Raw genomic sequence first — 243,445 nt, forward strand, 5'->3', positions numbered from 1 at the left:
TAAGTTAGGATACATTCTTGGGAATTAAAGATACCATTTTGAAGTGATAATGATGGGCAGTAGAGAGAATGTTCTAGAAGGACGAAGTAGAGGCTGTAGGATATTAGAAGGTCAAGAAACTTCTCATCTGACTTTAGACGAAGGATTTATTGGCAAAGCTAACCGGCCAACGTCTGGAAATGTACTGGCACTGGACGAATTTGGATCTGGATTGAAGAATACAGTATGCAGCGTATTTACAATATTATGATACGAGATGCGAATTGTATGTTAAGTACATCTATTGCTTAGTACACCTGATCTTTAACATGTATTATGATGATGATGAACGTCCTATGTCCCATAGATGGGGCAGAGGGCGTCCACAGATGTCCTCCATCGCAATCGGTATTAACATGTATTAAGGAAGTAGTATATTAACAATTAATTTTAATAAGATCGTGCTTACCAGGTGTTATAAATTTGATTTTCGAGTCAGACCCATACCTGATAGATTTTTTGATCGAAAACAACTTCTACGTAGTAGTATAAAGCTAGGATATTGAGATGCTAGTTAGCAAATAAAATTAAAGTATTCAAAGAGTAAATGTACATCAAGAGCTACAACACTCGGTAATGAATGAAGAAGTCCTTGGGTATTGAATTCAATGTGCTTTGTTAAATTGTATTTGTCTGTCAATTAAATTGTATCTAAGAGCCAGATGTGATAATGTAATGTTAATATTGAACTGCTAGGAAAAAGGCTTGCTTTCCTCTTAAGAATAAGGTTTAGAACTTTTTCCACCACACTGCTCCCCGATACACGTGTACCGGAGGTTTTTCGACACATGCAGTTTCGTCATGACATTTTCTTTAACCGACTAGCATGACATTGAAAGTTCATTGGTTTTATCCCGGGTACCCTCTTCGCTTAACATTCACGTGTTCTAGTCACTGGGTAATCTCGATCCAAGATGAAAGTTCTTGATTAAAATTTACTATGAAAATTTTGTGACACTTTCTTATTCTTCATCGGTAATAGAAGGGTTATTTTTTTTGTTCGGGCGATCAAAATTGTGATTCAAGGGGAAAGGCTGCCAGCGTGCTTGCGCTGTTCCACGCGGTCATGCCTTCCACAGAAGCTATGTATTTAAAATTTAATCTGTTTATATTAGTTTCGTCGATGGAAAAAAATGTATCATAAAAAGTCTTTCTATTTAATGAGAAAATTGTATTGATGATAACTAACATTTTTTTTCAAACGATTTCGTATAGGACGATTAATACACGAGGGAGTTCACATATGCACCTAAATTTGTGTAATATTAATATAAATAAATGGACAAATAACAAGAATAATATATCACACATACTATCGTGTTGAAATATCAAATTTATTCACTCAGATAATATTAACTGCCATTTTACATGTATGGAGTTTGTGTAAATTCCTTTAATATGCTTCGTACGGTCATTACAACGTTAAAAACGTTAATAATTAACTGTTAATGCTTCGTAATCATACTATGTCGTGTAGATCGGCACGGAGGTTACCGCGCTTGTACACTTAAACACAAAATGTCGTAAATTAAATACGATTATATTAATTGCAAGCTAAAAAAACTCCACGCCTGACCTCGGCCAAAGCAGCGATAAGATCGCTAGTAACGTACGATTTACTTTTACTTAACTAATAAATAACATTATAATAGCTATATTTTAATTGTGAACATACATTTAATATTTTTTGTAAGTTTCAATTCGAATTGTAACGTTACTTAGTATCGATAATAATTTAACGTCATTTAAAATCGATCAGTATTGTTCTGTGCGATAAACAAGTTCCGTCTTAAAAAAAAAAAAATTTTTTTTGGCATACATCACAAAGTCGTCATTAAATAGTAAAATTTATTATCAATTTCAATATTTCACGCGACTGTATTCGACTCTACCTTTTGTTCTTGCCGTTTAATTTTTCATTGTTTGTCATTCATTTGTTTTTAAATCGTGTTTACAGATCTGTAACTAATATTTGCTGTCACCAGCGTTAAAAATGCGACGTGGTCCAGGACCGCTTGCCTGTTATCGAGCTGCTTCGAGCTGCGGCCGAGGCGTGGTCGCGCGATCTTATCACTCCCATTAGCGAGCGCCGCGCCCAGCCACTATCTACCGCATCACTTGCACTTGCACACTGTCAAACATCACAATATCAATAAAAAACGAACAGAATACAATCTTAATGTTTTCTACGTAAGGCTTCATTTTGTATGATATCGACAAAAGACTTAAGAGTCAATGATAACGACGCGGAAGATGAGCCTCATCTTTCTCTGTTCGGAGTTATAGCTCGGTAATATCGTTCGCCGCGTTTTTTCCGCGTTAGTAGATTTTCGTGTGGGTCCTATCTCGATGTGTATCGCATCAGTAATTTGCATGATGCAGCCGTTTTCGACGATGATAGGCCCCGTCGTATCGTAATAGCTTCGAGACGGCCTCCATCAAACGTTGTCATTCTCTTGTTAGAAAGTTATTCGGGGAATGTTTCACCCACGCTTCGGTTCTCGCATGTGCCTAATGCATTTACTATTGAATTATCTCCGATATCGATCTTTTCTTAGAATATGGGCGATGTTGATGTAGAAAAGTATATGATCTATATAACCTCCTTTAATACATTAGTTGAAGATCAAAGTCAAATCATTTTTTTGTATATTTTATAGTAATTATTTCCAACAGCATTGTATGTATTTATTTAGCAAGTTTTTGCATTGCATTGTAATTAACATGTATTATTTTCTTTCGAGTGCAACTAGTATAGCTAGTTTAGCTGTTCCAAAAAATCGTTAAATTATTTTTTATTTATATAATTTTTATGAGGCTTTATTTTTTGTTTTGTTTCGAAATACAATGTTATGCTTAACAAAGTCGGATAGCGCGATTTTTATAATTAATCTTATGTATTACTTGTAAATACATGTAAATGTAATATACAATGCCTACAGTATATATGAATATTATCACAATTTATGATGCCGTCGTACTTCCTTCCTTCGATATCATTGTGGTTACATCGATATCATCTTTAGGTGCGAGCTAACGTCAAATATCTGGAATTTATGAGTCGCGGCGCTTGCGCAGGCGTCGTGACCGGATCGGTGAAGGGAGGGGAGGGGAGATAGTATTTGTCGGCGAGAACAAAGAGCGTTTCAAACGTACCGCCGTGTTCCCACTAATAAGCAATAAACAAGGGGGAGGAGTTTTGGCGCACCTGAGGGATCATATCTCGGTGTGATTCTAGAATAGTTTGGCAAGCGTGGAACTACGGTATGGTCTATAGCTATGTTAGTTGAGTTATGCTGTTTAAAAAAAAAATTAGGTTTTATAGTTATTAAAATAATAGATTTAATCATTTATCGTTATTAATAAAGATATATCAATTACCGCTCCGTTATTGTTTAAACATAAAATTAAAAATTTAATGCCACATTAAAATTTGTTGACATTTTTTTCCAATAGACACAGATACACAAATAGCATGACGGCTTGTGATTATTTACGAGGTCCAGTCTCACGCAGTCACAGTCGACTGGCGGACTCACTCGACCACGTTATACGGTTTTCATTGCAATTAAAAAGCTATAAATGTTGAAAGAAACGCGGACATAACAATTTTTTTAAAAATCTTCCTGTTTCGAGTTTTGTAACTTATAAATAAATCATATATTATAGTAATTGTAACGAAATATTCCTCGACATCGTTATATTGATCTAAAATATCCAACGAAAGTGTATCATTAGCAATTAAAAGCAGACTTGTACATAAATACATACATAGAATGTATACTCATTTAAATTATACAGCAATATGCCTTTAGAAAATTGTAGAAACCAACACTTAACATAGATTCCGTACACTAGACTCGTACTCAAGGATAGGTGTCTACAAGTCTGAGGTCTATAATTGTGTGTGGTTAGCGCTGATTGACAGAGCAGTCGGTGCGAAGTAGCGCGAAATGGCGCGATTATTTGCGTTCGTCGTGACTCGCAGCGCAGATAGGTGCCGTCGTTAAGTTCTGATCGATTCTAGACAGTCTAACAGCTACGATATGTCTAACCGATACATTAGATAACTTTAATGTTATCTTGAGAATGACGCTTAATGAATGTAATGTATCTACCTACTTGTCATTTATCAACTTGAATATTTCATCGATCAGCATTTTAAACGGTCACGGTCGTGAGGGTTACAAAGTATGACTGATTAAAAGGATTTAATAATAGAAGTATGAGTTTCGGATATACATGTTAGTCGTCATCTTACAATAACTCATCGAGATAGTCACAATTTGTGGGGAATTAATTACAAATTATTAAACTCCACAAATGCCATATAATTTATGCAGGAGAATTGATATAAAATTACGATATATTAGAATCGGGAAACACTTGAACTTAATTGCCTATAATGAGGCAAGGTTCCCGTTGATCTAGTCCTATGAATACATAGACTTTATTAGTTACTAGTACCAATACATATTATAGTCGGATTAGAATAATTAGAATCGTGAAAAAAACATTGCAATTGATTTTGTGCAAAGTTCACACAGGTGTTGGGTACGTCGCATCAGTCCTCTAAGCGTCACAAAGCAATTGTTGGGCGCTCAGTGACGTAGTAATTCGTCGTTTCCCTTCGACGCGACGATTAGCCTCCTCTATTTACTTGTCTATCGCGCTAGAGCTGGCAGCTGACGCCGGACGTGCCCGACAGACGGACACCGTTACAATTGCAACATTGGCTTAGAAAAACGTTTGCCACGGACAACCGGCTTGTCCGTCGCGTCGATACGCGACATAGACATCTAGACTGTTCCGTTGTACGGTACCGAATGAAAATCGGTGCTTAACGGGAATCGTATCACCTTTACGTCGATCCTAGTACAATTTCCATCACTCTCATACCTTACAGTGATTGGACCTCACGAAATTGCTCACGATTACGTTCCTATTGAAAAGAAATCGGTTTCTATGTTTCATTATACTAACATTGTGTATTTCATTTTAAATAAACTTCATAGTTTATTTTCAAAATAAATTAGAGGTTACTGTAGTGAAGTATTAATATTTGTTATGAAGTTAATATTTTGTTTATTTAAATAATCGTCGTGAGATCGAACTTTGATCGCGGTTCGTAAAGGGTATCGCTGATCAAAAATCGCACATTGAACCGAGGTTTCTATTGCCCTTAATCACTGATTATCTGATGCGTCAATATAATGCATGGCGCCAGGAACAATACCGCCATAAGATCTCTACAAATTACTGCAATTAAAGCCAAGAAATAGTTATGCTCTCCGATATCCAACTCGCAAACGAAACAAAAGCTATCCTCTAAACCGCCGCTAGACTTCGACTACACATTATCAATAATGAGATCTGTTCCCCTACTTCATAGATGCAATTTAAAAATATTTTATTACGAGTCGAAGTGCAAAACTCTCTGTACAATATCTTTCCATGGGCCTTTCAGACGGGACATTTAATTTCTGCAACCTTTCTTCAAACTAGTATGCCTCTTGAAAACTAATCAGTGCAAACCATTATGAAATCACGTTTGGTCCATAAACACTGAGATATTTTGAAATTCCCTCGCGCGAGGAGAGCTCTCGTTCGCGAGAAATTAACTTCGACAACGCCACAATAGTCCATAATTATGATATGTGTTGTGATTCCAAAAGGGTATGTAATTTTTCTCTCGAACCGAACAATACACGACGGTAATGAAAGGAGTCAATCAGTCGGTGTCTGCGAAATACGCTCGCGCTAATTTATGCGTCGCTTGGCGCTGGCACAAAACGCATTCATTCCTTTCTTTAATACACTATTTCCCGGACAAAGGGATATGAAACTATAATGTTTGCATGAATTATACACGTGTTAAATTTTAGACATGACAGAATCATGATAACTCGCGATGGTCGCCCTACAAGTGCTCTGTGACGAACACGTGTTGTGCACGCGTGAAAGCAACACTTATGCACTTAAATCCTAGCTGCATACGAATTTATAGCGGATGATATATTATTTACTAGCATTATACGCACAATTTGCGAAGCTGTCGCAAGGGCCGGCTATAATTTCTCGATGGCAGGAGATCCATCAATACGCGCCTCGGGCCGCGGCCGCTTTCAATTTGTAGGCCGCTACATCGCCGGCAATTACCGTATGGACGGAAGGCCGATCATCATCGATATATACGCTTAATAATGCCTAATGACACTTAATAAAGACAGAAATAAAAATGATGAGGTTATTATTTGTAGTCTACGCCACAAAGAAACAGAATATTTCCTAACTAAATTAAAGTACCTACTTCATATGTTTTTCTAAAAATTCTCCAATTATTGTTAACATTGTACCCGAAGTTGAAATTTTGTTCTTAATTATTCCTTATTAATATGTTTTTACATTAAAATCTAGTAATACACTAATCTACCATTATTTTTTAAATTATTTGAGATTAACTATATGTTGCATCAAATATTACATCACTATTAAAGATATGAATAAAAACATCAAGGATCATTTTAATATTTATCAAATTTTACCCTATCTAATAAAAATAAGTTATATAATATATTACCTATAGTTTATTCAACAAATAACTCAATTTGAAATAATGCGAGTAAGCAGAATTAGCTTCATCAATTTCAAGGTTTATTAATATCGAGGGAAATTTGTAATCTTAGGATATTTTTGGTGTTATATTTCTTATTATTGTTTTAGACCAATATTCTTGTGTGCATATATTATTTACTTGATTTTTATAATTATTTTATAAATTCATCGTTAGTACGAATTTTGTTTTAAACCCACGGACTGCATCCAATGTGAACATAAATATATATCTATGTATGTATTATTTTGTACATACAATTTTATATTTAACAAATAGGTTTTTTCATTTTAATTTTCTACCGAATATCAAACTGCTTTAAAAGCAATGCCTTACTATATACTGTTTCATATATAGATAGACAAGCTTGGAATAGTTACAATAAATGCAATTGAAAATAAAATAAATATTTATTATCTGTGTTAATCGTTATTATTGACGTTCATATATTTATCTTATAATATAGAACAGCACAGACTTAGTAGTTATATCTTAAAAGGCACCACGATGTATATCTGTGGTCATCATATTAGGCAACTTCATTCGACTAATCAAGCATGGAAAACATTGTTTGCAACTATAAACAAATACTGGTTTGTTATTCAAACAGAAAAAAAATTTTGTAAAACCAACAATTGTTTGAATAAATACTTTTTACGACAGCTTAGATCACTTTATATGGTTATGATATTATTATTTGTAAGTATTTGCTCTGTAATTGTACATAATACTGAATGAATTAGGTAAAATCGAAATTCGAATCACGATTCTAGATCAACCATACTAGAGAATCTATTTTCGCATACTAGTTATATTTATGAAAATATGACGTTTATTCATCAATAATTTATTATAAAAATCAATTATTAATTGAATAAACAGAAATCAATATATTACAGCGGGCAACCCTAGAACCATGAATGATACCATAAGGATGCGCCTTCAAAGTTGCACGGTACGAGTGTTGCGTATAATATAATAAAATAAATACTTACTAGTTGCTTAGTTATAAGGGCACTTGGATTAAAATAAAACAATCGTTTCATTTGTTTAATTTATTAACACTTAGGGCTGTACCCTGATATGTGTCACTACGTTAGCGAACTGCTCACATCATAAAAAATACATATTTTAAATATTTTTGTTTACAGTTTAGAACTCAATATCAATAGGATACAAAATAATTGCGGATATTTTTTTTGCTCACATTTTATTGACTATTAAATACCTAAATAACATTACTGTTTGGCTATTTTTGTCCTGAATTATAGTGTTAGTAGTTTAATGACACAATATGATGAAAAATATTAGATTTAATAGATAAAATGAAATGAACACCACTGCTAAAATTATTACTTTTCACATTGCTTTGAAACACTTTGTGGGGGAAATTGTGTTATGTTAGTTATTGAAGTCTCAATTTACTCCCCTCCTCCTCTCAATCTCAATATTAAAATATCAATTGTGGGATTTTTTTATATCATTTCCTAATATTATTCAATATATGTTGCAATAAGATTAATAATTTAGTAAATATTTTCGTAACAAAAGAGGAATTTGAAGTTGGTGCGAGCAGTATACGCATAATTATTTCCTCTACAAATTACTTTTTCCAAAATCTCTTATCCATTACAAACAACTACGTGACCCTTTATTTACAGTGCTTAAACTACAAAAATAATTTAATCAACCACTATACAATACATACAAGTTTTATTAAATACATTAAATTGTAGACTTTACAATTATACTAAATATTCCATAAGTTTATATTAGGTGTTAAAGGTCTTTATTTAATTTTTTTTTTAATATTATAACTTAATTTCCAACTAATATTTATTTAATGAATACAACATACAATGGAAAATTAGTTCTTTTTTTTTAATATGTCACTTTTATATTACTTTGACAAATTTATATTACTTTGAGCTAAGGACATGGCTGAATGGTGTGATGTCGTTGTCATGTATTTGTAGAAAAGAAACGAACACAAATTAGACAACCGACATTTTTACACGTGTCATTTATTTTTTTAAACTAAGTCACATACTTAACTTATGAAATATTTCAAATATAATATCTGTTCGGCTTATATTTTACATGGAATAATATAAATAAATAACCTAAAATGTACACACATCTATTATATATTTTATATCACTGTTTTCCCAAAAAAATACATCGAAACAAAATCATTATCACTGTAATGTAAACTGATATCTTAAAAAATGTTTTAAGTTAAATGGACTCTGTATAATATGTCTTTAAACGATCTGCTCTTAATGTTTATTTTAAATATTAGTAAAATTAAAAAGTCAATGCAAATAGGAATGTCTAAGCTTAAAATCAGTTATTGTTATGTAATAGACACTATTTTATATATAATAGATTAATCTTTAGTTACTTTTTACCAAACTTAAATAAATATGAATTATTGTGGTTACTAGTACAATTCAATTACGAATTCTTTGGTTACTATTTTTACAACGTTTCTTTTTAAATCGTTTTCTGTACATTTTTTAAAATTAAGGTATTAATAAAAACTTTTTGAGACTGAGACTTAAATGATTTAGAAAATTATACACGCAGGTAACTGTTTTCTAAATTTTTCTATCTATACAGTTAAAATTATTATTCGGGTAGGAACCTTCAAATTACTAATGTATATCTATAGATAATATTCAATTACACAATTACCTTATATTAAATAGGTACCTTTTAGACTCATAATAACGTCCACAAGTCTTAACGGTTATCGAACGTTTTCACAGCACTTTGGATCAAGTTTTTGTCACAATACTTTACATAGGATGTCTCGGTGACGGTGCGTGTTCCGAACGCGAGGGAGGCGCAGAGGGATGCGTGGGAGGAGGGTAAGGACAGTAACGCAAAGGCGCCGGAGGTTTCTGCAGCCAAAGGTCCGGCGGTAGTGCGATTGGCTGAGGCCAGGCTGATGGCCAAGCTCGACCTCCGAGCGCGAGCAACTGCAAGGCAGGTGGAGTCCTCGCCCAAGCTGCTCGTTTCTCTGCTTCTTCGCTTGCGTCTGTTGCTCCGGAATAAAGTCGTAGAGGAGATCGTAGCAACTGTTGTTCCATAAGCATTAACTCCATCGGATCTCTGAAGATTAAAGAAAATATATATTTTAATGACCGCACATTTTAAATCAGTATTTTTTTACTTATTAGTTTTAGAGGCCAACCGACATTATTATTAAGTATAAATTATTGAACATTTAATTTAAATGAAAATGAGAACATTAATTTCATATACAGGTTACACAATTCATATTTCATTCAGATTTCAACATGTATCATATTATGTTAGTATATTCAACTAGAACGCTGCGAATTCTAAGAACATTGCGTTTAGCGCATTCGTCTGTTCGTTAGCTTTCAGCGGGCCATGGTCTATAAAATTGAGTTCGCAGAATGCAGCGGCCACCGCCGGGCCACGTGTTTTCGAATCTCATAAAACGTTATTATACTCGCGAACTTAACTTATAAATATAACACCGCAGTCCTGATATCCGTCGTGTCACATCGTTACATTCTTTCGTTACTTTAATTTCGCTTCGATGTAATTAACATATTCCGTCTTAAAACTGTTAACATGAGAAATAAATACGTGTCGAACATATCGACGATAGGTTATAATTTAACGATGGGTTTGTTATGCAATCGTGAGAAAACTCATTCAACGTTTACTAAACAGTTAGTACTTCGTTGAAATATATTTCCGAATGCTGAGTTAACGAGGCGGGCACGTCCCGAGCCTTTTAGTGCGTGATGTTCTTTATAGATTCCAGGAGGCTGTCGCCACCACCGTGTTTCCCGCTAGCACGCTATTTCTGCTCAGCAAAACTATTCTAACGAGCTCGTAACAGATCACGCCCGCTCAATAAGAATGGAACAGGTTATTCCACGCGAACGCGCCTCAGATACTATCTCGAATGGTGTTATTAACGGCCTGTGCGTTTTGAGATATGAACTGAGTGGTAAATGAGCGTGACGATGTAGCTGACTCAAGATGGGGCTCAAAATTGGCATGACATCACGAGATGCCGTGTCGAATTTAATCTATCACCGGCGAAGCCGCAGGCGCCGGCTCTCGGTATTAAAACAGGTAGTGCTCACAAATGATAACCGAAATATACATTTTTTATTAGAAACGTTAATTCGTACAGAAAGGATAATGGCGGGTGTTAATGTTATAGCTGCCTCGTATCATCTCACGCATCTTCTCACACGTCACAGTAATATCCCCTAATAGACCTTGATATTAAAACGTATTATAGAGTGTTAAGTTTCTGTTAAGTTATTATAATATTTTGATTTATTCGATCATCATTTTCTCTTCATTGACTTTTTATTATTTTTCAAGTTAATAAATCACGCTGTGAGTTTTTATTTCGTTGGAAAATAATAGTTAGTTTATCTCAACTATCACGTGTATTTTATATATAACAAACCGATGTTTTGCCTACCGAGGTAAAATATTAATACCACATTTGGTTGGTCTAACGCAAAATCTCAAAAAAATATGTCAAATATATTTATGCTTTGACTTGACATGGAGGTATATTCTATAATTTAATAGGTTTTTTTTTGTACTCTTTTATATAATTATTTCAATAATGTCAATTTGAATTCAGTGATAAGTATAATGCCTACACTATACTTATTATAATTCTAAGCTGAGTGTGAGGATATTATGTTATGTCGTTTCGGGTGCTATGGGGGCGTTAATGGGGTATTTATTATGATCTCGGTATCAGCGGTAATAGCCAACTCTCGCCGGCAAATTACAGGGCGGCGCTATAAGAGGCTACGTAGGTATGGACTGCAGGTATCGACGCCAAGTCGGATTTTACGATAAACACAAAACATCTAACAAAAATATAAATTATTTTAACACGTATGCATAATTCATTCTTACGTTGGGCCTACCTCTCTATTAAGCCTAATGATATGTCACTTAGCGATAACATCGATAGTTTTCTAGATGAACGGCTCTATTAGTTCTAATTATCGCAATCTTATCAACGATTTATTAATCAATAGTAAATTAGTAATAGACTTAAGTGGTGAAAATGACAATTTCTTTATCGATATCAAATACTTTTTAATTTACACAGATAAGATTTTAAATTAACATGGTTATTTTTATTACTAACAGTATTTAAAACGGGATATTTACCATGGTTTTTATTTTTATTTGGTGGAGCTCGATATTTCGACATTATCTACGAATGTAGATTATATACGATTTAAATACTGTTACACAGATAATATTTTAAATAAGTACATACCTAAGTAGGTACTTATATTTATATATATACTAAATAGTTAATTAATGCTAAACATTAAGGCGTTGACATCATTACCATAAGGTAATAAAATTAATTTAATAATCATTTCGTTTCGAATGCAGACAACTATAACTATTTCGTATATTTGCTGCGTAATGATAATTAGAAAAAAATAAGGCTTTAAAATCTTTTTGAGTGTTAATCTAAATGACCAGCCAAATGACCACCAAAAACTAACTCTGATTAGGAGGGCGTTTTGTTAATGAATACCTGAAAATAATATTCCCACACTATGCCAATTTATCATACTTATTCTCAGCTCAATTTCGGACGTTAGCAGAGGAAGTCATTAAGGCTGAGTTCGTTTAGTCTTAAATGACGTCATTTTTCTCCGTGTTATATTGTTTAATGGTTGATAATATAAGGGTAAATTGATTTCTGGCCGAAATTTATTTTTATAACGTCTTATTAAATTTTATAAATTAAAATATTAATTTTATAAATGTCATTTTATTACCTCAAATTTAATTGAAGTAATTTTATATTTAATTTTATAGAATGTAACAAGAGATGTATATTTTCTCTGAACTCACACGTGACAGAAGTAAAATTGCGTAAGTTTTTTAATTTTTTTTTTTATTGAGTAATATTTTAATGAATGGTCCAATACAATAAAATTTTAAATTCGAAATTTAAAATTATTGCTGTAATCGAGATTTTCCGAGTCACTGAATATTATTTTCTTCGAGGAATCGTTTAGAAATAGCGTCAAAATAATTCATATAATGACAGTTCTGCTGGGGCATTCACTATGCGATGGGATCGAGCGGACTTGGACTGAATTACGAGGCTATAATATTCGCTCTCGAGCCTACAGAAGCCAGCTGAGTAATAAATATACCTACTCGGACCTAGTACACTTAGACACAAAAATAATTAAATAAACTCTTTATTCAACTGTACTGAATTATTTAAAATATTCTAATAGTAAAAACTTTTCCTTATTATACGTCAGTGAAAAAAAGTCAATCGAATCTATTTAATAGTATATGGATATTGATAACTAACTTGATATGCAATCTTCGCACCATTAAATTCCAATCATAACTAATTCATATAAAAAATTAATAAATACTTATTTCTTTTAATTATCTTCCACTTAGATGTAAGAACGGTAGCGGGCGGAGGAAGCTCGGTAATGCATAGATAGCATCTCGAATTAGCCGTCAATCACGAGAGAACTATCATCGCGCTGTATCAATTAATACGAATCAGTAGCACACAGTGACGCGCCCGAGATTACATTACTAATAGGTTCAATAAACTACTCCTCATTTCAACTCAGATCAACCAACGAATTGCTTTAAAATTTATCTGACATTTCAATTTGTTGATGATATTTTTTTTTCGTAATGAATATCAATAAATTAAAAAGAAATCTTTTATATCGAAAGAGTATCAGCCTACCACATATATACGAGTATGTAGACATTTAGTAACACTTACTATTGAAATGTAGGTAGGTTTAAATTTATAAAACGTTTTTGCACATTTCGCGACTGTTGAACACGAATCGTTTTGAGCACGTTATGCCGTGGAACCGGTCCGTGCATCACACCGACGATGGGCAGATAATAGAAATGCGCTTTAATTTGTCGTTTAGGGCATAATGAGGAGCGAGCCCTGTGATTACGCGCGCCGACGCCGCCGGCTCGCGCGCTGTTGACGTGCGCTGTTTCCACACGCCGCACCCGCCCACATCTCGTAACCGCACATCCTCGAACGTGTAAACTCGAAATCATCTACATTTGTTACACACGACTACGAAATCGACGCGAGTCGAGTGCGAAATGAGAAACAAAGGTAGTACCCCTCATGGGAACGCCTGCGATTACGGCCTCCGGCAAATTCTCGCCTCGCACCGGACGGCTCAACTTAAAAGTAATGAGTGGAAATCAGAATTATACGGAGCGTTTTAAAATCGCATTCATAACCCGTATTTATGGGTGTAAATATTGTCGCCATCGGTTAATGGACGTCTGTAGAACCTTAATTAGGAAGAATACTTTTACACCTTTTAAAACGGCATTGAATTTTAATAAAGTAAAACTTTCTTACTTATTTCTTACTTATTCTTTAAATTTTTTTTCATGTCTTAGCTCTTTGTATTTTAAGACATATTATATTAAATGTTTTTCTGGATTTTTATTATAACCTTTTTCGTACTCTCAACACTGATTGCAGCACGCACAGCAAGTTTAAAGGTTGTACATTATGTAAACATTATAATTATAAATTATCGTAACATTATCAATTACTTGTCACAGACTTAACCAATGTTTGCAATCGATAAATTTGTTTAAAATATTTCTTGTCATGAGATAAATGATCTAACGACGCGTAAATAGCGAATGATCAGTCATATTTGTACTTTGCTAATGATCAGACGTAATATTATTCAGTAAAATATGTCGCTATCGAAAGTAGTCACAAGTCGTGCCCTAGATTTATTACTAATATTTAATGTCATGGAAAATTTCAATATAAATAATGACTAGCTATAGCTTTAACGAAGTTTACTAAATAATACTATGTACATAGGTACAAGAAATAAAATCGCCTTGAAATACAAAACTTTTAAATCAGAGCAACATCAGATTCACCATAAATTCTGAAATATTTTATAGCCATAATCTTATTTTGCGAGTCGATTAAGCTGATAGGGGATAACAACGGGCACTCCAATCGGAATTGAACATAGTATCAGCTGCAATCAGATGAGGCGAGTTTTTAATCTTTTATTCATAAAAGCCGCCGCTCAAATTGCAGGGCGGTCGACCTAATGCCTTTCAACTGTTGCTAATAACCTGCCAATTTATCAAACTCGCCTGCAGCGCCGCAATCGGCTAACAGTCGGCTGTACACTAACACGTGGCCACGTCCGTCATTCTTGCGTTGCTCTGAGTAATAGGTGCTAATTTTAGCAAAAAATCGCTTTCGTAATTACCTTAATAGCAGATTGTACATGTCTAAAAATAACTTACTCAAAGACTTTATATACAGATGTTCTTAAAAAAATATTTAAGATAGTGCCCGTGTTCTTATTATATCTTAAAAATCAGAAGACAAAATATTTAAGAACAATTATTTGTAACTTAAAACTACTATAAAAATTCTTACCTGTCAAAATCAGTAAGTCTAGACGAATCTCGAAAACCTTTCGCGAAAGGATTCGAATCTATCTTCAGTTTGGTGATCAGTTGGTTTTGGTAGGCTGTGACCGCAGTGAATACAGTCTCCGGGAATACGAAAGTTCTATGCTGTTCTCTTGATAAATCGGTGATGAGGCCACCTCCTTCACGCACCTTCACGAGGTGTATCCTCGGCTGGTATCGATGCATGGAGTTCAGGACTATCTGTAAAGGAAGAAAAATGTATTTGTAAAAATGGGATTCAAAAAATATATCAATATACTCAAATGAGTCTTATCGAAAACATTTATGCAATGTAGGTATGCCGTTTACTTACATATAATGTTACAAGATAGGATAGGATAACGAATACCATTTGCCGTAAGCATCAATATTTTGATATTTACATAACATCAATAGTTTTATTTGTAATTACCTAGTAAAACAATCAAGAAAAAAATTATAGACGTGTTTTCTGTTTCTCACGAGTGTGGACATTTTCATGAAAAATGTGTTATATTTTTAAAATTTATTGTAAAATCAATATATTTTTTTTCTATGTAACATAGTGTCGATGTTTGAGGTACACTTGCCCGCTGCCTTCCCAAAACAGATGAAGATGCTATTTTCTTGTTAAATTAATTAACTTTATCTACTTAATGATAGTGTTGGTGATTTCTCATCGCTTCATTGTAATTAATTGGGCGATGTGACGCGCGATAGCCGACACTCGCCGCTGATGGTATAATTAACGTTCGTTAATTAATTTGACTGCCTACTTACTTTTATTACATAATTGCGTTTTTCAAGAGAGCCGATTCATTGTGGATCCGTTTGCGTTATTAATAATGTTATCTATGTTACAATGTTACGGGGGATTTCCTAATTATTTCTGTACTTCCGTTTCTTTCTGTACTCAAATTATTTTACGTTGTAAGTCTTTAGATAAACGTAGCATGGATTTGTCGATTAAATCATTTGACTGTGTTCTTATGAGTTTTTTTTTTTTCGTTAATTAAAAATATGCCTCCTTATAAATTATATATATTATTTACATTCACAAGACGAACAGATAACTGAGTAGTAGGTAAAGTCGGCTTGGGATTCGAGATATTTTAAAAATAAACTAATGGTAAAAAATTACCACCTGTGGTATAGGTATGTAGGAATGAAAAAGCTAATATTAATTTATAGACGCCGTCATCAAAGCGAAACGGGCGTGGCTCGTGTCATTATAGAACCTTTAATTTCCACACCTGTGTTTAAATGAATAATCGCTAAATTCAGTATTTAAATTCATTTATCAACACAGATCAGAACAAATATTTGCCGTCTTCGACCGTAGTAAGCAATTTAAAAAGGATGTTTTTGTAGGTATTTATTTATATTGCACAATTCACAAAATACATATTGGGTAACTAAATAAAAACTACATGAGCCATGAAAAAATTGTTACAAATTAGTTTAATTACAATATCACACAGGTAAACTCAGGGCCGGATCTACCGTATGGCTTTTTGGGCTTCAGCCCAGGGCCCCATGGATTCTAGGCCCAGCTAAATCAAGTCAAAGTCAAAAATAGACGATAATGCGAAAGAATCCATCATTTTATTAAATTAAACAGTTCGTATGGTTTGCAGCCCTGCGAATTCTGCAATTAATCAAACCCCTTCAAATAATTTAATTCAAGTATACGTTCAGATGTGTCTTAAGTGAGGCCCCTAAGTAGTATAAGCCGAGGGCCCTCGAAACTCACGGTCCGGCCCTGGGTAAACTTAAATAATTTATATTCCTTAATGATACTTGAAAATCTTTTCTCATGTCAAATAGGTACATGTAGGTAGTAGTTGTCATAATATTCTAAAATAAATTTGTTGAAACAAAGATATTGGATCGATACCATATGTCAATATAATATATTTTTATTTATTTGATAGGCAGACAAGCAAATGGGCCACCAGGTAAGTGGTCACCATTGCCTAAAGACATTGATGACATAAGAAGTTTTACGCCTTACATGCATATACCAATACGCCACCAACCTAGGGATCTAAGATGTTATGTCCCATGTACAAAAATACTAAGTATTGCTGCTTTAGGTTCGAATATATGATGAGTGGGTGGGACTAACCCAAACGGGCTTACACAAAGCCCTACCACCAATGTAACTCTCAATTTGATGAAATTATTCCGAGATTAGCTATCTAGTTTCAATTTAAATGCATTAATATGGCGCATAGCCTTCATTACATTGACAGTTTATTAAAAATTAATTGCCTTTGCATGACTGTTTCTACACTTTCGTTTTTGCAATTGACATATCTAATTAATCATTAGCAAACTGTTCGCAAATCGCATCGCCACTTACATTTATAAATGGGGAATCGAAGAAGAAGAATGAAGTGTTGTTTATATAACTATTTAATTTAAGTAACAAGTATATCGGTGTGTTATACCTATTGTTATTACAATTTCAGGTCTTAAATTAGTTATACAGTTACTAAATTTAGTTTGTTTAAACAGCTGTTCAGTTAAAAAATACCTAAAAATGGTGCCAGCCAGACTCAGCGTGGGTCACTTGGGATAAAAGAACGTTTGAAAAATTCAATGTATTATAATTTAGAATAATATATCTTATTTAAAATTAATATTTAGGCGCCACTGACGATGAAAAGCTTTTCTTATTATATTAATTTGACAATTGGGTGTTTGATGCCGTATTAATAATATTAATATTCGTTTAATTAAATTGAACAATAGAACCAAAATGTACAACTCTTTAAGGCTCTGGTAGGCTATTCATTGTTAAACCTTGGTTATTTGGTCAATAAAAATAAAAAAATATATCGTACAAATGAAAGCAATGCTTTTGTGACAAATACGATCACTACTTTTGGTGTGACAAAAATCAAAAGTCAAGTCTCTATATTGCCAAATGCCTCAGTCTGTATAATAACCATGCACCCATATAATATAACCATTGCTTGAACATTGTCCCTGTGGGGAGCAATATATGAACATTTTGAAACCAAAACAATTCTCATTCTCAATATCTCCATATCCTTGAGATACCTTCCTCATCATTTAATATTTATATATTAAATGCATATACCAATTTATATATTAAATGATCATCATTTAATATATAATAGTAGACTTATGTATTTTTTATTGAAGTTTTTCGCCAATAATGTTATTTTATTCAAAGTAACTCTTGATATTCTATGCTGTTATAAATATATTATCTTCTTGTTTAATTTTTATAATAATTTAACGTATATTTTATTCACAAGATTTTTCCATAAGATACCTAGAGTTTGGATTATTGCTTTGTTTTTAATTTAGCAAAGGTGAAGGTTTAATTCAGAGCATTAATCCGATCCGATTAATTCTAAGCAATGAAATCCAATGCGATGGTTTGTTTTCTTATGTATTTAATTATGTTATTGTATGTAGAATGAACATGGTACCTAATGGTAAAATGTTAAAAATACTAGGTTTATGTCGAAGACGTAGAGGTTCGTTCATAACTTTGATTATAATTCAGCTTTATTAATCATAATGATTGGGCGCTTTTTTGCTTATCTAAAGTTCTTTTTTTAAATTTATTTATGTGTTAATTTGACACCGTGATTATTTATATTTTCACATCAAGTATTAGATATTACATGGTTATGTACCTATGACCCAAGTGACCTGTGGATCATGAAAAAAATCTTGGTAGGCTTACAGCCGTGTTATTAACGTGGCTTTAACGGATATCTGGACTTACGTTTAGTTTAGTGACAACATATAGTTTAGCTATTTTCATAAAGATTACGTCTTAGTTTAAAATATTAAATAAAGGTTTAAAAAGATTGATTATATCTAGCAATTTATAATGTAGCCACTAGATCAACGAGGCTGTAAAACATAAGTAGTACCTATAGGTATAAATACAGAAACAAGTGCCTATAACTACTTACTGTTTATTCTGCCAACTTATCTGTAAAGTCTGTAGGTACCACCCAACTAAATCCATACCAAAAATATCTCCTCTAAATTATCTTATCGCATCTTTGCCTAATTGTAGTTAACTTAAGTACCTACATAGTTACATCTAAAGTTACTTTTTAAAAATGACAATAACTCATAACAATTGAAAAATACACACTAGAAAATACAAACACATACCATAACATAAAAGGTTAATGAACCTTTCCTACGTTAATGTAGGTATATATAACATAAGTATCAGTTACGTGGATACGTATATATAAATCTTCTATAATCGTTGAGTATTATTTCAAGTAGAGTGAACACTCATTACTGCATTATAGACATACGTTTTGATAGAGCATTATAATAGTATTACGTACCTACGTAGGCGACGACACTGTTAAAGGGATGTGCGGACGCCCTTTCTTATACTAAGCATATCAAAAGACAGTAAACTCTAATACTTTGAGAATAAAGTAATGTATGGCGTAGCGGTAACCGCAGTGCTATAATTGCGGTGGGGGGCGTTGGGAGGGCCGTGGGGAGGAGCGGTATGGCGTACGGAGGGGGACACATCGCTCCAGACCGTCGAGCAGGCAGCACGTCTTAATGTAATATGGCAAATTATTTGGTCCCTTAATTTAAAAGATGAAAAATGTTATTATATTTGTAATTTCGTATTCGTAAATCAAACAAACGATTACTTATTGATTTTCCCTATTCTACCATATTTACTTGTATCATTTAAACCGTGATATTGTATGCAAAACACGGCCTTTTTTCGAACATAAATAATGCCGAATTAATTATTTTTCTATACATACTCTTAAACGGGACAATAGTTCTTGTAATAACTATTAAACAATAAAAAAAAAATGATATTATCATAGAATAAATATAGACTCATATAAGAAAGATAAATATATTTTTTCAAACCAATTTCATGCTCTCCTTATTCCTTTAAAAATAACCGTCAATTTCAAATAATTTGTGAAATCCATTTACGTTATCTGTATCTTTTGAATATGGAATGCATAAACGATTCGACCGGGCACGACCGGGCCCGAGCCGTCAATAAGCCGCGCGTCGATATTTCGATTAGCGCGCGAGGCCGCGGATTACGACGGATTTTCGCCTCCGCACCACCACGACGACAAATTACCCCATTTGTACCTACCTACCGCGCACCGGCGGCGATGCGAACCTGCCGTGTTATCATTTAATCTGATATTCAATTTTCTAACAAAAAAATCCATTTTTTTTATTTCCATAGACATACAAACACTGACAAAATACTTATGTAGATAAGATAAGATTTGTGTTTGAGAAAGTATCAAAATAAATATTAAATAATTTGCAAACGAAGGGGTAAATTATAAATCTTCAAAATGATAACAAATTTAAAAAAAACTTTATTAACTTGAATATGAAAAATATATCTAAATTACAGTTTTGGGAATCGTCAGTCAGGATTATATTATACAGAATACCTATTATGGTATCGTGTATCTATACATTATGGTTTTATAGTACGTAGGCCATAGGTAAAAATTAAATTAACTACTGAAATCTATTACTTTTTACATTTTCATAGCGTATTAACCTTGGTACTTTCAATTTTGACGTATGTGTGTAATGTAAAGATTAATGATAGAGAACGAGGTTAACTTTACAAAATCCTAATTATAATATAATTATCAAAAATAATGATTAAGTGGTTACAAAAACAAATATTGATATTTAATTATGAAAATATTAATAAGCACAGCATATATATTTATAAAAAAGTAATGTTATTCAAACTGTCATTTACCCAATAAAAATAATGGATATATTTATGCAAACATGGTGTGTCCATTCAATACAAGATGTCAACAGATTCGACGTGGTGTTGGCGTGGGCGTGCACAATCGCGCTCTTAAATCCGTTCCAATATATTATTGACATTTTATTACTTTAAAATGATCTGTACGGTTTTATGTTGGCTATACACGGATTTAAGTATATAAAATCATGCAAATATATATTGTAAGTGAAATCAATGGCAGACCTATAAATTACGACATTTGTCCGTTAAAAAAAAAAAAAAACTGTACTTGTTACATTAGGCAAATAATTGAAAAAGGCATTACTAGTAACGTGGGAGGTAAATTTTAAAAATCGAAGTGAGAATCTGAACTATTTAAGTAGTCATAATAACTACAACTAGATTACCATAGAAAAAAATCGACTAAATGAAAGATCATATTTTTGACCACCAACCAAAACAACATTGACACTGAAATTAAAAATGTATATGTATATTATAACAGTAAATTATTTTTAGAAGTATTCACTCACTCTTCAAAATTATCATTAATTTGTCGAAATGATTAATAGTCATTATTATCAAATATTAACGATAAATATCTTTTATCGATATAATACACTTTTACTTTCTTTCACGTAGGTGGTACATGCCACATTACGTATAAAATTCTCATTGGCATCAATTTATTACTTAATATTGTGCGCGATTGTCCGATAACATCATTGAGGTTAAGTCAACATCAGCGGTAAGCGATGAAAAATGATGCTTTAAAGTAGCGGATTTCTCGATCTTTTTATTAGGCTTGAATCGCAACATGGCAAAATACAGAAAATATGTTACATATATTTAAAACTAGCTTTCTACTTAAAATTTACCAAAATGTTCAATAATGTTAATTACTTTTATATTGTGTTCTAGCTTTGAAAAATAAGTAGGTTTTACCTAATTTAAGGTTTTTTTGAGTCAACTTTAGTTGTGTCTACAACACTTATAGTTCCGACACAATTAGTTACAATATATTAAATATACAACACTAATACCAGTAACAATCATATATTTTCAATAGTTTACAATTTCGTTGTATAAATAATAATTAATCTTTGAAGTTATCCACATATGTAGGTACCCATTCATATTTAATTTATGTGACTGCACAGTACAGCTGCTTATGATTAATTATTTATTTGAGTCAAGTGTTTTCACAATATTAAATATTTAGACTAAACGCTTAAGTCTGGGACTAAATTTATTTAAGATTTTCAACACATTGTGCTTTTAAACTCATTAGTGATTTCATCCGGGTTATAAATAAAACTGGTCCGATATAAAATTGTGTTAATATTTCATTTTAACGTTATTAAGTTGTCTAGATTTTAATGTGTTTATATTATATTTATTTTTTATTAACGTGACGAGTTAATTGACGTATAATGTCAAGGTGGTTTTTACTTATTTTACAATAATGTTATTGTAATATAATTCGTAACAATACATTGACCTTCACCTCTAAGTCGCGGGATTGATGCCTCTGACGGTAACAGTTGTTGAGTTTTTCAATAAAATAACTCTTGTTCATTGATAGACATTTAGTTTGAAAAAAAAATCTCTCATATATATTAATATACGGAAACCGTAAGTGAAGTAAAATAGGAAGTTTTGAGCAGCATCGAGTTTTTAAAAGACGTTTGTATCTGTAAAGGAAAAGTAATCGTAGCATTCGTTTTACTTTTGTTTGGTTGTGGAATCTCTATTGTTGCTTCAATCATTGTATTTATGTTTAACCTTTGAAAAGAAAGTTCGGTTTACGTGCTAGTGTTTACGCGAAGCTGTGTTAGGTAAGCGTGAAAGTTATCCCTGTGACGTACGACGGGCTCTAAAACACCGCTGTTGACCCTACCTACTTACTATTTAAGAATATTTTTTATTGATATTGCATTCATAAATTTCAAGATACATAAAAACTATAAACGGAATAGTCCTTCGGCAATATAAGGCTTGATAACATTTTTCTTTTTTTGGTTTTGTCCGATCAACAGAATGTAATATTTTACTTAGAAGAGTATAATGGACCAGAGAATAATCAGCAGGCTCCATTTTAAAAGAAATAAATACACAACAGTAACAAATCCGCGTTTAACAGTAAGTATAAACTATTAAATTCAAATTCGGTTTCGTTTTTTTTATATATAATACGGCTTCTACAAACCGCAGAATTCACCACAATAATATTAGTAGTGATTCTTCCGAGTATTGCATATTTTAAGCAACTTTGCTTGATTATGTGAGTATTAATTCTATTTAGACTAAAGGTAAAACTTTCACACTACTGACACTCATTTCATTCTTATATATGAAAATTAATTCGTTTATATTTCTGAGATTAGGAGTCCCCGACACCATTCGACGGATATCCATGGAAGTTGGTATATCATCGTATTATTTCTTTGTAAAGATTTGGATGAAAAAGGAGCAATTAGATTATATTAGCGAAAGTCGTCGCGTTAAAACGCTTGTAAAACCTATTTGAAAACTATTGCAATAGTTGTAAGTATAATACGTGACACTCCAAAACTTTTTATTTTTTTATTTGGCTATTGCATACTATGGCTATGACATACACCGACATGCCATTATGGTATTTGTTATGAAAATAATTACATTACAAATTGAAACGCTGTACAAAAGCTCGATCTAAAATATAACCCTCATCGTGACAGAAGCATATTCATTATATATCCATCAAAAGCAGTCGTAAAATATTTAAGATAAATTACAACATAAAAATACACCCACATTTAACTACTTACTTGTTTTAATACAACATCGATTACGAAAGGTTATTACGGACAATTATTTACTCGCACGGATTAAGCAAAATTATAATCCACCTTTGCATTCTCTTTTAATCAACCCTATGTTAAACATAAAATAGATGGTTCAAATAATATGGTTCAAAATAGTGATAAAATCAAACTTAATTGAAAAAAACATATGTTAAAGTTCAAAGGAGGTTTTGTTTTTTTTTTTTGTTAATTTATAGTAAAACTTTATTATTAAAAATATACAAAACTTTCATGACTTTTAGAAATAAATACTAATTAGTATCTTTATTGTATTAAATCGTTTCGAATCACAATTCGAAATTGATACCGAGATATTGGTTGTACACATATGTACAACCAATATCTCGGAGACGACCCATTCACGATTTTATTATGTGATCCCCGTTCACCTTTCTCATAAATATTCATGAATAATATTATGACATATTATGATAAATCCGACTGCTTAATAAACATAATCTATTAATTTTAAGTAAACAACCTTTTGGTTGTAATAATCTTACACGCAACGTAAAAAGACGATATTTAAATTATTACTAAATAGCTTGGGTTTATAATTGAAATAAATATTGTTTTATTAAATTTGATTCATAATTATTATACGTATATCTGCATAAATTTTATTACACGAACAATAAACAGTAGATTTAAAAGTATAAATCTATATAATTTGTATACTTCAAGACTGCATCAATTTCAAGATATTATAATTTTATTTATGAAACTAGCAAAGCTGTCGGCTGTTTATGTATGTCCCCTAGACTATAAAATTGTATTGACTAATACAGCTTTCACTTTAAAATAATAGTAACACCTAGATCGTATTTGTTGTAGTCAAATTGCAAACCTATCTCTCCTAGGACTGGTATAACAAAAAGCCAATTTGTGTGTTTCGAAATTTAATTAACGGTTTTTCGTCTGATTTTAGACGACACTAACTTAGGTAATCAAACATTGAACATCAATTTGTTGAAATCGGGGTGTGACTTGTCAGAACAACAAAAGCTATACTAAGAGATAAAAAAAAAATAGTAGCATTGCTCCATTTTTAGGTATTACTAATATTCCTGATACCATATCCTAATACTAATACGCCTCCAACGTAGCTGTGCTAAGAGTGGAGTGGATCTAACCTGCGACATTTTACATCACTAGACGGTCCGTAAACCATTGTGCTATTGAAGCATCTTACGAGTTTTGAATATGTTAAGGCTATATACGATCTCTTTTGGATTTAAATATTTATTAAATATTTTATAATAATAAATGTAATAAATATTAAAAATTGTTAATAGTTATATAAAATAATTTAAATAAAAAATGACATTGAGCAAAAATAAATAACTTTACACACATAGAACATATATTTGGTAATAATTTTTATAGTGTCAATCTATAAATACGTATATTATAACTGAACCGATTGATACAAAACAATCAGATTATGATCGTTCATAGTTTTAGGACAAATGTAATTTATTATTGTAGTTATATATTTTAGTAATATTCTTACTGGATATAGCTTATTAGTCGAAAGCAAAACAGTCAATCCGGCCGCCATCTAAAACCATAACAGATACATGAAAATCTTATAATATTTTCATATCATAAATTATATAACGTAATAAAAATTTCCGCATTTAAATTAACAAAATAATGTTAACAAACGCAATGCAACAAAGGACGAAAAACCACGGCACCTTTCGGTACAAAATAACTAGTGTATTTTGTACCGAAAGGTGAAGGACGGTACAGGCGCATAGATCGCTCTATACTGATTCAATTATTATATTTGTTTATGGGCAAAGGGTTATACGTTAATTTTACTTGACCGCAATCCAGATGGGTTGCTAGTAAAAATATATAATACATACATAACACGTAATACTAGAACTATTCTATATTGTTCGTCATTTTAAGTCTTAATGACTTTCACGTAAAATGTTCTCGTTTATGTAAATTAAATTAAATTAAAGATTTATTGGCCTTTATCTAGTTTGCTTATAAATATATACAATATACATTTTATGTTACTAAAATATTTGTAAACATTTGAATTTTTATCAGTAACATTCATTTATAATGTTTTTTACGACTATTTATGCAATATTGCTGATAATCATTTTATACTTAAAGTCGATAACATGGATCTTAGCTGGAGGTCGTAAATTAAAATCTAGATAAACACCTCTAAGTTTTCAAATGCTTAATGTGTTAAAATATATTAGAACATCTGTATGTTTATTATATTTTTTGCGATACGCTCTCCTACAAACCCGAAGTAGAGCTGCGTGGTGTAATAATCTCCAATATATCTCCTTAAGATGTCATTTACCAAGGCGTACTATATTTACAAGCTGGTAATTCACTTTTACTTCACTCAGTCACTATCATGTAAATATGTTTTATGATATTTAATTTATTACAAAAATAAATCATCAATCGAAGCGACGACAAGACATTTTAAATTTCTTATTAGCTCATTACTAAACCATTTCCAAATGCCAAGTTACGCTCAAATCCGGTAGCTTTTGTTATTAAAATGATAAAAGTTAACGAGGGTTAATTTTATATGACATTATCTTAAGTCTTACTAAAGATAATTGAGAAACAGGACGTGCACATTTTACCGAATTACACAGCGAAAAAAAAAGTAAGAATTATCAAACGGCCCTTTAACGCTTTATCCGTCAAAAAAATCAATTTACAAATGCATCCAGCGTAAGTAATCGACGCTACTTAATTAAACTTTAAACGTTGAAATACATTTAAAGGCTAAGAAAAATAAAAAGGCATCCGAACGGTGCGCGTTCATCATAAAACATAGGTAGCAATAAAATATATTCAAATAAAATGTTTGCTCGTAAAGAGAGTGACACGGGCAGTCGAGTGAAAAAGCGGTAAATCGCCATACGCATACTAGAGGAGCACGTCGCGTCGGCCGTCACCCGGGGAGCTACGATAAACGTCACCTCGGAATGAAAAAGGAGAAGTGTATTAAATAATAATCGGTTACTGGCACGCTCGGACGCCAACTAGTACTGGGTTCCGTGTTATATTTTATCATGGAATTATTGTAGAATTAATATTAAAAAAAACATATTTATAAAATTTAAAATACGAAACATGAGTTGCTTTTATTTTAAGGTTTTTATTTTATAAAGTGTCGTATAAATACTCGTAACAGGACCCTAAAACTTCATTTGACATAAAATAGTACGAGAGAAAAAACAAATACGGCTACAAATTGAAGTGAGAAATGCGTTGTCGCTGCGGACGCCCCCCGCGAGGCCGGTCCACTCGCGTTATGACCAGCATCTCAAAGGGTATCATTACAAGGTTTGATTAATACGCGAGTTCCTATCATTGGCATCGCGTCATAACGACAGTCGAGCCTCATAACTCTGCTAAATGAGCTCACTTCTCCACGCTCAGAACGAACGTGTATTTGCATACAATACATGGAACTACCAGTTCCTTACTTTTACCATTAGACCGCATTCCATTTCATAGCATCGACGTCTAACGGCAGCTGCTTTGGAGATAATTATTATTAATGTATTTATTGTGTAAATGGTCTAAAAAAAGTTTCATTAAACGTCACCCATTCTTTTTAGCTGTTACGTATACAATTTTCACGGATGTACTCACATGGAAACGATGTTATGGTAGACAATTATCGTCAGTCCTGATTGATTTATTTCTTAACATATAATTACGTAGTGACTAGTTACGTAAGATGTTTATTCAAATTATAATAAAAATTGTTTTTTAGTGTTTGTACCGACAAAGGCGACAAGTGGGTTGATCATAAATTTAATAATCTTGCAAAACAAACAGTCAAGTTTAAACTTAAGAAAAAATTATACATTACTAATGTGTGTCCGCGACATCTCTTAGAGTATCCATACTTCCTCTTAAACTTCATATTTAAACAATAATAAAATTATACGCCGTCATACAAATGTTATTTATTGTATAAGTACATAAAATAAAAAAAATCACCGTCGCTACCCAACCAACTTCAACAATATATTTTCACTGAATATGGAAATTTTTTATTACAAACGATCATACTAAATTTACAAGATTACTTTTAAAATCACAAGACGATATATTTATGATATAATTTGTGCGCAACAAAGTAACTTTGAGCGGAATTGTAAAACGTTTACTACTTCTTGTCTAGTTAAAACCATTCTATTTTGATGGGGAGTCGTAATATAAGTGCACACTAGATGCACAGTAACCACACTTAGTATTGGCATAAAAAGAATGATTGCAAATTGGCATGTTGACTCGGATATGAACCCCGTCTCTGTTATTACACGCCATCTGGTTCTTACAACGGTTTCCTCGCTCTACACGCTAATGATAAAGCAGCGAAATGCTTAAGCAGCCTTTGGAATTTTATGCGGTTATTAATACACATATTATCGAGTGTTTCATAAATACCGAAGGATGTAATACGTGACTATGTTGGCATTTAATTTTGAAATTAATGCACCTACTTACTTTTAAATTACATTAAAATTACAATACCTACACATAACTTTTGAAAAATATTAATTTGAAAAATTAAAATATTTAATATGTTAAACATTTTTTTTAATATATCTTCCTCGTTTTTTTATGTTTCAAATTAATTCTGAACACTACGCTAAAATGTAACTGGTTGAATTCCTTTATAATATATTATAGTCATGAGAATTAAAACATAAAGTCACAGACCCCATCTTACTCGACAATATGATAAACATTATTTTGTAAGTGAAGGCAGCCCGTCTTAAATTGTTCGAAGGTTATTGATACACTAGAGGGCAGAGGCGCACCGGTCGCTTCCGCCGGCTACCCCTCGCTCTTATACGATTGCCCTTATTATGACATAAAAATAATTCATGGCTCCTCTTACCACAAAGTAAATTAACCGCCTTTAATCATATTTGAATTACTTAATATGTTATACCGACTTTACGATTCTAGATATTTGATTTTATTGTATCTAACTAAATGATGATTCAGTTTTTTGTTTGATTTTTTTAACGTATTATCTTAAAGATGTAATCGCAATACATTTAACAGATTAACTTCATTGTTAACTTGAAATATTTCGAATAATAACTTTATTAAATCGAAACATTATTTATTCAAATTATCATCAAGTTACAATATTAATATAATAAATGTAAATTCAGAATGTAGATGCTACCGAAATGAACTCAGTAGTTATTCTAACCATTAATTCATTTAACTGATATTTTATTGCATGAAAATCAATGAATACTAACGCGATTCTTTAAAACCTGTGTTTAGTCTCTTATCTAATAATAAAATTAAATAAAGCTTTTTATCATTTTTTGCCCAAATTTTATCGAATAAAAAAATGCCAAAAGTTTATAAAAATGTCAGTTCATATTTCAAAAGCTTACGCTAAATATTTTGACTTTAAAACTTGCTCATTTTAGTACTTATAATATCCAAGGTTAACAGTTCATACTAAATCACTTTCTTCAACGTAACGTGACGACTTATGGATGCCTTAAAAATTATGTAAATGAACACGGATACTCGGTATTGATTTATTTAATTATAGCGGATTCGAATCGAATTATGATTCAAATATTCTTTCCACCTTTAGATGTAATTATTATGATTTATTACACTTATGTATTTACATATACTTTCAACAGTGAAATCGCTAATGTTAATTTGATTTTTTACTTTATGTAAAATTTATACATTCTTGTCGACGTGACTACTTTAAATAATATTACAAAACCTATGTAGTTTTCTAACAAGAATACGTCCTAGATTTTGTGTAATTATTAATTATGTTAATAGAGACAAAATACTTGAATAACTTGTAGTTACAACCCAGAAATGTCCCGCTGGACAAATACCTTCTCCTGTTTAAATAGAAGATTTAAAGCTTATTCAGTCACGCTGCTCCACCGTAGGTATGTGGATGTTTGTTTGAAAGAATAACACGAATTACACCCGTACAAATATATCGTCACAATGTTTTCCTTTAATTTTCAAATTATTATTATTTCGTGAATAGTAAGTACGAGCAAAGTCAAGTGGTCCAGATTTTCAATTCGCACTCTTGAGTTAGATCTAACTATGATATCTACTGATACTGCGCTCTTAAAATTTATAAGCTTACAAATATATATATATTCATATAATTTAAATGTTCAAATAAATATATATATATATATATATATTTATTTGAACATTTAAATTATATTTGAATATAACCGAAGTTGAATAACAAAGTTAGTATGATGGAGCGAGGTTACATTATAAGCCTTTTATTTTTATACGTTTTTATAAAAAATATTATTGAAATCTAATCTCTTAAACAAAATCAACATTCCCTTGTTATTGAGTTTATCTGGTAATCATTAATTATGATAGCTATCGTGGTGTCGTTGATGGCAATTATGAGAGTGACGTAGGCCATAGCTGCTGTACTCTAATGAGTGCGGAGTACGGGAAACCGCACAGCGGGATACCTCCCAGCAAACATAAATTATAATTTATTAATTCAAATAACACTTTATACTATTCGAATTGTCTGTTTGTTTTATCCTTTCGTTAACGACGTGAATATCAGGTATAATTAAAAACGCAGAGTCGAGAATTAATGTTAGTCGTTGTTCATTAACGAACGGGCGCTGAGTGTTTTATTGATTTTCATTGGACGATTTTAATAACGAACTCGCACGGCGTACAATTTAGCATTGACTTGTTATTATAAATGTTTTAATACATTTGAATATGACAGGTTCAATAATCTACAAATGTTTCAAATAATTTTAAATCCTATGCAAATGAGTTTGTTTGTCATTTGACACCGTAGCTACTCAACGGATTGTCATGATTTTATACGTAGAGATTGCCTGGGGCGCAGAAAAGGACATAGAGTACCTAAAACATGTCACATGAATATAGTAATCCACCCCCGTCCCCTTGTTTTTCATTTATCTTTAAATTTGAACAGAAAAAGTTTCATTTTAATTTCAAAAATTTGTTGGGGATTACACAAAAAGAAAAAACAATCATAAATTACAAATCAAACTCTCTATAAATTAACCAAGGTAACTGACATAATGCTAATATATGACTATTATCATGAGCGCAATCAAGCATATAATATACAATGTCTATTTTAGTTACCTTCCACATATCCGTGGTTAGAAAGAAACACCTATGCAAGACAAATAAGGACACATCCACACAGTCCATAAGTCAAGCCCTGCCATTACCATTTTCCACAAGCTCGCTAACGACAGACGTTTGGCTAATCGCCAGCATCAGAGTCCATCGCCGTCCGAACGCGAAATATTTAATCAACACACGTAATTCGTATACTTTAAAAAAGACAAACAACATTAATATTATATATTAAGCGAATTATAATTGCTTCCATTATTAGAATCTTTGTATAAAATTAACATAATGATGAAATTCCTGAGACGTAGAATACATGTGGATATTAATTCAATAAATATATTATTTTTATTACATGTCTTAATTCAAACTTAATTGATTATGATTTTTTTTTTTGAATAATTAAAACGTTCTAGTAATATTTCATCAGCGTGATAAACGTTATTTATGTATTTTGTATGTCATTAAACGAAGCAAAATTAAATGATATTTAAATGTATTGATTTCATGAAGGATAATGATTGATGAAATTTGTGCTTGTAATTTTATAATACGGTTATAATTTGAGCAAACTATATGTAAACTGTTTAATAAAGACGAATATTTTCATTAAATCATCTATATTTGGTGATGGGCTTTCTGTAAGCCTGTCTGGGTAGGTACCACCTACTCATCAGTCATTCCACTTCGAGACATGAATATTTTGCTTTATTTCAGTTTCCACGTTGAGTGAACCAGAGTAATTACAGGCACCATGGTTCCCATGGTTAGAGGCGCATTAACGGTTTTAGAAAATGTTTCTTCGGTTTCAATTTTCAGCTGTGATGGCCCGTGATTCTTAACCGAAGATTGCGGGTTCGGACCTGGGCAAAGGCTGATGAATTTTTCATATGCTTAATTTCTGTGTACAAAGCATTTCATGCTCTGTGAAATCATTGTGAGGAAACCTACACGGTTGAAAATCTGCCACAGGCAAATCCAAAGGCACGTATTGCGGCAGCGGGGTTCTAAACCTTTTCTTTGAGAGGAGAGGAGGCTTTTGAGGCCTATCAGTAGAACATATAATGGCTGTTATTTACTTTTACTATTTATATTTCTATTTATAAAAATCACTTTTTGTACTGATATTGAATGGACACTACTCAATGGTAACAATGTCAGTACAAATAAAAAATTGTAAAAAAAGAATTATTCATAAAGCCAAATAATTCGAAACGTTGTTAATTATAACATCGACCTTAAATTTCGTTATATGGTTTTAACAATTCTCATTATTTTAATAAACGGTTAAATAGCTACTCATAAATCATCACGAACGTTCGTCATTAGTATCGGCCGTATACTGAACCAGCAATTTCCATATTTTCATTAATTAAACGCGCACTGCGATGAACCTAAAATGACCGTGTTATGAATATGAATTTTTATTATAGTTTGTTCCGAATTAAAATTAAAAATAGATTAACGGTAGGCGCTACACATAGCATACAAGCCTCCACGTCGGTCTTTGTTGCCTGTCGAGGCTTGGCCAGCGATTGAAGTGAAGTTCACAATCGCAACCCGTCATCGCCGCTTTTCGTGCGACCATTCTCGTGAACTGTAACACTGACCCGGATTCTGAAGCACGAAATAGGCTTTTAGTTAACCCTTCAACGGCATGCGACTATTTATTTATTGCATTATTTTCATCACTTTTAATTGGGCTTGACGTAGCCGCGAATATTCGATGAACAATAAGTAGATACGCAATGTTTCCAATAAACTCTTTCATAGTCTCTCCTTATAAATGAAATACGAATAGCTTATACAAATGTCGTAATATTACGTCTCAAAGCTTATGTACATCTTATTTAACGATAATGACGACCTCCATGATCGAGTAGTGTGTACACCGGTTTTCATGGGTACACCACTCCGAGAGCCCGGGTTCGATTCCCGGCCGAGTCGATGTAGAAAAAGTTCATTAGTTTTCTATGTTGCCTTGGATCTGGGTATTTATGGTACCGACGTTACTTCTGATTTTCCTTAACACAAGTGCTTTAGCTAACTTTGAGATCAGAGTAATGTATGTGGTATTTAACGATAATGATAATCTAAAAAAAATAATATATACTTTATTAAAAAAAGACAAAGAGTTCTGCCGTTGTATCAGTTTTAATGAAGTATCTTGTTTTCTAGGAATACGCTGTTTCCATCTAAGATGCTATACTTATTCATAAAAACGAATGTGTTTCACTGGTCAAAATACATGTCCGTGGAATTCAGTAGTAATTTCCGTATTATTTCGAAGCAAGTAATAAAATCGCGGCTCAATGATTAATTCGTCGGTTTCATGGAGTTTTTGTTCCACAATTAGGCGCGATCCGACACGCATGCCAGTATTGCGTGGCCAATACATTGTTACCGCGTATTAACGATTGACCCACGCTACTTCCGGATAAAATAATTAATTGCTCATGTCGGTATTTATCTATACCTTTAATAACAATATAACTTTCTATAGTATCTTATATTATATAGCCTTATATATTATATAGGTACTGATAATGTGAGTCCTTATTCATGTGGTACATGACCCTAATACAAAGTTGGTATAAATAGTGTAAACAGTGCGTATCAAAGAGCGCTATTGCATTGTACAAAGATAGCAAGGTTATGATATGGACAACTCCGCGTTATGGGAAAGCCAATTAAAGCTAGACGCGTTTTTCGACGGAGTCAGTCCATCCATCATACAGCCACGCCCAGCCTGTTCCATTCCGCTGCTCTCTCGTCCCTCATTCTATTCCACTGACCGAGGTGATTTCTATAATTAAATTACAGACGGACAGATAGTCATTTGATCATTTTTATTTCAAGAATAAACAGAATGCGACAAATATTTGTGACGGCATTTGTGTTAACATTTTACTTTAGAAGTAAGTGATCACTTGTAGAGATAAAAACAGTAAATATAAATATTTGACATATAACGAAAGAACCAACGTAGATATGAAATATGTTCTGACATTACTTTATGCAATGGTTTAAATAGCCGTTCTACGATAGAATCAATACGCATGTCAATTCGGAAGTAAATAACATCCAGTAAAAGAGGAGGAATGTTTTTCTTTAGCGCGGTAGCGAAGGGGTTCACGTTAAATTGGTCCTTGTGTGACATTTTGCATCGGCACCTGCGACGCGGAGGCAAGAAGCCGTGAGCCGGCTGTCGCTCGGCGACATGTGCGACTAATTTGTTGGCAACAACGCACTCATTACACTGTCCCCGACGCCCGAGGTGTCGCTGAGACCGGCAATTTCACTCGTATTTCTATAAAATTGCCACACGCATAAGGAAGTCGTACGCGAGTCATCTCAGAAAACGTGTCACCGTTTATAATAAAATAATCTTATGTCAGCGTTACTGATTACACTTGGGAAATTATTAATTTACTAAGATTGGGTCTATTTATTTTTATTATTTTACAACGTATGTCATTACTATTTTCATTAAAATTTATTTCAATATTATACTTTAAATTATTTCACAAATATTCTAAATAAGTTAGGTGGGTTAGACTGACCTGTCCATTTTTGTCCATCTCGTTGTTGGTGAGTTTGACTTTCTCGAAGGAGACGACCTGCTTCCTCAGTTGATCACCGGAGAAGGGCGAGTCGGGATGCGGGTAGAGGCGCGCGGGCGCGGGCGGGTCCGCCTTGCCCGCCACCAGCCACGAGGAGCGGTGGTATGCGTAGCGGTAGCGCTTGCCGTCCACCGGCACCACGTCCAGCAACACCGCGTATCTCGCCTCCGCACGGCACCCCGCAAACGACACGCGTACAGTCGGGAACATGCGTCTATATAAAAAACAACAAATAAATAAATCACTTTATATATGTACAATCTATTGATTATTATTATCTTCGAGAAATTAGTCATGGGAAATACGTGCTTTACAAATTTGTATACGAGCCACAGATGTAGTTAATGAGAATTTTAATTGTGGAAATAAAGTTTATGATTATCAAAAATATTTAATGTACAATCACCAGTCCGTTTATTTAAATTATTCAGTAATTAAGTTTGTGCTAAATATGTGAGTAACATTAGGTAGGTTGGTTCATTATGAATAATTTTATGTTTTAAATAATAAAATTAAAAGTAACATGAAACCGAAAACTTTTAATGTTTTACAACACAAATATATCGAAACATAAAACACATTTAAGACCTTCAACAGAACTTCTTTTTTTGTTTAAGTTTTTGGACCCTGTGCACTAATGACCTCGTAAGGCCGCGACGAGCAGAAATCTAAATTAGACATTAAGATACAAAAAACCTTATAATCCCCGAAAGTGTTTTACGAAACCGAAACACACATGCCCTCAATAAAAAAAAAGATGATTAATGTGCATTAACAAAAAACTGCCAGAGATCCGGCCACGGACGGTGACTTGTATAATTACAGGGTGAAACGCGAACTAGGAAATCAAACAAATATGATGTATTCGATTTTAATGCACCCCTAAATGGGCCGAAGCGCTTCCTGCCGGCCGGAGGCGATAACATCTCACCGCTACTTATTTATAACGTAACCTTTCTTAATACCTTTTTTTTCTATGTCTAAACGGCACTTTTATAAATTTGAAGGCTAAACAAGTAGTCACAGATAAGATAACATCCGACAATTTGTTCATCGGCCCTAACACGATCGGACGTTCGCCTCGCTCGTCGTTTCTATTAACTTCTCAAACATTACAAACGATACATAAGTCGATAGTATCGTTCGAGGTTTACGACGAAATTTCTAGTGTGTAATATAAAATGCAGGAGTGAAAGAAAGAATTATTGGCGGTCATAAAACACGGGTGCGGTGTCAACCTCCCAATAAGTGTAATAATAAATGCGAGAGACCTATAAAATCCTCAGAGTCCGAACCCTAGCACGACGATAAAGCGCCGTGCATTGAAGATCTCGGTCGAGGTAAGCACTGGTCATAAATAAATCGTATTAAGGTGTGTTTTGAACGGTTATTCGGTATCGGTGGTGCAGGATCTCTCATCGCATCGGACAATAAGTCGCTGTCAGGCGCATTTATGAGCGTGTCGTTAGGGCGATGTCGCGATGTCTCGCCCGAGAGAACGTCACTGCACGCCACCCAACGTGGCGAGTAATGATCTGTATACATCACGGTTACGACCAATCTGCGATTTTGCACTCGAAACATAGACTTGCCTTACGATTTGAAAGCTTTTATTCGTTTTTTAAAGTTGAATTCATCGTAAAATTTTAACAGTCAATAGGATAGTATGAATCTTCTATTTTGAATAAATATTTAAATTTATAGAATTTAATTAATTATTTTTTTTACATAAGGTAAACTAACAAATTAACGACCTTTGCTCCTAAACATTGATAATGAGGAATGTATTGACATTTCCCTAACATTCCTATATATGTATAATGTCATAAGATATGTATTTGTGATTACACTGGCTGTCTTTGACTTTATACTGGTAAACGTTTCTGTTAGCAAGAGCATACGGAGCAGACGATACCTACCCAGACAAACCTATCTATGAATCGCAATTTAGCACAAATATACGAAGTCTTTTACATTATAATATTTAACAAAATATTAATATTACAACTAAATAAGCACTCGTCTAAGCTACATAAGTTCATTTGTGGTTGTGCGCCATGTGAGTAAAATATAAATGCATCATTCATGTAGTATTCATGTAACGTCTGAATATGTATACTTGTATCACATGTAAGTGTTGGCTCAGACGCATTCAATTATTATTTTTTTTATTTATATAGTAAATATTATTATTATTATTTATATATAAATAGAGTATTTTTATAAATTTCAACGCACTCGCAAAAGCGAAAGAATATTTCGAATGTCTATTGGAAACGTGTCATAAAAATTCTTGCGAAAGTATTATTTTGTAGTCGTTAATTTTAAAACGCAATTAAAGAGAACGATAGATAGAGGTTGCAATTTGATGTAAGTGCGACATTTCACGAACGAAGTTAGAACCAGAACAATAAAAGTAGCTATTGCCGTATATTATTTGCAAAAACATTACCGGTTGCGAAATCGAGTTCATATGAAATTAACATGGACTTGTTAAAATAAATGTTATAAATGTTTATATTCACTGAAACATCTGGTGATTAAATTTACAACGATGTCTTTTGCGAGTGTCGAGTTGCTGACGATTTTGTAACAATTATTTACATAAAATAACTATGTTAATCTTTTTTGTAAAAACATTATATATTATACGAGTATAATCCATTATGAAAGCATAGTCAAACTTTTATTGACAAATTACTAAAGCGATTACAATGTTTAATATAAGGAATACTGTTATAAACATTTAAGTTGGTACTTTAAGGTTCACCATCATCTGCAGATGGGTTGATTATCCGTTCCTTCTTCTAAATAGAAAATAAGGTATTTGTCTAAAAGTAATACATTAATAGATTTATATTATACCGTACTGTACTATGCGATATTTACGGTCAATATAATCATTGTTAGGAAACCTACATCTGTTGAAATAAGTCATGTAATATTATTTAAGTACACTCGACAAATAAGTCCGCACTAAGACAGATTGGTAGACTAATCTTTAAATTATATTAACTGGAAAGAAAAGCATTTGCAATACAATATTTTTTATATTATACTAAAATACACTTACGAATAACAATCAAAATAATACGACAACTACATTTTTATATTATTTATCTAGCTTCACTAAATCTAAATTTCAACTTTGCGTCTTATCATTGAACTAAACCAGTATTATATTTAAATTAATGATAAAAATCTATTGAATGCGTACATTCCGTTCAAATGAATTAACAATAAACTCATAAAATGTTTGTAATTAGTAAAAGTTGGAATGATAAAATGGATAGAAGCAATGGGCCTTAATCGTCGACTGCAGGTTTTATTGTCACAAAATTGTTGCCATTTTGTCACAAATTGAGTGCCAAATTTTTATTAAATTTAATATTGTTCTATGACAATATTGTCAGAAAAATTGCACTTGTTGGATAAAATTCTGGTATCTGAGTAAAGCATAATAAGAGTATTGCTTGATTGATTTTGTAATAATATGAAGGATTTTCGTATTTCTATTGCTAAAATGAAGCGTCCCAAATTATTTTGAGTTGTTTTTTTGCAAATTACTAACAAAATTTTTGGTTTTCTGATAAAACAGGTATTAAAAGCCTATTATCGGACATAATACAAACACATGCTACGCAGCGGTGCCTTAATAGAGAAAGTTGCCCTCTAAACCATTTTAGTAAATAGCTATCTAATAAGTTTACGAATATATCTTGATCAATGCGACATTATATATTTTATAATCTTAATTTCATGTAAACAAAAGTCGCATAAAATATAATTTGCGGTAGGTGACCGCAATTTTGTAACAAGATACACATGAAGAATGCATTTACAAATACAAATTATGGTAACCACTTCCGGAGAAAGGTGCGAATTTACGTTTATTCCAACATTATGGCTTATACAGTTTTTTTTTTTTGTGTACATAAATTTAGACCACGCAAGATAAACAAAGCGGTCGCTAAAAATATTTATGAATTATAAAACATTAATAGGTAATCTAAGTTTTCATGGACATACATTAGACGTGATCGTAGAAGGAAATTTAACCTAACGTATTCCAATTGAAAGTCGGTTCATAGTTTTTTGTTTTTGTATTTTATGGACTAAGAAAGTTATAGAAACAAATCAACACGATAGTCGTACATACTCGAACGTATTATTTTTTATTGTAATCTTACATTCATATTCTATAAACGTAAAAAGTTATTATTGCATAGTTAACAAAACCATATTAAGATGCTAAATAATTACGTATATTTTCCGCTAGTTGCAGTCGAACGTAACAAGATTAATGCGACTCGTGTGTGAGTTCTCGACCTTTAACACAGGCACGCATTAAATAAATATAAAATTCATGGACTCTATCAAGTCGACTAGTTATATTTGTTATTGTAATTGTCAGTAATTTTTCTTTTTTTTTGTAATATTTTACGGCCAGTTTAGGGCACTCATAAAAGTATGTATGAGTTCTTTGTCAGTTTCTTCCCATGTGATGGGAATCTTTTTATTTTGAGACAAAAAGTAAGGTATAGCTGTATTAGATTTGATACATTGTTTTATAGAAATACAATACAATTTTTATATATTTTTTTATAAGCTTACCATCGAGAAAAAAATTAAAACATGCACGTATTTATTTATTTATATATATAATATTATATGTTCCTAAATGTTTATAATGTCAATACATTTTCAACGAGTTTTAATATTTTTTTTGTGTTCATAGTAAAATTATTGTATGTAAAATATATGTATATATAAAATATTTTCTATATTTTTGGTGTCAGTATTTGAGTAATTTACGTAGTTAGCTTCAAGGTTTAAGTTAGCATATCTCTATCATTCGAACGTATTTATATTTACGCAAGACAATTATTTAAACACCTCTATTATACTGTAGTTGTTGAATCAACTTTACGAGACAAACTATTAGTTTTAAGTATTGAAGTGTGATTAAATATTGCATATAGTTTAGTCATTAATTATAATAGACTCCACGATAACAATGTTCGAACGTCGCTTACGATATTAGAGGCTTGACTGGTTTCCATGAAATGTCATCCAGTCGACAACTCGCGTGCAACTCGATCCTCCGCCAACTTTATGAGTTCTCGATTTACAGTCAATAATTATATGATAACACACTATATTTTAACATAATTATATTAATGAGTCTATAGGAATACCGTTGCAACTTTTAAATTATGAGTAGTAATGAGGTTTTAAATGTAATTTGCAAATGTTTTGGTGTAATGGAGAATAGGGAATTAGAGTCGGATTGACGCGTGGCTGTCGGCTGAGTGTCGCTCACGCGTCTCGTTACGTCGGCAGCTCGCCACGCGACTGATCGGCTAATCACACAAAGCATCCTTAACGAATGTACTGTTACCGATCGTCATGTACTTGTACATGATATTTAATAATAAAATATCATTTGCCTGTTCGACATTAAATACATCTCTACACAGCACCTCTACCAAATATTAAAATAAACTTAATTAGTCACTTGTTATATGTATAAACTTAAGGTGATGAAGCATCACAAATCTAAACAAACTTAATAAAATTCAAATAAAGCTAAAACGTTAAAAGAACAAAAAGTAAAGGGAATTTAAAAACGGTTTAAATTGGCAGCTGATGAAGTTAGCTCGAAATCATCCCGACAGTATTGCTTCCAACTCGGGAGCATCACGCGAACTGTCATCTGTCAGACCTTAATATTAATTTCCGTGCAAAATTATACAAATTGACATTTGACGTGTTTTGTCGTCTCCTGGGTAATCGAGCGAAATGGACCTCTCATTTTATTACTTTTGTAAAGAGGGTCGTTATCTTTTCGTACCCGTTTATGATATTGGACAATTGGTTTTTTTTAAATCATATTAAATTTTGTAGGTTTGGAGTGAGGCAGGAAATAAGTAAAGTCTGGGTAAAGCATACTTCGCAGTCTACAAAATCAAAAGCATACTTCGCAGTCGTTTTTAAGTCGTCTGTAGACTGTAAATTTACTACTTCAGAGCCTTCTCACAAAGGCTTATACATATTTTAAAAATAAGCTAATTTCAACAAGCTGCTGCATATGTAAGAATTAATTTCCACATGATACTTTTATCACAATTTTTGCCCTTAGCACACAGTCACAATCCGTTTGTTCTTTTAAGGATTAGTTAAAATGCATCTGTTCTACCACTAAATCAGCTGTGTAAAAAAACACAAATGTCGGTGAAACATATATGTATAAATGGTTGGTGAAACGATATATGTATATCATATGCAATAGATGGGAATATGTCCCTTCAACAAAAGATCGTATAAGGTCACTCCAGCGCAAAAATTATAAGTTCACGATGGCTTCGTACATGAAAAATAATGGAGACATAAATATTGTGAAAATTGACGTTTAGTTAATGACCTCAACATCAACACAACGTGTGTGAAGTAGCGACGCCGCGGGGCGTCTCACCGGGGCCAGCGCTTGCCTAATTAAAAATTCCTCTTTGCATTTCTTGTTAGTTTGTAGTTATGCGAGATATGTTTGATTATTTAATACCACTAATGTATAGGCAGTAATTGTAAATTAAGTCTTAACCGGACGCCTTCAACACGTTATTTATGAAACAGCTGGTAAGCCTCTTTTCAACTAGTAACCTAGAATTATATAAAAAAATTAAATTAATCCTTCGATACGAATAAGTCTATTCGGCTTATTAATAATTAAATACCCGCGTTTTGTAGCGAATTATTATTTGTATTTTAAGATAATTATAGACGTTGGAATGACTTTAATTCATTGTAAAATAAACTTTCATTTTTGTAATACATATTAGTATATTAAATTGTTACTATAAAACTACAGTTTACCGGTTTCCTTTTTGTTCGAGATGCGATTAAATTAAATATTAAAAACTAAAATATAATTGTGATAATATTTATACTCTAACCGATGAAATCTATTTATTAAATCGTAATGTCCTTTGATCTTTATAGTCATCACGGTTTTGTATTGACAAAATAAAGCGCTACACGTTTTGCGTTATCTCTTATCATGAATATTTGCACCAAATACCACTTATACTAATACCGTATACTTAGATATAAAATTGTGTGTTTTTTCCCTTTATACCTTCGGATGAAAACTAAGTAATATAATGCTTTAAATTAACTTATAAATTGATACTTACTTATCTGCTGACTTCAATTATTTTACAATGTAAGCTACTTGTTCTATAACTACATAAAATAAAAATAAAGATTAACAACATTTAATTGCGAACAATATTTACTTATATTTACTTGAAACATTTTGCTTTGTTTAAGTAGAAGATCTTTTATGTGGAACGAATCTATGCGTGAGATAAAAACGGTTTTAATTTTTTTATAACGTACATGGGTCTGATTATTTATTATTATTTCAATTGATTAATACAACATTTAACATTGAGCTTGGTCTTATTTTTAATACAGCAATGACACAAACATTTCCCGCCAAAAGTAGCTGTCAAAGCAAGGATAGTCTTGAAGTTGTAGCCAATAGTTGCAAAGTTACAACATGTATATTAAGATTTGGGGTCTGTTGAAACGAAATCCGAAATGCTATTTAATTCTATACATTTAAATGAAATTTTGCACAACATTTAGTATATAATATAAAAATATATAGCATTACCTATATTATTTTTAAGAGAATATTAAAAAAAATAGGTGGTATAATTTTTTGCGCTCAAAGGCTGATACCTCATTTTACAATAATATTTCTTGTAAGTCTTATAATAAGTGCGACCTTGGTCATTGTGTCATATGGTTTGTGTATAAAATAATAATAATTGGGAAATGAATATTCGAACTGCATAGTTTGAATTGAAGCGTTGTTGATAACCTCGCCTAAGTTTAATGATTTTGCAAAGCATAAATCATGCTTGCGTATAATGATGTGCATGCATGCATATATAACTAAATTAGTGACTGGAAGATATCTTTAAATTATTTTTGATTAAAATCTTTCTGTTGCAAAAAGGCTTCATATCAGTCACTTGTATACTGAGGCGCTTGTGAAACTGACACTACCTAATAAACTATTACTTTTTTTACATTAACATACAACAAAATTTACCAAGATAGAAATATAAAGGTTGAGATATTTTTTTCAAGATGATCACGATAACGTAAATAGATAACAAATATTGTAACGTGCATATTAAAATAATTAAGTAATTAAAGACTTTGTTTGTACAATCAGTAGACAGACGTATGAGTAATTAATAAGTACATAATTATTATTGTTAAAGTAGAAGGTGCATTTAATTACTTTCTCGTTGCGCAATAATGATGCGCGTTAACAAGTATTAACAATTAGCGACAACTTTGTCGTAGCTTACGAAACATCTAAAATAAAATTTCAATTCTGCAATTACGAAATTAATTGACACACTGATCTCATAAATTAATATTTTAATACGAATATTTTGGATTAATGTAAAATATTAAAGAGCCATAATAAAACAGTTAAAATTAACAAGGTGCTGTTTTTATCGGCGGAATCTGGCTCAGTTTATGAGGTTTCCGGCCCCGCTCGATGCCCGCTCCTCGTAAACCCTAACGCGCAGCTATTGTTAATATGCAACATTCGACATAAAATATGGCGGTTACGTCAAATTTTGACGGCTCGCCTTTAAACAAAACCGTTGTTAGATATGAATCAAAATTTGTAAAGCATCCAATTACGAACATAAAATTTGTCAGATTAAGATAATTAAAAAACATCGGACATTTTTATATTCTTAAATTATCCGAAACACCCGAATTGTAAACGAGATAAACAATCATAATAAAAATATATACGACAAGATAAAGTAATGAAAAATAACAATAAAATCTAGTCACATAATCAAACATTCATTAGCCACAAAGAAATTCATATTTTGAAATGAATAAACAATAAAAAGCGTAATAAATACAATCTCAGCACTTAATATCAAGAGAAAAAACTATATAAGATTGCAATCAACTTTACCCTACATGCGCACCCAACGAGCGAGTAAAACGGTTTCACTGCAGTAAGAAATTTCAACACGCAAGATAAACAATCAACGTGAAGAAAAAGACAATTAACTATAAAACTTCTCGTGCTCACGATCGATTCGCATACGCAATTACACTACTTAAGCTCAGCGCATACACTTGCCAGGTTGACTACAGATAAAACGAGGAAATGTTCAGAAAACGCGTATCATTGTCGGACGTTTTATTCAAACTGACGTCTCATACTTCTGATATTTCCTTTCTAATATTCTCACATATTGCTAACTATAATCCGAAGCTAAATAACAACTTAGGCTTAATTAATACAAAAAATGCAATTTTTTTTTAAATTTCAAATTCATATTCGTACTAGAAAAAAAAACATTTGTCATGACGGGAATCGAAATTAAGTATTTATACTCGAAGGGCAGCTGCACTTAAAAATGCGCCGCTTAACAAAACGAAATGAATATAAAATTAGGCTGTGTATATATTTAGCAAAAGGCATGTTTGGTAAATACAGCAAATTTGCTAATATGCTCAAACATAATTGTTTCTCGCACGTTGTTTTTTTTAACAAGTAAAATTAAATGTTTGAGCACAGATTTATCTTGCACTTATAAAATAATTAAGAAGGGTATTTAGATAAATTACCACTTCCTATAAAGTCAAAACAGTGAAATAAATGAATGAACGTTTCAAAGATCAGACTAATCTAGAAGTTTCAAAGATCGAATCTATAATATAATCTAGATAATCTTTACATGTAATTTAATTTAGCAGGATTATATGTATCATTATATAAAACGTTACTAAATAACGCACGGTAGACCTACTTGTTAGGAACAAATTCGAAACTCACCGCTAAACACGATCGTGAAATGTCAGACAGAGATATACGACATTGAATATAATAATTATGATATTTAAACGATGCATGATAAAGCGTATCACTGAATGTCAATTTTCAATATTATTCAAGTGAGTTTTATAGAATAGTTCTGCAATCGGTATTCCTTTTTTAAATTTATGGATCTGAGACCTTTTTGACTCGGACTTTGAATTATAAAGATTCGATTTTAAGTATCCCATATAAACAATATTCATATATAGATAGAAGGAACTGGTATGTAACAATAATTCCTCTAGGTAGGTACATATCAATGATTATGGAGCTAAACAAACGTACAACACGCAGGACAAGATTCTGTTGGTCTTAATATAAATTAAATAGAACTAACTCGCGTTTTAGGGGTTCGTCTTCGGGTGTTAGACGTAAAAATGTAACCTATGTCCTTCCTTGGGGTTCAAGCTTGCTTTCAAATTTTAATACCAAATTAATCAAATACTGTTTAGTGTTTTGGCCGTAAAAGAGTAATAGATGAACAGACAGACAGACAGAATTACTTTTTGATTTAAAATACTCGTACTAGAATATATTAAATATATCGTTAGTACAGACAATTATCTACAATAATTACATCAGATGTTTTGATTGTAAATTCATTGCAAGGGAAGCAGCACAGTTAGTTATGATAAGATACTCGTATTAAAAGCCGCTGAGAGATTTGGAGCAGCCGATGATTGAATTACTCGTGTCGAATGCACAACTGCCGGAAGCGATTCGACATAACCAAATGTTCAATCGCTGATATAAACGGTTGTTTAACTTACTAACGTCAATGTAATGTGATTAATATTTTCCTTTTTTTCCTAGCGATCGTTGAATCTGTACTTGTTTTATTTTAATTTGGAATTTGTTTGTTTGTATTCGTGCCGCAACGTCTCATCTGAGAATCGAGAAATATAATATATGATATCATTGACCGATTTCAGCCACAGAGGCCTTTCTCAAGGGACTAGCCATTTGTTTAGGACTTATTATAGTGAACAAGTGTGCAACGATCAAAAATATCTACTGTCTCACTCTCATAAGCCGATAGTGTGGTTTGTCAGACGCGATCTGTAAGAGTTCAGACGCGATGTACATAAATATACAGATTTAAGATACATAGCTTATAACTATGGCCTTTATGTAAATTGTTTGTTTATAAGTTGAATTAGAACCACTTATCCGACGGAGTTAAAATTATGCATGTTGATTCAGTTTGTCTTCACTATTTTATGATAATTGGTGGGTTGGACAATTAATAGATTGGATACGAAAAGTATTTATAAGTTTTGTTTACAAAAAGCGTTTTTACTACACATATTTTTTTAATAAAAATGTCACATGTAACTAACGCCCGACATGCATTTCCTCTTCAATTTTGTTGTAAACAACTACATATCTCTTACGGCTTACGCGCGTCACCTGATGGTAACATTTTAACAGAAAATCATATAGACCTGAAACCTTCTCTGGTCTAAGTTAGATAATAATTTCGTAATTGAAAATATTATATGTTTAAAAAAATACCAAAAAACAGTTAATAATTCAATCACCAAAGAAAAATTTGTAAAATGCTAATTGTGTTAAATTCGCTTTGAGTTAATATCAAATTTTCTGTAATCTATAGATCATCTTCGTTCATTATAATTTTAAGTATCTCCAGCACCTCGGGTAGAGATTACAGAGTAATTAACTGTTTTACACGCTCCTAATGGCTTCATTCCACTAATGACCGCCTCATCCCGTCCTCTCTATCCCTACTTACAACATTTCTTGATTATCAGACTAGCAATTTTCAACGTTATACCAAATGAAATAAGATGAACCAGTTTTTCAACGCTTAAGTTATTTGGTAGAACGTGTTTTCACTTCATATAAATTGCTTGGCAAAATTTAGTTTCATTAAACTTAATGTAGTTATTGCTTTGAATGAAAACTAAATGAATTGGATGAATTAAACATTATTGGAAACCTACGTGTACAGAGAATTTGTATTTGAATTCTTATCAGATAATTGCATACAACGAATATATTTAAATGAAAATGCTTCGTAAAAAACGTTCAAGATTAAACGTCGATGGGTATTAATTTTTAACACGCAAATATTATTATAAATATATATTTGTTTGAGGATGAACATTCTCGATACTTTTTTTAAATTATTATTTTAGTTATTACGTTCAAGTACAACTCACAACCGTTTTTCAATTACAGATAAGATATTTTAATAACAAGATATGATTTCTCAATTAACACGTTTTATTAATCGTGATGCTATAATAATTAATCGGCAATAATATATGAGTAATATAATGGTGGCAGGTGGCTCGACTTCAAAGTACAGCCCATCGTCCGACGCAGTGGTAAGTGTATCAGCTTTCTTTATTAAAAAATCGAATGAATTCGTTAAGCGTCATATTGATATGAACATCACGTATCTGGTTACGAATTTTGTCTAACTTAGCCGTTAAAATGTATTTCGTCTTTGTTGCTTAGAAAATGCTTCATAAACAAAATGTTTATTTGTGTTCTAGGAGAAATAGTTGAGTCAGAATTGTGTCTTATCCGAACGTCGCGGGTTCAATTCCAGGTAAGTACCACTGATTTTTTATGTTTATAATTTGTATATTTATCAGGACAATAGAGCGTTAACCTGGTTATGCACATGTTGTTTGAAATTATGTTATAAGATTATCCATCGATCCGCAGTAAAGCAGCGTGGTAAAAGCTTTAAGTATTTTTTACGTTTGCCCATTTGCCCATCCGTGGGCAAAGGTAATCGGGCAGTACTTCATTTGTGTTTATTGAAAATAAATTCTAAATTTCAAAATTTGTTACAATCCAGATATTTATTACGTTCTGAACTTCTTCGTAAGCATTAATTGGAACAGGATTTTTTGCTGTCATCGCCGCCATGCGGGCAATTTAAACTGAATTTAATTTTAATTATAAATTGCAACATTTGCATACCATTTACGCTTCGCATTAAAAGTTTACATTTATTAGTAATACCTTTATATTTTTTAAAAGGAGTTTAATCTTTTTTTTATGTACATATACAATCATGAATTATAATTTTTAATATTCGTCATACAAACTCTTCACAGCTGTTTAAGTAAACGAAAACTGACCAACCAAAATATGAAAATGACATCGTTAATCATTAATCGATCTGAAATACGATGGAATTCGTCAAAGCCGCGTCCTAGTTTTGTCAGAATAAGTCACGGGTTGACATGAACGGTTGTCAACGGTTGATGAATCGTAGGTGAGGGTGAAGCTTGACGGACAGAGCGGGTCGTTAGTGTGGCCGCACCATTACCGATGATCGATCACCGCCGCCGGCGCCGAACCGACACCCGACAAATTTAATTTAGACCACTAATGTCGTGGTACTTCACCTCAGAGATAAAGCGATTATATTCACGTAATAACTCTTTTTCATTTTCCACGAAATCTTCGTCGTGTAATACTTTTTTATCTGTAAGCACTTCAAGAAATGTTAAAGAAATTATTCCGAAGTTCCCCTTATCTACCAAAGCGTAGCATTTTTCATTTATCCCCATCTTAATAGGCATGCAGGTTGTTAATTTTTACATTATGTATATCACATTCCAGAATAAACGCAATACAATGTTTCGGTAATTCCTTGAGCACATTAACGTGCCTACAACGTACGCACGTAAAATTTATAACGTAATTTGGTTTTAATGAGCACAAATAACATTTACAGGTCGCTCGCGAAGTGATGTAAACGGCTTTAATTGCACTGTTGGAATTAAGCACCGAACGACTACCGGCATCGAATCAACACCTCCGGTCCGAATAGCTACAATATAACCGAGATATTAAAAAGTTTTAGTAATGACAAGACACCGTTTCCTATAATACTGTGGGAGAAAGAAGAGTGTAACTTTTGTAAAATATGTTTAAGCAATTCACGTTCGGAGCAGACGATAGCAGACAGGTACGTTACGAGTATGTATGAAGAGGGTGGCGGGTGGTAAATGCAGTCGGTCGGGGCGCTAACGTGAGCGGGGAGCGGAAGTGGTGCGGGCGGGGAGGTCGGGCAGACGTCGTCGAGGAACGTCGGAGGCTGCGATCGATGAAGCGCGGACACGCCTCGCGCACACCGCCACCACCGTCGTTTTGGCCGCAACTCACGCCGCAGACGCTCTCATTGTTGATTCGTTCCCTGCATCTTCGATGATCGCATCTTACTATGATCATATTTAAATAATCTTTAAAGCGTGCATGAAATTATATGACCCTTATACGACTTTAACACGAGAAGAAATGCTGTTGTCAGTTTGTATGAGAAAAGTTCACACGATAACCGACAGGAATCAAAGACTTAAGGCATGTGAGCTGTCAAGAGATCAGCCGAATACGGTGAGCGTGTTAAACGGATGTATTGTGGTGGGCTGTCACTGCGACGGCGGTGCCTTTGCCTCTACATCGATATTATCACGCCTCACGGACTAGGAACCATTACACATCTAGGATCCGAGTAAAAAGTAAATCTGACATCAACGAACCGTCAGGTTTTTGTCATAATCTCCTTGTCTAATGTTCAAGAAATGTGTTTGTATGTTTAAAGTAGGTAATTAAAGCATATATAAATATCAAATATATTTTTTTGGAAATGCTGTCTTTCTTAATTTCGGTCAACAATTTCATTGGACTTAATATTTAAAGAGAAAAAAAATGTGAGTATATTCTTATCGATACATCTAAAATGTTGTCAAAACGGTTAGCTAAGAGCGGGATTAGACGACAGCAACAAAACGAACATCGCGTCGAGCTCGACCGCCGCCACCGACGAGGAAACTTGACGCGATACAAACATCTTATAATCTTAAATGTATACGACATTAAGGTTTAATATTTCGTATCAGTTTCGTATAACGAAACAATTTCGTTTGTGTCGTTCAATTGGAATTCGAAATTATTTCATAGGATACTGATCTGTCACCGATAACGCACTAGCACCGTTTTGGTGACAAGTAAATTGCTCACTTGTAATCCGAGGGATTAAAGATATCTTAATTTATAGCCTAACGTTCTTGGCAGTGATCTTATCGCGGTTGATTTTTACACAAAATTAATTACTTTTACGCAGTTAATTTCGCATTAAAGATACGTACGGATACAGAATATGAATATTTATTTATGTGTCTCTCTTTATCTTGATCAACTCTTTTATAATTTATAATCACACAATAATAAGAAATAAACAAGTTAAACGAGGCGATTGCCGAAACTACGCTGTGTAACGTTACCGACTTAAACACGAACTGAGGGTCTCCGTTCCTTATAGCTATATTAAGCCTATGTAAATGTTTCAGGCGGGTTCATAACAGGGGTTATTTTGAATAAGGGGAGTAGGGCTATGATAAATATCCACAGTATTTGGAGCGTTCCCAAAACCTTCATTTTGGCAGAAAATAGTCCAGTTTCTAATTCCATATGTTCGTAAACTTTACAGCTGTATGACAATAGCAGATTTACTTTAAATCGTCGTTTAACACGCGACGCTAAGGTCTTATCAGCGCCTTATAGACTTAATTAGTGCTATACTAATTGTTGTTTATAGCAGTATAATAACTACAACGTAACTGTTGTCGAGTTCATGCCGACACGACACAAAATATGCCCCTAATCATTGAGTCTGTTAACATTTTTTTCACCGTCGACAAACTCGTCAAGAGTATTTTAGCAGTTGACGTTACAAAATTTTTACAACTACCTTGAATAAAATTAAGGATTCTCTTGAGATATGGCCTTTTATATATTTATAAAATTAGATTGGTTCAGTACGAATTAATTGAATTTTTTCTGTGATAACAACTAACTCAAAATACTGTAAGATGATGAAAAAATATTATTCATTTAATTACGTAACCTAATAGACATTTAATTTTTCCGGGGCTACTTAGCAATAGGATTACACAGTGTGATAGTGTCAAGATATTTGTAAGTCCATTTGATGGGACAGGTGCAGCCGAGGGATGGACGGACGGACGATCTAATTCGGCGGAATGCTAATGAGCCGCGTAACCCGACGCTCCACCTGTCTTAAACGAAATAATTTTTATTTACGCAGCCCTCCAGGGATTATGAATATTTCGACGCTATCGCTCCCATCGATCGCATATTATGTTACGCGTAAACTATGAAGTTCCATAATTTAGACGCCGGACCAGGTTTGCCTCAATAAAGATTATTTTTCTTGACTCATACACTTTTCAAGAAGCAATTTCTTAGAATTGTTTAATTTTATATAAAAAAATACAAACAAAATCTTGTACCTGCGATGTATTTATATGAAAGTATCATTAACTAAAAAATAATGTATTACGTTAAATAAGTTCCTGAAATTAAAGAAAATTAAATTGTATATTTTGAAGCACATTGCGTCCTGCGTCGCATCGTACTGTAAGGTCAGTTAATAATTACTATAAATTGCCTCAACACGATCACCTGTTTGTTCGTCATAAAGATTTTTATTTACAACCAATAAATATAGCTTAGCTATCTTTATAGCTACGAATTAATTTATAAACCAATATGATATTAACGCATACAAAGTACAAAATCCACTGCGTTTAAAGAGACACATTCGCACATCACATGGTATGTTCCGCAGGCGAGGGTCATCAATCATGGTGCGCTGCTGGGCCGACGCCCCGTGACGAATGCCAACCCAAACACCATTGTGGCGAGTGCCGTGCCACCCACACTGCTCCGTGCTCGCAAATATACAGGTGACACAAGGTTCCCTATATATCACTGTGGTGTTTCAGTAACCGGAGAAACTGCGATGTGTTAAAACTACGTCCTTGGTTTTTATATATCAATATATATTACTAATAATAAGTAAAATTATCCTATTACGATTCGAAACAATACCAAAATATATTGTAATATATTCAATAAATTAAAATGACTAAATGTAACGAAAACTTTAAATGGAGTATTGAGTTGGAGTTCAAATCTACGGAACCCAAGATTGGCAAAAAATGACAAGTTTACATTGTTGGTTTTCTTTTCAACGACCACAACACTTTTGTCGTATAATTAATGGCCTTGCAACGCGTACAAGGTAGTTGTTCTGAGAAAACCTCCCGCGGGGATGCACTATCCAGTGAAAATTTAAGAGCTGTAAATAGTCAAATAGTCAACTATTAAAGATATCGTATTGCCACACACGAAATAACAGAAAAAAACTTTTCAAAGTAGTGACAACAATTCTAATGAAATCATAGATATTTTCACCGAAATGCGCGAAGGGTTTAATTTTACAGTTTAACTAATTTTTAAATTGTTTTTGTAACGAATGGATTTAAAATTTTCGAACACGACGCCATAATGAATTTCCTAGATATGTGCATGTCTGTATGAATCAATCAGGCACGGTCCTATGGGAATGGAGTTAAGCGCGAATGCAATTAATTGGCTTATCGTATGGCTTTATTGATTTGGTAAGGCGATCCGTTTTAATTACCGCCATCGCTCATTTGCCTGTGATTGGCCGAGCGCTTGGTACTCACTGATTTCGATCCGATATGCCGATTATGATCTTGAAACGAATGTAATTATTACTTTTATTTGTTATGAATGATATTATTTTATTTAAGTATGTACTTAAAGATATAAATTTGATGACCACTAAAACTTCAAACAACAAGTTATTTTAGTGTATTAATAATCTTTGTAGTTATTACTAATAAGTAATTTGATACTATTTTTTTGTTAAGATTTTTGAAAAAATAAATATAATAATATATAGTATGGGATAATCTATGGTTATAAAATTCGATATTCTAAACAGCTTTCATCTCAAGCGTGATATATAATTTTGTATTGTAAAGAGACCAACAAATATAAAAGTGGTTCGTTCGACATATGTCGTAGAGTGCCATTACAACTAATTGACAGTCGACGCACGAGTTGTGTTTACTGCAGCATTTGTCACTTCCCTCGCTAATGACATATACGCCTCGATACTGGCAACCCTTTCAAAATTAAAGTCAATTTCAAAGTCCTTCATCACTGAATATATTCGTTTTCATTAACGTATTGAATACAAGAGCCATACGTGATTGATGGACACCTAAACAAAATATATCCGAAACTAAAGCAACAGTAATTAATACATCAATCTAAAGATTTATAAATTATCAATAATCACAATTTCGTTAATAGCCTGGGGCGGACCAGTTTATTATAGTGCAGTCTCATAATAAAGATATAATATCGCCGGCGGAGCTCTCGAGGGTGACCGTCGACCGATTAACTCTTAAACGACAAATAGAGGAACTCCCTTCCCGCAGCCCTCCTGTTCGGGGGAAAACTAAGCCACGACTTCCGCTAATTATTCCAGGGAGCGGTTTCGCAAATATCGCCGTCCCCCTCGCACTCCGCGATCCGATGCACATCTCCGCAAAAAGTCTGAAAACCAAAATTTTCCCTTCTCCCGACGGGCGGTCATATTTCTTCCCTCTCACTCCCATTAAACACGCCGTAAACGCTTTCCTTTTTTCACGCCCTCGCTCTAATAGAAAGGCAAATTACGAGCTTACGGGCGCGGACGGGTGGCGATGTACGAAACCGCCGCGGCCGTGCCTCGTGCGTCCCGCTTTCGCCCGACGCCCGCCATACTGCCACTCCGTTCCGGCAAAGAGGGGTCGACTACGTAAAATTTCACGTCATATGTTTGTACCTACCACGTTGTAGATACGCTAGAACAACGTATTCTCGAGCTCTTTGTTTCAGACATTATTTTTAATATTTTACTATAAAAAAGAGCAAAGCGTATTTATTTAGCTTTTTACGAAAATGGAATAGATGTGCTAGAATTTTATAATGTATACAATATAAATTAACTATTAAATGATATTAAAAGTAAAATCATTATCATACAAATCACCATAGCCAGTACCCAAGTGAGTTATAAAGAAACATGAACGTCAACGGTGGCTGATGAGCGCTTCGCGTGACATCACACGACTATGATGCTTTCATAACACACTGAGGATATTATAAAGATGTCATGACATTTTCATAATTATTGCTTATAGCTTGGTGTACAAATAGATTTTATGGCAGACTTTTTTTCATTTTATTTTTTTAAATATTATTTATGAAGAGAATTTAAGTGCTAGCAAAAAAACAAATTGTCTATGTACCTATTAATATACGAAATAACTCGATCCATTGCAGGTGACAAAATATAATATACAAACAAATAATCACATTTTCAAATCATAAACTCGAGGAGAGATTGCTTGAATGAAAAATTCCAGTATTAAATTTAATATTCTTGGAAAACTGGAAACGTATTGTGTTGTTAATGGATACACTTAATCAAGTATCGCGTGGTCTAAATTGCTAGACGAAGCGATTGAAAGAACCTACATCCATGATTTGATAATAAGGTACGAGCGGATTACAGACTTGTTGACTTGTTTGTACGAATGGCCGTCATTTTCGAGTTATCGACTCAACGCCGGCGCGGAAATGGAAAATAATGACTTCATTGTTGGGCGGCGCCGGCAACGAATACAATTTCGTCGCATTAGACGTAAATTGTATAAACTTTACCGTGTTTCATGCGTGCAGGTCATACGGTGCGTGTCCTATTTTATAGCCAAATGTAAAAAAGAGGAAAAAATTGTCTTGGTCTGATTCTTCTGTTGAAACTATCGAATTTATATTCCAGGAACTTCACGAATTAATGGACAGTACCATAAATCGTGTTTTGGTGGTTCTCTCTTATTACCAAAGTACTGTATCGATTTTTTTTAACTTAATCAAATTATTATGCTTGTACAGTTTGATACTTAGGATACAAAATTCGGGCGATTAAAACACAACACCTTATTAATAAAAGGGCATTGAATACCTAAAACATCTTATTACTGAATACCTAAAAACATGAAAAATTTTGACTTTTTGAATTTCTAAAAGTCGAGATAGCCAATGGGGTAACATGCAGATCTTTACCCAAGATCGCGGGTTCTTTCAAGTACCGCTTGCTCTATTAATGTTTACCAGCATATCTCGTCGGTGGATGAAAATATTGGTAGGAAACCTGCATCTTTAAATTGGACCTTTCTTGAAAACGGGCATTGGAGTAATAGGTTTTTTTCCATTCCTATTCCATTGCCATTTTTTCCTTCGCCAGCATTGTGAGATTTATGGGCTCTCGCTGTGGTTTTAAGAATCGAACCTATCACAATAACGTTTTGGTTAGAGGTTAAAGATAACTCGTTTATAAGAAGCTAGTTTATAACAGGTCGCGAGGTTTTCAACTTATTATTCCATCGTTGATAATGAAGCAGTTAATACTGGAACAACCGCCTCGCGTCATCGTTTTCTACATCTGCTGATCATTCAATAACTTTTAACTACACCTTAAACAACCCTTACTTCCGTTGCAATTCCGTCGCTGGAAGTCGAACGATGATGTTTTTGTAACAAAACTACAACCACGGCCACCCGGAATCGACGATAACTTATTACAAACAGGGGTTCTTAAAAAAAAGACTTCGCCAAAAAAATGTCATGGATATCGATATATCTATCCTTGTCATTTATGAACTCGTAGAATGAGAGCTAAAATATTCGATTTCATTTGATGAATCGTTTTAACGCTTCGGGCTTGTTACAATTTGAACCGTTCACGCAACAACTGTTCATTCAGTAGTGTGAAACTACTAATGAAAATCGAAACGAGACCAACATAGTCGAATCGAAAACAACATATGACGCAGTAAAATAATTGCATCACATGTTTTTTAATATATTTTTATTGTAATGATTATTATTAACAAAATTAAAATCAACACAAGTGTAAGAATCATTTCAGTCCTTCCTTGGACCTTTTGGCCTCACGTTAAAAAAAAATCATAATTTTTTAAATTAGATATCTACAAAAACTTCATATAGTTGTAATCATAAAAATAATTTAGTAACGACACTTTATCAAGAAACAAAACGTATACGAGTATAGTATAGTAAATAGTCGCAATAGATTGTCTTACTCGTCTGCCTAGATTAAACGTTAGGCAGAGCCTGCTAACAAGAGCAAGTTCCGGGATACGAGGCCAGCAGTAACGAGCGGGTCGGGGGTCGACGTTGCGGTCTTACAATGGCTCGTTTGGATACAATGCCGCCCCCTCGCGCCCTCGCGCCCACTTCATTACGCGCGTATTGTACGGCCACGCGCGACCGAACCTGACTTCTGACCCGACGCTGGTGGCCACCAAAACATTCTACATTAACCTTCTTTGTTTTCTGACAAACGGTTAGCCAATCATGAGCTATCTTATTATCATTAACTGATAAAATCAGCGGTTTTATTGGATATCAAATTATTTTAATTTATTGTTGTCGATTCGCTTTCCTTAATCGGTATTTCTTTATATTTCATTATAATAACCGTTTTAGACGTTAACGTTAAACAGTTATTAGCTATCTCTAAAGAAATCACCGTATTACACATCAGATTGATTAATAGAAGTTCTCAATCATAGAATTTTAATACGAATGAAGGCTATTGAGAAAACAATTGAAACATTGAATGTTAAGCTAATAATGGTGTAGATAATATCTCGTTGAGTGGTGGTTGTAATGCGCGTACGATTGAGGAGATCACAATGGGCGTAGGAGTAAAACCAACACGGCGCGCGGCGCCCGCGCACTCACAATTGCAAGGTGTACAATGCCCCGCACACAATGGCCAGCTAATTGTGCGTCGACAGACGGACAGGGTTTTGTTGCCCCTTACCTCTAGCGAAGTAGATATCGACATCCTTTTTTAAATGGACCTACTCGATGAGATTTCTTAAGCAGAAATAAAACGTATTTCGTAATAACGAGCCCGCCTTGTTAAACGTGCAGTGACGTATAAAATCACTTTAAATTTTTGATTAATCTTGATTACAGATACAGTTAAATGGTCTCGCTCTTCAATGTGCCGTCAACGAGCCGTGAGTCGGATGATTTTTTCTCTATGAGCCTCCTAAAATGACCTGATCTTCATTATTACATAATCAATCTCCGTCGTTCCGAACCATCGGCCTTTCATCGCACGCGCATTTACTTTTTCTTTTAAAGTTTCAATTTACCATAATAATAAAAAAGTATCTTCCAAATAGTTTTTTTTCACATTACTTACAAAGCTCATTCCTTATTCTTAGTCTATCTAAAATATTGTCTACTATATATTTGTTTTAAAGAAAACTTGACTCGGTAAATATTCGAGTAAGAATAGAAGTACCAGCGAACAAGCGAGCAAACGAACGGTAGCTGACAGGTCGCGCCGGGACGAATCGCACTACGCGTGGGTGCCTCATTGTGTCTCAAGTGCACATCATATTATATTGAATTAAAGCCAACAGGCAGTAGCAGTTCATATCATTAATCACCGCGCCTCTAAATGATCATTGTCAGGCGATCATATCAAAAGAGAATTGAAGAAGCACCATTATTATTCAATTATTCCTACGCAATACACGCATGCCTTATATGTAATGGGTTAAACCAAAATGTATATAGTAATCAAATCTTACGAATTAACATTTCACGTACAACGTACCGTTTCATAATATTAATATGTTGTCGATTACCAATAATTAGTAATTCAGTTAGTTTGTTTTATCTATGGGATGTGAACGCCGTGACGTAATGAGTCACGTGATCGGAATCGTTTGAAGGGACAACTGTCACATTTTTAATTCTTTCGAGAGCGATGAGTCGATCAGTTCGGGCCTTTCAAACGGGACCGTTGGTTCACGCAACTCTGATAGTTATAATATACCTGCTTTATAATTGCTGATTTTACCTACATAAATTACAAGAATTGTCATATTGTATCGTTGTGGTTAATTACCTGAGACCTGCGCCATGAACCCTGTACCAGAAGCTCATACCGATGACGGGCGTGCCGCTGTTCTATCGCAGTCGTCGTTAAATATTATGAAATGAATAAACCATTTTGATTTCTTTACGTATTATGGATTCACGTAAAACTGAAATCCGATCTGTAAATCCGATTGCTTTCGGTAATAACAACTTATCAAACTATAATAACCGATATTATATTATACCTATAAATTAATTTACTTATAGCTTTACCACAGACCTACTCAAAATTACATGACAGATTATATTATATGGACATAAAGTTAGTCTATTAAATTAAAATTAAAGAACAGTATTTAATTTAATCCCTGTGGTTAAATTAATTTAAATAATGTACATGTGTTATTATCATCAGGCCAAAAATGTGTGCAAAATTTCAGTTTAAAAGGCAAATTGAAACTGAAGATTTGACCGACGCGAAATAATCACTAGTTTTATTTATTTGTAAAACAAAAAACTTATTTAAACAAGCTTGATCTCTGATTGTGGAGTTTTAACTTGATACATTCTGAAAAACATTATAAGATATTTCAAAAACCATATCAGATAAACCTATGGAAGTAGATTTCTACTTACGATGACTGTTATTTAATTATTTTGTAGATTATCACAACGGTGGTTGGTTCAACCAGAGCAAACACCACTGAATTTGTATTTATAATTAATTTTAGGCTTTAAGAAAAAACATAACGAGACAACTTTCACCTGTCGGATGAATTCTGCCACGTGTTTACCCACTAACTCGCAAAGTAGCAGCATGGTGGAACCTCGAAATCTCCGTTAGAGAAGAGGTCTTAGCTCAACAGTGGAACATTGATGGAGAGGACTCTAAAATAAATACTTTGAAGCTAAATATAATATTTTATGTTAGGACAACAATAATCAAAAGGATCCGGATCAACCCGATGATTTATGCATTGCGGGATGGCCTTATTATATTTACTCGGTGGAGCTTTGTGCAAGTCCGACTGGGTAGGTGCCACCCACATGCCATATATTCTACCGAGAAAAAGCAATACTTTGTATTGTTGTATTCCAGTTTGAAGAGTGATTAAGTCGGTATAACTACAGGTACACCGGATATAAAATCTCTGTTCCCAAAGGTGGTGGCGAATTGGCGATAAAAGGAATGGCCTTCTAATTCTTATATTTCTTACTGCGCCAATGTTTATGGACTTACCATAGGTGGCCCATTTGACACCCCGGCTACCTATGTTATAAAATAAATTCTATAAAGTAGGTGGGCGAAAAAAAATATCCTGTCAGTAGTAATCTTGAAACTCGGACAAAATAATAAAATAAAATACAACGAATTGTGTAAGCTAAATCTTTTGTTTAAAAACGCATTTAATTTTAATTTTATTTAACTCTCATACCCAATACGTAATATTGAAAATATTTATGTTTGTATTAATACGATTGTGGTTCATTACGCACACTCGCGCCGCCTGAACCGCCAATTAAGGTGAAATTACAATAACAGCCGGTATTCATATTGATTGACCAAATAAAGTGTAGGGTACACATCCCTACAATTACATAAATAATCACATTAAATACCTGATACTAAAATTCTTAACAGAATTGAGATTATTATGTATAATTACTTTGATTAGAAAATAAAACGTACGATTTGTCTTTTATTCCATGTTATAAAGACCATAAGGCAAGATTTTATTAATCATTACAATAATCTAGGTATCGTAAAAATAGGTTTTACGATACCTAGGTTGAAGTTTATACATTAATATGTATTGCTTACTGAAACAGTTTGAAATATAGAACTCTTGACAGAAGTAAAACATGTTTTTGGTAACATTCATTTTAATGTCATTTTGAATCATTTTGAAAATTAATGTTGAAATTCAACGCTCTCAGCGTCCTAGTATAGTTTCGGCTCAAAAGCGTAATTAGCTACATTAATGAGTCGATTAAATTATAAAAATATTCTTATGAGAATCATATTACTAATGTTTAAACAATACACAAATATATTTTTTCGTTTTTCATTATAATTATTACCGCTCAATGTGTGTACACGCATTTCTAGTCAAAGTCACAAGCACATCCCGCTTTTGTGCGATCAAATTATCTCGAGCGAATTGTTTGCCATCTTAGTAAGAGATAGTAAAAAGTTTTGGGTGTGTTTATCTTCATGTTCTCTTAAGACTTTCGAAGTAAATAATTCAAACGAATATTTATATAATCATAGACCACCTTAAATTCAAAGATAACATCAATTTTACCCGAAACCTCCAACTTTAGCGCTTTTATATGTTAACATCACACTATTGTAATGTATTTTTTAATATAAATTTATGTATTTTTAAAAATTATCATAACAACGTGCCTACATATATAAATAATTACGACGTTTCGAGTCGGTGTACAAAGAGATTGAAGAAAATATTAACATAACTTTTCAAAGCTTTCTTAAACGTTCTGGAACTAAAAAGATAAATAAATGTTTCTAATTAACATTCGTTAAAATTAACATTATGCAAAATTTCAATGAAATAACACATCTAGATTTTTTTAATACTTCAAATTGAGAGAACCTTATTGATAAAATTAAAAATTATTATTATTTATATTAATAATTATTAAACGATTTCTATTTTAAATATATATTCGGATTTACTGTTTTGGAATTGTACGAAATGCTAAAAACTATTTTTAATAAATTATCTGTGTCAAATTAAAAAACAATAACTTGAAAGTTAGATTCAAACTGGGTTTAAAATATTTCACTAACAAAGTAACGTCACTATAATTTATTAATATAAACCTTAGTGATTTGAAGTTCAAATTTTTTCAACGTTTTTCTATGTAACGATCGTATGAAACATTGCCATTGATTTTTTTTTATTTGTCTTATGTGGGTTCTACCATGACACGCGCTTTTATGATATTTATATGAATAAATAAATAAATATTTTTCTTTACCATTACTGATCGGTGTTGGTAATAAATAATGGTATATAAATCTTAATCAAACACGCCCGCGGCGAGCGTTGAACTCTTCATTATAACGAAGTGCGCGGGAGTACGATACTTGTCAAGTTGAAAGGTGCATTAGCGCGAAATAACACGTAGCCACGAAAATTTCAATTAAGTTTAATGCATACGTTCTACCCCTCCCCCCATTCCTCCCATCCACCCCGCACTCGCTGCACTCGATTTATTAAAACCGATTACACTTAGCCCGGCGAAGGCTGTTGTACCGATGCGTTATATTGGTCAAAACATAATCGTCATGATAATGCAATATCTATCCTCAACCTGCAATCAAGCTGGAGCGAATATTTTATTATAATTACACGTAATCATAGTAACGTTACCTTGCCTATATCAAAGTTTCTACATATTATCTAATTTACAATTTGTAACAATGTTTGCTTTAATGTTCTATTCTAATTAAACATTAATTACTACATGCATAAAATATTTATAGCCTGTTTCTATCCTTATGAGGAGGTGTTGATCTTAGTTTGGTAGATTTTCATACAACACATAACCTTACGCTGAGTTCATTCCCCATCGAGCGTGATATTAATTAATTTAACCACAAAAAAGACAAAAATTTAATATCACTTATCTGGCCCTGAACCCACAATCATCCGTTAATATTCACATGTTCAAGCCACTGGACTATCTAGGCTTAACGACCACCAGCATAATTAGATTATCTTAATAGATTTTACACGAGTATATACCAAATTGAGTATCGATCAAGTCGATGAAAAACGAAGATAATACTTATAACATTATTAACATTTAAAGTGCTACAATACGTTTAAACGGTTAACCATAGAGAGGCACCTGTTTAGAATGTTATTGTTAATAAAAAAAATCATAATTACCAACCACGATCGTCGGTGATCATTGACTACAATAACTGTCAGGAGAGCACTAAATATTGTTTGTTGAGCGCAGCCTTTCATATTTTTTAATTCCGATCAACACCTTGAAGCGGCCCACAAAGGAATGCCAGGTGCTAATTCATAACTCGTATAATTTTGACATATCTTGATTTAATATACGATCAAATTTTAAAAGGAATTTTAGCAATATATAATTAACTTTATATCAACACCTTAATAAGTAATTACATTACATACATACATTAGCAGCCTGTAAATTTCCCACTGCTGGGCTAAGGCCTCCTCTCCCTATGAGGAGAAGGTTTGGAGCATATTCCACCACGCTGCTCCAATGCGGGTTGGTGGAATACACATGTGACAGAATTTCGTTGAAATTAGACACATGCAGGTTTCCTCACGATGTTTTCCTTCACCGCCGAGGACGAGATGAATTATAAACACAAATTAAGCACATGAAAATTCAGTGGTGCCTGCCTGGGTTTGAACCCGAAATCATCGGTTAAGATGCACGCGTTCTAACCACTGGGCCATCTCGGCTCAAGTAATTGCTAGATGTAATTTTACGTACACATATTAAAAAAAATATGGAAAATATCTTATCATAAAAATATGAAATGATCCGCAAAACAAACAACATTTACGTAAGTATTCATATTTCACATAAATTTCTTTGATGTTAAAGTCGTATTAATACGTGAAACTATGTAAGGAGCTATCTGACCGGGCCGCCATACTAACACCTCTATAAAATATAATTATCATACACCATACCATTGCCGTAAACTACATACATTGTAACAAGCTTTAATTGTAACTATATTCCTACCTATAAAATTGACTTAACGAAATTATCGATAACTTCCTCGTACACTCAAGTACATAGCTTATATACAGCATTATTACTCTTTAGACTAATTATTTAACATTGAATAGTATAAATAAGCAGTAGTCTCGTCTTAATTCAAGCCCACCGTACCAGTATTAGCAGTAGTATTACCAGTACAGTGAAGCACAGAAAACTTATTTTAAGTATAACCTTTGAAGACAATATTTAAAATAATGCTTCTCTCTTAAGTTGTGTGCTCATGACTAGGTATGAGTAGAATTATACATAAAATTGACTTGAATAGTCTTTATTCTTATGAAATAAAAGCTACAGGTGTAATCGTTTAGCGGTCTCAGTTTACACATATTTATTAGCACGACCCGTCCAGGGACATCGCTCGGTAATTGTCAAGTATTAAAAACCGATAAAACACTTAATGTCCCGAGTCATCGTTCAAACTGCGGACGCGGACAATTTGCATTGACGTACCGATCACGATATCGATGGTCGATGCTAATGGCAGAAAACATCTTTGCGACTTAATATTAACTTAATTAAAGTCTCATAACAAAATACTAATTTACCTTAAAACAATTTATTCACATATCTATCATCATATAAACTTATAGATTTAATTAAATCAGATAGAAGTTCTACAGCCGCTTAGATTAATCTTTTAACGATGCACATTTTTATTATTTGTAATTATAACGAAACAAATTTCACGGGAACATTAGTAATAATGTTGGTGATTTATTATTCTGTTTAAATAACGTATTTACCATAAACTTATTGACGGATCCAAATATTTTGTTGTCACTTATTGTCCCGCTAACTCGAAAAATCATAAATCGTCCACAGGTTAGGCTCTAACAAAGTCAGCAGTAAAATGGTTGCTTGTAAATCAAAACAAATCGAAAAAATGAAGGAGAACTTGACATTTTATTTTCTTCAGCGGCGATAGTGATGTGACAACATCGACACTATACTAAATTTGTATTCCGAGAAGTTATTACATAGTTTATCTATGTCTCAAAATAAAAAATATGAAAACGTACGATAATACTTAAACAATTAAGTACTATAAAGTAGAAAGCATGATTTTATTTTGAATTAATTAATTTTAAATGTTTTTTGTGTTCTTAATAAAGAGCTCAGACTTTTATGTTTTGCGGAAATTAATAAAGATTAACTAATAAATCTTATACTCGATGTTTTAAACAGTCAAAAAAATATGTTAACATCGATAAAAATGTGTGTGGAGTCTCTTCGTTATGAAAAAAAGCTCGAAGCATATTACGGGATGGCCGGAGATAAGAGTCACTTTGTATTTTACACACTATTATTATTGTCGTAAAAGGAAATGAAACAATACTTTATATCTTTACTATTATCATAAATTAGTTTTTCGATTACCACATTATTCGTTTTTTTCATTACAAGCCCCATTTATTTGAAATTAGTAACTACCTCTTTATTTTATGTCTAACCTAGTCTGTCCCCGTGACTCGGCACGTGTATTTTTGTTTTCGCATTAATATGGCTATCTCTTTATTCACCCAGAAATCAATTTTAATTACGATCGATCCAATGACTTAATCATGACGATGTAACAAAAAAATATACAGACTGTTGTATTTATCATATGAAGTATTGTAGAGATTAGAATATAAAAACATTTAGAAGTAATTTCTCTTATCTTAAAGCGAATAAAGAAAGCACTGATTTATCTCTGTAGCAACAAAATATTAATAGACAATACATTGTAAAGCAATTTAAAAACACGCTCAGCCACCCTTCCCTATAAAATTTGTCCCTGATATCCCATTTTGATTGGACGGGTTGATTTATTCCCTGTTTAGCTATTAGTAGGAAGACTACACAATCTTGATACTTGCTACATGTTAATTTTATAAATATATGTAATCCATCAGCTGAATTCAATTAATTTTACTGGCAATGATTTAAATATAAGTGACTTGAACTAAAAACATACTACGACTATACGGATACTTACTAATTAAATCATTAGTTAATTTTTAATTAGAGCTTATGAAACGTTGATTTTAAGATTTGAATAAATTAAAGAAATATCAAAATTATTCGAATGCACACTGTCAGTATAACAATAGAGACATTACCCCCGAGATTGAATCCTCTCCGGGCTACCGGCTCCTGTGATTTAGATAACTGCACTTGTTGCGAGGGGCTGTAACGTATGACACGGGACTAATACGAAGCTTATAGGCATCGCTTGTACTGGACCATGCCATGCTTAATAAGCGTTTTAACTGAATCAATTAATAGGGGTAGAAGATGTTAACGTTCTACTTTTTTATCTTTTTTTGACGGTTATAACATTTTGGAGATTAAAATAAGTACTTGTTACAGCATTTTCGAAAGTTGCAGATTTTAATCCCACACATGCAGATTTCTTTTCGGTGTTTTCTTCAACACTTTTTTGTCGTGCTAGCCAGGAATCAACCCGTTACCTTCGGTTGATATTAATGTGCTCCAACCACAGGGCCATTTCTACGCATTTTTTTTCCTATGAAAAACATTTAACGGGTATGTGTCACAACGAAGCTCTTTACCGTATCTAAAGTCAATTACAGTGTACCCCTGTCCTGGAGAGACTTGTCCTCGTCAAATTGAACGTCGCAGGCGCCCCGAGCGTACACAATGCCAATTTTCCGCTCACCGCCACCGACTACGCAATTATTTAGATAAACCTCTCGGCGTGACTATAAAAACATCTTACCCTCCCCCAGTGCGCTGTTTGTTGTCTTTGGGGCTTCGTAAATTTATAGCCCGGCATTATGCCGACGGTTAGGATAAAAATGTACTTTTAATTTATCTCGTTAAAGGGTTGAAGGACGACCGGGTTCGCGGAGTAATTATTGCAAAATTGGCCACTTTATCTGATGAATCCATTTCGAACCCTTTGTTAGGGCGATTATGGAGTGAAATAATTCTGCTGACTGCGCTTTTGGAAAATTACATTAAATTGATTGCCTAAACTTTTTTGATTTTTTAAAGTCATTTCCCTAATTAAAATCTGCGTTATAATCTTTGTTCATTTAAAAATCTTGAAATACTGTTAAGGCGGAGATTGGGAAAAAATAGTGGACAACTGTTGGCCACTATTTTTACACGTACACATAAAAACAGTAGTAAAGTAGTTTCACGTTTGGCGAGTGTCAAACGTAGCTGTCACACACACCAAGATAATAAACTAGGCTAATAAGATAGTTCTTACGTAATGCGTCACTCTATTTAAATAAACAAATAATACAGGTTTATAATTAACAGACTTTTTAAAATTGAACTTACCTTCCAGTTTTTGTGATAATCATCTCGGTGCCTAAATCATGGAACTTGTCCCAAAGTTCCTTAGTTTCAAGCTGACAATCAACTGACAACAGTTCCTCGCAGTTGCAAGAGGTCACGGGAGGTGGTAGAGGCCGAGCTGGGGATGGAGTGTCCCTCTCGCCTAATTCTGTGAGCATCAAGTATCATTAGAGTCAAGTGTTACTGGAAGTATATTAACATAAATATTTACTATTTGTATTACTAGAAATAAATATTAACAACTTATTGTAGATAAATTATTATTAATTTTATAAACATTATATTTTCTACAAAACTTTTACTAAAATTTTAATTGTTTTTAAAAGAACAATCCAATTATCTTACAGAAATAGTTCATATTATACTACTTATAAAATAATTATGAGATATTCTCATACAACGCTTTATTTATTAGGCAATTGTGCGGCTTCTTTATAAAGTTTCTGTCTAAAGCAATTAGACATTCTATATCAATTTTAATTGTTACTCAAAAAAAGTCATTCGATCTTGTCACTAATTAAAGAAACTTTCTATCAGCTTAATTACTGTAATTTACCAACAAAAATTGTAAACAAAATGTTTGGAATAGGGTTTCCGCTTTAGGCGGTAAAAATGTGTTATGTTTTAATAAAATCTCTATACACACCTAATAGAAATAATTTCGAAATTTAAATCCATAGTAATTTTTAAAAATTTTATGCAGGATAAAAGAAGATTAAATCTTATTAGTTTTTAATTCCGCAAAGTTAATACATCCTTCCTTGGATAAAGTATTCGATATAATTAAAAACAAGCGGACACTTTACGTTTGCAGTCTTATATATTTTAATCTAACATTAAAAAAGTAACGATAGTCATGTTATATCATCGATTATATAAATGACATTCACGCGGTAGGTTATCCATCAAGAAACATTAAATTTTGTGTAAGATATAAAAAAAAAAAATTGTAGTTGTTAACTTATTTGCATTTGTAGTCGTATTGAATCTTTTACTAGTTCTTCTATTTAGCATCTACATTACAATCGGTATCGTAAACTTAACTTCGTTAAATTATATTTATTACAAATTAAATCAAAATATTCTTTATTAATGTAGTGTTTAATTAAATGTAAAACTAACACCGATTCGGAAAGTAGATTATATCGGGAAGATCCGGCTAAAACTCAGTAGTTACTTTTACGTTATTAACGTGTTAAGTTTCACCATTTTAATTACAAAGTGTGTAAGTAAAATACCATTAAATTTTTACATAATCCTGCCTAGAAATCAATAAATATTTGATATGAGCTTTAAATTTTTAATAAGTTATTTAAAACTAACTGGAGAATCTTACTATACTTGATTTTGATGTTATTACAAACGTATATTACAAACTAATCCAATCGAAATTAACCTTTATTTGCCAAAAATATATAGATAGTTATTACATACACAACATAGAGTTACAGAGATACACAAAAAAAGATAATAAAAGAGATATTACGCACAATTGAATTAATATCAATGTGACATTATTGTGATTTTCTATACGTCTTAAATCACACACGTATAGAAGAATGCGATGTGAACGGAACACTTTTATGAGAATTCTAGTTTATTATGTTAATAACGTCGTGTAATCACTACTTCAATTTACTTTTTGCGTCACAATGGTTGAATACGATGGTATTGTGTGTCAAAAGTGTAATTACCTTCATGCATTTAATACGATTTTAAATCATAAACAGAGCCTACACTTGCGATAACGGAACACAAGTTTATACGTGTAACAGATAAGATTTTAATTTTGAGATAAAATTAAAACATTTAGAGATTCCGTAGAATAATTATGTATTTTTTTTTTCACAAAAATTTATATGAACAAAATTTTAGTATAAATATTATTATAGATACTATTATTTTCGTATCAGTTGTAATTATATATATACGCTTTAAAGGACAGGATCTTTAATTTAGGTTACGAATTTATGACACCTTGTATAGCCGAAAATAAAGCCTAGCGAACAGTGGGCATAAGATTTAAAAAAATTGAGTAAAGTGGATTGATTGACTGATCAACCTAATAACGAGTGATCTGTAAAATTAAGTGTAACAATTCGAGCCAATGTTGTGTATTTATATGCAAATATAGCAATTTAGGTAAAATGATACAATGACATTTAATATTTAATAAAGGTTTTTCTAAGTAATTTAACTAAAGCGCTTTACCACTATGGTCCTTGTCACATAAGCAATAATTTAATAACATATGTAAAGTTTACAATCGATATAAGTATGACGGTTTTACTATATTCAACAATTTACCTGATGAGGGAGCCGGTGAAGGTGCTGCAGTGTCGGATGCGTCTCTCTCGCCATCAGAACACTGCTCGACGTCGACTTCGACGTCTTCATCGGGGACGGGAGACCGGCAGCTCGATGCCGGTGAACTGAGGGAGGCTGGAGAACTCTGTCTCGATGATGGTCCTGGTACAACAATTATTTAAAAATTTACAAAATAGGGTCGTTTTTAATGATTAAAGCTATATTGAATAAATAATTTTGAGTTTTGATAATTTTCTTAAACTAATATGACTCCTAAATTAAATTATAATAAACATTACAACAAGAATGCAGGATAATTGGACTTCTAAGAGTGTATATGATACAATGTATGTATTAACTTTAAATTAATAAATAGGGGAGTTAATAAAGGCGTTAATCGTGAATTTCTAAAAAATTGATTATCATAGCTTTGTTCTATAATAGTGTTTGTTTTGAATTAAATAAGTGAAACAAAACGTTCTTCCAAGAAACATATTAGTTTCTAGAAATAGAAATAGAAAAATATTTAATATAGGTATTAAGAGACATTAATTTTTACTCTATAAAAATCCTTTGGTTCATGATTCTCTTCAAGATCCAATCAAAAGTTTAAGAGACTACAATTTTCTAAAATATTAAATCGAAACGAAAAATATTTTACTAATTAATCAATACTCAGTTTAACACAAAACTCGTTTTGGTTGTATTTCATCAGAATTTCGACGGTAGTCTTATGTTAATATGACAATAGTTTAATTAGTTTGATATAGTTTCGTTAATACTGTTTCATTTTCACGTGTTATTGCTACAGCTTAATAATTGATATGAACTAGATGAGGCATATATTCATACATTATATATGGAATTTGATATAGATATCTTCTCGACCAACAAACATCAGTTTGTGTGCAACATGTATATTATTTTATTATACGTATATTAAAAATCGTAATTAAAAATAATTATTATTCGGTAAATAGAGACATTACATCTTTCCCTTATACACTATACTATGTAACTTCATTTATTACATGGCAACTATGTTTGTTATAATGCATTTTATATTTGAGCACGTTCGCCGTGGCCGAAATCGGTAAGAAAGCAATCGTATTTTATGTGCAGTTTTTAGTAAAATTTTCTCGAATAGAAAGGGCTAACTCCGTTATATATTTCTCCTGTTTAATTTTATATTTTTTGATAGTGAAATATAAATAAATATTAATAGAATTAGTGTCAATCCTACTGCGATTGCTTTTCGCAAATAGATATATATATAAATAGTAGATTCGTTATATCTATCCATTCTGTATCTTATTCAAGTATCTTATATATTTTCAACTACTGATTCAAATTGGAATACATACTTATTAAAAAAAAATGTGTATTTTTTAAAATAAATTGAATTAGAGTTGTTAATTATTTTTCATTGATTGTTTACAGTGACGTACTTATAGGAGTAATATATTATACACCGTCATTAAAAATTTTTTATAGAGTACCAAAATTTTTCAAATTTCTCATACAAAGTTTTTGTCTAATATCGATTTTAATTTTGACAAGACTTGGAAAGTGTACCGACAATTTTCGCTTCGACAACATTAACATAGTAAACTATAACTTAATATAGCCTCCGTTTGTTTTGAATATGAAACTTCTATATCTAAGTAGTAGTTATCGTGTTATGGTGTAAAATCAAATAAACAGAAACATAAAAACTTACTCTTCATAATATTCGAGTTATAGATTATTCCAAACCACAATGCCAATTTCTAAAACGATGAACATTTTACGATAAACTAATCTGACTAAATACTAAACGGTCATAGATCGCCTACTACCTCATCGGTTGCCTTCCGCCAATAACCATTCAGAATAAGTATTATTCGTTAGACTTACTTTAATCAGGGTTTTTGAAACGTTCTTTGAAGTAAGTCTAACTGGAGGTAAGTAGTTCGTTTAAATTTAATAACTTTAGTTATTTTAGTTTAGTATAATATATAAATTAAACTTATTTCAAATAGATTTTAAATAGAGGTACTCTGCATTAACACGATGATGTCAAAAGAGCAATATATAAATTGTGAAAAAAGATTTTGTACACATTTCTGTTCTCAATAATAACGGTTTTAGAATTATTATTGTTGAATTGCATATAATAATATTGATCTCCTCACAAAATCACGGCCACAGCAGTCTGATTCGGAGACTAGCCTAACTAGACTGTCTGAAAAAACACAGGTGCCTTCATTCCGTGACTCTTATATCGTGTTGGAGCAGCAATTTTATATAACCGATCAGCGACAATACCGACGGTTTTACGTACCTTTTAATGTTATAATAATTCTGTAGATATATACACATAATGACGATGTACGTTCGTACGTTCATTGTAAAAGCCAACTTTGCAGGACACAATATAGCGCACGAGTGTGCCTGCAAACACTCCCAGTTTCCTCACTCTCATATCCATCCGATGGACGGCAAATCCGTTCGTGAACTCATTTTCAAGCTCAAAACGAATAGGAAAAACGCCTTTATGTGCTTTCCGTACTTTAAGTAATTAGGCCACAATACTAACAAAACAGTCAAATTATACATATCTGAGGAATTACAAATGGTAATTAGTACTAGTAATCCGCACACACAATTTTAGTAATTTTCATGATGCCTTTATTTATCTAATTAGGTGTACAAGTATATAGCATTCTCGCAATAACTTATCCGGGTTGTACTGTAAATTCGTGTAATATACCTATTTACTATACAAATATGTTATTTATTGGTTACTTGCCGTTTATTCGTAATATTTTAGGTACAGGTAACAAGTAGATAATCGAAAATGCATATAATTGAATGACTTTTGATACTAAATTTGTAATTTATTTTATTTCGAATAAGAATAAGAAGAATTAATTATTTAACGATAATTTTAGTATCGCATAATAATTTATGATAATTATGATATATGTACATATCATATGTAGCTACATCTAATCTTTTTATATGTTTACGTACCTGATTGTAAAGTTTACAATAATAGGTAGTACTTTCTTTAAATTAAAGCAAAATTGTAATTCGTTTGTAAATAGCGTGTCCCACCAGGCGGGCGGTGTCGACCGCGTTCGGTTCCGCACAATTAATCCCAAATAACGAACGGCAACACGACGCCTGCGCCTGCGCAGACCTCTCCAATTAGTAAGCCCTTCGGTTTCCAGACAGACCACTGTTTTATTGTGCTTCGGAGAAAGGTAAACTAAGGTCCAAACGACTTCGACATTCAATATTGTCAGATTAAAATAGCTTAGGAATTTAAGACGCGAATAAATACGGTTTTGAACATTTTATACTTTCAATAAACTTTAATCACACTGCTTAGACAAAGTTAAAATATCAAATAGAAAGTAAGAGGAAAATAATTATACTAAAATAACTAATGAAATTGTAATTTTGTTTTTATTTATTTATAAACAATTGCAGTTGTTGTTTTATCGATCATAAAGTACATAACTATATTTTATTTAATCTATCAATTGAATACAATTTTTATATTTGATACCTGACTCAAATTTAATAAATAATAATTAATTAATTAAAACCGCACCATTAAAATTTACCAAATTACAGAATAAAATAAAATTGCTAAATTCTCCAACCAAACCAAAAAAATAATGTTTAAAATAAGCATAAAAGCATAATTTTGACGAGAAATAATTTTTTTAATGATTTGGTCGGATAATTATACTAGTATATTATACCTGTTAATCTTATAAGTATTATAAACAAAGAAATAATCTGGTACAATTATTCGCCGATATCAATTAAAGAAATATATTTTTATAGGTAAGTACTTCTTTAATTTAAATTATTTATACGTATTAGTAAAGAATCTCGTCTTTACCATTTTAACTGAAACCCGTTGCAGTATTTAATGTACCTAATTAACGACAGTTGCTTATTCTGATTTGAATGTAGCTATTCATTTTCCGAATAAGGCGGTAAGTTTTCATTACCGTCGGATGTTTCCAGTCGCATTTAAAACCAGTGTAACGCATTGAATTGCGGGTTCAGATGGTATATAAAGAACTTTTATCTATGTGTGTGTTTAAATATACAGCTAATATCCTCAACTTACTACAAATGAATAAATGACACAGATAAAAATAAACTTAATTTAAAGCAAATACCTACGTTGTTTTCCTGGAGTTATAAATTACAGTGTGTTTTAATACCTGCCCAACTACAATGTAACTGAGATTTTTTTGTTATTCCGGAATTGTTTAAGCATCTAATGAGATCTTACTAATCTCTAACTTCTGGATATAATTTTAAAGTCATGTAAGCGATTTCCATCGTCATTCATCGAACGTCTCATAGTTTGACTGTTGGAATTTCTCATTTTCGTGTCACAGAAAGTGTTAATATACCCTTTTTAATGGTAATACTTGGAGCTGAAGGATAGTTGTTCCTGCCTCTCCAGACTTAGGCCTATCTTACCGAGAAATGGCGGCGATCTCGCGACGGGACTGCGCGGCTGCTCCGCGCTGCGAGCCATGATGGCCGCGATAGAGAAGTCCGTGGCTCGGGTCTTGCCCTCCTCCGCCACCATCCTGGAACCCCACCCTTCCACATCCATCAACACTTAGTACCCCAGTTCCAAATCCACTATTTCATTCCGTCCGACACATTGTCTCTCATTAAACCTATAAAAGCCTATACCATGAATTAAATTTAATTAATGAAACACCGAAAAAAAAGAATAATTAGCACATTTTTTGTTTCGAAACGCGGCCGTGACAGTAGAGTCCGTCGTGATAGTAGAGCGGTCGCGAAGTCGCAAGCGAAAGCGACACGGCGGTTGAGCGCGGACTGAGCGCGCGGAGAAGCGGCGCGAGCGGGGCGGGGCGCGGGGCGGGGCCGCCTCCCCATCTACCACTGGCCGCGCTACCCGCTGTCGCCGCGCGGGGGCCGGCACCCCTACTCATAACAATATCGCATTATTATTTAATTTGTATTCCATATCACTTGCTCACTCCCATCATAATTCATTGTTAGCATTCAATAATATACAATATACATTCCGTTACAACCGAATTTTAGACGATTTGTTTTCTTCAAATATTTAATCACTTAGTTTCTTAAATAATAAAGATATGTTTACGTTTTTCAATTACCCACTTCTAGTTATAATTACGTGTAATAATATTAGCATTTATTAATGATATTAAGTAAAAATTATAATAAAATGTAAATTATTAACGCTACTGCGCCGCCCATTAAAACAGATCACTAGATCAGAGGGAGAAGGAACTAGTTTATGACATCCAATGAACGGTTGGGAGAGTGAGATCACATTATGGTGATTATTCTGGTGTAAATTATCTGCGAGAGTATACAAGTTCCTTGGAGAAACAAACAACCTAAAAAAAAGATTTAATAAGTCAAGAAAAAAATTTTAATCTCAATATTTTTTAGATAAATTATCTCAGAAATATCGAAATTCATCGTGCAGGATTACAATTAATTCAATGTATCTTGTATAGCATATTAACAATTACTTACATAGTCTATGCACCATCAACAATGACAACAATTTTTTTTTATTAATATTGCGTATAATTATACAGGCATCACTTTCAAACTTTGATTTTTAGTTTAACGTTTAAGAATAGGTACATTCTTAGTGGTGGATACGTTTCTAAAATCTTACAAAATTTACGTTTAAGAATGGTTGTTATGAGATTGTATGAGGTAATTACCTCGAATACCAGTAGATAAAGAAGCTCATTACAACCTTAAGCAGCCTAACAATTAAAATAATTAAACACGAAATTAATCTCATAAAAGTATAATATTTAAACAATGAATTTTCAGAGCTTTTCAGGTATCCGACATCTGTAAAAGGCTTTTAATAATTCAAAACCTTTTAACCAAAATGAGAACAGAGCGTCTTCAAGCTATGTTTATATATTAAGCATACAAACTGTGAGATATCGCCTTCGTCGACTGACATCATGACGACTGCCAAAGCTTCGAACCAACAGCCCTTATTCCCTTGCTATACAATAGTCCCACTCCATCTGAATGACATAGAGTCTATCTCTACACGTCAGTCATATGCATTATTCGTGAAAATATGAAAAACATTACGCTCGCGAAATATGACTATCTCGCGAAGGCATTAAAAAGCATTATAAGGAACCAACTCCGCTGTTTTTCAATCTTCTAGAATGGTTTCTTGGTCGTGCGTTTTATGACGATGCATTGGTGTTAATAACGTAACTGTTCACTGAATTGTACTACCTCCATATTTTATTCAGTTCTTTCATGCGTTTATTGTGTTATGCCATTTTTCTTCCATCGTGCTTGTTACTTTCTCTTGTAGAATATACTTACTCGTAAGTTAATACACTTTACTACGATCTACTACCTACGTTTATATAATTATACATAAAACAAATACCCTTAAAGGTTTTACAATTAACTTCGTTATCTTATAAGGCTGGACTCTACAAATCTCGAAGTCCTAGGTTTAATTCTGAGTTGAGCCAATAAAAATTATTGCGTTTTCAATAACCCGGAAATTAATTGGTTATTAGCCCTCTTGGACTGTAACTAATTCCGGCCGCGTTGGCTTTATAGGCCCTTCGGAATAGGTATATTATATAATAAAATACGCCTCTACTTGTGCACAAAATTGTACACTATATGCCCAGCGCACTTGGGTAGAGCGTCGTCATATGTAGGTATTTTTATAACTAATAATAAAAAACTACCTAACATAAATAGTAATTAAAATAAAATAAACGTATTTCCCTACCTCATTTACATTACATACCTATATCTAATACCTAAGTTGCATTCTGTAACATAAGCTTTATGTATTTTCAATTATCCTCTTAACATTAAAATACAAAGTTACTTAGAAGTTACTGCAGAATAAAAATACTTAATTACTGTAGAATGTATAAGTTTATTGTCGACTGACGCATCATACAAACACGAAAAAAACATGTACCTATATGAAACATAAACATAAATACATAAGCCAAATGACACTTTAATTTTATAATATAAAGCATTTACTGACTTAGGAAATAATAGGTACTATACCTAATTCCATTCCATTAAGTATCAACCCAATAGCTGCTCAAGCAAAGTTGACATTGATGTGCAAAAGTACGTATTTATCTCGTGTGAATAATTTAAAGAAAAATCCTTATAATTTAATAGTATATTATAATAACATAACTACGATTTTTTCTATCTTAAAGTTGGACGTATGTTTTAAATACGACCGTTGCATTTCAGTTCGTCGGTGAAGTGTCGTTAAAATACACTTTAACGTTACTCAATTTTATATTCAAAAATATAATATAATATAACATTGTAATTTTAATTACTTATAAAATCTAATGTCAAAGTTGGAGGGACTATTTTTATCATTTATTTAATGTTTAATTAATCAAAATATTATTACCTCCAAAACTTCAGGTTTTTATGAGAATAATATTTTAACACATTATAATAATAAAATGAAGTATTCAAAAAAAGTCTCTCTACTTAAAGCTATTGTTTTTTTATTTACTTATTCTAATAATAAAATAATATATAGTAATTTCGTACTCATACAAACTTAATTTGAAGCCACATAAAGAAAGAACTATCTTTTTTTAAACTCAAAGCTAACTTTAAAACTATTTCTCACGATTATAATCTCAAAAGTATTTAACCAGAGCATTTGAGCAAGTCACAATATTGTATAACGAACCGGAACTATAATTCAATTCAGAATCAACAACATTGTAAAAAAAGTAGGAAATAGCGGAAGAATGGTTGTCGTGGTGGAACACAAAGACTTGCTTTGTACTTATATTTCAGAGCAATATCACGCAAAAGCGCAAAGGACGGCGCTCGCTTTTGAAAAATGTCGGAATATCAATAACGTTTTCAAACGTACAAATATTTGCTCGGAGACGTACACACGTGGCGGGCCACACAGGACGCCATCTTGAGTGTATTGTGCAATTTTAAGCCCCGTGTAGACTGCTTACACAGCTTATGACTATTATAACTAACCAGAACGATTTATAACAAAAGTAATAACTTAGTCCAAGGACCAAAATGATTAAAAAAATTTAAATTAAAGTTTTTGCTATGTGAGGATGTGTTTTTGCAAGATGAATTATTATTGCATTATATTTTATGCATAATTCCTCTTTTAAGGAAAGATATAGAGAGCTCCTACGCCTGATAGTGGATGAAATTAAAGTAGTGTTTGTCTCGTTTTGAACCAGAAATCATCGTAAGAACGTCCTGTTCTAACCACTAGGCCACCTCGGTTGTGTACTTTATAATTGTAATAGTCAAGGAGCTGATAAAGCTTAACATGCAAAAGCAATCGATTTAAAAACGCTTGGTCACACTCCGACCGTGAAATAAACTGACGAGTGTGCCTCTAAAATCAATTTCGTATGAACATACTGTGGACTGGGGATGAATTGCATTGCTCGTTTATTATAAACTTGTTAACCACTTATTAAAGAGAAACTTCTTTGGGAGTAACATTTAAAGGTCGAATTTAATGCATCGTTTTATACGTAATGTTTAATTGAAACGTTTTAGATGCAAATAATAATCACTTGCATCACGTGAACATAGTTGTAAAAACTTTGAATTTTTAATGATATAGGTACAACACTTGTACCTACTGAATACTGATATTATATTATACTGATAACCTAAGTACCTATAAATGTTATCGTTTAAGTTAATGGCATTTGATACAAGTACTAATAAAAAATATAAGATATATAATATAATGCCACTAATTGTAGGATGCTCGTATATATTAAATAAAATGACTATTGTTTTAATAATTATATTTTTTTTAATAATGAAAACCATTATTACGAAGATTTAAATCACAAATTACCTTGCAGACCTAAAAAAACTAAAATAAACTTTTGATTATAATATTGGTATTAACAGAATAAATATTATGGAATGATGATAGAAGTTTTTATATAAAAGCTAGAAATATAATAAAAATATTAAAATTAACTCTTAATAAAAACTACATACTGAACAAAATTTAACAGGCTGAATTGTCAGTTTTAAATATTAAAAAAAAATATATATATCGTGTTATAAATGTTTAAATAAAGAATAAGTGAAACATAAAAAGGCAGCATCAGCGAGAGGGGCAACAAATCGCGCGCATTATACATGACAAATGTAATGCCCGGTGTCGGGTTGCGCCCACCCGTGCGCCGGATTAGTTCCCCGCAGCCCCGTTCGATGAGACGAGACGATTTGACTTAACGTTAATAATATTACAACTATACAACCTACATAATTACCTATATCAAAAAATATATAAGCAATATTAAAGCAATCACTCGCAAACAATGATAAGTAGGTAAGAACTATATTGTTAACCCAATTATCCATCCAGACGAATACTTTATCTGTCTCGGTACTTGCAAAAACCAATTGACCAGTTTTAGGTTTTTTTTTTATCTTAATATGCTTAAATTGTACGGAATATTTTGTCGAATGGAAACAAAGTATCAGCTTACTTTCCGTTGCTCCCCAAATAGAGTGCCCTCTGCCCTTGACGCTTGCCATGCCATCAATACTACTTCTTAAAATAATTCAATAGTTAAAACGTATTCTATTTTGAAATAATACTAAAATAGATCCTGAGAATGAAAATATTTACGCTCAATAAGATGAAATGATTGCTGTCACGGCCGGTTTACTTTATTACGAGTAGATAGATACAAATTAAATCACTTCTTGTAATAAGTAGTATGTACATGTTTCTATTAAGCATAATTTTTTTATATTCAATAGTAAAGTAAAAAGTGGAAAAAAACATACTTGCATAAATCATAGAGTGATTTAACGACTGTACCATCAATAGGTATAACATTTATAACCATATATCATGTACGTTGTAACGAACTTACTTCGTTCACTGTCTAATAAATTTGCGTTATTCTTATTTTTATGAATAATTAAAAAATATCTTACATCGTATGTCTATGTCTGTGCATAATCGATTATGCCAAATATCTAAAAAAACATTATAAGCCCGTCAAGCTCATTCGAGTGTAACAAACACGCAAACATTCAAACATATTATATCTATAACATATCATTATTATAATGCAATTTCTATCATAAACAAATTGTATCGATTAGATACATACAATTTTATTAGGCTGTAGGACACTTAGGAGCGTAATTAAGTACCTACATTGGGTTTATGTGGTTTTTTATTTATTTAATTCTTTACATAAAAGCGAAAATTATCATGTTTATAGCGAGTGCAGATTTCTATACAAAAATGAAAAATCATAGTGTAAATGGAAACTAAGACTGTAGTAATATAATTCTCAAGAGATAGATATACGTCGTTTACGTTGTTAAAATGGGCGTTATGCCACGTGGAAACCGCACAACCCGATGCCCTGTAATTGCGGAGAAAATTGTCGCGGGTTCATTCGAAAACGTCTCGTCCCGTACTGATTTATTAGGCGACACACGCATTGTGATTTGAGCGAATCGATCACGTATAAAAATAAAAGGTAAAATATATTCTTTAAGAATTTCCCGAAGGTTCCCTTAGTGTGGTGTTACTTAATATTCTAATTTAAATATAAAAAATCTTGTGATAAATTGGGGGAAAAACGCTAATAATAACAAATCAGAGGGTTTTTTGCATATTTAATCTATTACTTCTAACTGTTATTATTATTATTTTTTACAAGAAAAGGAAATGCTTTATACGTATAATATATATTATTACATATTTTTAGGTTCTTTCGGTAACAATTAACAAAAAAAAAGAATCGATGTAATTCAAATGAAACCATGTCATGTATCTACACCTCAATACACGAACAAAACAATATCATCTCACCATTATAATATATATTTCATAAACGAAGCCCTTATATATTCATCTTCAATCCTATCGTTATCAAACTATATTTACCATTTGAAAATAAAACTACAATTATTATCAACGACAATTAAATTAATAATTGTACGATAATAATGGTACCAGAAGTCATACTAACAAAATGATCAGAGAAACGAGTAAGTGCTCAGACTCTTAAACGTAAAGTAAAATTATTTCAATGGAAACTAGTGGATTTCTTCACGTATGACTCAAGATATATTTTCTAAGTACGAAGCGAATCATTATTCCTTACAAACTTGTTATAAGAACAAACAATATCAAAATTGCAGAATTCTCGAATAATAAACACAAATTACTAACAGTATTTAAAACGGGATATTTACCATGTTTTTTATTTTTATTTGGTGGAGCTCGATCTCGTCTTGTTCACGAGACGTCTCGTAAAAATAAAAAAACATGGTAAATATTCCGTTTTAAATACTGTTAGTAATAAAAATAACCATGTTAATTTAAAATCTTAAATAAACACAAATGCCTAATAACTCCGTATGTATAAATAAGATTCAATCGATAACAACCTTAGCCCGATCAATCTGAGAAATGGTCGATAATACCTCATTACTGGTTAGCTAGTAGCGGTGGCCTCCACGGCAGCCATTGTTGCGTGGATAAGCTCATTATTTATGTACTATTAGGCACACAATCTGTGCTTAAGTTAACCATTTACATGTAGGTAACTACCGCCCACCTCCACGCCACCATGAATTTCTAAATAGTCTGCGTTTCCTAGAACTGTTAATGATTAAATTAACTACAAATTTCAAATTGGCCTACATTGTCGTGAAATAGAATATGTTTTATAGAATTATAATTGAACGATAATTAACATATATTAATTTCATAAAAAATAATAAAGTAAAACTTTCAGGAGTAATTATTAAAGTAAGTTATTCATAATTAATTTAAAATTTATAAAAGATTTATTAACTTAAAACTAATATCGAAACAAAACCGCGAAAGGTGGTCGGCCTATTGAGAAACCTCGCTGTTTGTAAATAATGTACGCTACATTATACAATAGCCTTACTACAAATACACTGCCATAACCCATTGAATAATTTCCAGTTAAGAGTATTTAAGCTTTTATCGAGCTGCAGCCATAAATCTGTGCGCAGACGCACGTAATCCCCGCCCGCGCCCCGCCGCTAGCTATAAACAGAAGTCAACGTGTTGGACTTATAAATCCTGCTCTTAACTATTGTATCTCACGCCACAATAATGAAGTTAGCTCGTTCAGGAAGAATTATGCCACCACGTGGGAGGGCGACGCGGTCGGTATAAATCCCTAAAGATTATTGTGTATGAATATGCTGAGCCGATTTTTTGTGTAAGGCAGTAGTCGACACCCGAGGTTGCACAGCCGGTGAAAGGTCGCCTGAAAAAACAAAGATAGCATCACAGGCCACGTCGTGGTGACGAAGTGTCGGGTTGCGGGTTGCAAGATCGGTGCTTTATTAGATTCTTTACGACTACGGTTTAGCACATCTAATATCCATAAAGTAATAAATCATCGTCACAATTCGTTACTTAAACTTTACAATTTGTATTTAATTTTGTTATAAATCACGACCAACACGACACGACAACAACCAGGTAACAGTTCAAAAAGTCATATATAATAAGAAAAAATGTTTGATATAAAAATAAATGCCAGTAAATGTCCCACAGATGGGAAAGGCCCATTGTTGACTTCCTCTAAAGCATTAGATTTAGACTTATGGTGTTTGCTCGGATGCGAACCCGCGATCCTTAATTAAGGTCCACGTATCCTTCCATTGTTCTATTTGGGAAATCGTATTTTTGATACCGCATGTTAATATATTTATGTATTATCGTATACTTTATAGCAAAATGTTCAACACTAAACAAAGGTATATGTTTCAAAAAAAATAAATTGTAAATTTCTAGGCCTAGTCGTTACCATAATCCACAATAGGTTACAAATAACACGAGCCTGAGGACGCGAAAGGTGTAGCGAATGAGTGTGAAGCAAGCACCAAAAGGCGTGCGTAATCGCTCCTATATAAACAAACACTCGTACTCGACACTAAAAAACCGATATATTTCACCAAACTTTTATATCCGTTCGCTCCAACTTAAAATATATTACTTTTTCTTTAGCACCTTTTGTATCTTTTAGTGCGTTGTCCCCACTTTTATGGGTACAAGTCGTTCGTAAATCATTGTAGTGGAAGTGGTGTACAATCGTAAACAATACGCGTCCCGCAGGGCGGCAGGTCGCTGGCGGTCACAAGCTGCTCGCATTACAGCAGTAATGTCCCTGAATGAACCTAGTTGTCATGTTCTCAGACCGGACCTCTCACTTCGGCCGTGGGCAATCTTTATGTTGCTTAATTTGAAAACATGGAACATTACAATTACATTACGAGCTGTTCTGGTATATTACATTTAATTACTCTCTATTAAGTATTATTCTGTACGTATTGAGTTTTTTATTAAATATAACTGCAATATAAAAACAGAAGTGTTAAGATAATAACAGTTATTTTAATATAATAAATATGTATAATACTGAAGATCACGACAGTACTAATTTAAGACATAAATGACAATTAATGAAGTCTGTTATACATTGTAAAAACTGTTGTTTACACTTGGAGCCGCGCTATTCTGTGTCAACGTTTCGTATCGCTCGTTGAATGTTGAAAACCGACCTACGGTGATATATTGATGCGTGTTTGCGTTCAAATATTGTATAATATTATGTCTTGTTGACAATATCGCATATCATATTTTGACATTACAAGATCATGTTTTGCGGATAATTTTGATTGTGTTCTTGCCCAATAGCTTTAGCGAATAAGGCGGATAAACCAAAATTGATTAATATTAAGTAGACAGTGTAACTAGCTACTTGCGTATTGAGCAATAAAAATCTTAATTATATTCAACAAAGGAAACACTTTTCACACTGGGACTGAAAGTGGACATAACATTACCGATAACAGTTAATCCGAGACGTGGCAGCGCTGTAAATTAAACTTTATATCATTTTTAACGACCGCCTCGAATGGTGTTTTGATTGCAGCGGCCTGGAGGCGTCGACAACTCGACACGTTGATAAGGTGACAGTTATCGCGACTTACAAAAAAACGCGCGTTTTATAGCCAAAAAAGCAACTCTCACGCAGCGTCTCGACCTAGCTCTCTGGGGCCGTCACCAGACTTAAATTTTTATGTGGATTCCTCAACCGTATCACACTTCAATTTTACGAGCATCGATATAGGCTTGACTTGACATTATGGGACATCGTCAATAATTTTTAAGTATCTGCCTAATAGCTCTGTTTTGTAAGACCTTATATCGTTTCACGTGGTTACACTCACAAAAAACCCCATTGGAACACATTCATAAAAACGACTTATTTATGTATAACAGAATTATGGAATTTACAAATAACGCTTTATTATTTTGTTGTATTTAAACAACGAGTGATTTAACGCTCATTGATATATTAACGTGCTAAATAAACCGTGAAACGAGACCACAAAAAAGAACGTAAAGACCAGCGAGTGATAACAAAAAGAGAGCCATTAATCTCTCATTGTGTGACGTCGTCGAAACGTCCCGTTTTGTTTGCGAACTCGTCCCGATTTATTCACACTGCTCGTTTTCAGTTCCCTATTGTCCTTAAATGATCGGGTGTGATCAAATACAAAGAATATTACAAATGAACCAAAATAACTGTCTATACATCATACTTATGTACACAAACCATAAATTCAATCCAACGGCGAAACGAATTTCAACGAAAACTATATTAATTGTCAAACAGAGTTAATTTATCTTTATAACCGTAATAATAATTTTAATTTAGCGCATACAATTTCCGCTGGCGCCTTTCTACAGTGTATGAAATATTTAAAGCAATTGTTGCGTTTCATTTTAATACAAACGTTATAACGTTCACGTTTAATTATTGTATTTCTTATATTGTACATCTTTACTTTTACACTGCTACTTTATCAAATACTTCGCTGACCTATAGTTAAACAAAGCTATTAATCATTTTTATTTTTTATCGTGTCTTAGTATTGTATAAATATTATACTTGCTATAGTGCTAACTCATACTTGCTATTATAGTTATCCTTAATAAAACTAAACGATTCGTAAAAAACTCAATACATCTTCTTATGTTTATCTTTTTGTCAAGTCGAACATCTAAACGATGTGTATAAATTCTTAGAAAACAATCTATTTGTAAATTCAGTAGCGGCAAATCGTAAAGCAATTAATTTAGACGCGTTCAATAGACACCGACAGGTTTAACGCGCGCCTAGAGACCGATCGCTCATCAGCTAAACGTTAGGAATTTGTAAGTTTAAATGTTTCTTTTGTCAAAGCGTCACCATGATCCCGGTACGATCCCGGGTTCGTCCCGCGGGACAGCCCGCTTCTCATGCTCGCAATTGACAGCGAGTGACGTGTGACGGCCATTGTCATGTTGACATGTTGACACTGTCAAACTTGACTTCTGTTCGGATTCCGCATGTAAATACGGAAACATTACCCTCAGTACGCGATCACAATGCACGGACAAATTAAATAAAGGAATAATAAACTGAGTCCGAATACAGCTGCCGTTTGAGGAAAATACCGTTAAGCGTATTGATGAACTTCCTACCTTAATTTAAATAGTTAAAAAAAATGCCATCCAAACAATAAAATCCCAAGAGTCCTCGTAGTCTTCTATTATTTTGTTAATTTCGAAAATGTTTTAACCATATTTATTCCGTTTATTTTATCAAGTGGACTTGAGCTCCGTAACATTAGTTATATTCAATAATTGATTATGAAACAAACATTCATAATATTATTTAAACTAGTCCGTTATATAAGAAAATAGTGTTTTCTATCTATGTATATAGCTAGAGGAGAAAAATACTGGTATTTGCGTGTTACCTTTGGAGCACCATTTAAAAAAATGTAATGCTTATTATATCAAACAACTCTTGAAGTCGAAAAGTTATTGAAACTTTTACATAAAGGACTTATTGTTTAAAAGCTATTGTAGGCGTAGTCTTCATATAACAAATATGTGTTTGTAAATGTCAACACTCATTTATAAAGAAAAGGGCACAAAAAATGTTTAATAGTTTAAGAAACACGAAGTCCGAACGACCCCTGGCGAGCGCCCCACGCGTTCTTCGTCCACCCCATCTCCTGCGGAGCCTGTTTGAATCCAAAAGCTGTGACAAAGTGACAATTCGAACATTCAAGTCTAATGCAGTTGAGAAATATTCAGCTAGATAACAATTCGCTTTATTTATGGTTGTGTTGTCGCCCACAAGAGACTAGCCTCACATTATTTTTAAGCTGTTTCATTTCCGGACGACGAATAATTTATGATGTATCATGTAAATATTGTAGTTTGAAGTAAAAGAAATGCTAACAAAAACGAGCTTACTAAATAAAATAATAATTATAACTTTTATGATTAATAAATAATTTACTTTGTATTTTTGTACTTACCTATTTTAATTTTTTTATAAATTTAATTAAAAAAAATATCGAATATAAAGTAAACGTGTAAAGTAATAAGAGTCTAAATTAATTCTTTACTGGTTCTACAGGTTGGTATCATAAGATAAATAACAAAACAAAAAAAATATATATCGTCAAAGTCAGTTCATTACATAAAATATTTGGCAGCAACACGTGTGCTCGGTTTATTGTATTATATATGCGAGACAGATACGCGCAAGAACTAACTATATAGATACGTTTACGTTAACGTATACATTACGTTGTTATTCTCCCTTCAATTAAGCGTTAAGCTTGTCTGAAGAGTGAATACGCCAATAGCCATCATGGTCAAAATTGAACCAGAGGTGTTTACATCGTAAGATACATCCTGATACTGTTTCTTTTATTTAACAATACGAAACAAAATCAATGTTATATTTCCTCATCAAGATATAATTTCTTCTGACACGGTTATATTTTGGTCAGTAACAAGGGAGCAAAGTTTTGTAATGTGTGTTGCAATCATTAGTTAACACACTCTGACAACACATTAAGTAATTAAAAAGTAATTTGATCAACATCAACGTATAATAGTATAAGTCTAACGGGACTGCCTCGTTTGTTTAATGGCTAGGCACATAAGACTCCAGATGAAAGAGCCTGAGTTTAAATCGCTGGTCTTTTTGTCAGGAAATTCTCAAATTATGAAATCTATCAGGATACGATTAAATCAATAGAACTAAGACAGTATTTTTATTGTGATATGAAATAAATAATGCTTTAAAGAACCTGAATTTTAAAGTACGCACGAATAACCATTTCTTGTAATCCCTTCTAAGTCATTGGTAATTCCAACTTTAGGGTACTACCCCAGCACCCATGCCGTCTGTTTTATCGTCTACCCCATCTTTGTACGATTATGGCTTTCTTAACTTGTATTAAATAAACCGGCAAGAAGTTTTGATTGTATATATTTATAAAATATGCTTTAAGTTTAATCCGTGTTAATATTTGTAAAGTGGTATATATTGGAAATATTACTTATTTTAGTTACAATTAACGATTTTAATAAAACTTTACGTTATATATATATTTAGCATTATTTGATTGCTGTTTGCCAAGTTCTCTGTGGTCACCACAGAGGTTTTTCCTCTCATTCATCATTATTTTTAATCACGTCCTCAGTTACTTCCTGCACAAGAGGGAAGCACATACTATACATATTTATGGCTGAGTCCATCTTGCCTTATAATCATAATTACTTAATCGTGTCGTAATATATTAATGTCTACACATCACGTCTATACTATCAAAATATATGACAATTATTAATAAGGATGTCTGGAGTTATTAGAAACTTCTACGAAAAGAAAATGTCAAGAGCTGAACTTATTTTAAACTAAAAAACTAAAAATCAGTAGTTATAAAAGTGGGCTCTTATAATGTTGAATTAACATTTTATATATAAAGCTACCATTGGTTTACAATTTAGATTGTAAACAGTAGCGAGAAAAATCTGTAAAACTCTGTGGTTACTATTAAAAAAAAATACAAATTTGTGTATGCGATTTGATATATGTATTTACACTAAAATTTTTGTGACACGTCAAAAATTATGAACACTAATTTCAGTTTTGTTTATCATCTAAATTTTCTTAATGTATTGGAATAAGGTTTTTTCATAACATTTAATAATAAATAATAGGTAAAAGCAAAATATGTGCAGAATGCTAGTACAGAAACGAATATCTCGCCCCGGCTTAAATGCACTGATCTTTTAAAGTATACTCCAGATCATAATTCATAATTCAGCTAGTTAAATCTTTCTCACAAATTAACCTTCCTACAGTTTCATCTAAATAGTAACAAATAAATTTAACGCAATTCTTAAATTATTTGTCAATAAAACAATCCTAAGTAACTAGAAACAACTCATAGATATTATTTTTTCTTTTAGATACCCAACTTGGTATCTATTACTAATAAATAATGAGAAGCGATCTCTTAAGTCCCACAATTATAGATAGCTACAACTAACATTGGGGATGCGAGTTCCGCCCCTACTATTAGCTGCGTTTTATCTTCCCTCTTTGTCCACTAATCCGTCGGGGAAGTGACTAAATATCTTGTACAAATAAACATTCTGATTGTTATATTGTCAGGGGAGTGTTGTGAGTAGCTGTTGCGAATCGGATTATGCGGCGTGTGGTGCACACTGTGACTAATTAAAAGAAAGATTTATCTGCTTATCGGGAATAAAATTGTTTATACTTATAGTCCTTCTAAATTTTTACATTTTCTGATATAATCTGTGCACTTGCTTCTGACTAATCTTTTAATTATGCGATTGTGCTGCATATTTTGTAAATGTTACGATAATTCAGCATTACTACTACTACTACTACAGCAACTATCTTAAATAAGTATTTTTTTTTATTTCTCTCACAATATAAGCAATCTAGAGTTTGAATTTGTCTGAAGTAATGAGGCGTCAGAGTTCGAAAGATTTACACTACTTTTGAATTTTGATAATTTTAAAATGAATTTATTTATAGTATGTGTAATTTATTTACAGTTATATACCATTCTGTTTATTTTATGAGAAATAGGCAAGCAAACTGCTAAAATTATAGTAAGTACTAATGTAATACATAACATTCTAAACGGTTAACTTTCAAGACCGATTGCAAGGTGAAATTGAAACGGTTGCTATCCGAAAGGTTAGAAGTCCGCTGCACATTAATATTTCTATCCACCTAACCTAGGTAAAGATTTTTTTTATTTACATGCTCTTGTTTACATTAGCATTATGTTATACTTTCCAAGAACATCGCAACCAAAAATAAATTAAATAATTCAACTAAATATTTAAAATTAAAATAAAAAATCATTCTATTCCTTAAGATTGATTTAGATAACGTTAATTGATTTATCATAAAATACTTACCAAAATATTTATTAAATGATTTAAAAAACGAATTAACTTGTACATAAAACTTGTGTATAAAATGATATGATAAGTTCTCCTTGTACGAAATCGACCTCAATAATTAACAATATATTTTTACCGTTTGGTTAAAAATAATCTGTTAAAATTATGAACAAGGTATTCTAAGTTTTAAATCTGATAAGTAGCCCGTCTAAAGAGTAATGTCACTAGCACATACCATTACCGAAAACAAACAGCAGTTAGTGAGGTCGTTCAGATCAATTTACATGAACAAACAATGCAGTGCCTCTATTGTAAGACGTATGACTCCGCCCAGCCAAGCTCGCTTACAATGAGCTAATATGTAAATAATAACGACCCTCCGGCAGCGCGTTTAGTTATAATTTCCTTGCTAGACTTTTTAAATTCACTGCAAATGACTTCCTTCATTACATCATTTGTAACGTTTCATATCAACACGTTTATATTTATTTAATAAAATGTAAAGTAATTACGTATATTAAAAGTTGAGTGTTCGGTTTTCTTTTATTCTCGGCTATATTTTTTTCGCTGTCAATCAATAATGTCTAGTTATATTTAGCTAGAATAAAAAGTGTTTGGCAGGTATAAGACGACTATGACACGAGCTCCTTTTTTATATTTAAAAGTATCTGACTTCATCTGCTTACAAACAAAATAAACCAAAATGTAAAAATTACATTAATCAGGATAAGTATGGTGTAAAATTTAAAAATTCTCCGACTATTTGACTCTCTTGTTTCAAAACTAGAAATAAAGTTTAGAGAAATAAACTCAACAAAAGAGTTCCTACTGACATTGTATATTTATCATTTGCATGAAACAAAATGAAGCCAGCGACTCCAGCTGAAGAACGAAAGATGACGGTGCACATAGCGCGGAAGGCCGATCGTCGCATGCCTATTCATGAGGCGACGGCTGCGCACCCTCGTCTCCCCACCGCATTTGAATAAATACAATTAACTTGTTTGTTTTGCTCGCCTCGACACGCCCTGCCGACCTGTTTTCCGGTGACAAATTCCTGCAATCGGTTTATGTCCGCAGTAAATAAACTCTCAAGAATTCCATTGGAAATTTGGCTAATGTAAATGGGCATATTCGGCAGCGGGCGCGGTGGCGGCGCGACTCAAAGCTGAGCAACGACCGCGGCGCGCTGCACTGTTATTATCTCAACACCATCGCGCTCTCACCTAACCCATTCCTTTTTTATCAGACGCCTCCGTCTCCTTCGTTCTTTCCTCGCCGGAGCAGGACCCTTGGTCATTTATACTAAGCTCGACTCGAGGGCGTTCCCTCGACGATTTATCATTTAACGTTGCCTACAGACATTATTTGAAACGCATTAAAATCGCGGTTGTGGAAAATTTGTCGGCATCGAAATTACTACTCCTCTCCGAGTGCATAATTTATCGCTTATAAAGCATCCGGTTCGCGAGATTTGATTTTGTTTCAAATTAGGGACTCATTGATGTAAGCATGAAGTTGATAATCGACATTATATTAAAACATTACATAAAATCAATATAAATGTTGTTTAATAACTTGCTTATGAGTATCTATTTCTTAAATTGATCCGAATAACGTAGTTTGTAGATATATCTTCTTGCATATGTAGCGAACATTATTGCCGTGATAATGAAATGCAGCCAGACTTAGATCAAACAGCATTACTAGCACGAGGTCTTAGAAGATGCAACTGCCCTGAGGAAGCAGTCACGCGCGGCGTGAACACGTGATGAATATGTATCGGCAGGCCTCAACGGCGCCTTGTAATTTGAACCTCGCCGGTAATTATTTACGTGAGAATGGGCCGCCCTCACCTCCCCGCGTCTGGCGAGACGAATCGTTGATTGCGCATGAGTTGATGCAGATTGCCCCTCATATATACTGCTAGCCATCGAGGAATCGCAATTCACTCTTTCCGTATGAAATTTATAACGAGGAAATAAAAGTATAATAAATTAGCTCTTTATGATTGTATAAGAATTCTATTATGAAATTAATAAATTAAGTCTAAGCACCTGTAGAATGACAGACAACGGATACTTTAAATTCCAACCGGAGAATAGGTGTTGTGAAGATGTTTTCTGAATATTTATGGGTCTTAAAACGTAAACCTCTAGTTATACTATATGATTAATTTTAATAAAACTTCTACCTCACTTTTTTTAGGAAATTATTTGAAAAAATATCATTTAAACTTTATCAAAATAATGATAATTATTTATTTGATACCAAACTGATACATACTTTTTTTTTGGTCTCTCGTATTCATATTGAATTCCACGTTTATGTCTAGTAATGTTCTTTTTGTTATAATTGTCATAATAATTTTAAAAATTTTAAAGTATGTTGTTTCCGGATTTAAATTATAAATTACCATATTTTTTGTTTGTAGGTGACATACTACGTGTATATTATAGGCGAACTACGAGAGAACACATCTACCTTTATATAATTAATTAATTAATATATAGATTTATCCTACTAAAATTTTTATTTAAAAAAAGTAGACAATATTAATCTTTAAAGTCTTCTCTTCTTATTTAAAGTTTATTACACCACGCTACTTTAATATAAGTTGGTGGATTCACATGGGGCGTAATTTTGAATTAAAACAGGCTAATCATTAAAACAAATTAAGCTATAATTCATTGATACTTGCCCAATTTCAATCCCGCAACTGACGAGCCTAGATGACCATTAGGTTATCTCGGCTTCAGATAACACATTACAAGTATAATATATTTAATAAAAAGCGTGATTACCATGAAGAGGCAAAGTGTTATATGTGTATGACAGGATAAGTAATATACCAAATGTATTAGAATAATACGTCGCTTATTTAAAACTTATTTTGCCCCTACAAAGTCGGGGCAGTTTGCTAGTATGGTATAAAACACGTCAACAATGTATTTAATACTAGTTTATCTCTTAAAGAACTCGGGACCGATCTTTGGCATATAAATCATATCTTATTAACACGGTAATTTAGCACGAAATGAGAAATAAGTGGAACATCACAACGGGGTTTCGTGATTTTTTTTTTCCATAACAGAGACGTGGTGGAGTGATGACGGTTGTTTTGACTTATACTGACATTTGCGTGTAAAACAGTGCGCCGGGCCCTCGGAACCAACCGAGATTGGGTCAGCGGTATCGCAAAAAAATTTACATCAAGACATGTTTAAGCTAGTATAAACACCAGCGCTGGCAATATAATTGCTAAAATAAACAAAAAAACGTTAACGACTCCAAGTTTATTATTTATAAAATATAAACTTGAAATAACAAATTGATTATGTACATTTTAATAATGCGTTCTTTTTTATATTATTAATTCACAATTATTTAATAAGTCGGCATTTGTTTTCCGTGCGAACGCTACTCATATTATAAAACTATAATAGATTCAAAAAACAAAAGTGGGCAAAATTATGCATGCCCAATAAAGATGCTTTTGTTTTTTTTTTTATTGTGTGCAGTCGTATGTAGATTGGCAAGTTAGCCAGTAAGTAGTGACAATTGCCAATAGACCTTAGGACTGTAAGAAATATTAACATCCCTTACATCTTTTGTATATATTGTTTTATATCATACCAGGTATCACATTTGTCAGTCCTGGCATATGGACCTGATGGTAACCACTGCCCCTTAGACATTGGTATTGTAAGAAATATTCATCACTCCTCATAACACCTATGCGCCACCAAAATTGCATGTTTATACATGCATGTTTTTATTACCAGACAGCATCACAAGTTTTAGGATTATTTTATCTTTTATGATCGACATATGTGTGGTATTCATTTACAATATAAATATGAGTCTATATTAGGAGTCGTAGATACTAGTGACGACATCTATTGACAAACAAATAAAACCGAGGTCCGCTAAAGTGAATGTTGAGAATAGTCCAAACTTTTATTTTATTATAATTATTGTTTATCCGAATGGCTCAACATGTTTTGTATAGTGTTAGAAACTACGAATTGATTCAACGCTATAAATAATTCTTAATTTCAATATTTCTCAGACAGCAACCGGGTGTTTGTTTAAAAAACAAAATGTTAAACTGACTACTTTCAATAAGTAGGCATGTCGTGCGGTAAAATACTTTTTTATTTGTATAATTTACTCACGCAAAACAAACTAATGTACACCTTTGTCTGGTAAAAATAATGAATATATTTGTTTGTATACAATACAAGGATAGCATTAGATCTTGAGTGTTGCTGTATACGTTCGGTCTCCACGCGGCGTGGTGTCCCGCTGCGTCAGGCCCCTAAAAACACACAGACCGCGGGGCGCCGCACTCTACCCGCGCCTTTTACTAATAACACAGTCTTTCCCTCTGTCATGCCTTATTTCATTCGAACGTCTCGTTTTTTCAATGTCTCCATTTTTTTTCCTCCTAACCTCAAACAATAACAATAAAACGAGGCTCTGATGATAGTAATCCTTCATCCTCATTGTCTTTTGGCAGTTTCGTGGAATAAAATATGTTGAGCTCTTGCGACTTGATATCTGAACGTCACATTATAAATGGCGTCGTTTAAAATATTTTAATACCTTGTATATCACGGCGATATTAATTTAGTACGCTTGAGTTGAGCAGGCCGGGTGCCACTGCAGGAATGTTAAATGACGGATTACCGAACGCCGAGATCGATAGATAACTACTTATCTCGCTGATTCTATCGTTGCCCTTCGTTACTCTTTTATACTTCGAACTATTTCTCTTAGTATATCCATTTATTTATATTATTTAAAACACATATTCTACACAAGATGTACGACTAGCAATTGTATACTTTAAAGCAAACATATTTTGTAAGAACAGAAATAGAATATTACAAGAGTGGAATTTAAGAAATAAGTCCATTCTTTTTTATTAATAATTAATTAACCTCACAATTTACTACACATAGAATCTTTAGTCACAGTTGCGTTATAAAAGCATTTTTTTTATTTGGTCTCTACCTACGTATCTGTGATAAAGTTACATCGATGAACAAAAACGCGACCATTGTAGAGTTTGACGTGTTTACTTAGCAACGGTTTCCATGGTTGGAATAGCTAGATGTTAAGTTTATAGTTCATATTGTTATTAATATTTAATAAAATATGGTGAAAATAACTGTAGAAATGGTTCGAAATAAAGCAGAACATCATGATCGGTTGTTGGCTCCACTAGAAGAAATAGCTTTACATCAGGAAAACATTGAAAAGATTGAATTCATTCAAGATTGGTGCCCAAAGCTGAAAATTCTTTTAATGCAAAGTAATTTAATTGCAAAAATTGAAAATTTGAACAAATTAAAACATCTTACGTATCTTAATTTAGCATTAAACAACATAGAGGTGATTGAAAATTTGGAAAGATGCGAGTCCTTGGAAAAATTAGATTTGACACTTAATTTTATTGGAGATATCGTGAGCGTCGAATCTTTGATATGTAACTATAATTTGGTAAACTTATATTTAACAGGAAATCCGTGCACGGATTATGATAATTATCGTGATTTCGTCATTGGAACCCTTCCGCAATTGTCGACACTGGATGGCAAAGATATTGAAAGATCTGATCGAATTAAAGGATTACAAAACCTCCCTGTTATTAGATCAGATATTCTATTCGAACAAAACATTTATAAACAACAAAGAAAAGCGCAAAAATTGCGTTTAGAAAGCAATATACAAGAAAAATGGGAAAATGAATACAAACATATGGATCCCGAAGAAAGAAATAAAATATTTTGGGCTTCTAAAACTGAACATGCGCCAGAAGTGAGGTATGAAATCGAACGCATGCGAGAATTAAAACAAAAAAGTTACGAATCTGAAACCAAACCAGATGAAAAAAAGGAAACTAGATTGTTTACGTCAGATGGCAGACCGTTTAACATTAACCAACCAAAAATTGATTTTAAATTTAGCGATGAAGATTCGAACTCCTACATTTTAGATCTAGCGGTTTATAAACATTTGGATACTAACTTACTCGATATTGAAATTCAGACAAATTATATAAGAGTTACAATAAAAGGCAAAATATTCCAACTTCATTTGCCTCAGGAGGTGGATATAACAAACTCAACCGCGCAAAGGTCACAAATTACTGGACATTTAGTCGTTAAAATGCCAAAAGCAAATTTCATACTAAAAAAGGCTTCAACGACCAAAAAATATATCACTCAATCACCAATAAATGAAACTAGAGTAAGCGGCTGTGGTATGGAAATAACACAAACGAGAGAATTTTTAGAAATAGGATCATCTGATAATGTACTTGATTTAACAAAAATGATGTCAACAAAAACACCTTCATATACTGATCCAAGAATGTCATTGATCGAGAAAAAACCATCTTCTAACTTTATTGACAATCCAGAAGTTCCTGATCTTATTTAAGTCTTTTTATAACCTCCTTAATTATGCAATAAAATACATGACGCTATAATATAAGCCTTATTTTTTATTTAATCCCACTAAATTGAATGATTTTATAGATTGTATTCTTTTTCAAACTAGATAAATTACAAAGTCTAAATAAAGATCAGTAAAATTAACAAAAATATGAAATCAGTATAAATTATTCAAATAAGAAAATCAACCGTCTTAAACAAGTTTATTATATATTTTCTATTTAAATAACTTCTAGGAATATTATTATAAGTATCGTAAAATAATAAACAAATGGTATTATAAAATATGTAATTTGATATTTCATTTAACCTAAACATTGGTATTTAAATTACAAATAAAGCTATTTACATTCATTTTTTTGTATTCTTAGTAACTATAAATGTAAGTTTATTACAATTACATTAAATTACCTGGCACATTTGATTTTTTATATTACAATAAATAGAAGGAATTTTGCAAAATAGTAACAAATAAATAAGAACAACTAGTAACTCAATAAATCATAAGCTGATTGAATAATGAAACTAAATATAATTAAAATAATAAATATGGCCACGCTTTAAAAGTTATCGTTATGTCAAAAATTAAATGAATGAAATCAGGAATAAGTTAATCCGAAACAGCGAATTCAACCGAAGAAACGGAGCTACCGACGTATTTTGCAAGATTAGCATACTGAAATGGCAGTGTACTGGGGACGTATGTCAAAGAGCCGAATGTCGTTGGTGTCTAGAAGTCCTTCAGTCGAATACAAACCTTGGACTGACAAAATCAACGTATGGTAAGCCTTTCGCCAGGTGGAGCAAGAGGTGGCCGATATTAAAACGAAGGGTGGACGAGCCTTGACGCACCTAGGGTTTGGCCTTTGTTCAGTAGTGGACAGCGATATGCAGAATGATTATATTGTCATGCTTCATAAATATATATATATATATATATATATATATATATATTATTTTTAAAAAATAGTACTACCTTACACTGACAAATAATAATAATAGGATTTCGATCATTCTCACCATATCTTACGAGAAGGTACGTCCATGTCACATACATTTTTATACTTAACTTATCTACATTCAAAAGCAGTATATAATTTAACCTTTTTTGTGAGTATTTTTTACCGACACAATTTATTCAAATTTCACGTGTCTCGTTAGCATCAATTAATGGGATTCCATTAGTGTCTGGAGGCGAAACCATCAATGACAGAAAACCGTCCACGTCGTGCAGCTCCTTTGAGGAGAATTTCGCTGATATTTGGTGTCGACCGGCCCATGGCGGTGTCAATTTAAACTGAACACTCGCAAGAGCGCCTGGAGCTACGTTCTGAAATAAAATGTTAATAATTAAAAAATGTTCTCTTATATTACTTAATATTTCAAAAGTACCTACTACATAAAAATAATTGGATTTTTTTATGTAATAGGTAAGCGGACCAACAAATGGGCCACCAACCTTGGGAACTAAGATGTGTCCATGGGGCTAGTTATACTGGCTCACTCACCCTTCAAAATAGAACACAAAAACTAAGTATCGCTGTTTGGCGGCAGATTACCTGATGAGTGGGTAGTACCTATCCAAGCGGGTTTGCACACAGTCCTATCACCAAGTATTATATAATTATAGATGTTGTAAAGAGTGGTCAAAATCTATAAATATATTTGTATATATAATATTTGTATTATAAAATCTATTTGTTTAAGATTAATATACTTCAAATCCATTTGACACATTACTAAGTGAGTTCGAATATTAATGTTTTTCACACGAAAAGGATTTTTATAATCTAGTGTTTATTGTAACTCGTTAAATTGCCTTATAGCGCATTAATTTATATACCATTTAACCGATTGCGAATACAATTAGTAAATATTAACAGACAGGACAACAGTTCCCAATGTCTGCTAATGTTCTATAAATTAATAAGATGAACAAGAAACCCCGTAAATCTAGTCACAATTATATTGAACTGTAAGTTGTCTACAGCTGATCGCTTAGCACACAAGAAACCAGGCCCAATAACATAAACTTAATAATTACCTCGCTCAGTTCAATCTTAAGTTGTTTGTCCAATCCTGGTCCTTGTATATAGAATTTTCCACTCTTCAAAGGTATCGGAAGAGGATTTTCTAATTTGACTGTCACCAAAAATTCCTGTCGTGAAATTGGCTTTCCGTCATATGATATTTTAATATCGGGATTTCGTACTCTGAAGTCGTCTTGTGCGAAATAATCGAAATTTCTATCCACTATTGTCGCTAAGCAAGCTATGTTGAACGACGCCTGTAATAACGCAATAATAAATAACATTAAAATTTAATATATATGTACTTTTATAAATCTTTACTTAGTATTAAAATTATGTTTCTCGACACTAATTATTATGTAATAACAATTACTATGTGTATTTGATTCAGTGATTGGTTTTCGATCGTCGTAGGTTCGAAACCGATTATTATTTTATGTTTTGAATTCATCTTTTTAAAGAAAAATATTGTGAAGAAACCTGCGAGGGTTAGTAGAAACGGTGTGTAATGCATATTCAATAACCCAAGAAGTATCTGTACATGCTGGATTACACAACTATAAGACATAAACGAAATATTATTAATAGTTTTATTTAATTTCTAATTTCAGTCGTCGTACTCTGTTCGAAAAATGCCGAATAATCCTCTTTAAAAAACATCAGATAAACTGAAATATTAATAAATTAAGCAAGTGTACCTGGTCAACTATTTTCTTGAAATAATCACTAAATGTGACTAGCAGTGTAATTTTTTCTTTCGCCGCTGGAGCCATAACCATCTCAAAGTCTTGTCTTTTCACGCCGTCTCCGGTCACTCCGGTGTACGTGACTGTGTCCACTCGCAGCACTCCTTTCACCTGATGTTCGTTGATTGTCGAACGGTTCTTTATATGCAAGACCTAAGAAATATATAAAACTTGGGTAAGTAAAATGTTTATTATTATATAACGTCGCTCGTCAAAATTCTAACGGACTTTGTAAGTAATGTTTACTCATAAAAAATATTCTTCACTTTTATTTTTATAAATGCTTAAATTACATCCGTTTTAGTATTTTTTTTTATATAAGAAACTCTATTGTTATTTCTACAACACAATTAGGAACACCAAAAAATTACTTGAATTATTAAATATCTTGATATAATAAAGACATTTATTAAAGGTATCATAACGTTAAGAATGATTATATATAAAATACATACCACATTAAAGTCCTGTCCGATTTTAATGTCGTCTCTCAGTTCGAATTCAAAAACAACGTCATTAAACGCATCATTGAGATAATAACGTGCAAATATGCTTTCTGATTTCCGCAGAGCCTTTTCCATAGTATCACGTTCCTCTCGGGTTCTCTCCGGATATTTATAAAGGTCGGTAATATCCTAAAAAAATTAAAATTATCATTTAAATTCTATATAAATATTTTTTAAGTAATAACTTATATTATTATCAACGATTTTTACTTATTCCTTTAAAGCATAGTAAAGCAACGTTTTCACAAAACAGCTTTGCTACTAGTTTACGATCAGGCGCATTGTTCCGAATCGAACCGTTACAAAAATTGGTCATATTAAAATATACAAGGTAATAAAGTATACCTCTCGCTCCATCCGACCGATCGCTTTGGTGGAAATATTTTGTCCAATTGAAACTGTATCACGTGCTAAAAGTTTTAACGGTTGAATTTCACCAGAGTATTTCCATAGCACCTGAAATAAATATTTTCTCTTATTTATAATATGCAAGTATAAAAAAACTAAGTTAAGTCTGTGAATATATATAACTTTTGGCTAATTATTATAAAACACATGTTTACTACAAATCTTTGGACCGGTCTAAGCCTATTTGTTTGTATTATATTCGTCCTTATATTATATTACGATATGAAGACCGTTACAAAATATTATTTTCCACGTTGGCCGAGATGACCTGATGCTGAACTGTCATGTACTTCAGTTGTCATTTAAATTCATCTCATACTCGGCGGCGAAGAAAAACAGCTTGACGAGTCAGAAAAAAATCTTCCACATGTCACCAACGCTTATTGGAACAGCGCTGTGAAATTAGCTCCAATCCTTCTCGTCAAAAGGAGACGGTAGGAGTAGGCCTTAGCCCAGTAGTGGATCATTTACAATCTAAACATTTTTTAACATTTACTGTTTAATATATGTTTCTCAAACATACCTTATCTGCATTGACTTGCGCAAAGACGTAGGAAGCGTCGTAAGGTCGCTGCAATTCACCATCTCGTACAGCTCGTAAAGACGCTGGGCCACATCGGAAAACGTCCTCTGAGGTTTCTTGTGGTGTTGAGTCAATAGCTTGCCAGCCGCTGTACTCAGTTCCTAAGTCTGGCCGATCCATCCATACCTACACATCGCACAAAATATATAACTTTAAATTTTAATCTATTATATTTGTAAGTATTCTTTTAAATTGATATAATTGTTAGATTTTTACATTTTACAAAAATTGCAATAAAAGTACAACAAAGAACATATCTATCAGAAATTAAATAATAATAAATCGAATATAATAATAATGCAAATGTAAGTTTATCAAAATGATTATGTAATCCATGGTACATCTGTATTTCGTATAGTATATCATAAACAGATATCGTATCAACAATAAGAAACAGATGTTGAATATAAACTGATAAAATAAGAAGCTCTTAATTTCCAATAATATTTCTTGCCAAACTGTTTTATAGTTACATCAACCAATATTTGGTTCTTCTAACTTCTAAATGTGACTCACCTCGTTCCACACGTGATAGTTCCAAACTGAATCTCTGGTGAACTCCTCGAGTGTGTTGCCTTCTTCATCTTTAATTATGTCAATAGTAAGGCTCCCTTGACTGTCGTGTGCTGCGTCATATCCAGTCACTGGTCTACAAGGGATTCCTAATGCTCTACAAACTGGAGAAGAAAATCTTTTCAAAAAATGATTATAAAGTAATGTATACGGAAACAAAAACTTTTAATTCAAGTCTTCGATTTTTTTATGTACGAGAATGTTCGGCTATATGTTTTTTTTGTTTATAAACCAATATTGATGATTATTTTATATTCCAATTCAAATATCATTGGTATTATATATTATTCAGTTTTTATTTGAAAACCAGTTGATATTTTTTTATAAATAAATTATTTCTTACTCGTTGTTAAAACTCCAGCGTAAACCCAACATTGCGCATACTTGACTGGCTTTTTCTTCTCATAATACTTCTGTAATATCGACAATGATCCGATCCATTTCAGCGGATGTGTTCCACCACTGTATTCACTTAACTCTGTGGCCCAGTTACCGAACAAGACGCCATTGTCGTCTTGAACATTAACTGCAGCTGACAGCGCTCGGACCGTCCTGATGGGATCGCCTCTCGCGCGACCTTTAACCTAAAATACAATTTCATTCTAATAAGAAATTTGATTATTAAACTTTAGGTGCGATTGGTCAAGTTTAAGTTTAACGTTTCTAAAAGTAACGATAATGATGCAGAAACGAATTTAGTTCCCCTCACGTCTCTAATAGCTCTTGAAATATTTATAGTTCCATAGAGTAGATTTCCATGGATATTTATTTATGACAGTGTTTTAAATCACCTTTTTTATGTACCATCTGGCATTTTTTATTTCATTGTTGAAACTTTTTATGACAATAGAGCAAAAGGAATCGATCTTGTGGCCGACACGTCTTGAATGTTTAACACAAAAAAAAATGCTTAAGTCCGTGTCAGTCCACGCTGTTAAATCACCAAAGTCACCAAATAAGTATTATATTTACGTACTAGTTGGACGACTTCAAGATAATAACTAAGTACATTCATAATTTACCAAGTACACTTCAGAAAAGTAGCTTTTCTGTAAAAAAAACTTCACTTAAAAGATACGTAGCCTTACGTTACGTGTTGGAAATTTGACCTTGAAATTTCACTTTCATCGCGTTCAAATAAGTTTCAATTTAATGATAAAGACGATACAGTTACCTAACTTTTTTAAGCAGCTTTGTGAATTGGTTTAGGAAAAATTCATTTTATAGAAACGGTTTCATTTGATCGTGAAAAAATATTAAAAAGTAATTTAATTTTTATAAACAGCAACATTACAGTTTAGATACCTATAAATTGAGCTATTGAATATATGTATTGCAATACATTACAATAGAATCAACTACATAAATTTCAATTTAATAACGACCTGTTGAAAATCGTTTAATAGCAAACTTTAGCAAATAGTATGTATATAAGCAAGCTCTGAATTATTGCTTCGGAGAACAATTAATGCATTGATAACATATGACCGAAGATAATTTTATTTGAAACCTCAACAATAGAGTAATAATAATATATTTAATGATCGAGGCGTACCTTTCCAATCTCTCTGACGAGATACAAGGCGCATTCCAATATGTCCTTCTCATACTGCGCATAATACCATGGCATAGGTTTGATTACGTTATAGACGCCTCTATACATAAGGCCACCATCTTCTTGAACGTATTCCTCTCGATGACTATGTCCTATATTAAAAATAAAATATTTTAAATTATATTACTAAATATAAATCAGAGATGTCGTAGGACACCTGGTTGGAACGAAGTTGCTTTCCTTATATATTATGTATTTAAATAACAGACGCAATTAAATAAATTAAAAACGTTTGTGTATACTTAAATGCCAAGAAAATTATTAAAATTCCGTGTAAATTAAAACAACGACAATAAAAGTTCAAATAATTTTATATTAAACTGTATAAGTATAATAGAAAGAGAAACAGGGATGTAACGGTTTCTCCTTACGTGACGATTTCTGCCAGTTCACGCTACTGTAAGCCGCGTATAAGAACTTCGTTCCAATAATATATTATTACAAAAACAAATATGTTTATAATATGTATAAAATTCCTACCTGGCATGTAAACACTATCGTTTAAGCACCATGGATTAAAGAGCACGTATATGGGGAGTGGATGTGTGTAGCTAAGTGATTCGCCTCCATTCAATCTGGTATCTACGTCGATGCGCCACGCAGCAACAATGCAGTCAGCGGCTGCGGTCACTGCGACCATGAGATGAGAATCCATTTGACCGTCATACACAGCATTCCATGCGCCTAACGTTTCGGATCCTTTCTCCAACATAGGAACAGCCGCTGACGTATCCCCCGACGGCCCACGCTTTTCGACATCTGTTTCCATACAAGTATTTAGTTACTATTTGCTATTCTTAAATTATATTAAATAGTAATGTCATTTCCGACATACCTGACACATAAAAGATAAAAGAAACGGCATCTCTGCTGGCATCGTATGGCCGGTTTAATAGAATATCAAGTTTGAAGGCCTGACCTCGTCTTATAACCAGACACCTGTCAACATCTTTTGACATGAGATTGAATTTGTTCGTGTGATGATTTTCCCCATTAGTTTCGATGCAAAAATCGATACCTTGCACGGCGAGGACACCTTGTCTCGTTCCGCTGATGACATCTGAATAAACAAACAGTTCTCTTAGTTCAATATCAAGTCTAAAGATTATGTAATCCTGTCGATGTACTCAATAAATGAATATAAACATACACACACATAATGGTGAATTGTAAATAATGAAATGCAATACAACTTAGTGAAAATTAAAAATTTAATCGTACTTTTAAATACATTTTAGTATTACAGTATATATTATAATTTATCATTGTTTAAATTTATTGCCTTTTAAAATTATCCGAATATAGTATAGCATGTATATACAATTTTAGTTACCTACTAAATATAGTTTAAATTTATATTAATCATTCATTGAGAGCTGATAGTATTCGTCATCGTTTAAAATTTTCGCGCCTCACACTTGGATCAGAGCCAAATCATTTATTCGGTCAGAATAATACAAACTTGACCAATGCTGACCAATACTGTTACTTTTATAAACACTTCCAAGTGATGTAAACTATAAATTTAGCAGAATGCGTAAAATATCAAAGTTTCTACTTGAACGATCTCGATTTCATACAATTTACCTGGCTGAAATGGGATAATAATGTACTTCTGGCGCCTTCCAAAATAATATCTCCATAAGTTCTTGAAATACTCCATTTCACAAACTTAATTTTACACCGTTTAAATTTACGCTTACATCAGATACGATAAGTGCAGCCTCTAAATAATATATCAGCTTCCTGATACGACTACTCGGCTTAACCTATCAGTTCGATTTCACAGGGTACTAATTGATTAAACAAACGTCCAGCTTCCTATGAATACCGTCATGGACTGTTTGGTTCACACTCTAAACTTCATCTATAAGACTCCTACAGCCGGTGATGTCACGAAATATACATGGCTCACAGTTGATACAAGGAATTATACTTAAAGCCATTCATTGATGGTAGCTAGATTCTATTACTCATCGAAACTTCAACATCGCGATCTTGCTTGAATTCTCAAAGAGTCATGTCAAAGTAAATAATGATCAAACCTGTAAATAAATAATTCTAAACGGAATCAAGCTATTCTAATAATAACGTAATTGTCACAGAGTTGTTAGCAGTACAATTTTATTCAATCGATTGTGACATATGTATTAATGATAAAACGACAGTGAGATCATTGGAATTTATAAAGATTTATTTGTAACACCTTTGCCCAGCTATGAGACAATCAAACTTGTCCTAGAAGTACAATCAAAATTGACTGAACCTTACAATATTCCGGGTCAATTGGTTCCACGCCTTGATAATATTACAATACAAGTTTAAATGAATTAAGTGTCCTAAAAAGTATAATAATATTCTCGCCTAAAACAATAATTAACCAATCATGTTTCCTTGTGGTATTAATTACGAGTGTGGGTGAAAAGATCTATATCTGGATGGATGTACTATCCATTCAAGGTCTGTCTTAGTTTCTTAGTTCCCACGCACGCGTAGGTTTCTGCATAAGCTTTAGATAAGATCATCACACTGTTAACAGCTATATTTGCGAAGATAAAGGATTGTATTTGAATGCTTGAAATAGTATCTGTTAATACCAATTTAAAAGAGAATGAACTTGAAATGTTGAACAAAATTAAATGAAATTAAAGTTAATTAAAGTAATTTTGCGCATATAGAGCCTAGTGGAATCTCGTGAACGTTAATCGAAGATTAGGGTTCAAGCACGGCCAAGCACCAGTTTAATAATTCACATCGAACTCAATGCTGAAGAAAAATGACGTGAAAAAACATGCGTTGGATGAAATTCTACCATTGGTGTATCCCCGTGGCCGCATTCAAGAAGAATGGTGAGAAGAAATATTGGCTTTCATTTTACTTATATCGTTACGTAAGTATTTTTTTTATTAAATTTTCAAAACTCTTTCTATAGTACTTGAAAATTTATTTAATCATTTTTGTCATGTACGTATATAGAAAAATATCTCTTCAATCTGAAAATATTCGTCAGTATGTATATTTTAATACAATAATCATATTTAATTAGACTTTTATTTATATACTATCTACACAATACGAGTCATTTAGTCTGTCTGTTATTCTGTAATTATTATGACAATAACAAATCCAATAATAAAGAAGCAGTTAATAAAGAGATAAAGAAATTCCATTTTAATATATGTTTGTCGAAGTTATATTAAAACATAACATCACTTTTTATAATAGCCTTTAGTTATGTTTTAACATTATATTGCCTAGACTATCCGTTAAAAAATAAAAGGTATATTTACTAAATTGTTACCTTTTAGTGCTTATAGTAAAAACAAAATATACAATAAATATTAATTATTAAGAACGAATAGTCACAAGTAACAAATAAGAAAAAAAATTATAGACTATACTTATATTATAAATGCGAATAAAACTCTGTTTTTCTGTCTGTTTGTTACTCTTTTAAGGATAAACCACAGAACCTATACTTATACTTAAAACCTGCGAACGCCCTCGACGTGAGAGAAGACGAGATGGAAAACTAGTTTCTTATAAAGATAAAATATGCATTGGACAAAATTAACCTGTCATATCTTGGCTTCTGATTATATACGATGGCTATGAACTTAGTTAAAGCGTGTCACAGGAATTTCAATTCTATGATCATATTAATAAGATGCAAGCATGTTTGTAAGGTATTGTAGTACGTAGGTCGGTCGCCTGGACTAGCTCACCTTGAACGTCATGCGCTCGGCCACGCATTTTGTTTTATTAAGTAATTTAAGTTCAACATGAATCGATTCCTCAGGAGTAATCACGCAACTAACACTTTCTCCATATATTGTTTCTTATATGTGAAATAGTATGTTGGATAACGTTTTACTTTTATTTTTTGAAATTAGACTGTGATCCAGGATTTTAAAAAAAACATATAATGCATTTTTTACAGCCAGTACTGATTTTCTTACCTTTCTGTCACTTTTATAGTTGGCTCAAAAACGGATACACGATTCTTATTTATTTAAGTATATCTAGGAGTGGATTAACAATGTCGGGGCCCCTAGGTGATACACTTTTAGGCCCTTTTACCCTTATTCGTTTCTAACAATATATTTTTACCACAGCGCAATTTTATTCATAATTACGTATTTTTTGCTTTATTACTAAGGCATGCAATCACATCAACAAATTTTAAATTTTTGCCTATCTTAAGTCCCCTAGTCCTTACTAGACAGCCCTATCTAGACAGTTTCTTACACTGCCTAATGGATAATCCGGCCCCGAGTACACCGTTGAGCTATTGTGGGTTAAAATTATAGTATCCATATTAGTAATCGTACATATCTAATTAAACGAGTATACGTTATAAAAGGGTTGCCTAATACAGTAAATAAGTAATAAAACCCAAATCACAAATATTCAATGAACTTGCCGTGTGTAAGCGTAAATGTTAATTAGTTACGTAATATTCAGTAGGAATGTTAAGAACTAAAGCAAACTTTACGACTGTATCATTGAGATATCTAAGGAAACGTCTTAAATTTGAGGTATTTATTTTTAACCGACATCAAAAGACAATGATAGGCGTATTTTATTATCTTTTTTTTTAGATTAAAGACAAAAGGAAATGTGATTTATAGCGATTACAATCGTTGTTCTTTTTTATAAACTAAAGAATTAATATTCAACTTTTAAATCGTTTTATAGTGCATGTATATCACAATACGCTTGTCATAAATTCTTGTTAATATAAAGCAAAGATTTTCCTCGTATGTAATATTTACAACTTGTTAAATATTATTTTACCGGGAATATAAAAAATAATGTATTGTTTTCTTAAGCTTTTATTGTCTCTCTTCAAATTTTAAATAACACTAAAACGCGATCTTAGTAATATTTTCCAGCAAGTACACTTTTTACAAATTATGTTTAATTTTATGTTTAGTTCTATGCTAAAACAGTAAAGGTCGACCTTCAAGCAATGAGATATTGCAAATATTTGAAAGGAGGAATAAATAAAATACTGGATTGTATATGAATTGGTAAGCTTAAACATAAATTTTGATTATGAAACGTAAAAATAACATACATAGTTAAATTCAGTATTATGTCAACGGTATTATTAATAATTATTATTCTGATTGATTACAAATGTAAAAACTTAGACGATGTATTAATGACAATTAAACCGGTTGGCGTGGTGCAATCGTTTAATTATGTTTTACAAACAGACGGTTTTTAACTTAACTATCCTTAACTTCTAAAAATCCTCAAAGTCAGTTCGACTTTGTAGATTATTGAGAATTTATTTTCATTTCGATTTCAAAATGAAATGAAGTCATATCTATTTGGATACGATTAAATTAAATGTTAACAATTTTTTTATTGACTATACTATGTAAAAGTAAACTCACTGTTTGAAGTATCCAATCGCGGTGGTCGAGGTAGATCTTTCAGATCATACGAATCTGATCTCAAGAGTCCACAGCATCCACACCTAGCTGGGCATGCATTAGCTAGTTTACTCTTCACTGCACCCATGTTGTGGTAACAAAATTCATATATCTCCAATAAAAATGATATCTACAAATCACTATAGTGCTAATTAACCAAATTCCACTAGAACAACGCTTAGACCACCTCTCAAAACACTCTAAGCTCGTAACGTTTGAACAGTTTGCCACTGTGTAAACAAAGCCTAAATTAGTGGTTCAACGCTCGGCTACACAACGTAACCCACTTGAAAGCGTATTAATATCCAATTAATAGTATATTTTCGATATATACGATCGACGCGTGCGCACCAAGCGCTGGATTCGATTGATCTGAGTTGAGTGCTCTCTTTGATACTTTTAACAGTATTCATATTCGTACATGACCGCTTATCAGGGTCAAATAAGCCTGGGATGTCCACAGGGGGATGGGTCAACAAAATGCGAACGAAACATGTGTCATGGTATTAGTCATTACAGTGATCAGTTATATTTCAAAGGTAGCCCTAAGTAAGTCAAGGATAAATCGAATAAGAATTTTTAAACAATGACGTGAACTTTAAAAGCTCACGTCATAATTGGAAATTATAGTAATCTTCAAATGTTAATTAATTCTATGTATAATATAAGAATCATGTCCCACCCTTCATATTCTATCACAGGTTTCTTTCTCTTTTTAAATAGGTAAACAGCCCTGACTATAACATAATTAATATTTTACGAGCTTATGTTTAAATTTAAACCGAAATCATTAAAAAAATCTGAGATTTTTTTATATATATATATATAAAATAAATATCCATCAGAATAATTTTAAAGAATACATAAGGAATAAATATTGACAATAATAAGGAATAAAATAATAATAATCCGTCTGTAGTTATACTTAGGTAAATTATGTATTTTTGGATTTTCCTTACTAACTACGGTACAAGTTTTTGGTCTGACTTAATGGGAAATAACTTAAACCATAATATATTATTACATCTAAGTCATATATTTCCAATGATATAACATATAAATGTATAAACTATTTTAGTAGGTATATAAGAGGATGCTATTTTGTAGTTAAAATATCACAAACTAACAAATCATTTTACTTTATTCTCGTATTCATTATATTTAATTATATTATTGGTACCACCCATTCAGTGGATATTCTTAAGCCAGTTTGAAGGGTGAGCGATTCAGTAGTAACTACAGGCAGAAGGATCATCTTGGTCCCATGGTTGGTGGCGCAGTGAAATGGTTAACATATATTTCTAATGAATATCTATGATTTGATACTGAACATAATAAAAGCTTCTTCTCGGTTGAAATTTGGCACTAATAGAACATAGGCTATTTTCCCTATAGGTCCCTCACACATGTGCGAGGTCCCTCACACATGTGCGAAGCCGCGGATTTAAACTAGTAACGAATAAAACGCAATATAAAACCAAATATTTCAATACATTTCCTTATTAAATATAAAATTAAGAATACGTCGCGCATCTTTAAATTATTTCAAGATTAAACATAAAGAAGGTCATATCATCGTATCGTAGATAGTAAATTAGATAACGCGGAAACAATGTTTGTCTATGTGATGTAACAAACACACGATTATGTTAATTTATTGAAGCTGACATCACCCAAACATTGTCCGCGCGCCGCGCTCCCGCGTCATTTCAATGACAACTTCTCAAACACGCCGAAGGTCCTGACCATTTACAATTAACCCAAACATGAATGAAATTCCGCAAACATGTATACTAAGTAATTTTCCTCGAATCCGGATCAATGAATCCTTGCTCCATTAAAACCATTTAAGGTATTTTTTCCTTGACGACAATGCATATATATTTGCGTTGTACCTATGTCTATTCAATCCTAGATACCAACGTAGGACGTATAAACGCTTACGTTGAAGGCATGCTATTAATGTATCATATTCACTTCGAATAAATTTGTACTCATGGTCCATAGATCATAAATACAAATGATTTACGTATTCCTATTCATTAAATGAAACCTTTATTGTCGCAATATCTAGTTTCCAGACCATTTTTTTGTGTCTGATTCGACATTTTGCGACTAAACATTGATCTCAAAGCAAATTCATCAATACCATCTATAACGCTTCAACAGACATGACAGGCAAACTACTGTCACTTGATTCAGAAGACCGGCTAAAAAGTCTCTCGGTTACAAAATAGCGAGGGTCTCAAATAAAAAGAGGAATAGTCAGAGAATACTGATGATAACGATGATCCAATAAATATCATAATATGTTATCCTTTACACTAACGTATCCGCAAGTTTTTATAAGTATATATTTAACCTGTATAGTGAAATTTTTAACAGACGTAATTATTATTTAAATGATATTATAATTTAGTAATCACGCTTTTATTATTCTAAAGATACTAATTTTCGCTGTCTGTAAAATTAAAATTCACGTTTAATGCATTTTCGTGACGATTATTCCTCAATATAATTTTAAAACATAAATAGGCATTGTGTGCTTTTAAAATATACCTACATTGTTCTAAAACGACATGACTTCTTCTTGACAGACTAGAAGCTATCTATAGAGTATGTCAATCAGATTTTATGATCGATTTTGAGTGCAACTTGAATACGTAACGTTTAGTTGAAATGATTCTGATAAAAAAGTTATTGCTCTTGTCTCGAGTACGGTGTTATTTTTTGCAAAAAAACATGTAATTAAATTGTAGCCATAGCGACTTATTCTTGGACAACCTTAGTTTGAGCACGTACCCTGAGCTATTTCAGATCTTTACAATAACGAAATCTAGGAAATGACCTATTCGCTAAAGCGCTCGATAAACAAATAAGAAAAATGTAAATATTTTAGTGTACAATGCACTAAATCACAATTTATTTTTGTTACACATGTCGAAATTCCAAACTCCTCCAAATATCAGCCAAGAACATAGTGGATCCCTTAAATAAAAATAAATGTCTCAAATCTAAAGGAAATCGTCGGAAAAAAATATATCGCTTGCTTCGTATTAGTTTCGTAATATTACTAAAGCTTTTTATAGAGAAAATTAATCATATTTTTGTCACATCGGAGTTTGTGTGTTAAAATCCTTAAAAACTTTTTAGATTTCAATTAGTCTCAATTTTTGCAAAATATTTGAAATAATATAAATAATAATAAACAACGAATATTTGGTATAATTAAAAGTACAAGTATTTTTTATCAATTAAGTAAAAATAAGTATGATTTAACTTTCGTTTGAGAGGCTACTTTCCAGTTAAAACTTAGAAAGAAATAATTTAATAAATCGAATTTCAAGAAGTAATTTATTAGGGTAGGTAATTCTTTAACAACATAACGTACTCGATAATGATAAAAGACAGCCCGTTTGGTGAGTTACTAATATGAACCAATAAAATGTGCATAATGGTAAATTCCCGACTTCACTAAAATAACTTACTATCAGCACTTAATGAAAAAAAGAAGACTTTTATTTAAGTTCAGGATGTAAAATCACGAATCATTTAAAAATAACATTACCTAATTAGGACGAATGTATACAAGGGACAGAACAGACAGTAGATAAACATAGCGCCAACAAAACAGAAAAAAATCCCGATGACTAACACAACTTTTGCGTCATCCTTCATAATATTATGTACCATATTTCACAAGCAATTATTATTAATAATTTTTGCAAGGACTGTATGAACTGGAGATTTAATAAAAAGACAATGTTAGCAGTGACTGCTTTATTATTTTTGAGATCCCAAAAACACACAAACAGTGCATATTTTTTTGTTCTTTTTTTATATGATTTAAAAATAAAAATTATAAAATAGTTAATAAAGTTAATATAAAACTTATAATAATTATATATTATAATTAACCTTATCTAAATATAACAATTATATCAAAACAAAAATGGCACTCGAAGCATCGGTTTCCTTTTAGATACTTATAACTAAATCACTCAGTGCGTCGTGTTTCGTATGTATGCATTTTTTTGTATTTTATTGATATGAGTCGTGCTTCTGTGATAAAAAAATAAAAACCATTATCTGAGCCGGGTCTTCAATGTCCATGTTTAAAGTCAAATACGTAGTCGACCGCATACATCTCGTAAGATGTTCACGTAGCTTTTAAAATAAGAACTTCCTCCTCTTGAACAAATAAGTGCTGTTCTGGCGCTACAATGGATAAATATGAGCGGTCCACTTGTAGCGTACGCGGCGAGGGCGGCCCCGGGGCGCGGGAGGCTGGCGCCCGAGGCCCGGGGGCTAGCTGCTAGCCTCGCACATTCACGTTAGCACATCCAAAAATCTCATCGATCTGCCTCGAAGAGAATGTCACCACTACACGACGCTCCCCTTGGCGACGGGGCACGAATTTGTCCTGATAATTTACAAACTCGCCGGGCTTCACGTCACGGAACCGTATCTGAAAAAGTATCCGATTTTTGAGTAACGTAACAGCTTTGTACCTAGGATTGTGTTCATCTTTTATGATGAAAATTGAAGGTTTATTTTACAGACCTGTCGTGGTCGTTGTATACCGGGCCCTTCGAAAGTAAAGTAGCAATCGGTCAAGTGAACATTTAGCGGGTTTTGGAAGCTAAACGTTACTGCACATTCCTGTCCCACAGATGGCTGACTCCTCAGCTGATATCAGAAATATATCAATATTAAAATAATATTATTAAAATAATTAATTACAATTTTTCAATATACGTAAATGGATATTAACCTGGATCTGCAGTCGCGGCTTATGCAATGGGAAGTCATCCTCGTCAGACCATGCTTGTCGTGTTTGCTTAACATAAGCCATAGCATGCACCTTAACCATGGAATGGTCTACTAGTTTATCCATATATTCTTGAGGTGTTACGTGCAGCTTAAGCACTTCACGTTGACCTGCTCGGACTATAAACTCGCCTTGAGACCTACGCAATCGGGCTGCTATTGCTCCAGTGTAATAACACGATGATGCTGTTAGCACACACCAAATTGTACGATCTTCGTGGGATTTATTCTGTAAATATGTTTATAAATATATTCAATATAATATATATTTATTTAAATAAAGCCCCGCACCACACATACCTGAATATTCATGGTACAATCAAAAGGCTGACCGTAAGGTACAATATCAATATCCATTAGATCAAAGACGACATCTTCAAAATTACGATCAGGGAATTCATAATATTGTTGCAAGCGCTGGTAGCCACGACATGCGGCAATTACGGCAAGACGTTCAGGGGACGAGCTTTCTACTGTTTTATATTCATGGGTTATTTCTAGCATATCGCTATCACCTTCATCATCATCACGGTTCGGGTTCTTGGTTAAAATCTTACGTCCGACTCTATAATTAATATTGAGAAATAGTTAGGTATGCTAAAACTGTATACAGAATCAATTACTATTTTAATATGTTTATTTTATTATTTCACTTACTGGTATTGGTTTGATGCCATTCTAATAAAACCCCATTCAGAGTTTTCTTCCTCTTGGAAGTGGCATAATTCAGCATTTAGTTGACAATACACGAATGGTGTATCATATTGGAACCCAACCTCACCACGGCGTACGGCTTCGACACTGGCGGGACCACACTGATACACCGACTCAGCTTCTTCTTGAGGTGTCGCATCTATAATCTGCCATCCACCATATCCTATAATATATTAATTTTATATGTGTATATATTGGTTAGGAATGATAAATAATATATTTTATAGTATATGCAAATTATCTGAAAATACTTTTAAAGTATTGTGGATTAATTTAAAGACAATCATGTTATACCTTGTGGCAAATCGGGTCTTTGCATCCAAACATCGTTCCATACATGGAAGTTCCAGCATGAATCGTAACAATCTTCATCAGGACCATTTGGTACTTCATTTCCATCTCGGTCAAAGAACTTATCAACAGTAAACGTACGATTCGTATCATGCGCAGATACATAATTGGTTACTGATCGACAGGGAATACCTGATGAAAATCTTCGAATCAATAAGTTTCATGATTAACAAATAATAAATATACTAATAATCACTATAATTACCCAATGCTCTACAAATTGTAACGACCAGAGCTGAAAATACCCAGCATTGTCCGTACTCAACAGGCCGACCTCCATCCGTCAAATAGCGTTCAAGAATAGCAACAGAACCGGTCCAGGCATGAGGTGCTACTCCGTCTTTATATTCACCATCATATCGACCTACCATTAAACCGTCATCATCATCATTGGCATTAATCTGCAACAACATATACAAATAGAATAACCTTACCGCATATTCTCCGTCATGAGTGCATTTTTTTCGTTCTTTGTTCAAAGTTTAACAAAGTGATATCTGACAAGACAAAATATAAATATGATTCTTAAAAAAAAATTGCATACTTACGACTTCCAATAATACTTCAAATAAATATTATTTCCTTACATAACTTACCATCGCAGAAATTGCTCTTGTCACTCGTATAGGATTACCGCGTTCAGAATGTTCAAGACCACTACGTTCCAGTAAATAAATGCAAGCTGGCAATACAACATCATCAAATTGGCCGAATATCCATTTACGTCCTTTCGGTTGTCGCCATGTACCGTACCATATTTTACCCTGTTCATTAAGCACATATTCTTTCCTTGAAGATTCATTGTCCATATATACTGCATCCTCACGGCACCATGGATTAAACAGTATATAAATATCTTCATCACATTTGTAATCATGCCGATTATCACGTTGTCCGAAACGGTGCGTTTGTACCCAGCAGTTCCAAACTCCAACTGGAGCAGAAGCTGGAACATGGACTTGAAAAGTGATAGTATTTCCATCCTGACGTTGAACACTTATATCCCACCTGTCCATTTCATGGGCAATTGACGCTAAGTTTTGCATTGACCCATGTCGAGAGCCATAACTACGTTGAAACGAAGAATGTTGTGTAGTTGGAGCATAACGCTCTACCACAGGCCTTTCCATGGGGCCATGGGGACTAAGTGGGCTATGTTGTAATGGTAAAGGGTCATTGCTGAAAGACGTACGGCGTACGCCATATGTAGTCGTTTCGCGAATCCCACTCATAGCTCCTATGGCTCCCATAGTACCTATTGTTGCTATAGGAGGCATAGTTGTACTAGTGTCTTGCATTCTGGCCAACCCAATAACATCTCGAGAATGTTGAAAGGCACCTTGTTGAGTGCTCCAATTAACCGGTAAGACAATACGAGTTCCTTTAGTAACGCTAGGTTTTGGACCTGCAAATATATATTTTAACAATGTAGTTAAAATTACTCTATAAGGAAGTCGAGAACTTTTTATATTACATTAAAAAGCTACTTACCAAAACCGAACACTATACGGATCACATCTTGCTGTTTGTCATAAGTCCTATCAAAACGAACGGCAAAAAAGAAATTTTGGCCTCTTCTTAAGACTGGATTAGGAAGAATGTTATCATTAACTAAATCATATTGATCAGTGTGATGATCTTTGGAGTTATCTCGTGAATAAAATTCAGTAAGTTCTACTTTAAGCGGTTGCTGCGAATAATAACTCTGAGGAATTAATTCCATGGTATCTTGACGACGTCGGCGTTCATTTTGATCAGCTAGTTTGCAAATCAGGTTATGGGTGTATTGTGTATTTGGGCTATTTCTCGAAGAATGCTTAAGCCGATGTAATGCGCCCGTGCTATGAGAACGGCCAGGTCTATGTTGAGCTGATGGACCTGCCCTAGCCGTAGGCCAACGACGACTTTGTCCTGGACGTTGACAGAAGCTCGAAATGTTATAGTTCGCTGACAGTCCCGGTACGTAATTCGAAGGCATGCCTCCAATAGTAACTTGTTGTTCCCTCATGCAGCTAAGGGTACTCATTCCAGTAGTTAATCCAGTGATTCCACCAAGTCCCATGCCAGTCACGCTGGATGTCATGCTTGAAGACATTTTATCCATACTTGACTTGCGGACCATAGACATACTCCTCAAAATAGAACGGATAATAATTATTTCCCCCGCTGACAAAAGTGTACTATGCTCCTTACTAAACCAGAGCGAATGGTATCGGTTAACTTGACGAGGACCTTTATATACCTGAGGTACTATACAGGATCATTCACCGCTTAAGTGTCAGGTGTCCGTTGTCATCATATGCGCCTGGTTGTGAACTTGGCTTTGTTTGTATTCACCGAGTTGTGTCGTGGAAGAGAATACAAATTCACAGTTGAAATGGCAGAAACACATAGCGACAACATTTTGTACACGAGTTAAAGTATATATATATATATATATTGTTTATGTTTATAATATAGAGCCATAAAAATATACCATATCGATGGTCAATATTAATAAGGTCAATTCTTAAAAGTATTTGTTTTCCAAATTTATGTGTTAGTCACAAAAGTTTCACATTATGATCATTACATTATTATGCTTATATTTTCAGCGCCAACTAAACTTATATGCTAAGTACCTATAGATCTTATTAACGTAGTTAAAGAAGACATTTTCGATACAAGCGCATTCAAAGCAAAAGTTACAAAAATACATAATATATATAAACTTTATAAATTTCTACAATTCATATTTATCTTTTATATTTAAATCGTTGTGATTTAAGGTGAAAGTCTTAGAAAATCGTGATCCCGTGCACTGAACTTACTTATCATTTTACAAATGGGTCTAAATGATTTTGCTCAAAATTTTATTTTAGTTTTACTTGCTTACTAAAAATACGAAACGAAAAAAAAAAATAATAAGTACAAATTGAACTGTTCCAAAGGTCCCAAATGCCGGTCAGTTAACCGAGACGACGACGGACCTCTCCTTCACCAGTTTGAAACTTAAATATTATATAAGATAAATAGATAGACCCATAACTATCTTTTTATAATTGAATAACTGGGCGAAAATTAAAAAATATTTATTTATTCTATTTTTATTACTGGTTAAATGTTTATCAATTACCTATAAAATACTATAAAATCATATAACATAACAACCTTTAAATCCAATACTGTCATAATTTTATGTTTTAATATTTTCAATCATGTTGGATAATGTGAACGGTAATATTCTTTGGCGTAACGAGAAGATTCTATGAAACTATATTGGTCACCGAATATTAAAACTTATTAAAATTACGGATAGCTTATGATTCTATGACTATTTAGTACTAAGTACTAAAGGCTTATTGAAAGTTTATGACTACTAAATATTTATTAAGAGAAACTACGAAACTCATGTTTTGACGCTACTTCAGATTTTATACTTTTTTTTTAATTTAAAGTTTATTTTAATATATATAATATATTTTATGAAATGTACCTATATATATAATATATTATATATAATATATTATATATATTGGTACATTTCAACATTCAACTTTTCAGTAGTGACATTATTAAAATATTTGACATAGAAATTCCATAAAAATTAAAAAGAAAACGGTTTTATGTATAAAATGCATCTTAGGACTTATTATTACCACAAAAAAAAACAGTGTAATAAATGAGCTAATGTATTTAGATGTCTTCTTTACTGGGCCTATTAACAATTGTAGCCCTTTGTCCTATACAAAACAAGATACGCGACACCGTATACCGTATCAGTCATTGTATTTACAACTAGCTGCTCAGACCGCTATTTTTTTCTGCATTGATAGTATAAAAATAAGATAATATTCAGATTTTGTACAGTTCGGAAATCATTTCATAATAATAATAATAATAATCATTCATCAATAAATTTTTTTTTTTGCATCATTACAGATTTTGTATGATTGACTAAGATAAATTTTACGAAACCTCTACATAAACAACTTTATCATTGTGAAACTATCTAATTAGACTAGATATTCCTTAATGTTTTTTTTTTGTAATTTAACAATTAAATATTTTTAGTATTCAACACAGTTGTATGAATTCCTAATTTCCCTTAAAGGAGAGAGGAAATGAGTATGATTTAATACTATAGTCACAACTTTATCTTGTCAATAAATCCTTCCTAGGATAGGGTATTCAATTTTATACAAAAATTCCGCAAACCACTTTACACTTACTAATAAAAAAAAAATGTCATAGGTACTATCAATATTAAATATACATAGATATGATTAATAGAGCTCAGAGGTTGTAGGTTGGTTCGTTGATTTTCAAGGTAACATGCCCATTTTTTTGATTGATGATAAAGAATAACTACCGAATTCTGTCAGTTCTTATGGTAAAATCTTCAGTACGAACTGGTAGTATCATTACATTAGATTCAACCTTATAAAATTACGACGTCAAATTGCTTGTAAGATCCTACTTGAACATTATATATTTTTATTTTGGTTTGATAAATTTTTCATCTGGTACTACTACTGGATATTATTGCCGCTTAGCCATGTTATCGGGTCTTGTTTTCGAACCAGTACAGCCAATTTCCGAATGTCATCATTCTACTTAGTCTAAGGATATACTCATCTATCTCTATCGAAAACATTTCGTTTTTCGTCATTGTGTCTGCATCGTACTATCATCTTAATATTTTCAATAGTTTTGTTCTTAAGTTTTGTTTATTTATTTATTTTATCAGAATGCCTGGGCCGCCCACTTTGCGATAATGCAAATGTTCGCGTCGCGAAGATAATTGCTAATAAAGAATTAACCTCACGACTTCTCGATATACTATACGGCGTTGCAAAGTGGCCATGCACAATTACACATTTGCCTTAGGTCGAAGGCAAAGTTTTCTCGCACTAATATTACCTATCGACTTGCCTTAGATTGATTTTTATGGAACATTAATATTATATTTGTCGTAATTTGTGGATGTCGGCGCATTGGCCATGTAGGGAATAGTTAATATTTCTTAAAGCACCAGTCTATGATTGTTGGTGACCAATTACCATCACGCGGGCCGTTTGCCTATCCGGCTACCGTTATTTTGATTGATTTGATAATTTCGAAACAGTAAACCCCAATAGATTTTTGGTACCCCTACCCGAATATGAACCTGAGACTTCGGGGTTTGTAGCCGTATAAGCTAATCACCAGGCCAACGAGACAGTTAAAATAACTATAGTAGGTACTATAGTCCATGGCGTATACTATAGTATCATTGTGCCTCCTCAGAGGAGGCATAACTTAATAGTTTTTTTTATAGATAGAGTGATTCAAGAGGAAGGTTTATATGTATAATACATGCACAATATAGTAGAGACACTCTGATAATTTTAGGGTTTTCTAATGTGATGTCGTAAATAAACACAATTTTTTGCGATTTCAATGCAAATGCTGGCGGAACCCTACGAGATAGATCAAAATAATGTACTACAGTAGTGTACACCTTAAAAAGGTCTTCAAAAAAGTCCACGATGGTACATGTCTATATCTTAAGGATAACTCACATTAATACGTTGTGCTTTTAATACAGATCAACTTAACATAACCCTTTACAGCATGTAATTTAAATGAATATTTTCGGTTTCATGGCGGTTTGTATTGTCTAATGACAAAAAGCTATGAACTTTGTATATAATAACATTCTGTAGTACATTGTCTGTGTGTACCAGTATTGCACTCGTGCGAAGACAGGGCTGGTCGCTAGTTGTATATAAAACAATGCGTATTGCAGTTATTTGGTCAACTCTTGACAATCTTTTTGATTATTTTCCTTAAATGTTTAAACATTAATTGGTTGGCGGTTGGCGGTTGCTATTAGCAACATTAAAAGTAAACATTGATTATAGCTTGCCAGTTTATGAATTTTTCCCCTAAAACACGGAAAAAAAGAGAAAAGTGGTTTTGAGAACTATTTTTTCAACGTCTTTATAAATTATACAATTATGAATTAAAATCTTTCAAATAAATATATTTTAATTAATAAACTACATCTGCTAACTATTGTCATAATACGCCACTTATACAAAGCTACAACGCCACGCATACAAAAAGCTTGTTAATTATTCATATAATAAAATACAAATAAATTGTTTTTAATTTAAAAAAAAGTAATATATATGAATTGAAATTAAATTTAACAGAAGAAAAATACATAAACATTTTTTTAAGGGAGAATATGTGATGGATTGGCAAGCTTGCGTTTTGTTTGTTGCATATTTTCAAAAAATTTATTGACAATCGTGAAAGTACTAAGTATTGATTACTGATTAATTTTAATAGTTTTAACCAATTACAAATAACGCGACGTACTGAACTAATTAAAACAATTCTTTAATTTTACTTTAGTATAACCTTTGCTTTCTTTAATCGAAGATAAATGGCCTTATACAAATTGTTTAGCCATAGTGTGGAGATCCAATATAAAAGCTACTTTCTGTCGAAAGCAACACTTTTCACAATTTTGATTGCAATTTTCAATTTAACTTTGCCTTTTATTGTTGCATTCAATAGTAAAGGTGAATAAAAATATATATCCTAAATATATTTGTTAGATCAATATTGACAAATAATTAAATTTTCAGGCTTCTGGTTACAATCACATTATTTTTATGAACAACCATCAATAAGATCGACGTACGATTATTTGCTAATAGCGGAAACTGATGATCCTAGTATCAATATTATATGTGGGGAAGCAGCTGTTTTAAATAGTGAAACGATTGAACATGAAGAAAACTGTGTGGAAACTCAGGTATTTTATTTTTTAACTGAAAAACTTGTTGTTCTTTAATATTTATGACTAAACAAAATATTGCAGATCCAAGAGCAAGATTTTGATAAGGATGGAAAAAATGATATTATAGCATTTAAATTGCACCTTATTGTTCCTAAGGAGCGAACTATAACATATATCATTTTAATATTAGGCATTGATTTACTAATAATGGTTAGTATTATTAGATAATTGAAGTTAACTTTTTTTTATTTGATTTTCAAATGTTTTTCTGTTGTAGACTACATGCCCTCTACAAATGCAAAGTTTAGCCATAATAAACAAGGAATTTGCAGTACATCCAAATGGGCTTAAATATTATGGAGACATACAAATTTATCAAACTGTCCACCTCCCTTGTTTTCAAAACATGGTAGATACCACATATAATTCTTCCATTTTTTCCTACAAAAGTGGTTACAAAAATACTGTGGATTCTATTTTGGAGGAATACCTAAGCAGAGATGGTAAGCTTTTTCAATACATATTTAATACAAACATAACATCTATAATTATTTGTAGCATTCTACTTTTAAAGTGTAGTTTTATAGTTTGTACTACAGTAATTATCCACCTACTTCATTAAAAAAAACCAAATGAGTAATTTCTGATACTTATACCATTTTAAAATTTTTACAGTAATCACCACTGTCACACCAATTTTTTCGAGAAATCAGAACGGACTGACTGGTACAATGGATCTAAATATTGTTTTAAAGATTTCTGAAATCCAAATAAGATATTTACCAAGTCTTTTACAAGAATTGAAATGGGCATGGCCTCAATATCTGTCTCTTCTTTTTATATTTTATTGCTTCTTTAACAGAATAAAAAGATTTGTTTTCAGTAAGAGACTATTGATGGCCTGGAAAATAGTGCCTTGGTCTAAAAATAACTAGATATCCATCATTAAAAATATATGTTTTACACAACCTGTTACTATAAGGCAAATTACTTTTTATGAATGTAAATATAATTAAGTTTTAGTTATTAGTTTATTAAGCTCTGATACCTCTGGGCTAAGACTAACTCAACTTTTTGAATTTTACTTTTAATTAAAATAATATGAGCACAATCATTGGTTTATTTTATTTACATAATATGTATAACTTAAATAATACACATTTTTCTACACTCCTTTTCATTATCCACATTTTATCCTTAAGATTATTGTGTAAGATTTAATGTTGGTAGAACACTTCCAAATTCTGATTTTACTTGATCTAACTCTGCACGATTATCTTCTATAACAAAGGTTTTCCCACTGTAATCATCAAGTTGGACCAGTAAATATCTACATAGATAATTTCCATATTCATTCTGAAAAATTAAAAAATGCTCTTTAATCTTAACCATACAAATTATCAAAATGTTTATGAACAAGGATATTAAGTATGTTGTATATCAAAAACTAACATACATTCAGCATATGAATTGCTATTAAGTAAATCTATTAAGATTAATTTGGAATTGTATCTAAATCAATTATTGTATTTTGCATGACATGTAGAACAAAAATATATTTCTATGATTTTTTTTTAATATTGAATTGGAAAGTTAACCAATCCAATAACACACCTGCTTCATATCCAATTCAACAACTCCTTTGTTTCTTATTCCCTTTATGTAGAACCGCATCCTCATATGCTTGATGCCGTCTTTCTCATATATAGCATGACTGACATGTGTTCTTCGTCTCCTAGTAGTTTCTTCACCATAACCCTTTATAGGAGAACCAAGTGCTTCTTCTATTCTGGGATCCTGGAATTAATATGTATACATATATCATTTTGAAAACAAGAAACTATTTTTTTATTAAATTCACAAACAAGCAGTATAAAAGAAATTACATGATTCACCTTTTCAACTGCTCATTGTGTTTGTAAATTTCTTTGTGAATAATTTATTTATATAATATAATAAATACTAACATTTTTACACTTCTCCAGAGCTACTGAATAAATGCTATTCGGACTATTACTTGAGAATAATTCCCGGAATACATAGTAAAATATAATTCCAGTTACTCCGACGCCGACTAAAATTATACCAGTATAAGAAACAGTTTTAGTTGTCTCTTTAATTTTCTCTCCAAGTGGTCGTACATCTGTTGATATATCAGCTCTCTCTTGACTTTGAGTTAACCCCTTTTCTTTTTCTGTAGCGTAGCATCGAAATAATCTAAATTTAGATAATCCTATACCTGCTGGTATAAATTCTACAGTTCTATGTGCACGTATAACTGACCCTAACCTCGAAAGATAATTCATAATTTGAATAAAAGTAAAATAAAAATTCGTGGAATATTAATGAATATCAAAACAAGTGACATTAGTTATCAGCTGATGAGTTATGATGTTTATTCAGTAACCAAAACAAATTTCTTTTATAAGCAAAAAGTTACGGTAACTTGTTAGTATTTTTTATTTAATATAGAAAAATTATATTTTTATGAGAGATTATCCTTTGAGAAGTGATATTTATAAAATTACATTATTCAAAAAACTTTCTAAATATAAACGTGAAACATTCAATTTTATTTTCAATATTAAATAGAATCATTTGAAAAAGTATCAGCAATAATATCCAGTATATACGATATTATTTACTATTATAATGGAATTGATGAGTGAAGAAAAATAACTTATTTAGTGCAGATCATTATGGTGCCTTTGCCCTATCCAGAAAGAAAGAGGTAAAGAAGAAATCGGTAACTCTTCTCTACAATTGTCAATTGAAATGAAAATAGGTTGACACTTGACTATTTCTTCGTTGTCACTTGTCAGTTTTGTCATTCTTCAATCATAATTCGTAGACCAATCTTGTACGAAATTAATTTAATATGGATAAAGTGCGTGTTTGAAATTAATATTGGATATGAATGGAAAAATGTTTCTTTTGCGTCTATAGCATAAACAAAGCCCACACTATTCAAATCTACATTAAATAAGGAAAATACTTATATCATAATGGATTGGATAATATCTGATGAGTTGGGGCTGACGGTGGGACATTTAGTGGGTTGGGGCGCAGCTTCTGCAATGATTGTGGGTGGTGTGGCACCTTACATTCCTCAATATAGGCAAATTAAAAAGACGCAAGATGCCGAAGGATTTTCTCTTTATGTTTGTTTGACTCTTTTGATAGCAAATACCCTACGTATATTATTTTGGTGAGTTATTTTTTGTAATAAATCGGTAATGCGTAAAATTTTAATTAACTATTAAAACATCTTTAGATTATCTTTTACCTAAGATATATTTCTATGTCTACCTCTATGTATATGTCTATGTACAATAAACAAAAGATTTTGCTATGAAGATTATTTGCTTTCTGAACAGCTTGTGTAAATATTTAATTTTGTAGGAATAATGACAAAGTAATTATAAAGCATTATGATCAACCATTGTGATTATGCCTCTATATCTATCTATAAAAATATTTTAAAGTAAACAAAATATTCAAGGCAAAATGTTATATACTTTATAGTACACTAAATATGTATATCTTTGCTATTGAAAAATATATTTATTTTGAGTTATAGGTCCTTGGTGTCATCTATTTATGAATAATATTAATGTTTCTTTGTTCTTTTGTAATTTTATAATGTCATTCTTAATGCCAAATGTACTTAGTGACAATAATTTTAGGTTTGGCAAACGCTATGAGTTGCCACTATTAATACAAAGTATTGTAATGAATGCAACAATGTTTGCAATGATCCACCTCTGTGTGACAGTAAGGAAAAAGAACCAAATCATTAGAGCAAGGGAAAGAATTTTCACAGGTAAGTTAAACAACAATATATAATGCATGAGTGTTATATACTGTTTTGGGAAGTAAATACCGGTTGCTATATAATTTAGTGTTCCTCATACTATCAAAAGTATGGCATTTATTTTAGTTTTAATTGTATATAAGAATATTATGCCTGTAGAATGTTATCTAACCATCTCTTATTGGTTGCGGATATTGAATAACATATAAAAAAAGAAATTGTTTAAATTAATCTAATTAATTATTGTAAATTTAATCCATCAATATTTTAATATATTTCAAATGAAACTTTTCTATATTTATTATTTTTTTTATTTTTTATTTTCTGCAAAATAATTTATTTTTGCTTTACTGTTTCTAAACTTTATCTTGTAACCATTAATTTATGTGCACATTTCATTTCTTTGTTATTTGTTAATATTATTTTATGTTTTATTTGGTGGATGGTGTGAATGGTGACATTAGGTGCAATATTCATGTTATATATACTGTTATGTTGTGTAAATGGCTCAGCTCAGCCAGACGAAACGGCACACTGGTTGGGACAGCGAAGCGGCATAGTAGGTGGCGAGAAACCGCATCGCTTTTACGGTGAGTAATATATTGTATAACATTTGTGTTGTCCAGCAATTTATTTCACATTTTTATTTCATTTATCATAATTTTTTGTTGCAGTTACAACAGTCATGTTACCTACTTTGGGCTTATTTTCATAGCATTTTTGGTTGTTGTGGTGCATTATCATCATGAGAATTATAAGGGCAATGCAGTTTTTTTTGTTTCTTGTGTCCGTTGAATTGGTTTCCTCTTTTATTATACATTGTGTGTGAATGTCAAATGGAAATACGTTATTAAGATTTGTATGCCTTTTCTTAAAATTAATTCATATTATTGATAAGTTTATTAACAATTTTTTAATCATCTTGTATTTTTTACTAACAGCATGTTGTTCTATATGTAATCATTCGTATGAGATAATTGTTCTAGTAATTATCACAACTCAAGGAGCAATGACCGGGTCACTGGTATTTTTGATATCTTATCTATAAATGTCAAATTCAATGATACTTCCTACTAGTACTATTGCAAATTAAATTATTCTTATTTAATTTGCAGATTTATTTATTATACTTAATATTAAAAACTCTATTGCAATGTATGTCGGTGAGAATATTAAATAAAATATTGTATAAAAATATGATTATCAATTTTCTTACAGATATGGACAGAAAATATTTCTGGGCGTGGACGGATTTTCAAAGCTACGTCGATTGTATGCTAGTATTCTCAGTCCTAGGGGCAGCTTTGACATATCTGCTAATAGAGTTCTCACCATTTGTTGAGCTAATTGGCTTCCTTGCTGTCTTCACCGAGGCTATGCTCGGCGCGCCACAGATAGCGAAAAATCATCAGAACAAAAGTACAGAAGGAATGAGGTAATAAATAGTTAACACATATAATTATCATTCAAATCGCAATTAACTATACAAAAGCGTTGATATACATATATTATGTATGTATTTAATTTTGAACGCGTCCTACTTCCGCATAAAATATATATTGTTTCGTGTCAAATATATGTCCTTGACTTTTATATGTCATCTATTTCCCGGTTTTTTATTCTGCAAAGGTCTTACTTTATGGCATGGGTAGGCGGACGTGCAAATAGGTCACCAGATGGCATAAGTAGTCACCTCTGCTTAATTTATATAAGCAGAGGTCACTACTTATAGTCACCACTGCTTATAGAAAATAGGCGCCGTTTGAAAGTTCTTAACCATTTCTTAAATAGCCAATGCGTCGCCGACGTTAGGAACTGAGATGAGAGTAGAGTATACATTCCCTTGTGCCTGTAGGTACACTGAAAATTTAGACGTTCAATTCAAATTTGATATAATAAGTATTAGAAAATCGTTTGGAATATTCTATGTTATTAGAATGTAAAGTTATTCTATTTTATATTATTTTTGATGACCTCCACGGTCGAGTAGTGTGTACACCGGTTTTCATGGGTACGCCACTCCGAGGTCCTGGGTTCAATTCCCGGCCGAGTCGATGTAGAAAAAGTTCATTAATTTTCTATGTTGTCTTGGGTCTGGGTGTATGTGGTACCGTCGTTACATCTGTTTTTCCATAACACAAGTACTTTAGCTACTTACATCGGGATCAGAGTAATGTATGTGATGTTGTCCAATATTTATTTAATTTATATCTATGGTTTGCTTATCTGTAGTATCTAGTAACATTCCGTAACTGTCCCACTCTTAGGCAAAGCTGTCCTCTGCTCCTCTAACGGTTCATATTTAAAACTTCTAGAGAAGATGGTTCTCTAATTAGGATTTTTTTTTTCACATGTGTCAGAATTTTTTTACCAAACGTGCACAGTTTCTTTCATCACATACCACAACATGAGTTGTAAACACCAATTAACACATGAAAACTCAGTATTCTAATAGATAACAGGTTCCAGGATAACTTATGTCATTTAGCATGTAAACGATCGGTTTTTATTTATTTTCAGAAAAAGCACTATTTTATTTTTGAGTTTTATAAACTACGTATACAAAGATGATAGGCTTGAGATTTTCTAATAAATTTTAAAGTATGTTAAATACTTCTAAAGTAATATAACATTTAAATACACGAACCTTAACTTTAACTAACTTTAGTTCATGGTTGATGTTTAAAACTGGTTCGGTGGTGACACATTTTCATTTGAAACGTGCTGGTTTGGTATCACGATACTTATTATAAACACTCACTCTTCAATTAAGATTCACGTGATCAAGTAGTGGCCATTTCTTTAACACAGATAAAATATAATGTTTGTTTTTTTTTTTTTTTTCAGCGTGAGTATGGTGATAATGTGGACATGTGGAGACTTATTCAAGACTGCCTATTTCGTTATTAGAGAGGCTCCGACACAGTTCTGGGTGTGCGGGGCCCTCCAAGTTCTACTAGATATTGTTATACTTTTCCAAGTAAGTGAAGATATTTATTACATACGAATACATACATTTATTATCTTAATATATAACAAATGGTCGTACATAGGTTTGTTCGAAATTAATAAATTACGACATATTTTGATCATCATATAAATGTATATTGTGTCATATACCTAATAGGTTTGTTGTCAATTTGTACGAGTATGCTCGGGCATAATATTTGAGCTTTGCTAGTATAGTATAGTTTTCGTAATTTTCTTTGAATTCGTTAACTTATTTTGCAGTTTAAAAACGTAAAAAACGATAGCTACCAATATCTAACCGCAATAAAATATTCATTAATAATTATTACATTTAAAAAGGTCATCTTATTGTATATAAAAATATATTTAAATGTTATTGGTTTGATAAGGACGTAAATGTGTCGTTGGCCTTTGTAGGTTAGCAAATTACTCCGTATCGTATATTGGAAGGCATCGCTCAATTTATAATATTATTGATTGTTACATTTTAATGCTTTTAAATCCTACAATTTATTTATTTCACGAGAAATCTGAAATAAGGCAAGTCTTCGATTAAGGATAAATTCTATTGACATGCTAAATTTGTAAACATAGTATTACTTTGACATGACATTGTGTCAATAAATTTTAAATAAAAACAAAATCAGAATCGAAAGAATTACAATCTAATAATAATCAAATATCGAAATACAGATATTTGATTAAAAATATCTAACTCGAATTGTTTTTAACTTCTTTAATTTGGATATTACTTTTTTATTTTAAAAAACACAGAATATAGAAAAAAAAAATGTTTATCGTGTTTATAACTATATGAGTATGTACTGCCATTGTAGAGTCACTGGAAAATATTACAGACGTAAACTCTTTCCTACATTATCGGATTATCCAAAGTCCTATGAAATCTACTAACATTATTAACGCGATGGTTTGTAAGGATGGGTGAATTGATCTTTGTTACACTTTCTAGCAAAAACTACTGAATGTATTTAAATTAAATTTTGAATAGAGAAAGCTTATACCCTGACTTAACGCGTAGGCTACCTAACATTTGCACCCTCCCCTCACACACGGACGGAAGCTAGTCTGATTCAATCGTGTGTGTGAGTTTTGACCGTGCGGCCGCGCAGGTGTGGCTGTACCGCCACAACACGGCGGCGGCGCGGCGACTGCGGCGCGGCGACTAGCAGTGGACGGAGACCGACTTATAGCGCTCACTCGGCGCCCTCCGCGCTCTCTCGGTGCCTGCCAGCTGTCCGCGTACATTATGACGAACGCTCTGCACGGGACACTATCGTTGTGTACATTTTAAAATTATAAATCGACGTTACTTTAGAGTATTGTGCTTTTGACGTATATTTGAAATCTTTTTTGTATAATGAAATGACTATTCGAGTCATCAAAGGTGCTGACGGGCTTTCTTAGTTAAATTTTTTCCTATATTATATTGAAGATAAATTTCGTTATCATAGAACGTTATCTCTAAGACATTATGTAATAGATGTATATTCTGCTATTAAAAATTGGGTCTTTAAAATCTGTCGACATTTTATTGCACTAAAAGTATTAGATGGACCGCACTTTGAATCCGATTAATAGAAGAAGAAAACTTTAAATCTTGCTGTTGTACTAGTTTTTAAGAATTAAAGACGCTGTGAAATGCATTATTAAAATTGTGATAAAACTATTTCGAGTACAATGATTGATGCGTTAAATTCGCATTACACGTAAATCGTTTGCTTATGTTGAGATAGAAAACTTGGCAAACTTTTGAAATAAAAAGTTTGTTTCGTAGTCAAGATTCAACACTGTATAAAAAAACGATATATTTTTTTAATTTGCTTAAATTATGAAAATAGTGTTGTGGGGCTTTTGTATGTTTTGAAACATTATGTTAAGTAGTTGAAGTATTAAATTATTCATACTGGAATCTAACCTAACCTAACCTAAACCATAACAATGCAGTATTATTGTGCCTACAATATTAATTATATTGATTATATAATCACACATTCGACCACCCTTGTAAAATATACTTCGTGACGAACTCATAAAAGTGTCAATGATTAACACTGTTCTGCCAAATACTATACTAAAAGCTGTGTGGCATTTATCTTGTTAGGTATTTTAGTATGTATAATTTGTTTTTCATGAAGCTAGATAAAAAGCATAAGAGACTTTAATATATTGTTTTAGTGTTCTTAAGTATTATTTGTGATAATTATTTTTAGTTATAGTTGTCACCGGTATGTACAAATTTATTTTTAATATATCATTATGCTGGCACCACACATTTGACAATATTCACAAGTATAATACCATAAATATGAGTATTAGCAAAGGTATGGTGCCGGTATTACAAATATGCATTAAATATTATTAATAACGTATTATATCAAAATAAATTGTATTTCATAAAAATATTTACCTACTCATATATTATTATTATTTGTTGATTACATTACGCTCATTTGTATTAAAAACATATCCTCTAGAGAGAAGGTTATAATCATCAAAAATTGACCGTTTGACTTTGTATGGCGCGAAAAAGAACCAGTACTACCCTCACGATCGTAGTATCGCTAGTGTGTGAAAGCGCTAGTACTCATTCAAATCTCAATAATATTTGTGGCGCCATGTAAACAGCCTTAGTGACCTTATCATACGTCATCTAAATTCAGACAGAAAATTGAGAGACAGACAAAACTCGAGCAGACAGTAGTTTTCTGCTACCAGTACAGACTTTGAAAAAAGATATTGACCACACAGTCACGTTCTTTCTTTTTAGAGACCAGTTTCTTTTTAGATCGACCCGATCGCCAAGTTTTAAAAATCGATTGACATTGATGCGGTATTGTATTATATAAATACTTCACTTGACATTTGTAAAAGGAATTGTATCGATTCCGATAATACTTTCAAAGATATTTTATATTTAATTAATATATATTGTAAATAAGTAATTTTTTTAAAATATGTAATGGCAACTATTTTATAAATTATTCCATGTTGTTAATTTGTAACTATTTTTAATGTAAACATGACGTTACTTTGTATGTTTTTTTCTAATTTGTACTTTAAATTATAATCGTTGTATTTTATAAATTGTACCATTGATATCTAGAGCACAACAAAATTACATTTCATCATGCCGTTTAAATTCTTTGGATTTTTTTAATGCTTTTAATTGCTTCGTATTAGGTATATTATTTAAATCCGAATAATTGAAATCAAAATTTCGATTTTGGTTAAATGTCGTAAATAGAAAATAGTTTTAAAATATATAAATAAATATATTATATGTTTTTTTCTGATTTGATTTAATTAGAATCTTTTACTTTTTTTTTTTCAATTTTAATTGCATAATCATAATTTATTAGGTTTGTGTACAAATTAAAACTCATAAATTTTTACTTCATTGTTCAAGTAGAAAATATAAAATGAGTTTCAAAAATGACTGTTCTAATGTTAAAATATGTAATTATATATTTAAATTGAGAGAATTCGTTACGCGACAAAACATATCATATTAATTTCATAAATACATTTAGATAATATAAATGTTGGGACCGACGTATAATCGTCACGTCATCATTGAGAACTGTAGAGATCATTGAATTGAGCCTTGACATCTTAATTATGATTGATTGATTGATTTTGATAACATAAAAAAATTCTGAAAAATACTTTATTTGTAATCGAATAAAGTGCGTGCTAAAATTGTCACTGAAAACTATATTTATACAATTTTGATAGTAATTATTTATAATTACGACGAAATGAACTAGAAAATGAAAATTTACTATAACATTTTGATATGTGAAATATTCAAATAAATTATAATAATTTTTTTGTTGTAATTACATTTAATTTGGGCGTTCCGAAACTCGCCCACACATCCCGCGTAAATTGACATTACAGTCAATTATACTTAGATACATATAATAAAATAATGTATTACGAAACGAACGTTAGAAAAATGTTGTGATTAAATTATCAATTATTATACGAAATAAAGTTACATTGTTTGTTTAATTTTTTTTTATTTACCCTCGTACGATAACCTTATCTATAGCAAATTCTTCTCAAGAAATACATATAAATGATCTAAGAAGAGTGTTACAACATAACCCTGTATTGCAGTGCATAAAAACAAAAAGCTCAGCAATCAGCGTCACTAAGCTTCGTTCAACGCGTTTCACGTCAGCAAGGGTCGCTAGGGAATCCGCGAGGTTTTTTGTGTCGAGTAAAATGACTCTTATTTCTATAGTACTAAGATCGGCGTAGTGTCTAGGGTTGGGGTGATGAAGGGTGGATCGATGGTCTGAGGTGGCTGGAGAGAGACTCCCTCTAGCGGCTCGTATGTGAGATACTCAGTATGCGGGGACCTCCGCCGTGGCTGACCGCGTGTGTCAACTTTACCCCTAAGTATCTATCGACGATTTGACGACAGGTCAGTGAATATTTTCATACGTTAATCAGTATGCAATTGAACCGAACTTAATAACATATTATAGAAATGTATATAAATATTTAAATATTAGTTATTTTAAATTGTCACAAGCATTAAAAATTAAATATAAATATTGTTTCATGATTTACATAATTAACTTTTTCTATTACTCTCCAGTCTTCATACAAACATAATAAATATAATTTATTTTCATACAAAACGTATTTATTTATGAATATTAGTTATCATAACACAATATTAAAGATAAAATGTGAAAACAAAATATTTTGGTAATTAACTTTAATCACTGTTTACTATTACTCGTTTGTGTATTTTTTATTCATTCATGTCGACTGTGTTTTGTTTTACCCTTTCGTTATCTTACGTTTTGTAAGTTTGTCAGATATTTTAATTTACATACCATTCGGAATTATTTCCCACTACTTATTATAACAATTTTTGATTTTTTAATAGAAAATTAAATTATTATTTATTATAAATACGTAAACTATCGTATTGGATAATTTTCACTTTAATATTTAAGTTTAAAAAAATGTATATTCAATTCTTATGCTTAAAAAATAAATACAACATTTTATGGCTTAAAAGGTAGTCACTCTATCGATTATCCCTCTTTTGTCTTTATCTTTCTTGAACAGAAAGTGAACCATGAATGTAAGACTCATTCACATTTTATTCTTTATGAACACTTGCCATTTTGTTTTGGACTTGGGAGATGAATACTACTTACATTAAATAACTTATTCGAAGTCATTAAAAATATGTTGCTGCACACATTATGTTTCCATTGAAATTATAGTTACCTTTTTTTAGGTTTTCTTTCGCCTAAAAATGTTTTAATGCACTTTATATAGTTGTATACAGTAGGTATATATATATGCGTTTTATTTATAAAGCATGTAATTGTCTATCATTATGCAAGCTTCTCTTTAACCTGACCTGTTATTTCGCATGAGTTAAATCTCTTCAGCTGAATTTTCAGTCAGTCAACATGATATTGAGCCATTTTTAGTTGATGATATAATTCTATCGCCACCAAAACAGTAACAGTAAATTAAATACGATTCAATATGGTTTGAAAATGGCTGGCTTAATAAAAAAACACAAGTTTTAAAATTTCAAATATAGATTATTTATTTATCTAAATCAAAAAAACAAGGTCAAAATATTTTTCTCGGGGTTTAATGGCCTGAATAATTTAACACGTTACAAAGCTATTTCTTGGAGATAGGAAGAACGTCTTGTTGAATGTAACGCAGAATGAAGTCTCATTCACTCAAGGTGACCGCAGAGATGCACTTGTACATTAACTGGACTGGTTTTCTTCTCGACAGTTACACAAACATGAAACTGGTCTAAATAAAATGCACTGGAAACTTGCAGTGAATGCTATTCTCATACAATTAAGTATGACGCACTGCGCATATATTTTAAATACTTTTTCGGGTAGGTATTTTATGAATAAACTTTAAATTCGACGAGTAGTTAGCTGACTTCTTTTTACTGGCTTATAATAAGCAAATTGCAATTGCCGTAACAAAGCATGCATACCTGGAAAGTCCTAGTACAAGTCCTGGTAAGGCTTGGTACAAACTCGTCTGGGTAGGTATCACCCACTCATCATATATTTTACCGCGAAACAGCAATACTTGCTGTTGTGTTAGTTCTCAAGTTTGGTGGCGCATTGATGTCGCTATTAATAGTTAATATTTTTTATGGTGCCAATGGCTATGGGCGATGACAACCTCTCACTTTATTTGGTGCATTTTGTTTATAAAATGTCTCCGTGTACCCAAAACCTTATGCCTGGTAACGCCCTATCTAACATTTTCCGAGAGTTAAAGAAAACTGTTAAGTCACTCTTCAAATCTCAACACGACAATACTAATTATTGCTGTTTGGCGGTAGAATATCTGATGAGTGTGTGGTACCTGCCCATACGGACTTGAGCAAAGCCGTACCACCAAGAACATAGAGTTTAGTTTTTTTTTATGCCATATTACGGGGCAGGCTTAAACCCAATACTTCTATGCTAAAGCTGAAATCGGATAGACATCTGTTATTACATTTTTGCGTGACTCGTTTTACATATTATTGTCTGCTTTCCCTTATAAACCAGGGTCTATAGCAATCGAATAAATTCCTTCTCTATTTATATTTTTTCTTTACTTTATATTACAACATATAAATATTATAGTAACGGGCTTTTTCTGTGGTATGGTTAGCTATATGTTACTGTAAACTAATAAGCTAGTTAGTTAGGCCTCTGCATTCGCACTGGCGCTCTTGAATCGTCATGCTAACGATAAATAATGTATATTATTATTTAAGTTTCATTATAGGGTTATAACTGACGAAGACACATACCAAAATTGTTCTAGTCATTTATGCGTGGTATAAAAAATACTAGAAAAAAAAAAAACTAAATATGTACCTAAGTAAAGATCGAATAAACAACAAGTAAAATGTCAACTACATAGAATAAGAGAAAGTGATTCCATTTCAGCTTTCAAAATATGAATAGGGTAATTTTGACTACTAACAAGCTAATTTTCTAGCAATAACTAAATAAATAAATGATAATAAACTCTCTTTCTTATATTAACAGCACTTTGATTTTACGTAAAGTGACTGAAGTAATTCTTACGTTTATAATGTTACGATTTTTCAGAGACACAAAAATAAGGAATAAAATTTGTCACATATTACGAAATTCTGAAGAAACGCATTAAGCATGTTCGTTATTTCGTTCCATCGTCTTTCGGCTTTATACTTCGAAACATTATTATTACATACCTACGTTGCTCTTAGAGCGGGTTTACACGGGTCGATATTTGTGTATTCATTCACTGCTCTATTGGAATTTTAAACGACTGAAATTTCTATCATTAAATTAAACGGTAGTATTTATTTGGAGAATAAGTTTAAAATGTATTTTGTTATTAACGTCGATAAAAACTAATACTTCATGCTATTTTCACATCTCTAAAATCATTACTTGATTCAATAATAACAATAAATTTTATATACCTATACCAATTATGTCAATAAAAAAAACAATTATTATTTTTGTTTATACAATTGATTGTATATATCTGTAATCTGAAAGCACTTATTAATCTATAATCATAATTATATCTGTAATAATAGAGGAAACTGACAAACTTAGATTAATGGACATAAGTATTAGTTTCACATCAATACCCCATGCAACTTTTTGTATATTCTACAAATAGTTAATCTAGAATGCAATGGACTACTGCGAATTCTAAAATCGCGATCTTATCTGCAAACTATTTTTATTTAGTGGTAAGTAATAGTTGCTGTACAACAATATTATTATTATACCGGTACTGTTACTACTGTCAATATTAATTCCTAATATAAAACAAAAAAAACCGTTGCTATTTTAGTCGTTCAATAGTATTATAGTTATATGTACATTAGTTACCATGGAAACAACAAAATAAATAATATTAATACTATCTTTTATATTAATAGCGTAAGCAGATTTTTGTCCCAATGTTTATGGGAAGATAGCTGAATATAATAAATCGGTTATGGTCTCATTTTGACAAGCTCCAGCCGTAGATGTGCAAAGAACTAAAGAGGATTATTGATTACAATTTATTAAATTGTGACGATTTAACAAGATTAATTTTAGAGAGCAGAAAAAATCTGACCGGTCAGAGAGCGGTTCTACGGCTATATAAGAAAAAAATTAAGATTCTTCAGCGAAATTAAAGTAAATTGTTTTCAACAAACTCCTATTTTCACTGAACTAATATCTACTATTTGATATTAAAAAAATATATTTAAAAAGGGTTTCATCATTTTGGCGCCAAATGTACATAAGCGACATGCAGTTTACAATTAAATGAAATCACAACAAAACCTGTCAAAGGTTTCGAAATTCCTAAAAATGCTTTGGAATAAACGCCAAGTTTCGCGGGAGACCCATTAGTATTAATAAAATATAAGAAAATTCTTATTACTTTTCCGTAAAGTACAAGATTTTTACAGACGACCTTTTGTAATAACTGTAGCGATATATTAAATTTTATGATAATAATGAAATACCGTGTCATGTGCGTATTTACATTGTATTATACATAAGTGTTGACATTTTATATATTACAAAGTGATTGCGTTTTTGTTTACCCTTCCTCCACTAGTAATTAACCGACGGTCAATATATATGTTAATTAACGAGCGGCCTTAGTTCGAGGTAACATTCACGTGGAACAATATCAACCTTTCAATCAATCAACATACCTATTTATGTTAGAAGAAATATCGAATTATCTTCTTTACCTTTTGGCCCTTTATAGTCAAATCATATGTAGGTACATTTACCGCGGCACGCAATTTCTCCTCTTTCTAAGGTTATATTATATCATATATTATGACATCAAAAGATGATTTAGTGAAGATTTTGAATGGTAAACTATTATTAAATGAATATATTGGAGTTATTAGATATATATTTTTTTCTATGCTCATTAATCCAATACGGCTACACAGATTTAGATGATTTAAACTTTATCCTATTAAGATTTGCTTTGACGTTCAGAATAACTCTCGCTTCTGACGTTCGTCCACATCCTTATAACTCCAGGTCAATTATTTAACACATAGTATAATTCTTATCAAAATTAATATAATAACTTATAAATTTAAATCGTCTGCAAATAAAAATTGCCGTTTTCTTGGATTACACGTTTCTAAAAGATGTGAAGCGTTCTGGGAGATATGGCTTGTTTGTTTAAGGCTGATATGGTTTTAAAATATACTAATCGTATTGATTATACACGTAATTTTAACAGAAGTACCCAAATAAACAAAATTCTGTATAATTATAGGTCAGTGTGTGTAGTTTTAATAAACATATGAGAAGAAAACAAGTTGCGCTTTCAGCAAGAGGAATTAGCGCAGTAGTTGCAGACCGATCGATCTTTCTGCTTGTTTTCTAAGTAATTTTTTTAATTAAAAATTGCAATATCATTTTATGTTTTCGCTATTATAAGTGCAGAATGTTCTTGCCAAAAAAACTTAACTAATAAGCTAACTGAAGTTGCTATAACACGGACAAATAGCTTTCTTACCCTCGTCACTAAAATGGAAATATAAAGTTTAAAAACAAATTAACTGAAAAAACTGACTTCAATGCTCGCAGAAAATACACTTAAATGTACAAAAAGTTCAGAGCTGTTTTCTTGAAGGTTTTATGTGCATTGTTTGATGTCTTGCCAGACATTGCTACATTTACCACTTATCTAAATAATAGGCGGCTAACTGTGAGGTTGGTTAGTTATTCGGAAGCTGTCATCGTTATTACTCAATAATATAAATGTTAACCATGATTAAAAAAATGACAGCCTGTAAAGTCCCACTGTTTTAGCCGAGACCTCTTCTCCATTTTGGTAAGAAGATTTGGAGCTTATTCCACATCGCTGCTACATTGTGGGTTGGTTGTGGCCTGGCGGATAAGCAGGTGACTTTTTTTTCCGACAAATGCAGTTTTTTTCTCACCGCCAAGCACGAGATGCATTAATTATTATTAATCTCATGAAAGTTCAATGGTGGTTGTTCTAGTTTGGATCCGTAATATTATCTTCAAGTTGACGTATTCTTCTAATACAAAATAATTGATACGAGGAGTTACTTATTATTTTATCCATTATTAAAACATTAATAACATTATTTGGTGCATTACTTGCCAATGCACAACCCTTTGTGCCTAGAGTTACACTAGCTAACTTACGATTCAAACTGATCTCAGCCATGCAAAATATTAATGTTTAACGGTAAATTAATTGATATGTGTGTGGTACCACCCAGACGGACCTGCAAAAAATCCCTCTCTACTATCAGTTTTGCCCTACCTACGCTCGCTGCAGACGATTTTATTACTCACACAGATAATAGCTTTAGCCTGAGTAATATTCTAATGGATATACCGACATAAGCCATAAGCCGCCAGTCTCGGTCGTTATAGGAAGCATTTGATAATAATCGTTAAATCTAGAACGATACATAAAAAGTTACTGATTTGTCCATAAAGTACTGTATTATAATAGCAATATACTGGCAATATCATGGAAAATGCAAGATAAAAAAATAGCAAGAATAGATCACGAAGTTTATAACACTTAACTGCTACAACGAGGTTAGCTAAGCTCGGACTCCGAGATGACCGGCTATGGAATGTCTTAACGTTCACATTCTGACCTTCAATGCCATGTTAATATCAACAATAACTGTTTATTAAGCCACTAATATGACTGTATAAATATTCAATATATCAAAACGGCCTTACTAATAAATTTTTGGTGATGTTCCCTCTCTTTATAATTATTGGAAATAAGTAGATACAGTATTGCTTAACTTATCACTCCCTATACCTGCATTTGTAGGTAAAGCGTTTGATTTTTTTTTAAAGATAACTTAATGAAGTCAATTAAATAATTAACTGTTTATATCAGCAATAATAAATATAGAATTACTGGAGTTACTTGTATTATTAAACGAACATCAAACAAATTGCTCATCAAAATCACATGATTTTGATGAGCAAGTTGTTTGATTTAATTTATCTAAATTAAGTGTTATGTGATATTTGAACAGTTTAAAGATATTAGATATATTGTAATATGGGAAATTATATACCTACTTCGCGAATTTATGCGTAATTCCGTTAATGTTTTGTGTTTAAATATACGTACGTAACTAATCAACCTCAAATGGGTATCAAAAAGAAGCATGACCGATCAAATGGATAATACTTTATGTCTAACCAGAACCCATTCGGTTGTGAACTTTACTCGACAAGGACGAGACGCGCTCGGAATAGACATTGCCTGCTTATAGATGGCCAGATATTTTTTTAAATTATTTCAAAGATAAAAGAATGCATTCACGATATTGTATGTATATCAGTAACTTTATGTTTTATAAGTCATGTTGTAATAGTGAGTACACAAAGTTCGATTTCAGTTTGCCGACATTTGTTGATCAATCGAAACTTTGAAAATTGATTCAGTAATTTTTTTTTTATCTTTGCGTAATATGTGGAAAAATCTAATGACATTTATAAAGAATATAATATTTCAGTTGAATTATTAATTTACCCTATTTATTTTTATCTTATTTATTTAACCCTATTTACTTAAATATCCATTAATAATAACATTTATAACATTCCATTTAACGCTGACAGATTTTTTTTACGAATTTATAACACATACCTAATTATTTGTATACACTTAATTCGTAAGTGTAATCATTACTTCAGTCAACTTCAATCCTATGAGTCAAGATTAGTCATAATTATCCTATATAAACTTATTCCCGTTATATTCACGGAACGAAGCAAATCTAAAATATTAAATTTATATATAGGTAATAAATAGCTTAAAAATATTTTATTTCTCAGGCAGATTATATATTTGTATATATATAATGACTATGCAGAAGTATATTCTGGCGTCAGTTTTGAGAGAATATTTACATTCTAATATTTTCACAGCTTTTAAATGTCATCACATGAAATGTATTAACCGTGATAAACGTACCGTATCATAATCATGTTGTAATAAACTTGATATAGATATATTTGAGAAAATAAAATTCAAAACCTTAAAAATAAAGAGGTAGTTTCTTCTTACTACAATAGTAGCATAGATGATGATGTACTAATAAAAAAGGTTATAAAATATTTTTTTATTGCAGTCAGTTATATAAAGTTACTACCTAGAGCTAGACATAAACATTATTCAGCATGAAACTTATCATACAAATCACATCTATTTCAAAACACTCAAACGACTCAGTCAGGCTATAGAAGACGAACCCGCGGTGCGCTGATAGTCATGTTGTGGCGAAATACTGGTAATTTTTAGTATAGAATACAACCACGAACACGTTACAGTTTTTTGTTAATAAACTTGTAAGGCTCAGTAGAAATTTATATCAATTATTTTAGATTTAGAAAAGGTGAACCACCCATGAACTACACTATAAGTAACACTGTAAAAAAATGCCATTGCAATTTGAGAAGCAAGCAAATACAATAATTTGATCGATGTAATGATAGTAGTAGGCAAGAGAGAAGGGCAATGTCTCGACTTAATAGGGGTGTAGCGACTTCACAGCAATAATTGTCAACGGGCGCCGCTCGGTATAGCCATAGTTAATGTCATTAAGCTTAACGATGCTGCGTCGTATTCAAATCTGTCATTTTAATTACTGGTTTGTATACAATTTGAATATAAATAATTTCGATAAAAACAAGGGATAAAAAAATACATCTAAAAGGTTTTTGTATTTAAAAATTAAATGTTAGCTTTCTTGTTCGTCTGCTTTTCTACAACTAACAAAACATAAGTATTTAGGATACGCTAGGAAAGTATATTTAAAACGTCTAAAATAATGGCTACCAACTCAACTTTCCTTTTTCTGTATTAGTACCACAGACATTAGAGCTGTAAGAAATATTATACATTCCTTAAATCGCTAATGCGCCACTAACCCTGGAAACAAAGATGTTTTAGTCTGTTGTGCTGGCTCACTCACCCTCTAAACCGGACCACAACAATACTCGTTATTGCTTTTTGGTGGTAGAATATCTCTTGAGTTGGTGGTACTTACCTACACATATAGAAAAAGCCCTACCACCACGAAAACACTAGTAGATATATAATTATGTATATTCATTATACCTCGTAAATATTCAAACATTTTGTTTTACATTTTTCAAATTGCTTTGACATATGAATTTTATCAACTTTATTTTTTACGTTTCCATTCTAATTGTTTGCTGAAAGGCATTATATTTTTTTATAATTACAGATATAATCAATCTAAATTAATCTTAAATAAAAACGCATTAATAAATAATTAAAAGTAATAAAAAATCAAATGCTTTTTGAACTGAGTCACATTTTCAATTCTCCTTTTAAATTTTTATTACTTTAAAGTTATCTGCGTTTGTATAAAGCCATATATCTCAATTTAATTTCTTAGCGCTAGAATATAAACCCTATAACAGAGTGCTAAAATCCTTTGTTAGTATCTTAACTATAAAACTGGAAGGACTGAGTTTACGAGGATGAAAAGAGGTTTTAAGGAAAAAGATAAAAGTTTATTTCTTAAAAAAATCCTTGTTTAGTTTATCTTTGCATTTGCCATTTCTCTGAACATGGTGATTTAAAAGATATATATAAAATATTTTCCTAAAAAAAGTGTTAATTATTGACAAAATGACTGCAACATATCATAAAGTAATTTTGATAGCTACTTATTTATAATTTGAACTTATATTTAATAATATTATACGTTCCAAATATATATTATGTTACGTAGATATATTGTACATCATACAAAAAACGACTACGTATATCGTCAGACGTGCAGACAGCATCGTTTTAACTTAGTATTGCATGCCCCGACGATGTCCTCAATTTTATACCTACCAACTATATAACTATGTTAACAGATAAATCATTCTTGTAATATAGCCTTTATTAGTTTTGCAATAGAGACGAAAATATCAATTCATTTTGGAAGTTGCGTGTTCGTCCTGTCACTGTGTCTGTACAATACAATCGAGACCAGAATAGTATACTATCATAACACTTGATGTATTGCAATTGTTATCATACCTATATTTTATTACTTTTATTATGATAAAGTGCCCTATATAAAAGTTTTATTTAATGTCAACGGACAACTAATGATATTACATACAATGGGAAAAATAATTAAATATAGACCTACAAATAATTTTACCGTTGTTGCCAATATCTAAAATTAATTAACGGTATTATTCCCGCGCCTGGTTATTGTTACATGGTTTTAAATTGATTAGTGTAGTGACAATTTTTATAGCGATAATAATTTAAGTAGAACGATACTCTTTCTACTAAAATTATTTGACGTCGTTAATTCATTTTAATTTATTTTATCTTTCCAAATTTAGTAATTACGAGAAAAGAATTCGTTTTTTTTTTTAAATCTTCTTAATATTTTTTATTTTCAAATTGTAAAATTGTAGGTGTAACAATTCGAATTATTTACAAATAATACTTATCTTTTTCAAAGAAATTTTTATGATAAGTCTGAATTATCCTGGTAAGTTTAATAAAAATGTATGTAATTTATTTAATGACGGAGGTAAAAAGTCTAGGCGTGCCGTAATGAATAGAGTTAGCGATGAAAATTACATTTTCATTGCACGAACGAAACATTTCCGCCGGAGGGCGCCTACAAGTTGAAAGGGTGAGGTGGTGAAAAAAAATCATGCACCTAAGCACTTGAAATAAAAAAAGAGGGCTTCAAACTTTTGTAAAAATGGGGTACGTATACCCTTCTTTCAGAATCGTGTTTAATCTGCGTTTTCTATCAACCATAGTCGTATAGTTAGGCATATTAAACACTGCTACGTTTTCGACGAAGCAGGCTGAAATTTTTGTTTTAATCATCGTCTGAACACGTGATTTCCATAAGATAAACATATATTATTTGCCAAAATATAAATAAAATTAACATAGTAGGCTGAAAGTCACTACAATTCTAAAGAATTTTTTTTTTATAATACAGTTTCATTTAAGATACAGCTGCCAGGATAAATCCTACGTTAAAATATTTTGAATTCATTTAATTTCACTCAAATTAAAATGCTTAAGTCTAATTTATAAAACTTATGTTGTCAACCCTGATGCTAGTCTGAACATTTTCCGCTGTATTATAAATTTGAAAATTCGCCGCATAGCTGTTAAAATATATACGTAGCATGAAGCTTGCTCACATGCATGTAGGTATGGACTTTTAGGAGTTGTTACTAGAGTACACCGTGTTCTTGAAGAGGAAGGAACAAAACTGCATATACATGTTATATATGAATAACATTATACATACATTACATTCGTGGTTCATACTTGTATTCAAAATGTGCTGATTGATTCCAGAAATAAACATAAAGAATATCAAATTATGCTTGAGTCTATCCATATTGGATGGGAGACGTTTTTCAATTCCATCTTGTATTAATTATATTCATTTAAAAATATAACTGATTATTAAGAAAGTTGTGATGAATTCCATTATATGGTATAAATTTTGTTCATATCCAAAAAGGAAAGTATATCTCAAGGCGTAATTTTACATAAGACATTGTACAAATGAAAAGCTAAAATCCGATCACTAACAGAGTAAATATTTCTACATTTATTTATTTACATATACTAGCGATTACCCGCCCGCTTCAGGGATTAAATAAAAAAGGGGGAAGGATCAACGGAATTCAAAAAATTTATAGGTCGTAGTTTAATATCAGTACGTTGAGCAGTTATGACGTGATTGGCGCACAGATAAATAAAAAACATTATTGATATATATAGCCTAACATAAATTCTAACAATAAAAACATATTATGTATTTTTTATTGTCATGTATAGAATAAGGTGCTTTTCGTGCTTTTTTTATATAATACGAGTACAATGTGGTTTGAATTGGATGGTGATATCAGTTCACCAATCACTCTATTCATCACTATATTTTATTGATCTGTAAATATTTTTTTCTGATAAAGTTCAATACAGACTTACGTAACATATCACAATGCATTACCATTATACCGATTTGTTCATGTAATAAATATCCCATCCTTAGTACAAGTGTATATTAATCGGAAGACAGAACACTCGAGAAGACATCCGGTCCGTAATTCATTGTGTTGAGTGACGCGACCCTCGCAAATTGCTTGTTTTAAAACCCTCGCTTGTCTATGACCTAATTTCCTAGACCTAATTTCGACAAAAGTTTGTACCATGTCTAAAACGTCATATGAACTATTTAGTGACACTTAGGCAAAGTGTGTAGTTTTCAAAGTTTTCAGTTTGTTGTATAATTCATGTAATTTGTACAGTAAAGTTGTGTTTAGTCTTATTAAATTATACATTAATAAGTACATTTTGATTATATTAATAAGAATAAACTTGTATTTTTGTTTTTAAATTACCTTGGCTATTATGGATCATTAGTTTTTATGGTACGAAATGTTTATTTAAAAATAAAGAGATCGAATGTGACAAAAATAAGTGAGTTTAGGGGGCGTAGTGCGTATTGAGGATTATCAAATACTTCTTTTGACCAGCATGTTTCGACTTTTCACAAAATTAAGATACAGTAACACATACGATAAATGGTTTATTTATATCTGCTTAAAAAATATACGTATACTTAACTCTTGCTTCGTTTTTCTTTGACTTATTCTTGTTACTAATGCATAAGAGAAAATAAAAGCGGATTTATCTTTATCCAATTATATATCATTTTAGAATTAAATGGTTCTGAACGAAAAATGAATTTGACAAAAACAGATCCACAGGGAACAGCTAGTTATAATGTATGGGTATATTTCTCTATCGCATAGTGACATCTGACATAAAGTGTTTTAAGGTTGAAGTGAAATTTAAAACAAAATCTCATCAACTCGACCCCTGGGCGATATTGGAAACGCATTTAAACTTAATCCGCATCAATGCTCCGAGTGATTCGATGGAACGACCTCCGTCTCCATATTTTATTCAGTTATTATTAAATATTAAGTTCATACATAACGGAATATAGGATAAATTAATGTATAATAATAATACAAAAAACATTTCTAGATATTATAGTTTTAATAATATATATTAGTATGAAGTATGAATATATTCACTATTGTAACCACGTCGTAATCAAAATGTTAAATAAGTACAGAAACAAAAGTGTTTTTTAACAACATCAAATCAATTATGCTATAATATTTCCTAGCAACATCAAAATCTTGTATTAAGTACAAGGAATTCAGTAACAAAAGTTCAGTTCAAGTAACAAAAAGTAACTATATAACTAACATACATTTTGATGCATTGGACGATGCATATCATCTCTAACCGAGAAAAAAAAATCTTGCAAAGATTAGTTATTTATAGAAACCAACCTCCGAAGTGGTCGTGCGTCAACTTGAACCGTTCAATTTAAAATACTTATCGCCTTGATTCAAAACTTAAAAAAAAACACCTTGAATTATTTCCTCATATCATCAATGACTTCATTTAAACTTTACTATTGCTTTTAATATCATTTCTTAATCAATATTATTTTATAAATATATATATATATATATATATATTGTACGGAATATATTATTAATTAATCTAATAAAGAATAGTTTTTCTAGTCTTTAATTTGTTCCATATTCAAAACGACTCTTATATAAATGAACCAATACGCGTAAGTCAGTGAAAATAATCAACATATTTCGTATAACTCATTACAAAGTTGAAAGCCGTGGTTATGAGTTTAGACAATTTAAATTAGATTTCACAACACAATTTTGCTACAGGCCAATTGCACGTGACAACGTTAATATTTTGTTATATAGTGCAAAAATACGAAAGACACGTGACTTGTTAGAAGTCACATAAATCATTTAGAGTGATAAATTTCGTTTAATAACGTGACGTTTCAGGATATTTAATAGTACTACTACTTAACGCCAATGAAACTTAGATTCGGTCTGATTTCAATAGGAATTTCAGTTGTTAGGTTTTGGTCATATGGTCAGTTACCCCTTCTTGTGCATACTATTCCTCACATAATCCATTCCATCCCATTTTTAAAATCATTCATTCATTCATAAATAGCACTCTTCTTGTAATATAGAATTTATTCTTCCGTATTACAAGTCAAATCCATGTAAGCTTTTATCTCACGGAATTTATTTTAAACTTCCTCCTACGTACTACTTCATATTCAACATGATTTCATATTCTATCTATTCTCATCACTTGCCATCGCATCACACGTCCTTCTTTACGTTCTTATCTCGGCAGAATTCGCTTTTCATCTATCTCAATATCACGTCACTCCCATTTATGAAGCCAAGTCTGACAGTTTTGTAATTTCTTCAGTTCAAAGTCTTCTTCAGTTTCATATCGTTATTTAGTTTATCTTCATAAGTCTTGAATAATTTCACCATCGTTCTGTATAAATAAATGGAGGCACCGAATTCGAAATTGATAAAGTTGCACAATTTTATAATCGGAGAAAAACTTAAAAGTAAGTAAAAAACTGAAATCTCAATGCAATTGTTCCATTTTAGTCGTGCTGATTTTCAAGTCAATATTTTGTAGTAGGTAGGCTAACCTACCAACATTTATCTGAACTATACATGCATTGTCCAATTTTATCTTCACCGCCTCCTTAATTTTTATTGTTCAATCGTCCATTTCGAATACGAAGAGATAACGTTTGAACCATCTGAGACCACTACATAATATCACGTTCATATGCCTTGTCAAGCTCAACGAATAATATATTCAGATTTCTACACAGTTAGGTCCTTAACATTAAATTTTCTTTCAAAAATAAAATAGTAAAACACAAATAGTAACATAGAGTTTAGAAGTTTTAGATATGCAAAAGCTATAATCGCTACATCGACCCCAATAAATAGCCGCATCTATATACATACATATAATTTATTTCTCATAGAGCCTTCGAAACTTCCACAAAACTAACACGCCCTAACGAGGTCTCGTTAGTTGACGTTGACTAATGAGTTGAACATGAAACCAATAACCATGTAAATTTAAAATTATAACAATACATCATTCCCTCAAGAGGGCTGAGGCAAAATTAGCAGCTATGTTATTATCTTCCACGATACCAACACGCTGACTCAGCGCCTTTTCAAATACGGTATGCTTTATATTTCTTTCTATGTGGACTTCAGTCTAAATTAAAAATGTTTCATGAATAGTATTTTTCTATAAACAAATTACGTCATGTTAATAAAACAAAGATATTTTCCCTGTTATTTAAAAGAAAATTATGAAAAACTGTAATAAATGTATCGGTAATCGGTAAAAATCTCATGATGTCTTAAGACTTTTTCATGTGATTATTTACTCATAAATATATCAATCATCTGGGCGATAAATGTCTTGTCACCTGTGGAGGCAATAAGACAAGGTATAATAATAGTTGCACTATTACTCCAAGATCAAAATATTTCAGCTACAAATGGCACCAAGACATAATAACTTTGTATACGAGACGAATATTTGCATCATTTGTTTGCTTCAGCTTTTAACTATTTCCCTAATGTGAGACGGGTCCAATGTGTCAACATATGTGGTTTACAATGATAGTCTTCAGTCATTCTGGTCTCTTGACATGATCACGACTAATCCCCCGGGACTCAATAAGAGCAGGAACGAAAGAGCCCTTAACCTGAACATATACATCTCAACTCCATTCTAAACCAATAACTAAAATAATAATAATAAATAAAAATTTTGAAGTTCCTCACGGTATAGTTGATTTTTTTATCAAAAATAGTAAATAATTAAATAATAGGCAACTATTTATTTCCATATTTAAAAGATACGCCAATTTTTCTTTCTCTGAATTAGAATTTTTATTCCATTCCTGAAATTTCGGAAACAATTCCCTGTTTCCGATCAAAGATAAAGCACGTCAGTTAACAGTTCCATTTGAGTAAGAAACAACATTACGCTATAGCTTATATAACACACATAGTCTTAGTGTATTGGACGAGGGCTCTTGACACACATAGCATACATGACCCGAAAATGACTGAATGAGTACCATTGAATACATAACTCTAAAAAAATATTTGATATTAACACTCTTTATGACATATACTTTTGTGTAAATAAATGATAATTTATTATATAATGATAATTGAATAAGCAAAAACAATAAAAAAATCTCGTCTTTCTTTATGGTAAAAATGAGATAGAGGCCAGTAAATCCAATAAACAATGCCTCAAAAATCCCACTGATGAACAAAATAATCTTGAGTAGACATATAAATTTTTCTATCATGCTATTCGAATGCAGGTTGGCGAATAGTGGATACACTACACTACTATATGCCAGATACCTATTCATCCTACATAAGCGGGCTTCGTCCACTCGAGATATATTCCTACACCAAGGAGCCCGTAATTAAAAAAATGTGGTGTTAATCAGCTCAGTATTCCCTTGTACGAGTTTCATCTTACAATCTTGGACTTATATTCACATGTTCTAGCAACTGGATCATCTCGCCTTGACGTGTAAAATGTAATCGCATACATTTTAGAAACTACTATGTGGATTTACCTTAACATGATTGATACACGAAAGAACTTTAGGCATAAAATAATCTATGTATTAAAGTAAACATTAAAATAATGATTGAATAAGTCCTCTCAAGCAGTCCTAAGGAAATTTCCACGATAATACACATATCTAGTAGTTAATAAAAGCAACATAAAGGTATCCCTTAGCATCGTATCTTTAGTTATAGCTATGGTTATGTCCGCACACGCAACCGATAGTTTATTTACTGTCGAAGGCTTTCATAATATTACAATAGCTGAGGAAAACGAATAGACATAATCCCAACGGGATGTAACAGAATCGGGCAATTTGCCAATGTGCGTAGGCTTCGCTGAATGTCCTCCATCCTGCGAAGGACAAGCCAAGGTCGAACCGGGACGTAAATAAATAGGTGCTTGGAAAGAAATGTTTATTTATCAAGGGCTTTGTTTTATTCTGAATTTATCACAGTAAAACACATTTTTAAAACGCTTTTATGTAAACGTTGGACGGAGATTTTTTTTAAATTAGTAATAATTTCTTCACATTTTACATCTTTGTAGCTAGAAACTTCATGCATTATTAAAAAATTAACAAAAATAATAAATTATTACATCAATAACAACAACAAATAAATTCACGGTCAAAATTAATTAGGTGTAATATTGACCTAATTGCTTAGCAAAGAATAGCATAAATTAAATTTGTTTCCTTTGTTTCAGGGCTAGGCCATTCGTGCAATTCACGCAAGCTGCAAAAAATCCACATCAATCCTAAGCTCTGGTTCATTCATACGAGTAACGCACTAGTTTGGTGTAACTCGGTATGCGCTAACGTACAGAACGCTTTGTGTCATGACAGTGACACAAGAACGTCCACCGCCCAGTACACTGCGCATCAGGCGAACGATAACCGACCTCTTCCATTCATTGTGCCAAGATTCGATTTCATCGGCGCTCTCACTCCGCCAGTAGTCGCACGTGCGCCGCAGCACGCAGCGAGACTGCAATTCGCGAGAGGGAGTGAAAATCTTACAATGCAATTCAAGTAGCATAAATGGAATACAGGCTGGTAGTTCACTAAATAAATTCAAATTCTAAATTTGAAATTTATAAGTAAGTCCATTTTGATAGATCCACGGTGACGTGAACTGTTATTCATTAAAACAAACAAATCGTAAGAGTGATAACAGTTTTGTAACAGTGTACTGTCGAGGACTGAATAGTGTAAAATGACATCGCGGTCCAAGGAAAAAGTAGCAGCAGCTTTTCGGAAGCTGTTTCGCTCTCCAGAGAAGCTTGACAACGAAGTAGCCGGTCCGAGTGGGTCGCCGGCCAGGCGCGGCCTATTTCGTCGACATAGGTAAAAACAAATATTTTATTAATATTTATATAAATTACAACATAGTAAATATTAAAATGTATACTGCCGTTAAATGTTTCTTAATATATTTAGATTATAATTAACTTATCAATAGCCCAAAGTAGGTAACTTTACATTTATCGTCTAATGAATTATGTATTCATAAATATTTATTTAGGTCAAAATCAAATAAAACAAGCAGTAGCGGCTTTAGGCATAGTAATTTAATACTTATTCTCTTAAGTTTATTTTGTAAATACTCTAGAAAAATCGATCTTATGTTTGCAACATTTGCGAACCATCTTGATGGCATGTGGCAATATGATTGTAGTATAAAAGAAAACAGTAAAAAACCTAAACATCACCATTACTTCATATATTATGTAAAACAAATCTGAACTGAACCGAATTGTTTAGATTTTGTGGAAATATATTTTTATTTATTATATATTATTTAGATGAACTTTATATAGGACTTTATTATAAAAAAATACAAAATTAATCAAAACCTCCTTTGCAAATATTTTTTTTCATGACAACGTTTATTTATTAAAGATATAAAATTATATTGAACGACAGATTAAAAACTTTAAATAAGACTAAATACGCTTGGGATTGCTTATACATATATTTAAATTGTACCTCTACGAGTTCTATATGCTCTATAAGAAAAAAGAACAAAACTTTCAGCCACACACAGATATTCATTGCACGTACATTCTCTGTACAAAGTACATGCATATGTAATCCGCATTCTTTTCGTTTTTTTATTGCAACACATTTATTGACTAAACGATACATTTTTAAAATCACTTAATATAGAAATATTCAATTAAATAAGACACTAGTACCTATCGGCTAAAATCTTGTCACAGTCTTGAAAAGCACTCCGTCTAATCGTATAAAATTTCCATATTGAAGACTACATAAATAAGTGTATAATTTTAGTGATTATAAATCAATTCATTTCAATTTAAAAAAACTTTAATTGACATTGGTATAACATACTTTTACTTGTTTTAACACATAAAAAAAAATCTGGATACAAATTGCTGATATAATTAAAGCGTTTTATGTTTAGTATCTAGTATTAAATATAATACATTCCACCTCGAAAACCCAGTTCTTTTTTTTATGATAATAATTTAAATTGTAACTTTCTTTTAGATATTAATTTTATAAAAGCTTATTTTTTGTAAAAACATTTATTTGACGTAACTCGCTAATGACACTTTCAAATTGAAGTGTTGATAGAGCCAGCCCGCTCGCCCACACACGTAGTGCGATACATAATACATTATATACGTTATACATGTACTGTATGAGAAAATACCTCTTATCAATAAATTCATAACTAGAAATGTACTTTTTAGCAGAGCCATTTTGAATGCATTCGTTTGTAAGTTAAGTATCAAATAGACGTAGAGAAAGTAAAAAAAATAATGAAGCTGATAAACAAAAGAAAATTATACACATAAATTCCAGTTGATGCTGACTTCATTATAGATCAAGAAAATTAATTTCACTCATGCTTAATTGTTAGTATTTTATAATTAAATAAAACGAAATCATGGTTTATAAAATGAAATAAATAAGGACGTTTTTTCTGTTCTGTTTATTTTCTTCAATGTTGGTTTCGGAGATAGTAATGAATCAAGCAAAAATATGTTATACTTTTAAGATTCCTCAAAATTTTCTATATTTATTATTTTATTCGTAGATTTTAAAATAATTCCAGGATATTAATCTAGACTAAAATATAACCAATCAATTTAACGATTAGATCATTACACTCATTGCTACTTATACAACAAGCAAGCAAGTTTCTAAACAAAGATTGCTAACCATATACGGACTTTTCCTGTTTATAGCACCGAGTGTAACTAAAGCATGACTGATTATGTTTAGTCAAGTTTAGGTTTCTTAGTTCCTTCATTCATATACCTAGCTGAATTGAAATATAATTACAAAAAATACTCTACTAAGATTAATTATATTTCTTTTACAAATATTATTAAATCATACCCAACACACCAAGGAAGCAGACGATAGTTAAATTATAGTTAATTAGTTGTCACCCTACTTCGCTGGCATTTTAGAGGTTGGTTGTCAAATATTAGGCTTCAAAAAGTATACCCTATCCCTACTAAATCATCAAATTTGGTTCAGTGGTTTGGCGCGATAAAGCTATAGACAGATAGACAAACAGACAGAGTTACTTTCACTTTTATATCATTAGTATTGATAAAAGCAACACGAAATACTCATATTAATCTTTCATTAATATGTGGAATTTGTGTTGTAAAATATTGTCTATGATTCTATCTCTAGCATTGTCATTTTGCACCTGCAATATGTTCCCACCCTTTACGATAGACTACACAAAGTAGTTTGTTATATAAATATAATATACAAAGTCAATAGATATATGAGTAAGTAAAAAATCTTTAGTAAATAAATTGACAGATTAAATAAAAATAATTTATAAAAGCGCCTATTTATCAAATAAATAAATTTCATTTGAAATATTACCTTTAGCTAGTATAATTTTGTATATTACCATAACAATAATAAGAAGCAAAACGTAAATTTCGTTTCGTTTTAAGGTAGTTTTAATAAACATCAGTTATTGTGATGATTCATTTATTTGTTTATTGATGATCCAACGGCGTTATTGCAATTTATTATATTAGAGACAAAAGAAAAAGAGAAAACACTTCTGATTTAGCTGGCAAATTATGACTAACCATAACATATCGATACTTTTATTTAATGTTGCTTCTTTTATTTTAACTCCCAAGATTTTAATAAAAATGCGGTCTAACATAGCTTTATACATCAATTTTGTTTGTTGGGCAATAATATTGTATAAATAATTAGTAAAAGTATTTATAGGGTATACATGTTAAATAAAGAAATATATTAAATCTCCAAATATGTATTTACCCTATCTCCAAATGTTTATTTACCCTAGTAAATAGTTTCTTTCAAGCGACAGAAACAAAAATAGCTTACCTCATACTATTGACACATAATATTGATTCCGAAAAAAAAAAAACAACGCTTTTTATTACATTCATTTGTGTTTAATAGTGGTTAAAATTTAATTAGATTCTACGCAAATAAATAATTGTATCTCTTTGTCTTATCATTTTATGAAAATAAATAATTTCGTTGAAAAACTCAGAAAAATTAAACATTAGATATAAGTATTTCTATGTAACTTTAACAATTTAACATCTTATAAAAAATGACAAAAACTTAACTGAACTTAAAAATAATGGCGTTCGTATCTAGTAATTATTTATCAATGACTAACTGCTTGTAGACCCAAACACCTTTTCGGTTATTCTTATTTTAATTTAAATATCGATACAAATAACAAAAGCCTTCCATTACATTACAAAACATATACATATACAATTATACAGTGTCAAGGAAGCGCAAATAACAGCTCCGTCTTAGTTTTCGAAACTGTAGGAGACAAAGACTTTGTTTACTAAGACGTATGAGGCCACCTATAACTGTGATATGTGTGACAGACAACACCGCGTCATTCGAACGCGGAAAAGAACTTTATAAGTCTCACATACATACATACGTAGAAACAAATCAATCTCTTTTGAGATGGGAGAATGTCAAATACATTGCATTCTTTTGTATACCTATACCTACTTAATACGTTCATAGTTTTAGCCAATATTGTAAACGAATACATAGTTGTGTTCTTGAATAATTGATGTATGATGAAACAATCTAACGTTTTATATGTTTCTTTGTTTGTTTCGTATGCGTTTCCTAAATCATTCATCCAACTGAGTTGAAACTTTGTACAATTTTTCTCGATATTTGCGAGAAGATTTCGGGCATAGTACCATAAAACAATAAATGGGGCCCAATTCTTAAAGGATTATTTGTTACCTTCTTTTTTTTATATAAAGTATGGTAAATTTGTAAACATGAAAAAAACACAATTCTAGTATATTTATAAATTTTTAGTAATTCTTTTAAATTGATACATGGCGCACCTACATTTTTTACTATTCCAATGGTCATAGCATGTTAAATTATATTAACTCATCAAATATAACATCATAATATACATTATATATTTTGGAGAGCGGGTCGTTCGTAGCTTTTTTAAAAGCTTAGATAGACTGGTATAGATAGAACACAATTATCGTAAGCGAAGATCGCGGGATCAATTTCGGCCAAGCACCGTTTCGTTTTTATGTGATTAAAATATATCCACCAATCGGCATTGAACCAGCATCTTATATTTGTATACGGCTCATACTATTCTACTAAAATAGAAAAATTGATGACTAAAAAAGTTAAATATAATATTATGATAACTCAAGAAAAAAAATAACGTTACCCGTTACAAGAATTTTTACTCAACGTATTCTAAACGGTTTACATCGATATTGTCACAGAGAAAGCTGTCTGTCGCATAATATTATATTGCGATACACTATCAGTATGGCTATTAGTGGAGCCGACATGCCGGCTGCAATGACTCCCAGTTTAAAGACTTGTAGGTACATATTTAGTTAATACCTACCTGTAAACTAGTAAACGCCATGAGACCCACAAGTTTATACTTTTGTTTTGACACTTTGTGATGATTGATGATTATACTGTTTACTTTTATTCGAGTAAATAATGCTTTCGCATTTAAAATGTGTCGAAGGTTAACAATAACTCTTATTTTATCTACATGTTAATCTTTAGTGTAGAAATGAATCTACGAATTAAATTGAAATCTCACATCAGTTCATAATATTGTTTTTATGTAATAATCGATTCCAAGGCATTCTTCACAAACATCATAATAGATTGCAATTGATAGAACACTCTTATGTTGTATAATAAATACATATTGTTCAATGTTACGTGACTTGATGTAAATTTTCACTGAGTATTGATTTATAACATTAAGGAAAACATTCGATAGTATAGACAAGATTACTAAATCTATTATGTAAAGTTAAAAAATACGTAAAAAATAGTTTTATATTTAAAATTAACGTTCACAAACTAGTGTGTAGAGATTTGATTAGGTCTTAAAATAATGAATATTTTTTTTATTATCTAGTGATACGCAGTCAAATTAAATTAAATTAATTGGAATAATTTACAGGGACGGAGTAAGTCCAGCTGAATCAGCTGCGAGCTTACCATCGAGCCCCACAGCTTCTGCACTCTCAAAGAAAAAAGCTGGAGGCGCAAATGACGTACGAGAGAGGGCAGCTGCTGTGCGAACACGCAGACTTATGAAGGAACTTAAAGAAATACAGCGGTCACAAGATCACAGACCAAACCCGATATTTACAGTAAGTAAATTAAAATAATTAATGTTGTGTTGAAGATTAATTTTCCTTTTTTATAAGTTCTACCTAGTTTTGTTTATAAACTGAGATATTTATTGTATATTAATTTAATATTGAATGCATGAATAACAGACATTTTAAAGAGTATAATATTAGGCATTAAACATTAAAGATACAAAAATACTCTTAGATTAATAAAAATCCTTTTAATTATATCAATAGGTGGAACTAGTTAATGACAATTTGTTCGAGTGGCACGTCCGGCTGCACCAGATTGATCCGGAGAGCGATTTGGCGTCCGATCTGCGGGAACTAAACATACCAAACATACTGCTACATTTGACATTCCCCGAAAATTTCCCCTTTGCACCACCTTTTATGCGGGTCATTGAACCACGAATAGAAAAAGGATTTGTAATGGAAGGTATTTTATTTATGTAACTTGTATCATCTATTCACAGCCATTAAATATATGTTATGTATAATATACAGAAGCCATTTTTATTATCATTTTTATATCATTATTTTCTACACTTTATTATAAAAACATTGTTAGATATAATTAAAGGTTGAAGAATTTATTAAAGTTGTAAGTTTTGTTTTGTTAAAATTAAGACAAAAACTGAAACTTAAGAAAATTGTTTGAATGAATATCCAAGGGTAGTAAAATAAAAACTTCGATACGATATATGTATCTATGAATAGGATGATGATATTTTTAAAGTAAAAACATTTTTTGTTACATATTTAAAGGGGGAGCGATTTGCATGGAATTGCTGACACCACGAGGTTGGGCATCTGCGTATACTGTAGAAGCAGTCGTAATGCAATTCGCCGCATCCGTTGTCAAGGGTCAAGGCCGGGTGGCGCGCGCGCCTCTACGATCATCGCGCGAGTTTTCCCGCAAGCGCGCGGAGGAGGCCTTCCGCTCGCTCGTCAAGACACACGACAAATATGGCTGGGTCACACCGGCGCTTTCAGATGGTTGAACGTTGACAAGGTATTGAATTATTATAATGGACGATGTAGAAAGCTGATTTTTTATTTTCTATTGCCTCAATATTTACCTGATATTTCTATAATTTTCGTTGAAAAATATCAAAATAAATATATCATATACAATAGTATACATACTACTACAAATTAAACTAAAAATTGTATACATTAGCCAATTAAAATGATTAATCCATTACTATATTCAAATTACGAATGTAAAACTATTTGAAGTATTACGCAAAAGATACTGAACTGATTTTGATGAAACTGCGTTTAAAAATTGAATGAAGACTTCGTAAACGTATTTGCGGAGACCACAGTTTTAAGTTAGCAAGTATAAAATGAATAGGTATTTATCTGCAACATTTTAATTTCAATCTTTCTTTTCAGGTTATGACTATCAGCTATAATGCAGAATGGATCTCTACTAGATAATAATTAAATGGATTAATAATTGTAACAATTTTAGTTATAAATATGATAAACTCCTTTGTATAAATACTAATTTTATTACTATTACTTGGTACAAAGAAAATATCTTGTGTACTTAGTTTGACATTCAAGACATGGTGGGAATGAAGGATAGCGTTAAGCGTTTTAAAAACCGAAATTGAAAGGATTTCATTTTAATAGATGATTAATGTATGTAATCTGTAAATATTATGTGCCAAAAACCTACACTATACATGTGCTAAAAGTACTAAAGTCATAAGTCACTTTTTGAAAATTTTCGATACCGCCTCCTAATTCCATTAATATGCTTTTTTCATTGACACGGTAGGTTTCGTGTTTGGCATCGCAATTTTTAAATTTCTTTTTACCCTATGTAGTACAATTGTGTACTTTTGACAATCTTTATAAAGTTTCAAAATTTTAATTAAAATGTGTCCGTCCCAATGTCACTTAGTTCTTATCTAAATTAAAAGAAATTTGACAAAAAATATTTGTAGATGTGGTATGTATGTAGAAGTTTTAAATTTGTTTAAAAACTTGAAAACCTTAAAGTGTGAATTCTATACATACCACATGGTATTTTAATTATTCGATGCTCAAAATAGTAGGCTCTTGAAATGTGTAGCATTTTAAAAAATTGTAAGCTTGTTGTGGCAACATTGTAAGTGTTTATAAGATTTTATTAACTAAAATCTAAATTGATGTTGTGGAATTTAGTATACCAAAGATGTTTATTTTTATGTAAAACAATTCAGTGCAAGCTGTGTACAGAATTACAGATAGCTAACTAGCTAAGATTATATGTACAATGTTATGAGTGTAATAAATTTCTTGCTCAATTCCAAAAATGGTCTTTACTTTTTATGCTTGCTCCTTATTAATATATGTATACTAATAACTCATTACGCTATAAATTGACATTTTATTTGTGTAAAGATATGTACTAATTAAGAAATATATAATAATAGCAACAAATAAATACTGACTCATATTGACAAATAGGACACACAAATTACTTTTAGCAGATAGAATAGGAAACCAATAACCAAAAGAATAACTGCAATTTACAGAAATGCTCAAATCATATAAGTTTTATTAGTATATATGAGATTTAGAGAGACAATTTACTACTTCTAAATAAATATATATTCGTTATGAATATAAATGTTTTTGATTTAAACATAGGTGTATATGTAGTATTTTATTATTACATCATTGGAAGGATTGGCATTTTCAAATGCAACAGCTCTCAGTTCTGCAGCATCTAAATATATCCACAATTCGAGCTTCTTTCATTTAAAAAATAACAAACCTTAATACTTTCTTGAAAATGTTGGTATCTCTTATACCAATTGCAGTTTTCAGTTCGCTTTCACTTTTATTCAATTGTTTGCAAAATTAAATATAAATATAAAATATAAATAAATATTGGACAACATCACATACATTACTCTGATCCCAATGTAAGTAGCTAAAGCACTTGTGTTATGGAAAATCAGAAGTAACTACGGTACCACAAACACCCAGACCCAAGACAACATAGAAAACGAATGAACATTTTCTACATGGACTCGGCGGGGAATCGAACCCGGGACCTCGCAGTGGCATACCCGAACATGGAGGTCGTCGAGAGAGGAATTATTTGAAATCTGTGGCTAATTTTGAAATACTAACATGTTTTAAGTTATAATCATTTTTATTACAAAATAAAAATATTTTGCCTTCTTTTCAAACATCCAAACCAGTAAGAAGAAAAATTTATGAATAGCTGTGTTTTATTTTTAAACATAGAAGTGATTCTCCTTTCTTAAATACAATTATTTCAAGATTATTGTATATTACTTATTTAATATTGTTTTTAGTTATTAATATGACTGCTGTCACATGTAGCAGTAATAGCTGGTTTAGCAGGCATAAACTAAGATATAGTTTATAAATTAAAACTAAATAAAATATCCTTTGTCCTTCCTACTCCAGGACATTATGAATATGAACATACATTTCTATACTGTATTCCAACCATAACAGGAAAAAGGCCAAATAAACAACAATTGACAGCAAATTGACACATTATAATTGATAGAGAGCTTGATTAATCTATGATATTCACTATGAATTTGTGAAAAAATGGTGTTTTGAACATCAAGAAAATTGTTATCAGAATTTTGGGAGTAAAATTAAAGTATAAGTAGTTAAGTGTAAGTGTTGCATTATAAATAAAGATATATTGATCATAATCTCTTAGTAGTGCACAATATAGCTGAGTTATTAGCAAGTCACAATATATACATAAATCTAAGGTTTGTTTATCATTTTTCCAACTTCCATTGGAATAGTCTATATGAAAATTAACATTGATCAAGTAAAAGCCATGCAAACATAGAAACTTGTCCATTATGTGAATGTAATCATTTTGGTTGTACTTTTATTACTTAGTATGGATTTCTTTTATTAAAAACATGCAACTTTTTTTTATACATATGTATATTCACTTACTGAAACTATTGATGAAAGTAGAATAGTCTGGGTTTTAATAAAAATAAATGTTTTATATTATTTTAATTGGTTTTTACTTTATACAGGAAATGAATAATTAAATAATAAGTAATATAAAATTGAGAAGTTAATCACAAGAGATCATTTACCCCCTCTTAATGCCAACACCAAATGAAGCACAGATCCTCCTTGTACTTTATAATCCTGGGCTGTCTTCTCATCATTCCTGAAACATAAGAGAGACATTTCGTTAATAATTAAATGAGCTATTTGATTCTGTCAACATTTAGTATCAACAATTTTCTCATTTGTTATTTTACCATTGATTTAATTACATGTATGTTTACTTAAATCTTAAAACTTGTGAGTAAATTTGATTTATTGATTAAGATAAATGTATATATATAAATATATCGTTAAATTTAATTACTTACATCTGCTTTCCTGAAAAAATGAGTCTCTGTTGTTGAGGTGGAATGCCTTCTTTTTCTTCGACTCTTTCTTTGATACGTTCCACTTTGTCGGTGGGTTCTATGTCTATCTCTATCTCTTTCCCAGTTAAAGTCTGGAAAAAATAGGTTATGAGAAAGTGACTTTTAATTTTAGCAAAAGAACGTTTATGGTTTTCAGTTTACCTTAACTTTGATCAACATCTTTAAAGTTTCGGAATAAAACTGCACTAACTATTAATCAATACTATTTCTTATCGATATTGTAGTAGAAAATTATATATTTAAACTGTATATCTCAGTTTGATTCTTTTGTATTTCGGTTAAACTGCAGCACAATTAGACATTTGGACATTTGCCGAACTTGACATTGATGTTTGTACTTTGCAAGAATGTGATAAAATTGTTTGACATGGCTGTCATCTGGTAAGTGATGCGTTCATACTGAAAAATATTCGGAATAATTAATTTGAAATATTGATTATTTTTACAAATAAATAAGAATTTCTTATTTATTTGTAGAAAAGATAAATAAAACAAAATTACAAATTATATAAAATATTATTCGCCAAAGAGAAACATTAAAAATAAATCTCTTTAGATGTATGATACAAAGCTTTTGCCATATTCAGAAATTAAAAAAAATTATGAACTTGTCTTGTTCGTATTCGTAACTGTCAAAAAATATAATATTGTAAATTGTTTTTCATGCTCATTTACTGCAAAATTAACTGTAATTTTATAAAATGTCTGATTTATCTCTTATCTTTGAACGTATAAGCAAGCTGGTTAAAGCCGGTGTGCATTTTTTATAAAACAATATAACCTTATTATTATTCCACCTAAAATTAAATTACAGACACTGTTTTCCAATGAAACAAAAATTACTTGGGATTACTAATATTAAGATTATTTATATTATATTTTACATTCCACAATATAAAATTTTGTCACTAAATGGATACACTAATTTAAAATTAAATAAAATCATTAAACATTTAAAATATAGTATTGTCATCGTCATTATTTTTAACCACATACATATCCTCACAAATATAAACAGTAACTCATGCTAATGCTCAAGATAACTTTTAAAAATATGTGTAATTATTTTCAGAAAATGAAAATGACCTAATATTAGCAATTTTCAAAGGAAGTATAAATTCTGTTGGAATGGAAAGTGATGATGAAGAAAATATAAAGAAATACAAACTCTTAAAAATGTTTATACAAAATATTATTCATGAAATCGACTTACTTGCTTTAGAAATAAGTAAAAATGAAGAAATTCTTATTAGTGTAAAGAATCAAAAATTGCTAAGGACATGCTTCCATATACTAATTTCACTTGGTATTTCAACATGCTTAATCCCTGGACTAGGAATAAGCTTAGACAAAAGATGCATATCTGCACATTCAATACCACATATAAAATTAACTGATGAACAAAAATATGATATTTTAGTAATTTGCGCAGATTTTCTACAAAGAAGTTATAATGTGCCTGTTCTCAAAAACATTATTATTACATTTCATTTGTCTGACTATTTAGCAGCATTAATTCAGTTAGCATTTGCTCCTTTAAAAAAACCTGGAGTGTACCTTCAATTTACTATGACACAAGATATGTATGATAAATTTAACTCTGACCGTCAAAAATATATTAAATTATATGATTATTTGGTCAGCAATTGTTTCCAACCAATGCTGATGAAAGAGCTGTTGGTCCTGCAGAGTGTAGCAGATCCTGAACCACCACTGTTTGTCAAAAGAGTAATCGCCAAAGAAATGAGCAGACGCCTTATTGTTTCGGGCGGGTTAATTAGTTTAATAAGGTGTTTTATAGAGAGTCATGATATGGACACTGGTGTTGAATGGAAGAAAATTGATATGATATGTAAAATAGTTGCAACTAAACATGGTAACATGAGCGAGAATGACTACTTGAAGAATATTATGTACCAATTAAAGCAAATACTATCACTAAACAATATACACTATTTAGCTACTGCAATGTCCTGTCTGCTGACTTTATACAAGAAATACAATGAATGTGAACCAATCCTTACTTTGGTCAAAGAAGTGTTTAACACATTAAATTATGATGATCTAACATTAAAATCAAATTTGCCGGGTACTATTATTCTAACCCCACAAGAAGTAGAACACAGCTTACAATTCTTACAAGCTTGTACAAGTATGATAAAACTTGATCTTCCATCTGATCTACTCAAAAATAATCTATTAATGCTTTTTCTTTTAAGAATCAAATGTACAACGAATGAAACAAAAAACAAAATAACTGATATTATTTTGAAATCTCTAGAATTATTAAATACAGTTGAAATTCAAAACATAATTGAAAAGTTTTTATTTGGTCCTGAAGAGAGTAATCCTTCCAATATCTTAATTGAAGAATATAAAGCAGGTTTGGCTGTGAAATGTTCTGCAGTGCCAGTAGACCATCCAAAAAATGATTCACTAATGAACTTTATAGATATTTTTTATGTAACTACCAACAATACATTAGTAAATAAATTATTTGAATCATGTTTACATATATTCATTAATTTGAAAGCTGAAAGGCAAATCAAAGCAAAGAATTTAATTAATGCTCAGGGAGAGCCTCAACTATTGAGTGCAGATGAAAATTATGCAGAAATGCTACAAATTCTAGCTGAAATATCAGCTTCAGAAAAGATTATCGGAGCTTTAAAAGAGAATCCTTGTATAGTGATTAATTTCATGGAATCTCTATTCTTGAGAGATATTGCAAATTCCAATGAAGAATGTAATACTATTGCCTTAGTATTATTAAATACTGTGCTATCGAATATTAGTGATACTAAAATAAAGGAGTTGAAAGAGAGATTATACAAGTTACTTCCTTTGTTAAAAAAATTGTCCAAAGATGACTCAGAATACATAAGTATTTTGTGTAATGAATCAATATCACTAATAATAGCTGATGGTCCAAAGTCTAAAGGAAGTGAATATGAGAAGGCTCTTTCAAACATATATGATAATCTTCTTCCTGTGAGAGCTCATGGCATCATGGAGATGACTAAACTAATAGAAAAGGCAGATCCTGAAACTATATCTAGAAGGCATTATTTGTTTTGTCTATTCCAGGTTTGTACTCTATACTCTATATTAATATATATATATTAATTAATTTAATTAATTTATTTAATTAGTTAATTTAATTAATTTAATTAATTTATATATATATATATTAATAAAAGTTTTCAATAAAAAATGTGTTTTAAACAGCACAATAGAAAATGTGTATGTAATCAAAGTGGACAGTTGTACATATTTAAGTATATAGTTATTGTATTAGGTAGCCTTCATATTATACATGCATGCATTGGAAATAGCCATATATAAATCCCTGTAATATTTTTTAAGCAATTATCTCTTATGACTTCCGCACTATCATAAGTTGCTGGTAAACATGTCATATAATTACCAACAATAACAATGTTTATATGAACACATAGAATACTAACTGAACGAAGTAGATTAATATAATCTCTTGATAACAGACAATTATATTGTTAATTGTATAAAATTGTCTTTATAAAAAATGTGCAATAAATGCATATTATTTTGACTTAAAAAAAATAGTCATTTGTATTTATGTTACAGGAGCAACTAAAGGACACAGATTCGTATGTTTACTTGTCAGCTGTTAATGGCATCGCGTCTCTAGCCATGCACTGCACTAGCGAAGCTTTAACTGTTTTATGCAAAGAGTTTCTAGAAATTTCGGATGAACAAAAAAATATTGTAACGACAGAAAGCCAAAATCGTACAGCCGAATTGAGAATGAAAATTGGTGATATAATAGTCAAAGTGACTAGAAAATTAGGTATGTCTCACACTTAACAAGTGGCAAAAAAATGTCTTAATAAAAAGAAAACTTTTTCTGCAACTTTCAATGACACAACATTGACCAAAAGTCACAATGGACTAATATACGAATATTTCATAAATTCAATATAAATTTTCAGGTGAAATGGCTGTTGTCCACAAGACTGTTTTGTTAAATACAATGCTCTGTGCTTGTAGAGATGATGATCCTTTGGTAAGAGCGTCAGCGTTGTCAAACTTGGCAGAAATTGCATTGGTATTAAACTACAAGATTGGGACCATTATTTACGAGGTAAATTTCATAAAACTAAATGAGCTGAGGTCTTTTCCTAAACAGTTTTTTTTTTCAATAAAATTAATAGTGATCAAAAATCATTGCTATAGACATTTTCCCTCCTGTGCCCTTTGTTCTACGTTTAAATGAGATTTATTTTTTCATCATGATCAAGTTTTATTTCGTAGTTCTGCTATAACTATAACAATCGATTACATTTTTATTTAATGTAATAGATTAAAAAAGGTATAAAGACTCTATTTAATTTACTTACGTATTTCGCGGAGACGTTTTACTTCTTCTTTCGCGCCAAACGAAGTAAGAAGTAAAACGTCTGCGCCTTCCGTCTGATTAGTGACAATCTTTCAAAAGAAAAAGGACTTACTTGGTGGTAGGGCTTGTGCAAGCCCGTCTAGGTACACAAAATAAAAAAAATATCTCTATTCGAGTAGAGACTTGTGAATCTAATACAATTCTGTAAAATGATTTACAGAATTGTATTAAACGTAAAGCCACCACCGGTTCAGAATGTAGATATCACCCATCAGCTACTCTATCTCCAAACAGTTAGTATTGTTGTGTTCTGGTTTGAGAACGTCTGAGCTAATATAACTACAGGTACAAGGGACATAACATCTCAACTCCCAAGGTACATTGGCGATGTAAGGAAAGATTAATATTTCTTACAATGCCTATGTCTATGCGGAGCGGAGCGGTCCGCCTGCCCATATAATTAAAAAATATATTTTCGACGCAATATTTACTACAATTTTAAATCTTAAAATAATATATTCGTAATTTAATTTAACAGGTTCTGCTTTGTATTTGGAGTATAATAGAAACCGATAAGGCAATAGAATGTCGGAGAGCCGGTGTAATGGTTGTATCGAGCTTATTAAAGGGCTTGGGTAGAGACACCTTAATCGAATTGAAAGAAAACTTGCTACCCATATACAGGACTCTAAATAAATTATATAAAGATTCAAACGAGGATACAGTTGTGAGACTCCATGCGCAAATAGCTCTCGAGGAATTGAATGACATTGTCACAGAATATCTCCTTCCAAACCTGCCGTTACAAAAGGAGTTTTTAATGTTGGACAAAAAAGATGATATATTTTTCAAATAAAAGTCAAAGATATTATTAAGTCTTTTATTAATACTCACTTCGTGTCTTATCAATTAGTTTGTGAATTATCTTATGGCAATCATAGTGTTCAAGTGATTGTCTTAATACTGGCCAGATGCATAACATCCGCTAATTTGATATAGAGTTTCTATTTTTAAAATATTTACAAGATCGTCTTAGAACTGATCTTAAAAAAATATATCCTACTTAATAATCACATTTTGTGCAACTTAAATAATACAGTCTATTATTTTTTACTTATAATGCTAACTTAACTAGTTAAATGAATACGCACAATTTATCCAAAGACGATATAATGTCCCTCAAATCAAATTCTGTTCTTTCACAATAGCTTTGTGATTTTTTTAGTTACCCTTCAAAATGATATATAATTAAAATCGACCACATTGTAAATAGTCGCTCTAATGTACAGTTGTATCTAGAGCCTCCAAATTTAAACAAACAAGCAACAACCAGATTATGAATCATGGCAACACTGAGTGGTGCAGCATTATTATTTTTATGTTGTTCAGTTATATTTTTATCTAGATATTAAAAATGTTGGAATTATGTTATTTTCGACCGCCGTGCATAATCTGCCGTTAAAGTTATTTTATCAATCAATTCCCTACTATGTCCAATTCGATCTGTGGACCAAAAATATTCAAACTGTAGCACAATGTTTGCTTGTGACCGAAAATTATTTAATTTGTACCAAAATACAAGGCACGCCACAGTGCAAAGATTTTTATGTTGTTTTGGCTTATATCAGGCAAAAGTATAAAGTGTAAACAGCCAAAAGAGCACTCGTGACGTTTTAAGGATTATGCCTCCGAAGTATCGTCTCCGTCACTAGGTTTTTTAACAGTTTCATCCTTTTCTGATAATGTTATTGAATAAATAGAACTTCTATTAAATCTATCTATATTGCCCCTACGGAATATTCCTGTACGCGAAAGAGAAGACACAGTGGAAATAGACACATTATCACTGTTCCCTTTATCGTCTTGAGGTACCATCTTCCAGATCAAGAAAGCCACACCACCAAATGCAGCTACCACCAGGAACATAACTAAAGTGATCTCTCCAAACATACCTAGGACAAATACCAACATAACTTAATATATTTCTTTTATAAGTAATTATAAAATATGGTAAAAAATCTCAAATAACCTTTTAATACTTTGTGGCAATTTATAAGACAATTTATAAAAAACTAACTTTGTTGCGATTCCTCCTTTGTAGCTTCAAGCCTAGCCGGTTGCAAGCTATTATCGTTTAATTCCTGCTCATCGTACGGCTCCACCACACCGTGAGGTTTTGTTTCCACCAAAACATCTCCAGGATTCGCCTTTGGTAAGTTAATACCAGCTCGCACCGTCAATGTCTCCGGTTTGTAAGTACATAAAACTAAAAACCTGAAAACCAAATTACCGTTGAAATCTAACATATCAAAATAAGTTGAAACGGTTGAAATTATAATAATTTATAACATAAATCAGAGAGAAGAATCAAGCATTACAGTATAAAAACAACTGACTAGACTGCAGGCGAATGCTCGAAGCTTAGAGAGTTACATTACATGAGAGTGATAATATTGTCTGTAGTACTTTGTAGTAGTTAGCCGCGAATATGTCTTTTGTTTTCTTTTCAATTCCCAAGTTATACGTAAATACTGATCTCCTGACCAAATTTTTGCTATGGCAGCAAGTCTCAAATAGTAGCCACCTGCGAAGGAGACGTTATACTGTATATGGAACTGGCTAGAAGACCGGAAAGTGAAAACGTGTTTTCCGAAGTACGGTAGTGTAACTCGGCAAACTTCCTGATTTTAGACTACTTCTTTTTATTGCCCAACACGGGATTCGAACCAGATAATTCCAGACATGCCGCCGCATAAGCGAACCATGCCAACGAATTAGTTTTTAATACTTAAAAATAGTTTTCCTTACTGATATTTTAGAATGCACCACTTCGATGTCTAATTACGACCAAAAGTGCCCTATACTATATATTTTTTAACATAATTACTATGTTTTAAGTTTTATATTGAATCCATGTTAGTTGATTGTATTTTTTTTTTCGCTTAATTACGCGGTATTACTTTACTTAAGACTTTCTCTATCCATCTATAAAAGGTATTTCTTTGTTAACACCATAATTTTCTTTATTAAGAATACTAAATTATTATCATTTAATACACATACATGACTGTTAAACCGTAAGGTCTTGACCAATAATCATCAATCTTCTATTGTTGAAAGTGAAAAGTATTGCACGTTTTTTACTTTAATCATTTCACTTACCGGCGGGTACTGTGGGTGAGTATTGGTAGGTTTTCTTGAACGATCACGTAAGTGGCGACCGTAGTATCATTGACCTCGGAACCACATTCTTCGTGAAGAATTCGTAGTATGTAGGCGTCCTGGGCACTATTGGGATTTCCTTGAAGAGAACATCGTTCTGGGCCCCCATCTGCTGCTTCCACGGCAATGCGGCCACCGAAGTATGGTCCAGTTGATACTTCAACTTCGCTCGCGTGGGGCAGGCATTGTGTAGCTCGTGCTGAGACTAAATAATATAAATAAATAATGTCACAAATATGTAACGACTATTTCATAATATATACATCGTAGGTACCTGAGTTTCATATAATATAAATATATATATATTATATAATAAGTTGCACTATGAACATTATTAAAGTATCAGTGAGAAGTTATATTATTCTTATTCCATAATTATGGCTGTAATCTCTTTTCAAATGACTTAATAAATTAGTTTCAACTATAAACCAATTACAAGATTGTATTTGCAATTAACACCATATAATCCATCCAAGAATTTGCAATCAAAATAAATAAATTTCCTTTACTTTGAAATTGCATTTATATTCTGGTCATAAATCGAATTTACTTTGCCTACTGTTCGTACTGCCTAAAGATTCTCGAAGAGAAACTACACTGCCCCACTTGTTAATCCAATACCGCAATCGTTTTATATCAAATTAGATTTTATTTTCTAATATATAACTCGTATCAATGTTTTTATAAATATAGAAATTTCGTTTTCTCTATTCTCATTAGGTACTAATACAAATTCATAAATATTTTACGTTTTTAATGGCATTTTGTAAGCCCATTTTTAAAAGCTTTTCTTTGTAAGGGCAAACAAACGAAGTCTTAATTATTACTTACCTATTACGTTACATTGTCTAAGCATAACTATTGAGTTCTTAGTGTTTTTCAGTTACTATTTACACTACATAAATACTACAGAAAACCCCGACATAGTTCCCTACTCTGTAACAAAGTATTCTGGCGTCTAATCTAATCAAACACAATAGGATTTAGACAGACAATTTTGCTACTTTGTAAAATTTTAAAGCTAAGTAATTTAACCTAAAACACATTCGACTATTTCACTAACACGTCTGCTATGAGAACATAGCACAACTTACCAACAACAGTATTATTAAAATAAAAATCGAATCAAAACTCAACACACAGGCATTATATACGTATATCATTTATTATTTATGTTATACGATATATTTATTATATGCCCTGCATGCCGTCTTTGGCAAAGTCATGCCGAAATTTAAAAGTCAAGAAGTCAAATGGATCACAAAGAATCGTATTAGAGCTATTTGTTACGCTATCAATGCTCCACTAACCAGGGATCGAAGATGCTACGTCTATTATCCGTGCCTTAGATCGAAGCATAGCAATACAAAGTAATTCTGCACTGCGGTAGAATAAGTTACAAAATACCTAAACCATATCCAGACCGATTTACATAAAGTCCTGTCAGTATTAAAACTACGTAAATCTAGCCGGAACAAAAAAAAACGGTTATTTTTCGAGTTGGTGAACTTTCAAGTAATAATTGTACATAATAATTTGGATTATATAATAAATATGTCTCACTTACATCCCTTGGTGGGTACAATTATAATCTTCGATCCAATAGAGTGTGGATCTGCGAGATCCCTAGCATCTCTTTTCACTGGTCGAACCTCAAACGAATATGTGGTAGCCATTCGTAATCCTGTAATATATGTCGTGTATGTTCGACCACGCTTTCCGACGGGTACCTTACTTGTTGTTGTTTCTAATGTCATCCTTGCAGATCTTTCATCTTCAAAATTATCGACAACCTGTTTGTTCAGAAATTATATTTTTACATAATACTATTTAATTAGCTAGTAATATTACATTCTTGGGTTTGAAGTTCGGTTCAATTTTGTATCTAAGTTATTAGGACTAAATACATTTATCAAATTAGAACCTCTTGCGGTTAGTTTACCGATGGCTGTGTCTATTTACACTGCTCAATTTAAAAACAGTATATCAGCGAGATTTTCGAGAGCTGTTGTCACATGGATTCTAAAATTAATTTATATTTTTGATTATAATTTTTTTTTCAAACGTCTGTAAACATAAACTTATAATAAACGTATGATAGTACTTTTTTTAAACTATTTTTATTATTGACATTTATTTTCCTGTTGTAATTTATTTAATGTCATACTGCAATTGCAGGTACCAGAATTAAAAAAAAATGTTTTTAGTTAATTTTGTTATTTATTTTAGCATAGGCATGGGCTTTGACGAAAAGGTAGGTCGCACGTCACGGTCACGCTGTGGCGCGCACGTCAAGCCATTATCCTCCGTTCGACGACAGTGGTGTCAGCAGTTACCAGAGCAAACCGGGGTTTTAATTCAGATATATGTACATTGAACATAAATATGAAACAACTAACAACATTCTTTAATTAGAGTACGAAATATTTTTAGTACCTGGCTGTATATGTACCTACACAAATCTTGGGAACGGAATCGTATCACAAAATGAAAATTATCAAGTATTATATTTCTTAAAACCATAATTAATTTCAATTTCAGCTAATATTTATATTATGTTTTTGTTTTAAAAGAATTACCTTGGTTCTGCATCTATATTGTCCCCAGGCTTGCAGTTCGCAGTAATGTATTTGGAAAGCCAAAATCTTCTTGGGATCCTCCTCATCAGTCTTTCCGTACTCCCATCGCAATCGAACATCACGGAAATCTGGCTCGCCTATCAAGTGCAGCACTTCTGTAAATGAAATATAATTTTACGACATTGAATGGTTCAGTTAAGTAAGACTACTTGTAGTTGTTAGAACGTTATGCCTACGAGTCTGTAGAAAAAAATAGCTTTAGCTCTTAAAGAAAATTATGTAGAATTGTTACTAACATTTATTCTAAAATCTACATCTACCGTTTTTACTTAAGTGAAAATTCTTGTCGTCTGCTTTGCTAGCGCCGTTATGCTGTTAGTGCTTTAATATCTAAGTCAATTTCTGTAATTGGTTTCCTGAGCCCCCGAGACGCGGTTGGATGCTTCGATGCAACAATCCGCATGTACCATTAACCCAATGACTCGATCGCTCGGCTATTCCTCAATAACCAGGTAATATGACCAATGTAACGAGATACCTCGATCTCATTTATTATAAACTAGAAACAGATATAATTAGCCCAGAGAAATAAATACCTGTCTACTAATATATAAGTATATACCAAAAGCGAAAGTAATTATAGTGCAGATGTTATTTTTTTAATTGAATTTATTCTTGAATATATTTAAGATAAAATTTTATTAATTTTAATAATGTTTTTCATAGAAATATAATATGATTTGTGAATTTCATTGAAAAAGTATACGTATCAAAAAACAAATGACAAAATACCGAGATTGTAGATACCAACATATAATATAAGTATAATACAATAAATGCGGTGAACTGAATTCAACACCCTACTATAAATCAGCTACTTGTACTATTTATTATGCATTGAAATATTTAAGTAAGAGAAAATGAGAGCACTGCGTATCAAACTATGCCCGGGGCGTCTTCGCAATAGAAGCCCTCTATTCGGATTGCGATCTATACTAGATCGTTAGATACATAATAAAAGCAATGGCTGTAATGAGAAATTTATCTATGTAGAACGATGCAGAGCGTGGGGACTTTTTTTTTTTTATTTTACTACACGAGTCTTCAATATTTAAGGAAAATACCTTAGTAAAAATTTATAATATTAAAACTTAACTTACAACATTTATGTATGTGTATTTTTTTATTAAAAAAATATAAACGTAATTACGTAATAATGTCCAGTGGCTTCAAAATGAATTTGTGATCTCATTAAAATTTGACTATAAAAGGAAACCGGACGTGGCCTCGCACGAGAGGAAGTGCCCGAAAACAATGAAAATTGATACGCTATATTAATGTTTTATTCACACAGTACTGTATTAAATCACTAGTTCGTGAAATGAAAATACCTACTCCAAAGTTTATTATTAATATAAAACATGTAAAATAAACCCATGAAACATTAATTTACTACAAAGAAGTGTAACACAGATGATGTCGTCCTCCTCACCGATTTCGACCATGGTGGATATTCTTATGGGAGTCATCTGTGCAAAGCAAAACTAAATGTATTTTATCAAAGTAAACTTTTCAATAAAACATTTTTGAATTGTCAATATTTCAACCCCACCGCCGTGTCGGAAAGTGGCCTCCAGCGAGAAGAATGGCCAGAAACTCGCATTTTTAAATAATTTTACGCCCTCAAGGGATGAATTAAAAAAGTGGTCCTTGTCCGAGATTCAAACTATCTTCATGTAAAATGTCATCTAAATCAGTTCAGCGGTTTAGGCATAAAGAGGTAACGGACAGAGATACTCTCGCAATTATAATATTAGTATATATTAATTTCGGGGAGCAAGTTATATATAAATTAAATAATATATTTAGAAATTAAAAAATAATAATTAATCGTGGTATATTGGTGATTTATAGACTTAAAATGATTAAGTTTGAATGGCAATACCTCGGACGTCCTACCAAAAACCTTACCATTCTAATTGTTGAAATTTTATTTTTTATTTTCTTTATTCAAATTCAATAATCTGTGAATACTTATATAAATTTCATTGAACACTCGTTTCAATTCACAGTTTCATGTCGCCCCCATTCTCTCTTCACTACAGTTTACACAAAGCTGTGCCCGTAATATCAGTATGAAGTGAACATTGTGAAAGTATAGTAAATAATTAAATTTGATATGACAATCATAATTTTTTAATATTTTGACGTTACGATTTTAAACGTATCGCAACGAAATAATAAGAACAACTAGGTAGCTATTTCTCGAGACTTTACCCGTTAAACTATTCTTCTCATAAGTCCTGTAATTTATTTGACTAAGTTTTAATTCAGTTTTCAGGATCAGTGGTTTCGGAAAGAGATAACATTATACATACATATATTAATAATATGTATTGTTTATATTTATTATCAATAATAACACAAATCTTATCCAAATAAAATATTTGTAACTATATAATGTATTATTACATAAAGCCGAGATGGCCCAGTGGTTAGAACGCGTGCATCTTAACCGATGATTTCGGGTTCAAACCCAGGTGGGCACCACTGAATTTACATGTGCTTAATTTGTTTATAATTCATCTCGTGCTCGGCGGTGAAGGAAAACATCGTGAGGAAACCTGCATGTGTCTAATTTCAACGAAATTCTGCCACATGTGTATTCCACCAACCCGCATTGGAGCAGCGTGGTGGAATATGCTCCATACCTTCTCCTCAACGGGAGAGGAGGCCTTAGCCCAGCAGTGGGAAATTTACAGGCTGATTATTATTATTTACATAAAACATGCAGGTAATAGCTACGTATAATAATAATGAGTCAAATGGAAGTCACTACGCATAAAGCTTTCATTGTTTGAATAAGTATAGCCGTTTCGCACCACTCGCTCTGCACAATTGAAACCGCGCAGTCAACACAAATTATTTATTAATTAAACAAACGTGTGCCCTTATATTCACATATATAATGAAAGGATACTATTATCATGACCAAAAAAAAACATATTTTTAAATAGAAACTCTAAATTTAAGATCAGCTCAACAAGTTATATATTTTAATACTTCTTTAAGGGAATAGTAATCAATATAATAATAATAATCAACTCCTTAAAACATATATTAAAACTAGATAAATAATTACTATTATTTCTGACCAAAATAGGCAACCTATAAATAAATACTAGAAGCGATCAATTTTGTAGACCGATAAAATATGAATGTTATAATGTATGTTAGTTAAACTTATGTGACCGCAGGCGTCATAAGTTAACATATTATAAAGCTACCGTCACGACTCGTGACATGCTTAAATACTTAACCGAATATTGTCTCTCAAAGTAATTTGTATGTGAATAATGTGTACCTTCAAAGGAGAGAAGGTCGGTTACACGCTCTAGTCAACGTACTGTTATAATGTACCCGAAATATCCGCACATTACTCTACTTATTTAAATGTTAAAAATTTTACAACAAATTCTACTTTCTGATTAATACAGTCATAAAATAATATATTTACAACCAGGCAACGAAAATTTTTTTTTTTGTGTAATTAATGAAGATTAAAAACATACGTACGGTCTACATTTTTTGCAACTATATATTCTATGCTGAGAAAATAATTATATCTCTATCTACGCTACAAAAAAAACAAGATTAGAAAGAAAGTTACTAGTATTATCTTCAAAATACTAGAATAAACAATTCAAATTCTTATTGTTACGAGGAATTACAATTATATTAGCAAACGCAAAAATATTCGAACCTTTACAATAAAAATAGTTCGAAAATTTTAACGAATAAACATGAAAATTCAATAGTGCTTGCCCAGGTTTTATTACAATCACTATATCTGATTACATAGAAATTGGTTTATTTGCATTGCATATGATAGGTTACCGAATATCAGTAATTTCTCGGTAATAAAAAACAATAAGTATTGGTTAATTATTTTTAAGTTACTTAATGTATATGTTCAACTAACGATCGTACTATTAAACTATCGATAATTAGCGATCATAATATAAGTTTATAAGGCACTACAAATGAATATTTTATTCTAACGTATAATTATCTCTGGTAAGTGAACTTTGTTTTTTTGGAGAAAATAGCAACTTAACCCTTAACCCTGAGGAAACCCCCTTGCCACTTTACTACATTAGCCAATTCATTTTCCGTTCATAGAATAGAAATCCCAAATGATTTCCTAAAGCGGAGAGGGGGCTTGAGCTTATGCTGTTTTTAATAAAACTCAAAAATGTTTCATCATTTATGTCAATGTTTCAATTATTTTTATTTGAGGCAGTTAGGAAGAGGAGAAAGACGTAATACAGTTACTCATTAAGTTGCTTGAATAAAAAAGATGTTACAACGTAACCCACAAAATAACTTTTTTTTATAAAAAACCTAGCCTTTAATAAAGTAAATGTTGCCGTGTTGAAGTTAATATTTTAGCTATGAAATTAATAACAATAATTTAAGTATTTTCTATTCGGTTTATTACGAAAGATTTAAGTGTTTCAAATTCACTTAGGTGTTTCAGTAATTTAATGTGGTACAATACCGTATGTAAGTAAGTAATCGTAAAATATCAACATGTAGGTACGTGTTGTTTTTGAGAATAAAAATAAATATTCGAACTAATATATATAACTAATAAATAATATTATCACTCAATATTTCAATTGAAACGTTCTATTCATAAAATATATATTTTAAATTAAACATCTATGTAAACGTGTTTTCATTCTTCGATCGCGTGATATTACTTAAAACGTTAGTCTGAAAATTACTAACACAAAAACTTGAAGTAACGACCGTCACACATATCACATGCGAATTGTTGAGAAACTAAAGTAGTGCATAAAATTTACCTCCATATGTGAATCTTTATTTCAATTTAGATACTTTAAAAACGCAGAGAAACAATGTAAATCCAAATCTCATCGTTCAGTTGGCCGTGCGTGTATAATCACCGTTTTTGCCGCATTCAATTAAAAATTGACCCACTGTCGGCGCCGGGCAGAACAAAACAGACTTATTTTTATATATCTGTTATCTGAACGTCTCGGTCACAACATGACAAACACGAAAGATTCTGTGGCGGCATTTTACTTACAAGTACTTAAATAAATTTGTGACGCTTTAAATGGAATCACGGTGCGGTAGATTCATTTTTATAGAGCAATTACTTATTGTAATTCGATTTACTAGCTCTATTAGGAATATCTATGCTATGCATATATCTACTTCGATGATGTAGAACAAACCATTTTCGATTTTGATGTTATTCTACTTTTAGGTAATTCTTTTATTTTTTCACATTGAAAATATATGTCGTTATCAATTATTAAGTTGTTTGTTAATATATATACAAAAAAACATTTATTTCAATTATACCAAGTAAGTACTATCTTTATGTCGTAAAAGCTAATTGGTAAAGGAACTCAACGTTTGTCTGGGGAGCGTCGAATAATATGCTCAAAAATTATCTGGCTTTTCAATGAGTCATTATTTAGCTTAACCTGTTATTATGTGAGGGTTACATCCTACTATTACTATATTTTGAGCAGTTCTATCTTAAGCTGAAATATTACATGTACTCTTAATGCTGACGGCCGCGCCGCCGTTGCACCAGGAATCGTACCTGCTTTTTCACATTATACTAAGAACTTATAAAATGTAATCTATAACAATGCTTGAATAAAGTTTAATGTAGATATAAAAAAATACTTTGATGTCAACTCAAATCGGACACGTTGTTAAGTGGCCCCTACATCATGCACATTTTTTTGCAGGTTAAAGAAGACACTGAGTTCATTGAACTGTTATTGAATAATATTGGACAGCAACCTAGACGCCGTATTTTTTTATTACAAGAGTTAGTTTAATACTCATATTGTAATTGCAAGTGCAGCCCTTCTGCCGCACGCCCATAAATTCCGGTGACAAAGCCATATAGTATGTTCATTATATTTTTTTATGTTTGACATCCGATTGAATCGTTAAAGTCTAATTAGACTATGGATTCCAAATGAGTTCCAACTCACGAACACCAATAACCCCGGAAAGATGTGATGTTGCTAGTTTTGAGAGTTTTTATTTACAATTTATACTGAGTATTTTGTAATCTTATTGTAAGGACGAAATTGATATAAAAAGTGTCAATACAAAGAGCAACATTATAATGATTGAGAAGTGATCACGAATAGTTTTTTAGCCGTTTATCTATGTTATCATTATAAATACGAAAGTAACTCTGTCGATCTTTAACATCATCACGACTAAACCGAACTGTATCGAACGTAATACAATTTAATATTAAGGAAGCATGAGACCTATTTTTATGTATATATAAGTATAATTTTATGTATAATAAATATAAGGTGTACGGACGTGCAGATGGACTACCTGGGATGACCAATGAAATCACCATCATCATGGCCCATAGATATTGGTGTGCAACAAATATTAACCATTCCTTACAACACCAATGCGCCACCAACCTTGGGAACTAAGATGTTAAGTCTCTTCTGCCTGTAGTTACACGGGCTCAGTCTCCTTTCAAGTCGGAACACAACAATACTGAGTATTGTTATCTGGCGGAAGAATAAGATAAAGAGTAATAGTTGTGCTTGTTTCTTTTTTATAATTAAATTGATGACTTAGCTAACTTTTTTTTTTAAATTAACTTTTTTTTTAAAATTACCTTTTATTTTTAATCTTATTTAATCCTCATATATTTTATTTTGCGTATTTCATTCCACAGGATTTATTACTAGTTCCGTCAATTTACGTCTACATGGCAAGGAAGTAATGACAGTGACAGACTATTTATGATCGCGTGTACTGCTTAATGTTTTTCAAATAGGAAATTACTTCTTATTCAAGAAGAACATCATGACATGACAGTTCCAATCACTATTCCAGAAAACGATTCTATTTTGGTCTCGTCGGGTCCTAAGATTGCGGAAACAATTACTAGTATTGATGGTAGTAAAAGTGATCGTTATACCGTTTATTTCCAAGCTCGATTGTTGAGAACTATGTGGGAAACTTTAAACATTGGTAATTTTTGTGGAGGGTTGGCTCACCCGACACACTAAACAAATTAAAAATCTTAAAAAAAACAATGTGTGATGTCAACAAGCAAATGCTTATGTGCAGCGCTATTCTGTAAGTTTGCGTCGTAATTATAACATTTAAATGATAAGTACACGCATGAAAATAGAGTATCATCGTAAATCGGTTTTCAAAATTTCACGACTGAGATTCGAAGTGAATTCTGACAGAATAGCAATGGTATTGGCTTAATTATCGTCAGTCTGAATTAAATAACGTGATTTTGCCGATCAGACAATACGGTCACTAGTAGAAGCTACTACGTCTAGTAAATAGTATCTATTATTATTTAGGCACGACGTAATGAGTTTAAGTCAAGTAGGTAGGTATATGTCATTCGGAAATTACTTCGCAAGGTAGCACTTGCCCTACACTTTTATGCCCAAATATTTTGATAGTTTTATGTAGATATTTGTGGTATCATTCCATGTGTGATTAACCTGTTTGTAATATTTGCGTTTAAATCGAATATGAATGTGTAGATCTAATATGTCGTGTCGCCTTGAAATGTAAAAATAAAACGTAATTGACCAACAGTCAAAAAATGTGGGTACAAATAATTTTCGTTTTGCATATTATTTAAATTAAATTCAAATTTTCTGATAGATTGGTGGTCACGGCAGGAACAGGAAAGTAGTAATACCAACATTTGACAGCTGCCAAGTGACTTTTAATAAAATTTTATAAATACAAAAAAAATATTAAACATTTCACGGGTTTATTTTATAGAATGCAGAGTACCTACATTTTAAAGCTCCGTTAGTCTGTTACCCACGTTGAATGTTAAAACCTTTATTAAATTCTGTTTTTAGAATTTAAATACATAAAAGTATCCTTTTATAGTTTCGTAAAATTTGCATCACGCTTTTGGCTTGATTAGAACCAGAAAAATGATTAGGATCAACAACTTTTGAATGTAATTTAGCGTGGGTTGGAAGTATAATAGAAAATGAACAAATTCAAATAAGGTTAAAGAGCCGTTACAAATCGTGTATCGATATGCCAACAAACGCTTTTATTGGTAGGTATTACTGAGAAAAGACAATAGATAAACAATGTTTATAAGCAGTTGTGACCTAAATGGCTGCAGTTAAGGAGGTCCGGTCAGCGACCCGCAGATGATCAGGACCCGAGTCCCACCCGCCGACCCACATCTACTGCATACCACATTGCGTTACACATGCTGCATACTTATCTATTTAAGGTAAAACGCTATTTACATAAGCAACAAAAACATTGTAAGAACGCGTTAAGTACAGCTCACATTGTTGACAATGTTGACATTATGGTATTAGGCGTATGCTTAACTTTTACGTAAATTCCTTTTTTTTTTACACAAAACTAAAAATATTTTTGTTAAAGCTGTTGTCGTGCGTTATTTGTGTTGACAAATTACAAACACTAAGTTAGTAAATAAATAACATTAAATTAAAGTTATTTTCTATTATATACTAATACTCGATTTCCCACTTTAAGTAGGTTATTCATTTTAAAAAAACACTACTAAACAAAGCATTTAATTTAATTAATTTTGTTGTAGTGCTCATGGAAACTATTTAATTTAATTTCTTAGTGAGACACCAACACATGCAAGTTAACACAAAAAAGTACTTTGACTTTCTAAGTAGCAAAAACATATCCAGTTCGTTCGCTCTTTATGACGCACCATAACATGACCGTGCATCGCTAGCTTGTGGCAGGAGATCAAACATCTAATATGTTGTCCTAGGCCACGCCCAATATAATTATCAACTTATTAAAATAACTAGTCAAACGCGTTTAGTGAAAGCAAAGTTTCACACATGATCCATTTCTTCGAATTGAGTGTATAATTTAAATATTTGGCATGAGATTGGTGTAATTAATTATAGTAAAGATATCATTTGTGAACCGGCCAATAACGTGTGACGTTTTCCTTACATAGGCTAGACAGGATGTATGGATATCGAAACATTTTAAAAGCATGCCCAATTATTATTATAAAAATAATACATTGTCTATGGTATTATCTTAATATCTACGACACGATGTCGCCGGAAGATGTGTGAATGCGATCTACACCCTCACAATGGTAATTATTGTTATTGAGATATAACTGACAATAATACATATTAATTGCAGCATCAGTACTACTTCGTGACCATAAGCTTAACCTAGCGCACCCAGCTTACAATACATCTTCGATCTGTTAGAGGTGTCCATTGATAAGACATAATTATTATAAGATTACAGATCTGTATTAGCAACATTAATTTTTGTGATTTAGACACACACTATTTAACTACTTTTTACTAATTGTTATATTCCTTACATAATAATAAAATAGTAAGACGGGATGACTATCGCTGCTTAATAGAACAGGTACACAGAAAAATAAGTAGGCCGCCTTTATAACTGTATTTGTCGCATTTAATAAATTGTTCTCAGCGTCGTAATCAAAATTTTGAATATTTGGTTATTTAATGAACCGTGTCTGGTGCGCTATGTTGCGGTGGAGACGCAAAATATTATAATAGCAGCAAAAGCAAGTTTGTACTGACCCTCGTCGTATCACCGTTAGCGCATGCATAATGCCAACCGCGAATTGCTCCACTGACGTAATGACATGTACACTATGACCAGTTACTTATAACCATAAAAACATTAAAGAAAAAAAAAACAGGTCAAATACACTACAAGACCAGCAAAGTGAAACGTTTTTTTATTCGAGTGCTTACTGTGACACTTGATAATTGTTTGTTCAATCGTCGTCGTGATCGTCGATATCTTTAGGACCGTGAAAATAAGTAGTTCAACATGTTTAGAAAAAAAAAAAAAACGTTGGCAGTTAACATTATCTGAGCTTATTAATACTTATAAACTAAGTAGTCTAGTAATAATATATTTATTTACATTGCATACGAATGTCAATATTGTAATCAAATTTGTAGTGTTGTTAAAAATGTTATGAACCTTCTGCTTATAGTGCCCGTAAAAATTATGTAAATAATGTATTGTATAAATTATGTATTAGGAACGCTAAAATTTATAATTTTAATATAACACTATCAACTTCACTCGCTCCAAGGTTATGTAAATAAATATACACTGTCCCGTAAGCTTGTGTATTGTAAAAAGACGTTATCAATCATCTCAGCGTTGACCTATTGTAGGTTAATCTTATTCCAACGACGAACCAGTTTTTGCGCTGACATGTTCACGGGTGATCTATCAAGAACGACCTGGCGAACTGTGTTTGATAACTTGATAGAGGTTGAGGGCCTTCATGCAGTTCTCAATCGATGTGAATATTTTAAACAAATTTCTCTGTTTCATACTTAGAGAGATGAAATTGCGACCGTAACATATATAGGCATATTATAGAGTACTTAATATATAATCGGGACTAGATGCTAGTGTGGTAACAAGATATAAAGGATATAACTACGGTTACGGTCTACGGTTCTAGTATCAGACTTATATTATTGCTGAAAAATTTAGGAAAATATTACACACTACTATTTATTTATCTCTTAAAACTATGCATATTCCACACGACCTTTAAAGACGGGGAGTATACCAACACATATTTCATTTATGTCTGAGATATAGGTCTAAATTGGTCTATCGTGTTTGCCGTCCAAAATTTCAATTGAAATCAATAAGATCCTACTCAATGATAAAACATCAATCGTGATAATCACCGGGTTTAATTCGTTTCCCGACTATTTAGACCATGTCAAACGAACAATAGTCAAAAGATAAAGCGATACGTATGAACAATCCAAATAATTCTGCTTGTTTCATAAAGAACGGTTAATTCGGTCGAAGCATACTATGGGGGAGAACATTCCAGCTAGGCCATTTTGTAAAAAAAAAAACAAATTTGACTCGATCGTAAAATTATTTTTACGCAATTAGGCTCCTTAAATATTGTAATTATTGTGGTCAATATCCCATAGCACAATAATACCCTGTAAATTTCCCACTGCTGGGCTAAGGCATCCTCTCCCTTTGAGGAGAAGGTTTGGAGTATATTCCACCACGCTGGTCCAATGCGGGGTGGTGGATATACATGTGGCAGAATTTCATTGAATTTAGACACATGTAGGTTTCCTCACGGTGTTTTCCTTCACCGCCGAGCACGAGATGAATTATAAACAAAAATTTAGCACATGAAAATTCAGTAGTGCTTGCTACGTTTTGAACCCGCAATCATCGGTTAAGATGCATGCGTTCTAACCACTGGGCCATCTCATATCACTTTCTGACATTTGAATTACGTCGAGTTTTGAGTATGCTTCGCAGAGGTTCCACTGATAACAATATCCTGTTGCAATAATCAAAGACATAGATAAAATTTGATTAACGTTTCTTAGACATTTGAACCCTATAATAACAGTTATGAACGTTACGCTAGACAAAATTGTAACCCATAAGCATAGTATAATTGTTAGCGGATAAAAACCGGAACGAGAGGGGTGATATGTTACCGAAGATTACATGGGAAGGTAAACCGTTAGCAGGTTCAATGTGAGACGAGTGTGATTCTCTAATTTGCAGTAAACGACTATTGTTACTGGACGATTATGTAATGATGATCGTGAGACAACTAATTATAAGTTCCGTTAAAATCTATGCATCTGATCACATCTAGAAAGCAACAAGAACTGCATCACACTGAAACTACCTTTGATGTATATAATACATATAGTTATATAAGTACCTTTGATGTATCTGGACATTTTTATATTTCAAAATATTACCTTACATCGAAATTTATTAACATTTGTATTTAATTATACCTCTATATAATTCTTTTTGAATAAATAAATTTAAAGTTGTGTAGAGAATAAAATTACACCTAGGTAAATCTACACGCAACATCTCAACGGTAAAACGACCGACTAACGATTCCTAAGTTTGGTTCCTAGTTGATCTGCCTGAAAGAAACTCAATTTAAATCCAATCGCTCTTTATCCAGTTTTTAAACAATATTTTTTGAATGTTTTAATTCCAAGTGATTTGTTTTTTGTTTCATAATCTGAGCAAAAACCATTTAACATGAAGTCTTTGAAGTAATATTTGAAAAACACAAGTACATCACTGCAACTAACGAAATAAAAGCGTGACATTCTTGCGACCTGATTTAACTTGAGACCAAACTGTCTGGTCAAAACTTATTATCAAGTTTTGACAGTCACTCTAAAAAGTCAAAAAACAATATTCCATTTTATACTATTCATATATTAAGAAAAAATATCGCATTATAAAATTAATCTTGTATAATAAATTATATTATTTCATAGGTTAAATGAATAAATATTTATGGTTCAATACATTGTAATTTTTTCTCATAATAATTTGTTATTGTTATCTCATAAATATTAATTTAAAAAAAATAAAAATTTTAGTTTAAATTTAGATTATATTAGTGATGTGTTTATGTGTAGATTGTTTGATGGATCTCATTACTTACGTAAATGATTTGAAACTGTTCAATAGAGTACAAAATTATCTAATTGTGGGGACTGGTATGGTTACTGAACTGCAAATTATAGGTCAAAAAGTGCATCTTGAAAATCATAAAATTAATTCAACTTTTTTAACCAAGTGTACACAAAAATGTTTTGTTTGTGGGAAACTTGAACTTATAATTTAATTATTATATAAAAATTAAGCGAAAAATTAGTTTAAAATATTATGTATGAAAATATACAATTAAATTTTTATATTTATCAGATAATATTTTTAAATTAATTACTAATGTTTGACCTCACCATCATCCGCCTCAATTTCAGCAATCGGGGACACAAATGTAATTTGCAATATAATTCCGAATACGAATAAATTCACGGAAGTCGCCATTATGTCTAATAAAATTGATGATCGGTTTATTGATTAATTACTTTTATTCAACAAAAATTGATGAAACGTTTAATCACTTAATGTTTTATAATAAAAATATATATATTAAATTCCGAATAGAGCGATAACCGATGGCGAGCAAGCGTGCGCCAGCGCAGCTTTGTGCCTTCTGAACGACTAACAAAACGATAAAATACTGAAAGGCCTAACATACGGAGCATGGCTTTGCCCTCTACCTATGTACTAACAGGCTTTAACGCCGAGAGGCGACGTAAGGAATAATAGTGTATCGAAATTAGTAAAAGTAAAAGCAAGTTTCACTTAGTTACTGTTTATGGTCATTATAATATGTGAGATAGATAAGTATATATTAAAAAAATATTATGTAACTGTTCTTCAAATAAGATGGTACTGGTATTTATTTATATTCTGTATAAACATTTTAGTAAAATTATTATTATTATATTGTAGGTAACAACGCAACACGCTAAGCAAAAAATCAATTTTGGTATACAAAATAAGCGGGTACTACGTATCTTTATTTTATCATAACGTTATATATCATACATAATATTTAAAGCGCTTACTCTGGAGATTAATTAGAAAAATACATGACCTATTAATGGAAACGATGTATTTACAAACAAAGCACAGACGCCAATTTATTGACGCATGCGTTTTGCACCAGCGCGCGCACTCTGTTATCATCTGATAACTCCATTCACTTCCCAAAGCCTCTCGCCTAAACATATGCTTCGAGAAAATAATAAGTTTTTGACGATGTAAAAGAAAAATGGGGAACCAGTTTAAAAACGTGGCTATTATTGCCTGCCTCAAAACATTTCTTTTTGTTTTTAACATATTTTTTTGGGTAAGTTTTCGTTTTTATATGCACCTAGTATCTATTTATTAGATGTATCTCAATCGAACGAGATTATTATTTAAAAATAAACGTGCGATTTTGAGTGCAAAAACTTTTTTAAAACAAATTGATTATATTAAAATCTAATACGTTGAAAAAGTATAGCACCGCCTTTTAAAACAGGTAGTTATTTAGGATCGTGTTGTGAATTAATACTTTCACAATATATTACATCATCAATGCTTTGTTTGGTTTTCTAAAACCACCTGTTTCTTGTTTTGTATTATTAATCTAATAGGAGTGAACTTATACTTTCATAGCTGACGGGGCTTCTCATCCTAGTTGTGGGACTATGGGCGGAGTTCGACCTGTACAAGTACATGGAACTGTCTTCTGACTTTTCTGGAACAGCTCCTCATGTTATTATTGGCATCGCAGGACTGATCGTACTCATCAGCTCAGTCGCCTTTTCATGTATCATCAAAGGCCAACCGGTATTACTTTATATCGTAAGTGTCACCATAACTTACTTTAAAATAAGAAAATGAATAGTAACATATATACATCGGCATTTTGTTAAGAAACTATAAAATAATGTCGTTCCTTTAATCAAAAGATGGAGGAATCAAAACATTTGTTCATTTTAAATGTTTATGTCAAAATTTGTATACATAAAATGTATTTTTTTTCCTTGTGTTGCTTTTGATACCATCTCGTTTACTTCACACGCTCTTTAGCCTAATTGTCTCTATTTTTAACATACGAGTACCTAATTTGAAGTAGATTCGTATTAAATGAAGGATTACCATAAATTATAATGAAGTATCAAAAAACCATAATAATTCTAATCCGATTACAATCACAGCAAAAAAATCCGTTTTGTTATTAACAGTACTAATGGTTGGTTTTTTAAGTAACTCATGAATTTTACAAATTTTAAAATCCATATTTAAGTTATAACGTAAGCCGGCCATACGATGAAAACTGTTTGTCTAATACAGAGGCATTAGATTATTACTCATTCTGTAATATTCGCAGTCAGTTTATAATAATTAAAAGGGAATAAATATAATATTCTATTTGTAGGCGATCATGATTATTAAGAGGTAGCTAGTTCATTTATTATTATTCCAATGTCACTCCCATTATTTATTTCGCGAAGACTGGCTGTGCCTTAGTTCACGGAGAAAATTTGTCAAAATAACGTCGTTATTTTAATAAAGCTAGTGCTCGTAACTTGCTAAATGTTTTTCACTCGGTGGTAGAGTTTTGTGTAAACCCGGCTCGAATAAATTGTATCACCTTAAATTGTATCACCAAACAGCAAAACTGTTACAGTTTAAAGGTTGTATGAGCCAATGTAAACAAAGAACATAACATCTCAGTTCCCAAGGTCGGTAGCACATTAGTTAGGTTACGGAAATTGTTAAAATTTCATATGGCACCAATGTCTATGGGCAGTGATGACCACTCACCATCAGATGGCCCTTTGCCCGTCTGCCTACTTATACCAAATAAAAAACTTCTTTTATAATACAAAAAAAGTAGGTACAATATTTTTTGATATCACATGAACACAATATTATCTTACTGCAACTTTCTGTAATATCTGTCTAGAATAAAAAAATATATTATGAAATCTATCCAACAGTATGGGGGATTCTTGGTGTGTATCTTCATGATGGACGCGGGGGTCGGAGCATCAGTAGTGTGCTACCGAGACTCCTTTGCAAAGGGCTTACACGATGGACTCTCACACACAATTTCTACTTACGACCCCAACAAGGCCAATTTCGATTTCGCACAAACTAAGGCAAGTATTCATATAATTTTTTTGATAATAAATAATTTATTTTACTATAATATAAGAATATAAATTCTTACGAATTGCAGCGCGCTTACAATTGTAAGCAAAAAATACAAATATAAAAAGGTCAGTTCGTGTTACAACCGTTAGAGTTATAAACACACGAATGATTGGATAAAAATTGCTACGATTAAAAAATTACCAATGAACAATAAATAAAAATGAATTTTTGATAATTGAAAAGCCGGATCAGATTTCTAGACAAACTATTAAAAAATTGGTTATGTAACTGTTTTATTATCACACAAAGCCTCTTATTTCAATTATGTATTAATAGCTCTTTTTTACTCTTAAATTAACGCTTTACAGGCAGGTTACTTAGATTCTAAAATCCCATACACAATAATTTATTGTTTATTAATATTTATGTTTATTAATTAAGTGGGCATATTCTTAACAGCAATATTTATATATTATTTTATAATAATCAGTATTCTCTAACAGTTACATTGCTGTGGTGTCTCCAACTACACGGACTGGATGCGACTCTCTCCTCAACGTGTGATCCCCATCTCATGCTGCCTTGACACGAACCGTTGCGTTACTGCAAATTACAACGATGTTTACCAAAGGGTAAGAAAAAAATTGCGTTATCTTAAATGGTATAACGGTATCTTGGTGGCTTTATGCAAGCCTGCTGGGTAGTTACCACCCACTCATCATATATTATACCACCAAACAACAATAAATATTTCATATTTCTGTGTTCCAGTATAACTGTAGGCACAAGGGACAAAACATTTTAGCTCAAGGTCGGTGGCGTATTGACATTGTAAGGAATGTATATTTCTTGCAGCACTAATGTCTATGATCGATAGTGAGACATGGTAGTGACCACTTGCCCGACCTATACAATAAAATAAATGGAATAAATTATCTTATAAAATATACGAGTCGAAAAATCTAGCATAGGAGCAACGGCTTTGCAAAGCGCGAAATTTTAATATTGCTAACTTCTTACCTACAGGCTCAAACTGGAAAAATATCAATAGAAAATAAAACCAATAGCATCCATTGGTCCGGCAACGACCTCATATCCACAAAGATTAAGTTGATATGGAAAACAAATATTCATTTTGCTGATGATTCTTGTTTTTTCAGGGATGCTACGAAGTCATTACGGAATATCTAACGAACAACATGAATATCCTCATTGGAGTTGCAATTGGAACTGCTACGCTTCCACTCGTAGGGGCCCTGTTATCTTGTTCCCTCGCCAGATACATCGAGAAATCGAAATATGACGCCATCAATTGACCCACATACATAACCGAAATATCGAGAAGATACAAATTATTGACCCGGATCTGTACTCTTGACTGAATAGTTATTTGATATTCGTCTATTGTATTCTAGATATTATTAGATATTTTATGGAAAAATTATAACTAATATGATATATAATAAATAAAGAAAACTCAATGTTATATTAGTAAATGTTACTAAGATCCTAAATTTTAACCTTCTCTTAAAACAAGATGTACTCAATTTTCTTCTTATAAAAATTATATCTGTTTACTAAAATAAAAAACATTATGAATTTATAAATTGTTTTTATTTAAAACAGTCTTCATCAAAATGTACTGCCTAACATTTATTTCTTATTAATATTAATTATTATTTGTATATAGACAAAATGTCTACAAAGTCTATTTGTGTAATGTCATTCAGTCACTATCAGAACTCTGACTTTTTTCTTCCTTTTGTTCTACAGGAACTTCCTGTTTGTAATGTCTGTACTCTGGCTTCAATTCCCACATATTTTTATGTGGGTTTTTCAAATTATAATTACATACTTCCTTCAAAATCTCTTTTAAATACACAATTGGTTGTCTCGTAATCTGAAATTAAAAAATAAATTACTATATTATTTTGTATTTAATAATGATGCAACCTCTCAGCTGTCATAAACTCTTTTATTGTTTATGCCATTCTGCCTTCAATAATTTTAATAACAAAGAATGTGTGTTTATATTTGTTCCTATTTATTTTTATGGAAATTTATTCATGTAAAAAAACAACTTACATAAGAAAGACATAATTTTATAATATGTGTACTGTTTTGTTTATATTAATGTTGATCTAAAGAAATCTCTACTATTTTAAACATTTCTCTATCCCCTCTTATAGTCACTCATGAGTCATTATTATTGTATAACATTTGTGCCTGCTGTATGTTCTTTGGACATGGTAGTTGTTTGCTTTAAAATTTTAAAGCAAACAACTCTCCTTCTATATTTACATACATTTTGCTGAATGTGTAATTTTATTTTAATATATATATATGTAAAAGTTACCTTTTGAAGATCCTTAATGTTATAATACTGATGTTTTTCAAATGCTGCAAAGAGAACATTGAGGACTGCCTCTTTGTCATCACGAGCCTTTTTACCCTCTGCTTTCTTTTTCTCTTGATATTCAATCTATAAAGAAAATAAACAATATTCATGTATCTAGGCAGTTTAATTTTGACTTAAAAGTTTTTACTAATAGAATAGAACATAAAAAACACTGTTACATAAATATAAATATTAAAACATTAATAATTATTAAAACTATTTATACAATAAAAACACTGAACTGTACATAAAGATGATTATATTTGTAATGCAATAATTGATACTTACATTATGTTTATGATCTGATATAGGTTTAAAGTTCTGTACTATTCTTTCTAATTGTTGCACTTGCCTTTGTGGCATAGAAGCTTTCCTTATGGATTCTGATTTTAATTTATAGTAAATAGAGTCAGCATATGGCCTACATTCTAATTTCTGTACTATTCTACCTTCCATATAAAGTTTCTCAGACTCAGGTACAACAGCATCAGTATTAGAGGCTGAAATACATAAAAATATTGATTGTGAAATATCTTATATTCTTAGAATTAATTTATAAAAGACAAGAATTGTATGCCAAACTTTAAATTAGTATTGATAATATACTAACGGACTGCATGAGAGAACACCCCTAAGGATTGTCTTGTCACGTTGGACACGTCAAGACGATGTTCCTTTGGTATAGTTTGTTCTCCAGGATCTTTAAGACATAAAACTCCCTCTGATAAGGACAGCTGAACTTGGGCTTTTTGTCCAGGAATACGTGATATCTTTAATTTTCCCACTTCTATGTCGCCCGGCGCCTTATCCCATTTGTTAGCGATATATTTTGGTACTTTAACAAGCCAGACACCACGACCTGTATTTGATAAATCTAACTCGCGATCGAGGTGAGGCACACTATTTGGATTACTCATTAGGAATATGTACTCTTAGCTGTTTGATATTAAGTTCTCAAATTCTTATTTAATTCTCAATATCAAATAAAACAAAGCTTAAACCCCTGTTTGATGTGCTAGTTAACTTTGTCAAATCAAAATCGAATGAAATGTAATGGTTGTGACATATGACATACGTCACATTGTAAAATTGACATCGGTCATTACCACTTGAAGCTTTTTTGAGTAAAATAAAAATTAAAGATTAATTGAAGTTAATTTGTTTATGTTAAGTACTTAAATAACACTAGAGAATGTGAATTACATTATTTTTATTCCTCGGCTATAGATTGCGCGAATAGTTAATTGTTTTAACTGTTTGTTAAAACAGATAGGTAGCAGCTGCGAAACCCCAGAGTATGATGCCGTATGACATGCTGTGAAAGCAATTTTAATTAGTAAGGGATGATTCCGAGATGGGGGGATAAGATGATAATCTTAGAAAAAGGGCTGCACAGATGTGCATTTTAATTTCCGACCTAAGATGCAGACCATAATGTGAAATCACAAAATATTGTCGTATCAAGAGTCACTTTCAATAACTTTCGTATTTTCAAAAAATCAAATCATCATTTTACTATATGTACTTACTTTTACTTTTCCGAAACTTTAGTGCAGGGTATGCATTATAGGAATGTCATAAATGATCATAGATAATAAAGTACCATTTCCATTGTCAAAGTTGTTGTCAGTGTCAAAAATATGTTTCGACCACTTACTTGATGTCTGCAAATTCAGTACATTTTTGTTGATAATGACGAGTGGCTAGAAAATAAGCTTCGAGCCTATATTAAGCTTCTGATTAATGATTTTTTTGTAACATGTAATTTCCTTAATTTGTTTAAATAAAATCTAATAACTCCATTGTTTTAGCTGTGAATAGTAATGTAAAGACATGTTTGGCTATAGCAAAGAAGCTGTTCGAGTGAAAGTCAAGGTTTGCTTTGTGTAGATTGAAAATAAAATTATATTATTATCATATATTAAACAATGTCCGTCTATATTTTATATCTGTTCGACTGTACGAAGTTTTAAACTTTAACATTTAAAAAATCTATATTGGGGTTTCCATCGTAGAAATACTCGACATAAAATTTATTGAACTAAATTTTTTATTACAGAAATGCGAAGGGAAACTCCAACCAGAATTGAGGAAATTTTCAGTGGATCCACAAATAACTTCCTTGGAAGTTTTACAGAGCATTTTAGTGAAAGCATTTGATGTTAAGTCTGATTTTACTCTCTCCTATAGAACAGTAGATGACTATGGACAGGAAGTATATTTACCATTACTATCTGATTGGGATCTGGATGCTGCTTTTCTCAAGTAAGTTTGTTTATAATTAATTTTCAAAACCTATAAATAATAATACAACATACTATCACATATGTAAATTATGTTAATTTACCTAAACATTAAAATCTAAGGACATTATATTTATAATATTTTTCTTTAGTAACCCATGTCTAAAAAATCAAAACTAGTGTTCTCTTTTAGTTATATATTACAATGAATTTAAAATTTTACAAAAAAAATACATCTTAAAATGTTAAGTGGAACTTTAAAATTAAATTGCATGATCAAATGAAACACAAAAAAAGCAAAAACTTAATTAAAGCCTTGAAATGTTTCTTACTTAAATTAAAAATTGTTTAATATATGTAAATATAATATTTTTTATTAACTTAATTTTAAGTCTAATATTTAATAACCATTTGTGCATTTAAAGTAAGTCTTAATACTATCTAGGCATTATCTGCCAATCTTTGGCCTAATAAGAACCCATCAGAACCCAAGCAATGAGCATATAAACTTGTGAGGGAGTTTTGATTTTCTAAAAATATTAAATAGATTTATGTTTACTAATGAACTTAATATAAAATTTTAAATGTCAATTTGCTTATAATTTGATGGTAAACAAAATAATCTTGTGGTGCTATTTTCTGTGGCCAATCTTTGATACACACTTATTTGACAAGGATAGAAATATTGCCATGCGCATGTGTAATGGTAAAATGTAATCCTGTCAAATTATTTTACTTTGATACTATTAGACTAACCACCATTATTTTTACTTTCCAAAAAGTAAGCCTTAACTCTTAATGGTATATAATGTTTTAATCTTTGTTAGGGCTCATAATATAGCTTTAACTCAAAGATCAGAGCCATGCGTACAGTTGAAAGTGGATATGAAACCCTTTGCCGAAGCATCAGAAGACTGGGAACCACCAACTATATCATCTGCACCTGTAACACAGAACTGCAAAGAACAACCTACAGTATACCAAGCAACTCAAGTCGAAAAGCAGGAATCACAAACTGGTTTTCAAGGCTTAATTATGAACCAGGTAAAAAGAACAGTATAAATCAAAATAAGTATTTTTTAAATACATATGAAATTATTACTATTTATATATTTTATAAATATATATAATTTTAATTTTTGAACATAAAAATCTTAGTATTCTTCAATATGTAAATAAGTCTACGAAGACTTTGTAATTATGATATTAATGTTAATTCACAGGTTGAGAAGACATTTAACATGGTTTCAAGAGCTCTCAATTTATATGATGACCCCAACACTCCGCCTCGCCCGCCCCTCAGTGATATAGAGTTCAGAGCTTTCTTAGATGCAGTCGGACAAATTAATAACACAACTAAGCTTAGAGAAGTTATATACTGTGGAGGAATAGAACCCAGCTTAAGGTTAACTTCAAACCTGAGTATTGACGAAGTTAATAATATACTCTGTAATTACAATAGTACTTAATGTTTTTTTTTAATTCTATCAATATATAATTTTTTTAAAACAGTGAACAAGGAATACTTATACTAAATTATGTGTTTCAATTACAGAAAACATATTTAATTTTAACTTTACTATTATTTCTTTATAGGAAAGTTGTGTGGAAGCACATTTTGAATGTTTATCCGGATGGAATGACTGGTAAAGAAAGGATGGACTACATTAAAAGAAAAGCTAATGAGTATTATGCTCTACGAACTCAGTGGAAAGATTGTATTCAGAAGGGAAAGGTAATAATATATATAATCTTTGTGTTTTTAAAATGCATTTAATGCCGATAGAGAAGATGGAACCCTGATGGTAAGTGGTCCTCGTCCCATATACAAAGTAAAACTGTAGAAAAAATATCGCTCACAAAATGTGGTGATAAAGTGATAAAGTTAATGGTATTTTTTTAAATATATATCTTTATAAGATGTTAATGTTTTTAGGTAGATGCAGATTTAGCATATGTTACAAGCATGGTACGGAAAGATGTACTCCGGACTGACAGACATCATAATTTCTATGCAGGGAGCGATGACAACCAAAACATTGCCTCACTTTTCAATATTCTGACGACGTAATTAAGTTTTACCTTTAAATTACTATTTATATATTTATTTAATTTTTTTTTTTAAATATTATTTGTAACCGTCGCCGGATTCGATCCCTAATTATGACAAATTATTGTACGGTTTATACAAATACGGATCGTGATCTAGGTGATGATATTCCTTATATTGTGAGTCTGAACCTATGTGTCGTGTAATCAATTTTGCAATTTAGAGATGTATTATATAGAATACATTTTATTCAAACAAAGAAACATTAAATTTTACACCCATACAACCAAAGTCACAAAAATGGCAATAAATGTAAAGAAATGTTAATAATCATTAAATATAACAATTCTTGTTCACAGGTATGCCATTTACCATCCAACGGTTAGCTATTGTCAAGGTATGTCAGACTTAGCGTCTCCGCTTCTGGTAACGATGGGTGACGAAGCTCACGCCTATATCTGTCTTTGTGCACTTATGACAAGATTGTATCCAAACTTCCTACTAGATGGCGAAGCGATGACTCTTAAATTCACTCATTTGACCGAATCTCTTCAAGTATATGATCCAGATTTTTACAATTATCTAAAATCACAACAAGCGGACGACCTTCTTTTCTGCTACAGATGGTTGCTATTAGAAATGAAACGGGAATTCGCTTTTGATGACGCTCTCAGAATGTTAGAGGTGTTATGGGCATCTTTGCCGCAAAAAGCACCAGCTGTGGAGTTACCGTTGAAAGAAAAGGACTTCGACTCAACCGTTGAAATAAATATTGATCCGCCTCCTCTTAGCCCCTTAGTAAAGGCACCACGAGAGAACGCTTACACCAAAGTATGCGCCATTAGGCGTCAAAGCTCTAGTTTTAGTCTGGCGAATGTCAAAGCGCCTAAACTTGTCACAACGAAACAGACAAACCACAGCCTAGACGAAAATGCAGCGCGAAAAATTTTAAACAATTCGTCTCTTAAACACGCAAAAGAATATCAAAGCTTAGACGATGCCGTACTTCAGTCACAAAAAATACCTAAAGATAGTAGTAATGATAAAATTGATGACAAAGATGTGGATGAGCAAACAGTCGGAAAAGATATTAACAAAATCCCCAAGAAAAGAGAAATGAAAAGTGTTCCTGAGCATGTAAAAGATTTAGAAACACAAGATTCATCGACAATTGCTTGGGCAAGTACGGGAAACTTGTCAAATGGTACAACACATACGGAACTCAAGGAAAAGCCTTTAGGAAGTCAAATACGATTGTTGAGGGATAAAATATCTGTACACAATAACAGGTTCTTTTCTTCCCTGGACACACTTGACGATTCTAATTCAGATAATACAAATAAACCAAAAGTTAAAATGATAAAAAACTTAAACGAATTTCTCAATTTTGCAACTGGGAGTAGACCAGTTAAACAAGAAAAGCTTCAAAGAACTCATTCTGCAATAGAACGTACGCGTACAAAAGATAATCCGAAAATAACATTAACTAAAACGTCATATGAAGAAAACGATGCGACGTCACAAAGTTTAAAAACTCAGATTAACAAAATAAGCAAAATGAGTTTTGATACAAATGATGGTAGCAGTCCAGACGATTCACAGGAATATTATCCCATGACGACTTCGATGACGAGAGAACTAAGACTAGAACTCGAACATCTGGATCGACAAGTATTCGGTCCCTCTTACGTTAACCGTTGTAGTATGATATGCGACTCACCATCAGATTCCACGAGTGCTGAGGACAAACCAGCCGAACATGCAACTGAAATTAAAGTTAATTGTGTTGTAACTGATGCTCTTGAAGTTCAGACAGAAGTTGCAGAATCAATCGACTTTATGAAAAAGTCGCCACTGTTGGAGACTATTAGATCAAATGCGAGGAGTGCCGAAGATATATATTTGTGGGAAAATCCTTTACACAGAAATACTCCAACGACTCGAACCACAGCGAGCTATCCTCAAACTCCCGACGAGCAAGCTGAACTCGATTTTGACGGTGACACGGGGGAAATATTCGAAGAACATTCCGGTAAAAAATCAATAACACCCATAAGACTATTAAGAAAAAATCATTCATTGGAACCGCAAGACCTGTGTAAACAGAATTCCAACGCGCAATCAAGCGAATCTGATTCATCTGAAAAAGATCCTCCTGAATCAGTAGATACTATCACAATTAAAAATAACCAACAAGAAGGAGTGAATTTAAAATCACATAATTTTTTCTCAAATATGTCACATGAATTGGAAAATGCAAAGAAGAATTGCGAGTCCCTGCTCAATGTAAAGCAATCGAATCTGCAAAGTGTGGCGTCCACGATAAACAACTTTCAGAAAAAATATGAAGTATTTAAACCGCCTTCAAATAAAATTACCGGTGTACCTTCTACGGGGACAGAAAATACAGTTAAAAATAGTATTAGCAGTCTTCCATCGCCATTAATTTTTGGAGGTGGAAATCCATTCTTAATGTATTTATGTCTTACGGTATTGTTACAACACAGAGATTATATTATGAGAAATCGCATGGACTATAACGAGCTAGCCATGCATTTCGATAAAATGGTACGTAAACACAATGTGAACAGGGTATTAAATCAAGCGCGGCAAATGTACGCTCTTTATCTGAAACAACAAGCACACAAGACTGGTGATGTTACTATTTAAAATTTTCCTTAGTGTTAAAAAAAGGATCTCCAATTAATTCATTTTATTGCTCATAAATAAAAATAATTAGCTTATTGTAAGTTAAAAAGGAAATAATTATAATGCATTTAATGAAGCGTAACCAAATATACATGCAACAAATGTGTGTAATGACCCTTATGATAGTAAGAAAAGAGGCCTTAATTTAAGTGTTTAATTTGAAGATATTAAAAAGTGAGAAATTTCAAATATAGGTATTCTAGTAATGCATTTAATTGACTGCGAATTTATAAGGTTTGATGCCGAGGATACTCTAATAAATCCAATGGATTAGTTATTCAATACATTACAAGGGAAACAATACATTGCGCAATACGTTTTTAAATTTAGAGCGTATCTTTGTTTCAAGAAACTTACGATCAAATTACTTTTAATCGGTTTTCCAGTAGCTTATTTATTTGTCCTGGCATAAGCGCATTTATCTGAGCATACGAATGCAACAACTTTGTTTTTAAAGTGTTCATTTAAAATTGAATCGTGTCAATAAAAGTAGATTTTGTACACAAGTTAGTTCTATACAAAGTCTTGTAATAACCTAAACAGCGTTGTCAGATGTTTTATTTAATGACAGCCAACTACAACATTTTTTCCTTCCTCGGAATAAAAATTGAAGCAATTAATAATGCCAATAATTCAGAAAAGATGAATATAATTAATATTTTGTATGGTTAAACATTTAACTTTTTTTGACAATAGTGATGAATAATTCCTATGACAAATAAATCGTGGCGAAGGTAGGTATTTTATCTTTACTACAAAGTCCATTCTTAATATATATAAGCCACTATTCTTTGTAAACCACCTGTAACGAAATTGATGAAATCCCTAAGTTTAATATTATTTTATTTTTTAGCGCTGTCTGAACTCATAGAATAAATATGAAATAAGGGAATTCTTAAATGTACTTTTTAAAGGTTTGTTTTATCATTCCAATTCCACCATAATTGGGCAGCATTTGTCAATTTTCTCAGTCAATATGTATATCTGGTAACGCTGTAGGTAAATTGAAACGTCGGTTAAATTTCGTTTTAGGAAATACTACAAACCAACCAGTTCTATAAATGCATACTTCTGCACGCCTTTGCCTTTAACGAGTAATATGTAGTAAAGATTTTGTTTTTAAAAAAAATATCGCGCAAATGTTTTCCCTTTATTGTAATTCCAAAGATTCATCAAGATCATTTAACTTTTTTTATTTTTGTTTAAATATTTCTTATAATTTTTTTGTCAATTGTAAATTATTTTAAATGCATTTTATGCCCGATGCGATTGTTTTTAATATACGTAAATGCACAATGCTCCAAATTTAAATAGATATAAAGTTACTCTGTAAATTGTATATTTAGTATTAAAGAAAACTTTGATTATATATCTGAATTAACCATTCCATTAATTCTTATTCAAATTAAAATAATAAGATAACAATATGGATGCCTTTATTATAATATAAAAAAAACATTCGACATTAATTGCTGTGCTTAAATTAATAAGTATTACGAAAGCTTATTTTGAAAAACTGTAAATAAATTATTCAGAGCTAAATATTAGTTTTTATTTATAAATGGAATCCCTTGTTTTTAATTCAGAAATTTGAACGAAGCATCTCATTTTTTAGCGCCTCACTTTCGCATTTGCACTGTGTGTTGCTAAAATAATGAAGAATATTTTATTCCAGTTTGATGTAAGTCAGTGTAATTACAGTCACAAGGGGCATCTCAGATCCCAAGGTTGATGGCTCTTTGGAAATTAAAAGAATGGTTGATGTTTCTTAGAGCTGAAATGTCTATAGGTGGTTGTGACTTACCATTAGGTATTTGCTCGTTCGTTTGCCCATTTGCTCGTTCGCCTATCTATCTATATAATAATTAAATTTTTTTTTAGATATCTGTACATATCGTTTATAAAGTATTACCTTTAATTATAAAATAAAAATATCTGTTTTAAAAAGTATCGGTATCGATTTTTAATGATATCGTCGCATCTTTACGACATTTTTTATTCCACCTGCAACTCGTACCTCCCACTGGTTTTGGTGACTTCGAAACAGTACGAAACACTTAACATGCTGTATCGTTTGGGGTTGATCTTTGGCTTGGTGTTACAAGTCGCAGTATGGATTAAAAATATATTATATTATACAATTATTTTTTTTAAAGATTAATTTCGGGACAAAATTATAAAATAATTAATTGAATAAAAATATACATTATTTTTATCTTGGCAGTTTAACGTTATATCGTTCGTTAGAGTAAAACAACAATTAAGCATTGAAATTAGTCATTACAAATAACTAGGTCATCCTAGTAATAAAAGACCACATCGAATGAATACTTGTCAATTTATTTTCGAAACATTGGAATAAACTAATAACGCATCCTTAACAATATCTTATTTCCTTACATTTACAATATCACATTAGCTTTAGATTTCAGCCCTCGAAAGCACAACTAATTTTCTAAGCTATTAACTGTAATATTTTTTGACTAATTAAAATAAATTATTGTAAAATAATGGCTATCTATGTCTATTTCCGCTTGTTGCCGCCGCCGCCTGCGAGGATCATAGCAATCCGCATGAAAATGTTGAGTACATCCAAGTAAACCGAAATAGCCCTGTAAATAAAGTGCAACAACTTTAAAATAAAATAAAAACAAACACATGGGTTTGAAAACTGGAATTAGTATTGTAGATATACTCTGTTGATAAAGCTGATTGCAGAGTCCTTGCAATAAGTTTCCACCCAAGTAGGTATCATCATCAGTATCAGGAAAAAGAGTACAGGTTTTCAGTATTAAATTATATAATAGTAATTCTAATAAGAAGGTACCTAGGTAAATAGTAATTTCATGATGTATTGCATTACAAAAACGAGTGAGTGAAAGAATCCCACATGTATAGTTTTACATTTATATGTTATTGAGTTGTGCATAATAAGTGTGATTCATTGTTTTCAAAACATAGTAAAATTTTGATCATCTGCCATATTTCTATTATTTACTACAATATATACATGTCAGACGTGTATATTTATTTATGTGACAAATATTCAAGTGCACAGATAAATTAAAGTTTAGAATGATTTACTTACGAATTAATTGGGTCATAAGGCTGGAATCCATACATTGGATGCATCTCTGCTCGTTTAATAATTGCCTGTGTATCATACAGCAGGAAACCACCAAACACAATTAAGCCACCATACAAGCTCAGTGAATACAATCCTGAAAAAAATTGTATCAATATTGTAAAAAATTCTGTGCAATTTTAAACAATAAAACATTTTGTATTTGATGAATTCTAACCTGCTCCAAGTGCAGATGTGGGTGGTAAAAACATGCCAGCAAGTGAAGCGGCGAAAACGGCGCCCAAGCCCATGGCCAGCGGAGCACGCATGTTGAGGAACTCCCCAGATGGAGCACACACTGCAATTGTACTAAGACCTCCGACTACACCAGCTGTATACCTGTTTGAATCAAAAGTTAACATTTTCGTAAATTATGCTCTAACTCAAAATAAAACAAATATTTGATTCATTTAAAAGTCGACAAGAAAAAAAACTAGAATTTTAAATTTTTTTTTTTTTTATTGGTGGTAAACTTTGTGGTAGACTTTCTGGGGGGTCAACATCAACAACTCATCAATTATTCTATAGCCTATTCTACTCTAAGAAGGTTTAACAATCAAACCTAAAGTTGAGGTTTTAACTTTGCCAACATTCAAAACACTATTAATAAAAGGCTATTCAATATTTTGACTAATGATTTTTACTTAATTAAATGTCAAAGTTGTTAATTTAGTGACCTATGTGATCATTCTTAAAATAAATAATTACATAGTATGTGCAATGTAATTAATTTAGTTATAGTTACCAAGCAGCACGCATGAGAATAGGTCCACCAAGGAAGCACATGGGAGCAATAACAGCACCCATGATACCAGTATGCACCATCCATGCTAGCTGTTTAGGTCCAAAACCTGGTTTGTATTCCATACCCCGGACTACCATGCCTGAACCAATCATCAGCCCCATTGTCACGATGATTGACTAAAAGTTAAAATAATTTAATTAATGCCAAATTTATATAATACTAGCTGTTACCCGCGGCTTCGCTCGCGTAGAATATGAATATATTTACAAATTAACTTAAAATATTACGTAAATATAAGACCCCTTTGTATACCACATTGGTGTGTATTTCAGCCCTTAGGGTAAAATAGCCATTAACGCTTAAATGCGAATCAACTCATTTTTAATCAGAATCCCAAAAATAAAATTTCGAGCTTCTAACTTCAAAATAACGGACTTCCAGACTAACCTGTATACGAAATGTGAACACCTATTTTTCCCTTTAGACATAAAATATCAAAAAACGCTTAAATACATTTCTACTCATTTTTAATCAGTATCCCAAAAAAAAAGTTCCATGTTATTGATTTTAAAAAATGACAGACTTCCATAAAAACTTTCATCCCTTATTTAACCCCCTCAGAGGTAGAATATCAAGAAACCCTTAAATGCATATCTACTAATTTTTAATCAGTAGCCAGGGTTGAATGTTTGTATGGAAACAAACGTTCAACCCCTCTTTCACCCTTTTTGGGGTATAATTTCCAAAATTCTCTCCTTAGTGGGTGTCATGATATGTTAGTTTATAAGTATACAGACTAAAATATAAGTTTTATGCTTCTATTCCTAAAAATGACAATACTTTCAACAACTTACAACCTTTCATCCCCCTTTTCAACCCCTTACAACACTTTTTACAAATAAAAAGTAGCCTGTGTCCTTTCTCAGGCTCTAGACTATTTCTGTACCAAATTTCATTTAAATCGGTCCAATAGTTTTGACGTGAAAGCGAGACAGACAGATAGAGTTACTTTCGCATTTATAATATTATAGTATGGAAGTATAGATAGTATGGATTTATAAATAAAATTTAATGTTTAACATTTCTATAGTAACTTACCACCCATCCATTACGAGCAACTAAATTAAGCAAAGCAGGTGTTCTGAAAACAGTGATTGCACTCCCAGCTGTCAGGACAAGGGATCCAGCTATGTATCCATAGGTGGCCTTGATGCGATCCTTAACATATTGTGGCCACAAACTATTGAAGAAAAAAATTAAGTGAATAGAAAAGTGTCAAAACATTGTAAAAAATATACAAAAGTTTATTCCTAATTCTTTAGATAAGATTATGTTGTTATTATTGTAAACATGCATCAATCATTTTATCTATTATTGTACAAGCTTAAGAACTCACTGTGCTTCTTGCAATGTCCCAGGTTTGACTCCAGAACCATAATAGCATAGAGCCACAAGTCCAACAGCTGATGCACCTGCCAATGCTCCTTTTCCCAAGCTGAAAGCTGAAATGTAAGCCAGTATTATTGACTTCAGCATTTTAATGATCAAATGTTCAATTAAATATTTATGAACATTACAATACAGACTAGCTTGTATCAATATTGTACAAATAGATTGTAAATGTTTCAAATGAATATAAAAATACTGAATTATATTAGACTCGACACAACTAGCTACTTGTACATACCATTAGGACCTGCTGGGGCCATTAATTTTTGCCAGACAGTGGGCTGTGATTGCGTAGCAACTCTGGAGCGTGGTTCACGTGCATAATTCCTCACAATATAATTCTTGGGAACAAATCTTTGAGGTACTGGAGTTTTGAGTGTTTGTGTAACATTTAAAGCTGACCGAGCGACGCACAATCGAGAAAACATGATGCAACCTACGAAATTATTAGTTATTTTAAAATCCACGCAATCTTGTTCTACCTTAATAATAATATTGTTAAAGTAAAGAAATGAGCGTGATGTAACGATTTTGAAAAAATATAAAGAATACTTACCGGTTTTATTACAAGTTTAGACACAATTTTTAACGGGATAGTATGTAATGGAAATCAATGGTCGAATTAACAAGATATGGGTATGATAGGCAAAAATACACTGCTACGATTGAAAGTGTAAATATAAATAAGTAGGTATGGTCTTATGTATTCCGCAGTTTGATTAGGTTTGATTTGATATTTGGTTCACGTTCTAGAAAATTTGATATTGACAAATATGACAATGGGAATGGACAGATTACACAGACTATGGTGTGAAGTCCTTTTATAAATGTGTCATTTTCTCAAGCGTATTTCTTTAAAATATTTCATTGCTAATTTATCATATAATCACTATATTTTAGTATATACAGAATTACGGGAAAATAATAAATATATTTTTATATCAAAAGTATCAAGACTATAACTTTGCAAAAACCAAACGCTAAATAACAACATTTATAAAGGTACATGTGAACGTTTGGTGCTAAAAGTCCCTATATTAAATATGAGTATAGTCTATTCCTTTTTTTCCCGCAATAGAAACCTTCATAAAGTCGGATCCCTGAGGGGGGAAACCGAGTTATGTGGAATTCCTACCCACTAAAACCACTGCAATGGCCGTCCTCGGTAAGGATTAAAGAGATTGCGGGATCGTGTTGATATAACGCATCCGCTTACTCTTCGGGGGCAACGGTGAAATCTCCAGCCCCTGCACTCCTCGACCATCCCGGCTGCTGTCCTCCTCAGGTCTGTCTGAAATAAGAAACGTGAGGCCCCCCTCTTCACGCACACATGGCCCCAGGGTCACGTCCTATCTTTTAAGCCCAGGACGTTTGTGGGACCGTGGGAGGGAGGGCCGAAACGACGACTTCGTCGTCTCCACCCTTTCCCGCTCCCGCTCCGCTGTGTCCTTCTAGCCCATGACTGTCTCACAGAAGCAGATTACTGCCCTCCATGCCGAGCATCGCCGACATGATTGGTCGTAGGGAGAGTTCTCGTCCAACCTCGCGGACTAGGATCTGCTTCTCCGCGTTCACCGCAGGCCACGCCTCCAGCGTCCGCTGGGTGGAGTCCCGGTCCGCGCCACAGTGGTAAATAATCTATTCGAAAAGAGAAGAAAAGCCAAATACACAAAAATATACATCGAATTGACGTGATATCATTAGTCGAGCTTGAATAATCTATGATATTTAGTATGGATTTGCGAAAAAGTGGCGTTTAAAACGTCGACGAAAATGGTTATTTTAACTTAAACTTTGGAAGTAAAATTAAAGTGGATATAAGTAGTTTAGTAAATCATTGTTGTATTATAAACAAAGATATATGTATTAGTCAAGAACTGTTAATAGTGCACAATATAGCAGAGCTATTAGCAAATCGAGTAATACCTAAAACTAAGGTTTGTGTATCTTTATTCCTTCTTCGATCGGAATAGACTATATGTTTTTTTTCTCTTGTAAAGGTCCTAATATATAATTATTTTTATCGTTGAATAAAATAAGGGTGCTTACTGCTTTCAGTTATAAAATGTATAGCAACATGTACAAGTTCAAGTTCTGTTTTAATTATATTTCAAATTCATTTGGAAATAATTTCGTAATTTTTAGCATTATGTAACGTGGCATATTTTTTGTATTTGAAGTTTGCTTGTAATTTAAATATTTTTTTAATAATAATTGCAAAATATACAATATGTTCTTCGAGTTTATTTATTTACTTTTTTTATAAATATAATTTTTCCTGTATAAAATATTCTTTATTAATTATAACAATAATAACATAGTTATTAGATCTTATATATATATATATATATATATATTGTGTTACCTCATACTTTAAACTTTGAGGTACTTATTTTTTAAATTTTATTTATTCTTACTATGTAATATTGCCTTTATCATGTTTGACCTTGTACGACATTGCCATACGTCATTTATGCAAAAAATTTAAAATTGGGTTATAATGTTGCTAGGACAATGAAAAGTACCACAATTGAGGATCTGAACATCAAAGTTTTTTTTTAAAGTGAACGAGAAGTGAATTGAGGTTATTAATTTTGAGGTAAAACTTTTACTCTAACTAAAATTTAATTATTTAATAATGAATTTGATTAACTTAAGAAAATCTTAGGTATTTAATTATTTTTTATGTATATTGTATTAATATGAGAATGTAAGGATAGGTTTTATATATAAATAAAATATAAAAAGCCTTATATTTCTTGCATAATTATACAAATTTACAATGAAAACAAAATATTCTTAAGTATATTCTTATTATCTAAGTATCTTTTTTTTTTCTATATTAGCTATATTCATCCAGTGTTTTCCAACAACTTGCACTATGTTATCAGCCCACCGTACCACTGATCTTCCTGTTTTTCTTATACCTATAGGTCTGGACCAAGAAGTCAATCCATCTGTTATCAGTCATTCTAGATATATGACCAGCCCAGTACATTATTAGTATTATTATTTCCTGCCTACAGCTACCGTACGCTTTAGAGAAAGGATAACCAGACAGACTGGCGTCGTAAAGTATTACGTAACGAAGCGGTTTACCTTCCCATAATAAGTTATCACTTCAAAAGTAATGTAATATACTCATACTTGCTTGAGAATCATAACATTTTTTATTAAAAACTTTAAAAAATTGTCATTATATATCCAGATTTTTATTTTAATATGATGTAGCATTTAAATGGTCTATTTATATAATACTGTGATGGCAACTCCATCATATGGTATTGCTATTTGGTAAAATTTTATCAACTACTGCCGGATTGTGGCGTGAAGTAAAACATTGTGACTTTATATATTTCTCAAATTGTACAGTTCAGTTAGTAAGATAGAGTAACAAACAGCGATGGCTCAAGCACTCAAAAAGCTATCAGTACAAGCACTGAAAAACAATTATGCTGAAGCAATTACGACCGGCGTCGTAAGCAGAGCTAGCAGGTATCCTACCGGTATTCGTATTGGTTATTTTTACGTAATAACTGATAATTTATATATCTGTCCTTGACATTGATCTTTAAAGTAATATGTAATTTTAAACCTATCTAGTGTTTCATTCGATTAAATTTAAAATAGTAAAATATGTTGCAGGAAGGATCTTGGAAAGATAAACCAGTGCTAGAGTATTGTTGGATATAATAATTTAAATGTATGTTTTATTTATTCCCTAAAAACTTATTTTACAAACCCTCTTGTTTGTGTATTGCAACTTTAGATAATATTTTTTATTATCCTATTAATACTATGTTAGTCATGTGTGAACTACATCATAAATCTCAGTCTCTGCAACTTTCTCATTATTCTCAGTATCTGCAACTTTTTATTGCTAGGCTTGAAACAATATTTTTATAATGTTTGCTTTCATTAATTAATTAAATTTTAAAGAATATCCTTTTTCGTGGCATTTCATATCCTAGCCCTATTTCATACAACTCCATCCAGCTGTTAGGATGTGATGGTGTGACAAACAGACATACTTATATTAATTATATGAGTAAGATAATTTCTACTTATAATAGCACCTGGTGGAGCAATGTGCAGATGGGACCACCTGATGTCATCTTAGGAATAACCGAGGCTTATAAAAGAGACGCAGACCCGAAGAAAGTTAATCTTGGTGTAGGAGCATATAGAGATGACCAAGGCAAACCATTCATTTTGCCATCTGTTAGGAAGGTTAGTAGTTAAGCGACATATTTAATCCTAATATTTGTTGACAAAATGATAATTGTTATGTACAATTAATTGTATATGTGTTGCATGAAAATCAATGGAAATTAACTAGCTCAATTTCTTATCATTCATGTAATCTTGTTTGTCTTATCTATCAATATATTTTTACATAATCTTTATGTATATAATATATATTATAAATAAATAATATATATAAGCAAAAACTACTGACTGACTCGTCATAAGATCTCAGAATCAAAAGGTGTGATTAACTTGAAAATTTTCATTGTTACTCTTTTCGCAACATAGATACTCTCCAAGAAAATATATTGTAAATTTCAACTTCAAGGGTAGGGTAAGTGTTAGGGGCAACTTTGTCTGAATTTTACCCATATGGACTCAGGACGGACAGCTAGTACATCAGATATAATTAACCTAATCTGCTTTACATTATCTAATTCATCTTACCTTGTTTAAAGATACAAGAAAAATGAGTTACATAAGTAGATGCATCCTAACATTACTTAATATCAAGTTTTGATTTAAGAATATATATTTATTTTAAACTTCTTTATTCTAGGCAGAAGAAATTATTTACAAAAAAGGATTAAACCATGAGTATGCTCCTATTGGTGGTGAAGCAGCTTATACCGATGCTGTAGCTAAACTTGCATTTGGAGAAGATAGTCCAGTTCTCAAAAACAAGAGCAATTGTACTGTTCAGGTAAAGTTTACAACAAACATTGGAATGTTATTTTAATTTAGGCCAAAACATGTATCATATAAAAATTTCACTGAAAATTTTGTTTAAAGAAAAGCTATGCCAACAAAATAGTATGTTATGTAATATTCTTTGGCAAATAATGCTCGCCCACATTAGTTTTACTGTCCAAAATATAAAATTCTTACACATATTGTGATTATTTAGTTTTATATTGAAAGAAAATATTTTACTTTAATAATTATATTTGTTATTTACTATTGTGGTGTACATATAATTTGTTATTAAGAATCATAAAAAGGAAAGCCTTGAAGGTTGTACCATACAACTTATGTTGTGAATAAACTTGGTTGATTTCATAATTGCTGTCGTAAACTTTATCATATAATGTTTCAGGTTTAGAAGTGTGTTTCTATATTTTTGTTGGTGAAATTTGTATTTTAATATAAATAATAAATCAATTCCTTTTAGACCTTATCTGGTACTGGTGCCCTCCGTCTTGGTCTTGAGTTTATTACAAAGCACTATGCCAAGAACAAGGAAATCTGGCTGTCAACGCCAACTTGGGGCAACCACCCCCAGATCTGCAACACTCTCAACCTAGCACACAAGAAGTACCGATACTTCGACCCTAAGACGAACGGTTTCGATCTTAAAGGAGCTATTGAAGATATCAATGTAAGTATTATTTTTTATTGAACAATAAATTGTAAAGTAAATAGTTTATTTTGAATAATACTCACATAAGGCTAAATAATTTTCTGCCATTCATTTTTTTTATGTTGTTAGATATGTATAAACATGTTATATCGCTAATGCCAAGGAAATGCGTAAACGGAAGAGGGGAGAATTGCGCGCGTAATTTAATTTATTGTTCTCTCTGCTTAAATTATACACAAAATTAATGTCTATTAAATTATTTTTTTTAATACGTGGAAGTTGTTATTTTTTTTAAAGTATGTTCAATCTAAATTCCTACATATTTCAAATATATGATTAATTTTTGATTATGTTGCAGTTTGCTAAAAAAATCCACTGTTTATATTCTGTTGTTACGCCATTTAATCGATCAAAAAAGTATACACGTAATGATCATGGTGGCATATATGTTACGATATTGTTAATATAAGCATTGCCTAGATGCGTTAACTGATTGAGGTCGCTTCGCACGTAATATAAATTGTTATCTTAATAATATATCATGCTTGCAATAACAACTTTGTTTACTATTTTGACCTTAGAATTTTATTTAAAGTTTGGTTCAGTTGCCGAGTGACGAAATCAGATCCCTATGATCTTATATATCCCAAATATATGTATTACTAGTTGTCGTTTGCGGCTTCGCTCGCGTTTCATCGGTTTGATTTTCAGGTGTTAGACATAAAAAAGTATCTTGTCCTTTGGGATTCATTCTTACTTCATACCAAATTTTATAAAACCGCTGTAGACGTATGTGACGTCATATGTTACACTAAAATTATGACGTTTAAATACCTTTATATTTTGAATGCAATTTTATCTGTTCTCTGGTTTAATTTTAAACTTTAAAGAATGAGTATGTGTGTTGTTTCTATAAGCATATCTTGAGATTATCTTTACATACTATAAATATTAATAAACTAACTGTATTATGTGCTAATAGATAAAATATATCGTCGTAAGCTTTATCCCACATTTTTATAACATAACTATACATAAATGATCGATAAAAACAAATACTTGATCACTAGCGAGACTCGAGATAACGGACTCGATTGATGACATTTGGACACAATTGGCGTAATACCTAATCGTAATAGAAAAAAATTCCAAGTCATTTTAGTTTGAAATTTGAATAATTGATTTTTTTTTGTGATATTATCAATTGACTCAATAGCTTACTGCTGGTTAAAAGTTTTCTCTACTTTTGAGGAGGTTTCGTTCATTTCGCCACGGTGCTCAAATGTGGGTTGGCGGTAAACACATTCGATACGTACAAGTATCATGACGGTACTTTCCTTTAGTGAAGTTTGCCTGGGTTTGAACTGGTAATTACCGGTTGACGTTCAAAAGTTTTAGCCACTAAGCTATCTCGACTCTTTATATCGCATGTACTTTACTGATAAGTTTTTCGTTAGCGATAAAACTTTGTATAAATTATTTTGTTATTCTGTTGTACAAATTAACTAATTACAAAATAGATATGTTTCTGCTTTCCAGAAAATCCCAGAAGGTTCTATAATTTTATTGCACGCCTGCGCCCACAACCCGACCGGTGTCGATCCTAAACCAGAAGAATGGAAACAGCTATCTCAGGTCAATATTAACTTTTATATGTTTTAAATGAAAATGTTAAATGAAAATATATATTTTAAGATGCAGAAAAATATATGATCTAAAATGTCTCAAAACATCCACAGGTGATCAAAGATAGGAAGCTGTACCCGTTCTTCGACATGGCATACCAGGGCTTCGCGACGGGCAGCGTAGACAACGATGCTTTCGCCGTGCGACTCTTCGTGCAGGAAGGTCACCAGGTCATGCTCGCGCAGAGCTTTGCGAAGAACATGGGTATGGGACAACATGATTAGTATAAATTGAGATAATTGACCCCGTCGACTTATCAGCTTCGACTTATGTTATCATATATTTCGTGAAAAGATGATAAATGTAAGGAATATTAGGTTTTCCGACTATCAGAACTTGCTACCAATGACGCATGTACAATCAAAAACATAAACAAGTAGTCTACGAGTTCATTATACCATCTGAATTCGATTTTTGAAAAACCACTACCAGATACATTTTTAAATAAATTTTATTTGCCACTATATACATTTCATAGAAAAAAATTTAAATAACAAAATAAAGTTACGAAAGCAAACCGCTTTATGTTTAAAAATACAATAATGTATGTATTTTAAACTCAATAATTTTGATTGCATTATAGAAATCTAAAACTATCGAATAAATTCTAGGTATGTGGGTTGGTGTCAACCACTCATTGTATATTGCTAGACAGCAATACTTAGAATTGTTGCCTTGTCGGTTTGAAGGGCGAGCGAACCAGCGTAATGACAGGTACAAGGGTCGTAATATCTCAGTCAACAAGAATTCGGGGGCTTTCTTTAAATTGTAATAGGAGAGTACATGACCGATTTTACGGCCCCACTAATGGGAAGCGGTCACCACCGATCAGATATCGGTAGTAAAACATAAGAAGCGGCCTACTGCGGTGGGCCGGCTGACTGAGCGCGTGCGGCAGGGCTGTACGGCGAGCGCGCGGGCGCGCTGACGTTCCTGTGCGGCGACGGCGACGCGGCGGCGCGCGTGCTGTCGCAGGTGAAGATCATGATCCGCACCATGTACTCCAACCCGCCGCTCTACGGCGCGCGCCTCGTGCAGGAGATCCTCTCCGACCCGCAGCTCAAGGCGCAGTGGTGAGTCGATCTGTGCTGTAGCTTCGGTTTTCGGAACTGAGGTTCTTATGTTATTCCATTGTTATAACAATATCGTTCGAGTCAAGATTCAACAAATGGATTATTGTGCTCTTATCATTTTCTAAAATCCAAATACATGCTGTATTTAGACTTAATGTATTTTCCAATATGTGGATATTGGCACTTGAATCGTGTATTGAAATAAATTAAATATTATGGTATAATAGTATTTTGGTATACTCGCGTTTTATTACTAGTTTCGTGCGATATGCTTTAGTTTTAAATTATATCACTGATCACAGGCTGAAAGACGTGAAGCTGATGGCGGATCGCATTATCGCCATGCGGCAGCAGCTGCGCACCGGCATCGAGGGCGCCGGCAACAAGCTCAGCTGGCAACACATCACCGACCAAATCGGCATGTTCTGCTACACCGGCCTCAAGCCTGACCAGGTCTGAACTTACAGGGAACGACTATTTCGATCGTAATAAAATTATTAAGCACAAATTCTAATATCTCACCTTTTATTTCAGGTGGAACGGCTGACTAAAGATTTCCACATCTACCTGACCAAAGATGGCCGCATCTCGGTAGCGGGCATTTCCTCAAATAATGTCAATTACATCGCCGAAGCGATGCACAAGGTGACGTCGTAAACATATCGAATATTAAGCTTACTACCATAAGAGTAAATGAAAATGTCAATTGGCGGTTATTTATTATTTGTCACTATGGATATAAAATATCTTGTAGTGAGTGTTGAAATTTTTTATCAGGAGATTAGGCATTCGATTCGAAGTCAAAAATTATTTAATAATCATTTAAATATGTGATGTGTATCTGAATTTAAATATAATAATGTTTTCAATTAAGGTTTTTTATTTCACTCTCACAAGGATTACAATAAGAAAATTAATGTCAATTAACTGTTTATTTTGAATATAAGTAAATAAAATAAACTAAATGACAAAACACAAATCTTAATAACACATTAATGATTTTTAAAACAAAGTTATGTTCTACGCAAAATATTTACAGCCGACAAATAAAAGTTACTCTACATTTAAAAATTGATGCAGATCGGTATTTGAAATTATTCGTAACAAACTAATCTTTATTTTTATACATATAATTCATCAATGACGTCCGAAAGCCAGTTTCTAATAATTTAAAATTGGATAACAATTTTTTTTGTTATTTTATTTTAATAATAACCTGCATTCACATACAAAATGTACCTTTAACATTCTACTTAATTTATTTAAAACATACATACGTTACACATCTAAAAATGTGTCTCATTAAATTATTATGATACAAATATTCAAACACATCTTTTAGTTGACACTAGTCAATGATATTTCAATATAAACAACATACCTATGTACAAATTTTCACATAACCTTTATTTATATTCATGGCACTATTTCTTTAGAATGTAACATGCATTACTCATTGAAATATGTACCATTGTCACATGTAGAATTTTGTTAAAGTACAAATATAAATTAGACAAAGTTACCACTTAAAATAACTTTAGCACATCTATATAGTGCACATGTCATAGGATTGCTGCAAAGAAGGAGCATCTTAAACATGAAAAAAATAATTGTATATTTCAAATATACAATATCAGCAGACATTATACTTAATAAAGGCAATTTTAGTTAAGTTTTTTTAAAAAACATTTTACAATTTTGACAATTTCAGGTACAGCTTGACATCTGAATTTATGATATTTAACATAAGAATACGTAGTTATTGGCCGGGAGCAAACGCAAGCGATGAATTATAATAAGCCTGACGTATGACTAATTATCTGAAGGCATTTGACTAATTAAAATTTACTATTACACTAAGAAAATGATTTACAAATGAATTTCTAAGATAATAATTGAATATGAATACTGAACTGCCATAAGATATTTTATATAATTACTATGAATCACAATGTGAAAGTGTAAGGATTGTATAATATTAAAATTATGTACATTTTGGATAAATAACCTGTCGTTATGTTAATCTAAATATATCCTATGAATATTCTGGCGTTTAAGCATCTCTAATTTTTTTTTTTGTGGAATAATTTTTCATGACACATCAGGGACAGTTGGCTTACTCCGACCATTACACAAATATTGCCCTTAAATTATAAAGTGCACATAACTCTCTCAACTTATCATTAACAAAATTTTCTACATAAATGAGTACAACTTTTCAACTACTCTATTGATGTATATTGGAAGTTTCAATTGAAGTTCTTAAAATTAAACTTCTATAAAGTACATTACATTAAAAACTCTATAATAATGCACCTTTCGTGTTATAATTACAGAATATGTATAAAATGTACATCATTAGCTAAGTTTGATAATAACTACTAAGAAATTATAAGCAATATATATAGATAGAAATTTGTCATAATGGAAATGTCTCAGAAAAAGGTACATGGTACTTTTGTTTAATATATAAAATTAACTGCAGAAGAATTGTGCTCGAAAATTCAAAGCTCAATCATAAAACTATATTGCTGAATATTGAAAATAATTACAAAGTAGCAAATTATTAATCTATTTATTGTATATTATGTACATCTCTAAAAAATTGGATTCTAGATAAGGGTGTACATTGTGATGTAGAAGAATCACATCCATAGACAAGTGAAGTTCTACAGGTTGGCTATCCGACCTGTGAACCCGGCTGAATCTATATTCAATATATAAGTGACATTCAGTAAATTCCACTATATGATCTACTATGAGAACAAGTTTAGGTTGGATTTGTGAGAATAAATTTTATATTTCTAAGGACTTTCAACAACTTTCTTCCTTTATATTGCTTACAATTTATTCTACTAACATGAATTCTTCTCTACTTATATATCGATACTATTGCTTGAAGATTTATCACAAACAAATCTTAACATCGTAATAAAATTGAATATATTTTAATAAAATAAGTAAACAATAATTGTGCGTTATGGACTATATTTCTATTAAGACGAGAGTATGTACTGTATTTAAAAATATATTAGAAATATTTTTATTAAGCCTTATCGACTATTGGTAGCAAAGCAAATTGAGCTGTAAGTTAAGAATAGATTATTTTAATGCAATAAATAAAGTAAACAAATCATAGATAATTACCAAACCTTTTTTTTTAATTATTTGATTTCCAATCAACAATTTAAAATTATCGTTTTTACTTCACATATATTATTAATTCAACTAATTAGAGTTTTCGCTAAGAATATGTGCATTTTAGAGATGGAAGACAGCTACGAAGACAAAAGCAAATATAATGCTTAATACAACATTATTCATATTAACACAGTTAAATTAATTAACAATAAACTTGTTGATCGTAAGGCCAAATAATAACACAATTAAATTTTATTGTTGATTTTGATTGTTATTTAATTGCCTCTTCATCTGTGTTTTTATGGATTTTAAGTAGCTAAATGATGTCAACAGAAATCGATAAACTTCACCATATCATATATATATAAAAATTAAACTTCGTGACCGCAAATAGTTCAATGAAATAAATCTTTTTCATGAATAAAATACTTAAAAAAGTTTGATAAAGGCAATTTGAGTATTAATTACAAAAAATTTTTTGAGTAGTCATCGTAAGGTTAAAGATATCTATAGAACATTCTTAAAAACCACTAATATTTCGAAAAATGTTAATACTTGAGCAATGAACAAATGTTCTCCATTTAAATATAATATTTCTTTCCTATTTTTTGTGTTAAAAACATGTCAAAATGTTATATACTACTTTATTTTATTCAGATCAATAAATAATCTGATTGAACATGATATCAATAAAGTATATTTATTTTGTAATTAAAGTATATTATTAAAAATCTTTGCACTTATTTGTTAATTTTAATGGTTCAAAGCAAAATGTTGTTATCATATTTTATTATTTGGATAAGTTATTTAAAAAAAATAGTAACACATAAATGATGAGTTAGTGACACTTAAATAGCTACTGTTTATTTTTAAATTTCCTATGTATTTAATTCGAACTACTTGTACTTTACTGTCTATTATTTTGATATACCAAAACATATAAACTAATGATCTATTAGTTTTGACTATTTTAATCCACAACTGTATTTATATTACTTTTTCGGATAAATAAATACCTGCACTTTTCGATTAGTATGACGAAAATTAGTTTTATCAAATCACTAAAATATCGATTATAAAACAGAAAAAGGTTAAGTTAAATAGGTTTTTGTAGAGAATGTTAGTAACAAATTTCTAAAGAAGCGATTATCAGAACTTTAAGATTCGGCCCTGTTTGTCAATATGGGAAAACTGAGTCTATTTTGGTGTTATTTGTAAAGATAAAAGTGAAGATTTGTTTCAAAATAAGTTTTTGACATAAATCTAGACGAGGTAAACAATATTGACGGTGTTTTGATCCAATATGTTTAAGATATAATTTTACAACCTGTCATACTTAGTTTATTTTTTAAATGACTATTTATGTTATGTGGTAAAAAATATTGGCAAGATCTTAATGGTTAATTAAGACAATCCTCTGAAAAATATTTTATAATTTTCAAAAAGACAAACTAGCTATTTAAGCTGTTTTAATAAATTACAAAATCCATAAACATTTAAACTGGTTTAAAACTTATCATTTAAAAAAAATATATTGTTCCTAATTAAAAATGTATTGACTTTTAAATGTCATTAGTACAGTTTTTTTGGTTCTTGGAACAGGCAGGAGTCTTTAAAATTATTAAATAATTATTCTTTCTAGCCTCATTTATTAAAGACAACTTGTACAACACAAACGAGTTTCATTCACAAATAATACACACATTAGGTAGTTGAAATACCGCAACCTCAATGCCATGTCCGCACGCATCATTTTACGTCAACGCACATAAGTGTCCCAGCTTAAACTAGTGCAAAATTACATTTTAAAGAAATATTTTACCAATTCTCAATATACCTATAATTTTATTGCTCATTTTTATCTATAGGCAAACTTTCACTTACAGTTTGTGAGTCAGTCGAGTTAGCCGAGTCTTCGCCTAGGAGTCGACTGAGTTGATCGTCGAGTACGTCGCCCTGGCGAGCTTCTCTCTTACCCTCCGAAGGAAACTCATCATCACCCGCCATCAAGCTCTCGTCTAGATACGAAAACGAATCTAAATTAATCTCCGACGTTGTTATGGCTGTACTATAAATATCTATCCGTCTCTGCTGTGACTTTGCCTCTGCCACTTTTTCCGAAAGTTTTGCCCTGGCTTTCGAAAGCGCCTCAGACTCAGACTTGTCAATTTTGATATCAATATCCTGTATTTTACTCAAACATTTCGATTTAATTGCGAATGACGAATCGTTACTTGATGAACCGTCATCCTGGAGCTGACTAAGTAGTGTTCTCGTAGTTCGAGACAGAGCACTCGAATTGCTATATCGTTCGATGTTATCACCTAAAAAGTTAATTTATTTAAATTAACCTAGAATTGCAACAAGTAACAAAGATAAATTAAAGAATAACTCACCTGTCGGTGTCTCTGTTTGCATTCTTTCTGCGGCTAAGTGTTGAGTTTTCGCTTCATGACTATCTACCATGTATTCGTTTTCGCTGTCACTGGACATGCCAAGGTCTAAGTGTAAGGAGTTTAATTTGTCGACGTCGTCTTTACTTTTACCAGGAGTAGTATCTAATTCCATTTCCCAGTCTGTAACACTCGATGTTTCTTTGACGCCATCTGTGTCTTTAATAAAATCAGACTTTTCCTTTTCACTTTTTTCTATTATACCTACGGTAGATTGGTCTAATCTATCTATTTCTTGTAAACTAGTTGACGAATCTAAGCTGCTTGTGTTGCATATTTCTGGTGTTATTTGGTTTTCGAACAACACTGGAGTTTCCTGAGTGATCTCTTGATCAATGTTTGGGTCCTTTTCTGGAGTACAAGCAGCATTACTGTTGCGACTACATAATATCTCAGACATAGTTGTTGTTCGGCCTGTTTGTTCATTATTTAATTCCAAAACAATAACATTACCCGATTTAGATGCATCAACTTGGTCTGATTTTGTTGTTTGCAACAATTTGTTTACATTTTTCCCCATAATTATTTTAGACACATCATTTCCATTCTTGGTAAATGTGAGGGTTTTACCTAAAGTGGCTCCTTTCTGGACCACTATAATGTTGCCTTTAGTATTCATAGGTCTAATTATAGGATTACTTATTTTGGAAGTTGAAATAGGTGGCGTTAGGCCTTTTACAGGAACAATATCTGCCATATTAGCGGTTTTTATTGGTTCTACTCCAACAATTTTTGCACTTGAAGGTATCGCACTTACAACTGTCGGGTTAGATAAAACATTGATTGCAGGCGATTTTGTGGCTTGAGAATTATGCGAACTTACCGAAACTAATTTCATGTTTGTGGGTATTCCTTTAAAATGAAATAACGGAAGTTGTCCTTCTTTACAAGCCTTTGCGGGTAGTACGACCATTTTTTGGCCCGATTTCGGATTTACGACAAAAGTTTTTGCAGACACTTTCAAATCTGTAGCTGGGATTCCTTTTGGAGTCAAGGTTTCAGTTGTTTTATTTGCTATGCTATTTGCTATACTATGTATACTATCCTTAGTAGGTGTTGCATTCACTGAGGAATTGATAATAACTTTCGAATTAGTCAATCTGTTTTCGATTGACGATTTTGAAACTACAATCATTTTATCTGATTGTAAAACGGGAGTGTGTGATGTTCTGGATTTCGGAAGTGAACCAATGACTTTTGTTGTTACAATTTTGCTGCTTGCATTAATGGATTTATGTGCAGGACTTGGGGATACAACCATTTGTCTATTTGATAGAAACTTAACTTCGTCAGTAGGCTTTTGTATGACTTTAAATTCAGACATTTGTACTTTTTTATCAGTAGCGACTTCTCCGCGTTTTTTGATTATAAGTTGGCAGGGCTTACCGCTCACAGAGTGCTTTGTCACAGGGGTAGCTTGAGCCTGCAATGACGATGGATCGTCAGGGTGAGCACTGTCTGACACTGCCAACTCATGAGGCACAGTTGCAGGTTGGGTCAAAAGCTGCATTGTGGGTGAATCTGAGACCATACTGGGAGATGAAAGTACTTTAGGTTTAATTTCATCTAAGTAGTCTGTTTTCGTTTTACTTCCTAATATTGATTGAGCATAGCTTGCTTGAAAAGATCCAGGTGGTCCTGAGTAATCTGCTTGTTGGCCTGAATTATATTGTCTACTGGGTGACATTGATTGTTCCTGAGTTTTTCTTTGTGCTTTCAGGGAAGCTTGTGTTGTACTTTTAGAACTCTGTTTATGGGATCTATGTTTTATTGATCGAGCTGCATGAGGTTGGCTGGATTTACTTGTTGAAACTTTGCTTACTTGATTGTATGAATGTTTAGAATGACCCGATGATTTACCTGTCCAAAAAAATATTAATTAATATGGTTTTTTTTTTAAATAATAAATCAAAACAGAGTATAATATACAGACTTGTTGCTGGCTGTGAATATCTTGAATAAACTTGTGACAAATTAAGATGTTTTTGATTTGTGTTCAATGGTATGTTTCTCATATTTTTAACTGGTGTTGATGAATCATCAGGTAAAGTGCCCCCTTCTGCTATTTTTCTTTTACGACAAATTAGTTCAGTTTCCCAAATCTGTAAAAGAATGTTTTATTTTAATAAGCCTGTAGTCTGAGTAGCAAAAGTATAATAAAAATCACAGTTTTAATGTAATGTATGCATACTCTGGCAGTATTATCTTCCATGGCAATAGGTGGATATGACATCTCATCCATTATTTCATTGGATTGGGACCCTTCAGCCGTTTGACCTTCATGATCTGGCATTTCCTCTTCATTTGACTTAGGTGCTATTAATTTCTCAGTCTCAATTCTATTTTTGATTTCTCTGTTTTCTGCTGCTGCAGCTTCTGCCGCTTTATCTGCTATTTCTGTATACATTGTCTGTGCGATACCTCTGGGCATAAGCGGTATTAATCTTCTTCCCTCGGTTATCCATCCTAGGCCTGTGTTAGGACCAGCTAGTCTGAAATTATATGATAACAATTTAAAATTTAATTAAAATATTTTAATGGTACAATGTGTCGTGCAATTTTTAAGTGTCTACTTTGCATTACTCTTTTATACAATAACAGATATGCTTGTACAATGATAATTAATAATTTAATAAAATTTTTTAATTTAATTATTGCCATTTATTGACTATTAATATAATTTTAAATTAATTAATAGTTTGAATTATAAATTACTAAGAATAATAATGTACATATAAATTGACTAGATGTATATATTTTGATTTTAACATATGACATAGTTTACATTAATTAATGTTTATATTTTCAAAAGTATTAATTAATAAAACAAATTTAAAGCTAGTAATAATAATTTAAAATACTTTAAACTAAAATCCTTCAAGAGCAAGCTGTGAAAAAATTAACTATTTAATTATACAGTCCTCATTATATTAAAAATGTCCTATTCTCTAATAATCTGCTTATGTATAAAATTATATTTTCAACCTTTTGGTAAGACTATCATTAAGAGAAGATTACTTAAAATAAAGGTGAAACTCAAAATATAATAATTATTATAATAAAATATACTTCTATAATAATTATATTGAACACTTGATTTAATTTTAAAGCTTTCATTATAGCACAGAGGTTATCTGTCATGTATAAAATGTATATAATATTTAAATTATATGTTTTCATAATGGTTAATTGAAAATATCATACAGGAAATGTATTTGTACAGGAATAAATATGACATACAGCCAAATATCTATGAGGCCAAGGTTTAGTTAGCACTTATAAGTTAGTATAAAGTGGCAGTTTGAAAGTACATTATTTAATATCTTAGATAATCCTATTGGAAATGGATGTTTATATATAAATTATAACCAGCCCAATGCCATTTCTGTATGCTTTGGCGTCAAACTATTGCAGCCATCTTTACCACTGTGGTGTACTATTTTAGTATAAGTAAAATTATATTATCATTTTAAATTGAAGCTTACTGTTCAGCAATAGTAGCTAAGAGTTCGTCATTAGACACGCGACGCGCCTCGGCGCTATGTCGATCATTGCTAATGTGCAAAACGGCGCGTAGTTCCTCAAGCAACTTTTTTCTGTTGTCTTCTAATGCTCCTTGTGCTCTGAATACACTTATCATATTCGAGTAGGCTTCCAATTCTATAAGTAAACGAACTAGTATTCAAAAAGATATACAAGAGTAATAACAAAATGCATGGAAAGGACTGGAATCGTTTTAAGCGTTGTGGAAGAAAACCATAGGAGGGAAAACGAATGCCATTTATAAAACTAAATATATACCGAGTCTTCTAAGCGTCCGACGACATTCGTCGCGTGTCATATTAAGAAGCATAGGCCACATGTTTAATCTTTTGCATTAAACACTCATAAATTACTATACATTTGTACGATTTGAACCATATTTTATTAAAATACTTTACTGGCAAATATCCATACTGTTTACTTCAAACTAGGGCTAACCGATACAAGTAAATACGAGAACTACACTCGATAAACTTTATCGATATTATATTTTTTACTCGATCATCGATGTTACAGTAATAGTCGAATTGTATGTTTTATGAAGTTCTAAAATTAAACAAAACTTTACAATTTCAGTGAATTATTAACTAGACTAAATTTATTTTATGTAATCTACTTTTATTATGTTTGTATTAGTTATTTTTAACATATTTTCATTAAAATGTAACTCTAATAACACAAAAAATTTGAATTTTCAAAATAATGTTTTTATTATAAAAATCTAATAAAGAAACAATAAACAATGTTATAAGCTACTCAGGAATACAAATATTTTGCTTCTAACTCAAATTCCATATCATTTTGCGTATAACTTGAAGACATAACATTATATATAAATTAATATTTTTTTAATACGTGAAAAAAAAACCAAAATAATTTATCTAAATATTTCTATATTTTTTAAAAATAATATAATTTGGTAACTAAAAATCGTAGATTATTTGTTAATTTAATTTCAATATAATATTACACCGAGTAAAATATCGATTCGAAAAAGTTGCTTATAGACATATCGATACAATAATATTGTGTAAACTCGAAAGACAGTTCGTTAAATTTGACATTTTCAAGTAGGAATGCTAGCTTTAAAGGATAACTTACATTTAGTCTATGTCAATAGACATCAACTTTAATATTTTGTGTAGTTACGAAATAATCGCATTAATTAATACTATAATAAATAAATATAATTAATATTAACATAACTAGTATATGTAATCAAATAATTTAATATATTTATTTTTATTGATTCAATCTAAAAGTAACACAGTTTAATAAATACTTACCAATGCGTACTTACTATACTAGATAATTTATTTTTTAATTATTTTGAAAAATACTTATTAAAAATATGTCATTTTTTAAAGTTTTGGATTTGGACTGGCTAATGGGCCACCTAATGGTGAGTAGTCATCACTGCCCATAGAGATCGGTACTGTAATAAATATTAATCATTCCTCATATGATCAATGTACCACCAACTTTGGATTTTAACATGTTATGTTCTTTGTGACATTACTGAGTATTATCTCTACTTATTAAATGTTTCGATTTCGTTATTAGTCAATAATTAAATTTATTCGTAAAAGGATGCGTAATATGGTTGGGCTACCAACTTATAATCTATGATTAATTTTAATGCTTAGCTAGTTGTCACTGTCAGATTTTAAACGTATTTTCTGTTTCGAATTTATTGTTGATAAACTAACTCATTTTGTTGTAATTGATATTTTATATTTTTATTACAATGGATGTAGAAGAGATAATAGACTACATTAAAACGCTAAAAAAGGGCTTTGATAAAGATTTATTTCAGAGTAAAATCGATGAATTAGGATATATAGTGGATAACACAGGACTAAACTATGATGATTTTCATACATTGTTTAAAGTTTGGTTGAACTTGAGTATTCGTAAGTAGCCGCATTATTATAGATAATACATTGTAGTATGACGAGTGTGGTGTAAACTTGCTTAATAATAACATTATCTAAATATGTTTTAGCTATTACAAAATGGGTTAATCTTGGAGCCACTATATTACCAAAAGAAAAGATATCACAAAGTACTATTGAGTATTCTTTAAGATGGATCCTCGCAAACTATGATAACCAAAGTAATTTTTCAAGAATTGGTTTTCTTTTAGACTGGTTGACAGGTATAATAGATATTATTGATTTTTAATTATGTAATGAATAAAATAATATATGTTTAAATTTTTTTTTACTATTATTTCAGCTGCTATGGACTGTGATAGTGTAGATATGAAAGCTCTTGATATGGGATATGAATTATTTTATACCATGTTAACTTTTGAAGTACTCGTAAGTACATAAGATTTGTTCTATAATTTCTATAAAAAGTGATTTTGTGAATTTTTTTGTACTACTTGATGTGTTTTTAAGAATATGAATAATTCCAGACTCTGCATGCTATGAAACTTGTGTATACATTGACTAAGCCAAATGATGTTACTAGAAGAAGAGTACTGGAATTGATGGAGTATGCTAAAAGGAGAGAAGCTAAAAAGGTATTTTTTTAAATTACTACTACTAAAAACTACTAAGTTCATTTTATAAAAAAATAGATAAAACAAATATATGATCATTCCAGAATATGTACAGGCAGATTCAAGTTCTTCTTGGTTTGTTTAAGTCTTACAAACCTGAATATGTTCCTGAGGATGTGCCTTCAATATCAATACATACAGCATTTAGAAAAATTAATGTAACACTACTCGCAAGGTTCAAAAATGCTCAGGTATACTTTATTATATTTTTGTAATGTCTAAGAAGGGTTCTATTCAGCCAGGGACTTCATATTATTATATATAGTTATAATTATTCTTGGTAAAACTTTAACAATATGAATCAAGCAGTGGTAGGGATTTGTACAAGCTCTGGGTAGGTATCACCCACTAGTCATAGAATTACTGCTAAGCAGCAATACTTTGTGTTGTAGTGTTTTGGTTTAAATACAGTGAGCCAATTCACACTACAGGCTACAGAGGAATAAAATCTCTCAAATTCCCAACGCCCAAGGCCCATTAGTGTAAGGAAATGTTAAATTATATGAGCATTAGTGACCACTTACTATAACTTGGCCCATTTGCCTGTCCGCCTACCTAGACCATAAAAAAAATAGATACTAATTAAAACATCAATATTAAGAGGCTAAATATATTTTTTAAATTTCAGAATCAAAGGAATACCTTGAGTAAAGAGACATATAGGCTGTTCTGGATTAACCCTTTAAACTCTGTAAGTTATCTTTTTAGTGTTTTGTTACATATGTGCTAAATATAAATACATATTTATATTTTTATATATATATTATTTTTATTGTTTTCAGGAAGGTGGTAGAAATAAGAAAGCAGATCCACTTATACCCAATTTGGAATTTACAAACATTGGATCGAAACAATATGATAATGATACTCAAAAGAACTATCTTGACTTTTCTGAGTGAGTATGGTTGTGCACAATTTGTCTAATGAAATCCAACTAATTCAATGCAAATCATTTAATAATATGTAGTCAGACAGATAGTTAGAGGTTTATTCACCTTAATGAAATGATATAAATTTAATCTTAATAAAACAATAAAGAACAGGAATGGTTGAACTCGCAGGCCCGTGTCGCTGCTGCAGTACAGCGCGCAGCGGGCCATGCGTCGGCCGGCGCGGCTGCGCGCGCTGCTGTGCAACCCGGCGGGGCTGGCGCTGCTGGCCGCGGCCGCCAGCGCCGACCACGCCTTCCTGTCGCACGAGCTGCACCATCTACTCACCAGCTGTGAGCGTGGAATGCTTGTCCTGGGGCTATCTACTATTTTGCACTCCATCGGTTAGAAGGTAGTGATCTTTTATTTATTTTCAGGTTTTTTGGAAACATCGCCTCACACCTATATCGAGAAGCAGGATTTACTGCAGAGATTGGCAATATTTCAGTCGACGCTCATGCAAGGCCTACCTGTTGTGACTCGTTTTTTGGCACAGTTCTTGCCATTTTGGAATGAAAAAGACTTTTTAATGGAGGTAAATGATTTGATTTAATATAGTAAGTTATGAATCACAAGTCAAAATATTTTAAAAGCATTATTTTTGTAGATTCTTCAACTCGTCGAATGGGTGAATGTTGAAGGCGCGGATCATGTGAATGTTATTTTAGATACGCTGACGAAGGTGTATTATAGAGCGCAACCTATAGAGCAGTGTGCCATACTAAGGAGTGTAACCAGCATGTATACAAACCTAGTAAGTTCACTACTTTATATAAATATATATGTATATTGTGCAGAATCATGTGGAGCCTTAGTGAAAGCAGAATCAGAATCAGAATCATGTGAGAAGATAAAGAATATATGTATGTCTTACTAAAACATTTAATTGCAGATACATTCAAGTATGCGGTCTCGACATTATTTTCTAAGTATACAACCTACTGAATTAATGTACACGGAAATATTGACAATGGTCTCTTTGAGAATTAGTGACATGTGCGACAAAGGATTGCAAGCATCCCCAGGTAAGTTGCTTTTTAAATTCTATACAGTTTTAACTATTTCTTTACTTTTAGTAGTCAGCTTGGACTAAAGATAGTGTGGTGATTTGAAAGCCTTTTTAGGGCTATGACGATTTAAAAGTGCTTGTAAAAGCCTACTTGAATAAAGTATATTTTGATTTTGATTCTATATCTGGCAATCGGCACGGACTCCACTCACTCAAACGCCGTTCTGACGTCCACTAATTGATGTCAAGATGTTCCAGTAGACTATTAGGTATCAATCGTATTAATCAGTTAGATGTATTTCTACATTCGTGGTTCGCGCCCGCAGAGGACGCGCTGGGGCTGCAGAGCGCGACGCGGGCGGGCGTGCGCTGCCTGCGCGCGGGCCGGCGCGCGGGGAGCGCGGGGCGCGCGGGGTGCGTGGTGGCTCCGCGCGCGCTGCTGCTGTCGCTGGCGCTGCTGAGCCCGTCGGCCGCCGCGCTCGACCGCCTCGCCGCGCTCGTCGTGCTGTGAGTGTTATTATTATTATATTGAGTGTTTCTTTTTACTCCACCGATGTGTTGTTCGTACCTTCAAGTCTTTTCCGAGTTTGCACTAGATGGGTCTCCAGTTAGTTTCTCTTATACATACCTTGGGGGAGGAACTTCTTGATGTTCCTCCTGTGGTAGAGTATTTCTATTTTTTATCTTACATTACTTAAGATTTCTTTTCACGTAGTAAAATTGGTTTTTGTTGTTAAAGCGCTTGTGGTGCGAGTTTGTCTGCTTATTAATTTCCGGATGTCCATTTTAACTTCAAGAATGAGACCTCTCTTTCGCTCTGATGTTCCTGATACTTTCCTTAATGGACTTTGTTAGGTCGGTGAATTTCTTGGGGATGCCTAGAAGTTCTTGTGTCGCTTAATATTTTGTCGTTTGCCCTGCATAGTTCTGTAATTACTGCAGCCTTCTAGAAAACGTACATTTCTTATTGGAATACTTTGGAGTAAGATTCTAAACTAAAAGTGGAGTTTACCTATATTTATACATTAGAGAAAAATAAATAAAACTCCACATTTCATTGAGGTGTAAATATACATAGATGGACTCCATCTTTAGTTATTTGGGAGCCATTTGTATTATAGAACTCTGTTGTGATGGGTGAGAATTATTTATTATAACTGTAGTTCACCTTTTGCTCTAGCTCTTTTTTAGGTGAACTGAATGGTATTAAAAATGCTGAACATTTTCCTAGTCCTTATTTTATTGCTCAATCTAGTCGATTGAGTAATAAAATAAGGATTTCGTTGTGAACGTATATGTATAATAATAATTATTATTTTGCAGGTACAAAGAAATATTCTCTGCCATAAAAGCGAAGAATGGACGAAAAGATCAAGCGTACGTTGAACAGATGCAGATTTTGAAAGCATTCACGTCTGATTTCGTGAGTTGTTTCTACGAGGAATTCCTCAGTGGTCGCAAGAAAGGCATCGCCTTTAGTAAATTGCACCCGCAGCTGGTTAGTAAACTGACACATATAATACCAGATGTGGATACAAAATTAAGCATACGCAATCACTTAGCATTCGCTCCGTACACGTATGTGTCGCTACAGGCAATAGATCAAACGGACGCCGACAATAAGTTATGGTTTGACACGGTTATAGAACAGGAATTTGTCAATTTGAGTCAATTCGTTATGAAAGCAATGCCCGAGCTGCGATAACAAAATGCTAGCACGTAGGAGTAAGCGTGAGTACTTTGTGCTCAATATATTCACAATCATAAGGCTACTTATTAAACTACACATAAGTATTAGAATAAAATGATTTCCTTAATTAAGTTATTTTAAATCGGACCCTAATTTATAACATTAAAATTGTTATCAAGTTATACGTGAACCCGACACACTAAATTTAGGTTGTGTCTTTTTATACTATATTTTCAAACACGCTTATATTACTTTAAATAATGAGCAAATACTCATACTCAATGACACGATTTACAAACGAAAAAAAACACGAAATGCATTCTGATTTATTAGTTGTCGCCCGCGGATTCGCACGCGTTTTAGGGATTAGTCATCAGGAATAATACATGAAAAAGTAGCCTATGTCTTTCTTTGAAGTTCAACCTTGTTTCAAATTCTATCAAATTCAGTTCAGTGGTTTCGCCGTGTAAGAGCAACAGATAGACGGACGGACAGACACAGACTTACTTTCATATTTATAATATTAGTATAGATTATGTATTTCGATGCTATATAAGGTGCGATTTTAGCATTTCCGTCGTGAGATACGCGCCGTTTTTTAGTTTTGATCAGACTTTATATAATTTATAAATCCTATCACGTAGCCTTAATGCTTCTTTTAGTTTCGATAGTCATAATATATAACTTACTGTAGAGGTACCTTTAAAATCATCTTTAACAAGCTTTCCCACAGGCTTTCACATATATTAAACGCTTCTGATCCTCCCACGGGGTCAGTAACGTTATGTTAAATCGCTTAAACATTCCTCAAGAATTGCCTATGAATTGCAACAAAAATTCAAATCCACCTGTTAATTCTAGAGATTAGTGCGTTCATACAACAAACAAACATATTTAATTTTTCAGCGCCAAATTTTTAAACTAGCATATTTTTGATAATGTTATAGAAAAACCGAATAAAAAAAAGAGCTCGTTATAAATTTTATAAAAAAAACATTTATAAATGAATTTATAATTGTAAATGGTTCATCACTAGGAAGACAGAGAGAGAGAGAGGTGATGAAAAATAAAACGTACTTATACAACATAAATATTAATTTCAGGTAGTAATGAATATTGCGTGATGGTCAAATCCGAAACCATAAACAATAACGAAGAAATTTTGTTGAAAAAATTCATTATTACATATATTTTTTAAATATATTTCTTATTGGGAAATCAAAACCAAAACACACACACACTGACAATATCGCTACCTCGATTTCTAGGAAGGATCCAACCCTAGGAAAAAAGCTAATCGGTTAAATAAAATTGCCCTTTTGAAACGTGTTCAAATATTGTAAAACCAGTACGCACTTGAGTTTCGGATTTTGCCATCCACGTAATTAAAAAAATTAGCTCTGTTTGTATAGCTGATATTGATTCTAGGGTATAACGCTTCATAAATTAAACATTCATGTTTTATTTACGAAGCATTGTACCTAAGTATGGTAAATATTTATTTTATAAGGAATATTACAAAGTTTTAAGTAAAAATTACATTCAATTTAATTTTCTACTGTTTTCATAACATTATTCATAATCATGGTAATTTTAACTAAACCATAATAAATAATAAAGACCCAACATCATAGGTGACCTGGTACTGTTGTACATTATACTAATATTAATATCTGTTTATAATGACAATCTTACAGGACAGATTTTTCATAATTTTTAGACTTTTTTTTTGCAAATATACATTGTGTTATACGAATTACCGATCTAGGCTATTAGGGCTAAAATAATATATATGTTGTAAATTATCCTTTAATTAAACAAACATGTTAATTCTCCAATTATTATTATATTGTTTGCGACAAAAATGTAGGTATTACCTAATATTAAATATTACCTCTCGCCCGCTTCAATGAACGTAAATTAAAATGTTATAGTTAAGATTTTTTATAAAGTAATTAATTTGACAAAATTATGTATGTTATTAGAACCTTTCCAAAGTCCATCGGGTAAACAGCACTCGAAGATAAAAAATTGACTAAAGCAATTTAATAAAATTATAAATTCAGATATATCTGTATAAAAGTACATATTTTTTGTAGTATGTTACTATTTCTATTTGGACAGATCATATACGATTAACCCACCAGTTAAGACTCCATACTTTAGAATGTTATACAATATGTGACAATTATGTGCTTTTAATAAATATGTTTAAAAAAAAAAAAGACATTTTTTTTGCTGCCCTTTGCTTACGAAAATAATTATTTGAACAAAACATAAAAGAGTTTTAGAAAATAGCTTAGAATTACATATAAGATAAATACATATAAGTTCGTGCTTACTTAGTGTCCCTTATTATACTCTCAGCCCCTCTAGACTATACAAAAATAATAACGTAGGATTCCAAAAAATATATTTAATACGTATACCTAAAGATAATGTATTCCCCTACTTATGAATCTTAATGTATTCAATGTCCTTCCAAATTTCAATTTAGGATGACATAAAAAAAACAAGAATTTAAAATAAGCTTGAGTGCCTGAGTCCCATTAATTACAGTTTAAAAAAGCGCTTAGGGCGCTTCCCTGCAGTGGGTGTACTTAATACAATGTAGGTACAGTGCTACAATATTCAGTGATGTATTATGCGGCGAGCTGTCCCTGCGTTGATCTGTGGGCACTGGACGTTACAGGGTGACTATATTATATAAGTATTAAATAATATTTAAAATAAATAGAACTTCGAAATGAGTAAATGTCCATGAATCACATTTTTGGCCTGACTGATTGGACCCTTAAGGTAGGGTGAAGTTAAATACCAAATAATATTCTTCAATAAAAAAATATTCAAATCGCACTGATAGTCATACATTAGACCGTACAAACTAGGTTGAGATTATAAGTATCATACTATCTATCCGTCTAAACTTACAAAAAACATTTGTAAAGTAAGATAGAGTACTAAGTTGCAAAATTAAATTGGATATATTTTTTATCATTATAAGATGGTGAAATATTAGGTAAATAACTAATAAGTAAATATTATCATGTTCTGTATTCGCGTTCCCATTCTTTCAAATAAAAATACTAGTCTTGCCATTTTCTCTTATTACTGATGCTCATTTATTTTTCGTGGTCTGCTCAAAAGCATAAATTATGGATAGCGTGGCTGGAGAGTGCCACGTAGCAGGGTGTCGCGTTGGGACGCCCGCCCCCACCTACACTCGATGAGAAATGTTTCAGGGACTTTGGGTACCCTTATTCCCCTTTTTGTGAGTGATAAGGATATTGTGTTAACCGGCTTCAATGATATATTTTTTCGGAATTGGAAACGTAGGCTATGTTGTATTTATTACATGTGACAAATAACATATTATAAATACTGTAAAATATATTCCCAAATCCATGTTTACAGTAAACAAATCTTATGTATATTTTCTTTGAGAGCCAAGTTTATTCAATAGTTTTAAATTATCAGCTTTACTCGACTTGTATTTATTACTCAATGCATATTGGATATTAGCCAAATAATGATTGAAATCGGTGAAGATTTACAACTGCCGACATTTAAACTACTCAATGTGTAGCTGTATATTTTTTTAATAAAGTAAATACTTGAAACTGATAACTTTAAATATTGTAATCGTGAAAAATAAAAACATAAATTTCGGATTTCGCACTAACGTGTTTTAAGCTTATAATTTTTTAGTAATATCGAATTAAAATGTTTGTAGTATTGTAGTACTTTCCTCTTGCCATTAAAGAAACGTGTCCAAGTCATAAGGGGCAGTTGTTTCTGCAAGTAAAAATATGTGTAGCTGGTAACAATTGATAGGGGAGGCACGCGAAGGGTAAAGTAGTTCATATCTCGAACCCTTTGTTCTCTTTACGCTCCTTTTATCCCTGCTCAAAAATCGCTTCGAGAATCGTGTTTTCGATGTGATGTAACTACCCCACTGGTCCCGTTTTTGTCAAATTATGCTATAAGGGTAAGTGTGGCTGCGCATACTTTGAAAAGGGCCTTATTAGAATTTTATTTTTATTCCATCTGATGTTACGTTTATATTTTGTAATTAATAAAATTATGAAGTATAATCATTGAAGCGTATTGTAGAAATATATATTTTGTAACATTTAAATTTAAAGAATGTACCTATAATTTTTATTATACTCACTTATATAGAAATATTGTATAATATTAAGGTGATTTATTTTTGTTGTAAGGCTGTTTGTTTTGCTGATTGTTCCCGTGTATTGTACGAACTCTTTGTACCGTAAAATCTTACTTCAGCCAAGGAAACCTATCATATTCTCAGAATAGAATTATTTTCTTTTCAATGGAGCCTTTATATTGCGGCTAAAGGAATTAAATATATATATATATATCAAAGATAGATACTTACCTACTTATTTTAAATATTTTATTACATTTCTATTTATTTTTAAGTATATTTTTGTAAAAAATTTGATAATTATTTTTCTAGGTAATTGTTATCGTGACAAATTATAGTGGGACAAGTACTGTGAGTTTTAAATAGAAATAAAGCAAATAAAATCTGATATATAGACAAATAATATCATATTATATAATCGTGTTAAATATATATATAAACTTATATTAAATATCGTATTCATAAAAATAAAATAAATGGTTACTTTGAATGTTAGTAGCTGCTAAATTTACTGTTTCGAAAATAAGTAAGTACGTGTTATCAAATGTCAAAGCTCCCTTAACCTCTAAAATCAGCAAACACGAGCGTTGAGTCGTGCTAATGTCGGCTAAAGCTCAACCGGCTGCTGTCTGTATCCGAATCGATAAAATTCGGGTCCGCGCCCCCGAGCGTTGCCATGACGACGCGCCCGACCCCGGCCACCCCTCCGCACCGCCTCATCTCCGAGAACATCGATGTTGACTTAGACGGATAGGGTAAGAGGCTTATTAATGGTTTTATGTTACTTTGCCTTCGCTTATAAAACGTTTTTCTTTAAAAAAGTGTTTGATCTCATTACGCTAGGATTTTTTAATTTATCTTACGAATTATTACTTAACACAAAAACGAATTAAATTTATTATATTTTTGTTATAATTTCTGTTTTTCCTTTTATTGATATCAAGGAAGCGTTCTGTAAATAATAACAGTGAATTTCACGTAGATTTCACGTTACGAGCGTCGCCATCTTGCTAGACCGCGTGACGCCGTTTCAAAATGTGTTCACGATTGTACGTCTCCAGAATTATTTACGTTCGTGAGTTTGCACCTTCTGTGAGAGACGGAGTTTGTGTGCATATTATGATACTTAAGTAAGTTCTTGAATAATTGGTAATAGTATTTTACCAAATTGGTTATTTCAATATGTTTTGACATTGGACTGATATAAATCGTTTTACAACAAAAAATGTTAGAAATATAATGGTTTCTGGTAGCATGTAGAAATTTCGAATCGATTTACGAGGGACCGTACGTTTGCTCTAACGCGAAAACATGGTCAGCTTCTACTCAGTTTATTTAGGGTGAGTTAATAGGGGTGCTCTAGCTTCCTTATGTTTACCTATTATGTTAATACTTTTTATCCACAACGTGGAGAACGATATTCAAGAAATCTAAATTATTGGGTTATATAGATGGCTTTCTTAGCCATTAATACATAGATTATTTTACTCTACTTTCACTGATATAATGTGATAGGCATGTTTTTATATAAAAGAGTAAAAGTTTTAGTAGGTAATATTTATAGTTTCTGTGAATTATTTAAATTGGCAACATTATACATGAAGCGAGCAGGAGATAATTCCTTATTATTATTCCCTTGGCGAAGTTTAGCTCTTTTGTTTTCACGGCAGGCAATAAAGAGGCAGACGCCTGGAAATGTGCAGCATTTATACAGGTTCCGAGCGTTTCTAACACAGAGATTGTGTTTTATTTTCTGCGCTCGACGCTCTTTTGCCGAGCCCTCTTATTGCTTTGAGACTAACAAGGTTTTTAATTATTTCCTTTAACGTCACTTTCAGCAGCGGAACACACGAAGCGTCCTTGTTTTAGAAAACCTAAGGCCTTTTAATAAAGAGTCTGTCCTTGTTACAATATTCATACAATTTGTCGATGAGTTTAAAACTTTTGTTAATGAACGATACATGTGTGCAAATCATCATATATTGAATTAAATATATTTATTTACAACTACATGCAATTTTGAAATGTCGTTTGACAAGAATGAAGCTACTACTTTTTTGAAGCTTCAACCGTTTTGGAATAAATATTCCTACGGAGAAGAGTAGCTCTTTATCATCAATAATTTACGTGTATACATCATATGCAACAAAATGTTGAAATTAAAATTAAAGTAACAGCCCATAGAATCCCACTAATGGGTCTAAAGGTCTCTTCCTTTTAAGAAGATTTGGAGCTTATTCCACCACGCTGCTTAAACGCCGGTTAGATATTTTTTAGGTCGCCGAGCCCACGATAACATCTTATATATGTGTAGCCCATCATCTTAGTTTATTCAAACCCAATTAAGCACGTGAACATTCAGTGGTGCTTGCCAGGTTTGAAAACGCAACCATCGGTTAAGATGCACGTGTTTTAACAACGGGGCCATCTCGGCTTAATATGTATTGGGTATCAACATCATCGAGTAGTTGGAATTACTATCTCTAGCTCTTATATCATGTAAGTGTATAATCGCGATTAGAATTATATAAAAGGTTTATTTATATATAATAGTGGTTGTGGATAACACGCCAAACTTCGCTTTTATTCAACAGATTTTTACATATTTTGAAACCTTTGCCAAGTTTTGTTTTGATTTAATTTCCGACGACGTCTGTTCGCACGTTCTATATTTGTTTTTTCTAATTTTTTATATGCAGCTATAGCGCCGCTCTCTACCCGGCCAGTAGCTTTTTTTCCACTTTCTGAAATTAATTACTAGTTAATTCGTAACAATTTAGTGAATTGCCATTAAGATACTCTTTAATTTACTGCACATCTACGGCTGGAGTTATTCAAAATAAGACCATAATCGATCTTCTACGTGCAGCTATCGTTCCATAATCACTGGGACAAAAAGCGGCTCACGCTATTAATTGATTATGTGAAATTTAATTCGAGGAAAAACTTACACGATGTTTCTTACCCTTATTACATACACTTTACAAATTTTATGAGGTAGGTATTTATATAATCTTTATTAATTCATATTATGTAAGGGCGGGTTAGTAATGAGAGTTGTGGATCTTATTAAAGATTAACTGCACCCTCTATCGCGGAGTGCATGGAAGAGTACGTACCCGCCGAAGATGGACGGGATTCTAACCGGAATTATCTAACTCTTGAATCTATGCAGATTATATTCGGTATAACGCACCTGATTGTAAATGTAGGTATGCAAACAATGATCTACAATAAACACTGTAAAAATTACATATGTACCAGATTTACTCAGATAGGTAATTAATTCAACATAGTAGCATCAAAGTTTTATGCACTAAATAATTTAGGTCTTACGTACTATTTCTGTATATTTAAATTAAACTTATGATGATATCCACGCTTTGTTTTACTTCCAGAGGGTTTCATTATTTGAGTACATTATTATTTATAATATTTTTACCCAGTAACTTTAAAAAAGTGCTACATTTGACCCACGGTTTTGCGATCACGACTTTAACGAAATAAATGAATGCCACTCGATCGGCAAGCTTATCATGTTTCTATGACAAAAATATGGTCGTTCGAATGCTCCGTTGCGTTCGTGAAAGGAGGAAAACCAACAAACACACTTTCGTAATTTATGATGCCATGAGGAGTTTGAACTTTGAATGCAGTTCAGTGCTACATGCTTTCATTTCATATATGTACCATTCGTACCAGAACAACCTTACTTAACGTAAATTTGAATGATTTACCATAGTATATTTTTTAAGTATATTGTTGTGTCGCAATTTCGTGCCTTGACATCTTATAAAATCCTAACACTACAAACATTTTTATTGAAATAATATAATATATTACGAGGTTAATCTGTAAATCTATAAATCAGAAAATTCTTAGTCATGTCTGCCTTTAGCAGGCATTAATCTCAACAAAGATTTATTGCTTCTCCCGGCCGTAATGTTTGCCGTAACAAAGCTATCAATTCTACCCCTTCTGTTTATTATCTTGGCAAAAATGTATCTTTACATTATAATTACTTTAGCAATTTTGCATTTTTTTCCTGTATCGTATCAAAATATAGTTTGTCTTTCCATAATTATTTGGTAATTTTAATTTATACCTCTTATTAAAACTAAAGGTCTAAGAACAGTATTATATCAAAATTATTGCTATGATAAACTTAATTAAATGGTTGAATTAATAAAGAAAAAGCCCCAATTGAAGTAACTGACCAGACACGACTCAAAGCAATTTTGGCACAAAGACGCAGTCAGGGTTGTGGTGCAGTTCCAATGCAAAACGTATCTGGCATAGCAAATTGTATATTAGTATAGTAGTTATGTAGTGTGAGTAAAACTAAACTAAGTTGTTTATAAAAAAATATTTGTGAGGAATGATCGATACTTCACTTTGATTTTAAATATTGGTCACTGGAATAACGCGCCGCGCCCTGTAAGAGTGGGATAATGCTATAGTATATACGGGGTTATTGGTAATTCGACGTATTCCCGTTAGGAGGCAATAGGGGTGACTATTTGCAATAATTTTAACCCCCATATGCATTATGCAAAAGTGAAACATTTTTGAGTTATCGTGTTTTTTAGATTTTTTCAAAATAAGTCATAAATGCAACTTCAAAAATTTATTTAAAAAAAGTATCAATTAAAATCTATTTTTTTCTTCTAATTTATAAGAACGATTAACACTGGATATTTTTCAATATTTAAACAATAATTATTGATCCAAGTTTAAAAATGCGAGACGGAAAACGATATTATTTCAATATTATTTTTATTTTTTTCCCTCAAATATGCCTGAAAAACAAAAAAAAATCATTATGAAACTTGTTCTGAAGATTATTTTAAAAACATAATCATTTACTTAGCTTTCCGAAAATGTATAAAAACTAGGAATTTATTTCAAAGCAACCGAAATAAAATGATCAGAAAGAACGCTGGTGGAAATTCGTATTCGAACATGACCGAATTCGTACTAAAGGTCGCTCTTTAAAATTCTCACAAAATTGATTTAAAATAATAACCAATGTAAAAAACCTTACTTATTTACTTAACTTACTTAATACAAATTTAAAATAAAATTTAGATACATAAACAGTTAAAATTATTGCAAATAGTCACCCCTATCACGTCCTAACGGGAATACGTCGAATTACCAATAATCCTAAATAATATATAATTGAATAAGTCATACCTTTGACATATTTAACGACCCGTGATTTATTTTTCTTTCTTAATATTTATTATTTTTTATTACCATACTAATATTCGTTTTATATTAGGCAATAATGAGATCGAAAAATGTATGGACGAATTGACGATGGGATAATGCGAAGAAATGTAAGCTGAGATGGACCGGTGTCAAGAACATGTGAATTTTAATCGATGATGATGATTGGCTCAAGCCAATTGATCATATCCCAGCAGTAGGATATTTACCGTTTTTTTTTATGACTCGAAAAAGAGAGGAATGAATTATAAAATTATTAAGTTGACTTCAAACAAAGGGAATAAAGGCTAATGAATTAATTTTTTTTTTTAAGTTTAACCGGTTCTTCTCAAATTTCAGTCAGAGTTTAATGTCTTTCATTAATTTATTTTAATTAAAAATATGATTGCGTATATATTTATATTTTATCGTTCAATACGATTTTTAATATGCGCAGGTTTTCTGAATAGATTTTCAATTCCAGTAGGCACTGAACGGGCTTACGGTTACGTATAACATGATACATAATCACAGTATATAATAATCCATCGAGCAGTATGTAAAGTTGCTAGATATAGATAGCTAGAACATGTCGGCCGGGGCTCGCAGCCCGGATGTAACTATTGGCAACGTCTGGCCGCCCGCGCCCGCCGCTCACCCTCTACCTCTGCGACCCATTTTAGCGAATAAACTCACCAGAGATAGGGACCGAAATTGCATGGTAAATGTGCTAAAGTTACGATTGTATCCTGTTGTCAATTGCATCACCTCTCGCCACCTGATTCCCGGCGGCGGAGGGTGAGCCGCTGGCTGTTTGCCGCCTGCTTGCTTTGTGCCCGTTTAATAAGTACATTCAGCCATGTTGGCGAGTGCACACGACAGCGTTGATGTGTAGTAATTACTTTCAGAGTAGACGATTGTTCGATATCCATTGTGTTGCCGTAAACGCCTCCAGCTAAATCGGACAGCGGCGAATTGATTCGCTGTATGACAAAGGAATAATGTTGCAGGGGTTGATTGAATATCATCCTTTTTTTTAATCGTAACAGTAGCTTTTTTAAGAAATCTGTTTTTTCATTCTTATTTTGGTTAAAAGTATTGTTAATATTTAAAAAAGTTTTCTCAGGGTTTATAAGATCTGAAGAGTATACTAATTATATTATGATTTGACGAATTATAATGTACGATTTCGTAGATAGTACTCATAGAGCTAAGAAAACGAAACGTATCTCTTTTTGATAATTATCAATAATTAATAATATATCGATAATTAATATAATATAAACAGAAAATTTTAAATTGTATTATTTAAAATTTATTTTAGACTAACGATTACTTCGAGAACTAGAGGAATTTCATTGTTTGTAAATTTTTCTTTTGTTAATATTAAACATAAATTAAAATAGGTTTGAGGACAAATATTTTGTAACGTGGAGATGTGAAAGTTGTACTTATATTGGAAATTATTAATTGCTCATGTAATGAAAACGTACACATGTATTACTGTTTCATTGTAGTAACTGGGATCGACTGAAAGGCAGTAAAAGCGAAGGTCCTCGTTTTCGTTAAGTTATCAATACCCAATAAAGTATACATGCTTGTCATGTTACATTTGTAGCATCATACGTCAGGGGCTCATCATGGATACAAGTAACATACTTGAATGATACAATGATTATGATCCAATGTTTATTTGATAAAAAACGACATTCTCAAGAATTGAAAGCAGTTGAAAGCACAGAAATCGCCATTTCTTTAAGTCAGAACGAACTATAAGATTCGACAAAGTCATAAAAAGAAAACGGGCTATACGGTTACTATTAATAAAAAACCCATTTTAAAATGTTGATAGCCTCAGAGACAGCATAAGGCGTGAGAGACGTGGACCAGGGCCCACAGCCTCGCGGATAGAGAGGTATCGGCATCGCGCCTCCAAAGTTCAGGGTAAAACTACCTATTTTGGATATTATGATAATTTCAGTTTTGTACTGTTAAAATTATTGATAAAATATCTTGATAAGTGGGGAAAAATATGACATTATGTTCTCCTACCGTATTTAAAACTAAAGGCCATCTACGATGTCGGTCTTGGCTAGTCATCTGCGATAGACATCAAGCTCGCAGAAGTGGAACACGAAGAGCGCCAATTTCTTAAATATCTAAGCTGTAACTATTTTTTTTTGAAAAATCCAATATTTGTATTGTCTTGACAGTCAGTATCTAAGTCAAGTACATCGGAATTTGTAGCCTAATTTATTTAGTGTGCCCCCAGTATCAAGATCCCGGGAAGCCAACCGACCCGGGAAGTAGTTGTAAATGCAAGGATCTTTACCGCTACACTGGAACACGTATATAATTATATTCATAAAATAAATGAGATAATTATGTTGTTACTGTATCTTTGAATAATGTACCAGTTAGGAAATATTTTATAAAAATGTTACATGTGCTTTAAAACATTTTGGACGAAAAATTCAATACGAAATTCTATTTTCACTATTTTGTCGTTCAAAATGGCCGCCCGAGTCGAGTACTAATTAGCTTTGTGAGGTTTTCGGTAGTTCGACAGACATCCTAGCATTGACAGCTTGGGGAGGTTTTTTAATTACGAGTTTTTGGACATGCTGCGATCGGCACGCTGTCAGACATGTCCGTTAAAAAAACAACGAATTTTTTTTACGAATTCACAAATGTTGTAAACTATTTTAAACAGTTTTTCATGTGTTTTGCTAGAAAATTTTCATTCCTTTTCGAACAATTTAAGATATTTTTTAAGAAATTGGTTCTCTTAAACATTAATATCATAATATAATGGAAGTTTGATATTTTTTATTCATATACATTATGATTGCCTTACCGGTGCATTTTTGCTGTAATATTTGTATGATACGAGTCGGTACAAATATAACACATTTACTTGTATAATATTTTCACAGAAAAATATATGGAATTACTGTGAAGAATATTTGATCGTTTTTCAATATTTCATTGACATCCCAGACAGTAAAGAACAAAGTCTTTGTTCTCAGGAAAAGAAGAAATTTCAGTTAGCTGTTGCAATAGTATATCGTCTTGGGTACCAATTTGCCGCTTCAATGAGAGCGCAAAAATATACGAGACATTTACTTTAAAAATTGTTTTTATTTCCTTTTGAAAAATTGTGTAGAACATCTACGGAGTTCTACGACATGCACAGTGTTAGGGCCAGGTCAAAATATTCAAATATATATGAATTGGATTATTCGTATTATGTTATAAATAATATAAAGCTTACTATATTATATAATACAAAATAGGTAGTGTTTTATTTTCTGTTTACCTAGATTAGTTCATGTTATTCATTTAACGTCAACTACGAACAAAGCATGCACGTGAGCATTGTGTTTTAAATCGCCATATTTCCATCCAAGACTAATTCCTTAAAATCTATTATTTTTCTACAAGTTAATAGAGTACCTTAGGTCTCTAGAAACCTACGAAATTGTTATTTTAACAAATGTAAATAAATGTTTTTGTTTCTAACATATATAGAAAATATTTCGTATTTAAACTATGAATTTTAAAAATGTTGCATGTTAGAGTTTTATAATATTTCAAAAAAGGAGACATGAGGAAATTCTACGCGGCGCTTCTTTGTATAATGTTGAATAGAATGCAGGACGACTCGAAAGGGTGTACCGTAACATTATTACATTTTCCGTAGCAACGTTGCTATTTGAAAAATATGCAAGAGATTCAAGCAGTTCTCGCGAAGTATTCTCTTTAATACTTACGAAGAAATTTCTTTTTGAATATATTTTTTGTTTTATTTACAATAGTCATTATTTTAACTAGTTTTTAACGATGCCGTCGAATTGATTATCAATATAAAGATAAGACAAAAATATTTCATTGATTTATTAAATAGTAGGGCTCAACATAAGTTATCTTTAAGTTCTACTTTACCATTATAGTTATACCTATCTACATTGTTTTGAGTTCTATTTTTATTTTAATATGTATTTCATATTTCTTATATATATGTTTGTATAGAGTTATGTATAATATTTTTCTCAGTGGTTTTGTTTGCTATTATTATTATGTATTTACGAAGAGTAGATAGTACAGTCTCCTCGCAAGACGTGCCTCGCTATATCTGCCACAGATGAGCGAGATATGTTCGTCTATCCATAATATTTTCTTAATTATGTTTGCACAGCTTTCGTCTCAGCTTCAGTTGGAGTGCTGCCATCGCTTAGATTTTATTAAATTTCCTTACGCTCTTTTGTTCCACGGTAAAAACTAGAAGAGAATTACTAAAAATATTAAGACGAACTGCACCAAAATGTTTATTTTTCGCAGCGGACTTACCGCAAGCTTTCTAATAACATCATAATCTCCTGCCGAATGTTGCGGGTGAATCAAATTGAATCATCTCGTTACAGATTATATCAAAACTGTCTCACCTAGAATGAACTCGAACAAAAAGCTCGTTCAGTGCGAGGGCCGGCTGTGCTGCCATCTCGCGCGTTGCTAGGATACGTAGCGATCAATACAGCCTCCGCCGGGCCGCCTAATTACCAGCCCCCGCATCCCGCTTCCCTCATCCCGCACCCCGCTCTATCTCCCCCGCCCCCCATCCATGCCGCTTTCTCGCCCGAGGAAACATCTCGCCCGCCCGACCGCACCGTTTCTGTCCGATTTAAATATCGGATGATAGAATTCACATTCAAATGTTTTCACCATTTTACATGAATATTTATTTTGGCCGGCCTTTGTTCTCTTGAAGAGAAGCGATTCTCGTTCTTTTTATTGAATGTTTTATTATTTTTTTAAATATTAAAATTATTATAAATCTTTTTCATTGTGAGATTTAAAGATAATTTCAGAGTTTTCAATGTTTAAAATTTGCTGAACTTGTTTCAATTTTTTTGTTTTGATTAATTATAATTATGTAATAGTATATACGTATTTACTTATTGCGTGTTAAGATATTCTTGGCGTATTTTGTAAGGGTTTCAGCATGGAAGAGTACTCAAGATGAAAGGTTGCATGCTAAGAGGTAAACGTTTCTAAGGGTTTGTGTGTAGGTAGAATACAAATTTGGATATTTCGCAACAAAGAGAAGACTAGCGGTGGTCGCAGATGCGAAACATTTAGGTTAATATGTATCAGTATTCTAACGTGGGTCCTTGATGTACTGTACACATGTACATGATAGCGGCGTCAGTCACGCCAACTATGTACGACCGTATTTCAAGGTAAAATATTTCTATTTTCGTGATACCTTTCAACCTTTATTTCGTATTTCTTATCTTTGATTGTAACATTATAGACACTAATATGCAGTAAGTTTAATTTTATTTAAATTCTTTGATTCAAATTACTCACTTATTTATTATTAAAACAGACTAGCTGTTCTCACTAGGTCGTGTCTCTGCGTCCTCAACTATGCGTCTATTATATTTTATGTTTGATCATGTCCTTTACTACAAAGGAGAGTATGCTTTGAACGATACGACGTTAAGTTACATACTAGACATATATAAGTTGGATAATGTTACACATTATTTTTCACAACAAAGGAAAACCCCACTCCACCTTATCCCGCTGAGTTTGGAATAGGGATCGAAAGTTTTCTTTGCCTGAAAATTTATTTATGTGATGACGTAAAAATTGAGAACCCCTTGACTACGTTATGTGCCACGTTTGTCATATTCGGCGATTGGATTGCTTCATATTTGACTTCGTAAGAAAAATCAGAATAAAAAATGACAAGAGTCGCATATTTTTTTATTTTGGTTTGATATTGAACTCCTTAAATTAATTAATTCTTATGATATTAATTGAATAAAGTGAAAATAATTGTTATCATAATAAGTGATATTACGTTTAAGCTATTATTTGTTACGTAATGTTACGTATGTGGGATGATAAATATCCGATATTACTGGATTAATTTCACTAAATGATACACGATAAATAAGAACATGAATTTCGCGATTCACGACTTATGTATTAATTATATACACTTTAATCTCCTCCAAACGCTGCATATTTTAGTATAAATTTCATATATATATTGGCTTAGGCTCCAAATATAACATACTATAAATATTGCATAATTTTATAAGGTAGGTAGAGGTACTTTTAAATTAAAATAATTTTATGTTTATTTCTTCTTTAACAATTGTACCATTAATAGAAATCATAATAAATATATATATTTTTTTAATTGTTTATAGGTATTCTTTTGTATTTTTAATAAATCGAAAAGCAACTCTAGGTAGCGAGTTTAATACCGTACCGGTGGCCCTTGACATTTCTAAAGTATGTTTATCTGAAACCGAGCGAGCGTACAGTGCATATTAAAAATTTAATTTCTCGCAGAGACTGGAGGAGACATGCATCCAATCCAATTTTATTTATTTCTTTATAAGCAAATCTAGATATGCTTACTAGTACCTCGTAATAGGTAACATAAAATGTTTAAAATTTTGTTCCGAATGTTGGTGTTTCGAGCAGTCATTGAAAGTTTTCGCTGTTCAATTATTTGAAAATCCTTCCAGTTCCTTTGATGCTGAACAGTCCGACATGGCATTCATGCAAAGTCTACAGACTCGACGTAATAAAGTGTAACATAAACGGAAGCTTCATTCATTTCTAAGAACTTTCTAGAATTCCTTTTATGGTACTTAATTAAAAATTACACAAACAAATGGACGTGGATCAGTATAAAACTGGATTTATGAACTTTATCCCTTAAAGCAGGTTTTGCGATTGTTGACATATTTAAAACTGTTTATAGGACTATAGGAGACTACTCGAAGACTGTTTTGATTTAAAATTATATATGAAAATCTCTCCACTATTTATTAGAGAATTATATTTTAACTTAAGCTTTCGATTATTGTATGTTTTGTATGGTTAAATAGTTATAAAGCACTAAAAACTTTGCCGATATAAACTTATATTTTTTTTCATTAGGCATATACAATATTAATCCGTAATAAATCGTTAAATACTTAACGTGTATATGTATGACTATATGTATGTAATGTAATATGTAAATCTATAAAACAATATTTTATAAACTAACATTTATCAAATTAACAAATTAACGTTCATTCAATATAAAGATTTTTTATAGGCGAATGTGTTTATGACAAACAACAATTATTTCTCGTAGGTGTGTTAAGTAGAAACTCAGTTCGCTGTTTAGTTGGAATCCCGAGGCAATCCAATTACATTGACGTTTGCTCTTTCAAAGGACTCAAAGTCGACGGGAGCTCGTTTCCGCTCCGTTGCATCATTCAAAAGACTTCGAGAGTTCAGTTGCAAAGGTCTTCGGTTACCTTAGTACAGTATGGTTTCAGCATTCAATTTTATATACATATTTTTTTCTTTAGGAATTCGCCTAACAAAGAGAGTCAATAAGAACTTTTAGTTAAGGCTTATTTGACGTCGAGGAATTAATGTTTCTGTATACTTTGCGTTCTACAAAACCTAATATAGTTGATATAAACAGTATACAGACATACATATAAAATAAATACTATAATGAACAAACAGAAACAGTGATGAAGACAGACTTGGACAATCAATACATGAAATTAGCGTGGAATTTAAAATGTATATATGCAATATAGAATATATAGAAAAAGAATGAAATTTCTTAGTAAAACATATTTATTGTTGAAATATAAGGGTTTGTTGTAACATTATAAGGTGAAAAAAAGATATTAGTAAATATAATTTTCAGATCGCTAAAATGTCGTGTCTTACAAAGGCGTACAATATCTGTTTATATATGTATTTTATATTCTACGCAACGGATTTTGATGCGTTTTTTTTAATAGATCAAATAGTAGAGTGTTTCAAGAGGAAGGTTTATATATATAATACGTGCATATTGTAGCAGAGAAACACTGATAATTGTAGAGGTTTCTAATATGATGTCGTAAATAAACATATTTTTTGCGCTTATATTTCAAACGTTAGCTGAACCCGATAAATGAGATAAATCAAAATAATGTATTTACAGTATTGTACACCTTAAGGGTATACAAAAAAGTATACCCTTTTGATTTGCGATGCGATGGTTCTTTATATCTTACGGATAACCAATAATAACCTATTTTTTTTATCCTTCACTTTTTACGAGTATAAGTAATAAAGCATTAATCCTTATCCAATTAAATACCTTAAATACTTTGTGCATTTAATATGGATCAATATGGCCCTTTACAGCATGTAATTTAAAATATATTTTCGAAGATATTATAGATTTAAAATGCATTGTCATAGCGGTTTGTATTGTCTAATGACAAAAAAAGTATATATTGGTATCAGTCTCGTATATTGTAGTCCTATGCAAGTCCAAATAAGTCTTTTACTTAGTGGTAGAGCTTTGTGAATGCCCGTCTGGGCGGGTACCATCCACTCATTATATATTCCATTGCTAAGCAGCAATACTTAGTATTTTTATATTCCATATTGAGAGAAAACCGTAACGACCAGTGTTCCCAAGAAAGTTATCATGGAAATGCCTAGACCAGAGAACTTACGAATGCCATGCAATCCGTCTTGCAGCTGGTACCCCTTCCTTCCGGGGTAAGCGCTGGGTCTGGTACGAAGTTAATTAAAATGGTTAACTAAAATAAAGAAAAGATCAAATTTTGATGGTGCTTTCAAAAGGAACTGCATGGAATGATTGGGCAATGCGAACAAAAGCTAACAGAGTTAATTTTTTTGCAGATTGCTAAATGTTGCACACAAGCGATAATACTGGAGGACAGATAGCATGTTAGAACTTGCTGAACAGAGAATAGCATTGAAGGCTCTTGGCTTCAACGTCGTCGCCGTTCACAAAAATATATTAAGTAATCGATACTCCGGTTAAAAGACAATAGTTTAGGGATATCTATAAAATTCGATGCAGTAGAAAATCATTTATTTCCAAGGCATTAAAATAGGAATTATGTAGTACGATAGCTACCGAGCTAGAACACATTACTGAGGTTCGGTTGAAAAACAATTCGAATATGAGCCGGAATCTGAGTTCCTAAACCAAACCTATGTAAGTTTGAAGTTAGAGCTGCCATTATGTATTTCGAAAATGGAAAAGCTATGGATATGCGATCCTGATTGAGACACTTTGAGCTTTAGGTGATACAGGTGTCAAATTACACAATTATCTGCAATAAGACTTGTATTTGAGAACATGGCCCATTGAATTGACTCACACGGGTTTTATTCAACTAAGGGATATAGGTTAGAAGAGCCTAATTGTTTGACAGATCGTATAGACATGACACGAGAGATTGATAAGCTGAAGCCGTTTGATTTAGTTAAATAGTCTAATGAAATGACATCTATGCTTAATAACTTTTATCTGAGTAGAGGCGTTAGTCGCGTTGCAAAGGTTACGTAATATCCACCTTTTTGTTTGCATATTATTCTTGAAAACTGGATTGATGGTGTTACTATTAGTTGCTATCAAAGTTGCGCTATGCCAAGGAATCTACCTTGGTTGCAACCAGTACTCATTATATAAAAGAGCCGCTTTTCAATTGGACAAAAACACACAAATCTAGATTTTGTTAAAGATTAAAAACAATAAATTAAAGAGTGGAAAATTGAGACCGTGGCCTAGAGAATCACTGCTTTTATTCAAAGTTATTTTAAGCTGCTTCGTCGGTTTAGTAACCTATAAGGCATTTGATCCCGTGGTCCCCGGTTCGTATTTGTCAAGGAATGCTCAGGTAGCCTGGAATTGAGAAGTTGATGTTGTTACTGACCTTCGAAAATACTAAAGAAGTACATTAGTTAATTAATTTTCCTTAAATAAAATACAAGTTTTTAAAAAAATCTATTTATTATTATTATTTATGGAAATTAGATAACTTTTAATGTATGTATTACTGGATACTTAAATAAAAGCATTTCCTTTGTACTCCGAGCTGGGATGTGCGTTTACGTCAGAGATGATATCAGATCTCGACGCCTCGGTTGCCATAAAGGGCGGGACCTATCGATTATCTGGCTGCGTGTAGATTGCGATGACCATCCGTGAATATACGCGTGTCTTTATAGATCCCATAGTGGTAATGCCGAAACCAACCGACTGGTTAAACATGTCCAAATCTACAGATTCCGTGCTGCAGCAGATCCCATCCGCAGAGATCGTTATTCTTGGCGATTTTAATGCCCATTACACCAAATGGCTCGGCTCACGCATTACGAATCATGCGGGTAGATTTGTTCTTGACTTCTCTTTACCATATAATCTGACACCACTGGGATCGTCGGACCACTGTCTCGTCTAGAGTACAGTACCAGTTGCACGCCCCTCACGGCCTCGCTTTGTAGTCTGGCGTTGTGTTTGGCATTATAGGTCAAAAAGGAGCATAATAAGGATACCAGCGCATTCAAAAAGGAATATAACTCTGCCTCTAGGTCCTTCAAAAACGTTATTGCTAAGGCGAAGACAGAGTACATTGGCAGAATTTGCGAGAGACTGGTGCGCCTCCCTTCAGGAATACGTGCGTTCTAGTCTGTCGCTAAGGCTGTCTTAGGGAATTTCTGTCAGCCCTCTTTTTCATCTCTGCACAGAGACGGTGAGTCATTGGACTTTACCGCGAAGGAGAAAGCTGATCTTTTAAGCTCTCTCTTCGCAACGAACTCGACTATACATGACCGAGGAAAGTCACACCGCCAACAGAGTACTTCTTTCCTAAATAAGTTGAGTGGACCCGATGGCAACCCTCCAATCATGCTACGGACATGTGTTCACCCCTTACCTTTAAGATAATTATAATTGTACGTTAAATAAAAGTCAACTCATAAGTAATACAAAGTATATGTTTTAATAATTTACTTATTGAATGTTACATCTACAAAATGTAATTTGTATATAAATGTAAGTTTGAAAAACTGAGGTTATATATATCTTCTTTATAAATAGACGGTTAAAATAAAACGATGGACTTGATAATGAGTATAACTACTACGCTCTTTGAGTCCACTAGCAAGCAAATTGCACTCAGGACACAGCTCCGATGTCGCTAACAGCCACTCTAGGACGCTTTAAAGGCGACATAGCTGTGATAAAAATATGCATGAGAATATAGATAGAGCAATTAAATGAGTAATGTAATAGATGAATCGCTGCTACAAAGAATATATTTTAATCAGTTTATGTTACTACAATACTGAACATATGATTCAAGTGTGTTGATAAGTTCGGATTTGTTACGTTACTCATATAAATGCAGAATACTTCGAAAATGTTTGTAATCTCAATAATTAAGATTTATAATATTATACTATTATAATTTTTAAAAAATGTGTGCTCACCTTACATAACCTACATTATTAATTGAGCATTGCTTTATTATATGCCAATGTAGGTTTAGTTTATGTCCAGTCACTTATCATAACAGTGTTATCCGAAAATATATTTTCAATATTGTTAAACTAAAGTTTATAAAAATAGTTTTTTTTTAATAATATTTGTCTTGTTATTCGTTAACAAATTACGTTTTAAACGTCGAAGGTTATATTAAAAGCGCCTGAATCATTAAGTGCAATAAGCTGTTTTAATGCAATAAAAATAAATACCAGGCGCTATGAGTTGGACTGAGTCTCGCAGTCTTATTAATTAAATAATAATTCATAATAGTTTGTGATTATCTATTTAAAGAAAGACTTCTTTATTTCAGGATGACATGAATAAAGGCGTTATAACTTCGCACTCAGAAAACTTGGTATCTTGGAAATAAATGTAATACCACGGGATTTTAAAATCATGGAAACTTGTTGTATAACAGTACCGTATATAGGTTGACCTTTAAATCTTGTGTTTTTACCAGAATTGTAGTTATGATTGATTAATTTTATCAAAATAATACTATATACATGTATGTCGTGAACGTACATAATACTGTCAAAGCATATTGTGAAGTAACTTTTTTAGTATTCTTACCCTGTTAAAACATCCCGAAGGGAGTTTCAGGCTCCGAGATTATAAACAGACCAGACAGCTCTTGTAGAACGAAATGGTTTTAATATGTATAGCATAATAACAAAGTCCGTATATACATTGACTCGTCTATAAGTTATAATCATGCAAAAAGTAAGATTGTAAGGCAACATTCAACAAACCGATATAATAATATGTTACATTTTACATTTACATTATATTTTATTGTATTAATTTGTACAGTAGGAATGGCTAAGTTAGAAATAATTTACTCCAAGACCGTATGCAGGAGTAATGATTTAAATGACTAGAGATTGTCGTAATAACAACGTATAGATTGTAATCAATACCTCAGGCTGGAGTGACTGCAAGCAAAGCTAATAAATATCAATCCGACGGAATATATAAACGACTGTTGCTTTGCTGAAGCACCCTTAGGGGTGAAAAGTTTTCTTCGAAATTGAAGTAAGAGCACCCTCGTTGATTAACTTTTTATTAAAAAATAATTAAAATAATTAATAAAATCGGTTCGCAATCGACGAAGATATCGGATAATATAAACCAAAAACAAAATGCTGAATTAATAACCTTCTATTTTTGAAGCTGGCTAAAACAGGGCTTAAGTTTTTACGTCTTTCCTGCAGCTGTTATTGGAAAAAATTAATAGATAAGTTTTCTATTTTTCGGAATTTAATGAATTGAATTTCTGTCTGGGATTTATTAATTAAAGTCGTATTAATAACAGAAGTTATCAATATTTTTACTTCAATATGGTATATACTTAATTCATCTTACTTTCAGAGTACCTATGTATGTCCGTACTAATTGTGAGAGATGTTTTAGATGTTTTATCAATATCATAGAATATTAATAGCAATGAAATAATTATTATATTTTTAAATATACATTACTTTTAGCTTTTCGGCATTAGCTATATAAAATTATATGTTACCTTAGCTTACCTTCATTCTGAAAACAGTATCTGGGAAAATGTACTCTCTACATTATGTACTTATTTCAAAGACAGCGATATAAGACTGTCGTGTTTCTGTCAATAGCGATTAAT

The 243,445-nt window shown here is 31.9% G+C and overlaps 18 protein-coding genes across 26 annotated transcripts; 9 read left to right on the forward strand and 9 right to left on the reverse strand.

Annotated features, from left to right (window-relative positions):
• Positions 1-8,885: 8,885 nt before the first annotated feature.
• Positions 8,886-72,655, reverse strand: LOC113403956 (T-box protein H15-like). Its single transcript, XM_026644634.2, has 6 exons — positions 72,296-72,655; positions 67,802-67,963; positions 65,477-65,642; positions 34,522-34,795; positions 15,141-15,376; positions 8,886-9,769 (listed from the first exon to the last, which is right to left on the reverse strand). Exons 1-6 carry the CDS (start codon positions 72,432-72,434, stop codon positions 9,454-9,456), a joined length of 1,293 nt encoding a protein of 430 aa, XP_026500419.1. The 5' UTR covers positions 72,435-72,655; the 3' UTR covers positions 8,886-9,453.
• Positions 72,656-92,319: 19,664 nt separating this feature from the next.
• On the forward strand, positions 92,320-93,662 carry Tilb (touch insensitive larva B). The gene has a single exon (XM_026644616.2). It carries the CDS (start codon positions 92,376-92,378, stop codon positions 93,660-93,662), a length of 1,287 nt encoding a protein of 428 aa, XP_026500401.2. The 5' UTR covers positions 92,320-92,375.
• A 1,145-nt stretch (positions 93,663-94,807) lies between these two features.
• Positions 94,808-105,975, reverse strand: LOC113403945 (annulin-like). Of its 2 annotated transcripts, none has more exons than XM_026644614.2 (12): positions 105,543-105,975; positions 100,973-101,197; positions 100,618-100,896; positions 100,078-100,229; positions 98,866-99,106; positions 98,466-98,626; positions 97,890-98,075; positions 97,304-97,414; positions 96,908-97,087; positions 96,405-96,605; positions 95,721-95,963; positions 94,808-95,006 (listed from the first exon to the last, which is right to left on the reverse strand). In XM_026644614.2, exons 1-12 carry the CDS (start codon positions 105,667-105,669, stop codon positions 94,815-94,817), a joined length of 2,298 nt encoding a protein of 765 aa, XP_026500399.2. In that variant the 5' UTR covers positions 105,670-105,975; the 3' UTR covers positions 94,808-94,814. The 2 variants fall into 2 exon arrangements, with proteins under 2 accessions (XP_026500399.2, XP_026500400.2); XM_026644615.2 differs by lacking the exon at positions 105,543-105,975 and adding an exon at positions 101,725-102,016.
• Positions 105,976-109,346: 3,371 nt separating this feature from the next.
• On the reverse strand, positions 109,347-113,673 carry LOC113403944 (hemocyte protein-glutamine gamma-glutamyltransferase-like). 2 transcript variants are annotated; one of them, XM_026644613.2, is made up of 9 exons: positions 112,968-113,673; positions 112,073-112,881; positions 111,682-111,877; positions 111,420-111,608; positions 111,069-111,288; positions 110,712-110,976; positions 110,356-110,640; positions 110,145-110,270; positions 109,347-110,049 (listed from the first exon to the last, which is right to left on the reverse strand). In XM_026644613.2, the coding sequence occupies exons 1-9, from the start codon at positions 113,602-113,604 to the stop codon at positions 109,897-109,899; spliced, it is 2,880 nt and encodes a 959-aa protein (XP_026500398.1). In that variant the 5' UTR covers positions 113,605-113,673; the 3' UTR covers positions 109,347-109,896. The 2 variants fall into 2 exon arrangements, with proteins under 2 accessions (XP_026500398.1, XP_064076728.1); XM_064220658.1 differs by having other exon boundaries at positions 112,064-112,881.
• Positions 113,674-117,881: 4,208 nt separating this feature from the next.
• On the forward strand, positions 117,882-119,351 carry LOC113403947 (transmembrane protein 231). The gene is made up of 5 exons (XM_026644617.2): positions 117,882-118,030; positions 118,097-118,266; positions 118,333-118,461; positions 118,529-118,754; positions 118,927-119,351. The coding sequence occupies exons 1-5, from the start codon at positions 117,892-117,894 to the stop codon at positions 119,184-119,186; spliced, it is 924 nt and encodes a 307-aa protein (XP_026500402.2). The 5' UTR covers positions 117,882-117,891; the 3' UTR covers positions 119,187-119,351.
• A 6-nt stretch (positions 119,352-119,357) lies between these two features.
• Positions 119,358-120,590, reverse strand: LOC113403948 (mitochondrial import inner membrane translocase subunit Tim21). The gene is made up of 3 exons (XM_026644619.2): positions 120,219-120,590; positions 119,866-120,048; positions 119,358-119,607 (listed from the first exon to the last, which is right to left on the reverse strand). The coding sequence occupies exons 1-3, from the start codon at positions 120,555-120,557 to the stop codon at positions 119,455-119,457; spliced, it is 675 nt and encodes a 224-aa protein (XP_026500404.2). The 5' UTR covers positions 120,558-120,590; the 3' UTR covers positions 119,358-119,454.
• A 473-nt stretch (positions 120,591-121,063) lies between these two features.
• On the forward strand, positions 121,064-127,724 carry LOC113403952 (solute carrier family 66 member 2). Of its 5 annotated transcripts, none has more exons than XM_026644629.2 (6): positions 121,064-121,459; positions 121,938-122,074; positions 122,530-122,655; positions 123,284-123,500; positions 124,913-125,045; positions 126,166-127,724. In XM_026644629.2, exons 1-6 carry the CDS (start codon positions 121,257-121,259, stop codon positions 126,220-126,222), a joined length of 873 nt encoding a protein of 290 aa, XP_026500414.1. In that variant the 5' UTR covers positions 121,064-121,256; the 3' UTR covers positions 126,223-127,724. The 5 variants fall into 5 exon arrangements, with proteins under 5 accessions (XP_026500414.1, XP_026500415.1, XP_026500416.1 ...); XM_026644630.2 differs by having other exon boundaries at positions 122,578-122,655; XM_026644631.2 differs by lacking the exon at positions 122,530-122,655.
• A 1,645-nt stretch (positions 127,725-129,369) lies between these two features.
• LOC113403954 (ubiquitin-conjugating enzyme E2Q-like protein CG4502) lies at positions 129,370-154,659 on the forward strand. The gene is made up of 6 exons (XM_026644633.2): positions 129,370-129,488; positions 146,390-147,029; positions 152,173-152,365; positions 152,585-152,786; positions 153,116-153,362; positions 153,749-154,659. The coding sequence occupies exons 2-5, from the start codon at positions 146,899-146,901 to the stop codon at positions 153,349-153,351; spliced, it is 762 nt and encodes a 253-aa protein (XP_026500418.1). The 5' UTR covers positions 129,370-129,488; positions 146,390-146,898; the 3' UTR covers positions 153,352-153,362; positions 153,749-154,659.
• A 1,709-nt stretch (positions 154,660-156,368) lies between these two features.
• Positions 156,369-157,152, reverse strand: LOC113403943 (NEDD8). Its single transcript, XM_026644611.2, has 3 exons — positions 156,943-157,152; positions 156,742-156,872; positions 156,369-156,533 (listed from the first exon to the last, which is right to left on the reverse strand). The coding sequence occupies exons 1-3, from the start codon at positions 156,958-156,960 to the stop codon at positions 156,449-156,451; spliced, it is 234 nt and encodes a 77-aa protein (XP_026500396.1). The 5' UTR covers positions 156,961-157,152; the 3' UTR covers positions 156,369-156,448.
• Positions 157,153-157,394: 242 nt separating this feature from the next.
• LOC113403938 (transport and Golgi organization protein 6 homolog) lies at positions 157,395-162,050 on the forward strand. The gene is made up of 5 exons (XM_026644606.2): positions 157,395-157,554; positions 157,874-159,888; positions 160,408-160,630; positions 160,773-160,924; positions 161,718-162,050. The coding sequence occupies exons 1-5, from the start codon at positions 157,503-157,505 to the stop codon at positions 162,033-162,035; spliced, it is 2,760 nt and encodes a 919-aa protein (XP_026500391.2). The 5' UTR covers positions 157,395-157,502; the 3' UTR covers positions 162,036-162,050.
• Positions 162,051-162,734: 684 nt separating this feature from the next.
• On the reverse strand, positions 162,735-180,120 carry LOC113403939 (uncharacterized). The gene is made up of 6 exons (XM_026644607.2): positions 179,859-180,120; positions 166,981-167,135; positions 165,969-166,194; positions 164,342-164,606; positions 163,257-163,453; positions 162,735-163,131 (listed from the first exon to the last, which is right to left on the reverse strand). Exons 1-6 carry the CDS (start codon positions 179,944-179,946, stop codon positions 162,860-162,862), a joined length of 1,203 nt encoding a protein of 400 aa, XP_026500392.1. The 5' UTR covers positions 179,947-180,120; the 3' UTR covers positions 162,735-162,859.
• A 485-nt stretch (positions 180,121-180,605) lies between these two features.
• On the forward strand, positions 180,606-184,223 carry LOC113403942 (tetraspanin-7-like). The gene is made up of 5 exons (XM_026644610.2): positions 180,606-180,817; positions 181,129-181,317; positions 182,460-182,621; positions 183,120-183,248; positions 183,777-184,223. Exons 1-5 carry the CDS (start codon positions 180,740-180,742, stop codon positions 183,930-183,932), a joined length of 714 nt encoding a protein of 237 aa, XP_026500395.1. The 5' UTR covers positions 180,606-180,739; the 3' UTR covers positions 183,933-184,223.
• On the reverse strand, positions 184,209-186,044 carry LOC113403940 (general transcription factor IIF subunit 2). Of its 2 annotated transcripts, none has more exons than XM_026644609.2 (4): positions 185,625-186,044; positions 185,303-185,511; positions 184,973-185,098; positions 184,209-184,516 (listed from the first exon to the last, which is right to left on the reverse strand). In XM_026644609.2, exons 1-4 carry the CDS (start codon positions 185,929-185,931, stop codon positions 184,343-184,345), a joined length of 816 nt encoding a protein of 271 aa, XP_026500394.1. In that variant the 5' UTR covers positions 185,932-186,044; the 3' UTR covers positions 184,209-184,342. The 2 variants fall into 2 exon arrangements, with proteins under 2 accessions (XP_026500394.1, XP_026500393.1); XM_026644608.2 differs by having other exon boundaries at positions 185,303-185,514; positions 185,625-186,039.
• Positions 186,045-186,645: 601 nt separating this feature from the next.
• On the forward strand, positions 186,646-193,558 carry LOC113403951 (ecotropic viral integration site 5 protein homolog). Its single transcript, XM_026644627.2, has 7 exons — positions 186,646-186,889; positions 187,074-187,279; positions 188,085-188,301; positions 188,481-188,662; positions 188,854-188,992; positions 189,194-189,324; positions 189,667-193,558. Exons 1-7 carry the CDS (start codon positions 186,848-186,850, stop codon positions 191,975-191,977), a joined length of 3,228 nt encoding a protein of 1,075 aa, XP_026500412.2. The 5' UTR covers positions 186,646-186,847; the 3' UTR covers positions 191,978-193,558.
• A 777-nt stretch (positions 193,559-194,335) lies between these two features.
• On the reverse strand, positions 194,336-198,101 carry LOC113403953 (growth hormone-inducible transmembrane protein-like). The gene is made up of 8 exons (XM_026644632.2): positions 197,891-198,101; positions 197,573-197,770; positions 197,282-197,387; positions 196,984-197,125; positions 195,886-196,061; positions 195,319-195,479; positions 195,105-195,237; positions 194,336-194,628 (listed from the first exon to the last, which is right to left on the reverse strand). Exons 2-8 carry the CDS (start codon positions 197,760-197,762, stop codon positions 194,541-194,543), a joined length of 996 nt encoding a protein of 331 aa, XP_026500417.1. The 5' UTR covers positions 197,763-197,770; positions 197,891-198,101; the 3' UTR covers positions 194,336-194,540.
• Positions 198,102-200,581: 2,480 nt separating this feature from the next.
• Got2 (Glutamate oxaloacetate transaminase 2) lies at positions 200,582-206,570 on the forward strand. Its single transcript, XM_026644605.2, has 9 exons — positions 200,582-200,829; positions 201,408-201,564; positions 202,142-202,285; positions 202,754-202,960; positions 204,482-204,577; positions 204,682-204,832; positions 205,527-205,701; positions 206,004-206,154; positions 206,236-206,570. Exons 1-9 carry the CDS (start codon positions 200,738-200,740, stop codon positions 206,356-206,358), a joined length of 1,296 nt encoding a protein of 431 aa, XP_026500390.1. The 5' UTR covers positions 200,582-200,737; the 3' UTR covers positions 206,359-206,570.
• Positions 206,571-206,614: 44 nt separating this feature from the next.
• Positions 206,615-215,288, reverse strand: LOC113403936 (BRCA2-interacting transcriptional repressor EMSY). 2 transcript variants are annotated; one of them, XM_026644604.2, is made up of 6 exons: positions 215,097-215,288; positions 214,781-214,955; positions 213,487-213,787; positions 213,229-213,397; positions 211,239-213,155; positions 206,615-210,860 (listed from the first exon to the last, which is right to left on the reverse strand). In XM_026644604.2, the coding sequence occupies exons 1-6, from the start codon at positions 215,155-215,157 to the stop codon at positions 210,688-210,690; spliced, it is 2,796 nt and encodes a 931-aa protein (XP_026500389.1). In that variant the 5' UTR covers positions 215,158-215,288; the 3' UTR covers positions 206,615-210,687. The 2 variants fall into 2 exon arrangements, with proteins under 2 accessions (XP_026500389.1, XP_026500388.1); XM_026644603.2 differs by having other exon boundaries at positions 206,615-211,166.
• A 1,200-nt stretch (positions 215,289-216,488) lies between these two features.
• LOC113403957 (centromere protein I-like) lies at positions 216,489-221,418 on the forward strand. Its single transcript, XM_064220592.1, has 13 exons — positions 216,489-216,751; positions 216,844-216,996; positions 217,077-217,162; positions 217,261-217,368; positions 217,452-217,598; positions 218,036-218,098; positions 218,190-218,302; positions 218,469-218,629; positions 218,714-218,871; positions 218,944-219,090; positions 219,229-219,361; positions 219,672-219,852; positions 220,669-221,418. The coding sequence occupies exons 1-13, from the start codon at positions 216,586-216,588 to the stop codon at positions 221,048-221,050; spliced, it is 1,998 nt and encodes a 665-aa protein (XP_064076662.1). The 5' UTR covers positions 216,489-216,585; the 3' UTR covers positions 221,051-221,418.
• The last annotated feature ends 22,027 nt before the right edge of the window (positions 221,419-243,445 follow it).

The sequence above is a fragment of the Vanessa tameamea genome, chromosome 4 (genome assembly GCF_037043105.1).
Source record: "Vanessa tameamea isolate UH-Manoa-2023 chromosome 4, ilVanTame1 primary haplotype, whole genome shotgun sequence".
Taxonomy (NCBI): domain Eukaryota; kingdom Metazoa; phylum Arthropoda; class Insecta; order Lepidoptera; family Nymphalidae; genus Vanessa; species Vanessa tameamea.

Excerpts from the sequence above, each read along its gene's own strand:
- LOC113403956 (XM_026644634.2), bottom strand. The coding sequence starts at position 72,434 with ATGGATGTGGAAGGGTGGGGTTCCAGGATGGTGGCGGAGGAGGGCAAG. Across the intron at positions 67,964-72,295 it reads GAGATCGCCGCCATTTCTCG|GACCATCATCGAGACAGAGT; the intron begins GTAAGATAGGCC and ends TTGTTGTACCAG. Across the intron at positions 34,796-65,476 it reads ATTATCACAAAAACTGGAAG|ACGCATGTTCCCGACTGTAC; the intron begins GTAAGTTCAATT and ends TTTTTTATATAG.
- Tilb (XM_026644616.2), top strand. The coding sequence starts at position 92,376 with ATGGTGAAAATAACTGTAGAAATGGTTCGAAATAAAGCAGAACATCAT.
- LOC113403945 (XM_026644614.2), bottom strand. The coding sequence starts at position 105,669 with ATGGGTGCAGTGAAGAGTAAACTAGCTAATGCATGCCCAGCTAGGTGT. Across the intron at positions 100,897-100,972 it reads TTTTATCTTTTATGTGTCAG|ATGTCGAAAAGCGTGGGCCG; the intron begins GTATGTCGGAAA and ends GTATGGAAACAG. Across the intron at positions 98,627-98,865 it reads CGCTGGAGTTTTAACAACGA|TTTGTAGAGCATTAGGAATC; the intron begins GTAAGAAATAAT and ends TTTCTTCTCCAG.
- LOC113403944 (XM_064220658.1), bottom strand. The coding sequence starts at position 113,604 with ATGTCTATGGTCCGCAAGTCAAGTATGGATAAAATGTCTTCAAGCATG. Across the intron at positions 110,977-111,068 it reads ATGGCATCAAACCAATACCA|AGTCGGACGTAAGATTTTAA; the intron begins GTAAGTGAAATA and ends TATTAATTATAG. Across the intron at positions 110,641-110,711 it reads ATTGTACCATGAATATTCAG|AATAAATCCCACGAAGATCG; the intron begins GTATGTGTGGTG and ends ACATATTTACAG.
- LOC113403947 (XM_026644617.2), top strand. The coding sequence starts at position 117,892 with ATGGCCTTATACAAATTGTTTAGCCATAGTGTGGAGATCCAATATAAA. Across the intron at positions 118,031-118,096 it reads TGTTGCATTCAATAGTAAAG|GCTTCTGGTTACAATCACAT; the intron begins GTGAATAAAAAT and ends TTAAATTTTCAG. Across the intron at positions 118,755-118,926 it reads GGAATACCTAAGCAGAGATG|TAATCACCACTGTCACACCA; the intron begins GTAAGCTTTTTC and ends AAATTTTTACAG.
- LOC113403948 (XM_026644619.2), bottom strand. The coding sequence starts at position 120,557 with ATGAATTATCTTTCGAGGTTAGGGTCAGTTATACGTGCACATAGAACT. Across the intron at positions 120,049-120,218 it reads CTCTGGAGAAGTGTAAAAAT|GATCCCAGAATAGAAGAAGC; the intron begins GTTAGTATTTAT and ends TATTAATTCCAG. Across the intron at positions 119,608-119,865 it reads TTGAATTGGATATGAAGCAG|AATGAATATGGAAATTATCT; the intron begins GTGTGTTATTGG and ends TTAATTTTTCAG.
- LOC113403952 (XM_026644629.2), top strand. The coding sequence starts at position 121,257 with ATGGATTGGATAATATCTGATGAGTTGGGGCTGACGGTGGGACATTTA. Across the intron at positions 122,075-122,529 it reads AAGGGAAAGAATTTTCACAG|GTGCAATATTCATGTTATAT; the intron begins GTAAGTTAAACA and ends TGGTGACATTAG. Across the intron at positions 122,656-123,283 it reads GAAACCGCATCGCTTTTACG|ATATGGACAGAAAATATTTC; the intron begins GTGAGTAATATA and ends ATTTTCTTACAG.
- LOC113403954 (XM_026644633.2), top strand. The coding sequence starts at position 146,899 with ATGACATCGCGGTCCAAGGAAAAAGTAGCAGCAGCTTTTCGGAAGCTG. Across the intron at positions 147,030-152,172 it reads GGCCTATTTCGTCGACATAG|GGACGGAGTAAGTCCAGCTG; the intron begins GTAAAAACAAAT and ends AATAATTTACAG. Across the intron at positions 152,366-152,584 it reads GACCAAACCCGATATTTACA|GTGGAACTAGTTAATGACAA; the intron begins GTAAGTAAATTA and ends TTATATCAATAG.
- LOC113403943 (XM_026644611.2), bottom strand. Across the intron at positions 156,534-156,741 it reads ATTTTTTCAGGAAAGCAGAT|GAATGATGAGAAGACAGCCC; the intron begins GTAAGTAATTAA and ends CTTATGTTTCAG.
- LOC113403938 (XM_026644606.2), top strand. The coding sequence starts at position 157,503 with ATGTCTGATTTATCTCTTATCTTTGAACGTATAAGCAAGCTGGTTAAA. Across the intron at positions 157,555-157,873 it reads AAGCAAGCTGGTTAAAGCCG|AAAATGAAAATGACCTAATA; the intron begins GTGTGCATTTTT and ends AATTATTTTCAG. Across the intron at positions 160,925-161,717 it reads TTGGGACCATTATTTACGAG|GTTCTGCTTTGTATTTGGAG; the intron begins GTAAATTTCATA and ends TTAATTTAACAG.
- LOC113403939 (XM_026644607.2), bottom strand. The coding sequence starts at position 179,946 with ATGGCGACTTCCGTGAATTTATTCGTATTCGGAATTATATTGCAAATT. Across the intron at positions 166,195-166,980 it reads AATATAGATGCAGAACCAAG|GTTGTCGATAATTTTGAAGA; the intron begins GTAATTCTTTTA and ends CTGAACAAACAG. Across the intron at positions 164,607-165,968 it reads AATTGTACCCACCAAGGGAT|TCTCAGCACGAGCTACACAA; the intron begins GTAAGTGAGACA and ends TATATTATTTAG.
- LOC113403942 (XM_026644610.2), top strand. The coding sequence starts at position 180,740 with ATGGGGAACCAGTTTAAAAACGTGGCTATTATTGCCTGCCTCAAAACA. Across the intron at positions 180,818-181,128 it reads TTTTTAACATATTTTTTTGG|CTGACGGGGCTTCTCATCCT; the intron begins GTAAGTTTTCGT and ends ATACTTTCATAG. Across the intron at positions 181,318-182,459 it reads AACCGGTATTACTTTATATC|TATGGGGGATTCTTGGTGTG; the intron begins GTAAGTGTCACC and ends TCTATCCAACAG.
- LOC113403940 (XM_026644608.2), bottom strand. The coding sequence starts at position 185,931 with ATGAGTAATCCAAATAGTGTGCCTCACCTCGATCGCGAGTTAGATTTA. Across the intron at positions 185,099-185,302 it reads TATCAGATCATAAACATAAT|ATTGAATATCAAGAGAAAAA; the intron begins GTAAGTATCAAT and ends TTTTCTTTATAG. Across the intron at positions 184,517-184,972 it reads ACATTAAGGATCTTCAAAAG|ATTACGAGACAACCAATTGT; the intron begins GTAACTTTTACA and ends TTTTAATTTCAG.
- LOC113403951 (XM_026644627.2), top strand. The coding sequence starts at position 186,848 with ATGTTTGGCTATAGCAAAGAAGCTGTTCGAGTGAAAGTCAAG. Across the intron at positions 186,890-187,073 it reads CTGTTCGAGTGAAAGTCAAG|AAATGCGAAGGGAAACTCCA; the intron begins GTTTGCTTTGTG and ends TTTTTATTACAG. Across the intron at positions 187,280-188,084 it reads CTGGATGCTGCTTTTCTCAA|GGCTCATAATATAGCTTTAA; the intron begins GTAAGTTTGTTT and ends AATCTTTGTTAG.
- LOC113403953 (XM_026644632.2), bottom strand. The coding sequence starts at position 197,762 with ATGTTTTCTCGATTGTGCGTCGCTCGGTCAGCTTTAAATGTTACACAA. Across the intron at positions 195,238-195,318 it reads CACATCTGCACTTGGAGCAG|GATTGTATTCACTGAGCTTG; the intron begins GTTAGAATTCAT and ends AATTTTTTTCAG. Across the intron at positions 194,629-195,104 it reads CCTTATGACCCAATTAATTC|GGCTATTTCGGTTTACTTGG; the intron begins GTAAGTAAATCA and ends CTTTATTTACAG.
- Got2 (XM_026644605.2), top strand. The coding sequence starts at position 200,738 with ATGGCTCAAGCACTCAAAAAGCTATCAGTACAAGCACTGAAAAACAAT. Across the intron at positions 205,702-206,003 it reads CCGCAGCTCAAGGCGCAGTG|GCTGAAAGACGTGAAGCTGA; the intron begins GTGAGTCGATCT and ends CACTGATCACAG. Across the intron at positions 206,155-206,235 it reads CCGGCCTCAAGCCTGACCAG|GTGGAACGGCTGACTAAAGA; the intron begins GTCTGAACTTAC and ends CTTTTATTTCAG.
- LOC113403936 (XM_026644603.2), bottom strand. The coding sequence starts at position 215,157 with ATGTGGCCTATGCTTCTTAATATGACACGCGACGAATGTCGTCGGACG. Across the intron at positions 213,788-214,780 it reads TTAGCTACTATTGCTGAACA|ACTAGCTGGTCCTAACACAG; the intron begins GTAAGCTTCAAT and ends ATATAATTTCAG. Across the intron at positions 211,167-211,238 it reads GCAAACAGAGACACCGACAG|GTGATAACATCGAACGATAT; the intron begins GTGAGTTATTCT and ends TTAACTTTTTAG.
- LOC113403957 (XM_064220592.1), top strand. The coding sequence starts at position 216,586 with ATGGATGTAGAAGAGATAATAGACTACATTAAAACGCTAAAAAAGGGC. Across the intron at positions 216,752-216,843 it reads TTGGTTGAACTTGAGTATTC|CTATTACAAAATGGGTTAAT; the intron begins GTAAGTAGCCGC and ends AATATGTTTTAG. Across the intron at positions 216,997-217,076 it reads TCTTTTAGACTGGTTGACAG|CTGCTATGGACTGTGATAGT; the intron begins GTATAATAGATA and ends CTATTATTTCAG.